Source organism: Heterocephalus glaber, unplaced genomic scaffold (assembly GCF_053883595.1).
Source record: "Heterocephalus glaber isolate CG9 unplaced genomic scaffold, H.glaber_assembly_v1.0 deba00001538, whole genome shotgun sequence".
Taxonomy (NCBI): domain Eukaryota; kingdom Metazoa; phylum Chordata; class Mammalia; order Rodentia; family Bathyergidae; genus Heterocephalus; species Heterocephalus glaber.
The window spans coordinates 38,307,866-38,596,223 of NW_028258333.1; the positions used below are offsets into that span (position 1 = coordinate 38,307,866).

At 37.4% G+C, this 288,358-nt stretch overlaps 4 protein-coding genes, 2 long non-coding RNA genes and 3 pseudogenes across 15 annotated transcripts; 4 read left to right on the forward strand and 5 right to left on the reverse strand.

The window, feature by feature from the left end:
- The first annotated feature begins 1,775 nt into the window (after window positions 1-1,775).
- LOC101721115 (putative G protein-coupled receptor 160) lies at window positions 1,776-2,790 on the forward strand (annotated as a pseudogene).
- Window positions 2,791-56,436: 53,646 nt separating this feature from the next.
- On the reverse strand, window positions 56,437-58,855 carry LOC147824572 (uncharacterized; annotated as a pseudogene).
- Window positions 58,856-87,565: 28,710 nt separating this feature from the next.
- Map3k1 (mitogen-activated protein kinase kinase kinase 1) lies at window positions 87,566-155,156 on the forward strand. Of its 3 annotated transcripts, none has more exons than XM_004848510.4 (20): window positions 87,566-88,068; window positions 125,473-125,623; window positions 127,513-127,713; window positions 131,001-131,201; window positions 131,569-131,685; window positions 131,916-132,064; window positions 138,667-138,788; window positions 139,389-139,470; window positions 139,581-139,764; window positions 141,113-141,391; window positions 142,860-142,981; window positions 144,932-145,023; window positions 145,288-145,477; window positions 145,877-147,155; window positions 147,506-147,658; window positions 148,370-148,532; window positions 149,300-149,431; window positions 150,299-150,441; window positions 151,057-151,188; window positions 152,586-155,156. In XM_004848510.4, exons 1-20 carry the CDS (start codon window positions 87,590-87,592, stop codon window positions 152,733-152,735), a joined length of 4,521 nt encoding a protein of 1,506 aa, XP_004848567.1. In that variant the 5' UTR covers window positions 87,566-87,589; the 3' UTR covers window positions 152,736-155,156. The 3 variants fall into 3 exon arrangements, with proteins under 3 accessions (XP_004848567.1, XP_087045534.1, XP_087045535.1); XM_087189408.1 differs by lacking the exon at window positions 87,566-88,068 and adding an exon at window positions 88,075-88,341; XM_087189409.1 differs by lacking the exon at window positions 87,566-88,068 and adding an exon at window positions 88,075-88,323.
- LOC110350087 (uncharacterized) lies at window positions 152,774-177,650 on the reverse strand. The gene is made up of 2 exons (XR_015442289.1): window positions 177,480-177,650; window positions 152,774-155,936 (listed from the first exon to the last, which is right to left on the reverse strand). It is a non-coding gene; the product is annotated as an uncharacterized LOC110350087 (long non-coding RNA).
- A 344-nt stretch (window positions 177,651-177,994) lies between these two features.
- On the forward strand, window positions 177,995-188,928 carry Setd9 (SET domain containing 9). 2 transcript variants are annotated; one of them, XM_004848508.3, is made up of 6 exons: window positions 177,995-178,222; window positions 180,844-181,211; window positions 182,669-182,792; window positions 183,144-183,259; window positions 184,101-184,206; window positions 188,434-188,928. In XM_004848508.3, exons 1-6 carry the CDS (start codon window positions 178,125-178,127, stop codon window positions 188,519-188,521), a joined length of 900 nt encoding a protein of 299 aa, XP_004848565.1. In that variant the 5' UTR covers window positions 177,995-178,124; the 3' UTR covers window positions 188,522-188,928. The 2 variants fall into 2 exon arrangements, with proteins under 2 accessions (XP_004848565.1, XP_004848566.1); XM_004848509.3 differs by lacking the exon at window positions 184,101-184,206.
- LOC101719834 (non-histone chromosomal protein HMG-17) lies at window positions 179,700-180,731 on the reverse strand. Its single transcript, XM_004848507.3, is given in 1 exon segment — window positions 179,700-180,731. A coding segment is annotated over 1 exon segment (273 nt). The 5' UTR covers window positions 180,637-180,731; the 3' UTR covers window positions 179,700-180,363.
- Window positions 188,929-190,749: 1,821 nt separating the features above from the next.
- Mier3 (MIER family member 3) lies at window positions 190,750-223,326 on the reverse strand. Of its 7 annotated transcripts, XM_087189413.1 has the most exons (14): window positions 223,231-223,255; window positions 221,838-221,862; window positions 218,774-218,919; window positions 214,805-214,847; window positions 210,244-210,378; window positions 208,734-208,854; window positions 207,678-207,763; window positions 207,430-207,502; window positions 205,328-205,479; window positions 200,828-200,909; window positions 198,633-198,724; window positions 195,019-195,146; window positions 194,793-194,935; window positions 190,750-194,683 (listed from the first exon to the last, which is right to left on the reverse strand). In XM_087189413.1, the coding sequence occupies exons 5-14, from the start codon at window positions 210,367-210,369 to the stop codon at window positions 194,226-194,228; spliced, it is 1,461 nt and encodes a 486-aa protein (XP_087045539.1). In that variant the 5' UTR covers window positions 210,370-210,378; window positions 214,805-214,847; window positions 218,774-218,919; window positions 221,838-221,862; window positions 223,231-223,255; the 3' UTR covers window positions 190,750-194,225. The 7 variants fall into 7 exon arrangements, with proteins under 7 accessions (XP_087045539.1, XP_004848561.1, XP_004848560.1 ...); XM_004848504.4 differs by lacking the exon at window positions 214,805-214,847 and having other exon boundaries at window positions 223,231-223,326; XM_004848503.4 differs by lacking the exon at window positions 214,805-214,847 and having other exon boundaries at window positions 198,633-198,727; window positions 223,231-223,326.
- Window positions 223,327-228,245: 4,919 nt separating this feature from the next.
- On the forward strand, window positions 228,246-237,620 carry LOC147824573 (uncharacterized). Its single transcript, XR_015442288.1, has 3 exons — window positions 228,246-228,340; window positions 229,821-229,918; window positions 230,702-237,620. It is a non-coding gene; the product is annotated as an uncharacterized LOC147824573 (long non-coding RNA).
- A 16,020-nt stretch (window positions 237,621-253,640) lies between these two features.
- LOC147824574 (U2 small nuclear ribonucleoprotein B'' pseudogene) lies at window positions 253,641-278,077 on the reverse strand (annotated as a pseudogene).
- Between the last annotated feature and the right edge of the window lie 10,281 nt (window positions 278,078-288,358).

Below are 288,358 nucleotides of genomic sequence, written 5' to 3' on the forward strand. Positions count from 1 at the left end.
TCTCTATAACATTGATCAAGTTAACATCTTTGGGTCTCAGTTCCCTCAGGTATGAGGCAGGGAGGATGGCAATGATAACAATAGTAATAATAACTACCTCTTAGGGTTGTTGTGAGGATTAAATGAACTGAAACATATGATGTACTTGTAAAGTTCCCAGCACATAGTAAGAATTCTAAGTGCTAGTAACTATTATTTTCACCAGGATTAACTTGTAATTAACAGAAAACTAGCCACCTGCTATTTACCTAATAAGAAACCTGTCGCACCAGGTGTGGTTCATAGCTCAGAGATGTCATGAAAGTTATAGACTCTTCATATCCTTCTGTTTTGCACCTCTCAATGTATTGGCAACATCTTCCTTCATAGTCAAAAAATGGCTGCCTCAATTCTAGATTCTTCAGACAAGAAAGTCCCAAACAGGAAGGTAAGTGGATGAGGGCAGAAATAAAAAGGTGAGGAAGGAGGGAAGCTTTATCCTGATGGATATTTATTACTGCAGAAGGAAGATATTTATCCCAAATAGTTACCAAAATAGCTATCTTGTTATGGCTTGTTGGTTAGAAATAAAGTTATATGGCCATTTCTATGCCAATCACTGGAAATGAAGAATAGAAACAATATGATTATTTAGAACAATCATAAATCATTTTCTGGGACTGAAACTTTGGTTACTTGATCAAAACCAGATTTCTATTACCTAAGAAAACAAGAAAACAGCCACTGTGTGAGCAAACACACTATCAACAAGCATTGTTACCTATCATTTGTTCAGCTAAGAAAACTGGAGAAACTGCTAAAAGAACAAAGGGCATTGCTTGCCTTTGAGGTCCTGTTTACTTAGTATCTTTAAACTGAAGCTGCTTCTGCCAGGCTCTGCCACGTAACTAAACTCTGGCCTGTGAAGTCTGCTTCCTTATCTACTCACTCTGAGTAGCTTCACTCTTTCTCCAAAATATCTTTGATCTTCCTTTTCAGGTCACATTCCTTAATTTTGTCTCAAAATTTTCTATTCTCTATATCCTACTCTGCTTTCAACAGTTATAATTGGAGAATTGCACAAAGGAGCTTGTAATCCAAAATTCTCCATGTTTAGAATCTTTGAACACTCCCAGATACCCAGAGGCAGATCCCATTTGTCTTTTTCATTCTCTACTGAAAACTTACTGTGAACCAGGCACTTGCACAAATTTTCTATTAATTTTCACCAAAATGATTCTATGAGATATAAGAATGAAAGTAAGATTAAGGCAGATTAAGTCATTTGTGCAAGCATCAGCTAAAAATAGGAAAACAATTACTCTGTACTTGGCAAGCAGCATGAGTCAAAGCACTGTCCTAAGTGCTACATGTGAATTAATTTCTTTAATTCTCTTAACCACCCGGCAAAGTGAGCATTCACTTACAACAAACACCTTCCAAGTACTCCTCACCTGCCATTTTGTAGGTAAGAAATCTGCAGTTTCAAAAGCTAAGTACAGGGCAGTCACCTGGGGCCGGTGGTGCAGGTGCCTCGCGGTGACCTTGCGGCGGGCCGGGTTGGGTCCCTGCGCGGGACGAGGGGCGCGAGCTCCGGCCGGTGATTTCTGCTGGCGGACTCCGAAGGAAGGTGCGGCCCGAAGCCATGAAATGCAAGGAACCAACAGTGACATAATTGAAGGCAGCAAAATCAAAATAAAATAGGATCATTGGTTAGGAAGACTCTGGAGAGGAAAATAAAGTGAAGCAGTGTTTTATCATGTATTTTCCAGCAGGTCTTCTTGAAATTTAAAAATATGACATCTTCTTTTTCAGACAGCTGCTCTTTTCAGAACCAGTTACCTCAAACGAATCAGCCTCTAGATGCTACTCTTCTGTTGTTCTTGATCATACTTGGGAAAAAAAATACTAAATATCCTCACACTAGAAATGAGAAGAAAAAACAGCTATCAAAATTTTATGGAATGTTTTTGTGTTTCATTAGCATTTGCTGATTTTTTATTTTTGGTAAACATTTCCATTACATCCTACTTCAGGGATTTTGTACTTTTAGGTATTAGGTTTACTGAATACCATATCTGTCTCTTTGTGCAAATTATTTCCTTTACTTATGGCTTTTTGCATTATCCAGTCTTCTTAATATCTTGTATAGATTATTGCCTGAATTTCTCTAAACTCACCAAGCTATCATGTAAATGTCAGAAGGCATTTTGTTTCTTTGCAGTAATTTTGATTTGGATTTCAGTCCTTGCTTATGTTTTGGGAGAACCAGGTATCTACCAAAGCCTGAAGGCACAGAATATTTCTTACCAATGTCCTGTCTACGTCAGCATTCAGAGTTACTGCCTGTCACTTTCCATGATGATAATTTTATTTATGGCTTTTATAACCTCTTGGTCAGAAGTTACTACCTTGGTACAGGCTATTCAAATAACTTCCTATGTGAACGAGCCTATCTTGTATTTTCCTTCTTCATCCCTCCCTAGTTACATTGTAAACTCTAAAAGAATACTCTTGCCCAAGCTCATTGTCTGTTTTCTTGGTACCTGGTTACAATTTGTACTGCTTCAGGTATTCATTCTTTTACTTAGAGTACAGATTCCTGCATATATTGAGTTGAACATTCCCCGGTTGTACTTTGTCAATAGTTTTCTCATTGCCACCATTTGTTGGTTTAATTGTCACAAGCTTTATTTAAGAAATACCTCATTACCCATAGATCCATTTGTCAACGGGAAATGCTGCTTCATTCCACTTACAATGCATAATTCTGGACAAATTGAAAAGCCTATATCAATAATAATTTGTTAATATGTTACCAGCTTAAAACTAAACCAGTTACAATAAAATCATAATCTTAGAAACAGGAAAAAAAAAACAAAACTAAGTACAGCCCAGGATTTAGCTCAGTGGTTCCAGCGCCTGCCTCACAAGCGCAAGGTCCTGAGTTCCATCCCCAGTACCAAAAAAAAAAAAAGCTAAGTACTTCAAGTTCACTGAGCTAGAAACTAACAGGAATTACTTAAAGCTGGGTCCAGCAAATTCCAAAAGCTTTGTGTTGAAGCCTCACCTACCCCTATACTGCAGGAATTTGAACTCAAGCCTCCTAACTCCTGAGCCTATTCCATAATCCCTGTTTCAGAGGTTGAACTTGTTTTGTTAAGTGTTCTCCAAATAGTTCATGGTTGACATGACTGAACAAAATAAAGCTGGGAATTAGTGAGAAAATATTTAGCAAATTAGCAAGTCCTTTTCTTCCTTTTCAGAGTGGAGAAGCAAAGACAGCAGATTTCTAGAGGGCTTAAAGAAAAAAGGCTCTTTTGAAAGATAGGTTATCAATATTTACCACATTTTTGCTCCTGTGAAATCACAAATTAAATATTGAAACTACAATTAAGCAAAACCATGCAGTTACCCATTTTACTCAGGCTAAATTTTGTTATTTGTTTTGTGTTTTAGAAATACCATGGTGAAGGGCTTTGCTATAAAGCATTAAAACCTTAGTCTTTCTCATCTCCAGATTAGAGCTTGCCAGGAAACAGATTTAAAATTGGTAACTACTGAGACCGCACTGAAGGGAACGTTTTTCTATCCTGCTTATCTCTCTCATGTAGTTTTTTTCTTGTAGCCTCCCACTCAGAAATCAACTAGGGTCTATTTGTAGAAATCTGCAGCTCCAAGGATCTTTCCTTGCCTGTTTTTGGCACAGAAAAATGGATGTGGAAGTGGCAGGTCTGGAGAGTCATTTCTTTCATTGGTTCATTCTTTTTTGTTTGCTTTTGTTTCTTATTCCTTTGAACCTAGATCTTAAACATGCCATTGGTCACAATAAGACAAAATCCTTTGCCCAGATACATTTCTCTTGCTGCAAGGTGTGAGGTCCCTGAAAATGAAATTAGCTATCTGAGCTAAATTATACCTCCAAAGGGCTGATCCACTGTGGGAAACACATGTTTGCTCATTGACACAATATATAAACAATCCACCAAGCCAAAATGAAATGGGTATGATAGTCCCAGGGATCAAGGTGTTTAAGACGGATCAAAGACTGTGTAAAATAAATGATTAAGTAAAACAATATAACAATTTTTATAGTTTTCTTTCATTGGGGACAGAAAACAACAAAACCCCATAGTATCATTTGTAAAGTTCATGTGTATGGGACAGAAATTATGACATACATTATTATGGCCTTTCTTGTCAGTGTATATACTGAAATCTTCCTAACTCCAGGCCCCAACTTTCTCTCTGTGAGACAAGTTTTGGATGGACTAGAGAATTGTCTATAAGGTTCCTGCTGGGTCAAAATGAAACTTGCTCCTTTACCCAGCTTGCCATGCTCTTTACAGATCCATCTGCTAAGGTACTATTTTCATCGCTTTGTTTTGCAATTAGCACAGAGTTTGCTTCTGTCTCCTACTATTACACATGAAGGTAAAGGCAAATATTAACACAACACTGGCTCAGGATTGGAGCTTTCAAATGAATAGATTGATTTAGAAGCCTTGATCCAAATTTTCAATGTTTTGCTACAGGAAATTTTCAAAATCATGATTATAGAAATTGCCAGGAAACAGACAGCTATTACTAAAAACTGTTTTCATAATATTTGGGAAAAGATCTTTGGATGATTATCTAACATTTGAGATATATATATATATATACACACACACACACATATATATATGTGATGTGTGTAATCTCGGCCTACAGTCAACATATTGGTTATAATTATAAAATATGTGCATATAACTGGATTCATTTTTAAGGTGATTTTTTTTCCTATGGGATTGTGGCAGCTAATTCCAGCCCTTTTCTAGTTGCTCTTTGTACATTTCCCCCATCAAAACTTGGTAAAGCCCTACTACATTATTGTTTCTTCTAGTTCATTCCATGAATCACTTAAAGTACTTATAAATACAGATTTCTAGGCCTCCTGCAGCCCTGTTGAATTAGACACTCCTGAGGCAGAACCATGGATGATTCATATTTAATAAACTCCACAGGTGATTCTGATGCAGTCATGTGTAAAAACCACTGCTCAGTATCCATGAATCAAGATTGTAGGGAAAACACGATGGGAGAGTGACAAGTCTGTCAAACCAATGAAACAGGCTCAAGTTCCATTAAGTTACAAATTTCTTTGAATCTAGCACCCAAGAGAAGCACCTTGTTTTTTGAAAGCTGTAACCTATACTTTGACTCAGAGATCTATCACTATTTGTAATCACCTAATCTTGTGACTTCACTCTGCTTGACTTCTCTGTGAACTGAATCAGTTCCTCCTATGTCCATGATGTTAAGACACATTTTGTATTAGAGACCAATATCCCCTCACCCCTAACCTTCCTTTCACATCCCACCTAACTTTTGTCAAGCCTCACACCTCTGCTTTTCTTTTCTTTATAGGAGGCCCCAAAAGGCAGCCCTCATCGCAGACACATCACTCACTGAGTACTTTAGTGAAAGCAAAAATATTCTGATGATCCTTTAAGTGCAATGGAATCTATCCTGCTCCATGATCAAGAAGACAGGAGCTCTCAAATAGCTGTAAGGGTCTGAATGCGGAGAACTTCCCCAAAGAAACTAGCCACCAAGGGATGGCTCCTGCATATGTCTTTTCCAGCACTGAGTGGACATGTTCCAAGATACAGAATGAAAGAGTTTTAAAAGAGAATATTTTTGTTCTACATGTTTAGAAATGAGGTGCTAAGACAGAGTACATGCTCAAACAAAAGGCAGTGAGTGAGTGAATGGATAAAAAGAACATTCCTGCAAAATAAAATTTTAAAATGTATATAAGAAAGGACTAGAAAGGAGAGAGACCCCCGCAAGCACAGAGGAGGTGAGCTGTGTGGGGCCAGCAGCACGCCCTCCCTCCCCCTGTCAAAATGAGAAGACACGTAAACAAGTCTCAAAACCAGACTTCCAGATCACCTACACTAATCCCAAAGGGAAACCAGATGGAACACTCTGATACTCAACCATCTGGACTCCCTGAACTGGCAACAAAAGAGGATCTGGAAACAATGAAATCAGAAATAATTTCTCAGATAACAGCAAAGATTTTGCTCATAGTGCAAGACATGATTAATAAATCTAGAGAGGAGCTCAGAAACATGATGGAATCCCAATATAGGAAATAAATGGAATCCATAAAACAGATGCAAACAGATTTCCAGGAGACTAAAAACTCCAGTGAAAGTCTATGCAGCAGAAAGAGCCAATGTGAGGACAGAATTTCAGATATAGAAGATAAGATTGCAATTAGTGACCAGGAAAAGAAAAATTGCTTTAAAATTGTAAGGGAACATGAGAAGTCAATCCAGCAGCTGCTAAATGATGTGAAGAAGAATAACAAGACTGATTGGAATCAATGAAGAAACAGGACAGAGTGCAGATGACATAAAAAACCTGTTCACAGAATTGATGGCAAAAAACTTCTCAAGCAGTGAAAAAGAACTTGACATATAGATAAGCAAGGCATATAGGACTCTAAATAGCCTTGATAAAAAAAAATCTACACATAGGCATATAATTATTAAGATTCCAGAAACCCAACAGAAGAACAAAGTTCTATAAGCAGTTAGAGAAAAGAAACAAATCACGTATAAAGGAAGCCCATCAGAATCACAGCAGACTTCTCAATGCAAACCCTCAAGGCAAGAAGAGCTTGGAGTGATGTATTGCAAGCCCTAAAGGAAAATAGCCTCCAACCCAGATTGATGTGCCCTGCAAAACTATCTTTTAAAATTGATGGAGAAATAAGATACTTTCATTACAAAGAGCACCTTAGGAACTTCATGAATACCAAACCAGCACTCAAAAAAGTTCTAGACAATATCCTAGAAAAAGGCAATGAGGAACACAACCCCAGGAAGCCCAGCGGAATAAATCCATTGGGTGTGAAAAGAAATTAAATGCAAAGGGGAAGAAGACAACAAAAAGAAAAAGTCATGACAATGAGAAGTCAGTATGTATCAGTTATAACCATCAATGTAAATGGTCTCAATTCACCAATCAAAAGAAATAGACTGGCAGAATGGGTCAAGAAGCAAGATCCAACAATATGCTGCATACAAGAAACACATTTAATTCAAATAGAAACTCCTAGTCTGAAAGTTAAAGGGTGGAAAACAATATTCCATGTGACAGGAAACAACAACAACAAAAAGCAGGAATAGCTGTCCTCTTTGCAGATCAAGTGGATTTCAAATGAAAATCTGAAACACTCTGGTCCCAAGAATTTCAGATAAGGGATACTCAACTTGTATGTACAAATCTATTGTGAACATGTATTTCCATTCCTCTCAAGTAAAAACTTAAGAACAGGACTGTTGCTTCTTAACAGTAATACAAGAAATTTCTATATTGTTTTCCAAAAAGATTTTCTCATTTTACATTCACATTAGCAGTATTAGAAAGTTCTAACTGGTTCAAACCTAAGCTGACATTTGTTCTTTTAAAACTTTTAACTTCATCTCCCTAATGAGTGTATAATTCAATCTTGTTATTGTACTGATTAGTATTTTTCAGATTCTAGTGTGGCACACATTTCCTTGTGCTGTACTGGCTATTTACCATCTTTTTGTGTCTACTTTTTAATTAGGTTGTCTATTAATGAGCTGTAAGATGCCCTACTAAGGTCCCCAGTTGCACGGAACATGCTGAATCAGCCCACTGCAGACAGCCAGGTCTGTGCACACCCTACCAAGGTCCCAAGTCACCCAGAAGATGCTGAATCACCCCACTGCAGACAGCCCACCACCTGGTTCCACACTACAAAGACGCAGAGGACACCAAACCATCAGACCAAGGTACTGAGTCGCACTGCTCCTGGACCAGAGGTAGGGGCTTCTGAGCCACTGTCCCATTGCTCCTGGTCCAGAGGAAGGAACTCCCAGTCACCATCCCTTCCGCTGCTCCCAGCCCAGAGGAAAGGGCTTTGGGGCCACCTTATATCCTGCTGCTCCTAGCCCAGAGGAAGGGGCTTCCAGGCCACCATCCCTCCCACCACTCCCGGCCCAGAGGGAGGGGCTTCTGAGCCTTCATCCCAATGCTCCTGGTCCAGAGGAAGGGGCTTCCTGGCCACCATCCCTCCCACTGCTCCCAGCCCACAGGAAAGGGCTTTTGGTCCACCATCCCTACCGCTGCTCCTGGCCCCTGTCCCACCTCTCCCAGCTCCGAGGAGGCAATCTGTGCAGGCGCTAACAGCCCCCAGCCCCAGCCAAAATGAGAAAACACATAAATAAGTCTCAAAACCAGACTTCCAGATCATCTACAGCAACCCCAAAGGGAAATGAGATGGAACGCTCTGATATTCAACCACCTGGACCCACTGAACTGGCAACAAAAGGGGATCTGGAAAAAATGAAATCACAAATAATTTCTCAGATAACAGGAGAAATTGTGCCCCTAGTGCAAGACATGATTAATAAATCTAGAGAGGAGCTCAGAAACATGATGGAATCTCAACAAAAGAAAAAAATGGAATCCATAAAACAGATGCAAACAGATTTCCAGGCCATGAAAACCTCCACTGAAAGTCTACACAGCAGAATGAGCCAATGTGAGGACAGAATTTCAGATATAGAAGATAAGATTGCAATTAGTGACCAGGAAAAGAAAAATTGCTTCAAAATTATAAGGGAACATGAGAAATCAATCCAGCAGCTGCTAGATGATGCAAAAAAGAATAACATAAGACTGATTGGGCTCAATGAAGAAACAGGAGAGAGTGGAGATGACATAAAATTCTCTTCACAGAAATAATGGCAGAAAACTTCCCAAGTATGGGAAAAGAGCTTGACATACAGATAAGTGAGGCATATAGGACTCCAAATAGCCTTGATCAAAAAAAAATCTACACATAGGCATAGAATTGTTACAATCCAGAAACACAACAGAAGAACAAAGTTCTCCAAGCAGTCAGAGAAAAGAAACAAATCACGTACAAAGGGAAGCCCATCAGAATCACAGCAGACTTCTCAACACAAACCATCAAGGCAAGAAGAGCTTGGAGTGACATATTCCAAGCCCTAAAAGAAAACAGCCTCCAACCCAGATTGATGTACCCTGCAAAACTAGCTTTCAAAATGGATGGAGAAATAAGATACTTTCATGACAAAGAGCACCTTAGGACCTTCGTGAATACCAAACCAGCTCTCCAAAGAATTTTACACAATATCCTAGGAACAGACATTGAGGATCACAACCCCAGGAAGCAAAGCAGAATGAACCCATCTGGTATGACAAGAAATTAAATGTAAAGGGGGAGAACCCAACAAAAAGAAAAAGTCATGGCAATGACAAGTCAATATGTTTCAGTTATAACCATCAACATTAATGGTCTCAATTTACCAATCAAAAGAAATAGACTGGCAGAATGGGTCAAGAAGCAAAATCCAACAATATGCTACACACAAGAAACACACTTAATTCAAAAGGAAACTCATAGGCTGAAAGTTAAAGGGTGGAAAACAATACTGCATGGGACAGGAACCCAAAAAAAAGCAGGAGTAGCTATCCTTTTGGCAGATCAAGTAGATTTCAAACCAACACGGATTAAGAGAGACAAAGAAGGATACTACATCCTTGTAAAGGGAAGAATCCAAGAGGAAGAGATGACAATCATAAATATCTATGCACCAAACACTAATGTGCCTAACTATATAAAACAAATACTAATGGACATGAAAAGTCATATATGCACTAATACAATTGTAGTGGGGGACCTCAACACCCCACTGTCACAAATAGATAGATCAACTAGACTAAAAATAAGTAATGAAATACTAGAACTCAATCGAACTCTTGAACAAATGAACTTAACAGATGTTTACAGAGTCTTCCACCCCACAAAATCAGAATACACATTCTTCTCAGCTCCACATGGGTCATTCTCCAAAATAGACCACATACTCACACATAGAACATGTTTAAGTAAGTGCAAAGGAATTGAAGTTATCCCCTGTATATTATCAGACCATAGTGCAATGAAATAGGAGATCCATAGCAAAAGAAACTCAAAAAATTTCATAAACACGTGGAAATTGAACAACACACTTCTGAATAACCAATGGGTCACAGAGGAAATTAGAGAAGAAATCAGAAAGTTCCTTCAATTAAATGACAATGACAATACAACATATCGGAATCTATGGGACACAATGAAAGCAGTCTTATGAGGGAAATTCATAGCAGTGAATACACATATTAGGAAAACAGAATGAGCCCAATTAAACAACCTGATGCTGAACCTCAAGCTTCTAGAAAAAGAAGAGCAGGACAACACCAGGGCTCATACAAGGGAGGAAATTATAAAGATCAGAGGAGAAATCAATGCAATGGAGACTAAGAGAATGATACAAAAAATCAATGAAGCCAAGAGTTGGTTCTTTGAAAGAATCAACAAAATTGACAAACCTATAGCCAACCTTGTCAGAAAAAGGAAAGAAAAGACCCAAATCCATGCAATTAGGAATGAAAAGGGTGAAATTACAACAGACCCAGCAGAAATCCAGAGGATTATCAATACCTACTTCCAGAACCTATACGCCAATAAGATGGAAAACACAGAAGAAATGGACAGATTCCTAGATACATATGAATTACCAAAGTTGAACGAAGAAGACCTAAAAATTCTGAACAACCCAATATCAACCAATGAAATTGAAAATGTAATTAAAAACTTATCAACTAAGAAAAGCCCAGGCCCTGATGGCTTCACTGCTGAAGTCTACAAGACATTTAGAGAGAACTGCTGCCACTACTGTTTAAACTCTTCAATGAAATTGAAAGGGAACCAATACTCCCAAATTCCTTCCTGGAAGCAAGCATCACCTTGATCCCCAAAGCAGAGAAAGACCCAACTGAAAAAGAGAACTATAGGCCAATCTCACTAATGAACATAGATGCAAAAATCCTTAATAAGATAATGGCAAACAGAATGCAGAAGATCATCAAGAAGATCATACACCCTGATCAAGTGGGATTCATCCCAGGGATGCAGGGATGGTTCAATATATGAAAATCAATCAATGTAATACACTATATCAATAGAGCCAAGGACAAAAACCATATGATTATCTCCATAGATGCAGAAAAAGCATTTGACAAAATCCAACATGCATTTATGATAAAAACCCTACAAAAAATTGGAATAGATGGTCTCTACCTCAAACTGATAGAACCCATCTATGAAAAACCAACAGCCAATATCATTTTTTTTGATCAAGGCTATTTGGATTCCTATATGCCTCACTTATCTGTATGTCAAGCTCTTTTCCCCTGCTTGGGAAGTTTTCTGCCATTATTTCTGTGAAGAGAATTTTATGTCATCTCCACTCTCTCCTGTTTCTTCATTGAGCCCAATCAGTCTTATGTTATTCTTCTTTGCATCATCTAGCAGCTGCTGGATTGATTTCTCATGTTCCCTTATAATTTTGAAGCAATTTTTCTTTTCCTGGTCACAAATTACAATCTTATCTTCTATATCTGAAATTCTGTCCTCACATTGGCTCATTCTGCTGTGTAGACTTTCAATGGAGTTTTTCATGGCCTGGAAATCTGTTTGCATCTGTTTTATGGATTCCATTTGTTTCTTATGTTGGGATTCCATCATATTCCTGAGCTCTTCTCTAGATTTATTAATCATGTCTTGCACTAGGGGCACAATTTCTCCTGTTATCTGAGAAATTATTTGTGATTTCATTTTTTCCAGATCCCCTTTTGTTGCCAGTTCAGTGGGTCCAGGTGGTTGAATATCAGAGCGTTCCATCTTATTTCCCTTTGGGGTTGCTGTAGATGATCTGGAAGTCTGGTTTTGAGACTTATTTATGTGTTTTCTCATTTTGGCTGGGGCTGGGGGCTGTTAGCGCCTGCACAGATTGCCTCCTCGGAGCTGGGAGAGGTGGGACAGGGGCCGGGAGCAGCTCGAGGGATGGTAGCCAGGAAGGCCCTTCCTCTGGACCAGGAGCATTGGGATGGAGGCTCAGAAGCCCCTACCTCTGGGCAGGGAGGGGTGGGAAGGATGGTGGCCCTGAAGCCCCTTCCTCTGGGCCAGGAGCAGCGGGACAGAAGGTGCCCCAAAAGCCCTTTCATCTGGGCTGGGAGCATCGGGAGGGATGGTGACTGGGAAGCCCCTTTCTCTGGACCAGGAGCAGTGGGACAGCGGCTCAGAAGCCCCTACCTCTGGTCCAGGAGCAGTGGGACTCAGTGCCTTGGTCTGATGGTCTGGTGTCCTCTGCATCTTTGTAGTGTGGAACCAGGTGGTGGGCTGTCTGCAGTGGGGTGATTCAGCATCTTCTGGGCAACTCTGGACCTCGTTAGGGCGTGCACAGACCCGCCTGTCTGCATCAGGCTGATTCGGTGTGTTCTCCAACAGCCAATATCATACTAAATGGTGAAAAACTGAAATCCTTCACACTAAAATCAGGAACAAGACAAGGATGTCCACTATCACCACTCTTGTTCAATATAGATTTGGAAACATTAGCCATGGCAATCAGACAAGAGAAAGAAATAAAAGGAATAAAAATAGGAAATGAAGAAGTCAAATTGTCATTATTTGCAGATGACATGATATTCTATATAGAAGACCCCAAGAACTCCACCAAAAGTCTTCTAGACTTAATAACCAAATTCAGTCAAGTAGCTGGTTACAAGGTCAACACACAAAAATCAATAGCTTTCCTCTACACCAATGACACACTCACTGAGAGAGAAATAGGGCAAATAATTCCTTTCACAATAGCATCCAAAAAACTGAAATACCTAGGAATCATCCTAATGAAAGAAATCAAAGACCTCTTCTCTGAAAACTATGGCACTCTGAAAAGAGAGATTGAAGATGATATCAGAAAATGGACAGACATCCCCTGCTCCTGGGTAGGAAGGATTAATAGAGTGAAAATGGCCATACTTCCAAAACTGCTATATAGATTTAATGCAATTCCAATTGAGATCCCAGAAGCATACTTCATAGCCCTCGAGAAAACAATCCAAAAATTGATTTGGAACAAGAAGAGACCCAGAATAGCAAAAGAAATTCTAGGTAACAGAGACATGGCAGGGGGTATCACAATCCCCAACCTGCAACTCTACTACAAAGCTACTGTGAAAAAAACAGCATGGTACTGACAAAGAAACACACTTGAGGACCAGTGGAACAGATTAGAAGATGCAGAAACAACACCAGACACACTCAGCCATCTCATCTTCGACAAAGGAGCCAAACACCCTCAACTAGTGACAGGATCATATGGCTTTTTCCTTTCCTCTGTTAAAATGATGACTGTTGGGGGTGGATCTTCCAATGCTGAACCAACACTGCCATCCCTATAACAAAACCACTTTCTACATACTGCCAGATCTGACTTCTAATAGTTTGTTTTGTTAAACAAATTTCTATGTATGTTCATACTTTTTTCTTCTATTATCTTTATCCGGTTTTAGGATTAGCACAATGTTGATTTCCTAAAATGAGAGGAGAAGTGTTCCTTCTTTTTTCTGCTTTAAATGTTTGATATAATTTATCAGTTAAAATGTATATGAGCCTGCTGTTGTCATATAGGTAGGTTTTCAAGCTAGGAATATACTTTCTTTAATAGGTGCTATTCAAATTTTATATTTCCTCCAGAGTTAGTTTCATTAATTTGTCTTCCACGGTACTTCTTAGAAGTTGTCAAATTTATTTCAAAAAATATTTTTCTAATATGCTTTCTATACCCTTTCAAATTCTGTAAAATCTGTGGTAATGTCTTCTAGATCTTGATATTGTAATTTTTAAAATGTTTAATTCATATTGTGTAATAGGAAGAAAAGGTCTAAAGGAGCAGGGGAAATCAGAGGAGTAAGGGAAAGGAAAGAAGGGAAAAGAAAAAATATGAGAAAAGGAAAAAAATGAAACAAACTCTTTGCAAATAGGGAAGGGTGGAGGGGGTGAAAGGAGGGCAGGGGAGGGAAAAAAATAAGAACCAAGATACTCATGTAAAGGTACAAAATTTCAATGATGAATGTAACTGTATTTTATACCTAAAATGTACCAATAAACTTAATGGGGGAAAAAAAGAAATAAGGAGAGAAAAGGAGGAAGAAAGGCTTTAATTCCATTTGTTTGAGGAACCACTGTGTCAGGAACTGAAGAAAAAAGATGATTTCAAGAAAAAACATGAAGTACATAATGGAAGAGCTCTAAAATAAGGAGTGTCTGTTCATATCTTCACTTCTAATGAGTTGAGGGAACTTCCTCAAGCAGGTTCCTCCCATTTTGGAGGAGAAGATCAGAGAAGTGGCTTTGCCAAGGATGCATGGTTCTTTGAATTTTGTATTTCAAATGCTAGATAACAGCCACATGAACAAAGGAATTAGCCCACTTAATCATACTAATCTCTTCTACCCAACAAAGAATGGAATGAATGTCTTCTTTCCAAGACTGATAGGAATCCTCCAGTCTTTCCAATTATGCTTGCAATAGAGCACCTCCAAGTCTCCAGGTGAAAAAGAAAGGAAAGAAGGTGGGAAGCGAAATAGAGACAGAGACAGAGAGGTGCAAGCCTGTAAGGAGCACTTAGAAGGCTGAGATAGGTGGATTGCCATGAGTTCAGGGCCAGCCTGAGCTACACAATGAGTTCAAGGCCAGCATGGACTATATAGTGAGGTCTTATCTCGAAAGAAATGAATGAGAGACAGAAGAAAGGAGAGAGGGAAGGAAAAAGAGAGTAAGTAAAGGATGAAAGAAGGAAGGAAGGAAAAGAGGATTGTAGGGACAAAATGGTCATCTCATCAGGTCATTGGCCACATCTGTCCAGAAGAGAACTAACTCAAGCACTTCTTTTAATCAGAGAATTTTTTCTCCAGGTGATTGTATAGTTGTATTGCTCTATAGATTACATTTTTAAAAGGCAGACTATGGGGAATAGAAGACCACAATGTGCCACTACACTCCTCTTACCCTTGTTCCCATGTCTCATTGCTGAAAGAGAAAATGTTCTTTGTAAGGCCTCAAAATATGAATGAAAAACTGGAATCAAGACTATATGCTATAATGAAAATTGTTCAACACAGAGGAAATGTGGCCCCATGATATCAGCTCACAGCCCTCATACTTTAGATAACCACATGGAGTTAATGTTTGTTGAATGCTTACCACGCAGGCAAAGTACTTACATGTGTTATCTCTTTTGAAAATCATATGGCCAAGATTTGTTACTTTCATGCCTTAAGCACAGAATCTATGATAGAGATTATTATTTTCAGAGAAATGATTTCACCAAAATAATTATAGGCACATTACCAGCTGTTTTGTAACCCCTGCTTTTTTTTTAAACTTGGCTCAGAAATTAGCCAAAAGAGCACAACGCAGTCCTCTAAAGCCAACCTTGAAGTTGTCCTTGTCTAAATCTCATTCTCTTGTTTGTGAACCCAGCCTCCTTTACATAAGAGGCCAACCTCACTGGGTGTGCCTGGCATGCTCGGAAAGGAGGCAGGCACATTTCTTTTTGGAGATCAGCCTTTGGGGCAACCTTGGAGCAGTGTCACCATGTGGCCAGTGTCTCTGGTCTCAGAGTGAAAGCTGAGCTTCTGAATAAGCTGAATAAGAGAATATCTGAGAACAAAAATGGGGTAACCTGATCATAATGTAGAACAATTGTCAACTCTGAAAGCCATTTCAGGCTGGAGAGAGGCTGGAGCCTCATTGTATGACAAGCTGTGGGTCATGAGAGTCAGACTTGGGTTTTCCAGTATCCCCTTTGGTGTATCAAGGGAAACTGGGAAAGGCTTTGGTGGCCCATTCAAAACCAGATCAGGACGGCTGCCCAAGACATGGGACAGAAAGCAGTTTGTACAGTCAGCAACCCTGAAACAAATGCTCCTCACAAATGCGATGCCAACTGGGCTGCTTCGCCAGGAGCAAACTTGATCCTTCTTGCCATTAGTCCAGAAACTTGCCTTTCAGAGATTACAAGAAATCAGCTCTGGAGAGGTTAAGAGCAGTTGTAGAAAGAAAAATGCATAAGCTTTGGAAAGAAAGCTGTGCATGTACTTGACCCAATTTCAGTCTTCCTTAGTTTTCTCCTGACCTGTTCAGGAGCTGACCTCTTTCTTTGCCAGAAAGAATTTTTTGTTTTGCAATGAGATTTTGACCTTAAAGATAGATTATATTCATTTTAATTTGCTTTACTTCTATAATGCTTTTTCTTTTAAAAACAGCTCTACTAGGGAAAGTGGGAGGGGTAAGGGAAAGGAAAGAAGGGAAAAGAAAAAATATGAGAAAAGGAAAAAATGGAAACAAAGTCTTTGTAAATAGGGAAGGGTGGAGGGGGTGAAGGGAGGGCAGGGGAATGGGGAAAAAATAAGAACCAAGATACGTCATGTAAAGGTACAAGATCTCAGTGATGAATGTAACTGTATTGTATACCTAAAATGTACCAATAAACTTAATGGAGAAAAAAAACCCAGCTCTACTAAAAATACATAATGGAAAATACAGAAAAATATAAAGGAAAAAATTTAAATCATAGCTGATCTTGGCACTTGGGTGATCACAGTTAAACTTTTTTGCTTTTCTTTGTTAATTTCAAGCTCTTTATTCATCGTTGTGCTTGTGTGTGTGCACATATTGCATATACATATATATAAATGTAGTTACTTTGCAAAATTGGGATCATTCTCAAACATGGTTTCATGATCTGGGTTTTTTTTGCTCATAATGGAAGCATTAAATATTCTTTGGGGACACATTTTTTAAAATGATTACATAATTACTATTCTTTTTCAGGCTTTGACAGTCTGAGTATCGGCCATTAAAAAGAATAACATATGGATATTTAAAATGGAACTTGGGGCCATTTGCTTTTGCAATCTTTAATGCATTTCTCTATTGCATTTTTTTCAAGCTCAGATACTTTAAGTACAGCCAATTAAATAAAAACACTAGGACTGAGGACATCAGGAAAGATTTATCAACAGTCTAAACTAATAAGGAAATCTAAGTCAGCTGCATTTTTTTAGAACATCCATGTATATCTACAATCAGATAAATGCTACCACATGTGGATAGGAGATTGCTAGTTTCTTATGATTTTAGGTACTATAATAGGCTGGCTTCATTGTTTCATGAATTACAATGACACTATGACCTCAAAAACAACAGAAATCGTTTTCCTCAAAGATGTTAGTTGTTAACATCAGACCATTTGGTTATTTAAAATAATCTGGATAATTGATGGCATAATCAGTAAGGTTTAACTTTGGGGCAGGTGTTATTCCCCAGTGTCTGTTTTCAAACTGGTTGTTCGGAGATCTCAGAAAATACTTTTCCAAAGAATAAAGTTCTAGGTATTAGGTAGTTGAGAAGGAATCTGGATCATCACATGTCATGGTAAGAGAACCGCATAGCAGCATAGCAATGGTGCTGGGAGAAAAGGAATTCGCAAGATTTTGGTGGGATGGTGGCTTGCTTTCTCACCTTTCACCCTAGCTGCGCAACAGCAGGAGGAAAGACTCCAGAGGGCAATCCTGGAAATCTCAAAGAAGCAGGGGAAAGGCTAATGAGCTACAGAGAAACTGTCCTCCTTCCCATGGCCTTCTTAGTGTGGGTCCAAGACCAGCCACCCAATGGATTCTTCTGAATATTGGAGAACCCACAGAGGAAAAAGCAAGAGCAAGACCGTAAGTAGAGACTGGGGATTCTGCCAGGAGGGAACTAGAGATGACAAAGGGAGAAAACCAACAGGAAAACTGGCTTCCTCCCCTCTTTCCTTCTGCCTTGGTATGGTCATTTCCACTGCTCTCTAGATAGAAACTAAGGCATATTAAGGAGTTGAATGAACATTTCCTAAGTTCTTACCATGGACCGGGTATTGGACCTTACAAATAAGGAACTGAGACTCAAGGGGGTTAATTAAGAAACAAGGGTAAAAAGTGAAGCAACTGAAGGGTGCAGTTTTTAGCGAGAACTAAGCCAACCACAGCAAGATAGAGGACAGAAAGAAGTCCCAAAGAATGTCAGCTGGGAAGGGAGGCTAGGGCTCTGTTCCCTGAGGGGAATGGGGCTGCCATTCAAAAGACTGCTTCCACACATAGCACGGATGTAAGACATGCATCTGTACACTGGGGCTGCCTTCTGATTTTTGTTCAGATGTCTTGGCATCATGTACACACCACCATGGCATGTTTCAGTTCCTGCCAAAACAAAAAAGGCTCAGAAGAAATTATAATTAACTGTTTCCAACCAGGCAGCCACTCCTCCCTTTGCAGCCTTCACTGTGAAGCTCCAGGATCCCACACAAGCCTGGAGTTTAGAAACAAGTCATGATTGAAACATGGATTCTAATTGGATGCTTCCATGTCTTACTTTCTGTCGTGCTTATATATGAATTTAGGATATTTCTTGCTTTTCTTCAGGTTTGCTCAATTCTAAATTACATGGTTTCCCTCTTTTCCCTTTAACTAGTTATACCAGTTTTGTAAATGGTTTAAGTTTATTCATTCTAAAGCTTTTCAATAAATCTAAATTGTGAACTCTTTCTCTATAATCCCTAAAAAGGTTACCTTTCCTGTGGTGATGAATTTAGAGCTTTCTTATCTTACTTTAATAAATCACCTAGTATTTTGCCAGTATTCTTATGGGTAAACAAGAATGTTTCTAAGCAAAGGGGATGGATTTAAAATTTCAGGCAAGAATTGGCATCTTAAACATTCTTTCACACTGAGCAAATTGTATTTGTATTGACTAGTGTAGAACTTGCCATTACAAATATTATAAGAGACAAAAGTAAGAGTATAGTCTTATATTAAAAGAGCAAGAAAATACTTGACAATTATACAAAAAGGTCCAGACTTACAACAGTGAATAAGGAAGAGGGTGCAGCTCCTAACAAGAGCAAAGCCACAAAAAAAGACACCTGAGAAGAATCCCCTTGAACTTGGCCTAATTATAAAGCAAAATACCGGGGATTTCTTTGTGATCCTGACTATCTCCTCAGCATGGAATATAAGTAGCTAGCACTATAATTAATTAGAAGCTCTTTGCCATGTAAACACGTTGGAGAACTCTACTGTTGTAAGGAAGCAGCATCCAGCTCCCTGGTCTTAGAGATGCTAAATCCCAGGAGCAAAAGATTTTCCCCATGATCTGAAGGGATGCAAGATGTTTCTGAGGTTTAGAGTTCAAACTTGTACAAGCATTTCCGTTTTACTTTCGAAATTATTTTATATTTCCACAGGATGGTCCTTAATTCCCTCAAATTTGTTTCCTAAAACAGAAGTCAAAAAGGCTTGAAAACTTTGTCCTCAGACTTTTAAAGACCTTGGATTTCATTTTTATTTTCTATGTCTTAGAATTATTATTTATGTAGCTTAAGCTATTAGATAATGATAACTTGTTCTTAATATTATATAAACAGGAAATCATGACAAGTCAATGCATTTGTAGCATGTTGGTATGGCCTAACATGAACCATTAATTTAACCTACTTAATCACTAATAATTAATCTTAAAGTGACAGACCCTAACTTTTCATTGTGTGTTTGCTTACAAGGAACAATTATTTTCAACAGCTATAGTTTTCCTTTCTAAAATTTTGTGTGATACATTTCAAATAAACATGCTCTTTTTTTTAGTATTTGGTTCCATTGATTTTCTCGTATTTTATTTATGTAAACATACTCATTTTATAGAACATTGCCTTACTAAGTTCCTGGTGTACAAATTTTTCTAATTATTGTTCTCCAATTATTTCATTCTATGGCATATAGGGTATGTGTTGTGTGTTTGTGTGCATACATATTGTATGTTGTGAATTATAGAATATAATTAGGAGTGATTGTGAGATTTCCTATAAAGGAAGTTTCAAGGATTTCATCAATACATGACAAGTTTCTACATTAATTTCTCAGCTTGGAATTCCCCCAACATGCAGGGAGAGTAGATATGGATTCCACACCCGTGCATAGCACACTTGCAGTGTTTCAAATGATCATAGGTGGTGTTTTACCCACCAGAACCCAGGGCACTCCTGAGCTTCCTTAGGACTTCTCTAGATCTGTGGGCAGTTTTTTAAATTCTCCTTTTACTGTAAAAGAAATTGCCCTGATTTTATATTAATGGAAGTAAATAAAGGAGGACAATGACTAAATACATGATAAATTACACAGGGATTAAAGAGTAAATTGGGTTCTCCATGAACTGATATAAAATATCTTCCAGGACATGGCATTGAGTTGCAGTACAATACACAGTATGATACAGTTTGTGTCAAAAATACATGTTTTAGGGCTGGGGATTTAGCTCACTGGTTTTGCTGCCTGACTCATAAGTGCAAGGTCCCGAGTTTGATCCCCAGTACCAAAAACAATAAAATAAAATAAAATAAATAATCCATGAAAAGTCTGAAGCACAACATATTGTATAATCACATTACTGGTGACCTCTGTCCTGAGCCACGTGCCTCTTTATGTAATTAACATCTATATTAGTGAAGTGGGAACAGCAATCTGGCATTATTACGAACCTGTAAGTCCAGAATACACGAAGTCCATGAGCAAGGCTAGGACATCATATTAAGTAGGAAAGTGATATATGGACTGTTGTTGCCACAAAAATTAATGTGAGAAAGAGAAGATATCAGAGGCTGTCACTACGGAAGCTGCTTTACTTGCCATGGAACTATAAAGTAGACCAAATGAAAGATCAAAAAAAATTTTTTTTCACCCTGCATACCCTTTCTTGTCTTTGTCACATATTATTTCCTGCCTTTGGAGATTCTCATACTTGGTGTGGGACACACTTGCAGAGTAGCATGCTGGGTATTTTTATTACCAGTAAAGTAATTTATCTTCCTTTTCTTTTAGATTCTCTGGGGTTTCATTTTCACACACACACAAAAAAGGTAAGCCAAATATACCTTCTGGTAGGAATTTCTACAAATATAGATTGGAGGACCTTTAGACTCAAATTATTTTTAGCCTCTAACAACCTTGTGTTGTTGTAGGAAGGTTCATGTTGAAGAAGTCCAACAAAATATAGTAAGAAAAATAAGTAGCCTGAAAAAAATCAGTCATCAACTGGAAAGATAACCTTGGAAGAGCCTGTAGACCCTGCCAACCACTGAGTTCAGCCCCTTTCAATTGGATTAATCCTTGATGCACCTTGGCCACAGGTGAACTAGGAACACTGAACAACATGTACATTTAAAATGTAAAATGTCTTTAAAATGGGGAGATCATGTTCTTCTGTCAATACAAACCTACTCATAGATCCAGAACTAGCCAGAAAAAAGAGGTTCTACAATGCCCAGCCAAAATAGTCAGATATAATTTGACTCTCAGAACTTTCCTCAAAAGCTGTCATCCTCTTCAAGAATATCAAGAGACTCTGGTCAGCTCAAGAGTCTTACACACCTGGCAAGACCTCACAGAAAACCACTTCTTAGGGCCAGAGATTTAGCTCAGTTGTGCTGCTGCCTGCCTCGAAAGCACAAGGTCCTGAGTTGGATCCCTGGAACCAAAAAAAAAAAAAAAAAGAAAACCACTTCTTATTTTTAATCAATCCATCTAAACAACAAAACAATCCATATTTATCACAATGTCAATGGGGAAGTCAAAACACTTGTGGATATCAGTGCCTGGTCGCGAGATTACGCCTCATGTTGCTGTGGGAAATGTCAACACACAGGGTGCAGAGTAGGCAGTTTTTATTCAAAAGAAAGAAGAAACATATTCAGAAGTTACAAAAGGAATTCTTCAAATGCTTGCTTTAAAAACTAATTTCTCATCATTTTTTTCAAATCATGTTTTTCTGGTATATAAACATTTTCATACAGATTTAAACACTTCAGTCACCTCGCAAACATACCAAGTCATTTCTCAGAGATTGGATGAAAAATATAAGGATTCTAGAACCTTGTAGGACCATGGAAATGTAAAAGCTCTGTTTTTAAAGAGGCATTAACTTTAGAAATGCTAACTGGGTGGAGCTCTTAGCTGTTTCTGGATCTCTTCATAATAGCACCATTGTACATTTTGTCTACTCAAAGTTTAATGAGTTTTAATATTACCCCTTCAAGCAAGGGAGTGTCTTGTATCCACAGAAACATCCCTATGAATTTGAACAGAAGTGTCTTATTTACTTTCCCCTGCTAGATAGAATCTTGGTTAAAAGTTACAATGAAAGTTGCATTGCATAGGGACTTAAACCTTAAATTTTTATCCTTTCAATAAGGCTTAGATGTTCTTAAGTGCATTAAGATCTCTACCTAATGTCAAATGGTTAGGCAGTTTGGGCAGGTATGGCTAAGTATAAACAAGAAATGAGAATTAGATCCAAGATTCCACTGAAAGTGTGCATCAAGGTACAAGTCAAAGACTAAAAATCACAGGAATGTCACTGCTACAACAGTCCTTAATTTGTAAGAATCTAATTTCTGTAAAATCCAATTTGACAGAAAAAGAAACAAATGATCTGGAGCTACCATAATAGAGTACTTTGCTTTAATTTGTACCATTCTCAAGCTGAATTTTCAGTGCTATCTTGTGAGAGTTACTGTTATTATACTGTTTAGAGATGAAAAACTGAGACAGAAAAATAAAGAGCTTCCTTGGCCTCCACTCAAATGTCAGCTTCTCTGTGAGGAATTCCCTTTACAAAATAGCAACCCTAGCCAGTTGTAGTGGGGCATGCCCGTAACTCCAGCACTCTGGAAAGCTGAGACAGGAAGATTGCAAGTTCTTGTCCTACCTGGGTGACTTAGTGAGCTCCTTGTCTCAAAATAAAAAGGGCTGAGAGTGTAATTCAGTATGAAGCTCCCAGGATCAATCTCTAGTACTTAAAAAACGAAAGTGCCATCCCAGCACTTTCTCTTCCATTCATCTTGCCTTATTTTTCTTCTCTGCCACTTATTTCTCTCTGATTCAGCATGTAGTTAATTTGGTTTTTACTTCTCTGACTTTTTCTAGCATATCAGCTTCATGAGGAAACAGACTTTCCTTTGTTCATCACTAATTTCCCAGCAAATAGAGTACCTGGCATGTAGTTAGTTCTCAATAAATATTTGCTGAATAAAGAAATAACTAAAGAAACCACCTGAGGCCAAAGAGCTGGTAATTGGTGGACCTAGTGTTTGGACCCATAAGCATAATTCTCAACAGACACTTTTAACCATTTTGCTGGTACTTGAGGTCATTTAGTGTCTTGGTCTGCTTAAGCTTCTATTTTAAAAAATACCATTAAACAACATGGCTTAAAAACAACAGAAATTTGTTTCTCACAATTCTGAAGGCTGAAAAGTCCATTATCAAGATGGTAAAATATTTGGTGTCTGATGAGGGCTCACTTTCAAGTTCACTGACGGTGCCTTCTTCCTGTGTCCTCACATGGTAGAAGATACAAGATGGTCTCCCTTGGGCCTCTTCTAGAAGGGCATTAATCCCATTCACGAGGGTGCCACTTTCAAAACCTAATCATTTCCCAAAGGCTCCACTTCCTAGTGCCATCACTTTGGGGTTTAAAATTTTAAGATATAAATTTTGAAGGCACAAACTTTTAGCCCACTGCACTTAATTTGCAGAATTTTGGGCCATCTATAATTTTGTTTACTTTATCTGCTGGGATTATCCTATAAGGATATTTATTTGAAAGACAATAACACCTAGGCTGGAGATCCTAGATGAGGTTCTAAGTTTGATGAACTGGGTGACTAAGGCAGAGTAACTACATCTTTTTGTCTCTCAGCTTATTCATCAGCATGAGGATTCCATTTCAGCTCTAACTCTGTTGTTCTAAGTTCTTAAAGTAGATATTTATGGTGGGCCAAAGAACCCTCAGTGTCTCCAAAGCATAACAGGAGTCTCCAAACCAAAATAATTTTGATCAAATTAAAACTTTAAAATAACTGTATATGTTATATATTTCAAATTCCACCCATCTCATGCCCCAGTTAAAAAAAGAAAGCTTCCTGAGAGAGTCTTCAAGAAAATACACAAAACAGAAGTGATTTTGGGAAACAAGGATAATTTTTTTTCTTTTTACTTGTTTGTATTTACTATGTTATTTTCATAATAGAATAATATGGTTTTAAAGTAAGTTTTGAAACAAAACAGGATAAGTATATTTTATATAACTTTTAGGATAAATGAAATTTTATTAAGAAGGCAATAATTATTTGTTCTATAATTTATTAAGTACCATTATATGATAGGCATCATATAATTCCTCCAAAAAGATTGTAAGTTTTTATTTCATAAAGTTGAAAACATCAAGAGTCTAGGGGAAAATTTTTTATTAGATTTTATTTCACTTTTAAGGCTGCATTAAATTTATTAATAAGATTTAAAACAAAAGACATACACAGCCATCTACTCTGATCCTTTAACATTTATCTTGTCCATAAACATCATGTGACTGCTGGGTTTCTTTATAATTCAGGAGACTATGTTTGTGTAGCATTTATTCAATTTTGGGTTATGCCATGGCTCTTGACCAGACTGTAGACACTTTTCTAACACAGAATGGAAATTCTCAGTTTGGAATGATAGCCTTTTCCTCATTATAATGGTCTCCTTGGTTCTCTCATTCTCCTGGCCCTGCAGTCTCTGCCACTCATTGCCATTTTCTTTATCAGTTCATATTCTCAGCCACATCAGCAGCAAACTTCTTCCTGCCCATCCTCTCTGATCTGGCCTAAAGAGAACAACATGCCAAATAAGAAAGGTGCAAGAGGAAAGCAGCTCTAATTTATAGACTTGTTAATAGTCTTGTGTCACCTTGTCTTCCAAAAACAATAGGGCAGTAATTAGCTTAGCTTGCCCAGCCAGCCATCACATGATAAAAGGCAATGAAGGGCAACAAATGGAAAGACAAAAAAATAAGTTTATATGCAAGAGACCTTTAAACATTTTATTATCATTTAAATAAGACGGTTTAGACCTTTAGCTACATAATTAATAGCCCAAGAAGCTACTTGTCTGGACAGAAGGCATACCAACTTCAAGCAAAAGAGTGAAGGTACCTAAAAGCAAGCTCCCTACAGAAAGGTGCAAATTATAAATTCTTTTATAGGCAGCAACGACATCTAAAATCCTCTGATCTTCCTCATGAATCTGCTTCCAATAAGTTCTGTTATCCCTGCGGGAGCCACCATGACTGGCAGCCCCAAAACCACATGGAACTATTAAAAGGCAGTCACTAACTCTATTTCTGGACTTGGTGCTTACTTCACAAACACCTCTGTTATATTCTTCAGTGTGTTTTTGTGTCTATATATACAACTACCTTTACACAAACACAAATATACATACATACATTATATGCATACACACGCACTCAGAGTGAGCAATTACATGAAAATCGATAGTCAGAATTCTTCAGTGGACTTCTGCTGTACATAGGAAGGAAGCATTCCTCCTCAGGGCTGGGCTGATACAGTCTCCCAGGATATAAAGATGAGGGGCAAGAATGACCAGGTTCTACATAGAAGCCCCTGCCAAAGCCAGAGGACAATATTCATGACTAGGAATTTTAACAAGCTGCCATCTTGACACTGGTGGGTAAATCCAATGATAATGTCTGCCTTTTGCTGGGAGCTTCCCAACCAGCCTCTGGCTAAATGTTTGGCTAACGTTATTTTTACTCCATTTGTGGTGTATTTTTTGTCTTACAACATGAGGGGAATTCACTGCCTTACAAACAAAGTGGCTCACCCAGAGCATAGGTCTGTGGTTTTCAACTCAGGCTACATACAGAATCATCTGGAAACTTTTTAAAAATACCAACGTGAGGACTTCACCTTTAAAGAGATTCTGATTTAATTCTTCTGAGGTAGACAAAGCATCAAGAGATGTTTTTGAAGCTTTACAGGTGAACCTTCCTCCCAGCTAGGTTGAAAGCAGTGTTTCTCAAATTCTAAGATGCATATGGCTCCCTTGGGAACTTGCAAAACAAAGATCCTGACCTAATAGGTCTCCAATTCTGTATTTTTAACTAGTCCTAGATGGTGCCAAAGCTGTCTGTCTGCAGGTCATGTATTGAGGTATAAGAAAACAGAAAAAAGTATCAAGAAAGAGAGTTCCACCCTGGGCTCTTAGAACATGAACCTTCCCTGATGAGGGTACCCTCAAGCCAGCCTATATCTGTGGCTCTTCCTTAGCTATCTGTCAAGTTGAGCAGATACTCCCAGAGCAGGATGACCTTCGGAGTTAGCTATGAAAATAAGCTATCATCCAATTGTCTAGTGAAGCCTCAAATAAAGCAGGGGAACATGACTGGGAATCCAAGAGTGAGGAAATTAGAGTCAAGCAGAGAACTTTAAAATAGTGAAGCTGCCTTTGTTTCACTTTGGCTCTGTTGGAGGGGAAAGTCCATAAGCAGAAGCTCATGTGGCCCTAGCTTAGTCAGATGGCAAACAGGGGATATGAGTGAGGAAAGGGATGCAGAGGAAGAAAAGGTCCATCTAGAGAGTGCTGCAGAACATGGCACACAGTCTAAACATCTCAGCCTTAGCCATTTTGAGACGGGCCTCTCAGAGTCACTCTGCTGTCACTTGTCTTCATGGTCTTGACATATCAATTTCTTCGTCTCCCTTCCCTGGTCAGAAATCCCCAGCAAGGAGAACTCCACATTCTGTATGACCTTTAAATCTAATGTGGTCTCTTTTTCACATATCCAATTACTGTACTGAAACTCTCCCATCCACTGAGGCCCAGCTCCTGTTCTGTCTTTCCCTTTAAGCCATCCTTAGCCCATCTGGGCACTTCTTGAGCACTTCCTTGTTGTCCAAGGCTTTCACATGCCATGTTGCTCCAACTTAATCATCTTTTCATAAGAATTTGTTGTATCTCCCTAAGCATTTCATAATCTTTTGGGTGGCAATCACTGTGCCTTATCTTTCGTTTATCTTCTACACCTGGTATGGCTCTTTGCAAATAATAGATGCTCAGTAAGGTTTCTCATGTTTACTAAAGAATTCGCCCCAGTTGGTAAACCTGAGATTCCCAGAGGCAAGGACAATTCATGAGAGTTTGCACTCAGACTCAACTTCCCATCAAGAACAAAGTACCCATCACTTCAATGACTTAGATTTCTCTCTGATCCAGTGTTTTGCCATTATGCGGCACCAAACAGTCACTGCTTTGGATTCCATCAAACCCCTTAAACTGCAACAGCCCTCATGCCTAGGCTAACGCTTGTGCTGGGATATGTATCAAATTAAATAACCTAATCTTGAGGCCTGTGCAATTTTCATTCCTTATAAGGAAGTCAAAAGTCCTTGTAGAATTAGTTTGTTCCTCTGAAGAGAAAAACAATAGGGTGTGGTTGCAGAAAAGTAGAGTCCTAGCCAAATAAATGTCTCCTGGAAAAACCACTCATGCAGAAAGAACAGGTATGGCCACTCTGTTCATCGTAGGTAGAACTCTGCTTTAATGCAGAGCTGCAGATAGGTACACAGGATGGCCATTCACTGCTACCAATCCATGAACCAACATCAAACACCTCTACTAGGAAAAAAATGGTTCAAAACAATGGAAAAGATGGATGTGATCAACAAAATACACTTATGGGAATACTCAGTACTTTGCTAGGGGTATTAGGAATGTCTTACTGTGGCAAATCTTAACAATCAGGAAAAGAGAAAGGAGATATCTGCCAACACTTCTGTCTCTGTCCCAGGGCTCCATGCAAAAAAAAACACACAAAAAAACCCCTCCTTTTTTGCCCCCAGGACACTGGGCCAAAAACTGCTGCTGTGGGTAACACACATGACTTGCCTTAGGCAGGCCTTGTGTTGGCTCTGGGCAGTAAAAGCTGCTGTGAATCCTCTCCCACCACCCCAGATCCCACTTCTGTCCATGAAGTCAGACTTCTCCCAGGTCCCATTCCTCTGGCATTATATATAGGGAAGAGAGTTAAATTCAGTCAAGGTTGAGGAGAGAGGAAAAAGACTTTCCAATTAAATTGCTAATTAAGGAAGTACCAACCTGAAGAAGCTAATTTGCACTGACCTATTTAAAATATCTAGCAGCAGATCATGCATGAACTGAGGTACAGCCCCTTCCTACGTCAGCCAACTGGCTTTCTTTCAGAGCAGTAGCTATCAATAATTCCATGCTGAGGACCATCTGATAGGATATCAACCACTAGCCCCTGGAATGCCCGCATTCCCCACTGCTCTGTTTTCCCAGTTGTCAGCTCTGTTTATAAATTGTCCATTTATAGCAAATCCAGCACCTGCTAGGAACACCTCACCCTGCCAAGTGCTGTAGTGCATCTCTGAAAAAGCCACTATAGATGTTTTCAGTTCCTTTTAACCTTTTCCCAACTCTAGAGTTTGAATATTTGCATAGGAATTCTGAGGGAGGACATTTTCTGTACAGAAAAGGCCAGATAGTCTATTAAAAGTTAGCATTTTGCTCCACTTAAAAAAAGAAAAAGAGCGAATTATCATTCCCTTGAGAGATACAATGCTCTCTTTCTGAACAAGTCTGATTGGAATACATTTAAAACAACCTCTGAAAAATTCAGCAAGGTCAAAATGCTTTGGAGAAATTTAAGAGAAGCTTTCTTTAACTGTTACATAGCTTTTTAGCTCAGTGCTAAGCTGAGCAAATAATGCTGCCTGCCACTTAAAACTGTTATGTAAAATATATATAAAGATACCTTTCCAGGGCTGAAACCCAACATGTGACCTAATTTAAGTTGGTTTTTTTAATTGCTGTTGTTATTTTGCCAGTTATCTATTTGCATAGTGCCTAGAATTAATTCTCAAAGCTCCATTCCTATTATGCTTTGTTCAGGTTGTTTGTTGAAAAGAAAATTAAATCAACCCATAGATTATTCATTAGGTGTGGGTTCATGGCTTCTGGAGAGTTGTGCAGGTTAAACCAGATGCTATAGCAGACAGACACTTGCTGAGTAAACCTGGAAAGATAGGGTGACCCCTTGATGTTTCCTTTCACACATTCCCACAATAATTTTTCGCAAGACAAAGTTTGTCACCCAGAGAGGGAGATGCCAAATAAGATCATGTGGCAAAGGAAGCTAGGCTGAGCAGTGGACATTCCTGATCCCCAACTCTGCACTCAGTCAAGTGCATAGCCCTGTATTTTCATAGGACTTGTGGGCTTAATATTCCTTTTTGTTTGTTTGTTTGTTTGTTTGTTTAAGTTAAGATACTTGGGTAAAACACAGCAGTATGCAAGGTTATTGTTACTAGTGGAGAGTAAAGGCAAGTGTACATGAGATCAGGAAAAACCAAAGTGATTCAAGAAACAGATTTGAGGGCACAGAGTGAAATACACTTCAAAAATGCTTCATGAAAGTTTTACAAACACTTTGGGCAGCCTGTTTTCTTTGCTGAGGCCAGGTCCTTTACATTCCAGTCTGGGATGCCTTGTAGCCTTCTGTTGCATTTCATATAGATCAAGCTAACTTTAGATTACATAGGCATCAATTATTTCTTTCCAAAATGGAATTGGGCTTAATCAGTTACATGTTATGCCAATGCAAATCACCCTTGCTTACTTTTTAGTCATTCGATGGCCATCTGTTATACCAACCTGTATTCTTTCACTTATCACAGAAGTCAGACCCTATTACTTGAGCTGATCTCTGAGATGCCCCTGCTGGAGAAAGGAATGTGCAAATTAAGACACTACAAATCAGTTTGAAAACTCAGTGACTCCTTCCCATAAATCTATGTCCTTAATATTAAAAATCATTTAGAGGTGCTGAAAAGAAAGAGAACTGATAGCTGCCGAAAACAGCAGCCCTACTCCCCTTGGGGCACCAATTAGTAGTCAAGAGAGGTTATGCAGATCCAAATTCATATTCTGCTACCAAAAATAGAAAAGAGGAAATCTTTGAAGCCGAAGAAGGCCTAAGAATAACTGTCAGCAAAGAACCAGAGCCACATGGACAGGAAGCAACGCTCAAGTGGCAGTTTTGTGCTGCCTTTTCCCCCCTCCCAGGTAGCTTTGCACATTCATCCCATTAAAAAGATAGGTTTTAAAGGCCTCCCTTCAACTCAGACATGTAGGTCTGCACAGCCGGCTGCTGCAGCAGCTCAAGGGCTTGCTGAGCCTTGCTTCCACACAGCCCTTAGGTTTGGTGTTATTTCCCCCTAGAATCATTTTAATCTGTTTAAAGCTAAACAGTGAACTCTTCATAGACCACATTGCACAGAGAACGCTCAGTAGAAAATGGCTGGCTGAGCGAACATTCGTTTCCTATTTGGCTTTTTAAAATTTTACATTTCAACTCAACTGTCATCTTTTTAATTTTTTAATACTCGTGAAACTCAATAAAGCTTGTTTATCTCATGGGCTTCAAATAACACTATAAAAATGTATCCTTGTATATATCCTCTAAAAGGGAACCAATTTAGAAGAGGTTCTTCGAAAAGAGAAAGGGTGACAGGGTTTTGGAATGGCCCATTGAACAGCTGGGAGTACTGGAAAGGGGTCATTTTGGTAGGTGGTGATGGGCCAGCACAGTGTCCGAAGAATGGAAAATAGTGCATGATGAAAGAAATAAGGAAAACCCAGAGTAAGACAGGGAACATCCCCTGCACATTCTCACCACACTTGTACACAAAGCAAAAAATTGTGTGCCCCTTCCCCTGAGCACACACATGCAAACCCATGCAGGGGTTGGGGGAAGACTAGATTTCAACCCTCATTCTTCCATTTGGCCCTAGCCTCTGGTACAAGGCACAGCCTGCACACATGGAAGCTCAGGAAAAATGTTCACAAGAGATTGAAAGATCCAAATGGAGAACTTTAGAAATACTGGTTTAAGAAAAAAAAAATAGTTACGGATGCTTCGGGTGGCATACAGGAAATCCTGTTTGAATCATAGCTGTTGCTGCTGATCAGGGTTGAGGGAGGATTGTTAGTGAAATTGATTTCTCCAAATTAGCAGTATCACAACATTTCAGAGAAGCATTTTATCTTTGTTGTGTTTCATGTGATTTTAAGGGAGCTTTGCCTTAATCATATCCTGTGAATAACTTCCAAGATTAATACAATTTATAATTATTTGTCGGGATCAAGATCTGTGCCTAGACACAAGTTGCTGTAATTATAATATAAGCTTAGCCCTCAACAAAGACACAAGAATATCTGAACTTCATATGATCAAAGTTGGGATTCTTAAACTGCCTTTATCTCAAAGTTCTTGAATGTTTTACTGAAACAACTGATTAAACTTCAGCCCAAAGGAAAAAATATAATAACTCCCACCACTCAGACAGATAGTTTTTGCAAGTTCATAGCCTCGGTTTTTACCCTAAACCCTTACTAATCTGCTCAGGTTAGGTCTTTGAGTTTCATCATGGTTAGCAATATTGGAATTGGCAAAGACCAAAGTTTCACAGAAAACAGAAGATCAGAGAAGACAGAAGACAGTAAAACATGGCATTGCATATCTATTATTAAAACAATTGTTTTATAACAAATGTACCACTCTTTGCAGCACGTTGATGGTGGCAGAGGTTGGAGGGAGTTAGACAGAAGGCATCTGGAGTTCTGTACTTTCTACTCAATTTTGCTATGAACCTAAAACTGCTCTCTTAAAAAGTAAAGGTTATACAAACACACACACAAACACACAAACACACACAATTAGTTCTCAATGGCTTGTCTTCCAGAACATGTCAGACTCATGAACATGACACCAAACCTGGAAAAGTGGATCCCTTTCAGAAAACAGTGCTGCCATTTGCCTGCTGAGGCAGATTCTCCTACATATTTATGCACTGTGGGCTATATCAATTTTTAATGTGTTAATGGAATCCTCAATATCTTTTGTGTTTGGTGTTCACTCTTGCATCATCTTTTTCAATTGTCAGCAAAATGCTTGAATAACTAGCCACTTGGACTTCTTATTGACTGCTGCCATGCTTAGCTTAGGAAAGCTTCTCTGAGTCTTTTGTTCTTACATGGATAATGTCACAGAAACAGACCACCTCTCTCCACGTGTTTCCAGGGACCATCTTCTGTCATCTATGGTACAAGGGTCAATAATTATGGCATTTTCTAGATTTCTGCTCATGGAAATAATTAATTAATTAATTAATTTTGACCTGTAAATATTAAAAATTTTTAAAGCCAAAACCTCCTTTGGTAAAACTAAAGATGATGAAATATTACTTGTGTGGAAGCCTTTTTTTGTTGTATTTTAAACTGCAAGTTTTTAAATAATGGCTGAATTTTTAAAAGTCCACTAAGTACCATATTTCAAGTTTATTTTGGAAGAAGCTCTTTTGGTTGTTTTGTTTCATTTTATAAATCTCACTTCACTGGCTCTGCCAGTGATTGCAGCTGCTTTCCACTCAGGCCTAACCAATCTCTTGCTCAGGATCTGGGCCTTCATTCCATCACTATGAAAAAATCATTAATGTTTATGTTACAATTTATAGATCTTACAGTTCCTCAACAACTGTTACAGGCACCATCTCATTGAATCCTCAGAATAGCCCTTTGAAGTAAATATGGTTTGTCATTGCCTTTTAGTAGATGAGGAAATTGAAAATTTCGAAAAGCTGAGACTCACCCAATTACCAGTAAGTGACAGACTAGGACTCAGTCCCAAGCCTTTTGTCTCAAGCCAGTGATTCCACTCATACAACCCTAGTGCAAACTGAGACCTCTACTAAGAGGCTATTGCATCATGGTCAGGTTTCTTCTGGGATGACAAGTATTCAGTTTGGCTTGTAAAGAGATGGGTAATGACTTACTCTGACCATCCTAAAAACGGTGATCTGTAATACCATATCCTGTTGCAATTGACCCATGGCATAACAAAGATTTGGTCAAATCCATGGAATTATAAAAGCAAATAGAAATTTTACCTAAAATCAAGTTTCCAATAGGTTTCATATGGTTTTAGTTTGGTTGTCTTTGGCTGGCTGGGTATGGTAATGTGATATTTATTTTAACATTAAAGTATTTAATAAATGCTATAGTTTAGATCCAAAATGTACTCCCAAACACTCATGTATTAACACTTGGCATCAGACTTGGTTTTACTAGGAAGTGGTAGAGCTTTTAAGAGATGGGGCCTAGTGGGAAGTATTAGGTCATTGGGAGCCTCCTCTCAAAGGGGAGAGTGGGAATCTAGCCCCTTTTTATCTCTCTCACTTGAGTCCTGGCCATGAAATGAGGAGCTCTGCTCTTCCACAAGATCCCTGCCATGTGACATGCTGCCTCACCATATACCCAAAAGCAGCAGTACCAAGTGACTATGGACTGAAACCTCAAAAATTGTGAAACAAAATAAACCTTTCTTATTTATAAGTTGATTATCTCTGGTGTCTTATTACAGTAGCTGACAGATACAATGAAGTGTAAGGTAGGTTTTGCAAAGCACTCATGACCTAAGCCAATTATAAAGGTGAGTCTACAGTTGATTACTTCTCACTGTTTGAGCACTAATCATCCAAGTAAAAGGTCAATCTTGTATGCTAACTTCTTATCCAGATTAATGACTTGCTTGTTAGAGGTTAAGAATAAGCTCCTTCTTCACGCAATCCTCTGACAAAGACATTTTTGGAGAAGTAAGATTTAACTGATTCATTTAATAACAGCTTCTGAGTAATTTGCTTCTGTAATTCTCTCTCTCCCTCTCTCTCTCTCTCTCTCTCTCTATATATATATATTTCTCCCCCCTGAGTCAAATTCCTGATTAAAAATGAAAACTATTTTTAAAAATTAAGATTGCCAGGTCTGGGAGTGTAGCTTAGTAGTAGAGTACTTGTCTAGTACGTGTGAGGCTCTGGGTGGGATCCCCAGCATTGCTAATAATAATAATAATAATAATATCATCTTTGTATTTGTCAATAATAATAATACCATGGTTATAGATACAATTTGATTGGCTCCAAATATCATAGTTTCATTGACAAAATAATTTGGGAAGATTTTAAGACTAAGGCTCGCAATGATCCTTTAAAAAGGCTGCTTCCTGAAAAATTCAGCAATTTGACCAAATGATGACGCTACATGGTCAAACATCACATCACGACATCTTTACTACAAAAACAGCAGTGCTTAGAATACAGTAGTGATGCATATAATTTAACCAAATAACTAGTGAGAGTCCAATAATAAGTAACTTACTCCTTCTTTCTACATCAAGTTGTGAATTTCTAGGTCATACTGTTAAATACTATCATTTCCCAACCCACTCTGTGACATCACTAATGCCATTTCTAATTATCTACTCTGGAAAACTTTTTGCATATGTAAGACATGTACAAAAATGTTTGTGGCCATGATATTTGTTGTTTTTAAGAAGTTAGAAACAACCTAACCACCCCTCATTGGAGAAATGGGCTTAAATACTGTGAATTAATAAAAATATAGAGAAATGCTATGTAACAAATGAAATTAATGAATTAGATGCATACATTTCAGAATGGATAAATCTCAAAATATATTACTGAATTTAAGAAAAACTGAAAAAAGGCTCTGCTTAGTATGCTAGTATTTAAGTAAAAACTTAAAACATACAAAATAATGGTTTGTATATGATAAATAAATGTGATAAATTTATGAAAGCACGCATAAAAATGATGCACCCAAACTTCACAAATGGTTACCTCTGGGGAAGGATAGAAAGAAAAGAGATGGTGAGGAGAGCTTTACTCTACCCATAATTTTTTAAATTCTTATATAGTTTCAAAATTCTCCATAATATTTAAAGCAATGTAGTATTTGGATAAAGATAGACATGTAATCTAATAAAATAAAATAAGGAGTTCAAAAATAAACCCTTCCATATATAGTCAAATGATTTTTCAACAAGAATATTGAGACTATTCAATCAGGAAAACAAAGGTCTCTTCAATAAATAGTGCTTGGAAAACAGTATATCCACATGTAAAAGAATGAAGCTAGACAAGGGGTGGCAAGGCATGCCTGTGATCCTAGCATTCTTGGAGGCTGAGACAGGAAGATCACAAGTTTGACCCCAGCTTGGTCAATTTAGTGAGGCCCTGTGTTATGACTTACATTTAGATGACCCCCTAAAGGCTCCTGTGGTCATAGGTGGGGCTTTTTCAGAAGTGGCTGAGTCTAGAGTGTGTGACACTGAAATTGATTCATGGTGCAATGCTAGAATCAGTGTGAGTGCTACCCACCCTAAATAGCCTGGGTAAGATATAGGAGATAGAAAGAGCTATGGTTGTCCCTTGCTTGCTTGCTTTTGCTGTCTTCTGCCTGTCATGAATTGTTTTCTCCATTGTGATGCCCCTCTGCCAAGCTACCCTGCCTTGGACCCAGCTGATTATGGACTGAAACCTCTAAAAACTGTGAGCTAAATAAACCTTTCCCCCTTTAATTGTGGGTGTCTAGTATTTTGTCTCAGCAATGAGAGAAAAGTAACTAAGACACCCTGTCTCAAAATAAAATTTTTTTAAAAGGGCTGGGAAATGTAGTTCAATGTGAAGGCCCTGGGTTAAATCCCCAGTACTACAGAAAAAAATAAAAAATAGATGAATTAAACTTTATCAAAATTAAAAACTTTTGCACATCAAAAGATACAACCAACATATTACAAAAGCAATCCTCAGAATTGGAGAATATTTTCAAATCATATATTTGAAAAAGCATTAATGTCAAGAATATATTAAAAAACTAACACTTCACAGCCAAAACAAAATACAGTTTAAAAATAGGCAAAGGATTTGCACAGACATTTTCTAAAGAAGATATACAAATTGGCAACAAGCAAATAAAAGATGTTCAACATCACTAATCATTAAGAAAATCCAAATCAATGAGATACCACTTTATACCCATTAGCATAAGAGAAGAAAGAAAGGTGTTGCTGATGATGTAAATAAATTGGAACTCTTACACCTTGCTGATAAGAATGCAAAATGGTACAGTCACTATGAAGATCATGTCAGCGTTCCTCAAAAACATAAGCATAGAATTGCTATATCGTCTATGAGTTCCATTTCTAGATATATATCCAAAATAAATTGAAAGCAAGTATTTGAACAGCCTAATGTTCATGGCACATCATTCAAAATGATGCCGTATCATTCAAAATGGTCAAAAGGTAGAAACAATCTGTTGATAAGATGAATGGATAAACAAAATATGATATATACATACTATGAAATATTTTTCTGCCTTTAAAACAAGGAAATTTTCTGATGCATGTTACAACAAAGATGAACCTTAAAAGCATTGTTAAGTAAAGTAAGCCAGGCCTAAAATATTATGTGTTTCCAGTTACAGGAAGTACCTAGGATAACCAATTCCTAAAGAAAGTTTAATAGTGTTTACCAAGGGCTGGAAGAAGGAGGATTGAGAAGCTATTGTTTAAATGGATACAAAACTTCAGTTTGGGATGATAAAAAAATTCTGGAGATGGATAGTGGTGATTCACACACATAATGGTGTGAATGTACTTAATGACACTAAATTGTATACTAACAGGGTTAAAACAGCAACTTTCATGTTATGTACATTTTATCTCAATAAAAATATTTTTAGTCAGGAGAGAAATGAGTCAAATGTAACAAAATGTTAAAATTTAAAAATTTTTACACTGAGCAGTAGATTTATAATGGTGTATTTTTATTAGTCTGCATTTTGTGGTATATTTTAAATGTTTTGGTTTAATTTTTGTGAATTGATATAAATTTTGAAAAAAAAAGTTTTTTTAAAATCATTCTTACCCTTGCCATCAAGGAGAATGGAAAGAATATGGGCTGAAGGTGGTCTCTCTCATTATTTAACTATTTTCTTATGGTCTAAAACAGTGTTTCTAGTATTTAATAGGCACTGAGACTACTGGAAATTTCATTAGCATGCAGATTCTGATTCAGTTGATCTGGGAAGGAGCCTGAGATTCTCCATGTCTATCCAGGTAATGTGGATGTTACTGTTACAAAGATACACTTTGAGTAGCAAGGACATACAGAATGATAACATTTTACATATATCAGCTGTCATCAGAAATTCCTCTTAATATTATGCTCCTAGGTGATAAAGGGCTGAAACCAGCCTTGATTATTCTTCAGTGAAAAATTCTATCATCTTCTAATTTGTTTAATAATGAAGACTATGGAAACGCAAAATAAAGCTAAACTCTAATCACTGTTGAAAATTTTCACAGAGATTGTACCGCCTTTAAAAATCCTAATTGAAAACTTTAGACTCGGCCATCAAAATCTATAATAAATCCATAGTTTAGGATATATTAATTCCTCCTCTCCAAAAGAATTTTAAGATAGTAATTGCTACTGCACAAATTTCTATCAACGACAAGTTATTTCACTTAATTATATAGTCCTTAAACAGCCTCTTTCACTTTCTTTTTGTTTTAATTCTGAGATAATCCTAGGTTGGGACCTAGCAATTTCACCTACTATAGTGTGACTGATTAATTGCCTAAAGTTGAAAAGGCCCCTAGATTTCTTGCCAAAACTGTTTAGAATCTGTTCTGTCTAGAAGGCCTCAACATGCCAATCTAGTCCTCTGCATTAAAGTTTCAGGAGGGCTAATGCTCCCAGAATTGGCCTAAATGTGATCCACCTCATTGCCAAAAAGGGAGAAAAGTCTATGTCCCCCAGTTGAACACCAGACCCAAGACCTTTCTTGAGATTCAAATGACTAGGTTCTCTAAAAGACTATAGTTGATTAAGAGTAAGCAGATTTCAGCCATAATTATCCCACTGCTGAGCTTGTTTTATTGCATCCAACAAAGCTTTAAATAATATAAGGCTATTTGCAGCATTCATTAATCTTTCATCGGCCTGTGACTTCAGAGGCATGAATTGTCTTTAATTTAAACTGAAAATTTTTACACGTCTTAGGTTCTTTGGAATCTGTACTCTGCTTTTTCAAACAGAATGCTAGTTATAATAACATTACATACAGCTAAATTTTATGGTTCCAAGCTCATTCTACATGTTATACCTGGATTATTGCATTGAGTCTTTGCAAAAACTCTGTGAGGTATGCATGCATTATTTTCATCTCCCACTCACAGCTGCAAAGTCTCAGAAAATTAGATAGCATCTCCAAAGCCACAAAGCCCTGTTCTTCACCATGATGTTTTTGTTTAGCAGGGCTGGGGATTGAACCCAGGGCCTTATATGTGCTAGGTGAGTGCTCTAACACTGAGCTACACGCTCAGGCCCCACCATGATTTTCAATTGCTAATTTTAATTACAATTGCTAATTCTAGTCATAAATGGGGTCACATAGAGCTGTTCTAAACTGCTTCATAGAACAATGGTAAATTGAGAAGCATTTTCTTCTCTAAGCAAGCACCTTCCTCAATAATATGTTTTTATTCATTCTTGTTTGTAATATTCATAAAATTCATATGGGCCTGCTAACTAATTACTGTCCTGAGAAAAGTGTTTGTATTTGGCAAAGAATTAGTAATATTTAGATGGAAGATCACTAGTGCCTCCATTGAATGGTTCAGCTAATTTTAGCCATTTAGAGGAGCTTATATCAGGAAGGCTAAGATCTAGGTATATCATGAGGTCCTTTCGAAGAATGGTTGGTTATAATGAGGCCTAAATATAAAAAGCAGGAACTTGAATAATATCAGCACATTTTCATTTCTAAGGTAGTTTAATTATTTTTAGAATTACTTACTTTGAATAAAAACTAGCCTCTTTTGTCCTAGGTGTAATGAAAATTACAAATCAAACACTGTCACAGAAACATAAAAAAGAAAAGCAATTATGCCATTAATCACATTGATTAACTATACAAACCTTAATACACTTATCTTAATTACATTTTTATCTTCACAAATATAGGGAGAAAATGGCAAAGCTAAAAGTTGCTTCATGATTAGGGCCAGTCAGAACTAGAAGGTGGCCATTAAGTACAATACATAAATATAATTTTTTTTCAGATTGAATACTGCAATCACTTCTTTTAGGTTATGCTAAAGGTATGAGTTTATTTAGTGAATACCAGAATCACAAATCAGTGGAGGCCGCTTATCACAGAGGCATGTACAGAGGTTGATGGAAATACTGTACTAAGGTACCATATTCACTGTAACTTTGTACAGAGCATGAACTATGCATAACTAATGAGAAACAACACAAAAGCATCATATATTATGATACAAAAATCATTTTCATACTTTATGATTATCCTGTAGAATTATTTTATGTAATAATCAATTGTTCTAACAGTCTAATGTTTGTCAGATACCTTGCTCTTGGTACCTTTGCATATACTTAGAAATCATTGATCACCCCAGAAATCTTACTTATATACAGCAAGTGAGTGATATCTATCAATATTTTCTACATTGGAAATTAAAATTGAGAAAATGTTTGAATATCTGTTAATTTAAAAATAATAGACCTATTCCATGTTAATAAAAACAACACATTTTAATTAAAAATGTATCTTTAAAACAAAAAATTTAGTGAGAAAAGTAGCATTGATTTTTACATTTTTATCAATCCCTTTAATACCTGGCTTAACAAAAGACAGCTGAGTCCACCTCTTTTGTATTCAATCTGTTGTGATGTGCTATTTTTGCTATACTGTATGAAGAAGATCCTTCCTCATAGATGAATATAACTGGAAAAAGAGGAACTATAAAAAAAAATGGAAAAAAACCTTATTAGAAAGTCCCAAATGGGTAAAGCATTCAATTCACTGGAAGAAACAAAGTTTAGAACAAATCTTTTTTGAAATATTATTATTTTAATTGTAAATATTTATGGGGCACAATATTCTAATTCATGTCTTTATATGTTTTTATGTAATAACCAAATTAAAGTAGTTAAAATTGCCATCTCCTTTGATTCTTTAATTTTTGATTAACCCATAAGAAGTGTATACATTTATGAGGTATGTACAATATTTCATTGCATGTATACAATATGTACTGATGAAATCAGAGAATTAACATTTCCATCTCTTTATCATTACATTGCCTTTGGACCCTTCAGTCTCCTTTCTTTAAGTTATTCGTAAAATATATAATAGGTTATTGTGAACTACAGTCACCTTACTAGGCTATAGAATACTAGAATTTATTACTTCTCTGTTTGAAAGAAAATTCAATAACATTTCAGATAATTGTAGGTATGCTTTTATGATGTTATGCCAAAATTCAATAAATATTAGTTTCTTTAAAATTAGTTACAATGCAGAATCTAGAAGCATGTCTATGAAGTTTTCATACTATTACATCAAAATCCATTTATCTCATGCACTTTGAGTAGATCTGAATGAGTCTTTTTTTTTTTTGGTACCGGGGATCAAACTTGGGTCCTTGCGCTTGCTCAGCAGGCAGTGAAACCACTGAACCAAATCCCCGGCCCCACTGAATGTGTCTTTTACTCGTGTTATCTATGTAATGCTACACACTGTCATTTAGATAATGTTAATTCACCAGTTATGAAAATCTTCCAAATATTGACACTTTAACTTATATGATAAAAGTTAACATTTGTTCATGTATATTAATAATGCTAGCATATAACTTGTTAATATGACACTGATCTCAGAAAAAAAATTTGAATATTGGTTAGTAAGCTATCATCTCACAGTGTGGGATACAAGTTGTATAGAATTTTAATTTTTGCTTCAAATTTCAGATTTTAACATTGGCAAAAATACCACCAGTTGTTTCTCTTGAAGTGATAGCCTTCCTTTATTCATTTCAAAGAAAATATCTGCCACATATTCAACTTTGAATATTGATGACTTGTCATTCTTTCAAATACAAATGGTTTTCAAAAAAAATTTACTTTGAATGACAACAGAAGTGCGTCATGAAGCAAACTTCCCATATCATCACACAGAGTATTAGAAAACTGTACCAACAGCAGGTAATGATGAAGGCAATGATGACTGATGTGATCTGGTGCTGCTGATTCAGTTTCCACTAAGGCATTAGAAGGTTTATCTATCACTGCTTTTGTACTATCAGTGTAAATGACAGCACAGTTTAAAAGATAAGGTCTTCCTATTAATACAGTTTTTTATGTTGTAGACTCCCTAAAGAGGTCTCAGGGATTGAGTTTTGAAAGTCACATTTTGAGAACCACTAGAAGACAGGTCAGTTCACATAAAAGCTCACTGTATCTAAAATGAGTTAGTCTGCATGTGTGTATGTGTTGTAGCTGAGCAGATAACTCAGGAGGGGCTCTTGGCTGAAGCTCAAATGTTGTAGGTAGCAATGCCATTTTCTCATATAGTAGATGATACTAACTATGAGTGTGGGGAAGGTGGAGTTTCAGCAGGGGGTGAGGCAGATGAGATTGTTAGGATCCAAGAAATCCCAATGGTCATCCTGACCTAGTTGATTGTGACCCAGAACCCAGTTCCCACATCTGCCAGGCATCAGAAGTGTCAGGAGCCACTGGGAGAGAAGAAGGGCCTGGTACATGGCATTTCAGAGAGCCTCAGGCAAGCGGGAACATGGGTAGAGGTTGCTGGCATCTGCAAACTGGGGATTTCCAATGAGGACATTATTATGCCTGAGCTTACTAAAGGCCACCCCCTTGTCCTAGGGAATGAGTTGATGGGACTTGTTTCTCAGCATTCTTCTCCTTTCCCCAGATGCCTTCAACACATCTCTTCATTCCCCCATCCCATATTTATTACAAACTTTCAGGAGAGGTGCCAAGTAGCTCCTTGTCCCATTGCATCCCCAAATTGGGCTCCAGATCTTGAATAAACCCCTCCTACTTTGGGCTCCAAGAATTCATGTGTATAGTATAATCTTGCAAATTTTATTTTTGGTATAATTACCTTTTTATGATGTTGCATTTTTAAAGCTCTCATTCTTATTATTGGTTTCTCTTTCCATTGATTCTGACAAAGATTTTTGTTGTTACTATTTTGGTAACAAGAAGGAACAGCTAGGATAGGAGGTACACAAAGTCTTTTATGTTTGGTACATAAAATACATAAGAAACACTGGGATAAAAAAACTCACATTCTACATGATTTTATATGTAAGGAATTCCACTAATGGTAGTAATATCTATAATTAATTACACTTTACAAGTAGAGAAATGGGGGTGCCCTGGGTTAGGTGACTTGGCTCAGTGATGACAAATACATTTAAATAATCCTAGCCCAATGTATCTTTTTTTAGGCCTGAGTTTCTCAGGGATCTCAAAACACATGTTCATATTCCATCTTCCTATTGACCACTACCTTCCACCACAGCCCACTCAAAACAATCAGTCCAATTTTTATCCACATTGTTACCACATCTGAAATGTTAATTAGGAAAGTGATAATGACAATGAATGTTGAGTAGTATCAGTCACCAACAAGAAAGGAAGGAAATAAGTAGAAGTTTATCATTTTCCATTTTGGCTTTTGCTTACAAAAATATATTCCAAATAGGAACTTTGTTTTGTTAGTAAATATTAAGCACTGTTTAAAACATTAGCCTATTCTACCTTCCCCAGCAGTCTGTAGATACCACCTTTAGTGAATTCTTGCAAGCAGCTCTTCACTTCTTCCAATTTGATGGTTGGGTTTATACTTTCTATTATGGAAAGTTTTCTGTAATTTAATACTTACATTTTTAAAACTGCTAATTTGAATTGGTCTGTGAGCCCAGATGCCTGTTTTCCTTTTTTATTGTTGTTGTTCTGAAGAGTTTCCATTGGATTTTGATTTATATATATGCTGATAGAATCATAGCCCAAGCCCAATCTTCTTAAGGCTTAATTCACTAAAAGGTAGAAATGAAATTAAAAAGCTTTTTGTAGCACAGAGAACATTTACATTGGGTAAAATGTTTTATTGGGACTGATTTCTCCTATCACATTCTTTCTTTGTTATGGAACCCTCTATTTCTTCTTTATAGTGTTTAGTTACTTATATATACTTGAATTATTCATAACTAATTGGCACTTAGCTACATCACTGTGACAATAGAGCCAAAATTTCAGTTATATGTCTAGAAATGTCATTGATTTACTTCATTTTCTTGTCATCTTGCATCAAGCTTTCAGCAGATTAACAAAGGGTACAGAGAAAGCAGAAATATTGACCTAGTAAAAGCCCAACACTTCACTGTCAAACCACTTCCAAAATGCTTATCACTGAAAAAAAATTTTTTTTGAATGGTCTAAAGAGTATGTAGCTCTTACTATGTCTTAAATTTGTACAGAGAATTTCCACTAAGTAGATAAAAGTTTTACTAAAGTGCTCTTAGCCAACATTTGTTTAGTACCTACCATGTTCATAACATTATGCTGGCCAGTGAGGGGGATATAAAATGAGTAAGGTCCAATCTTTGCCTTATGAGAGCCTAAAAATGAAAAGAGAATAATTATGATGCATATGTCTTTTTGAGACTTGTTGCATTGAAGCTACTTTTCTAAGTGGTTTATATATATTAAAAATTGGGTATCCCTTATCCAAAATACACGAGACCATTTTCCCCCTTCTTGGTATCTTCCCAAAAGAGTTAAAGACATCATATTACAGTGATACATGGGTATCCATGTTTATAGCAGCACAACTCATAATAGCTAAATCTTGGAAATGGCCATGCCGTAAAGAAAGATAAACTTGAGTCATTTGCAGGAAAATGGATGCACCTTGAGACCATATGTTAAGTAAAATAAATCAGACAAATAAGCTTAAATATTGCATGGTTTGTCTTACATGAGAAACCCAAAATATAAATAAAGAGCAAAATAAAAAGATAGATAATAAGAAATAGGGAGATAGAGCTTTTGTAAAAGGGGAGGAGATCAAGAGATAGAAGGCGGGGACTGGCGCAAAGGAGGATGAACATGGAAAAAGGATTGAAATGTGCTATGCATATGTATCAACTCCTCATGAGGCATGTAACCGTTATGTACTCCAAACATGTACCAGCAAAAAAAATAGTAAAGTTTAAATCCAATGCCAAACAAAAAATGGTTGGGACCAGAACTGTTTAAAATTTTAGAGGTTTTCAGATTTGGGAATATTTGCATAGACTTTACCAGTTAAGCATCACAAATCTAAAAATCTAATATGTTCAAAAACATTCAAACCAAAGTAATAGGAAAAATTCCACAGATAATTTATGGCAAGTCTCAGTGGAAGAATTATGCTAGAGAGCATTATAGTTTTCATCCCACTGTCTCAGTGTCCGCTTCCTAAGAACCCAATCTCTCATCATAGTACATGGAATTCTTCTCACACTGCCTTGTGATAAGGATGCAAAGCAGAAAAGAGATAGAAATCAGAGAAAAATACAAACTTTATAGGAAGCATATATCTGGTATATCTACATGATGTTTCTATATTTTAATAAGGGCAATCACCCCCACAAACAGGTTATATCTCTCCTATGAAAAATGTTCTGAAGAGTATTGCCAATATCAACGCATGTACAACCTTCCACAGGAGAGGACTACTGCTGTTTAATCTCCCTAAAGTCATGCAAGACTCAGTACTCAAACACCAGGGGTAAAGTGAGATCCTTATAGTCACTAATGAAGACCCTCAAAGAATCACAGAATCACAGAACGGCAAAAAGGATTTTTCTGATCTTATTCTCACTGATAGTATCTGATTTATACTGTGAAAGCTTCAAATGCCCAATAATCATTTTCCTACCTTCCTTTGAGACAATGGTAGGAGATGTAAGAAATCAGCCTTCCCAGAAAGGCTTTCTCTCAATAAAAAGACTTACAAAGATGTAATCTCTCCTCCTCTTCTGTGATCTTCTTGACATCATCTTGTCTATCCTTGATGCCTAGAACCATGAGAGCCATCTGAAACCCAAGGAGAGATATCACCACTGTGCTAAAGGTGACAGCACAAAAGACAAAAGAGCTCATGTCCCTTATCATATCATTGAACTGTTGAGCTGATCCATAAATTCAGAATTTTGCCTTATGTATGACACATCCCTTTTTACGTGGGTATTCTGATTTGTAGCCAAAAGTGTCCTTGTTAGGGATTATCCAACTTCTTTGTTTCATGTGTAAAGAAACTGAGGCTCATAGTAAGAAAGGAGCTTTTTCAACACCCACAGAGATTATGTGACAAAACCACAACTCAAATGCTGGTGTCCTGATTCTTGAGCTGAAGAAGCACTTCCCACCAACCCTTAGAGAATGTAATCAAAAGGAAATGAGACCAGAGAGAGGCCTAGTAGGCTCTGCAGCGAAGCAACTGCAGACACTTGGGGAAAAGAGGACTCCTGCTAGTGATTCCAGACCAACAGGGTAAGATCCTAGCCAACTGTGAATGATTCTTTTGCCTTGCTCCTGACCTCTCAGCCCACCCTTGTGTCCCCAGAAAGCTAGTTAAAACCAAGCATTGACCATGTCACTGTCCTAGATACACAAAAATAACATTACTGTACATGACCAAAAGTGAACCAGATTCTCTACATTTTTTTCCAACTTCCAAAAATAGTTAGGACTCACTGCCAAAGAGAATGGAGCTTGAATTCCCATGAAAAAAACATCAGTCCATGGCATCTGCTCCAGTGTAGAAATAATTAAATACACACTGAACAGCAGAATTCTCAGTGCTCTCTCACCCCATCAGCCTGTTTTCTGAAAATTAAAAAAATTTTTCAACAATGTGACACCATATTGTAGTGAAGAAGGCACTAAACTTGGAATCAGAAAAATTGGACCCTAATCTATAGAAAACATTTACCCTTTTTAGTTACACAGCATCTGACTCTATTTTTTTCTATTTGGAGGAATCCTTCATCATAAAATACAAAATCTATTTCTTCTTGAATAAACTTAAAAGGCTAGATACTTATTTTTGCAGCCTCTCTTAAAGATAGAGTTTGGGCACTTGACTTAAGTTCTTCTGCAATAGATAATTGCATGTGTCAATTTGACTGGGCCACAGGACACCCAAATATATAGTTAAACATTATTCTGGATGTGGGTGTGTCTGTGAGGGTATTCTGGATAAGCTGAACATTTGAATCAGTAGACTGACTAAAGCAGATTGCCCCCTTCACTGTGATAGGATTCATCCAATTCTCTGAAAGTTTGAAGAGAACAAAAAGATGGAGATGAGAGAATTTCTATGTGCCTGACTTTAGACCAGCACATCAGTCTTTTTCTATCCTCCAGCTGAAACTGAAACATACACCATTAGCTCTTTATTCTCAGTCTGTTGAAGTCAGACTAGAACTTTATCATCTGTTTTCATAAGTGTCCAGGTTACCACGTACGAGTCCTGGCACTTTTCAACCTCTGTAACCATGTGAGCCAATTCCTTATTTATATATTCTTTCTCTTTGGTCCCATGCCATTCTCTGTTTTTCTGGAAAACTCTAATATATCTACCAATCCTAAGCATCACCCTCAAATTTTAAACAGGATACCAGTGTGGCAAAAAAGGATGCAGATAAAAGGGGTTGATAAAGAGGGAGGGGAAAAAGACTGGACTATATAATCCCAGTTGAGATTTGACCTGGAATTACAGGAAACAATCCTGGAGCTAAACAGAAAAGTCAAAAGTGTAGAACTTTTATTTTCTCTCTCGGTGTTGAGGCATTGTACAAGTTAGTCTTTGACTCTTGGCCAGATAGGAAGCCGAATGAGGAGAAAAGCCTTCACTGGACTATTTACCACTGCATCCCCAGCACCTACCAGTCACTGTCTAAGCACTGTATAGGTATTAACTGAAATAATTCTCACAAATTGCTATCATGTGTGTCACCAACATCATATTCATTTTACAGATGGCCAAGGGAAGTAAATTACTTGCCCAAGTTTAAGCTAGGAATGGAGGAATAAAGTGGCCAGAGCTCTGTACCTGCTCAACAATATCTGTTGCATGAATGAAATCTGCTCTGGATGGGAACATATCAGCTATTGAAAACAGGAGTGTTTTGTTTTGAGAATTTTTAATTCTGATCAAATCAAACCTTAATCTGGGCACCACCATGCCCGGATGGGGCTACCACATTTGATTTGATTTGAACCCAACCCAGACAACCAGCATTTAATCCTTGCACATATTCTGCCTATTTCATATTTTGAAAGATTTTAATTTAGGAAAAGGGAAAAACTCAACAGGTAATGGGTCCTGGTTTTGATCTTTAGCATTATAAATAACAACACAATAATAATATAAATGAAGAAACTAAAGTTTAAGGATATTAAATAACTTACCTCAGGACATACAAGTGGTAGATGACTGAACCACAATTTGAACACACTATTTGAATCTAAGCCTCTGAACTCAACCACAAGGATGACCTTCTCACCAATTCCATGAAGTAGGCATTACCTTCAGTATTATCCAGAGTTAGTACCTGTGATGGTCAGTGTGAAGTGTCAGCTTGATTTGGTTTGGGATCTACTCTAGTGATTGGTGGAGCACACTCTGGCTACAGTTGGGTGGGTCATGATGGCCTTGGAGCACTATGTCTGGTCCCTCACCTCTTCCTCTCTGGCATTGTTCCTCTGTTCCCAGCCAGCACAAGTAAGCAACTTTGCTCTGCCACATCCTTCCTTTATGATGTTCCTGTCTTGCCGCCTGCCTGCCATGGGCTGAATCCCCCAAAACTATGAGTCAAATTAATTGAGAGCCACATCTCTCCTCCTTCAAATTGGGGATATTGGGAATGCTGATTGATACAGACCCTAAGAGAGTTCCATGTTGGAATTATCAAAATTGTTCTGGAATATTTATTTACATATGCCCCACGTATATCATTTCCCTGGATGCTGAGGCAGCCACTGTTTCTGAAGGGACTCATACAATTTCCCCATCCTCTCAGCTCCCCAGTGATCCTCACTCTGTCCACTAACACTTGCAGCTCTTGACCTGGCTTTTCTCTTTTCTCTCTCCCCCTCCAACTATGTGGCTATGCATATTTCTCTGTTAAGCCCAATGGTGTTAAATTGATTTCCTGAATAATCCACCTATCTCCTCCTTTCAAAGTTTCCTAGAAAGCTTTAGGAAACAATTCTTTCTGTGGTTGCAACAAGAAAGAAAGAAAAGGATCCTCAAAAGCACCAAACATTCCTTGTTCCTAGAAACCTACACTATCAGGGAATTTTAGGAATAAAGAAAGAAGATTTACCCAACCCCCGACCCCCAAAGCTGCCTGGCAGACATCTGTCTGGCCTTTGAAGAGGGCCTTTTGGGGAGACAGCATCACTTTGTGTCTTGGGGCTTGGCTGACCCTGAGGAGCTGAAGCTTTTGTTACCTAAAAGTTACACTTTACATAGTCCTTGGAAGACTTTTATTATGTGGACATTTTTGCCCAAAGACTGTTTAGTTCTTAAAATCTCAAGGATTCTAACTCTAGCAGGGAAAATCTAACTGACTTATTTGCTAGTAAAACAACATTAAAAATATAACCCCAAACACTGATGTTTCTATGCTTTGTGGTTTTTTTGCTCAAAATAATACATCATTGTCAGTTTTACTGACTGTTCACACCTTTGTGTTCTATAGTCACATACAGAACGCAATTTTGAAAATGCTAACTTCTTTTAACCTATTTGAGTCCTTATCTTCCCTTTTCATTGGTTTATCTCCACCTCCAATATCTCCCAGAGGGCTCAGTCACTGTAGAACTTTTACTACTTTTCACTGATAAACCCACAGGAAGAGGCTCTTATTTGAGACAAATTAACATTTGTCTCTTCCTATCTTTGACAGCATAACATCTGTGTGGCCACAAGGAAAGCTTTAAATAGCTCAACCTCCAGCCTGCCTCTTTTGGGAACCAGGAAAAAGAATGATTATTTTGTCTGAACAACCTGAAACAGATTCTAGCTTCCACAGAATATTTTTGCAGATTTGCACCCCAGAACAATCCAAGACTTTGAGTAGAATGTAAGAACTGAGGCCAGGACATTGCTACACAGTCCCTTCCTCCTCAAAGGGCTTGGGCTCAATTCGTCTGTCATCGTTAGTAATTTATTTTTTGATGCAACAGAGACCAAAGCAGAAATACTCAAGGACCAGATCTCCTCCAAGAGGTCCTGAGCAAAGAGACAGTGTTTCACAGCCAACTCCAGAAAGCAGACCCACACCAATATACAGCTAAGCACAAACTCTTTGGGCAACACAAGGCTGATTCTCTTCTAAATTGCCCAAAGCAAAATTGGGGATGTACGTTAAACAATGTTTCAAAAAAATTTACTAAATAAAGCAAAAGCATTAACAACTGGAAAAGTAGACACTTAGATATAATGTACAGATTTGAAAAACAAAGTGATTGAGAATTCTGAAATCCTCATTGACAAATTATGCAATTTCTTATAAACTCTTAAAAGTCACTAATAAAATCATCATTATTGAAGTCATTAATAACACAATAAATCAAATGCAATACACTAAGTTTTACAGATGGAATAAATTGATATCAAATCAGTAAATCAAGAGATGAATGTGTTGTAGCATTTAAATATATTTGTTTAACATTATTCCATGGGTATACATATACCAATCTGTGTGTATCCATGCAGTTTTTTTCTAGAATGATAATTATGAACAAAGTAATGCTCACTCTTCATTTTATGTTCAATTTAAAGCTGTTCAATTGAGCTTGTTAACCATATGCAAATAAGACTTTTCATATAACAAACGTTATTTGAGTGAGGATGATCTAGAACATGTTAATTTTTCTCTATATTCTTTATTCTATTAAAAATTTAACATACTATTCTATAATTAAATATCATTATTGATTCTATTTTTTCAAAATTGGGGTAAAGGACAAAGTCATCACACAAAAATGAAGAGTTAGTAGAAAAATATTATGCAAGGCATTCTATAGGCATCTAAACAGATTTTTCCCATTAGTATTTTTATTTCACTGTCCATCCATGACCAGTAGATTTTAGTTTTATCAACAAATATTTCATGTTCTAGTAGGGGGAAAAAGTTATGAAATGCAAGCAAAGTAAAACAAAATACCTCAAGAGCCTTTAAAATGGAAAGTTTTCTATATACCAAGTTACCATAGGATTATATTTTAAGTAGAGCTATAGTAAAAACAAAATTGTTTCATGAATTCTACTGTCAGTTTTAAGTATAATATGCTGTTCCTCATAGCTATGAGCACTTTTTTTACTTCTCTATTTCTCACAAAGTATCACTGTTTATTTCTCCTGTTGTCTATCCCCCAAGACCTTTGGCTGAAGAGCCAGTAGCCTGTGCTGAGTTTGAACTCTCTATCAGCATGCAAGGTAACCTCAGTCACAGAGTGTATGAGGACAAGTAAGGCAATGTTTGTGGAGTAAGTGGCTGAACCCACATTACTACAGAAAAAATGCCCCAGTCGTCCTTCCTAAGCAAAAAGTGCCACGATTCCCCATAAACAATCAGTTGTCCATTGACTGTTATAAATAGACTTCAATACATAACCAGCTGTGTGAAGGGAGTTTATAACTGTTGACCAGAGACACAGTAGGGAAGGGAAATGAGAGAGTTCTTCATGGCAGGAGAATGGCTTGTCTTCAGTCTGCAGTAAATAAGGTTGAACACAAAATTCCCATTAAAACACCTCAGCATGCCTAGATTCAAGCTAAAATTATGGGGATCACACAATGGGCTTCGTGTGGGAGGCTTTTTCAACAGATACTGTATTATTCTTCTGTATAAAGTCAGGATTATGAAATAAGTAGCAGTTACTAGCAGATATCTTGTAAAGTGATGATCACAAAAGATGTTTCAAAGATACAGAGCAAGATGCACTAGTCTGGCTGTGATAACAACTAACCCCTGTCCCATCTCTTCCTCGTTTCCTGTTCTGCTTTCCTTTATCTTTCCCCACATGACTCTCCTTCTTTCTTTTTTCTTTCACAACCTCTCTGTTGATAGCTACTCTCTCTCTTAGTGTTCTGATTAGTTTATTTTATCCAGACCTAGTCCTTGGGGCAAGATGATGTCTCAAAAATCTGATCAGGTGTGACAGAGAACAGGGCCTGGAGCAGCCAGCCATGGGCACGACTCTCTGTACTGCAGCACTTTCTACCCATGGCTGCTCCAAGTTCTAACCAGCCACCCAGAGAGAGCTGCCTGTGGCTGAGGCAGAAGGTGGATAGGGGTGTTATTGCAAAACTCAGTAAAACCAAGCAGGCTCTGACAAGATGCCTTAGAGAAACAAGTATGAAAATAAAGGCAGAGGGCACAAAAGAAGACACAGGAGGGTAGAGCCCATCAAGAAAGACTTGGAATGTTTCTTCACCCAGTAGAATAAATAGGGAATAAAGAAGGAACAAAAAGGTCATATTTTAATAGAAAACTGTATATCATGTGCATTTTAAAATGGATCTTTTCTAAAACATCAGTATGAAAGATGCTTTGAGACACTTTTTCAAATGTTTTCAATTACAACCCTTAACAAAATTTAAAAGCTATTATAATTTTTAAAAATTGATGTAAGAGATAAAAGGCTAGCATTAGTTAGCATTCATCCTATGATCTTAGCTTACACTTAAATTAATGTGAGAAAATGTATTAGTATTAATTAGAGAATGTTTTTCCTTCTGAAAGACATGCAATTTAATCCCAGAGCCTAGTTTTAAGAATTAGAAATACTTCTATTTAAAAATAGAAAAAATTTAAACTCAAAATGTAAAGAAGTATTCCCCCTAGAAATGTAAATAGAAACAATTGAGAAATCTCCTGCTACAAAGGTATAGCTGTCTGTGTTTTGTCTCAGTAAAACTCTGTTCCTGTTCTGTGAAATAGCACAAGATTAAATGAGCACAGCATAGGGGATTAAGTGAGTTGTTAGAAAAGTGTCTTGCACCTAGCACTCAATAGTGAAATCCAGTAATTCCTTTTAAAACTTCCCATTGCTTCCTTTTTTCTTCCAGGATAGCTTTGTATTGAAGTATAATGCACATGCCAAAGTGCACACAAGTATACAATTTGATGAAGTTTTACAAACTGAACATATAAAAAAGTCTGTCTGGATTAAGAATCCAAAATGTTTTCAACACCTTAAGACCTCCCTCTTTCTTCCTTTCAGTCGCTATGGTCCCACCTCACACCATTATCCCTACAATATTAACTTTGTTCTTTTTAAACTATATATTTTTAATTGTGGTAATTCACATAAAATTTACTTCCCGCCCCTTTTCTTTTTCTGTACTAGGGATAAGCCCAGGGCCTTTACACTAAACTATATTCCTAAATCCTTTTTCATTTTGAGACAGGGTTGTGGTAAGTTTCTGAGTTGCCCAAGATGAGCTTGAAATTGCAATCTTCTGGCTAAACCTGCCAGAGTGATGGGATTACAGGTGTGCATCACCATCCCTGATGTGTCTTAACCATTTTTAAATGAACAGTTCAGTAGCATTAAGTATAATCACATTGTTGTGCAACCATCACTACCATCCATATACAAAATTGTTTCATCTTGCAAAAATGAAACTCCGTATCATTAAACAATATCTCCTCACTCCCTTCTTCCAGTTCCAGGCAACCATCATTCTTTCTATCTCTATGTCTTGACTGTTCTAGATACCTCATAAATACCATCAAAATATTTGTCCTAGGGCCAGGGACATAGCTCAGCAATGCAGCACCTGCCTGGCAAGTGTGAGGCCCTGAGTTCAATTCCCAGCACCAAAAGAAAATACTTGTCCTAGTTTTGTTCTTTTTTTCTCTACAAGAGTGGAATTGTACAATTCTTTTCCATGTCTGGCTTCTGTCCCACAACATGTCTGTGGGATTCATCACTTCTTTGGTGCACAGTTATACATCATTCATTTTCATCACTATACTGTACTCCTTTGTATGAACATGTCACCATGAATATATTCTACTGGTGATGAAATTTAATTAGTTTTCAGTTTGGAGTTTTTACACAGTACTGCCAAATCTTGTGGTAAAAGTAATGGCTAAGTGAGCAATTGCTATTCATAGAGTATGCATGTGTTTAGCTTTAGTAGATACCATTACTTTTTAGTTCCATCACTCTAGAGAAGTGAACTCTTGAGTGATGTGACTTATATAATCTCTTTCATGAAGAAAAGCAATGAAAATTTGGAGTACATGTATGACAGGCTCCACAGTTCTTCTCCTTCCAGGATTTATCTGCACTTACCTCTATTCTGCCCACCTCAAACTCTGTATTGTGTCCCTTAAGCTTCTGGCACTTGCCTGAACACCATTTTCCTACTCTTTTCTCTCTGGGTCATTATTGGTTCTATTTCATTCAGTCTGTACCTTCTTTTTGCTTGGTTTAATGACTGCTTCTCACACAAATCTCAGCTCCTTTGAGAAGTGACCCCAAAGCATAAAAGCATGCCTCTTCAGAATGCATGCGATGTGACTAGGAGCCAATTTTCTCAGTTGGAATATGACTAAGGATGAGGTCCTGACATTCTGCTCTTTCCAAGGTCTTTATGTTTACTATTTCTGCTTTTGTCAGTACATGCAGATTAAATAGCCTAGGCTCCCTATTGATCTAAGACATGATGATTAGAATATGCACAAATCCAAATCAGGTTCAATAAATTTCTCAGCACTTAGCTGTACAAGGAGGCATTGGTGGTTCAGTGGTAGATTTCTCACTTCCCAATAGTTAGCTGTACATAGCACCATCTTGCTATTCTAGGTTATTTCAATAAGGAGTCATTAATATTTAATAACACCTAATACTACTACAGAAGAAAAAACTACTCAATAGATCTTTCCAAAGACTAAGTACAAACACTGAAAGCACTGAACCACGAGTTGATTTTAGTGTTGAACAAAACAATGCTCTGAATCTACATGGTTTCTGTTACAGAATAGGATGAACAATGTAGGCTAATGGATAAAAATGAGCCTAATTAATAGTCTCACTCATTATCAAGAATAACCTGGGCCATCAGAAGTAATCTAAATAGAAATTACTATGTCAGGGTGGGAATAAAAGAGGAAACATACAAATCTTTCTCTTTCATGAAATGTAAAGTTATATTCAAAGGTGGGAATTATATTTTCTCTACAAATCACTCTAAATTCAATATAAACTCAAATCTGTGTTAAGGATTTCAGCCTTATTCTAAAATCAGCTGGAGAAGATAAAGGCATAAGAACCTATGAGAAAAACAATTTAGTGTATAGAGCATATCTTCTCAAAAATCCTAGGTATATGTTAAAACTATAGGAATTAAGTTGATAGTATTGATATGAAAGATAAAATTCAATGGATTAGAAAATAACGTTGGAAAATGTTCACTTATAAAGGAATTTGATACATAATAAAAGTAGTATTCAAACCAATGGAGAAAGTTTGAATAGTCAATAAAAGGTCAGAACAATTGGCAATTTATTAAAAACAAAAAACAAACACTAGGCCCTTACCAGATTAGAATGCATTTGACTGCAAGTAAACAAAAAAACCAAACTAAATAATAGTAACCTAAACAAATAATGATATGGTGAATCCTTCATTTACGAACTTGATCGGTTCCTGAGGGCTGGTTGTAACTCAATTGGTTGTAAGTCAGTACAGCTGAGATCTGAATGCTTGCTGGGTACACACTGTACATAACAAGAGGCAGATGAATCTTCCATTAACCTAATTAACCCAAGTTGTTCACATGTCAGGCTAGTCGTAACTTGAGGGTCCACTGTATCTCAAATCAGAAGTAGTTGTTACTAGTACTAGCGCACCCCAAGGCAAAGGCTAACAAACTGTGGTCATGTGCCAGTCACCAGTTTTATATGACTCATAGCTTTTGGTAAAAATATTTATTCTCTTGTCTTTCACAGCAAAAAATTTGTTAATCCCTGTCCTAAGGACCTCACACTTTTTCCAGCTTTCTTCTTTGCCATCTTTATTACCTCACTTGAGCAACATAGTACTTTATTGCTATGAACTAGACTCCAGCTCCAAAGCCTTCCATAGTGCCTGAAGACCCTCATTCAGCCCTGGCCCACATGGTCAAGCCTAGACACAGGAAATCTCCATCTTGTCCCACAAGGAACAAGCTTCAGAAGGAAGGAGTGTGTAATAAAAACTAGGAGCTATAGAACGTACGTGTTCTTTTTATAGAGAAGACCAAATAAACCCAGACTCAATGGAGGCAATGACTGACTAACTTATTCATATAAAACCTTGTAAAAGAGAAACTCAGACAACCTGAAAAATTGTTGCCATGTTGTTTTTTGGGAGTTTCTATAAAGCCAGAAAAAAAATGATTTGATAAACTCAAAGAATTTAAGTGGCCAATAAGAAATATTCAGAGTCTCATTTTTTAAAGATATAACTTAAAACAATCCAATGACGTTTTCATTATATAAATAACTTGTTTTGTGTAGGAAAAGTGACTCACAGTTGAGAATATAAATGGACAGTTTTTAGAGAAGTTCAATAGTGTAGCAAATCCACCTCACCTCTCAGACTAACGGCTCTATTTCTACCATTTTCCCCTTAGGAATCCTCCTTGTACATGAAGATATGTATGTATTCAAAGACAATCATAGCACTGTAGTAACATGACTTTAAATAACCTTTGAGTGTCCAACAACAATTAGATAAATAGGTTATTGAACTATTGAAATACTACATAGTTCTAATGTCCCTGAATCAATATTATAATTCTGAAATGCCCCATAACACCTTGTATGGAGCTATGGAATTATTTTTAAAGCTATGTTTAAATGCAAAGAAAGCAATCTTGCAGGGCACATGTCAGACCTAACAGTCAACTATCCCTGGATAGTTTTGAGACTGGAAAGTAGGCTTTTATGTTGTATATTTTGCTAGTCTTTAAATTGAAACCAAATTTAAACTGCTTCCATAGATTTGTTAGAACTTCAAGTACAAAAATACTGACAGCAAAAAATATCCCTCAGAATCAACAGAAGGTAATGTATCCCTACTACAGAAAGTCTACTACCTAGCTGAGACAGAGCTGGGAAAGGCAGGAGGCAGGACTGTTCCCCTTTACTCCTTCTCCAGACTCAGCCCTCACCCTAATCACTGTGCATGGATGTGCTGCAAGACAGAGACCACAGGGAGAATAATTATCACCCACTGAGACAGTCAGACATAGCAATTCTGAGATTTCTAAGTGTCACTGGTATGCTCCTCCCTTTAAGATGTTAGGAACTGTCATGTGATGTTACCAAGGCAGTTTCTCTTCTGCACCAAAATCTAACAATTTTAGCCTTAAAACCCACACTGGAATATTTGCCTGCATCTTATTCTGTAGCAGGGTTTTAGAATCTCAACCAAGAAGTCATCCTGAGTGACACTAAAATGATCAAACTTTTGTTTCGAAAAGCATTCAACTTACCTTTCCCCCTGATATATGTCAGTAAGACTTAAAACTAAACATACATTCACTTATTTGGTTTCAGAGGCTCAAGGACATTAATAGAGAAAGATCCAGCAGAAAAGACCAACAGGGGCAGTGTAATTTTATTGAAGATAATAAAATAGCAAATATTATTGTCAGTGTTATTAGGCAGGAAGTTCCTTAAACAGTAAGAAACAATCCTTTCATGAGGCCGAAGGCTTCCTCTACAAAGGATCCGTTTCAAATGACCTTCTCTGCTCCTAGAAGTTCGCAGACTCTCATCTGTCACTCACCAAGTAGGAGGGCCTTGGTGCCCTACACCATGACTAGCCTGTGACAACACTCTCCCTTGGAAAGAGCCCTCATTCACTCCTAAGAGCCAGGGATGCTCAATGGAGAGGAACTGACCGACATTCCAAGGCCTAAGCCACCCTCTAAGAGCCCCAGGCCTGTGGTTCAGAGAACAGTGGCAGGATATCCTGGAAGGATCCAAAACACAACCCAATTTAGCCAGGACAGTTTTAGCCCCACCCAAAGGGCAAACACATCCATCCCAGCTCCTCTTTCCATATCAAAGGAGCACTAAGCCCAGCCTACATACACACCCCAGGACAGAACTATATTCAGACATCTGGATACCCACTGGGCCAGGTCCAGTTCACCACCCCCACCACCAAGGATAGAAATGTCTGAAAACATCGGTAGAGGGACTTTGCCCACCTCAGAGAGAAGGGTCCAAGGAGGGGTGGTCCCCATAACTCCATCCTTCTTACTGTGCTTTGATAAATAGAAGCCAAATCATTCACCCTCCACAGAGCTCTAATCATTATGAGGACCAATCCCAGTGCCTCATGAAAGACTTGAGCGGGTGTGGGCCCCAGAAGCTGTTCATTGCTATCTCAGGAGCAGCCACACTTTTCTATCAGGGTTATGTTCATTAAATGCACACTCATCTTGGGTTCATCATCCTGGACCATCATGGGGAGAAGCCTGGTCTTGATGGAACCACAGACTTGGAAGAGACTGGTACTAGTAGGTTCCTCCCTCTGCAGGAACAAAGGACAGAGGTTGAATACTATTACAGCTATAGCCCCATACTTTAAAACAACAGTAGATTTGGCAGCGGTAGGCAGGAAAGGAAAAAAAAAGAAAGCATGAGGAAAAGTCTCTGGATCAGGGCTGCTACAGAAATTTTTTTAGGAAACTAATATTTTTCTTATAAACAAAGATAAGAGATAAGGTCACAATGAGGGGAAGATGTGACATGCTACATTAGTGCTACATTGTCTTAGCACCACCTTCAATAGCTTCTTTGTCTTAAACAGAGACAGGCCTGGAGAGTTGAGCACTTAGTGCTAACCCAATATAACCCCAGAAGGGGAAAAGGGTTTATATCTTACCGTATAACACTCAAAGTGGGAGTGTAAAAGCTCATTATTCAGGGCCAGGCAGGTCCCTTGACAGTAAGAGAAGGTGAAGATCCAGGCAGCTCTGTGAAGGTTCACCTGGTGATCCTGCAGACTACAGACAGAGCTTCTCAACCGGAAAATGAGCGAGGCCATGGCCTATCCACTGGTGATTCAGGCCCAGAATCACCTCCTCCACATTAGGGATAAAAGGTGCCTGAATATAAGGCAGGTGAAACAGGGATGGTTGTGTATTGAATGGGGATATGTATAGCAATACTACATCTCGCTTGTGAGTGCTGTCACACTCATTTAGGCTGGCTTCAGCAGCTTCAACGGGTGGAATCTTTTCTTCTGCCATGATGGCAGGCACCACCTCCATCCAGTATGTTAGTATGCAGTAGATATCCAATAATGACCCTCTCTCTGACTGATAGGATGAGGAGATAATGGGGAAAGAGCCCAGGAGGAATCTTTGGGAACCCCTTTGCTGGAACTCTAGTAAAAGCTCAGTAGCATGGGGGGCATTTGGCATCCAGGCCCATAGCTGTATCAAGGAAGTCCCCAAGAAGGGAGCTGCTTCAAAATAGAGAAGCCAGTAATATTGTAGGAACTGGGTGCCTGTGGGGAAAGAAGAGGGGAAGGTTCAGGAGGCTGTTGTCACAGAGTCCCACAGAGGAAGCTTACTATACACAACCTCCCGCCCAACTTTACTCCCCACCTAATCAGCCTTGCAGGACGGACAGTAACTTAGCAAACTCAACTGTGTTCACCCACCCAACAAACAATCCAGCTCTAGATATCACAGCAATCAGGAGCAAGTTTCTTCTCCACCCATCACCCCACCAGTGGAATTCCATGAATGACAGTTTAAGGGCTGACAACCTCCCCAGTCACCATGATCTAGGACAACCCACTTACCCTATCATGTCTTCTAACTCACTCTAGTTGCCCAGCTGTGTGCTCCATGCTTAGAACACAGAACATTAGGACATCCTACCTGCCAGATCTGCAGAGATAAAACCAGGAAACAGATTCCTTTTCTACCAGACCAGCTGGGCATTTGCTGCCTCTAACTGCTTGCTCTATCCCCCAAGGGACCCAAACATCTGTGATTACTTACACTCCACACCCCTAATAGCCCTCACAGAATGCTACCAAGCAGCTCCTGGATCATTCCCTCCCTGGCAGCAACCAAACCTCTAGCCACTTACCTTTACACGTGAAGGTAAAGCCATGTTGCCTGGAAGAAAATATCTGAACCAGACGAGAGGGAAGAATCTGAGTGGGACAGTCCAATGGCTCCACCCCACTAAAGTGCATGAACCAAAGACCCAGAGCCAGAAGTGTGGAGATAAACCAAGAGCTGCTCCTGCTGCTTCCACTCTCCATTGTGCCACTTTCACATGTTGGGCTGCTCCTTTTACTTTTGTTAAATACCCATCTCCTCAGGTGTGGGCCTTATGCTAACCCCTAAAGCTTGGAACCTATCATGAATCCAAGAAAAGTTGAATTCAGGTGAGACAAACTGCCACTCCCAGAACAACTGCAAGACCTACCCCTGCTTATGGAGAGGAGGTTCAAGAAGGTATAACATATAGTATTTTTCAAACTAAACCTTGAAAACTAGAGACTGTAATTAATTAGTAGACAGATGCATGTACACGATGTGCACTGACAGAACATGACAGTCCAAATGGAGACAAGAACAGGTGTGGACAATTTACAAGTTACAAACACTCTAATACAACTTGTATTCTCCAGAGCAGTGTTCTTAGGCTTTAGCCTGCATCAGCATCACCTGGTTCAAACAGATTTTTGAACCTCATTCCCAGTGCTTCTCATCAGTCAATGGAATCCGAGAATTTCCCTCTCTAGCAAGTTCCAGGTGATGTTGATGGTCTGAGGAGACCACACTTTGAGAGCTACTGATTTAGTTTATTTATCCCATGACTGGTACACAGAAGATGCTCAACAAACGTATTTCATTAATAATCAATAAGCTATGCCTAGAGTGTTTGCAGCTCTAAAATTCTTTTTAAAACAGTCTTCACATTAAAAGAATGAAATTCACTAAATCAGAAAATATCTAAATACCCACATAAGGAAAGTAGCATTTTGGATTCATGCTCTCAACATTCTTTTGTTTTGTTGAAGGAGAGGAAATACACACATCTTTAAAAATTTTTAAATGGGAAAGACATAAGAAGCCAAACTAGTCCTCTTCACACTTCACAACACTTACAAGTGATTATTATGAGCATATTTTATATATATATATACATATATGCAGACACATATGTATACAATGTAGAAATAATCTGTCAATTACATACATGAGGTAAGGCATACTCCATGAACAAATTAACCTGCATTTTACAATATTTGTACTTCTTAAAAGGCCAAATCACATTGATGCATACACAATCAAAAGAAGAGAAACTTAGTTTCTTTATTCTCATTTTAAAAATTAAGTACGTGTATATGACCCAAATTACGTAAATACCACAAGGAATGATATTCAGTACATTTCATCTTTTAAAATGCTTCAACAACATTAGCTAATGAACTTACACAGTAAGCTTTTAAGATAGGCACTATTACGCTTCTTTTCTGTATAGAGAAACTGAAGAAGAAGGTAATGACTTGCCCAAGGCAGGACTCCGTCAGCTCCCAGTACAGAGCAGACTCTGTTAAAACAGTTTCTTTGGATTTTGTCTCTTAAAAAAATCACAAGATATAGGGCCAGAGATTTAGCTCAGTGGTGCTGCCACTTGCCTCATAAGTGCAAGGTCCCAAGTTCGATCCCCGGTACCAAAAAAAAAAAAAAAAAATTACAAGATGCAAAACAAAAACAAAGGACATAATAACTCAATTTTGAAAAATGAGCTTTGGTTAAAAGAGTGGGCAGTTTGTTAAACTAAGGACAGAATTTCAAAACCTAATAATTTGTATATCCCTAAGTTTCCTGCTCATTACCACCACCTTCTCTGTGTTATTTTTCTAGTCAATGAGAAGTTTATGACTACTCTCTCTTTTGAGCTGATAGTCTTTGCTCTTTAATGAGCAGGTTCTTGGGGAACCCCAATTAAATATGTAGTGAGCTTATGGAATTTCTAGTAAACATGGATTTCTTTTTGTTTATATAAATTAATCTTCAAATTCTGAGCAAGGAGAAAGGGAGCAACTCCTATCTAATCCTAGGCCTTTCCTAAATGTCTCAAAAGCTATATAAAGTATGAATGCGCTAAAAATCCTTCATGAACTTGTAAATCGCTTTAAATAAACTTCAGCATAATCTGGCACAAGAAGCTTGTTTTACTAATTTATAGTAAAGCAGCTGTTGTTTTGTTAGCATCTTCAGCTTCTTTTACACAAAATCTCAAATGAACTCATGCAGACAGGAGAGGCCAGATTGCTTTCTATGGTAAATATTTTCATATGCTTCTTTCAGAGAGTTTTCCAAGTTTCAGAAGAGTAAACACCAAAAAAAGCTCATTCATTAGTCATCACACTGAAGAAAATGTTGGCATTGATATAGCCAATTTATATCCCAATGGATTTTTATATTTTATGTGTCACTGCCATTCTATCACTGAGTATACGTGATGGGAACATAGACTAGCAAAATACTAGCCAACTTCTCTGAGGCCTTACAAAGCCTATCAAATGCCTCAAGGGGAAAAGGTAGGATTAACTTCTCAAGTTATTGACTCTAGAATGCCTATATATCCTCGCTACTCAGTTCGGTCCATTAGGATGTGGTAAGAATCAGAAACAGATAAAATATATCACTACATTGTGTCTTCTTGGCACTTGGGATAATATACGCAAGGGTGCTTGTAGATTACACGTTACGAGTGCCTTCTGTGGACAGAGGGGTGATATATTTCTGTAATACAGTCATCTTTAAGCTTTTCCTTGAGTTGTTTGCCAATTTAAAAAATTACCTTTTATCCCAATATCTACATATATGTTCATTAATTATTCATTAACAAACTATGTATACGTACTTCCCCATTCATATATTGGATGCACTGTAAGATACACAAAAATTCAAATTGAAAGAGAATAAGAAAATAAGTAGGAATTCTATTTCTAGTGTTTCTAGTATTTCCTCCTGCTCCCAAGGGATTATTTTTGGAGCCTATTACTCACTGTAATATTAAGTTCTCTTTGCAAATAAGGGGTGATAATTAAATTAACATTTACATAGTGTTTGTAAATACTGCTAAAAGTTACTGATTCCAGTGCTTTACATATAGTAACTTGCTTGATCTTGGCATCAACTTTAGGTAAGAAGTACAATTATTATCTCCATTTTACCAATGATGAAATTGAAACATAGACTGGTCACCTAATTTGTCCACAGCCACACAATTTCTAAGCAGCATGGAAACGATTTAAACCCAAGCAGCCTAGAGCTAGACACTAGCTAATCAAAAACTTGATAACTAGTGAGTTATCACACTAACCAGTAAGGAATAGGGGCTCATATGCACCTGTGCTATGGCATGTGTCTTGCCACCTTGTAATTGTTGCTTTAATATTTGTCTCCCCCACTAGATTGAAAAATCCTTGAATCCAAAGGCTGAAATATATTTGTATTTATATTGCACCATTGAGCATAGGTCCTGATGGCTAAAAAGCACTTGGCAGCCACTAGTTGAATGGATGGTTAAATGAAAGAAAAAAATATTTTGAAAAACAGATAGATCCATAGATTTGACCCAAATAACTAGATTTCACAGAAATTTGAATGTGCTTGAAATAGGGATGGAAGTATCTCCTTCCAATAAACAATATTCACAGACTTCCTCCTTAATGAGAAATTGATCTGTTGTTAAACCAACACATAGAAAAATTAATCTACTGGCTTCTTAGGTAGGAATACTGTCCTGTTAATGAGCCTCCAATTCATCATTGGAAAGAAACCAAGAAAGCTGAAAGAAGATAGGTAAGAATGTTTCCTCTCATGAAAACAAAACAAAAAGAGAGTCTGGAGTCAACAGGAAATCTATTTCATTACAAATTTAGCCTAGATACTTCAAGCTTTATTGTTTGTTTGGTTGGTTGGTTTTTTTGGTACCGGGGATCAAACTCAGGACCTTCCACTTGCAAGGCAGGCAGGGGCAACACTGAGCTAAATCTCGGGCCCCCTTCAAGTTTTTTTAAAAAGCACTGGTAAATGAATGAATGAATGATAACCTTGCCTTTATGAACAGGAATCCAGGTTTAATCCAATCTTAATCCAGCATATGTGGTTATACTTCCACTAGGAATATGCTTTATCACAATGCAAGCTACTCAGACTAAAAGATTTTTGACATTTATGCTCAAACCAAGGGAGTCAGTATGTTTCCTTCCTTTTTAGTGGTATGAATTGGCACTGAGGTACAGTAGTTAAACCTTAAAAAGTGTCCTCCTATATTTGAAACTGGAAAAACTTCAAGACATTTCGACTCATACACACATTCAAATAAAATGTGTGTGACTTTCACAGTAATTTCTTCTATATGTAGCTTAATATATAAAATACTCTGGATCAAAATAGTGACTATGGAGTTTTTTAATAAATTACATTACCTATTCAATGTAATGTGATGAGTTCCGTCTAAATACCATATAATCTTGTCTGTTTTCTATGGCTTTATATTCTTCCCAATGAAGGATAGTTTCATAGACTTTGATTTCTGGGCTGCCTTTGTTATAATTATATTTGGCTATTTATATTTAGGCTGATTGATGTTGCTCTTTGGGGCTCTCAGCAATCTGACAAAATTCCTATTGTTCTATACCATTGTCTACCAAACTGATTTTCCTTTGGGAGCTGTGGCTGTATTGTCTTTATTTCCCTTTCTTCAGAATCATATTACCAGTTTCCATAAATCATTACTGAATTGCATAACTATTAGACTACTTAGCAAAGTTAGCATTTTTCAAAAATACTATTTATTTTAATGAGTAGAGAGGGAAGCAGGGTTCAGATAGTTAAAATGTGAATAAGTGGACCCTCAAAGCAGCGTCAATATCACCTAAGAGCATCTTAGAAATGTAGAATTTCAGAACTCTCAGACTTTAACATAGATTTCAGCCAACAGAAGACCTTACTATGATTCAGATTCAGTAGGTCTGGGCTGTGGATTCTGCAGTTCAGGAGCTTCACAGGTGAGGCCTATTCAACTAGTCCTCAGGCCACTCTGAATAGTAAGGCCTAGGTGATTCTGCACCTGCCACAGAGATTCACTGGGAAAAGTCAGCAGTTGATAATAAGGATTTGCTTAGCATGTTATTTGTGTCCAGCCCTTCCTTTTATGATTGAGTTAGTTTGGCTAGACCACACTGTTTCTCTGCTTATTATCTCTATTAAATGAAGGTAGTACTTCAGTTTGTTTTCTGATAATGTTTACATTTTATGCATCCTATTTTAATATGGTACTCATTTTATACATCCTATGTTAATATTATTAAGACCAGCCAATAGTCATTTGAAATAGTCATTTTTAAGAGACATAGAATCAAAGATATAATTCCCAAGGGAGAAAAAAGCACTTGTCTGTTAAAAATGTTTTAAATCTTGTTATTATTTAATATTAATTAAATGTTTACCAAAACCAAATAAGGAAATCCTAATGGTCTCCAATTCTAACTTGTTAGTACAAACCTTGCAAAATCACCTAACTGATTTCCTCAGTAGACTGGTCATGTATAAAATAAGCTTAAAATCAACTTTCCTCAATGCAAGGATGCCAAAAGGTGCCAAAAAAATATAGTGGTCCCTTTATATAAATGGTTCTCAAGGTGTGGCCCCAGAATAAACACTATAAGAATCCCCAGGAATCTTGTTAGAAAAATTCTCAGATCCCACTCAACCTGCTAAAACCCAAGGCAAAGCCCAGAAATTTATATTTTTAACAATGTTTGTTTTTAACAAGTTCCCAGGCTGTTCTGCTACATGGGAAAGCCACTACTTTCTCTATAAAATATAATTATGATAACTTTCTATCAGATTTCCCCAAATTTTAAAAGACTTTTCCATTCAGTTACATTAGTTCCTTAGAGTTGTGTGATACAAAGAATTTTTAATAGTATAAAAGCAATATCAACTGATTCCCAGAACAGGAAGGATGGAGACACTGGAGAATCTCCTATTACAGTACAGAGAATTATTTAATACAAAACTAGGTTCCAAAGAATAATAGGAAATCTCAAGATGCAAGAAATGATATGGTAAACCACAGACAAAACAGTAAGCATGGGTGGACATGTCCCATTGGTTGGGGTTAACGTTTACATGAAGACAAGAGATCTGACCTGGCACACATGAGGTAAGGAACTAAAAGTGAGACTCTTCTCTAAGTTTAGGGTTCCTTGGTAAAGGAAGAATTACATAAACTCTGTCCTCTTCCCAGGGAAGCTAGTCTTTTCCTCAGGCTCTGAGTAGATTAAAAAAAAGAGGGATCCTGAGAGTAGATAAAAAAAGAGGGATCAATCCCAAGTTGGGCCATGTATGAATGTAGAATCTGATTTAACACACTCCAAGATGTGGAAAGCCCAAGGGAAATCCTGAAGCACCCTGGGACCAGCAGTACACCTTCCTGCAGGGATGTTTCCACAACCCAAGGTGTCATAGACTGCCCTCAGAAGATAAATAAACTAAAGGAAGTGGGCAAAAGGGCATTTTCAAACAAAGAGTCTACCATGCAAAACACTTCAGCTGAGGGAACCACTATAGATTGTACTTCAGTCCAAAGGAAATTGAATCCAGAAAGAATTTTTTTTACAACTCAACAATGAAAATCAGGTTACAATTTAACCTGACCTAAAAATGAGCATAAGATGAGGTAGACATTTCTCCAAAGATAAGCAAATGGAAAACAAGCATGTGAAGAAATGCTCAATATCATTAGTCATTGGAGAAATTCAAACACAATAAAATACCACTTTGTGCCCATTAAGACTGCAATAATCAAAAGACTGATAGCATAAATGTTGGTGAGGCTGTGGAGAAATTGGAACCCTCATACACTGCCATTGTGAATGTGAATGAAGCAGCCATTTTGGAAAACACTTTGGCAGTCCTTCAGAATATTAAACACAGAGTAGTTACCATGTGATCCAATGATTCCTCTCCTAAATGTAAACCTGTGAGAGTTGAAAACATACAGTCACACTAAACCTTATCATGCATATTCATAGCAACATTATTCATTATAGTCCAAAAATGTAAATAGTTCAATTAATGAATGGAAAAAACAAATACTGTATGTTAAAACCATATAATGAAATATTATTCAGTCATAAAAAGGAATGTCAGGCTATAACATGAATGAACCTTGAAAATACGCTAAACAAAAGAAGCCAGTCACAAAGCCACACATAATATAATTATAACTACCTGAAATGTCCAGAATAGACAAATCTGTACAGAAACAAACCAGATTAGTAGTCAAAGAGAAAATGGGAACTGACTGCTAATGTACACAGTGTTTGTATAGGAGTGATGAAAATATCTTAAAATTAGTGGTTATGGCTGTGTGATTCTGTGAATATATTACAAACCATTGAATTTTATATTTTTAAATGATGAATTTACCTTAGGGTACAGCTCAGGGGTAGAGTACATGAGGCCCTGGGTTCAATCTCCAAGATCATACACATACACACACGCATGTGCACACATGTATGCACACACACACAATGGATCAATTTTATGGTATGAAGAATTAGATCTCAAAAAAATTGTAATTGTTATGTACATATACCACTCTGTCAACATTATGTATTATAAATGTACAAAAAAAGAAGGGACTCAAGAAATGGGTAGAGAGAGAGAGAAGGAAAGCGGGATGACAAAAAAGGAATTAAGATGTGTTATGTACATGTACCAGTTCCCCACATGGAACATAAACATTATGTACTATACACATGTACTAATAAAAAAAGAAATTTAAAAAAAAAATTTTTGACTGTGTCCAATTTTTTTAAAAGTTATTATAAAAAACACAGAATAAGAAAAATTAGAGGATCCAAATAAGTAGAGTTTAGAGGGAAATACAAATATTAGAAAAATGAAAATTAATGAACTAGTTTTCAACTTAAGAAATAAAAGAAGAATGGCAGAATAAACCAACAAAAGCTGAAGGAAGAATAAAAATTAACAACAGAAAACAAAAGAAAGTGATATGTCATTGTGTGGATTTACCATATTTTGCTTTATTCGTTCATTGTTTGGTGTACATTTGAGTTGTTTTCACCTTTAGACTATTATGAATAATGCTGCTATGCACATTTATGAACCAGGTTTTGTGAGGAGATGTGCTATCAGTTCTCTTGGATATATACCTAGGAATGGGATTGCTGAATCTTTAAACATTTTGAGGAACTACCAAACTGTTTTTGTGGCTCTATAATATAACCAACACTTGTTCTTATCTGTTTTTTTATATTAAAACCATTATAGTGCATTATAGTGGATATGAGCTCTGTGTGTGTGTGTGTGTGTGTGTGTGTGTGTGTGTGTGTGTGTGTGTGTCTTACTGGGGATTGAACACAGGGCCTTTTTAATTTTTTATTTTCAGACAGGGTCTCACTAAATTGCCAAGTTGCACAGGTTGGACTCAAACTTTTTGATCCTCTGTCTCAGCCTCCCAGATTGCTAGTATTATAGGCATATGCCTCCATGCCCTGCTGAAGTGGCATTTCACTGTGGCTTTAACTTGCCCTTGCCTGATGGTTATAATTATGATAGGCCTTTTTTCATACACTTACTGACCACTAGTATATCTTCTTTGGAGAAATATCAAATCCTTTACCCATTTCCCTAATTAGTTTTTATCCTTTTATTATTGAGTTTCATGAATTCTTTATATGTTCTAGACACAAGTCTTTATCAGAGTTATCTTTTTAATTTCCTGACAGTGTCCTTTGAAACAAAAGTTTTTAACCTTAATGTGGTCCAATTTATCATTTTTTTCTTTCTTGTTTCTGTGCTTTTGATGTCATATCCAAGAAAGCACGGCCAAATCCAATATCATGAAATTTTCTTCCTATGTTTCTTCTAAGGCTTCTGTAGTTTTAGCTTTTACATTTAAGTCTTTGGTCCATTTGGAGTTATTTTTGTATATACTATGAGGGAGGGATCCAATTTTATTCTTTTGCATGTAGCTAGCTACTTGTCCCAAATCCATTTGTGAAAAATATTATTCCTTTCCTCCACTGAATTTTCTTAACATCCTTGTCAAAAATAAATTGACTCTAAATGTGAAGGTTTATTTCTGGGTTCTCAGTTAGTTCCTTATTCTGATCTTATTTCAGTACCACACTTCTTGATTACTGTTGTTTTGTAGTAAAATTTGAAATCAGGAAGTGTAAGTCTTTGAACTTCATTCATTTTCAATATTGTTTGGTGTACATTTTTTAAATTTATAACATATTTCATTTTTAACTACATATTCTTTTTATTGTTGATTCCCTCAAACCAAGTCCTAGTGGTAATTTAAAGTAAAGAGTGTCTTTTTTTCTTTGTGGAGGTAACCTGGTTGTTTTCTTTTTGGGGTTGACATAAACACCAAGGCTCCCCTTGCTGGGGTTGAGGTAACTCATGAACAAAGGCTTTTCTGTGATGGTGGCAGTTCTTCCTTCTTCCTCAAAGTCTGTTCTTAGACCAGGTCTCTTCTCTTTTCATTGTTTTTTTAAACTCTTGAGACCTTTAGGACAATTGTTCTACCTCTGATAATTCCAGCTGAACTGCTCAAACTGAAATTTTGTACATAGCTTAATAATAGGCTTTCATGGAATAATTTTTAAATTATGTGCATATAAAAATGCACACAGAGACAAGCACAAATCAAAGTGGTACAGCTATATACCTAAATATAGGTATACAATCTAAAAATACTTCTATATTTAACTTACACAAATGACAATGTGTGAGATACATAAACATTTACAAGTATATGTATGTATCTTTACTTTTTGCCACATACATTTCTACACACAACTCCTTTCCTAATTGGCAAAATATAAAGTTGGTTTTGATCTCTGCAAAAAAACATACCTCTTCAGACACTAGGTTATCACTGTAAATTAGTTTTGTATATGGAGGAACACAGGTTCCTTAGTGCCTCTGCTCTGGGTGTGCCACTAACCCTGAGACTAGTGGTGAGCTGTTGTCTGACACCATCTACAACCGTCAGTAAAAATTCTGAAAGTAAGTCATGCATGATGTGAAGCTTTCCCTGGGATGAGAGATCAAATTGTTTGCAAAATTTTAAGTCATCTAATATATTTCTCAAGAAACTGTTTTTGGAAAATAGCAAAAAAAAAAAAAAATTTTCAAAAAGCTAACAAGAGACTAAAAAAAACCCATAAAAATAAAAATCACAGTATATCCAAATAAGAGAACATGTTATTTATCACATACTTTACTTTATACCACTTTGAATTTTGGAAATAAATTGAGGTATTCAATTTTCATTAATACAACATTGCTTTTTCTACACACTAACTAGATGAATATTGACTATATATTTAGATGCTATCCACTGGGAAGGTCCTAAATTACTAGCCAGCCTGGGGAATCCCAGAAATTTCAGCCAAGGACAACATTTAACAATGAAAATTTTTCATCTCTCAACAGAGAAACTGGGAAAAAGTCTGAAAAAAGGTTTGATGAAGAGTCAATGAGAACTTGAGCAGAGATTGTCAAAAAGTGGCCACAGTGATGCGTCATAGGATAGCAAGTTCACTGTAGTTTGGAGCCGAATGTCCCCCAAAGGCCCATGTGTTAAAAATTGGGGCTCCAGAGTGGCACTATTGGGAGATGATGCAAACTTTAGGAGATGGGGTCTAAAGGAAGGTCCTTAGGTTGGAGGGAGGGTGCCCTTTTGCTTTCTGTCAGTTTGCTCCACCATATACTTCCCAGCATTCATCCACCTCCACCAGAGGCCTAAACACAATGGGTCTACCAAAATAAACCTTTCATCTTTATAAGTTAATAATCTCAGGTATTTTGTTATAATAACAGAAATCTAACCAACCAAAGTTGTTAACAGTAGAAGTAGCGTGTTTGTGGGAAGGCCCAATACAAGCACACTGCACAAGGTATTCTGATGGCTGTTTCATTGGTTCTTTTTTTTTTTTTCTTTTTTTTTGAGACAGGGTCTCACTATGTAGTTCAGGCTGGTCTTGAACTCACTATGTAGCCCAGGCTGGCCTCGAACTCAGTGATCCTCCTGCCTCAGCCTCCTGAGTGCTGGGATTACAGGTGTGCACCACCATGCCCAGCTACATTGTTAACCTGTATTAAAATCACCTATTGGGTTTCAAAATGAACAAAGAAGAACGTTTGCAGATACAGCCCCTAATAGGCTTCACCTATGGACAAAGAAAGGTATTTGCAACTATAGCCAACCTGAAAATTCTGAGTGTGCCAATGCATGGAAAAAGTTGCTTCCTTACTTGACACTTTAACAGACTTTTTGGCACTAGACATTAATATTTGAAAGGGTCTTTTATAGTATAGGGGTAATCTTGATGAATACACTCATGCTTGCTGCGCATGTAAGGATTAGGAAAGACCCTCAACTTCTAAATAGTGAATTTATCACTATTCCTGAGAAGCAGAACTACATTAAGACATTTAGAAACATGAAAGAAATAATACAACACTAATAACACTGACGTCAGGGAAAACAATAATTAATTTTCATGGATTAACTGTGAATGGTGGCCATAATCATGGAAACATTGATTTCTTGCATACAGTTACACCTTAACTCTAGAGGCAGATAGGGGAGAGCTGGTGAGGATGGAGAGAGGGAAGGGGATGAAATCATCTTCTGCTGTAGAAGAAAGACAACAGAGAATGCCTGGAATGAAATGATCAAGATGTGGCAATACTGCATGCTAAAAAACACACAGAGATAAACAGGAAAACAAGTAGCTAAAAGGAATGATCGTGGTTACCTCTGAGGAGAAGGAGAATGTGAGAAGGCAAGCAGAGAACTACTGTTTTCTGTAAAAAAAATTTATGGAGCTGTATGAGTCCTTTATTCTTATCTATAAAACTTTTAAAAGAATGAGGAAGAGGCTGAGAGAGTAGAGCTGGGACATAAAAAATTAAACTATCATAATAATCCACAAATAACTAAACTGTCAGAAAGGATGGAAATGGGAGCCAATTGAAAAGACTTTCTCAGGAAATTAGAAAAGGCTCAATGCCTGCATATCAAGGAGAGACATTGAGATGGCTAAAATCTCAAACCAGTTTGCTGAGAGAATAAGAGATACTCAGAGAACAATAAGCTAACATTTTACTTATATTAGTCACCTCATACAATTAGCATATTTTATATACTGTGCTTTTTTCTAATTATGTGACTAGACTTTAGCACCTTATTTGTACAGGGCTATCATTTTCACAAACTGCTTCATGTCAGACTCATTATTTTAACAATGCTATAAATACCTTTGCTTAACATCACTTTTTTTTCAGTAGTATGGATTGAACCCAGGGCCTTGCACATGCTAGGTAAGCACTCTACCACTGAGCTACAACTCCAGCCTTCTTATTTTATTTTGAGACAGGATGTCTCTAAGTTGTTGAGGTTCGCCTCAAGCTATCTATCCTCCTGCCTCAGTCTCTTGAGTAGAAACAGGCATGTCCTACCACTCCTGGTTTGATATTATTTTTGATTGTCCTCTTGGTTTCAAATAGGAATATAATAGATTCTCTATAAACAATCCATGGTTAACTGATGACTTTGTAGAAAAAGTAGGCTTTAATAATGACAGCAAATAAGTGAAAAGAAATTCAAATGTATAATTTCTAAAGTTATTTCACAATTCCTTTAGGTATATGAAGCTATAGAGTTTAATGACTAATATTTTTGCATTTCCTATGTTCCAGGCTCCGTTTTAAGTGTTTTATGTATTTTAACTCATTCACTCCTCACACAGACTCCATAAGCACGTACTTTTATAATCCTCCATCCATGTATTTTACAGATGAGGAAAACAGTGCAGAGAGATTTTGTTCAAAGTTGCATAGCAACCCGTGCAAATTGCAGTCAGGATTCAAATCCAGGGAGTCTTGACTGCAAAATTTTACTCACACATATATATACCATATTTTCATAGAAACATGGCATTATTCCATTATATATTATTGGAAATTAGATAATAACATAACATATCATAACATACATTGTAGTTCCAAGACAGAATGTGGAAGAGATTAGAGAAGAGAGAGGCCATTATGAATGGAAATAGGTGGGAAAAAATTTCCTAAGGAGAGAGGATGTGAGCAGCCTATAGATCCATTTGTTATGGATTTATTAATGGGTTAATTTGCCAAATGACAAATTTGCTGAAATATGTCAGAAAATTTGATCCACAGCTCTGTCATTGTGAGAGATCAACATAGCTTGGAGCAGAAAGGGACAGAGATATCTAATCTGTGAAGTTGACAGCCTAGCTACAGGACAGGAAGCTAGAGAGCTTCCAGGAAACTAAAATGTGGAGAAAGTATCCAGTAAGGAAACAAACTGATGATTCAGAAAATGGATCAGTCATGGAAATGAGTTTTGGTGAATCGGCTTGTGGCAGATTGAATCAATATGTGCCACATGGGCTGCTTCAACATTTAGAATTGGAAGATAGAAACTTTGGTTCGATCCTACAATCCTCTACCATAGATTTTGAGTCCTTCTCACTGCAACCGACATAGGGAATACACAGTTCAGTGTGACAACACACACACACACACACACACATACACACACAGAAATTCATATTGTCCCTCATTCAGGCAATGCATCTGATTTTTCTGTTTTTTATTATTGAGTTTATTGGTACATTTAGGTATACATTAGGATCACATTCATCTTTGAGAATTTGTACCTGTGATATATCTTGATTCTTATTTTTTCCCATTCCCCTGCCCTACCTTCAACCCCTCCACCCCCCTATATACATAAGCTTTGTTTCTGTTTTTTCCTTCTTACCTTCAATTTTTTTCATTCCCTGCCTAGTTCCCCTTCCCCTTTGAACATTTTCTTCCTATTTCACAATATCTATTATACATTTTGGTCCTCATTTACACCTTCAGTTTTTCACACCAGATAAATGAATTAAAAGCATCATACCACAACGACATATGCACATCCATGTTTATAGTGGCACAGTTTGTAATAGCTAAATCTTGGAAACAGCCCAATAGAGCCCATCAACTGGTGAGTGGATAAAGAATACTGAATACTGAGAAACTATTTGTGTTTACACATGTGTGTCCTATTTATTTCACTTATGAGTATGGCCTCAAGGTGCATCCATTTAACTATAAATGTCTCAAGTTTATCTTTCTTTATGGCTGAGTAGTACTCCATTTTATTTTTTAAAAGACACACATCTTCTTTATCCACTCACCAGTTGATGGGCTTTATTGGGCTGTTTCCAAGATTTAGCTATTACAAACTGTGCCACTATAAACATGGATGTGCATATGTCGTTGTGGTATGATGCTTTTAATTCTTTTGGGAATATACCCAGCAGGGGAATATCTGGGTCAAATGGGACCTCTAATCATAGTTTTTTTGAGGAATCTCCACACTGATTTCCACAGTGGTTGCACCAGTCTACACTCCCACCAACAATGGAGAAGGGTTACTTTCTCCCTACAACCCCACCAGCATTTGTTATTGGTTGATTTCTTGATAGCAGCCATTCTTTCTAGAGTGAGATGGATTCTCAGTGTTGTTTTCATCTGCATCTCTCAGATGCCTAATGATGTTAAACATTTTTTCATATGTTTATTTGCTGCTGCTACTTCTTCTCATCTGATATTTCTTGTGGTATCTCTTTTTCTTTTCTTTTTTTCTTTTTCTTTTATTTTAAAATACTGGTTACAACTCAGTTAACACCATATCCTAATTATTTAATTGGTGTGACTTGCAATGCAGAAAACTTTATAACAGATGGATATGCCAATCCCCTTGACCTAATCATGACACTTTGTATACAAGTACTGAAATTTTACACTATATCTCCATAAACACTTATAATTATGGACAATTATGTATCAATTTAAATTGCAAAAATATATTTTTTAAAAGAAAATCATATACCAGAAACCTCATTTAACTTCGATTATATAGTAGAAAGGTAAAATTCCTGTGGAACTAAACAAATGTGTTCAAAATTATTTTGGAGAAAATAACGGTTACAATTCTGGCTTATGTTCTGGAGTACGGTTCTCTAAAGCAGTGAAACCATGCTGCCCTGATCCTGAGGAGGACCTCCCAGCTCCTGATCAATGGGTTGGCACCCCTCACCCGATGGGTTGCCTAGGAGCCAGTTAAGGAGCTGGGAAAAAAATGCTTTGATTACAAGATATCTCTCAAATTGTCCACTTCTTTTCTTCTCCCACACCTACCTGTTTTAGTTTCCACTCCTGGGCCCTTCTAACTGCTCTGAATTTTTCTATAATGTTATGCTTTTTCTACTAATAAACCAAGCACCATCTTAAGCTTTTCACTTCCTCTCCTATTCCAGATTCAAGTCACCAAACTTTTGAGGTTTCCTAAGGGAATATAGCACAGACAGTAAGAAGTTATCGATGAAACAAAAGTTCACTGTTCATGTTTGCCTTATTCCTTTTTAAAAATCCCAATAGGGCCTCAAGACAAGGACAGAATTGCACATAGATGCTTATAGCCGTGCTTTAAATACAATAAAATTGATTGATCATTATTTTAAGAAAAACTAAACTTGAGTTAATAGCTTTCAACTTATCTGGCTAAATCAACTATTTTATTATATTATTTCTAATTCTACATATGAGTATCAGAGAGAGACTATATAATAGCAGTTGCCAAATGCTATTATATAGTCTCTTCATTTCACAGAGCATTTAAACCAATTTGATACTGATTATACTTCAAGTGCAAAATTCTGAAGGCCTATTCTGCACTTTTAAATTCAATTAAATTTTTAATTACTTAGTAAATGGAAGCACACCAAGAAGGAGAGATGACTTTCACCCATAGACTTCTGTTAAAGTTAAGAGTTGAAGCATAATGATATTTTATCTGTGATTGTTCACTGATAACAACTCAAAGCTTTTTATGAGTTTATTTTGTTCCCATACTTTTTAGTTTTGACTGTCTCCATTTGTCCCTCTCCAATGACTTCATACCAACCCTCCTGGAGGATAATAGCAAAGATTAGCATCAAAAGCAAAGAGTAACTAAAACTCTACCTATTTCAGGTAGGCACAGCCTTTGCAGCTGGAGCTTTCCATATTGGAGTCAGACCAACCCTTAATTTAGGAGGAAAGCTTGATTAACATTCCTTTAGTTAGGAGGGCTTTATAAAGCAAATTGTTTTCTTGGCATCTTTGTTAGATTTTTTTCTTTCTTATGCACACAAGTATATTTAGAAGAAGAAAGGGCTAAATTTCAAAACTGACTTGCTAAAAAGATGAATATGAAGTACTTCGTTTTCAAAGTTGGGAAAATATAAACGTGAAAGGACTTGTGTATCCTAAATGCCTACTATGCCTGTTGGCTAACTCTAGTGAAATGGGTACAAACTTATATTGAAACTCCAGCCCTGTATTAGGGCAGGATGTTAATGAGGGAGATGGCAGTCACCTTGTTTGAGCGACTCAACACCATTCAAAGAAATTTGGTTCCTTTTTGGCAATGACAAAATTTCTCACCCCAGAAAACTGCTGGGAAATTTTATACCTCTGCTCAAAATAGCGCTGGTTGAAGACTGTAAGTGACTACTGCCCTAGCAAATACTATCAACCTCATGTACCAATAACACCTGATATTTATTTATTAAGAGAATTGTTATGCAAAGGGTATGCAGTGAAAGTAATAGTGTATAGTGGGAAAAATACTAAATTTAGAGTTAGAAGCCTATCCTATCAATTTGCCAGCTAAGTGATTTGAGAGAGGATATGAAACAATCCTACTAAGGCTCCATTTCCAAATCTGTAAAGTGGGAAGAACTATGTCTACATTAAAGAGGAGTAGTTGGCCAGATGTGGTGGCACACCCTTGTAATCCCAGCACTAAGCAGACTGATGCAAAAGGATGGTGAGTTTGAAGCCAGACTGGACTATTCAGTGAGTTCAAGGCCAGCCTGGAATACATAGCAAGACTTTGTCTCAAAACTCCAAAATAAAAACGGAGGAGTTGTGGGCTAATTAAATGAGCTGCCAGTCTGCAAAATGCCCTCCATCCCACAGAATGCCCTTACCAAATATTAGCTGAACCGAGTCCTAAATTACTCATTGTCAGGAAAGAGATTTTTCCCTGTTAGTCTTTTGGCTAAAAATTCTCATATATTTATTTTGTTCTCTGGATTATTTGGTAATTCTCCTACCTTCAAAATAATACACTCATTTTTGGCAAAGTACAGAAGCAATTAAAAATAAAAGGACTTTTAAATATTTCAGTGGTAATGAAAAGGATTAAAATCTTTGATTTATGAATAAGCTCACAGAGCAGCCTATGCTCCTGGGCATACACTGGTAAAGGAGGCAGGGAATCCAATAGCAACTTCCCTCAGAGAAGAGCAAGTGCAGATTCTCATAGAGAATCCAGTGGATTAAAATGTTATGCCATCCTCTTTCCAAGAATGGCCTTCCAAAGTTAGTTTCCTAGGCTAACATTGTCATCCTTGATTACATTAATATAGAAAGTTATGACAGATGCTGAGATACTCTCCTTGGAACAAAAAGCAAATTGCAGCCAAGGAAAAAATGAGAGATTCATGTGAAGGGGCCAAAAATCAGGTGACATGGAAGAGGCTGCTCTAAACAGATGCTCAGATGCTCAGGAAACCAGCACCTCCAGTAGGTGACAGGTCAGATAATGTAGGAGCTGCCTCTTCCCTTCTGCTTGAGAATATGATGACCAGCAAGTGACACATGAATGGAAGAGGTGGGGTTGCGCCTGAAATTGCAGTGAGGAACATGAATCCCAGCCAATCCGCCTGTAAAGCGTTTGGAGAATAGAAAAATGCAAATGTACTGAAATTCCTCTGCCATCACTTCAGAATCTATGCCCCAGTATATTGTGGGCTGTTTCATGAAGTTAAGGGATTACCTTTAGAAAATGATGGAAATTTTAAAACTAGCCTAGAATTATTGTTATATTTCAGGAGATTTTGATTTCCCATGATATTCCAGTGTAATTTTCATCTTTGAATATTTTCATATATGAAAAATTTTTAAACTATATCTTCCTCAAATTAGATTCAACTCATTTTGTCAATATCCTATTTCTAAAGAAGTACTGTTTTGTTTGGTTTGGTTTGGTTTGGTTTGGTGGTACTGAGTGTTGCACTACATTGCTTGTCATGTAGTTTTTATTTTTGAGGCAGGGACTCACCAAGTTACTAAATTGCCCAGGCTGGACTCAAACTCAGAATCTCCCTGCCTCAGCATTCCAGAGTGTTGGGATTACAGATGTGCAACACCACACCCAGCTGAATCTTTAAAACAAAATTTTCAGAACCTCTGAGATATCAAAAGTGATTTAAAATAGCATGAAAAGATAATCTCCATGATCTTATTCTGCTTAGTTCAGTTTTTTTAACCTTAAAATTAATTGGCATTCCAATATTTTCCTATGTATTAATAAGCTATAACATTACTCAGGGATTTTATACTAATCAGTTTATTAATAAAGAAAACAGTCTTGTGATTTTCCCAGCATTGTGAGCCCTTCTCAAAAAAAAGTCAGTTTTTGTTTACTTTGCCTCTCTCAGACTGGGAGGACATGATTTGCTTTGCAGCCCTCAAAATTGAGGTGAATAAATACTTGTGTTTAAATTTCCACACATTGCCATATTCTATTGCAGAGTGGCCCCACAGATTCATCTCCCCTTAAATCACCTGAAGAAACAAATACATCCCATAATTGTGTGCTGCAGAGGGCTCAGCAGACAGTGCCTGTGTTTTAAAGGTACTGTGTTGCAACAACAGTACATTTATTGTTTCATCTGAGCACTTATTTTCTTTATAATTTAATTAGGGATGGAAATTAATAATAGGCATCCTTTAGGAAGTGCAGGTTGGTACTAAACTAAGTCTAGGCTAGGGGTGTAGTTTAGTGGCACAGTGCTTGCCTGGTATGTGCAATGTCCTGTGTGACAGAGTTTCATAAAATGATAGAGCTGGAATAGATGTTAGATGTCATCTTAGTATCCTCACTCTGAAAATGGAGACACAGAGGCCATTAAAGAGAAATAACTGAGTGACTCACATCAGCCTCTGACAATGGTTTCCCCAACCTGGGACTCCTGACTCTTGGTTTGGTGCTTTTCCTACTATACCATGTTGCTTGTTCTTTAGAGTTGATAGACTTTCCCAAAACATCCAAGCTCCTGGTGCCTGATAACAACCTGTGTTAGTCATCTTTCCATTGTTGTGACAAAATACCTAAGATAATCAGTTTAATAAGGGAAAAGGTTTATGTTGGCTCATAGTTTCAGTCCATGATTGATTGGTCCTTTGCTTTGCGTCTGAAGTGGCACAGTACACCATGGCAGGAATCCCTGACAAGGGTGGACCGTGATGTTCAATTCATTGTGATGAGAAAATAAGGAAAGAAAAAAGAGTCAGGCTCCCAATGTCCTCTTCAAAGGATACCCCCAAGTAACCTGACTAGGCCCCACCTCTGAAAGGGTCTATCATCTTCTGATAGTGCTACATGCTGGTGACCAATCCTTGAACATGCAGGCCTTTGGAGGAACACCCAAGTCTCAAGACTATTGCAGAACAACTATTAAAATACAGTAAGGTAAGAAATGTTATAATTTTACCAAAAAGACATCACAAAGGATTGGTTTTAAAGAAAAATAACCAGAGAGCTTATATCTGTGTAAGGAACTTTGTAATGGTGAACTTCTGTGAGAGATTTTTTTTTGCATTCAAATCTGTAATTTATTACTAGAATATTGGGATCCTGGCACATATCACTGTTCAAAAGTGATGTAAAATGAGTCAACACAAGTACTTAAAATAAATAACAAAAGAAAATCAGGAGTTGCTTACACAAAATCATGACCAATAAACCAAGTCTATCAGAGACCTTACGTTTTTTAGAAGCCTACATTTATCAGCCAAAGGGAGCCTGGAGATGTACTAATACCTTTCCTTAAATTTTCACATGTATGTTATTTATTTATGATAAAATTCTATATAAAATAATGAAAGTTAAAAGTCACTGGAGATGATTCATGCATTTAGGACAGGTGAGTTTTAAATGCATAATTTTAGTTCCTACTATGGTTAATTAACCTATAATAACTCTGCTAAGTTATATTATTCCAACGTAGAAGTGAGCTTGTATTTGTGGAGCACCTTGTAAGTGCTTATGCGCCTTCAATAATTTCAACTTTATTTATTGCTATCCTTTGTCCTTAAGTTTTCCCCACGTGTAATCCTTGAAACAGGATTCTAGCCGACTGGGAGGTAACGGAAATACTGGCAGAGGAGTGAAGTAAGACAGGGAAGTCAGCCAATAAAGGTTGTATTACCAATCTGGCTTCCACTGTGAGTAACTGGAGTTTAATCCTGCTGAGGAAAAAAAAAATCTAGAAATCACTGTAGAACACACACCTGAACTATCTCACTGAAAGGGCAAGAGAGCTGGTACGTTGGCCAATGTTTAACAACTAGCCCTGGAGAGGATGGCAAAGCTAGGAATTGTACCATTTGTCAATTTGGGTGGCATAAATATTCCCATTATAGCCAATTTTAAGCTGTAATATCAGTTTACTTGGAGTTGGGAAGAAGTGTGCATTCTAGGCTCTTACAAGTTGATGCAAGTTACTTCTGAGGTACCAGTTCAAGCCCATCACTGGCTAAGTACTGCCCACAATTAAGGGGTGGGGCCCATTTCCGGCCAGTGATGTAGTCAGCAAAGCAAGCTTCAGAGGCCAGAGATACAAGTGTTGCCATGGAAATCTGGTTTGTATACACCAAAGGAGTGGGAAAGGCAAGAGGAAAAGGGTGAGGTATCAAAGGTGACTATTACACCCCCATTCCAATGATGACTCAAATGTGTATGGCATGACAAAGGTCATATACCTAGTCATGGAAAAGCTAAGATTCAAGCACCGGCCTGGCTGATACCAAAGCCTTCTTGACTCTATGTCATGGTGGTTCTTTCATAGAAAACTTTAAGTCTCACAACACATTACTGAACAAAGAAAATTATATTGTATAATGTAGACTTAAACTGCTATACCAAATAGATTAAATATGCAATGGCTCAAAACCATAGCATTTTATTCCTAGAAAGGAACTGAGGTTGTCTAATAGAGTTATGTCCACCATCCAGACATTTAGGGACCTTTTTAATTCTACTGCTCTGCCACTATAGTCATCTAGTTGTGTCATTTCTGTAAAACCCTGGCTCACATATCTAGGTAACAAGGCACGATGGAATGTATAGTCCTAAGCTGGGCCATTGCTTTCCAGCTACAACTGCATGGTAATGAATAAGGACAGGGAATTTTTGTAGCTATCTCTACCACCCTTTTCCATAGACCATTTAAGCTATTATTTTCCATTTCTTTGTACAGTGAATTTTAAGACCTATAGTAACTCAAGGATAAATATTTATGTGTAGTCTAAAAAAATTTTTCAGATAGGAAATTTGGCACAACTTGGAACTATGGGTTTAAAACGTAGTATAGTATCCCTTTCCTCCATTTTAAAATGATATTTTGATGAAGCCCCTCCTGGTATAATTTTCACTTGAGAAGTTTAAGGCATTAGGGAATAAAAGTTGCATTGATACAAGAATTCTGAAAGATCTCATGAATATTTTTATTTTCACTATGAAGATAATAGCAGCTAACTACAGGAAAAACAATTAACTACAGAAAAACAAGAGAGGCATTTTATATATACTAGTGATAATGAATTTACATTGCAGGTATGAGGTTAAAAGAATTGGCTGTGGAGCTGGGATAGCTTCAAATCTTACATCTACTGCTTGCTAGGTGAATATCCTTGGGTAAATTACTTAGCTTCTATGCACTTCAGTTTCTTCATCTATGAAATGGAGATGCTAGTGTCTACCTCACAGGGTTATTATATATATTAAATAATTTAATATAAATGAAGCACTTTCCTTATACTGGTGCATAGTAAACAATAAATGTTTAGAACTATAGTTAATAATAATTTTTGCACCCTTTTCTCTCTAGAAAATTCCAGCATCCTTTTCCCACAACCTCTCATATTTATTTTATGTGTTGCAGACGGTACACACCTAGAGACATTTTTCTTTCTTTTTCTGGTTACCCATTCGAATGGGTTTCTTTCTTTTCCCGAGTTTCCATTCTGAATGGCATCTTTCTTTTTATGGGTTTCCATTCTCGATACTTTTGACTTTATGATACTCAGCACCATTTTGACCCCAAGATACTTCTTGAGTTTCCACTCCATGCCTTCTTCTACCAACAATCCTTACAAAGGTCCCTAAGTACAGTTTCAGGCCTGAGTTTGCCACCCTTCATCTTCCTTCAACTTTTCAGAGGCCTCATTGCAAAACTTTCTACTCTTTTTGACAATCCTCTTCTGCTTTTGTAGATTTCCACTCCCCATTGTCTCCCTGCCCTCCTTCTAGCCCCAACAAGGGACAATTAGTGTATACATAGAAATATGTTCTCATTTTTTTTCTAAAGCAAATACACAGTTCAATTTTTAAATGAAACAGTATCATGTCAAGGAAAGGGAATTACATGTTAGGGACAGAGTGTTATGATTGGAGGCCTAATCCTAAGAATTCTTAGGCAATTGGCGCTTTGTAACCACTCAAATCATCCCTTTAGTTATTGAACATCTAATAGCTGGAGACCCCAAGGAGGTAAGGATGACAAAGAGTCAATGGTTTCCACTCTGGGGTCTCATAGGTGGTAGAAAATGTGTATACAGACACAAGTGGCTCTGACACAAGCAGGCTTTGGAAGTTCCCTGAGGAAAGGGGCATTGTCTCATTTTTCTCGGTTCTTTACACCCAGAATAGGGCCTGGCCCTTAGCAGTGCCTCCCCTAGACCTGGTCAGGAGGACACTCTGCCCTTGGCCTTGTGTGTTAGAGTGCACCATGCATCACAAATTTAGAAAAATAAACTGATTAAAGGACACAGTTTCCTGCGTGATTCTGCTGGAGCATACTGTGGCTCAGCATAATCCATAATCCTGAAAATCTGCTGCAGAGACCAGCACCATTCAGCCCCAAAGAACATAGCTTAATCTGTCTTTCTCACAGCCTTGAAGTGTCCAGGTTAGGAGCTATGCACCCACTGATGTTGGAGAACAATGTCACTTTGATGTCAGGTAGGCTCTGAGTTGTAGAAGTGTTTAGCAAGAAAAGAGACAAAGCACTAATTTGTCACATTCATCCTCTCAATAACAGAAATGAGCCAGGTGTGTTGGTGCCACCTATACTCTCAGAATTCTGGGAGGCTGAAGGAGGATTGCAAATTTAATCGCACTCTGGATGACTTAGAGATGTAACAAAAATCCATTTCAAAAGTAAAAAACATGGCCGGGGATTTAGCTCAGTGGCACCACACCTGGCTCAGAAGCACAAGATCCTGAGTTCGATCCCCAGTACCAAAAAAATTTAAAAATAAAAAACAGTAAAGAGTTGAGGATGTAACTAAGTACAAAATCCGTGGATTAAATCACCAGTGCCACTAAATGCAATGAATTCCTAAATAACAATATGGCATATACTGGTCATCTGAGTGTCTGTGCTCTTGTTTCCTTTTGTAGTCGATTTCATGGGTCCAGAACTATTCACATACAAGAGCAATATTCACATTTGCACACAAATGCTAAGCAATACTTCGCGATATTAACAAATACGTGCAACTTAAATCTGTATTTTATAGATTTAGACAAAGCATGAACTATGTTGCTATTCTATACATTGAAAATTATATGGCTATGGATTGCTAGAATTACAAATACCTTTAATAAAATATCTAATAACATTTAAGTTAAATTTATCAGATGTTTTTAAAATGTGCTTATTTCAATATTTAAACATTTGATAATTAAATTGATAATTTAATTTTGATAATTAAAATTTAATTTTGATAATTAAATTAAATTCCATTAAATTTGTTCTTTAAGTTGATTCTTTCTTCTCTCTTTCTTGAACACATTTATGTAGATATTTTTAATCATACACCAAGATAACCTAATCAGGCATTTCACAATCCATAAATTTGTATGTCATAAGTACTACATCTGTAGGATTGTGCTATCCAACACAGTATCTGCCAACTGTTGGTGGCTTTAGCTCACTTCAAATCTGGCAAGTCTTGAATTAAGATGTTTGAAATGTTTAATAAATGTAAAACACACTCCATATTTTTAAAATCTAGTACAAAAAGATAAAATATCTTATTAGTAATATTTTATATATTGATTATATATTAAAATACTTTGAATATGCTGTCAAAATAAAATATATCATTGAAATTAATTTTACCTGTTTTTAAATGTGACTACTAAAAATTAAAAATTATATATGTGGCTGGCATTTGTGGCTTGCATTGTATTTTACTGGACAGCACTCACATGGATGCCAATTTTGCATACCTTCTTAGCAGCTTTGACCCCAAAATAATGCAAAGTGAAGGTGTAAATGTTGCACAAGATGCAGAAGTAGATGACACTGATGCAAGAAATACCGAACTACTCAGGTCACCTGCAAATCCTTCCCGTTGCAGGATTCAGCAGAGTTGGAACAGTGAACCACAAAAGAAGAAAAAATGAACGAGGACACTAACCCAAAGAAAGTAGTGGAATATTATAGGAGGACCTTGGGGAAATGAATGAACTCTTCAAATATTTTTTGCAAAAATGATAGGCATGACTAAGTTACAAAAGTCAAATGGAAAAAAAATACTTCAATACACATCAAAAAAGCAACAACCAATATGACTCACTCAAAGGATCAGTGCAGGGATATAAAGGGTGTAGAATTACTATGAGAGAGATTAAATTTAATAAATTGTATTTTTATTCAAAATGTAAAATCTCCATTGACTGCTTTTCAATATTTATTGTAAAATTTAGTTTCTGATTTTAAGTACTTGTAAATATAAGAAAAATGTGAAGATGATATATTAACAAGGGAATTATACACTCACATATATATTTTAAATATTTAACTTAGAATATGTAAATAACAAGATTTATTTTTATTGGTTTGGAGTTTGGGGGACAGTATTTGGCTGTAGGGCCTTGATCTTACAGTGTAGGTCCACTGTTTATAGAGTTTTCTGTTTCTTTCTCACATTCCACTTTATCTGCAATGTTCAGTTGTAATTTCCTTAAAGCAAAGTGAGTACTGATAGATACTTGACAAGTAAATTCTTCTAGATTGGAATGCTTTCTTCTCGATCTTCTCCAATAGTAATTCCCTCAGCTGATTTGACAGAGTTTTTTTCAATGCCTCACCTTCATGCATTCTTTCAAAATATTTAGCTTTATTTTCACTGGAACATCTTTCTTTTGCAGTCATCCTCATGTTTTATCAATTTAATAATCAATTGAATAATGCTTAATTAAATTTCGTGAGGACAGTTTGAAATAGGTATAATCGGGTTGGGAACAAGTTCAGTGGATTCTCATGGGGCCCATAACTCACCCAATGGGGACATAAGTGTGTAAGTGCACACAGCCCTGGTCACGAACATGTATCACGCTATGGCATCCCCCTGCATGTTGTATACTACACCAGCAACAACTGGTATCTGTTATTGTTAAGGGGAAGCTAGCTAGGAAACTTTCTACTGTACTGTCACCTACAATGCTCCTGTAAGGAAGGGGCTAGTTATCCTACATATAATTAATTCCCTGACTTAGAACATCTGGACACACCTGGGAAGTATGGTGTCTGGAAAGAGCATAGAGAAATCAAATTCCAGCCTCACTGCTCCTGAATATATTATATATTAAGTATTTATAAGCCTAAGAGAACAACCGCTTTTGGCCTATTCTCCAAGTTGCATTCTTACCCTTCATATCTATCTAAAACATAGGTCTCAAAACCAGAGCAATGATGTGAATATATTCACATAACAATGGATCTGAAATTTTGTCAGCCTGATAAATACCCAAATATTTGTAGATAAGAATATTCTATTTTTGTAGAAGTGAATACAACAAACATCTACTGGGTAGGTGAAAAGTTTCTTGCATGTATCCAGTAGGTGCTTTATAAATATATATGATATAAAGCTGAAATATTTCTGCCAGCATGTCTTTTCATTTTACTGTCTGTGATATTTATACACAAGGAAGTGCCCAATGTTTAACTGGATTCTCCAAATGAATTTGGTGTAGGAGATGAAGTGTGACTTAGGCAATTCCCAGCGGTGCCATGTGGACGCAGTGATCTGTAAAGAACCTGCATAATGATTACTGAAACTGTCACGGTGTACAGGAAATCACTGCGAGGTTTATATGCAGTGAAAATGGAAATAGAGTTTGGAAACTGGAGTTTTCGGTCTAGAAGCAACCTTGGAAGGAATACAAGTTTCCTGTATATCATTAAAGAAATCAAATTAAGGCAATTCAGTCTATGGTAGCTTGATATTTGACATGTGCCTCTGTGCAGTGCTATAAAGCAGGATCAAAACAGCACCAAAACCAGAGCTAGAGGCTTAATTATGCTTAAGACTCAGGAAGTTTGGTGGGAATACATAGTTAAATGCTCCTCAAAGAAGACTTTATATTAATGTAGAGGACACGGAGGACACCCTTTTTAGCCCTGATTATTTCTCTCTTAAGAAAATCAGTGTGTCCATGTGCAGGTGCATGATGACAACCGGAATATTTACATAAAAGATGAAAGGGAAAATGATTCAAAGCACCAAAAACTATGGAGAAGACCAGTACTTAGGTTTCTCTGCAGTGGTGTGTGATAGATGCAGGAAGTTAGAGAACTGCAGCTACTTGATAGTGCTGCATTTGGTATCCCTCTTACTTTGGTCCCTATTTCAATCCCTGTGCAAATCAAGAGACAAAGTCAACCTTGTGCTGGAATCGTGTTTTTACTTTGCTTTCCGGGCCAAACTTCAAAACTGGCCCAAATTTGGAACAATTTTGGAAGGCTAAAGCCTCTGACTTACTTTTCTCACAGGTACATATGTATGTGTGTGCAAATTTAAAGGTTTTAAAAGATCTAAATAGGAACAGAGGAAAGTTTATCCCTTTCAATTTAGGATTTGGTGGGTGTGGTAATCTGGGAAGACCTGGGAAATAACTACCATTTGGTTTGGATGATATGTTTGACTACCATTAAAAGAGTATATAATTATAGCCTAAATGTAGACCTAAAATTTTAAGATTTACCTAAACTTCAAAATTTGTACTGTCGGATCTGTTGTGGCATTATTCAAAACATTGAACTAGTATGAAATCAATACTCTTTTAAAAACATTTCTGATACCACTTTGCTCTTCAGTTAACTATGTTTGGGAAGGAGGCTTTTGTTGGATTTATTCTGGAGAAGTCAAAAGAATTATTTTGTAGATAGTTCAGGTTTTTGTGTAATACATTAAGATTGACAGGATAACGCTCTCTTCTCTCCGTAAGAAACCCGTCATTCCTCTCCCCCTCCCCCGTGTCTTAATGTTTCAATAACGTAAATCTAAAGAAACTACTCTCATGTTTTGGGAGATTTCTCATCCTACACAAACCAGTTGGAGGAACACAAGGGAAAGAGAAAATAACACGCGATACAGCAGCTCAACTAGGGTGAGAAAAGATCGAAAACCACTGACACGTAAACGTTGCTTTCCCATCCAAAAGAGTCTTCTCTCGGACTCCAGCGAAAGGAAGGGTTCCGGAAGGGTTCCGATCACCGCGCTGGACAACCTGGGCACTGCAGGGGCGGGGACTGGGAACCTGGCCTGTCACCTGACTGCCAGGAAGAGGGACGTGCAGCTAGGAGCATCTGATCCGGGGAGCGCCAAGACCTGGCCGAAGATGACTTGATCGAACACTTTCTGGCACAGCGCTGGCTCCTTTTCCAAACGTGTTCTCTGTGGTTCTGTGGACTTCTATCTTCCCAAGACAGCAGAAAGAAAATGATCAAAATGTGCAGGGAGCCTGGCCCTTGCTGTCTCTCTCTAGCCAGCTGGAGGGAGGAAGGGCACACGGGCGGGTTCAGGATGTGAACAAGGTATTACAGGAAATCTTGAAGTTTTAATTTTTGTAGCACCAGGGGTAGAATGAGACAAAAGAGAAGGAATGCTTTCTTCACAACAAAACATTTTATTTACTTTTTGGTCCATGGTAGCACCTCTGCGAAACGTCAGCCGTCTTTCGATTTGCAGCAGGCGACAATCCCGGGGGCCACCTGCGCGTCCGGCGTGGGGCAGGGGTGGAAAGCTGGACCACGCCTGGATTCCCGCGCCCCCCCCCCCGCCCACACAGCTGCACAAGGCAGAGCGAATGACAGACTGCAGACCCCCAGGGCTGCGTCCCCGACCTTCAGCGCCGAAATCTCAGATCTGAACTCCCAGTGGGCGAGCTCCGGCCGAGCTGGGTCGTCCAGGTCGATGCGCTAGGCAGCCACCGAGGTTCTCCCTCGGGCGGTGTGGCGGTGTGGCCCCGACTACCTGGCGGCGTTGCACCGAGCCCTCCACGCCCCCCAACGGCCCGCGAAGCCTTGCATGCCGCCCGCGCAGCGGAGCGCGCCAACCCCCCCCCCCGGCCCCCCACACAACCGCGCACCCCCCCACCCCCCCGCGCGGTCCAGTGCTGCACGCCGGGCCGCGGCCACGCTCACGCCGTTAGCGCAGGCGGTTTTACGCTGGCGGCGCAACTCTCGCCCGCCCGTCCGCCAGCCCGTCCGCCCGCCCCCTGCGCTCTCCCCGCCCCCTCCCTCCCTCGCAGGGGCCGAGCGAATGTAGCCCGCGAGAGAAAATGGCGGCGGCGGCGGGGAATCGCGCCTCGTCGTCGGGATTCCCGGGCGCTGGGACGGCGAGCCCCGAGGCGGGCGGCGGCGGAGGGGCCCTCAAGGCGAGCAGCGCGCCCGCCGTAGCCGCGGGGTTGCTGCGAGAGACGGTCAGCGGGGGCCGCGAGCGGGCAGACTGGAGGCGGCGGCAGCTGCGCAAAGTGCGGAGTGTGGAGCTGGACCAGCTGCCCGAGCCGCCGCTCTTCCTCGCTGCCTCGCCGCAGTCCTCCTCCACTTCGCCGTCGCCGGAGCCTGTGGACGCGGGCGGGAGCAGTCTGCAGTCCGTGGTGGTGCCGCCGCCCCACGGAGCCGCGAGCCGCGCCGGCGGCGTCCATCCTGCCGAGCCGGCGGCCGCGCAGGACAGCGGCGCCCCGAGCCCCGCGGGGGCTGAGCCCGGGGAGACGCGGGTGCCCGCTGCCGAGCCGCCTCCAGCAGCGGCCCCCGCCGGGTGAGTAGCGCGGCGGGTCGGAGCGGGCGGAGGGCAATGAATGAACCGGCACCGCGCGCGGCGTCCCGGGGCTCGGCGCGGTGGGCCCGGCGCTATTCGTGGGACCCGCGCCCCTGGGGACCCACGAGCTCTCCAGAGTCGGGCGGCGCCCGGGACCAGCCTGGGGATGGGACGGCGACGTGCCGGGGAGTTTGTTATTGTTTGCAGACATGTGACAGGCGTGCGAGCCGCGCTGCGGAGACCCGCTGCGGAAAGGTGTGGGGCTCTGGGGAGGTCGGTAACTGCCCAGCGGCGGCGCCCAGGACCGGGGTCCCAGGGGACGAGGCCGAGCGGGAGGCGGGCGGAGGTCGGAAAGGGGGCGGGTGGGTAAGGGAGCCCAAGGTCGGGCGGGGGGGCGACAAGGGCTGAGGCGCCTGACAGGCGGAATCCCTCCAGCCGCGGGCAGGTTCTGGGTCCAGCTCGGGGAGGCGGTGCGACCCGAGCGCCAGCGGCGGGGCCCAGGGTGGGCTACCGGGAACGCCTGTCAAAGCGGCGCCGTGGCCCGCTGCAGACTCGCGGGGCTTGCAGTCTCCTCGGACGTGCGGTTTCTCTAACCGCGTCCCCCGAGGGGCTCCTGGTGTGCCTGGGAATTTGAATTGTAGAGCTAAGACTCTAGTGACTTCTGTTTGGAGTTTGAATTTGCCCTTTGAAGTTTGCTTTTGGCGGAGGAGTGTAGGAGCCAGCACCGGATGTGTCAGCCATTCAGTTTGAAAGCGGCGGTGACTGCTCCCCGCAGCTCTCCGGCGGGCCTGCGGAGCGCGGTGCGGTGCTGCCTGCTCTGTGCAGCTGCGCGGCCCGCCGAATTCCAGGGATCGCGGGGCGGTGGGCTTCGGCCTGGGTGGGTTCTGGTGCGGTGAAGTAGGAGCAGTGTAAGGTAATTTACGCCAGCGGCTCTTTGGCCTCGCCCTTTTGAAACTCCAATTAGTGTATGCAAAAGCACAAAGTCTTGGTGGTTATTTAGAAATGTTTTTATGGTAATCACCGGTTGTCCTGTAGAATGCCCTGACATTTATTTTGGGAATAAAATGTCATATTGTGAGATGAATGTGATGGTAGGACTCCTTACTTTTGGTTAACTTTCCAGAGTTGACTCTTTTTGTGTGTGTGCCCTTGGATATTTGTTTAAAGTCATGGACTGCTTATTACTTGGAACCCCCTCTTCCTCCAAGAAGTACTAAAAGAGCAGTGTGGCACGGCAATATTGAGAGGAAAAGAGCTCTGCCTGCGGTACAGTTTTTTGTGTGCACTTGTACACGTAACAGTTTTACAACAGATAATGTTCCTCTATGGTTTCCTGTTTCTGTGCAGATTGGATTAAAACTTAACTAGAATAATTCTTAGAAGGCAATTGTTCCTACAGATGAACTACACATTTTTAAAAATTAACTCCAAATTTGAGAAATTAAGTCTCATGAGACCTAATTGTTTGGGTCTAATAAATAATGTAGCAAACGTCAGCATTCTACTCATCTTAATGACCTATGAGCAGCTGCTGTAAAAATATAAAAATTATTTAGTGTTGCCTCTTGACACAAAGTAAGAGAACTAAGGTAGAGGCAGGTAGAATTCCAAGACTCAGTAACCCATGCTTAATGCTTACATTTTCTTTTCTTTGTTTAAACTGAAGTGTAATTGCACAGTACAATATATGCAATAATGAGTTAGTAAACATCTTTTTTAAAAAAAATTTTTATCAGCCAGAATACTGCTGATTCATCCCAAATGTAATATGTAAAGATTTCATTTGTAGTAACATGTCGATTCCTTGTCCTTTTGAAATATACTGAGTTGTTGTTGTTGTTGTTGTTTTCAATTTTCTTGATAGTGGGATTGAAATTCATTTGAATCTCTTGGTGTGTAACTTAGATATGGGGAAAAGACATATAAAATTATTTTCGTGTATTTTGTGTTGCTTGTTCAAATACTTTTTGATTTACCATTAAAAGTTTAGAAAAACATAAGCAGTTCTATAAAATCACATCTGAACTGTAATTTTCCTTTTTTGACAATAGCTGTATTCATACTTTCAAGAGGAAAATTAATGCTAAGATTTTGAAATATGTATTTTTATTTTTCAGAATAGAGTTCTGAAGACCTTTTCTGTCTAAAGATCTATTGTATTAAAATTCTGTGATTTTTTTTTTTAACTTAAAAATTTCCTTTAGTTTCTGGTCTTTGGATGTAGAAATTGAAAGTGTAGAAAATGCATGTAAAAATGATGTTATACAAATAATATTCATTAAAATAAAAGATTTTCATGTCTGTCCCTCATCCTAATGGTAATAATTGAAATCAGTGAAAGTTTTATGCCTGTAAATGGCACCCAAAGGTTTGGAAGGTTTTCTTACAGTATATTACAGAATTAGGGGCTTTTTCTTCCTATTTACTGTCTTTGAAGAAAAATTACAGTGCTACTCTCCCTTGAAGAGGCTATTGTGTGTTTGGTAGATATAATTACTCCATCCTATTTTTGTAACTTCAAAAAAACCCCCAAACTATCAATTTGCTGGCCCCGTGAAAGAACAAGATATGCTGTACTTGTTAATGTTCATTTTTGTTTAAAATTAAAGATACTTTATAGGCTTCTTTTATAGCCTCATGTAGCCCTCAGTTTCACTTCCTTTTAGAAATTAATAGACTAAAAATATAATTTAGTAACCTTTTACTAAAGAGGAGGTATAAGAACATTATTACTTAAAAGTAAATCTTTTTAAAAATTAGTACTTTTATATAAAACAGTCAGGGTAGTCACATAAGTTTGTCTTTCTTGAATTTGTGCTTTGCAGTTAGGAATTTTCTCCAAGTTACATTTTTAAATCAAGTAAAATCAGTGCATTCTTCAAAAATTAACCTTATTAAATATAATTCTGGAAGAGAAATAGAGCTAGAATTATTGCCAACTTTTGTTTTCTTTTCATATCTGATCTTGGCAAGGGTGACTGGTTAACCAACATTCCTTAATATATGATTTCCAATACATTATAACTCCATTTTGTTAGGAAAAACAGGAAGTAGCCTTGCTCATTGATATTTTTTCACATCTTCTATGTCTTCTGTAGCACCTCAAGCTTAGTATATTGCATGTTTTAGAAGTGGTCACTGGCCTGTCAACTTGAAGATTTCAAAATGCAGAAAGAAAGGTGTGTTCTTTTGGTTTCAGCAAGAGCAAAGAACCAGCTGCAGCTTGCCTAGGCTGAGTGCTCATCAGTCCTTGACACTGACTGTGCATTCCAAAGGAAGAAATGATGGGGTGACAAATAGTTATGGGGGAATGGATTAGGAGGAAAAATGCGGGGCATTCTGAAGTGCTCTAAATTAGAAAGCACTGCTTTTGCATTCTGTACCCCAGTAATTTTCTTGAATTGAGGAGTGTCTTGATAGAGGAAGTGGCATGGAACATGGCATGGAAAAATAATAGTCTCTGGAGGCCGCTTAAGAACTCCATGACACCTCTAACCTTGCAATGCCTTGCTTATATCAGATATACTGTGTATATTCCTTAGACTTGGTTATTTTCCTTAGTTCTGACCTCTTTTTATATCTTAATGACAAAAGTTAGAGCTTCTTAAAAATGTAATTAGGGGCTAGGGATGTAGCTTAGCGGTAGAGTGCTTGCCTAGGATGCACAAAGCCCTAGGTTCAGTGACCAGCACTGGAGAAAAAAAAGGGCAGAGTATTAATAGAATGAATGTTAGGAATAACCTAAAATGCCTTTATGAAATAATTTAAGGAGCTGGGTGTGATGGTGCAGGCCTGTAATCCAGAGTTCAAGTCCAGCCTGGACTACATAGCGAGACTGTCACTGTCTGAAAAAACAACAAAAAAAGGAATTTAAGGGCATTGTTAATCATGAAAGAAATCACAGCCAGAATTAAATGATTTATTACAAAGCCTTGACATTATTCATTATTCAAAGATGCTCTTTTTTGAATTGCAAAAATGGAAGATTTTTACCTGTGACTTAAAACATGTTATTTGAGCACGTCAATAGAGGTAAATAGCTTTTTGAGAAGCTTTAATTTTTTACATAAGATATAAAACGAGGCCAGAACTAGGGAAAATAACCAAATCTAAATAAGTAATATCCATGGTATATCTGACATAAGCAAAATATTGCAGGGTTAGAAGTGTCATGGAGTTCTTAAGCAGCCTCCATATCATCACCTATCTTGCCTTTTGTGTGACAGGAAAGTTATATACATTATCTCATTTAATCACCACTTCACCTCACTAAGACATTGTAATTTCTGTGTTTAGGAGATAAAGATTCACTAGATATGGTAAAGCTGCATAATAAAACAACTAGAACAGAGCTAGAATTCAACTCCAAGTCAGCCTGACTCCACAGTTCTTTTCATTACTATGTGCGGCTTTTTTTCTGAATTAATAATCAAATTAATTGGTGATTTTTAAGGAGGAAGTTGTTCTGCACGAGTCCTTATAGACCTCTATCTTGGTCTCTTCCCAGTGCTACATTTGTCTGCTAATATGTATGTGGTGCATATCATACTGTAATTTGGCCACATATGGCTAATACAAGTAAGAGAATATAAATTCCCCCATCACATTGGGCAAAGAGGATAAAATATTAGTGTTGGATGTTTTCTTGGATTTATTGATTTGTGCTGCATTAAATCATAAGTGAAAGATAAAAATCCTGGAATTAGTATCTCATTCATCTTGATCATCACACAGGAAGCTTAGGGTATTGCTGGACCCTACCCCTCTGTTACTGTTTTAGATGTCATTCATTGAATAATTATGAACCTTTGCAAGGTGGTAGTCTTGGTGGTAGAGAAAAAAGTCATCAGTGTACAGCCTCTCCTTCAGATGGTAGTGTGTGTTTCACAGTACCATGTTAAGTGCTGTAAGAGAAATGTGGATACAGAGGGGCACCAGGTTAAAATTAGTGTTCTGACTGATCCACAGCATTCCACACTGCAGTGAAACAGTGGTACCTTACTTCATAAGGAATTAATTGGCCTTCCAAGTTGGTAATTAGAAGTAGTTTTGTCCTACTTTCTGCTTGTCCGTTTGCCCTACTAGTTTTGCCCTTTGGGTCTCTTTCCCTTCTTGAGGACAGATAGGTCACAGTTTCAAGTCACAGTAATTGAAAAAGGAATCTAGACCCACATGAGTTTCAGATTATTTCTGAAGAGTAATGTATACTGAGATGCAAGTTTAGGCATGATTCCTTTTTTCTTGCAAAAGAAAATTTAAATGAGGGTATGGAGAGCAAGAAATTCAGTATCTGCTAAAGCTAGTTTTAAAATTCAGTCTTTATTAGTAACAGCAACTCTGCTAGTTAAGAAAACAATGTAGGGAAATATAAAATATGCTCTAGGGTGTAAGATGATTCAACAAGATATTCTTGTCTTCAGCTACTCTATGGCATGTCACAATTGATTTAGGTATGTGTGGTATGGAAGAGAGTTCTGTATTGCTGGTGACTGAGTCCTCTGCATTGCCACGCTGGTTATTACTTTGATGTAATTGAGATGTTGTAGAATGCTAAGGTGAATTGTTAAGACCCAGAGAATTGTCTGTTTCTGAAAGTATATATCTGTCATCTGGGAATTATTAATGTGGCCATCAGAGACTTCTTAAAGACTGGAGGAAGTCCCTGGAGCCACATAATACAACATGTACAGTGCTGCCATTAGTGCATTGACTGAGGTTATCACATGCAACCATAATGATAAGGGTGTGTGGATTGGGGGGAGGGTAGATCCAGGGCTTTGCTCTTGACAGATGTATTGCCTAAATAATCATTTAACTGATAATGTTATCACATAATCTTCAAACTGGACTTACAGCATTCTGAATACTACTAAATAGCAAATTGTTAACAGATCAAGAATTCTGTCATATTCTTTGTAGCATCTCCTAGCATGTTTTTGAATTTTGTACATTGCTTGATATTTAGTAGTACTGTGGTTGGTATTTAGCAAGCCGTCTTTGATAATTTTGAGTAATATAATATAAAACTTAGAATAGTATGTTTCAGTGACTAAGTGTAGTTATACAATAATACAATCCATGCTCAAACTGTCAAATATTGAGAAAATTGAGTTCCTGTATTTAGAAGTGTCTAGATAACTTGGATTAATGGGTAAATCCTCTTGATTTTCTCCATCGCCTCAGCAGTTCTTCCTTGGTAGCCAATCTTCATCCTCCAGAACATTATTGTTAGGGGATCTTGAGAGTGACCCTAGGCCTTCTCTCTTCCTTTCACCTTTACCTAAAGTGCATTAATGTTGCCATTCACAAATGGTTGCCAAATTTATTTTCCTAGCTAGAACATCTCCTAAAGTCCAAACCCACACATGGCTGCATGACATTTGCACACTCAAGATGTCAAAAACCATATTTCTAACCCTTTTGCTAACATCCTCCCTGCTCATTAAGTGGCCCAACCAGAACCTTAGAGGCACCCTTGGCACTGCTGTCTCTTTCTGAGCTTCAGTATGTCCTCAGATGCTGGTGATCTTACCCATTATGACATCTAGGACCCAGCACTTAGCTTCAGCTAACTTAGCAATCTCCTTGCACATCATCACCTATATCCCACTTACTCCCTTCCAATCTGCTCTCTGTATTACGTGACCAGAATGATTATTTCAGAATGTAAATCTGATCTTAACTTCCTCCCTCCAGAAAAGTGAAAAGAATTCAGTTAACATTTAAACACTTGCAATAGCTTTCTGTTTGGATAAAGACCAACTTAATCCTTAACATGCCCTGCAAAGTCCCTGTCTGGTCTGGCCCTTGTCTGCCTCCTGGGTCCTTCTCAGATCACACCTGTTTTGTTTTCCTCAGGCTTGCCTTCTTTCATTTCCCCACACCAAAGCCTCCTGCCAGAGGGCTTTTGCATGCTCCCTGTACCAGCAGCACTTTCCTGCTCCCCCAGTCAGATCCTCACTGTTGAGATCCAGACCTCGCTCATTCATGCTTCCTCTGGGAAGCCTTTCGGACTGCCCAATTTGGCTTTGTGGCACAGTGTCACAACTGTTGGTATTAAGAGTATGTATTTGTTACCTCATTTGCTATATGACTGCCTTCCCCAGAAGACTGTGAGTCCTGAGTGGGAAGGATCTGTGGCCTGGCACAGAGTGGACACTTGGTAGGTATTTGTTGATTACAGTGAAGGAGAGTGCCATGTCATGTTCACAGTAGTTTATTGTCTCTTCTCCTTTGCTCAGATGTAGTTTAGGACCTAGCCAAGAAGAGTTAAACAGCAAAAGCCTAGACTATACTGTTGGTGTTTCTAAACTGTAGGTATGTGATAGACTCATTGGGAAGTATCTGGACTTGTAGACATGTCTGGTGCCTCAGGTGAAATAGGACCAGCTAGATATGGTATAGAGCAATAGCTGTATACTGCATGACAATTGTATAGGTAAAAAAGAGTTGGCTACTTGTATGTGCATATATTTCTTCTTTACTCACTAGGGAGTTAAAAATGTTTATCTGTGACTAAGTATGCACGTAAAAGTCCCATGTATTAACTATGCCTTTCTTCAAGTTCTCAGAATGTTGTCTAAACTTAATATACCATTTTTTAAGATTCTTATCTTGAAAACCCAATTTCATCCAAAATTGATTGATTTGATAAGCCAATTTGAGATAAACAGAAGTTCACATTTGCATTAAAGAAAAGATTTGCTAGACAAGTACTATGTGATACTTCAGGAGCCAAGAACCCATGTAACAGAAACCTTACTGGTGGTAACTAAACCCAGTGGCCTCTCTTATCTAGAACATGGTTTAGCACGAAGAAGTAAAGGGAATGAAAAAAGGCTCTGAGCAGCCAAAGGGTCTGCAACAAAATCTTTGCTTTGAAGTCCTTTGATTTTACAGTTAGAAGAGTTCCCAGGGTATTTTCTCGGGATTGACACTTTTAGATGTTGTCCTTGCACTCTCGTTCATTTGGAGTCCCTAACATGCAGCGGTTAAAAGCAGGAGGGATGGCAGTATGAGCACTGCAGGAAGCAGATTCCCTTTGGACAGCTATGTTGGCAGACCCGCCAGTGCAGGAGAGAAAGGCATAAGAGGACAGGGCAGTGGGGGCCACCTGGTGTTGGTACATATACTTCCACCTGGGTAACCTCTAAGATTAGCATTTATTAGATTGTAGCACTGTACGGCACTGCATTTTGGACCTTAGTTTCCTAACTTCTAAAATGAGTGTGATAGAAACTATATGTGATTTTTTTTTTTTTTTTTTTTTTTACTGGGGATCCAACTCGGGTCCTTGTGCTTGCAAGGCAGGCAGTGGAACCACTGAGCTAAATCCCCTGCCTACGTGATTATTTTTAACAGCAACTGAGACTCATTATCAAAAAGTTGTCATGTTTCAATCCTTTCAGTGAATTAAAGGAAAATTTCTACCCAAGATTGCTGTAGAAAGTATTTTGATTCTTGAAGCGATAAACCTCTAAATTATCTGGAAGACATAGTCCTGCAGCCTTCATGATAATAAATGAGATGTCCTTTAGCATTCTGTAAAATTGAATGCTACTCAATAGAAGTGTCTGTGTGGAAACCTGTTTTGCTTTGTTAGCCTGAGTCACTTTATCCCCCTGGAATCTTTGAAATACTTTAATAAGTATTTAGCTGCCACCAATATATTGTGATCTTTTTCCTAGTTGTATTTTGAGGAATCAGGCACTAAGCTCTAGCTTTGTAGCATTGACCAAGTTATTTAATAACTAGAAGGTTTTTGGTTTAATGATATGGTTGCTTATGAAAACATCCTTAATGTCTACATGTCCTAAGATGATACTTGTTTTCAAACTGCATTTCACAGTTTCTCACACACACCTCCCGCCATAAAATAATTGGCTATATCTGTGACTGATTTTCTGGTACTGACTTCTATTGGTACACTTAATTTATTTTCTTGAGCCTTAGATTTAAAAAGAAAAACCAGACTGATACAAATATTAACATTCCTGAAAAAAGGTTTTTTAAAAATTTATTTTGAATTTTAGAAATACATTTCATGTATGCTGGTACACTGGCTGTTATATAACAGGGTCCTCATGGTATTCAGAATTTGTAGAATAAACTTCAAGAAAATAATTGGACAGTTCTTTTGAAAACACAATGTATTTTTTAAAAATTATGTCTTTATTGCTTAAATAGTATCACATTGTATATATCACTGTGAAATATGCTTTTTTCTTAACAGTGTTCTGTAAGTTATCTTGGTAAACACAGAGCTGTCTTTATTTTTTTATTTTATTTTTTTTTGGTACTGGGGCTCGAACTCGGGACCTTGTGCTTGCGAGGCAGGGGCTGGCACCACTGAGCTAAATCCCTAGCCCCATAGAGCTGTCTTTTAAAGGACTACATAGTATTCTAGCATATAATGTCCCAGTTAGCCATTTTTTTATTTTTAGACATTGACATTATTTGCTTTTTGGTTGTTATATTGTTATATTATGTTTTAGTAATTTCCTTTGTATATATCTTTTCATACAGTTATGCCTTTAGTTTTATAAAATAAATATTCAGACATGGAATTGCTGAGTCAAAGTAGGCATATTTAAATTTTTGATTATATAGCCAAATTGCCATGTTAAACGTTATGCTACTTTACATTTACTCAGTATGTGAGAATCCCCATTGCCCTGCATGCTTGTCAACATTGCCTATCAACAGTTTTCCATTTTTGCCAATCTATCGGATAAAAGATTTTTCACTTTAATTTACATTTCTCATTTGCTTTTTAGTGTCATTGCAAGTCTTGCATTTATTGACAATTTCATGCTTCTTTTGTGTTCCTTTTACACTTGGGAGAAAATTGCTTCTTTTTTTTAATTAATTTTTTATTATATATTTTATATATAGTAATGTTAACCCTGTTATAGTTATAATTGTTTTCCTCCACTTTTGTGTTATGACTTTGATTATAGTGTTTTGCATTAAGAAATTTAAAATTTTTGCTTTTAAATTTCAGTTCTTAATTTGAAGACTTTTGCATTTAGGCCATACCAGAGAGGCTTTGCAGAGCGGCAGTGCTATATAGTGATTAAGAGAACACCTTGGTACTAGCCAGGGTTTCACCACTATCGAGTATTATAACTGAAAAGTTTCTTAGTTTCTTTGGAACTGAAGATGATGATGATGATTAATGTATTTCAGAGCTGTTGGGAAGGCTGAATTCATGTTTGCATTCTTTATTGAAAAATATTTCATAAATTGTAAACACTATATAAACAATAGACATTATTCCCTACTATAAGATTTTTTATAGGATTTTTACAGCTTCTTAAAAGTATTTTAATCTCATGTTCATCTTAAGTTTGTTTGTTTTCCATTGGTACCGGGGATCGAACTTGAGTCCTTGCGCTTTCGAGCCAGGCAGCAGAACCACTGAGCTAAATCCCTGGCCCCATGTTATGTTTAATAGATGACTTTGGACTCAAACTTTATTTTCTTCAAATTCTTAAATAGGTGTCCTAGGACTGTTTATTAACTAAAAAAATACTCCCTTTGTCTTACACTACATTTTTGATATACTTAGAAATCCCAAATATACTTATTTCAAATCTGTTTCTTGCTCCAAGGATCTACGTTCCTAAATAACCAAATTTCAAGTTTTGTAGAAAGATTAAAAGAAAAACAGTCACTGACTAAAAAGAAAGGCTCTGTCAGGAGATTATCAGCAATATATTTGCTGATTCACTGGTATTTTGGTTCCTAAAATGTCTTTGCATTAGTGATAGAACCCTGCACCCAACTGTTATCTGACTAGTTCTTCAGGAGGGGGACCCCGGCCTTGCCATCCTTGCCCTCAGATCTCATCCTTTCGGGTGACTGCCTGGGTAGATACTGCTACTGTCTCCCTAGTTACTCGGCTTTTACTCCTCTAACTTCCTCAGCCTCCCCTCAAGTCTCCAGTTCTGTTCTACTTACCTGCCAGAGTCAGAGTCAACCCACTTTTCTCTGCTGCCATGACTGCTAATCCAGTATCAGGCCATTGTCAAACTTTTCTTTATCCTGAAAGTGAAGTCTAGACTCCATAATGTCACTTAGAAGTCTCTAGGGATTGAGTCTCTAATCACCTCTCAGCACCTTCTTCCAGAACACCTGCTCCAGTCATTCAGTACCATGCTTGTACGTTTATTTCCCTGCTGACTTCTTTATCAATGTGTTGAATGTTCTTTATTTGGAACACTCACATGTCTCCTGTGTGAAGTATTTTTTTATGTTTTTATTCTCTTTGCAATAAGTTATTGATACTCTACTAAAAACAAATGTAGCTATTTGTAGAAGTCAGTACTGTACTGTGAATCTGCTGAAATTTTTGGTTTCATGTTTATTCTGTATCTCATTTAAATGTGTCATTTGTAAACCTTTCTGAAAAGTTTTGCCCTTACCACCATACATCTAGTCATTACTTCTGAACAACAACAGTGCTTATAAAGAGGTGTTTGTAAAACACAAATTATTGTAAAATGAATCAAATTTTCCTGTTCGTGTTAAAATTTTAGGAGAAAGTGTTGATGCCAAGCTAAGACTGTCCTTGAGAATAATTCAAGGCCGTCATAGGTCAGACGAAAATATGCCCAAATGCTTCAAATATAGAGCTTGACTAGGTCATGGGCATGCCCATCACAAGGCTTATATCAGCTGCCAGGCCTCCACAGGCAAGGTCCAAGCAAGCTAACAGGTTGTAGGTAAGCAAGCACATCAGATGTGAGCCCATCCCCATCTCCTTTTGTTTGGTCTTTGGATGTTCTTGCTAGAGAAATGTAGTAGTAAGCATGCCAGAATGAGTTCTGCTACCATTCCCGATGAGGGAATTTCCCTGCCTTCAGGAAATCTGAATGACTGTCATGAGCCAAGGTGCTGAGGACCCAGTGGGGAGGAAGTCTTCATCTTGCTGTTATTTGGCTTGTGGGGGAGCCTACTGGGCATGCAGGAGGTGTTGAGAGGGTTTCCTGGGAAATAGCAAGATGGGAATGCCAAATCCTAAGGAATGAGAAAGAGTGAAACAGGCAAAGGGGCCTTGCAGGGAGGTATCATAGCCTGGGGATGAGTGGAGGACACGTAGTCCTAGGATAATACGAACAGTAGCAAGTATAGTTCAGGTAGTTTTGTATGGATGGAGACAGGGTGCAGATGGAGTTCAGGGATTAAGCTGGGCACAGGATTCCTCACTCTGGTCAGATAGAGAACCAAACAGAGCTCTCTTCCTTGTTATTGCTCCACTGGCCAATCCTTAAATCTCAGTGCTTAGGACAGAATAAAAAGCCTTTGTAGTTGTACCGGTAACCACAGTACACAGAAAAGTGGGTCAGGAGGCCCAAAGGAGTTGCACCAGACCTGGGGCAGGACAGTCTGAGGTCATGAGTCTGGGATCTATGGCTCTTGCACCTCTAATAGCTCTCATGGTTTCAGAGGTTTATAGATTGGGAAGTGTTCTCCTCCATGATGAGTTTTATCCATTCTTCCTGACTTTGATTTTGGAATTGTGCATTTCCATTTCAGGCAGCACAGTGTAATAATTCAGAGTTACCAGCCTAGCAGTCAGACCTGATACCACCATTGAACAGTCACTTAACTTCTCTGAACCTCAGATTTCTCATCTTTAAAATGGAAATAATGTTGGTGGGTGATTAGATGATATAAGGAAACCATTATTTTTTAAAACTTCTTATTAAGTTATTAATTATACATACTAATGGGGTTCAGTGTGATGTGTCTGTACTTGCATATAGCAAACTATGATTCTTCATACCTAAAAGTATTCAGTTAATATTAGTTGTGGGTAGTACTACTGCAAGTGACTGAAGAGTAACTATACTTTTATACATGAAGATAAGGTTATACATGAAGTTAAGGTTAAGACTTAAGTTGTCTTGCTAGTTACCCTTAGTTTAACAAACAGAGTTTGTGTATTATTTTTCATTTTAAAATTCATTCATTCATTCATTTAAAATTCATTTTTCCTTATTATTTTGAAAATATTCTCTAGAAAAATGGAAAACTGTACCTTTCAGAATTCCGTGATAGGAGGTAAAGCATCTCACCACTGGTAGATAGATCAAGGTTCTCATTATCCTGTGACCTAAGGCAGGGTTCCTGGGTCTCATTTTTTCATCTGTGAAAAAAAGAGGTTGACTTACATAACCTTAGTTCTTTCAAATTCTTGCAGCTTTCTCAAAATTTAATTTAAAAATTATGTCTTATGGCTGTTTATCATAGTTATTGAAACAGTTATTTTTGAACTTTTATAAACTCTTGGGATTTTAAACCTGGGTAACAACTATAAAGATAAATACAGTTGAAAAGCAGTAGAGGCCCAGAAAAAAAGAGAAAGCATATTTATTACTGAGGAAATATCTTACATTTAAGAAAGCTATAACTGCTTGGAGAATATTTTGCAAAGTAGAAAAATAGGATAAAGTAGATATCATGTTTGTGTTTAGCAAACATTACCTAGTTACCTAGCAGTTTTTGATTCATATCTACTCTTTGGCAACTTTATTATTAAAAGCTGTTTTATCTCAATTTTAATTGTATAAAGAAGAGATTTTCACCACAGATAACATCTAATAAGCAAAACAATCCTTTAACTTCTTCCTGTGTTTATAAAGGCCTTGTCATAAATAGAAATATGTATTTTTAAGTTAAAACTTTGAAAATGCATTACTCAGTGACAGTTACATTGTTTACTAATTGTGAAAATTCAGATTTAATTGTGTTTTGGGACTTCTCTTCAAGTAATTTGGACAGAAATGGCAGTGAGTGGCAAATCGGAATTTTAGTATGGATCTTTTCTCTTTTTTTTAATGTAATAATTTTGGTCTCAAGCTCTAGAAAATTATGACTTTCAAACAGATTTGAATTAAGATTGTTTGACTGGTTTAATCATTGTGATTGCACCAGGCTGGCACACAGTCAAACGTTGCTGTTTTTCATACACAGAACTGAGGCTGCTCATAATTCATTGTGGAACCCAGGGGCATCAGCAGTAATTACTTTATGTCTTAGATTCCTACTAGTGAGGGGTGCTTGACAATTTCTGCTTCCAGTCAGACTCACGACAGCAGTTCTCTAGTTCTTATTGTTGTGGTCAGTTATTTGGACATTTATTTAGAGCGCTTACAGGACTGTGTGCTGCTAGCACATGGTTTCCAGACAAGGCTGGGATAAGGAACACCAAAAAGTTTTTTGAATCTTAGTTGCTTTAGCCCTGTTCTTCTGCCTGTGTGACCAATTGTGATAACTGAATATTATTTTTCAAAGTAGACAAAATAGGATAAAGTAGATATCATGTTTGTGTTTAGCAAATATTACCTAGTTAGCAGTTTTGTCACCAATAAATAAGGCAACTAGACTGTCATCTGCAAAATGCAAATTGAAGTCATCCTGTGGTTTTTTTTTAAGTGGGTAGTAGAATGTTCCCTCCGCTGCAAGATTTGCTAGGAGAGTTTTTAATAGTGCCAAAGACACATGAGAACAAAACCTTTCTTTTTTGGGCTTAGGTCCAAAAAGGCAGTTTGGGCAAAAATAGAAAAGGTTATGCTCGAGAACTTCTTGCTTTTTCTTCTCCCTCTGGCTTCCTGGGCCAAGTTTTGGTGATCAGATATAAAACCATTAGTGTCTGAAATCAGTTTATCTCTGAATCCAGCAGCTTGCTAAGAAAGGCATTTAGAATTACACTGTACAATATAATTCTGTATTCGTATTGAAGGGTCCCCAAAACCCTGAATGCCATAAATTTTACTAAAAACAGGTTTGTAGACAGTTCTCATCTAAGTAGAGAGTATGTTTTGCCACACCTTGAGCCAAAATGAAGTTTTTTGCAGGTTCTGTTTCCTCTTTTTTCTTTCCCCTTTTCTCCCTTAAAAACATACACATATACTGCCTTGCACCACCCGCATATATACCTAAGTCTTGCTGAAGTGCTGCTTTTTTACTCAGTGCTGCCAAGTTGTTCCAGGGACATGCTGTCACAGGGTCTTTGGTGAGCTGCTTATGAATACTTTGCTGTAGCAAGGTTGTTAAAATACCAGGGCACCTACTTTGTCCCGTGTTTTCTCTGTGTGTTAATCAAATGTTCCTATCTGCTTTACACTCTAGATAACCTGTAATACACTTGTACTCCTAGGTTAACTTCTTGGCCTCATACAGTTGAGTTAGTTATTTACATCTGCCCCAGCTGTTTCATTTTTGTATTTACATCACGTGAGCTAAATTTTATATTAGCCAGGGAGTTTTAAAATCAGTCACAAAAGTTTACCCAAGCACATAGAAAATTTTATGCTGTCAGTTACTGATTTTTTAATTCCTAATCTAGGATTTTTTACTGTGCCAAGGGATATTGCATTGATTTAAAAAAAAAATTGGTAACAGCACTTACCTGTTTTGTAAGATGCTTCTGTTTAAGGAATGTAACAGTTGGTTCATTCTTCCCCTATGCTTAGTGAGCCACAAATGTCAAATCTTTTCAAATACATACAACATTCTTTCTCTAAGCCATTAAAACATACATCTTATAAATTTCATCTTTTCAGCATACCAGCTCTGTCCTCAGTAACTTTATGAAAATGAGTTAAAAGTATGGTTTTTTTAGAATGATGTGTATGAATGTGTGCTTCCGAGACTGTGTTCACTGCAGAGACTGACAGCCATCACTAGGATTGTGTCACTTGCAGTCCCTCAGGGGCAGGGAGGGAGGATGGTGCTGTCGGTGCTCTTACCTGCTGTGACTCTCACATTCTCCCCCTCGGCCCAATAGCATTTTGGAGTCTCTCTTAAACTCTGGAAGTAAAAACATCACTAGATGTCACCCTGGTCCTCGGTGACCAACAGAGGCTTGAGCTGCAGTGCTGCAGCTAAGGCCAGGTGGACTCCCAGGGTCTGATACCTCCAGTAACTGTTCTTTCTGATCAAGAGTTGCTTAGAATAGTAGTAAACTGTCCCCCTTAGTGGAGCATAGAAGAACCAAGGGGGACTTTTGTTTCTTTAGGAAACCAAAGCAGGAGCAGGATGGAGAGCATAAAGGTAGAAGTAGGGGTAGCTGAACTCCATCTTCAGAGTAGATGAACTACAAAATCTAAATCAGGCCTCTTTCTAGGAGTTTGACACAGGAAAATGGACCACAAAAGAAGTAGCACTGAGTTTTTTTACCCCTTGATTTGTAACTTAACGACTCTACATATGTTCACTGTACAAAAGTGTTAATGAGACCAACTACTAAGTAGGCATTTAGCCTGACATTTCAAAAATTGACAACATGTTAACTTTTATACATAATAATTAATTTTCAGAATCACTGTTCTTTTTTAGAACTTTAAACATTGAAAAATTTTTGAAATTCAAATTTATTTCAAGATACCTATTGCTTATAGAATACCAGTTCAAAAATTAGAAACATAATCTCCATGATAATTATTCTTTACCTCTTATTAAGCCTTTCTTTATGTGGAGGCAAGATGATGTAGGTAATACTTAGGAAACTAAACTTATTCAGATACTAAGCTCCAGCTTCTCTTACTGTTTCTGTTAAAATGAAAAGCCTAATTAAATTGCAGCTGCAGATACTAGACATTCCTTATAAACACATTTGATTTTCTCTTTCTCTCTAGTGTCCTCCTCTAGCTATGGAAGATGCAATGGCCAGGTGTTTTTAGTTGAAAGATACTTCACCTCTCTGATTTCGTATTGTGGTAGACTGTTAGCATTGGCTAAGGCTTGTGCGGCCTGACCCTATTAGTATCTTAATATTTTCTGCAGGATATTGAATGAATTAGTAACTTTAACCTCTTTTGAGTTTGACTTCTTCCTTTATAAAATGAACATGATACCTTTCCTCCTTCCAGAACTTGGGAACATAAAATGAGATGGTGGTTATGAGAATGCTTTCAGAAAGGTAAAAATAAATTACTGGGATTCATGATTATACTGACTCATAAGGAATGGACATGGCATTAAAGAATTTCAGCCAAATCTCTGGGTTTACGTAATTGACCAAATATGGGGTTTCCTACATTTTCGAGCAGGCATAGGCCTGAGACTGGTCAGACCTGGTTGCCCTAGTTCTTCATCATGCTCTTACTATACTTTGTCTTATTTAAAGTATCAAAGATAGTAAATTCTCTCTGCTTCGTACATTGGATGCATTATATGGATTGTCTCGTGTAAGTCTTAAACCTCTTTGTGACGTAAGTGCAATTTTTATTCTATTTTACAGATGAGAAACCAGAGCCAGAGAGGTGAGATAAAGTGGTAATACTCAACACAGCTACAGCTAGGTTAGTGAAGCCACCATATGAACTCCAGCATCTGGCTTTAGACTCCAAATCTGTCCTCTAAATTGTTAACAATCATCATAAAGCATTTTTTTTTTACTTTTTCTAAAATTAGGAGCTAAGTTTGAGTTGCATCAGAACAAAAGTTTCATTATCTTGTCTTGTAAATTATCCATGTCCTTTTTATCCATTTTTCCTCATGTAGCAAATTATGAAGTTAAAATTATATTTAGTGATCTGTTTAGATCTCCCCAAAATATAGGCAGCATCAATAACATATTTTCACTTTTTTTTGTTGTTAACGTGCAATTCTTTTTCATTGTTGTTGTTATATGCAGTTCTTACAAAATAAGGCAAATTGTAAACACAAATAAATTCAGATTCAGTGTATTTACTGTGCCAGGCAAGAGATTAGGTACCAAGCTGCAAATATGATTGGATGTCCTTAATGCACATTTTTTTCCCACCAAGATGAGAAATGGGTTGGAGGTGCACATGTATTAAAAGTAGTAATGACTGGGCTGGGAATTTAGCTCAGTGCTTCCACCCACCACCTGCCTCACAGTGCAAGGTCCCGAGTTTGATCCCCGGTACAAAAAAAAAGTGATGATTAACATTTGTAGAACATTTTACCTGTTAACAAGAGTTTGCCAAAACTTTGACTCACTTAAACCTTATTCCTGTTTTATGGTTGGTGGGAATTATTCAGAAAGCGGTGGTAAGGAAGAGAGTGACAGTTCTTGACCCACTGCTGCATATCACACCCAGTCCCTCTGCTGTCTCTTCTCAGCTTGCACCTGTGTATCCTGTGCATGCTCTCAGGGAACTTTCTTTGGTACCTCAAGAATTTTGAAATCAGTTTCTTCACAACTAGCTATAGCTGGAATAACTCTTTAGTAGTGGGCTGGTGGAGAGGAAGCTAGGTTTTTATTTTTTAGTGATTTTTAAATATAAAAAATATATGCATTAAGAACATCTGACCATATTTGCCTTCTGAACTGCAAACTTTGGTATTCTTTATTTTTTGAGTTTTCCAGTATTGGAAAGCCTACTTTCTAATTTGAGTAAATATAGTAATATTTAAGGCCAGCATCCAGTATAGTGTTTTTCTAAATGGATTTCAGTGCATATTCTCTTGTTTGCTCTGTACTAGGGAAGTAAGTTACAAATGCCTATCAAGTGTGGGACTTTTATTTTCTGTTCAGCAGGCATCCTTGATAATTGAAAGAGCTTAGTGGGTCTGAGAGAATTCAGTAATCGGCCTTGCCAACAAGCAAAGGAGATTATCTTTGAGTTTATAGAAGGAGTACTCAGGTAAAACCGAGATCTCCTTCAAGGCAAGGTAAATACCTTTGCCTTTGACTTATTTATCTGACGTTGTATTATTTTGTCTTCTTCAGTAGTAATAGTAATGTGCTTGCCCGTATATCTTATGTAAGAGCTGATTATAGAAACTTACTCTGTCATTTCAACTCAGTGACACACTTTACAGTGTGTATGCCACTGTGCCTGGAATTGACTTGTCCCTTGGTAAAAGCTGAAGTTGAGGAAGTCACAGGAGAGTTGAAATCTTGTGATCTTTAGCTAGTTACTGATTACTTATAGCTAGTTGCATGAGAAACTCTTGGAGAAAACTGAGATATACTGTATGCTAGATGGGAAGACACCCTGATGAATGAAAACAGTATAAAAAACAGTTTTATATCTTGTCACATTAATAATAATTCCAATGTCTGGATTGAAGTTTCACAGGGTCTAAATGTGTTTCTCTGTAATACCTTTGCTCAGTTGAACTGTGGGTTGCTCAGAATCCAGCAAGTGCTGAGGATTGGGAAATGAATGGATAGTTCCTGTTAGCAATCATAATTCTTTAATAAGTAACCCCAGGCTCATACCCATACCTTTGAAAGGATAGCAGGGAAGTATTAATTCAGAATCTTTCAAGAGTGCCTGTATTTCTTGAATGAGTATGGAGAGGATCCAACAGAGGGGCCTGAGACATCCCCATTAGGAGACATAGGTGGCGACATGGGTAAGGCAGGGACGAGAACTTTCTTGAGGGGGAAGTGGTCCACAGTAGTGATGCCATTTGGATGAGGGCCACAAAAGGGCACATGACTGCACTTAGACAGTAGTCTAGTGGGAGTGATGGGAAAGGGAGGGATGAAAGGCAGGTGGAGAATGACCAGCTGCTCTGAAGAAGGAGTAAGGAGAAGGAAAGGTAGAAGTCAAATGTTATAGGAAGAGAGGGAAATTCTTTTTTGGTGCTGGGGATCAAACTTGGGATCTTGCACTTGTGAGGCAGGCTGCGGCACCACTGAGCTAAATCCCCAGTCCGAGAGGGAAATTCTTATAGACAAAAGAGATGGAGCAAAGAGGAGGAAATTTTATCAGTTGTTAAAATAATGAATGTGTTTTCCTGAAACACTGACATTTCTCAAGGAGTCTTGGATGGGGTTGATTGGTGGTTAATAGAAAACCAGTCTGTGATTAAAAGCATGCCATGGCTATGAAATATGTACATAGGGGTTTTCTCATTGCTTAAATTATTATAGCTCCTGGAGTAACAATGTATTCATTTACTCAACAAATGTATTAAGAATTGGCTATGTTCCAGACACTGGAAATACAGCAGTAACGCAAAAAACTCTGCTCTCATTGAGATTAAATTCTAACCAAAAAAATGGTTAGAAGTGTCCTAGGACTCATTTGCCTGGTTTTTGTTCATGTGATTTTTTTTTTCCCATTTTGTGCATTTGCCTTAGGATATGTGACCTCTTTTTTTTTTTTTTAATGTGACCTCTTTTTTTAAAGGGGCTATCCCTAATCCAGTTTGTTCAGAGAATCACTTTTTGTTTAGGCCCCAGGATAGCTCCTACACCTCTCTACCCTCTTCCTGAGTATCCCTTTTAGTTATCTTATAAAGACAATGTCCCTGTCTACATTTTTACTTGAATCAGCATGTGAACCTGGCTGGTGCCAGGTAATCTTTGGTGTTGAAGCATATGTCTGGCAACATACCTGGGGATGGAGGGTCATCCAAGAATACCTTGTTGGTAATAATAAAATATCAGAGGTTTAAAATAATTACTTTTTAAACTGGATATGGTAAAACATACCTATAATCCCAATACTCCAGATCACTGTGAGTTCAAGGCCAACCCAGAATACCTAGCTAGCAAGACCCTTACTCAAAAAAATTACGTTTAAAAAAAAAATAACTTAAGACTTATTTAGAAATGTCCCCCACAGGTATTACTAATTATCCTGCATACCTAGAGGCTTTCTTAGATTGACATGCATTAGAGACATGGCTAATACTTTGGCAGTTGTGCAGTTTATCTGATATAACGCTTACTTGGAAAAATGAACAAAATTGATTCAGGTCTCAGTTTACCTTTATTCCTTTGAAAATTATACTTCAGTTGCATTTAGATGTTTTAACCATAGAACCTTCACTCTGCACACCTCTTAGAAGTTTTGGAATAAAACAGACACGCTAAAAATAACAGCTCTATGTTTTATGCTTATACTGTGGAATCAGTATATCCTGCTTGCACCATCGCCAGACTAGGAGAATCCAGGTTTAGAGAATATGGATTCCAGCTTCTGACACTACCCTTCTTCTCTAGGTGCACCTATTCATTGACTGCTGAGCTAGCTCCCTTTTTTCCTGTCATGTTGCTCTCATGCTGCAGTCTCATGGCTTCTGCCTCTCCCTTTCCAGGGACAAAATCAGTAGGGGTTTTCTTCAAGGCTTTGTATTCCCACTAATCACAGGAAAATCAACAGTCATTAACAAAATTACAGACTTGGGTGGGTAAATTGCAAAGCTGTGGGAAAGTTTTTTCACTGTTCTTAGGTTCTTTTATGGACTATGTGTAAGTGTTTTCATGAAAATGAAGTCCTTCATTTCCCCCCCAAGATTGGTGTCCTACCTTTCTCTTCCTGCATGCCCCCAGGACTAATGGCAGATGTGTGACTTACCTGGTGGCCCCAGTAAAACTTACATCCCAGAGATCTTTCTGATTTGAAGGCTTCTCTTGGAAAGGCATTAATTCCTCACGGCCTCTGTGTGGAGATTGTGAGTAGATGACAGCAGAATGAGGAGTCTGAAAAACCATGTCCTTAAGTAAAACACAGCCTAAGGGGGAAGATCATTCCACACATCTATTCATTGTCTATTCCTTGACTGTCCCTTATGCCAAGCTTTGTGCTAGGGCAAAGTATATAAAGTTGGGATCCATTTCCATCCTCAGGAACTCACTGTCACATGCTAGAGACTTGAGTAAGAGGCCAGGTTAACAGGGTGCGTTTTGATGAGTGAGGACAGAGGGAGATTGCCTCACTGTTACAGGCACTGTGACCAGTGGGTAATAGCTGGGACAGTCTCTTCAACAAAGAGAGTGACCCTAGAGTTTGAGCAGTGAGGTGGAACCTGAACCTGTGGGGTTGCAAGGCCAAGGGGGGGAAACCTAAGGAAACTAGGCAAGTTGAGGTTTTGTTTTGTTTTTTGAGACAAGAGTCTTGCTATGTAGTTCAGGCTGGCCTTGAACTTATTATATTGCCTGGGCTGGCCTCAAACTTGCAGCATCCTCCTACCTCAGCCCCTGAGTGCTGGGATTACAAGCATGTGCCACCACACCTGGCTGTAGAGTTTATTTTTCTTTTTTGGCTTTTTCAACATGCTAGATAAATTTAATTTAATTTAATTTAATTTTATTTTATTTTATTTTATTTATTTATTTTTTGGTACCAGGGATCAAACCCGGGTCCTTGCACTTGTGCAGCAGGTGGTGAAACCACTGAGCTAAATCCCTGGCCCTTGGTAAATTTTAATAACATCAACTTTGTTTTTTAAAAAAATTTTGGTCCATTGTCAGAACAATAAAGGATTGAGCAAAAGTTATCCTTAGTAAAAGGAATATTCGTGTGCCTGCTTACAAAGAAAGAGTTGTTCTTATTTTTAAATGTGAATAATACATTTTCTGTATTACAATTACCATTCTTTGTTCTATTTCCATGTGGCTTTTTTTTTTGGTACCGGATATTGAACTCAGGTCCTAGCACTTTCAAGGCAGGCAGTGGAACCACTGGGCTAAATCCCCAGCCCTTTCATGTGGCTTTTTAAAAATATCTGAAATCATTAAAATTATAAAGTGGTCTATAAGGTGTGGTGGCACATTTTTAATCACAGCTCTTCGGAAGACTAAGGCTGGAGAATCATAACTTCGAGACCTGCCAGGGCATCTTAGCTAAGCCCTCTCCAAAAAAGGAAAAAAAATGGTTATGATGAAAATCTTTCGAAGCACATAGCTGGCTAAATCATAAATAGTGAAAAGAAATAGGCATTTATGAACAACTCCTACATCGCATTGAAATGAGGATAATATTTAGGAAGACAGTGATTCAAGCTGTATTTAGGACAGGATGTCATAGTTAAAGTGCCTTTTTTTTCAAGTGATAAGTACATAGACATCTTTGCTCTTAATAATTGCCTAAGTGACATTTTAAAGGAAAGAGTGCCACCTATTGAAAAAAGATTTTTTCCTTCCTATTTGATTCCTGAAATCTTCTGTTCACTTTGAGTTCTTAATTTCTCCAAATGTGTATGTACTACAGTTAACTCCATTTGGTGTCTTGTGCCAGACAGTGAGCCCATCTCCCAGTGGGTTGTTAACTAGGGTGATTAGGAATTTCTGAGGGGATTTATGTCTCCAAACACAGGTGTAGAAACAGAACCTAAACATAAGCATGATTCAGCACTTGGAGTGTTTCAAAATCTTCCCATCATTTTAACGTGCTCACTGGCTCAAAAGTTTTTTTGGTTATTTTATCTTACGCTGGGCATATGAACACAATGAGTAGGAATAAATAAGGATAGCTGGGAAGAAAGAACTACTCCAAAGGGTAATTCAAGGGGATTGAGGGGCAGTTGACATTGGCTAATATCTACTGTGGAAACTTCATTCTTCTGGGAATAATATTAATACAGAATTGTTTGATCACAGCTTGGCCATAGATCACTAGAGGGATTCCTGAGATCAAGTTGCAAATCCAAAGATTCAGCATGATCTATAATGATGCTTTTTTTAGGAGTTCTTAGCAAAAGTTGAGAACATGAACACTAGCAAACAGACCAGTATCACAACTGTAGTATTTTATTTGAGAATTGTACTTAACCATTATTTTTAGCATATTGGTACATTTTTGGTGATGTAACTTAATTTATTGCTATTCATCAGTCATTTCCAGTTTTTTCCCCACTGTTTATTATGATGTAAGTAGGAAGTGATTTTTAAAGGAAGTAGATTATATGCTTAGTTAACTTACACTTGCTGATGTATTCATGTTAATTGTATAGCTGAAGGGGTATTTTATATTAAAATCCTCAAGTGATTAAAAAAACTATACTATAGTGTAAAGTATTAGAATTCATCCCACATAAAATGCTTATTTTTCAAGCCAAATATTTAAGTTTGTGTACTAAACAGCAAATGTTAGCAACCAAAGCTTAGACACTTCTTTTAAAAGTATATAATTTGCAGTGACATCTACATATTACTTAAATAATCAGTATTAATTGGCTGAATATCAGATATTCTCGAAAAGCATTATAATAAAAGCAAAAGTATTTTATTAGTAGTTGTGTTTTCAGATTAGCACTCCAAAGACAGTATGTATGGCTCTTGTTAACATTATGTCCCAGCTTTTCTCCTCAAAACAAAAACAGAGACAAAAAAACCTAATTTCTATGGCTTGATACACAGTAAGCATTTCTGATGCTGCTGTCCCAGATCATGAGCAGAGGGCCATGCAGCTGCTGTGAGTGCTGGCCCAAGGCATTGGAGTTCAGGCAGGGACTCAGCAGAGCCAGGACTGAAGCTGGGCCACAGGACAGCCGCACTTCCTTTCTCATTTTAGGCTGCTGCTGTGCCTCTTCTGACTGCTAGAACTTAGTATGGAAGATGGCTGTGTGTCTTTTAATGAAGAGAAATTTGTGGCATATTGATTAAATTTTAAAAAAGAAGAGTTTATGTCTCTAGTTGTAAAATAACCTTAAAACCATGCATTGTGCTATCTACTTTCTTGAAGTTCCTTTTAACAGTTGTTTTGATCTTTGAGACAGCTTTCATAGTCTCTTACACAAATACCTCTCACTCCTATCATAATTAAGTTTGAATTATTTTTATAATAGTGAATATTGGTCCTGAGTCTAAAAGTTCATAGCAGTATTTCCTAGTTTGAGTTATCACAAAGGATCTATAAATTCACATAGCCAGCATGGAGATGGTGATAATAATGCTAAGAAAACATTGGAAATCATGGGGAGCCACTGGATTCTAAGCGTGGCAAAGGGTATTTTATGCAATAAAATATTGGGAGGTACTCTAGATTTAACAATTAAAGGGAGTTTGTAGTTCCTCTTAAGTTTTGTATTTTTTGATGCTCTGTCTCCCTAGCAGAAATATAGCATCTATGTAGTGGTACTGTATGAGTCATAATATTGACACTGGACAGTCCTTCAATGCCTAGTAAAAGTCTTCACATTCCATATGTATCTAGTCAAGAATATTGTTACCTGCTGAAACCAGAAAAAAAAAAACAGTTGTTTGACTACTCATCTGTATTTCAAGTACCAAATATTGTTAAATATGAAGTAGCATAATGGAATATAAGGAGGACAGAGCTTTGAAACCAGAGACCTGGTTTTCAAACCCAGAATTCCCAGTTATTGGGGATAGTTAATGCTGTTTAATCTTTCTGCAAGAGTTTGTCATCACAGTGAAGATGCTGATTCTAACCCTGTGGGCTTGGTGAGACAAAGAGCCACTATATTGCCAGCACCTAGCATAGTACCTGCAACAGTGGAGTTACTCCATAAAGGGAACTTTAACAATAATAACAGCTGTTGTAATTACATTCATCCTGTGCTTACTATGTACTTGACAGTGTTTTAAGTGCTTTATCCAGGTTCACTTACTTTAAAACCAAAGTGAGAATCTAAAAAAAAACAAAGTGCAAAGGGCTTAAAACAGGGCCTGGCACATAGTGAGTCATAAATATTAGCTATTATTCTTATCCCCATTTTAGCAAAAAAATAAATTAGTGGGAGTAAATCTGAAAGTTAACTTCCTTCTAGGTACATATACTAAGTACATTTAGTCTTTTTTTTGTTTTGTTTTTTTGTTTGTTTTTTTGGAACTGGGGATCAAACTCAGGTCCTTGCGCTTGCGCAGCAGGCGACGAAACCACTGAGCTAAGTCCCCAGCCCTTGACATTTAGTCTTAGTATCCACTTGGTAGGGCAGGTACTTTTATCCCCACTTTATGATGAGGAAATGGAGGCACAGAGAAGTTAAATAACTTAGACATAAGTCACATATCTAGTAAATCTCAGTCCTTGGATTTGAACCCAGGAAGTCTAGCTCCAGAACCCAGGTCACTGAGCTACACTTCTTCAATATGTATATTCTGTGACCTTCTTAAGTCAAAGGATGTGTCCTATCCTAGGAACATGTCTTACCAGGTGTATGATCTCTGTTGATTGCCCTTATGGTTTTGTTACATACTTAAGCCACTTTTCTTAAAGTATTGGAGGGGAATATAAAATGAGATCAAATTCCCCTTTATGTAAATTTCTTCATGGACGCTACCTTGTTAAAATGGAATCACTTTGAAGGAAAACTATTTGATTTTACCAATTTGGGTAGCTATTGCCCCATCATTACCTCCAGCAGCCCCCCCCCCCACAGCCGTTCCTAAACTCTTCAGTATTAAGTCTTTCATGTGCTGGTGAACAACTGTGATCAGTTACCTAGTATGGCCTTCTCTTACCATCTCTGCCAAGTGCTGTTGCTGACTCTGCTCTGACCTGCTTCACCCTCTGCTTAGCGCCAGCGATACTGCCAACCGCGCTGAAGGTGCATGAGTGACCTGTTGTGCATCTTTTTGTCCCAGGGTCTCTTGCAGTGAAATGAGAGCCATTCTTAAGGTCCTTTTGTAAATTTCATATTCTAGGGCTTTCAGTCATACAGAGATTTTTAGAGAAAATAGTATTAATGCTTTTTACTCACAGATTCTTTGTCTTTATCCAGACCTAAGTCCTTGGCAGAGTGCACAGTGTACAGTGTGAGTAGACTGAAACAGGGATAAATCTTTGTGAAACATTCATGCTTATGCGAGTGTTTACATCATCCAGTCTCCACTATCCAGTACTCCTTCGCTTAGGGTAGATTCATACCAGGAAGCTTTACACATCTTGTTGGATGGCCGTCAGTTAATCTCCCCCCAGAGTTTGAATTTTTGGAGACTTGATTGCAATGAAGACATGCTGAATTTTTAGCTTAAGAAGTCTTGTATTAAGACATTAAAACAGCTAGTGTTCAGGGACCGGAGTTCAATCCCCGGTACCAAAAAAAAAAAACCCAGCTAGTGTTGGTTTCTTCTGTGGATTTTTCTTAGAAATACTGACTTAACTGGAGTGAGAGGTCTGGAGAGAAGATCTAGTGCATTGTATTGCAAGGAGAGCTTCTCCATCAAACGTATCCTGCTAAAAAAGACTTCCACACCACCTAAGTGTGAGGGATGTTGCATGCCATCTTTTTTCTGTGGAGCTTCATGATGCATAGGACTTTATTAGAGGCTCTGAGATGTCCTGTATTAAACCCACCTAACCACATTTCAGCTAGTGTTTCCTAATCTACAGAATCATAAGATGTTTAGTATTATGAAACATTATTTTTGCCAGTCATGTCTTCTATCTAGAATATCTTCTTTCAGCATTCACAAGTTTCATGCCTGCCAATCCTGTTCTTTACACTTACTTGGGCATCATCTCTGTGGGTTTTTCCAGCCCTTTCGTAGATAAAATTCATGATGAAGTGATCCTTTTGCAACTATTTTATCATGCTTCAAATACTATTATAGCAGTATTTTCTTTCTGTTAGACTGAATATCTGGAGGGTTAGGCACACTGTCTTATTTCTCTTTTATTTCATTTTTATTCTTCCCTAGCTCAGTACTTGCATGTGGTAGATTTGCCAGCATTCATTGAATGGAGTGGTTTCCTAGCATTAAAAACATAAAGAAGAAAAGCTGCATTTGTCAGGAAGTCATCGTTCATTCTGAGCATCCCAGTTAACGTGCCTTTCCACCAACCAAAAAGAAGTGATGTAGTACTAGCTGTTCCACAGGACTTTGAAAGAAGTCATTCTCCTAGCAAAGGCTGTAAGAGAGCTCGGTGTTCTAATGAACAGTATCACCCCTCTTCTCCATTAATTTCAGAGCATTATAACCAAGTGAAGGGTTTTGTTAACATAGAAGGTACTCAATGTTTTTAATTTTAAGCCACTTTTCTTGAAATATGGGATGGGAGTTATGTGCAGTAGTAGACCACTTTCCCCATTAGTATCCTTGTTTATTTGACTTCTTAGAAGAATGCTCAAATTGAATTCCACATTTCTTCAAAGATAATTGATAGAGTAAAAAGATACTCACACACCCATTTTGAGAAGGTTCCAAAGAAAAACATTCACTGGAACCTCCACATAACACTGATTTGAGATCTTTTTGATGTAGATTAAAACAGTGAAGGAGCAGCCCTCTTTTCTGCTGAACACACGTGCACTTTGCCATGTATTCTGTGCTAGTACTTCCAGATGGACGTGGCACTTGACTAGACTCAGAAGTGCCCCTCAGGAGTGGTGCAGGAAGTTCCAGTGTGCTTCTCTAGTGTTTGATCCCATTAGGTGTATGCATCATTGTAGTGTAGACATTCCCAATCCTGTATTTGTCAAATAGCATAAAAGGGGAATTCTTGAAAGGAAATACACATTTAGTCAAATACTGTAAAAATAAATAAGCATTCTTTTTCGTTGCTTACTGATCTTTGTTCAACAATTAAGGAAGGAGGATGCTTACAGCATCCAATTTTTTTCTCCAAAGGTTTCTAAAGGTTCTTCATCAAATATCAAAGACACAGCAAAAGAAGAAATAAACAGTGAAATTTTTAGCAGTGAATATCAAAAGAATACGAGCTTTCATGGGCTTTTGTTGAAAAGGAACAAGTGGAAAATGGGATGATATTGATCTTAAACTCCCCAGAAAAATTAGCTCTTAGAAAATTTTTTATATTAAACCTGATAGGTTTTCCAACTTCCTGAGTGACAGAATGAGAGGAAGACTTACAGTGTTTAGAATTAGTGTTATAGAGGTGATGACTTTGATGAGAAAAGTATTTTTGAAAAATATTTAGCTTAAGTAATAAATGTTGTTGAGATAGCCAGTAACTTTAGAGTTCATCTGTTTTGTTTATCATTGATAGCAGAACTGCATCTTTTTTCTGACACTAAAGTTTTCATGTATTTCAGAGATGTCTTACAGAATCATCACTTACATTTCTGTTCAATTCTGACTTTTTTTTTTTTTTACAATTTTCACTTATCTGCATGAATACTACCAACAGAAACTTTACTTCGCAGTTTCTAACAAGTCAGTGAATTTCACTGAACTTGAGTTGTAGATCATTATAGAATTGTAGATCATTATATTGGTTTCATGTTAGTCTATTTTCCTTTATGTCTGTGTGGAAGGAGTGTTAACCTAAAAAGTGTCTGCCCATACCTCCTGCTTTTTCTTCTCAACTGCTTTTTAAAAAATAATCTTACCTCAAATTGCTATTCTTCTAGGATTTTCATTTCCTTACCAACTTAATTTGATTTGTCTTAATCTCCCTTAGTTTTCTTTAAAATTACTACATATTCTTGTCTCTCTGCCTTACTACACCCATAATTGCCCCTAACTGCACCTGTAATATCTATTTCTAATGTATATTTGAGTTGTCTGAATTACCTTTTCCTCCTGGCAAATCTGAACTTCTGTTGCAGTTTAGTATCCCCCCACCCACCCCCATTAATATATATGTATTTAGTTTTATTCTTATGTATATTTGCTGACTTTTCATATTCATCTAACAAGGGTGAATCATTCTTTTTCCAGGTTTGGTTAGAACACTTTAGTTCCATTATTGAGTGATGTTGTCAGTTATGCATATTGGACAAATTTATTGTGTTACGTTAATAACTTGAATGTGATAGCTTTTTAGAATCTTCAGCAACATTTCTTAGAGATGAGTGTATCTAGAAATAGTTTAGCCAAGCTTTTGTATAACAAATTTATTTTCTTTCTGGGACTAGGCAAGTGTAAAGAGATGGTTTAGAAAATCTTCTGGCATTGTTTCATTTTCTTGGTTTACCTGTGTTTTAGCCATAGCCCTTTTATTTTATTTTTTGGGTTTTTTAAATTTTATTTTTTTGAGACAGTCTCGCTGTGTAGTTCAGCTTGGCCTTGAACTCACCATGTAGCCAGGCTGGTCATGAACTCACAGTGATCCTCCTGCCTCAGCCTCCCGAATGTTGGGATTACAGGTATGCACAACCATGCCTGGCTCCTAGCCCTTTTAGGTTGATGATATTTACTCATCTGTATGCATGTCCACTTGAAATTATAGCCTTGATATTTTATTTTAAATGTGTTAATAACTTCAGAGGCTGCTGAATTACATACATCCAAAGTATTTCTAGGTACATTGATTTTTTAAGATTTACTTTTGCTTCAAGGCAGTTTTAGCAAATTCATATTTGAATATTCCTATGAATATTTGTCATCAAGAAAAATACCTTTTGGGTATAATAGATAATGTGAAACAGGAAGAAAAGGTAAGGTGCAAAGGGGAAGGGGAAGTAAGAGGGGTAGGGGAAAAGAATGAAGGGGATGGAATTAATAAGAAAAAGAAAAAATGAAAACAAAGTCTTTGTAGATAGAGAGGGGTCGAGAGGTTGAAGGGGGAGGGCAGGGGAATGGGGAAAAAATAAGAACCAAATTGGATTATGTAAAGGTGTAAATTTCCAATCATGAATGTCATTATATTGTATACCTTAAATGTACCAATAAAATTAATAAAAAAAGATACCTTTTAATTGTAAAATACTGTTGAATAGCATTCAGCAAAACTCAAGTCATTAAAGACAAACTAAAACATTTTTCTTCACGTAATAATGTACTCATCTTAATAGTACCCTGGTCTCAGTAGTCTTTACAATATCATTTGTTCTAAATATATTTATACACTTATATAAGAACGCATAGTATGAGAGAACTATATAGTTAAAATATGGCTTTCTTTTTCACTTTTCTTCTCTAAAAGACTACAGAGACTGTATCATAGGTAATTGCAAAAAAAGGGAAAAAGAAACCTGTGTAAAGTAGCTAACTTCAGGAATATTTTGATACTGTCTAGTAGTTCTCTACCATTTGTAAATTCCTTGTAACTATATTTGCATGATGATTGTTAAATAAATCTTACACAAATTACTAATTTAGAAGGAAACCTTCTGGTTCTTTGAAATTATTTGTATGTCTCCAAAGGCACTAATTTATGGTGGGAGTTATGGTGGTTAAGAACTATATGTATGTCCATTCTGTGTGTTAATTCTTAGATCACTGTTGATCAGAAGTGGTAACCAGCCACTTTATCTATTGTTCCAGGTGTTTTGTTTATAGCTGCCAGACATGACGGGAAAGAAAGGCCCTCCCTTCAGAGGACTTACTGTTTTCTGGTCTAGATCAACTAGTGAGCAGGCATTTGCAATATAATGGACCTATTTTAGCTTAATTTTTTTGTGTTCCTGTAGCTTGTTTTATTTTCAAAAGATCCTGTAATTCCTACTAGAAATTAATTTTAAGCTGAAATGGGATGATATTTAATATAAACTAATCCATGAATCCAGATAAATTTATAGTACATGTATGGCGATTTAGAATATTTTGTAAATGTGAGGAATCAGTCACCAAGGTGATATGAAACTGTATTTAGCTTTTGTTAGTTGGCTTCTGTTTAACTTTTGATGTAGTTAATCAGAATATGAAGGTAGATTTTGTGCCTGTATCCCTCAAAGGACTAAATAGGGAGGTTTATACACAGTACTGGAAATAGTGCCCTCTTCTAAAGATTTCTGGTATTGCATCAACTCGTTATAAGACTGATTACAGTATACCATGCCCGACCCATATAAAGAAATCCACAGTTCTTTGTTCTGCTAAAGAGATAATGTTTACTCTATATGGAGATGAAAATATGCCTATTTTTCTTTGTAAACAAATAGTTGTGCCATCTTTAGTTTTCAGAGGCAAGCATTATGGAGTGACTTGTAATAAAATCTTTTGGGAACTAACCTTTGTAATGTGAGCCATTTTTATATACTGTTATTTCCTATGTAAACGTAATTGTGCTGTTAGTGTTATATAAAAATGAAAGGATTGCCTATAATCCATCTTGCTCAAAAGAGGAAAAAGGCAAACAGCCGTCAATGACAGTATTACTCTGAAGAAACTGTCTCACTGGAAAACAGTCTGAGAGCCAGGACAACTTAGCAAGACCCTGTCTCAAATTTTTAAAAAATGGAGCTGGGGATATGAAGGTCTTATTCTCCCCCTAGTACTGAAAAAGAAAACAAAACAAACAAAAAACCCCAGAATTGTCCCAGTACCAAGAAATTTTTGGTTTTGTTTTCCTGTTTGCAAATGCTAATACCTAGGTCAGCAGACCTCAAACACGGGTTTGTTTATGTATGTATGTATGTATGTATGTATGTATGTATTGTCCTGTAAGAGGAAGAGATTGTGAAGTCACTCCTACCTGACTTTAAATCCTGTATTTTTTACACACACATTCTCACCGTGAACATATAACTTAATCTCCCTATCTTTTCTTATCCATACAATGAGATTGTAAGAATCTCTTATGAGAATTAACTGAACTGAACCATGGGCAGAAACTGTCAACATAGTGTCCTCTCCTTGAGAAAGGGTTGTTAGCTTCCATCTGTCCTCATCTGAGTCATTCTTTTTGCTGTTACCTGGAAATGTAATTACATAAAGGGCCACACAATGGACTAGTTTTGATTAAGAAGGTAGTTCCTTGCTTCTCTTTTTTTCCTCCATGGTAACGAAGCTTGTGAGTTTGGTAGTGTATGAATCCCTGCTGGTATGAGGACTTCACAAGTGGCTCTGAATTGTGCCTGTCCAGATTATCCAATGTATTTTTGAAGGTTCCTTGAGATTTCCTGGATACTCCAAGAATCAAGATTTTTCTTTGTAGAGTTACCCAGAATCTAGGCTGTTGTGGAAATCTTTATACTAAGGTTAAATAAATCCTGTTAGTTTTCAGAAAGGTTTTATTTGATCATTATAGTCTTAGTTGCTCCTTTTACACAGAAATGCTCTAAATGAACGAAATTAATGTGCTGCTTTAGTGCTGGTAGTAAAATCATCACCATCGTGAAATATTTTTTGTATTATTATCAGTAGATACCAACACAGATACATGAGTACTAGCTTGTTTTAAAAATAAGGTCAGAGGGCTGGGGATTTAGCTCTGGCGCCGCGCCTGCCTTGCAAGCACAAGGTCCCAGTTTCAATCCCTGGTACCAAAAAACAAACAAACAAAAAAATAAGGTCAGATTGGACAGTAAGTGACCTCCCACAGCCACAAAGAGTACATGGTATAGAGTCAGTCTAGCAGGCATTCAAATCCCAGTCCTGCTACCCACCTACCAACTGAGTGACCCTGGACATGTGACCCAGTCTTTCTAAGCCTCAAATGGTAATGACCTTACAGGGCTGTTGGAAGGAAATAAGCTAAGACACCTCTGTTCCCTGCAAACTCTAGGTGGAAACTACCAAACTCACAAGCTTCCTTAGGTGTTTACACCTAACACCTTGTCTGGCATGTAACATTTGACCCTTTCTGTTAGATACAATTTGGCACTTATTTCCTCCTATCTCTAGTTGTGTTTAGGATAAACCATTTAAGAAATAACTTTTTAAAAATTTTACTGAACTTTTCAGCATTCTGTTTTTTTGTGTTACTATCTTTAATCTCCCAGGCATTGTGCAAAACTAGTATTATAGATTCTTTGAGGTTACAGGGAACAGAGGTGTCTTAGCTTACATTTCCTTCCAAAGTAGAGTCCATAAAGATGTTTTCTCCACTGTTGCGCATACATGTGACCCCTGGAGCATCATCACTCAAGGTGGTGTAAAAGTAGCTCTAATTGTCTAATAGCACACCAAGGAACCCAGGTATAACTCTTACGTTTATTTTTATTGCTTCTCTATTGCTAATTAGATCCTCCTTCTAAGTTTTCTTGTCTCTTTGTTTTTGTCTCATTTATTTTACTTGCTACCTTACTCTGTTTCTGTTTTGGTGCCATTCTTCCTGCTATTCATGTATCTTGCTTTCAGACTTCCAAAAAGATAGAGGATTTGACTAAATTGTACAATATTATCTAGGATAAAGGGACTTTGGACCAAGGTACATTCTTGTATGAGCCAGTTGTGGACTGCAGGGTGAGTGCCTATGTGTAAAGCCCTGCGTCAGACATCACCCTTTGGAGAGGGTGGCTATGCTTGATAGGCTCTGGCATCCCAGAAGGAAGCAGGGTGTTAGATTCCGTTTGTGGCCTGACGACATTTGGCATTGATGATAGAAAAATATAACCTGTCCTGGAAGATCTGATGTGGTGAGGGCGGCATACACTTAAACAAAAACTTGATTTTATTCTGTATTACAATTAATATTTAGCATTCTGGGAGGGAGTAGCTACCAGCATAAAATAGTAGTAGGAGATTGTTTGCTGAAAGCGTGTGAGATGGCAAAGGGATCCTGGCCAAAGAAAGAAAAATCATGTTCAAAGACAGGTGTGAAATAACTTGATGTACTATCGAAGGAAATATCCTGGTGCTGTAAGAATAATGGGGCAGTGGTTGGCATTTAAGGTACTCAAGGAAGAAAGTGTAGCTTACGGTATTCATGAAGTCAGTAAGATGATTAGGCCCAGACCTAGAAGAAAATCCGGTGAATTCTCTGAAGAGTCTATTAGAAACCTAACCTTGATTAGAAACCTGACCTTGAGATGGAAAGGGTCCTTGACTTCTAGATCATAAATCCATTCTGAGGAAATGAATCATAATTTCATTCTTAGGTATGCTTAGGGTTCCCCACCAAAAAAATGGCAAGAAGCCCCATATTTTCTAAGTAAACAGAAAAGGAAGATAAGGCTTGACCTGTAATGATGTTTAAATTTCTCATTTTTATCAGGCTAAAACTTTTAATTTCCAAAACACATTTTTGCTTAAGTCAGGAATACAAACTGATTGAGTTAAAATAGGAGGTACGTTTGTAGTTAATAGCTATAACAAAAATAATAAGTTTAGCCACTATGGATGAGAGATGGCTCTTCCAGTCACTTTGCAGCTACCATTTTAGATTGGCCTTGGTTAAAAGAAAAAATAATTTCTCCCATAGTTGTGGTATTAATTAAAAGACAAGGTCTTGCTATACATGTATAGACATATATACATACAGATGTCTGATAAAAATAAAAAGCATGCCTGTCTGATCTATGAAGATTGTTAGGATTATAAGAAAAAAAGACAAGTATGCAAGAAAAACTTGTTTTTCTTCTCACAGTTTGGTTTCCATTTCAGAAACAAAAGAAACTGAGTAGGTATGATTTCTTCCTGGCACATAAAATAGGATTTACTGTATATTTTGTTAATTCTGAGATCCTAGTGGTTGTAAATTATACCATTATTTTATATACCATGAAAAAAGCAGAAAAAACATACCAATTATAACAACATTTAATTGAGGCAATCAAATTTCAGATGCTAAAATATGAAAAATACACAATTTAGAATTAATGATATGAAGAAACTAGAAAGAATATTTTGCAAATTAACTTAGGAATGATGAAAAAAATCCTCTATTGAATAACATCTAAATTGCAGATTTAGTCCTAATTAAATAAAAAACATAAGTACAGAGTCATTATTTTAGTCACTTTCCTTGTCCCTAGGACAAAATACCTACCAACTTAAAGAATGAGAGATTTATTTCAGCTCACGTTTCAGACCATAGTTGGCTGGCTCCAAGGCAGGATGGCATAGCAGAGGAACATGGCAGAGAAAAAGCTGCTTACCTCGTGGTGATCAGGAAACAGAGGGCAAAAGGAGAAGCTGGGAAGGGAGATACACCCTTCTAGGCCATGCACCCCATAATCCACCTCTTGCAGCTAGACCCCCATGTCCTAACAGCAAGTCCAATATAATGCGCCCCCAGTCACCGTCCAGAAAGCCCTGCTTCTGAGTGCATGAGGCTTTGGGGTGATACCTAGATATAAACCACAATAGTTACTACATTTAAAGGTAGGAAAATCCTTAGGACTACCAAAGATGTTAATAGATTTATCATTCGTTTAATATATGTATTAATTCCTATTATGAACCAGACATGTTTAGATGTTGGCTGTATAGATAGATAAGACACATAGTCCCTCCCCTCATGGAGCTTACAGTTGGTGAGGGAGGAAGGGATGGTTTGCAAGTCACAATGAGCACTTTGAAGGAAGAGTATAGGACTATAAAAGAACAGAATTGGGAATCCCTAATTGGACTGGGAAAGTCTCTGAAGAGGTTGAGGAAAACCTAAAGAGTAAGTAGAAATTAATGAGGCAAAAAGTAGTGAGAGTGGGAAACAGCCTGTACAGTAGAAGCCCTCAGCAGAGTAATCCTGGAGTTCCTAAGGAACACATTCTGGATTTTAATACAAGCCTAGGGGGAAATTGCCATGGGATTTTAAAACAAAAGTTTCCCCAACTCTCATTCTTTTAATGTGACAAATTTTTATGTGGCAGAAATATTTTACTATATGGTTTTTAATACCTACTTGCAAGACACAAATCAATTGTTACATGCTCTTTGTGTTCCCCAAAATATCTCCAGTGTTAGCGCACCTTTTAGAGCTTTTGGTGATACCAACAGCCCACTGCGGCACACATTCCATATGTTTGCCACCACTGATAGACTATTTTTTTGGTACCAGGGATTGAACTTGAGTCCTTGCACTTGCAAGGCAGGCGGTGGAACCACTGAGCTAAATCCCCGGCCTCTGTTAGACCATTTTTGACAGAGTTATTTATCATGTTTGTTCCCATTCCCCCACAATATTCATGCTTCATTGAAACCACTTAAGCATTCCCTTTCTAGTGCCTATTTAGTTTTAATTTGATATTTTTGCTGGTTCTCTGAAGGTAAGACTTCAGAGTAGTAATTAACTGGAAAATTCCTAGGGAAGTTTGAATTTGACTTTTTAGTAAGCTTGAGGTTATCGTCTCTGGTATTTCCTCGAATATTTCTTTTTCCTATCAGTGTAGAAAAATCACTATTCTCTAGCTTTATAGACTTCTCAAGTTAGCTAAGTGTTTAAAAAATTAGTTCTCCCAGAGTACACTTTCTTTAACTGTTTACTTATGAACCAGGTTTAAAATTTGTGTGGGATATATGTGTGTGTGTGCATGTGTATACAGGGGTATATTTTGAGATTAGAGATTTTCCTGAGAATGATGTTTTACCTGTAGGTTTTGTAAATGCTTTGTCACAAACTTGTTCCAAGCAAACATAAATTTAATCATTTAGGCATTGAATAATTATTTCAGGATCATAAAAGATCTAGTTAAGTTTCACCTAGCTTATGAAATACTTATTTGATACTTATTTTGTGAAATGAGTATACCTGCTAGATTCTAACTATATTGACATAAATTATTAGAAATCCTGGGATAAAGGATATTAAGAAACCTTTATAAATACTTGTCTGTTATATATGTGCGTTAGGGTGGTAGAATTGGAAACTGCAGTCTTCGTGAATGTATTTGTTAATGTAATACTTAATGCTTAACATCCATCTGGAACAAAGATCTGCATTAATAGTATGAGTAAACCTTCAACTTCTAAATAGAACCTTTCTTTTTTGACTTATCAGGCAGCATTCAGCACTATCCACATTGTAAATTCAGCAACACATTGTACTTTGTATATTTTTGTGCCTTGCTTAAATCATTTGGAGGTTTTGTTGGAAGTATGAAGCAACCATGCTGTTGTACTTGTTCTTAAAAATTATTTCTTGTAAAAAGAAAAAAAAATACTTCTTGTATATTAATTTCTTGTTTTTCTTATTTCTGCCTCCATTTTAGGCGTGAGATGGACAATAAAGAAACTCTGAAAGGGTTGCACAAGATGGACGATCGCCCAGAAGAGCGAATGATCAGGGAGAAACTAAAGGCAATGTGTATGCCGGCCTGGAAGCATGAGTGGTTGGAAAGGAGAAACCGGAGAGGCCCTGTGGTGAGTGGCTAGGGTTTACCTTCTCCAAGGAAGAAAGCATAAGAAGAAATGGAAGACTAAGCATTAAGTAGATTGCTTTGTATGCTTTTTTCTTTTTCATTTAAATGCAATAGTTTTATTTGCTTAATAGTCTGCCCCCTTGAAACAAATCAATTAAAACCGTGCTCACTAAACAACTCAGTTATAGAAACATAAGTATTTGTAGAAGGCTAAATGTTTGAAGCAACACTGCCCTCTAATGTCAGTATCTAAAATCCTTTCATTAAAGTTTTATACTGTACTTCTCAGTTTTTTTTTAAAAAAGCAATTTTTCCAATTTGTTTTAGATGTTCTGTCTCTTAAAATAGAATCCAAGAGGGGCCGGGGATTTAGCTCAGTGGTTCCACTGCCTGCCTCACAAGCACAAGGTCCCGAGTTCGATCCCCAGTACCAAAAAAAAAAAAAAAAAATAGAATCGAAGACTCTGAATTCGAGAGATTTCCAGGAAAGTAGAAAAAATTAAATGGACCCATGGACTTTAACATAAATTAAAATTTTATGATTTTTGGTGATAGAAACCCTAGATTAGATTCCTACATTAGGAGAGTTAGAGATGCTGTATTCCTTGCCATGATTATTTTCAAATGTGTGTCTTAATACTAGTTCACACCTGCACATTATTTTGTGGTTTGTTTTTTTTTTCTAATAACAGGAATGGCACATAGGATCTGAAATTTGGCACAGGCATAAATTATACCCCTGTGAAAAGATCATGTGGCTCTACATTCATCCCATGTACCTGTTTAAGTTTAAATTTAAATTAACTAAAGTAACAGTTTAATTTCTCAGTTGCACTAGTCACATTTCAAATTCCAGTAACCATTTGTGGCTAGCAGCTGCCTCTGAGGCAGTACAGTTACAACATTCCTGTCCTCTCAGTGCCATTAGAAGTCTGGTGTTGCCTAGTCTCTGTTTAAAGGTCTCAGTAGCTACTGAGGCTCTAGACATCACTCCAAGTTGAGCTGCAGACTGCTGCGTATACTCTTCCCACTGGTTCTGATTTTAACCAGTGGAGTGCTACAGAGTAAATCTGATTGTCCTTTACATTCCAGCTGTTTTAGCTACCCCATGGGGATTAAGAGGAGAGTAGTGCACCACAGAGTGCAGAAAGGTCAGGCAGATTTTGTGGCACAGCAGCTGGCTGTGGAATGGAAAGGTCTGCTGAGCTTCACCTGTACTAAGGCTGCAGAGTTTGGCGTTCTGCTCATGGCTGAATTCAGTCTGAGAATCCTGTTTCTTCTTTAAAAAGCATTTCTGCTTGAGAGATTGGTGTTAAACATTTTAGCTTCTTTTAGTTTTCTGAGATGCATATCTAAGCTGTTGTGAAATAACTTTTAAAAAAAAACAGCAACATGGTTTTATATTCATCAGACTATTTAATTACTTAAATTTAGGCTCAGAATTGTTTTCAAGGCCCTGCATTTTTCAAAAAGATAGGAAAAGTATTAAAGTTAAAAGTGCTTGGGCCGGGAATTTAGCTCAGTGGTTCTGCCGCCTGCCCTGCAAGCACAAGGACCAGAGTTCGATCCCCGGGACCAAAAAAAAAAAAGTTAAAAGTGCTTATTTTTCACATTCATTTACTTTTATTGATTTTGAATATTAAATAAGAGATATAAGGTAATATGCCTCAAATTTTGTACAGTAGAATTTTTAACTAGTGATTAACTCTGATACCTATTTGGTAAAAACCAGTCTTTGACATTGATGGCTTAAAAGTAATAACACATAAAATATTGGTTGTTGTATTTAATATTTTATAATTCATTAAGTTTATTATCCTAATCTGTGTTGTTAATTGTGTTTATCTTTTATATTTTTAAGTACTCAAAATTTGAATTCTTTTTATTCAGGTGGTAAAGCCAATCCCTATTAAAGGAGATGGCTCTGAAATGAGTAACTTGGCAGCTGAGTCTCAAGGAGACGGCCAAGCAAGCACTGCTTGTTCAGCCCCAAAGGGCCGGCGCAGCCCATCACCTGGTAGCTCCCCATCAAGTCGCACAGTGAAGTCAGAATCTCCAGGAGTAAGGAGAAAGAGAGTTTCCCCCGTGCCCGTAAGTTCATGTTTTGACAAATACGTTATTTCTATCAATTTTAGACTCATATATGACACAGAAAAGATTGCTTGGCCATCTGCTAGAGCAGTGGTTTTCAAAGTATGGTCTGTCAGTCATGGCAAACCTTTTAGAGCTTTCAAAGATGACAGACAGCTAGCTTCGGCACTAGTGCCTTAGATTCGTCACTTCTGGTCTAAATATATATGGTGATTGGCTCCTGAGACCCTTTCTGGGAGCCCTTAGGTCAAAAGTAGTTTTGTAATGATACTGATACATTGCCTTCATCTTTCACTGCATTGATAACTTCAATGGTGGCAAAGCTGCTAGTGCTTTCATCCAAAATAAGACTATGATAATAGAATCTGTAATCTTTTTTGCTGTATATTAGCCATTAAAGGAAAAAGAAAAGATGAAAAAAGACAAGTCACTTTGTTTTAAGAATGCTTTTGACAAAGAAATAGAAATTAATTTTGTATTAAATTTCAAGCCTTACTAAACACATGCCCTTGTAACATTCAGCTGTTTTCTATACTAAACCACACATCCAAGAGATTTGTAAAAAGATGAGTAGCATCCTGAGACTTCTAAAGGTAGAAGTGCTTGTTAAAACACTTCATAACATTGAAGAGCCAGTGAATAAATGGGAAAATAGTAGAGATGGTGACACAGGGGAGCTTTGGTTTTCCTCAGATCTGGAGTTGTTATAAAACACAAAAATCCTTCAAAAATTTTATTTTTATTACTAACAATAACCACCATTTCTCATGAATTTGCAAACTGGACAGGGTTCAGCAGGGGCAGCTTATCGTTACTCCCCATGGCATCTGCTGAAGCTGGAGTATTCATAGCTGCTTCTCCACCACGTGCATAGCTTCAGCTGCAATGTGAGAACAATAGGGGCCCACTAGCATCTCTTCCTCATAGCAAGGTGGCTGGATTACAATAGAAGTGTTTGAAGGGGGCAAGGCCCAACATACGTTCTATTCTTAAGCCTCCATTTACATCGTGATTGCTAGTCCTCATTGCCCAAAGCTAGTTATATGCCTAAACTCAGTTGCATGTAGTAGTAGGGTTACTCAAGTCTGTAAATACTGAGAGGTGGGGTTCATGGAGTCCATCAAAGTACACTGAATTGCATCTTCTCACACACACACTCCCAACAACCCCACTTTTAAAGCAAAATAAATATCAGAGGGCCATAAATCCTCTGACTGCCTAGAAAGGGGTACAGCAAGGACTAAAAATACAATAGAGACTTGTGTAATTTCAAAGTATATGGGGGCCGGGAGGTCAGTGCCTCAGAGTGGTCAAAGACAAAGACTCTCCCAGCTAGCCACTATTTATTGGGTACACACAATAATTGGAGAGAACATCAGCTGACTTGGGGGGTGATGGTCAAAGTACTTGAGGAGCTGGTGAAGATCTTAAGTCACAAGGAGGACTGTACAGAGAGCATTCTTACAGTGGTGGGTGGGATGAGTTAAGTTTGACAAGGAATTAGTCTCTCCTCAAGGGAAACCTTTTTCTTTTTGTATTACTACTCTTTTTGTATTACTACTCAAAGAACTAGGATATCTTCAGCTGATGTAATCTTGCTGGTGAGCACCACAACATCACCAGGACCCTTGAGGCCTCAGCTGTGACCAGAGACAAAACAGAGTTACGTTTCCAAAAGCCATAGCTGGTGGAAAGGTGACATTGAGCCTTAGACAGTCATACTTTAATTATGAAATGACTTTTCCTCAAAATTTATGTAGAAATGCTCCCAACAAATAAGCATGAGGCCATTAGCCTCAAATTATTTCTATACTTGGAAGCCAAACTGAGCTTCGGCCAATCACATACAGCCAACAGGCCAGCTGATTATATACCTAGGGACCACCTATCACACATGCCCAGATAAAGCAAAAGTCTCACTATAACCATTTCAACAATACTGTATTTTCAGCCTATAAAAAGTGGAAGTTAATACTACTAAGTCAGAGCTCACTGACCTGATTTTGAGTGCTGATGAATCATTCTTTGCTCAAATAAAGTTACATTTATTTTGTTTGAAGTTCACTTTTTTTTTGGTACCAGGGATCAAACTCGGGACCTTCTGCTTGCGAGGCAGGCAGTGAAGTTTACTTTTTAACAGCAGTCTCCCCAGCCCTGGCACTCACTAATCTATTTTTTGTCTCTATATTTGCCTCTTCTGGACATTTCATATAAATTTAACCAAATAATGGGTGGTCTTTTGCAACTGGCTTCTTTCTCTTCGTATCATGTTTTCAAGATTCATCCATGCTATAGCATGCACCAGTACTCCATTTTCAATTGCAAAATAATACTTTTTTTGTTGTGGATATGTTCCATACTTTAATCAGTTGGGCTGTTTCCACCTTTGGCTGTTGAACGTGTTTTCATTTCTCTTGGGTTTATTCTTTTTTTTTGGTATGGGGGATGATCTCAGGACCTTGGCGCTTGCAAGGCAGGCAGTGGAACCACTGAGCTAAATCCCCAGCCCTCTTAGGTTTATTCTTAGAGATGAAATTGCTAGGTAATGTGTTGAACATTTTGAGGAACTGGTGCACTGTTTCCTGAAGCATTTTGGTCACCAGTAGAAGGATCCCATTGCTTCATGTTCTTGCCAACATTTATTATTTTTAACTATTTAGTGAGGCATCCAAAATAACCGGAATTCCACTGAGTATTGATGGAAAGACCAAGCGCTATGAAAATCAGTGAAGTATAATAAGAACAATAGATGTTACTCTCAGCACAGGAGAGGTTTTGCCTCTCCATTGAGATGTAAAAAATCATGAAAGAGTCTCTACATAGTGTACCTTGGGAGAGGTTGCATGGTAATGTTCGTAGTTAACCAGTTACAGAAGGGATTTAATAAAGCATTAAATAGAAGCCAAGAGAGTATATATTTAATTTTTTACCACTAGATGTAGTCATTTTGTCTCTTGTGGTGTTCACTTCTTATGCTTTTAATTTTGGTTAACATAATACTTTTCAAAGACCTCAAATATTTATAGAATAATTTGTAAAATGACCATATGGTTGTCTGTCTCAGCCAGAGATTTATCATCAGTTAAAAGGATCACTGAGATTTTTAAAAGTTTGCCTGAGATGAGTATGGCAGACAACAGTATTTTAGCTGACTTGGTTTCATTATAGAGTGAGGCATTTTTTCAGTATATAATCTGCCTCATGGTTGTCTGGCACGACTTTGTTTTTGGATATTTATTCATTATGGAGAAGCAAGAAACTTACCGAATCAAAAACCTGTTATGAAGTTTCAGAGTGGCAGAATCACACCACCCCGGAGAGCCCCTTCACCAGATGGCTTCTCACCATACAGCCCTGAGGAAACGAACCGTCGTGTGAACAAAGTGATGCGGGCACGGCTGTACTTACTGCAGCAAATAGGACCCAACTCTTTCCTGATTGGAGGCGACAGCCCAGACAATAAATACCGGGTGTTTATAGGGCCACAGGTAGGGTTCGTCACTGTGTTACATTTTATTAATATCTGTTACTAACTCAAATTTACATACTATAAAGGCTTTTAAATTGAGATCAGTTAATTCCTTTAGTAAAAATAAAGTGAGTTTAAAACATTTTGGGCTAATAAACATTTTTTTAATGTATTTTGAGGTTTAATACCTTAATTTTTTAAGATTTAAGACCTTAAAAAAGTAATTCATAAAACTAGTTGTAGACTTTTTATAGGTGAGGAGAATGAAGAACGTGAAGTAATAGACAAATATAACAAACTCCAGAATATTAAAAAATCTGATTAAGTTAAAAGTTCTAATAGAACCACAGATTTATTAACTCATAGATTTTCTTTTAATTCTTCAGAACTGCAGCTGTGGCCGTGGAACATTTTGTATTCATCTGTTATTTGTTATGCTTCGGGTGTTTCAACTAGAACCCTCAGACCCAATGTTATGGAGAAAAACTTTAAAGAATTTTGAGGTAATATTTTTATAAATGCTTTAGAGTAAATTTTTATAGTACATTCCTGAAAATCTTTCATGAGCACTAAACATAAATAGCGATAATTTTGATGTGTTCTTATTTTTGAAGCACTTAAATCAGCTTTATGAAAAATGTGCAGAAACAACATGAATAATTTCGCCGCTAGAACTCTTCTTATGCATAATTATGGCACAAATATCATTGTTGCTGTCTTTTTCCAATGTTAGGTTGAGAGTTTGTTCCAGAAATACCACAGTAGGCGCAGCTCAAGAATCAAAGCTCCATCTCGTAGCACCATCCAGAAGTTTGTTTCGCGCATGTCAAACCCTCATACATTGTCATCATCTAGTACTTCTACATCCAGTTCAGAAAACAGGTTAGTACTTCTTAAGGGGTTAAACATTAACTCAGTGTTACTTTTTATTTTAGTATCTACTTGTTCACTTGCTCTAAAATAATTTAATTATTGAGTCTTGGTTTTTGTGTTAAAATCAAGGGTAAAGAATATTGAAGGTCATCTGAGGATATTCTGTCCTAAAACCTGCAGTGTTGAAAAATGACACATTAGTAAATGCACATTTCATGATAAAAATCCGATCGCAGAGGCAAAAGAATAAGCACCTACTGTCTGTTATTGCTTTGTGCCAAGTGCCTTACATGTTGTCTCATTCTATTCTTGTAACAAGGTAGATTTCATCGCTGTTGAACAGATAGTGGCGCCAACGCACTCTATAATGGAAGGAAATGTCTGTAGTTCTTTCACAAATAATTATATACAAGGCAAAGTTGTTTTCCAAAGTCACTTTCAACTATAGTATTTTAAATTGTATAACCTCACTACTTCTTTCATATTTTCAATGAATCCTCTCTGTAGGCTGGTTTACCTGTGAGAATATTAGCATATTCCAAGTAAATAGACTAATCATTTTACTTAAGTACAGTAGGTGTTAACACAGTTACTATTTAAAAGCTACAGCTTCTTAACGTTTCCCATTGCCTATTGCTGATAAGATGAACTCGTAAATCTTTAAGGATCTGATGTGTATTCCAAAATGACAAATGTGAACATTTTTTCAAATATGTAATAGTATCATAATAATTCGTGTGAGTTTTCTTTATATTCTGTGATTATCTTATTAGTTTCAGTGTAAAAATGGGATCTTTAAATTACTGCAGAAAGTAGTGAGGGCCCCTCCTGTATGTTCCCAAGGGACTCTAGTTTGAGAAGCACTGGTCTAACTGGTTAAGTCCATTTTCATCCCATCAACCTTCTAAGTATTGTAACTACCTTAGAATTCATGAAGAATGCAGAAGTGGTGATAACGTGACAAAGGCTCAGTGAGGAGGAGAGATAGCTTACTCACCCTAATAATGAGGGAAGCCAGAAGAGATCATGCAGTTATTTGACTACGGGTATAACTAGTATCTGTGTATCTTGACTCCCCTCATTCAGGGCTCTTTTTTTTGCCCTTTATGTCTTCTAAATAGAATTTTTTTTAATTGAGTTTTATGTCTCAAACTTCCTGTCCCACACTTAGGCTAGAATCTTTCTCCTTTGGATTGACATTTTGAAGAAAAATAACATGTTTAAAACCAGATAGCCAAAAGCAAAATAGAAAGTTTCTCTCTAAGAAAAAAGACAGCTTCCAATATGGACTGGTCATAATTTGGGATTCTTTTAGAATGAATTTTGTTGGTAGAACCATGGAGGGAAAAGTTATATTGTGATACACTGATATTATACCATGTAGGGGTTTTTTCATGTAATCATGTATTTTTATATCTAATGGCTAAAATCAATCAGAAGCAAACACAAAGGACACAGCTAGAGTTCTGATCACATAAAAATGTTCAGTATTTCGGAAATAATAAAAAATAGAATTAGAATAAACTGAAAATACTTACAAAATAACTAACAGAAACTTAGCAAAAACAATACTGGAAAGAGGAACCTAGGATCTCAGTATATAAATGAACAAAAGAGATGAAGAGAATATTTACAAAAGAATAATTTTAAGGAGCTAACAAACATGTTTAGTTAACCTAATAACTAAAACGGGGAGGGGAGCCAATTTTTAAAAACTATCAGTTTTTATTTACAGAAAATGTGAGAAAAGAAATAGTGGAGACTTTTTTGTTTGTGAGACACAAGTTCTTGTAAGGATAAGTGTCACTGAGTGTAAATGGTATAGCCTTTCTGGGTAAAAGTAATGCAGCTTCTAAAAGCATTTATATTCATTGATCTAATAAGTGTTACTTTTAATTTTTTTAAGAAAAACAATTTTTGGGCTGGGGTTTAGCTCAGTGGTTCCACTGCCTGCCTCGCAAGCTCAAGGACCCAAGTTCGATCCCCAGTACCAAAAAAAAAAGAAAAACAATTTTTATTTTTTATTAATACATGTTTGGAGTATATAATGATTACATTGCAGTTTGCAAACTTTATAAGGTATGGCCACAAGATAACAGTAAATGATTAAATTTTTAAAATTTACTACAGTCAAAGAGACATAACCATTAGTCTTCCTCAGAATACTTCCCCTTACTTTGAGCACACTTATCCCATCATTATTGCCACCTTCTGAAATTTCTAGAATTCCTCTTTCATAACTGTTTACATCCTCTGTCATGGCTTCCTCCGTGACTGCCCTGAATTGATTCAAAACATTTATCTTTCATTGTCATTTTGACTTTGGGGAAGAGCCAGAAGTTGCACAGTTTCAGATCCAGTAAATAAGTCAGATGAGGACACTTCACACTGTTTGTATTTCACAAAAATTGCTGTAAATGGTGGATTAACCTGGTATGATCAAAAACCTTGGTGACTGTTTCCAATTAAAAATTTACTACATTAAAGATATATTGCCATTAGTTGCCCTTAAGAAGCTTCCCCTCACTTTCAACACATCCCATCATTGTTGGCAGTGCATCTCTTACTATAATTTTTTTCTGAATTTAAACATTTTTTGATCACCCTTTATATGGTGAAACATTCAGAACAACTTAAACTAATAGCGAAAGAATAGATAAAGTATGCCCATGCTATGAATGTGTATGTCCTGTCCTGCAGCTATTAAAATTGGGTTTTTCAAGAATGCAGAAGAGCATGGAAAAATTTAATAGGTGAAACCCATTCAGATTATAACAGTGTACCATATCTATGTCCAATTTTTACATACAAACAGTACTTTAACCACTTGCCAGTCCAATTTAAATACAGAATGACCAAAAATTGCATATTTTTGTTAATATGTATAAGATAATACAACAGGAAATATAAAAATGACTGTTTTATCAAATTTATTCAATAATTTTTCTGTGTATGGTGTATCTTAAAATATTCAACACCTGCCAAGCAGTGCTCGGGGTGATGAGTACATACATAGACAAATGCACTGCCTGAGTGATGCTAGGGTAAACTGTTAAGTGGTTAAGTGCGTACAAATTAGAGTAAAAATTTTAGTGTTTATTAGTAAGAGGTGTTATTACAAGTGACTTTTTTCACTTAAATGTAGTGCTGGTCTACCCTTATCAAATGAATTAATAGATAATGATGATGATGTAGATGAATGATCATGGCTGGGTTTCAGTAAAACTTTATTTACAAAAGTAGGCCACAGGTTGATTATTCCCCTTGCAGTTTGTTACTGTCTATACTCAAGAGATTTTACTTCTGAAAAAACTACCAAAATGAAAAATCTGAAGGGTCAAAAGAGTGGCACAAAGATGTTTATAGTGGTTTCTCAAAATATAAAAATAAGAAAACCACTCATATCAACAATAAGTGAACACTTAAATAGAATCTATCTAGTTAGTGGAAAAGTATACTACCATTAAAAATTACAGCTATATGGTAGAAGTAACCCAAGTGTCTATCAAAGGATAAACAAGGGCTGGTGATTTAGCTCAGTAGCTCTACTGCCTGCTCTGCAAGCGCAAGGTCCCGAGTTCAATCCCTGGTACCAAAAAAAAAAAAATGAAATACATAAAATGGAATGTTATTTGGGCGTAAAAAGGAAGTAAGTGCTGATATATGATACAACATGAATGAACCCTGAGGACGTTTATGCTAAGTGAAATAAGGCAGACACAAAAAGACAAATAAGACTCCAGTCATATGAGGTCTCCAGTGAAAATCATGGAGACAAAAGAATGGTGTTGCCAGAGGCTAGGACAAGGAGAACATGGGGAATTACTGTTGTGGATAGTTTCAGTTTTACAAGATGAAAAAGAATTCTGGAGTTAGTGGTGATGGTTGCACAATGTGAACACATTTAATACCAAATTATACTATTAAAATGGTTATAATTGCAAATTCTGTTACATATACTTTACCACAGCAAAAAGAAATTTTTAAAAAGTTATATTTATGAAGAATTTAATGATAAGCAGAATTTTATAATAAAATTTTTATGAGTATGAAATACAGCACATATGAACTATTTTACAAAATATTTAGGTGGAAAAAACGTGGGGCCCAGCTGATACATATGTTTGTATTCCTCAAAAAAGCACATAAATAACAAACACAATATAGTGGCACACACCTCTAATTCCAGCACTCAGGAGACCAAGGCAGGAGGATCACTGTTTGAGGCTAACCTGGGCCACATAGTGGGTTCAAGGCCAGCCTTACATTGCAAGACCCTGTCTCAAAACACACAAACAAAGACACATAAAATAATAGATTGCACTTGCAGTTTGACTGAAGTGTGGGAAATTTTTTTCCTCTTTTAAATAAGCTAATTTTAGTGTAATTATATTTGAAGAATGGGTTGACCTTGGATAGTTTGCATTAATATTTTTATTAGATTGTTATATAAATCATTTCTGTAACGTGAGCATGCTTTCATCTCACCGTTATATGACTTACTGGCCTGTTTGTTCAGCTTTTGGAAAGTTTCCTGTGCACTTGAGGAATTGGTTATTTTGGTGTTAATCAGTCAGACCTATTTTTCAAAATTATAGCTTCAGTTCATAGAGTGCAATATCGGGCCCAGGGGAAAGCGTCAATTTAGACTTTCAGTTCCTAGAAGATAGGCTATGGCATGTTCTTCTCAAGTAATAGTCTAATGATAGGTCTGTCACAGACTGGCTTTATGACTTCAAACAACTCTCAGAGGGCCTTGTCTTTATGTTGTAATGGAGTATTATTAAGTTTAAAAGTCATCACATACAAGTTCAAACAGAAACACTTATAAAATAGAATAATCTCCAGTCTGACAGCACACAAAATAACTTTCGTTAATCTAACTTTTAAAAATTGTATAAAATTATGAAAAACAAGGAAATAAAACTTCTTGCATTCTGCTCTTAAGCACAAACACACAGTGCTTCTCACCTTTTTTAAAACAAATACAAAGTCATGCTACAAAATTGGTAATGTGTTCTGAAGCTTGCTTTTTTGTGGTACAAGGGATTGAACTCAGGGCCTTTGCACTGAGCTACACCCTCAGCTCTTTATTTTTAATTTTGAGTCAGTCTTGTTAAGTCACCCACGTTGCCCAGGCAGGGCTCAAACTTTGTCCTCCTGCCTCAGCCTTCCAGAATTCTGGTACAACTTGCTTTCATTTTTATTTGATTTTATATATCAATAACATTTTCCCGAGTCAGTACAAACATACTCCTTTTTTTTTATGGCTGTATAATATTGTTGTTTCACCATTACTTTAATTAATGAATATTAAATATGCCTTTAGTTTTTTTGTTTGCATAATTTGTAATATTTCTGTAGTTTAGCAGCCTAGAAAGTGGAAATTTTAGGTCATGGATCTAAACATTTAGCATTTTAAAGAACTAACAAAATTACCTTCTAGAAATTTCAGGTTTTATTCCCATCCCAAGTATGCATGAAAACTTGTTTTTCTATCTCATTATCAGGGTCGGATGTTACCAGGCTGTTAAGTTTTTGCCAATCAGAATATCAAAAAAAAAAAAAGATGTAGTTTCATTAATTTAATAACTTCTCTTTGCATGTTTATTAACTATTATTTTAATTCTTTTTCTCTTGTCCATTTTACAATTGAATTATTAATATTTTTGTTACTGATTTTTGAGAAACGCCTTGTATATTAGGAATATTCATATATGTATAATAAAATTGTCCACTTTCTGTTACAGTTATGCCATATTTTGCCATAAATGGAATCATTTTGTAAATGTTACGAATTTAACATGTCTGCATTGTTTTTTTTTTTCTTCGCCCTATAATATATTGTGAACATCTCTATGGATCTCTTCATTTCTTTTCAAGGGTTCATAGTGTCTAGTGTACTATAATTTTTAAATTTCTTTTTTTTTTCTGGTACTGGGGATTGAACTTGGGACCTTGCACTTGCGAGGCAGGCACTGGAACCACTGAGCTAAATCCCTGGCCCTTAAATTTCTTTTTGATACTCATTTTTTCATTATATAAATTAATATGTCAGCAAACGTTCACATACATATCTTTTTGTCTCATTTCTTTATATGTTTCTGGAATTTTAGGAGAATGGTTATACACATTTAAAATGTGATACATGTTTCTAGATTGTTGCTAAGAAACTTGGACCAGTTTTTACTGCCAGCGGTCCAAATTTAGGATGTGGAATAGGTGAGCTCTAAGGTCCCAGTACTTCAGATCTTGAAACTGATACCATATATAAACTGATACCATTCATCCATAGTCAAACATCATTCAGGAGGGACAGTAACAGAATTTTAGGGATACAAATACTTTTTCTCGGATTTCAGTTCATGTGTTGAATTGTAATTATAGTAAAAACAGGATAACCTAGATACACAATCTATAAATACACATATATGTGAATCTAATTTGAAAGAGAAAGAAGTAGCCCTCAAATAGTTAATAGAAGATCTTCTTAAACAAGAATTTCTATTTAATATGTTCGTATTCTAAAGAAGCTTTGTAATTCTAATTAGCATGTAATATTCTGTTTTATGTTCTTTTATAGCTATTACTTTGCGTTTTCTTCCTTGTAGCATAAAAGATGAAGAGGAACAAATGTGTCCTATATGCTTACTGGGCATGCTTGATGAAGAAAGTCTTACAGTGTGTGAAGATGGCTGCAGGAACAAGCTGCACCACCACTGCATGTCCATCTGTAGGTGGCTCCTTTTCTCCCTGTGCTATTCAATACAGTTGCTCCATAACTAACTGATTTTGGGGGGATGGAGGGGACGTGTAACATGGTTTGTAGGGAGATTGGTGAGAGCAGGGAAAAAAGTCTGGAATCCCTGTGTAGTTTTCAACAAATTGGAGTTTAGGATCTATCAGGAGATGATCTGTGTAAGCAAAGACAATGCAATATCATATGATTCACATGGAAATGGAAGGAGTGCACAAAGTGAGAAAGAACTCCTACCTGGAGGGTATTCATGGTGGGAAGGAAGTGGAAGAAGGCCTAGGCGGAGCTTTACAGAGAGGGGACCAACAACAAGGCTAGAAGTGAGGGAAAGAACATTTGAACAGATAGTAAAGTGCATCTTCTCATAACTAATAAAATATAGTATGGCTTGCAAAAGGCACAAGCATCAGAACAATTTAACGTGCAGTGTTTGTCTGGTTTCAGATAAATATTCTATCAGATTATCATTCAAGGTTCCTTCCATGTAAATCCTAACCATTGTAAACAGTTATGACATATGTGTGTTTAATGTTTAACATTTACATTTTGGTAAGATTTTTTTCTTTAATATTACAGGGGCAGAAGAATGTAGAAGAAATAGAGAACCTTTAATATGTCCTCTTTGTAGGTCTAAGTGGAGATCCCATGATTTCTACAGGTAGTCATTTTGAATTAATGACTTGTGTGTTTACTTTAAAAAAAAAGATGTTCTTAAAGTGTGTTTTAAATCTGTTAACATTTCTTAGCAATTTTTATTATTTTTCATAGCCATGAGTTGTCAAGCCCTGTAGATTCCCCGTCTTCCCTGCGAGCTACACAGCAGCAAACCACACAGCAGCAGCCTCTGGCTGGATCACAGAGAAGGAATCAGGAGAGCAGCTTTAACCTTACTCATTATGGAACTCAGCAGATCCCTCCTGCATATAAAGATTTAGCTGAGCCATGGATTCAAGTAAGTAGTTCTTTGCTCTTCATATCTTAGACATTTGTAGACTAGTTAATGTATCTGTCCTTTTCCCTCAATTTTTTATAATTTAAGAAAATATTTTTACATACCTCCATCATGACTCTTAGTCCATTCAAATTTTTTATTTTTGGTATTAATATTTTTCTGCTTTAAAAATGTAAATCCAAAACTAAACAGTGTCTCTGGTAGACAGTAATGAAGTAAAATAATTATTCTTGATAATCTGTTAAATTCCATTAAAACTATTAAATTTGTCAACAGATACTCATATAACCCTGTAGCTTTGGAATTTTTCTTCTCAGCATGTTAACGAACCACTAAGAATCCAATAAAATCCACAAAACTAATAAGCATATCTTAATTCTTTTATCTAGTTCATTAATGGCATTTAACATAGGCCCTCACCTGCCCATTCCAGAGCCCTCAAAGAACTCTCAAGTTGATTCTCAGCTACTAGGTACCCTTCTTTCAAGGACATAATTTGTTTGCTTAAGCTTCAGTTTGGACTGTACTATACAGTCAGACCTCAGTACTTGACTGCTTTGAAACTTGTTGAGTTTGGTACTCAATGCATTTTGACATAAAAGTTTTGTCCAAGTCATTGTTTGTTTGGTACTCGAAGCACAAGCTAGAACTTGTCAGTGTCAATTGCCTGATGACTCACTGCCCTTTCTAACCAAGACAATTTGCTTTTGTTTTGACATTGTTTGGTTGGTTGGTTGGTTGGTTTTTGAGACAAGGTCTCACTGTCCAGCCTAATCTTAAACTCACTGTATAGTCCAGGCTGGCCTTGAACTCTCAGTAATCCTCTCAACTTCTCAAGTGCTAGGATTATAGACATGTACCACCATACCAGGCCTTGTCAATATGTTTTGAAGCCTCCACTCTAGTGCCTTTCTTGACTTGGCTTTTTTTGAAACCTTGATCCAGTTTTTTCTCTGTAAACTACCCTGACATAGATATAAGGAGTTCTTCACAGTTGTTTCTGGGTCGGATGGTTGTTTTGGGCAAATATGAGGGACACAGGCATAAAAATATATGTATATATATCTATCTAGTTGGTAGAGTTCACTCTTAATTTTCCTTGAGATAATAAATGTTTGTGACTTTTGATAAATACCAGTTAGACTTTATATATAAAATTTCTCCTTATGATTTTTAAGTGGCTGAACCTACTTGAAATTGAATAATACAGTAAAGAATTAAGAAATGACCAGTTTTTCTTTAATAATTAAAAATTGTGCTTAACATACTCTGGGTCATTAGATTTTCTTCTCATTGTATTTGTCTCTAAGTCATTAGTTTTTCTTCTCATTGTATTTGTTTGAAATAGGTATTTGGAATGGAACTCGTTGGCTGCTTATTTTCTAGAAACTGGAATGTAAGAGAGATGGCCCTCAGGCGTCTTTCCCATGATGTTAGTGGGGCCCTGCTGTTGGCAAATGGGGAGAGCACTGGAAATTCTGGGGGCAGTGGTGCAAGCAGCCCAAGTGCTGGAGCCACCAGTGGGTCCTCCCAGACCAGCATCTCAGGAGACGTGGTGGAGGCGTGCTGCAGTGTCTTGTCCATGGTCTGTGCTGACCCTGTCTACAAAGTGTACGTTGCTGCTTTAGTAAGTAGCTTTTTTTCATTAATGATATCATTATGCAATATCTTTTTTGTGGTTTGTTGATACTAGTGTTTTTTGTTTTGGTTTTGGTTTTGGTACCAGGGATCAAACTTGAGACCTTGCGCTTTCGAGGCAGGTGACGGAACCACTGAGCTAAATCGCCGGCCCTGTTGATACTGTTTTAAGATACAATAAAGCTACTTTACTTAATGCAATTTTGGAAAGTTCAAATTTTATTCTTATTCCATATAATCCCAGGAAATTGCAATTTTCCATTTAATCTAAGCATTTTAATTTTACTGACTTTAGTCTAGTCAAGTTTTCTTATATACTCTTTACTTCCCTCAAGTAGCTGTGTAATACTATTCATATATTTCCCTGAAATGTAACCCCACATATGACCAACCTAAATGGGATAGAAAAGTGATCAAACTTATTTGATTTTTTAAAATTTGATGTCAGTAGACATTGAGGATTTATTTTTAGTAAACATTTTGCTTGACTTTTAATAAACACTGTATGGAGAGGGGTCCATGACATAGACACTGAGTTATTTTTCCAGATTAACCTGTTGGAAGTTGTCTCTCATGAGTGGGAGAAAATGACAAAAAGGTAATTTTGGAGACTAATGAGACCTTCTCCAGTCTGAATGTGTATCTCTTTTGACCATTGTTGACAACTTCAGCACTATTGTCATTGGCCAGAAATGACTTGTGGGGGATGGGAAGGTACTAGGGATACTGTTCTGTGCACAATAGGATATTTAGCAGCATCTCTGGCTTCTATTAGAAATGAGTAGCAAACCCACCCTCATCCTTCCACCCCCTTAGCCTAAAGTCATGACAGCCAAGAATGTCTGTGGACATTGCCAGATGTCCCCTGGACCTCACAGTTGCCCCCACTTCAAAATCACTGCTTTAAAATAATTCTTATCTCATCTGTTCTTAAAACTGAGTCATCAAGCTACCTCTCGCGATATTTTTTTCAAATCCACTCCCTAGCAGTCTTGCCTAACAAATCGTCTTCTTACAAATAAATCAAGATGGTTACGAATATAGGTTTGGGGACAGAACTAGAATAATGTACTAGTTAAACTAGGACTGACCTAGGCAATCTGAACATATGGTGGATTAGAGGGACCAGATTCAAATGCTAGTTTTCCCATTTGCAGTGTGACTTTAACAGTTACTTAACTGCTGTCAAACTTTAGTTTGCTCACCTATAAAATAATGATAATACTTACCTGTTAGATTTGAAATTACATTCTGTAGAACCTCTGTTCATAATGCCTAGCACATTATAAGAACATTGTCTATATAACACCTATTGTTTCTTAAATATCACTTTGGTTAATACCACTTTATAATACATTCTTATCATCATTTTTGGTTGTTCATATTGTCTCAGATTGGACATTGCCTCTGATGCTTTTTAAAAGTAATTAAGCTGACCTTCAGTTTTTTCTTCCCAGAAAACATTGAGAGCCATGCTGGTATATACTCCTTGCCACAGTTTAGCAGAAAGAATCAAACTTCAGAGACTTCTCCGGCCAGTTGTAGACACCATCCTAGTCAAGTGTGCAGATGCCAATAGGTAAGGCCTTATTGATACACCACTTCAAACCATCTTGAATTAAAAGTGCCTAGCACCTAGCTTCACATCTAGTGCATAATTAATACATTTTGTTAAATGTGTCTTTATTTTTTTCTAATACAAGATTTGAAATTAAAACAGAACTTTGAGCACTTAAGGATTAGGGAAAGGAACTAATGCCAAGTAAAAGTCATTCTAACAAACTGCATGGAAGAGCACATAATTGTGCTTGATTCTGTTAAATAACATATGTAATCTGAAGTCCACTTGATAAGAACAATAGCTGACATATCCATAAGATGTAATCTCAATATCACAACATTATTACATCTGCTTATGCCTTATTACCAGAATCCAAAAAGAATTCCAGTCTTATTTTCAATTTTACTCTAATTATGACAGTTTTTAAATTATTTAAAATTTTTCTATCCTATAATGTCCTTAAAATTGATAAGAAACTATAGTAATCCTAACTGGGGAGGAAAATATGAAGTAGAGATGTATGTATATGTATGTATGTTTAGCAGAAACCATACTTTTCTTAGACCTGTGGTTCTCTTTTGATTTTCTCCTTCCATAAAGAAGGACGAAAGATCATTTTTTGTTTAATAAGCGTATCTATAGTTAGTAGTTGTTTGGTAGTCCCGATTTCTTCTCAGTGGCACATCATCGGCAAGAAGCACTGAGTCTTTGCTGTTATACTCATTCAGAGCTCTCTCATTCCAGTCTTCCTTTTCCTCCCTAAGCCATAAGCATTTATTTGCAAAAGTTCTCAATATTTAGATACATAGCTTTGACTAGATTCTGGTCTCATGAAACCTGTTTTGTTTTGTTTTTTTGCCTCCATTTTTTTCTTTCCCTAAGTCTACAAATCAAAAATATTGGAGGTTTGTTGCATAGAAAAAACATAGCATCTAGAAAACATTGGCAAATTAACATTTTATAAACTGTATAAGAAAAATCATGTTATTTTTCAATTATAGAATAGGTAATTTTTTGAGAACTTAAATGTTTTCAAGACATTGTTGTATCACCTACTTTCTGAAATTCTAAAGTTATATTGTTTACCTGGTGGCTTGAATGATTGAAACCATAAGAAATTTATGATATTCGGGACTCATTCTTGAGATCATAAGAGAGTATAAGCATTTTGGATGACAAAGTTTTATTTTTAATTCAAAAGATTCTTAATAAAAGTTCAGAAATAATGTCAATCTTTTTTTATTTTAATAAGATATAATAATAGAAATGAGCCTTTTATCTAATTTGATATTTAGATCACTACTTGCTCTCTAAGAGCCAATCCTGAAGATTCTGTGTTTAACACAGATAAGATAAATGTATAAAATTAGACTTAATAATAAATATTATTTATAGTGACATTGTTAATGTGACTTTAAGCTGTGAAAAAGTACTTCTGTTTTAGTTACTTTTCTTATTGCTGAGAAAAAACACCCAACACTCAAAGTTAAAGGAGGAAAGGTTTATTATAGCTCACAGTTTGTAGAGGTTTCACGTTCATAGTTGGCTGGCTCCAAAACACAGTGGCATGGCAGAGGGGCGTAGCAGAGAAATAGTTCATGGTGGGCAGAAGGCATTAAAGCAGTGAAGTAGTGAAGCAGCAGCAAGTAGTGACCAGCAGTACTCTTTCTGTCCCTTATATTCTATGCAGGCTACATGGCTTTAAGGTGGGTAGCACTCACACCCAAGGTGGGCCTTCCCATTATCCATGCACCTTACTCATAGCATCACATGTTCTAGATCTAGCCACCTCTGAAAAGCCCCATCTGTGGCCAAATGAGGCTTCGGGAGGACATATAGACACAGTCTATAACAACTCTTGAAAACATTATTTTTCCACTTTCTCAAAAAGCTTTATGTTGCTGCTATGATACTGATGTATGTCTTATCCTAGATCCAGAATTAATGTTGACTTCCTTCTGTTTTTAGCCGCACAAGTCAGCTGTCCATATCAACACTGTTGGAATTGTGCAAAGGCCAAGCAGGAGAGTTGGCAGTTGGTAGAGAAATTCTTAAAGCTGGTAATAACTTTTTACTTAAAATTTACATAGCATAATATTCTGTCATTTCCCTTAGACTGCCTAGTCTCATAATCTCTCTTTGGGGCAGTTATAGGAATTTGAAGTAATTTTGTAAATTGATTCAGTTGTGGTTAGAAATATGACTTAATCTAACAGAAAGTCTAAAAACTAATATAATCCAGAGAATTTCTGTTGACCTTGCACCATTTTATGATTTTTTTAATTTTATTTTTAAATCATTTATTTTTTACTTTCCTTTTGTAGGATCCATTGGTATTGGTGGTGTTGATTATGTCTTAAATTGTATTCTTGGAAATCAAATTGAGCCAAACAACTGGCAAGAACTCCTGGGTCGCCTTTGTCTAATGGATAGACTATTGTTGGAATTTCCTGCTGAATTTTATCCTCATATTGTCAGTACTGATGTTTCACAAGCTGAGCCTGTTGAAATCAGGTGATTTTTATTCTGGAAATACATTGCTTTCCTCTTCCTACCTACCTCACATCTTCCCCAAGAATGACACATTTTAGATTTCTGAAAGACTCAGAAATGAAAAGAGCATATAGGGCTGGGGATTTAGCTCAGTGGTTCCGGCGCCTGCCTTGCAAGTGCAAGGTCCTGAGTTCGATCCCCGGTACAAAAAAAAAAAAGAGAGCATAGAGAAGTTACTAATACCTTAATATTTGATTGGCATAAAAACCTGAAGTCTACACTACTTAATTAAAAATCTATAGGTCCTTCATACGAAAATGCTTTTAGAAGTGCAGAGCTAAAAAAGCCACCTTTTTAAATATACATACATCCTTCAGTAATTTGAACTTATCTAGTAATTGAATGTGTTTTTTCTTTCAGGTATAAAAAGCTGCTGTCCCTCTTAACCTTTGCTTTGCAGTCCATTGATAATTCCCACTCAATGGTTGGTAAACTCTCTCGAAGGATATATTTGAGTTCTGCGAGAATGGTGACTGCAGTACCCCATGTGTTTTCAAAACTGTTAGAAATGCTGAGTGTTTCCAGTTCTACTCACTTTACTAGGATGCGTCGTCGTCTGATGGCTATTGCCGATGAAGTGGAAATCGCTGAGGCCATCCAGCTGGGCATGGAAGATACTTTGGATGGTCAACAAGACAGTTTTTTGCAGGCATCTGCCCATAATAGCTATCCAGAAGCCACAGAGAACAGTTCCCTGGAGCACACAGTCCATTTAGAAAAAACTGGAAAAGGATTATGTGCTACAAAAATGAATGACAGTTCAGAGGACATTTCTGACAGACTGGCCAGCATTTCAGTTGGACTTCCTACTTCAGCAACAACAGAGCAACCAAAGCCAATGGTTCAAACAAAAGGCAGACCCCACAGTCAGTGTTTGAACTCTCTTTTGTCTCATCATTCCCAACAAACATTTGCAGCCTTGTCAACCCCATCTTCATCTGCTCCATCTGTACCAGCTGGCTCTGTAACAGATGTCTCCAAGCATAGACCTCAGGGGTTCATTCCCTGCAAAATATCTTCTGCTTCTCCTCAAACCCAGCGCAAGTTTTCTCTACAATTCCAGAGAAACTGTTCTGAAAACAAAGACTCAGATAAACTTTCCCCTATCTTCACTCAGTCAAGACCCTTGCCCTCCAGCAACATACATAGGCCAAAGCCATCTCGACCTACCCCAGGTAATACAAGTAAACAGGGAGATGCCTTAAAAAATAGCATGACACTTGATCTGAACAGTACTTCCAAATGTGATGGCAGCTTTGGCAGTAGCAGCAGCAATAGTAATGCAGTTATACCCAGTGACGAGACAGTGTTCACCCCAGTAGAGGAAAAATGCAGATTAGATGTCAATACAGAGCTCAACTCCAGTATCGAGGACCTTCTTGAAGCATCTATGCCTTCAAGTGACACAACAGTCACTTTTAAGTCAGAAGTTGCTGTTCTCTCTCCTGAGAAGGCTGAAAATGATGAAACCTACAAAGATGATGTGAATCATAATCAGAAGTGCAAAGAAAAGATGGAAGCTGAAGAAGAAGAAGCTTTAGCAATTGCCATGGCAATGTCAGCATCTCAAGATGCCCTCCCCATAGTTCCTCAATTACAGGTTGAAAATGGAGAAGATATCATTATTATCCAACAAGATGTAAGTATAGTCCTACTTAAGAATTATAATTTCCTTAAACCATGCTAAGATCTAATTCGGAAATGCTGCTTTTAAGACAAGAGATTCATTGCAAGCAGGTTTTTCTTGTGATTAATTATTCAGCAGTAATGTTTATATCTTTTAAACAACAGTACTCCTGGCTTATTTCAAAAACATTTCTTACTGATTCTATAATAGTGATTAGTTACCAACATAATCCTTTCAGAGGTCTGGTTTACAGGTGGTTCAGGAAACCAGATTAAACAAGACTAATGTTTTGCCAGGCTAATTTCACAAAATCTTGCTCTTTTAATTTAACAGTAAAAAGATTGCTTTCATTTAATATGTAGACACCAGAGACTCTACCAGGACATACCAAAGCAAAACAACCTTATAGAGAAGACACTGAATGGCTGAAAGGCCAACAGATAGGCCTGGGGGCATTTTCTTCTTGTTATCAAGCACAGGATGTGGGAACCGGAACGTTAATGGCTGTTAAACAGGTAAATATCTAATGAATACACAAGTGAAATTACTCAAATTATAAAATGAAGCATGCATAAATTAAAAAAGTAAAGGACATGCCTATACACTTATGTACTTTTGTTCTTTTGAGAAGCCTAAGTTTTGAAGTAGAGTTACCAGAGTACCACAAAAAAACAAAACAAAACAAAACTTGAAGCATGATTATTATAAGATACAATGTCGGGCCGGGGATTTAGCTCAGTGGTTTCGCCACCTGCTGCACAAGCGCAAGGACCCGAGTTCGAGCCCTGGTACCAAAAAAACAAACAAACAAAAAGGTACAATGTCAAGGTGGACTTATAGATGTTTGAGGTTGACTTGTCTTTGCTTTTTATACTTAGTGGAGGTATGGTTTCATACTCCCATCAACAGTGTACTGGTATAGTGCCATCTTGGTTTCTGTGGTTTTAAATCATACTGATTGTTTTCCCATGATTGGGTTTTTCTCATTTTTATTCCAGCTTTAGACGAGTAGAATCATGACTATCTCCCAGTTTTTTGGCCTGTTTTTATATTCCACAGCTGCATGAGCTAGATTCTTGTTTTTAAATAAAATACATTGTAGCTATGAATATCAATGCTGTCTGCTATTAATGTATAAGCTAATTTGGATTTATCCATTTAGGTCAGGAATTTTTTTTTTAATTTTTCAGAATTTAAAACTTTGTGAATATGTTTATTTGAAACAGGTGACATATGTCAGAAACACATCTTCTGAGCAAGAAGAGGTAGTGGAGGCATTAAGAGAAGAGATAAGAATGATGAGCCATCTAAACCATCCAAACATCATTAGGATGTTGGGAGCCACATGTGAGAAGAGTAATTACAATCTCTTCATTGAATGGATGGCAGGTATGTTCATGTTTTAAATTACAAATAACAGTACATGGATTTAACTTTCTGCTATTAAATTTAGGGAAAACAGTTTAGTGAACATTTAATTTTTTAAATAGTTTGAACAGTTTAATGTAAACTTTAAAAAGTAGTTTGGATTTCTAAAAGCAAATCAAGATTGTGATGCATAGATTGCTTTATTAAATTTCTAAATTTTGAATGTTTTAAGAATGTATTTCTGTTATCAGTTCTTAAGTATATTATCTGTTGTTGGTCTTCATGAGGATATAAAGTAGATAGGTTGACTATTATAACTACTTTTAAATTGGGTTCATTGAGTTAGTGACTTGTCCCAGGGTGAAGCTAGTGCATGGTAGGATGTGAAGCCTAACTCTAGGCCTTCTGGCTCCTCTCTCAGTCTCTTTACCTTCTGCTAAATAATATGTTAACATTGTTTACATAAGTCAATAATAAAGGCATTTTGTATATTTTTATTGAGAAGACAGAGTAAAATGTATATTCAGAAATAGTTCCTGTTAACTTTTAAAGCTTTCTGAAATCTTGATAAACTAGCTTCGTGAGGGTTTTGTAAAAATGTCTCCTAATTGATAAATTTTTGAAATGATGCGAGAAATGTTTCACTCATGATATGGAGTATGAATTTAACATTTCAGACATGAATGTGAGCTCATGTAATGCAAGCTTAAGAAACCAAAGCATAATAAATAATTTTAATTCTGACCTAAGTTTATGATAATTACTGGTATTTTGTATTTATTGTATAGGAGGATCTGTGGCTCATCTGCTGAGTAAATATGGAGCCTTCAAGGAATCAGTAGTTATTAACTACACTGAACAGTTACTACGTGGCCTTTCGTATCTTCATGAAAACCAGATCATTCACAGAGATGTCAAAGGTAAAAAATTCTTTTAATTATTTTCTAGTGACTAAGAAAAAAATGTAATTTTTATACTTGGACATTTGTTGGTAGTTTCTAACCTAAGTTTTTAACTATTGGATTCTCTGAAAAACTCAAATTGCTAGAATATTAAAACTAAAAGGAGCATTTGGGGCTCCATTTAATCTCTCTTTCTTATTTGATAGAAGTTTATTCAATACAAGAAAAACTGTAACTTTACCACAGTTTTATTACTATTTGATAACCTCTTGACTTTCTTTCTTGGTTTCATGATGTGCTGACTCCCAGAAAATCCTATTTTTGGTTTTATTTAGAATAATTGGGATATCCTAAACTTCTGTTAAGAAAAATCCTTTCATATAAGCTCGGTTTATTCTTATTAGGGGCAGCTTTTGGTTTTCTGTCATGAGCCTCTTTAGTGTTTGAAATAGTGCATTGAACTACTATTATAAGATTTTTATTAGCTGTAATTATGAAATAAGCATAAACTTTGAATTAGTCTGTGTTGTCTCAAAATGTAAATTATACTAAAATTTGAATTTTGAAGAAAAACTTTATTGGAAATTATTATACTACTGAGGTTTTCAATTAAAAGTTGACCAAGTCTGTGCCCTTTTCTTGGTATGCCTTACGATTGTTTTTCAGACTTTCCTTCTGGGGCTTTAGATTTTGTTCACATTAGGGAGACCAGTGTGCCTTTATCAATAATTATGTGAAAGAAGAGAGTGGTCCTCTCTGAAGTTCTAATATATAGTCCACTTCTTTCTTTCATCATTGTCCTATATCATTAGTGGAAATTTACAGGGCTTTTAATCTGTCCTTTTGTTTTTAACATATGAGGTCATTTGCTGTTTCTGTTGACAGGTGCCAATTTGCTAATTGACAGCACAGGTCAGAGGCTGAGAATTGCAGATTTTGGAGCTGCAGCCAGGTTGGCGTCAAAAGGAACTGGTGCAGGAGAGTTTCAGGGACAGTTATTGGGAACAATTGCGTTTATGGCACCAGAGGTGAGAAGTAGTCTTGAATGTGATGAAAGAAAATATTGTAGAGATCTGTGTGACAGTATTATACCACATTATTTCACAGTAGTATGCAGTACTTCAGACCCTTATTCCCAGCCATTTTATCTTTGTCTTAATGAAATTCCAAAAGATAGCCTTTAACAGATTTGCTTAAAGGCTATTTCTAACAACAACAAAAACTGTTTGGTAGTTTATAGTAGTTGTTTCATAGTAAATCCAAAGTGCACACAATAAAAACATTAAAAATTATCTCTCTGTTCCAAAGGCTGGTGAGCCCACAGAGACAGGCCTTGTCAGTAGTACAGTCTAACAAAGCATTGCTCCTCTGAACTTGCCCTCTCTCTATGGCTCTTCATGTTCATGTGTAATGATTATTTGCTGTTTGCCTCATATCTTTTTTCCAAGAAAACTGGAGCCGGTTTGGAATTCTGTAATGTTTATTTTTGTGTGAAGCGTGTTAATGAGATATTAAGTAGTCCAAGCAATTGCTATTTGTACCATTATTTTGCTCTGATGTAGAAAAATTAGAATCCATAACTATAAAATGGCTCTCTTTCCTTAAGTGAGTCATATTTCCAAATTAACTCTGCTTTATTTTAGGTACTAAGAGGTCAGCAGTATGGTAGGAGCTGTGATGTATGGAGTGTTGGCTGTGCTATTATAGAAATGGCTTGTGCAAAACCACCTTGGAATGCAGAAAAACACTCCAACCATCTTGCTTTGATATTTAAGGTAATTTTGAGATAAAAATTACTTTTTTGTGCTAAAATTGTCAGGTGTCAAATTCTCATAGGTTCTCTCTTATCAATCTAACAAAGATACATCTTTCTTGAAATAAATATGGATCTACAGAAATTTATAATTGTGTTGTCACTGTTGGTGGCATTTACCATCACTTCTCACTATTTCAGGCAGTTAAGGTTTATAAAGTCTCTACAAACAAACAATAAATTAGCAAATACTGAGTCATTACCCCCAGGCAAAATATGTGTATGCATGTGTATATACACCCACGCATGTATTTGTGTGTGTGTGTGTGTGTGTATACACAAAATTTTGGAAACTTGAAGCTCTTCATATTACACAATTCATAATTTTTTTTTTTATTTTTTGGTACCGGGGATCGAACTCGGGTCCTTGAGCTTGCGAGGCAGGCGCTGGAACCACTGAGCTAAATCCCCAGCCCTAATTCATAATTTTTTTAAAATCCACTTTATTATTTTCTTAAAAACTTCACTACCATATCAGTTGCCAAATCCTGTCTACCTGTAAAACAGTTATCAAATTTACTATCTCCATTTCCACTGTAGACTAGAGTAATAGTTGAGATTTTTAGCTTTTGAGTAGACATGTGATGATTAAAAGTATGGGCTTTGGAGTCATACAGGCCTGGTTTCAAACCCTGGCTCTACCCTAACTGGCCAGGCGACCTTCGGAAAATTACTTTCTGTGTCTACTATTTATTTTCTCATGTGCAAAATGAATGCAGTAATAGCACCTGGTTCATAAGATTGTTACAAATATAAGCAGAATTACCTCTAGGCTTCAGTCCAGCACTTAGCCCACAGTTGCCTACCAGCCCTCACCTTCCTTCAGTTTTCCCCTCATTTTTATAACTTGCTCAGTCGCCTCTCTTCAGTCTCTGTTGTGTGTTAGTGCTGCACTATATGAATGAGTGAAAAGAACACGGTATATAAAGTGATTCCTTTTGTAGGCATTTTGTAAAGAAAATCTATGGTGTGAATATGGTAGCTTTTTTTTTTTTTTAAGCTACAAAGGAAAAAAATTGTTAGTGCTGAATGATTAGATTTGGGAACAAGGAGAAAGTATCCTTTCTTTTGTGGTAAGATGTATATGTATCAGCTAAGTATAGCTTGGTATAGGATCACAGACTTTTTAACATTTTTCTTCATAGCACTTTGAATTTTTAAAATTCATTTGTAACGTCTTTATTAAAGTCAGTTCTTTGTAGTGTTTGATATGAAGAATTAAGATTTGTCCATTATTGAAGGAAAAATTAGTGCAGTGCACAGACACAGACTGATAAAGGTTATGCAGTACATGCATGTGTTCTGTATTCAGAGTTGTATTTGTGGAAAGCTTTAATGCTCTGGCTTTTTGTCCTGCAGATTGCTAGTGCAACTACTGCTCCATCGATCCCTTCACATCTGTCTCCTGGTTTACGTGATGTGGCTCTTCGTTGTTTAGAACTTCAACCTCAGGACAGACCTCCATCAAGAGAGCTACTGAAGCATCCAGTCTTCCGTACTACATGGTAGCCAATTATAAAATAAACTATAATAGAGACTGGATGCTCAACAAGGAAAAAAAAACTTGTGGGGAACCACATTGATAATCTGCTGGCCATCATGCCACTGAACAGCTATGATAAGGCCAGTGGGGAACCCTTACCTAAGTATGTGATTGACAAATCATGATCTGTACCTAAGCTCAATATGCAAAAGTCTACAACTTGTGCAGAAAATGTAAACTGTGCCTTTCAAAGAACTGGCCCTAGGTAAACAGGAAAGCAATGAAGTTTGCATGACTAAATAACAGAAGCATAATATTTTTGGAGCACTTTTTCAGCAATATTAGCAGCTGAGGGGCTCAGGATCTGTTTTAATGTTTCAATTATTCTATTTTTTTTCGTGATCACAAGCAGGGGGTTCTGTAATTCCGTTCAGTTTTTTGGTCACTGGCTATAAAAATCAGTATCTGCCTCTTTTAGGTCAAAGTATGCTATGAGTAGCAGTAAATACATATATTTTTTAAAGGTGATGACTTCATGATCCACCGTTGACCTTTATTTTTTTAATGCCTGGCAGTTGTGATTCATTGTGCATTTTACTGTTGGCCCATTCATTTCGTTTCTGGAAATTATGGTTCTGTATTTTCATTTCACCTCCACTTTTGTTTAATATTCAGGGAAAGGTGGTCTTTTCAAACTAGAAAAAAATAGAAGTAGGTGTGAACTAGACTTTATTAAATATCTTGCTACTGCAAGAGTTTTTAAATACAGATTTCATTTTTTAAAAGTTGGAATATAATAAAGTACTGCCTACATTGAATGAGTCACTGCTCTTGCTGGGCAGATTAAATATGAATTAGCAAAATCAACTGTCTTTTGTGATACAGCTCACAACCAAGTGGAAGATTACCTTGAAACTTATTTGAATTTTGTTAATATGTCAGTTTCTTTGCTAAACTGTAGGAAACTTCACACCATTTAAGTCTTACTGTATATGTAACAGCCCATCACTCACCATTACCATTGAGTATAACAAGTAACTATTTTCCTTCTACCATGCATCATCTTTTTTTACACTATACCTGCCTGATAGATAATTAAAGAAAAGTTAATATATTCAAGTACCAATCAGTAATGTTTTTAACAATAAATTTGCTTTGAACTTAGAAAATATGTTCAGAAAAAAAATGAAATTGAGTTTCATTTACATATCAGTTCTTTGGGTGTTGCACAATTATTTAAATGGTTTTAGTCTGGAGATGAATTCAGATGCATGGAATCCTGGAGGAAAATTGTAGCTCTTTTATCCTTTCTGTGTGTGTGAGTCTTTTAAATCAAGTACTGATTATTAAATATATCTTTGAGATGTTAAGTTTTAACTCTTCAGACGCCAGTGTGAAATAGAATTGGCTATTCTCAAAGACTCAGGATAAACTAAATAAGCTATATAGAGTACATTTAAAATGTACAACACAATTTGGAAGTAAAATAAGTTACAAGAGAAGTTTACATGATATATTGCATATAATTTTTAAAAAGCAGTTTTTTATGTGATTGTGTTTCTTAGTGAAATTTTACATTCCTTTTTTTGGAAGATTGGCAATATTCGAAGAGTTAAAAGTAGTACAGAAATGTGAAGTTTGGTAGTTCTAAATGTGTTGTATTTGACTTTTTTTTTGACAAGTTAGAATTTTCACAGTTCTAATAAGATTACTTCCAAGTCTCTCATGTACAAGCTTTAAAGGACACACTCTTGCCATTTTATGTACTGGAAAATCATTGGTCAGATTAACATGGCGTCTGACAGAAATCTAAACTGTATAAACTGAGGAACCTCAGCTAATCAGTATTACTTTGTAGATCACCATGCCCACCACATTTCAAACTCAAACTGTCTCTAGATGTCAAAATCCATTGTGTTTGAGTTTGTTTGCAGTTCCCTCAGCTTGCTGGTAATTGTGGTGTTTTGTTTTTTGTTTTGTTTTCAATGCAAATGTGATGTAATATTCTTATTTTCTTTGGATCAAAGCTGGACTGAAAATTGTATTGTGTAATTATTTTTGTGTTCTTAATGTTATTTGGTACTCGAGTTGTAAATAACGTCTACTGCTGTTTATTCCAGTTTCTACTACCTCAGGTGTCCTATAGATTTTTCTTCTACCAAAGTTCACTTTCACAATGAAATTATATTTGCTGTGTGACTATGATTCCTAAGACTTCCAGGGCTTAAGGGCTAACTTCTAGTAGCACCTTACTGTGTAAGCAAATGTTAAAAAAAGAAAAAAAATCTCCGGGTTAAGAAAATTTGGCTTAAATGTATCCTTTGTTATTTTAAATATATTGAGATATTTTAATTAAAATTTTTACCCCATTGAACCAATTTTATAGTATTTGTACCTATTTTGGTGTTTTGTCTTTATAGTAAATAAAAGTTTTTGAACAAATTTAATTGTTACTTTTGGGTCTTTTTAAATAATTTCATACTTACAAAAAGGCTGCAAGATCTCCACAAATAATTCCTACATACTCTTCACCCAAAGACCCCAGTCGTGTTTCTCCAGCTGCCCAATTAAGTTCTTTTTAGCAAGAGAATCCAAACCAAGATCACATGTTGCTCTTAGTGTCACATTTCTTAATTTTCATTCAATTCAGAGCCATTTCTTAGTTCTTCCTTGACCTTCATGGCTTTAATTTTTTTAACGCTTACAGGTTATTGTTTCATAGAAGCTCCTCAGTTTGAGTTTGTATGGTGCTTCCTAATTAGATTCAGAGCATGCAGTTTTGGCTGAAACATTACAGAGCTGATGCTGTCTTCTTCTCAGCACATCATAGCAGAAGGCTAGGAGGTCCATTTGTCCCACTGCCGGTGAGACTGTGATGGCCTCCAAAGGTACTCTCTTTACAGTTAATACTTTTACGTAAGTATTCCGTGGAGGCAGCATTCAAACTGTTCAGTGCTCTCTGCTTTTAATTTTCTTAGCTGAATTATTACTTTGATGGTTTTCAGATGACTTATTTCTTTCATTTCTTTTATATTGTATTGACATTTTGCTATTAGGAAGAGTTTTCTCCCATTTATTTGCCGATATCATGTATTTGGTCAAGTTGTATATTTGATGAGCTTGTGAGGGTCAGCCATTATTTGAACAGCCGCATACTTTCAGCCCCATCTTAGGCATTTTCTGCTTTGGTCCTTGGACAAGCCATTTTGTCCAAAGAGTCCTGATTCCTTTGATGGAAAATGATGTTTAAAAAGCAAGATCAGTCCAACATTTATATCAAACATTACTACCATATTATGTACAATTTTATATATTAAATAAAATTTAAAAGTTCAATTAAGAATCAGGGCCAGGGATTAGCTCAGTGGCACCATGCCTGCCTTCCAAGCGCAAAAGAAAAGCAGAAGCAAAGAACAGGTGAAACAAAAAACAAAATGTCACATCTAAATCCAACTGTACCAATGATTATATTAAATGATACAGTATGTAAAAAGTTAAAAAAAAAATCTTTCAGTGTTCATACACTCATTACTACCGGGTATCTTTGTTCCCAGGACTTCTACATAGAGCTAGAATATATGTGTGTATATACACAGCTTTGCACATAAATGCTGATACATCTAAATTGTACACATGTGAGAGTACTGTGTGATGTTTCAGTATGTATATACATTGTGCATCATTCAAATCAGGGTAAACCTATCAAGAACATTTCTTTATGGTGAAATTTAAAATCTTACATATGACATCATTTATTGTCATCCTACTGTGTAATAGTATACTGTCTAATTATAACTTAGTACCCATTGATTACCATCTGTCCATCCCTTCTCCCTGATAACCACCTTTCTACTTTAAACTGCCATAAGATCAACTATTTTAGATTCTGTACAAGAGTGATCAGGCAGTACTTGTCTTTCTGTGCCTGGCTTATTTCATTTAACAATGATTGCCAGATACATCCATATTGTAATAAATGACAGGATTTCATTTGTTTTTTAAATGGCTGAATAATACTGTATGTACCACATTCTCCTTATCCATTCAGTTAACGGACATGTAGGTTCATTGCATGTCTTGGCTGTTATGAATTGTGCTACAATAAGTATGGGAATGCAAATGTCTCTGACATACTGATTTCCTGTCCTTTAGCTATATATCCAGGAGTAGGACTGCTGCTGGTCATATAGTAGCTGCAAAGATTTCATTTTCTTAAAGAAGTTTGGTTCAAAGCAAAATTGGGTGGAGGCAGAGAGATTACCCTCTGCCTTCACAGACAGCCTTCCTCACAACATCTAAGGGCTTTTTGACAAACCCTCTTTAAGATATTTTTATTCTTCAATGAAAATTGTACCTCTTTAACATCTGTTTTATGCAGTTTGTGCAGTCTTGCTTTGCACATCTGTACAGGTAAAACGACTAAGTAGATATTTATTTTAAGGGGCAAATGCTTCATGCCTCAAATTGCTTTTCCCATAATACTGAAATGCTTATTAGTGTTTTGTGTTTTGTTTTGTTGTTTGAGACAAGAAAGCATCAGTTTACCTTAAAGTCAGTTTGTGTGGGAGAGGAAGGATAGAAGATGAAATAGGCACAAGGAGATATTGAAGAATCTTTGGCAAGGAGTGGCACGGTCTATTTGTATTAGAAAAATCACTCTTGCAGCATCCTGAAGAAAGAAATGAGGCAATACAAGAGCTGCAGAGAAAGTGAGACTGCAATTGCAGTGTCTGGATGAGAGAGGTGCGTGTGAAAGTGGCTTGACTACGCAGAGATGCTTTTTTCACCCACATGAGAAAAGCCCAGAAGTTGGCAGTGTGAGGATTAGGCCTACACTCAGCAATGTTTGCTGTGTTTTATCTTTCTATTCCACTCTCCTTTTTATGAGGCTTCTATCTTAGGCTCCACCCTTGACCCTCAATTTATAATCCAGGAAAAAAAAAGAAAAATGAAAAGATTGGTTTTTTTGTTTGGAAAACACAAATTTTCCTAAAAATCCTTAGCATATGTCCCCCTAAAGCATCATATGCTCATATGTGAAGCTTTTCAGAGGTGGCTGGATCTAGAGTGTGTGATGCTGGGATTAAGGATGTGATGCTAGGATTGATTCATAGTGCAATGGTAGGATTAAGGGTGTCACATCCTGGGTGTGAGTACTACCCACTCTAGAATATAAGGGACAGAAAGAGTGCTGCTGTTGTTGCCACTTGTTGCTTGCTTCTTCACTACTTCATTATTTTGCTGCCTTCTGCCCGCCATGAACTGTTTCTCTTCAGTATCCCTCTGCCGTGCCACCCTGCCAGTCAACTATGAACTGAAACCTCTACAAACTGTGAGCTTTCCTCTTTCAACTTTGGGTGTAAGGTATTTTTGTCTCAGCAACAAGAAAAGTAAGACACATTTTCACTCATTTATTAGCTTTCCATCACTATGACAAAATGCCTGACACAAAGGTTTACACTGGCTCACAGTTTCAGAGGTTTCAGTCCATGGTGAACTGACTCCACTGCTTTTGGGCCTGTGGCAAGGCAGAAACATGACAGAGGGATGTGGTGGATCAAAGCTGCCCACCTCATAGCAGCTGGGAAGCAGAGAGGAAAAGAGCCAGAAAGGAAGGGGCCAAGGATAAGATACGGTCCCCAAGATCACACCTCCATAACCCACTCTCTTCAACTAGGCCCCACCTTCTAAATTTCCATTATCTCTCAATACATCAAATTATGATCTCATCAATGAGTTAATCCACTGATGAATTTAGAGTAATCACAGCCCAATCACCTGAAAGCCCTACCTCTTAAACGGGAGTTTAAGAAGAATGGACATCAGGCAGGCAACCTTATAGCATCTACCACAATGAGTGGTAGTGGGTAATAGTGGCTAGGAATACTCAAGGTGAATGTTTAGTGAGAAGAAACGACTAAGACCACACCTTGGATGAAGACAGATTTAAAATACAGGCAGAAAGGAAGCAGAACAGTAGATGAAAGAGACCAGAGATCACATTTAGAAAACTAGGAAAACATGAAGTAAAGGAAATCATGAGGAGAGAATGTTTTAAAGAGAGGTGTTGTAATCTGGATGTAGAATGTCTCTAGAAAATCTTATGTGCTCAGAGGTGGGGCTTTTGGAAGATGACTGGATCATGGGAGAACTATAATCATTGGTAAATTCATTCAGTGGTGAATTTAGCAACCGAGTAGACTGTCTGGAGGAGGGGCCTATTTGGAAGAGGCAAGGACTGAGTGTGTAACCTAAAAGATTATCTCTCGCCCTGATTCCATCCCTTTCTCTTTCCTGGTCGCCATGATATCAGTAGCCATTTATCCCTTGTAGCCAGCCCACCATGCCTGGACTGAGACCTCCGAAACCGTGAGCCAAAATAAACCTCTCCTCTAAATTGTGAGTGTTTGGTATTGTGTCTCAGTGACAAGAAAAGTGACTAAAACAAAAAGTATAAAAACAGCATGGTACTGGCAAAGAAACAGACCTGAGGACCAGTGGAACAGATTAGAAGAGGCAGAAACAACTCCAGACACACTCACCCACCTCATCTTTGACAAAGGAGCCAAACACCCTCACTGGAGGAAAGATAGCCTCTTTAATAAATAGTGCTGGAAAAATTGGATTTCAACTTGCCACAGATTAAAACTAGACCTATATCACTCACCATGCACTAAACTAAAATTGAAATGGATTAAAGATCTAAATATTAAAACCAAAATGCTGAACCAGCTGGAACAGAGGTTAGGTAGAACTCTTGAAGACATTAGCATAGGAAAAGAGTTCATGAACAAAACCTCAGTTGCCCCTGAACTAGCACAAACAATCAACTGGGATCTCTTATTAAAAAGCTTCTGAACAGCAAGAGAAACCACCAACAGTGTGAAGAGACAACCCACAATGTGGGAAAAATTTTTCACCTGCTGTTCCTCAGTAAGTAAAAGGTCTATCGAGAATCTATAAAAAACTTAAAAAAATCAGACCTCCCAAATTTAAAGATCCAATCTGAAAATGGGCATCTGAAATGAAAAGACATTTCTCAGACAAAGAAGTAGAAATAGCAAATAAACATGAAAAAATGTTCCACATCACTGATCATTCAAGAGATGCAAATGGAAACAATGCTGAGATTCCATCTCACCCCAGAAAGAATGGCTGCTATCATGAAATCAACCAATAACAAATGCTGGCAGGGCTGTGGGGAAAAAGGAACCCTGCTCCACCGCTGGTGGGAGTGTAGACTGGTGCAACCAGTGTGGAAATCAGTATGGAGATACCTCAAAGAACTAGGACTGGAAGTCCCATTTGACCCTGCTATTCCACGCTGGGGATCTTCCCCAAAGATTTGAAAGAATCATACCACAGTGATATATGTGCACCCATGTTCATAGCAGCACAGTTTGTGATAGCTAAAACTTGGAAACAGCCCAAATGCCCATCAACTGGAGACTGGATAAAGAAAATGTGGGGTTTTTTTAATAAAATGGAGTACTACTCAGTCATAAGAGAAATTAGAGACATTTATAGCTAAATGGATGCACATTGAGGTGATACTCTTGTGTGAAATAAATAGGACACATGTGTAAATACCAAATAGTTTCTCTAGTGTGAGAAACTGAAAGTGTAAATAAGGACTAAAAGGTATAATAGATAATGTGAAATAGGAAGAAAAGGGGCAAAGGGGAAGGGGAAGTGGGAGGGGTAGGGGAAAGGAAAGAAGGGAGTGGAATGAATATGAGAAAATGAAAAAATGGAAACAAAGTCTTTGTTAATAGGGAGGGCAGGCGAATGGGGAAAAAATAAGAATCAAGAGCAATTATGTAGGGCCTGGGATTTAGCTCAGTGATTCCGCCGCCTGCCTTGCAAGTGCAAGGACCCGAGTTTGATCCCCAGTACCAAAAAAAAAAAAAAAAATCAAAAAAACAAAAGAGAGATTATGTAAAGGTGCCAATTTCCAATGATGAATGTAACTGTACTACTGTATACCTAAAATGTACCAATAGACTTAATATTTTAAAAAAAGAAAAAATAGCCAAAAAATAAAAAATAAAACAAAAAGTAATTTCAAAAGACATAAGGGGCTGGGGATTTAGGTCAGTGGTGCCGCCGCCTGCCTCACAAGCAAGCACAAGGTCCCCAGTTTGATCCCTGGTCCCCCCCCCCAAAAAAGACACAAGCATCAGGTCAGATAAGGACTAATAACCTCAGAAAGTGAATAGCAAGGACTATTCTTCAGTCATTGGAACAGACTAAAAGAAGCAAGATTGTATTTGGTTAAGTGTAAAAGGGAAGTGTGGATATGGATATGATGTGCATGACCTAGTCAAAAAGATTGTCTAAGAATAAGAGTGGAGGAAGTGGTGTAGAGGGAGCAAGGACTCAAGAGGAGGAAACAAATAATCAGAAGAGCTGAAAAGTCAGCTCTCTGGATTCCTCACCTGTCACTTTCTCATCACCAAGCCACGCCCCCAGCCATTGCTATTTCCCAGAATAGGCATAGTCTCTCTTGCCATCCAACATCCTCTGCCAGGTCATTTGATTCACTCCCACTTATTAAGACTTCAGCTGAATTCCTCTAGGAAGTCACCCTTACCCAGGCTGAGTGAGATGGCTCTCTCCTATAATACCTTACCATCCACAAGTCAGCTTCTTCTGGCTCATCCTCTGCTGCACTATAATGATTGTATCACTTATATCTTACTCTATAAGGGAGTTTTGCAGCCATAGAAACAGAATCTTACTTCTTTGTTCTCTGTGATGAACACAGAAGCTGAAATATGCTCAACTTAAGTTAGTTTAACTAAATGGCAAGGAGAAACTATAAACTAAAATTATTCTTGATTTCTAAATTCAATAAAATATTTTAAGAAATAACTGAAGAGAACAGGTTCCTAAGTGTACATCTCTAGTGAGATATATTCAAAGGATAAAAAATTCAAAAAGATAGTTTTGGTGGTATAATTTTGAAATTGTCTCATGTAGAATAGAATAGAATTAAGTATATTGATATTTTTGAGAAACAGTGTTTTCATTGTGGAAGAAAGGGAGATACAAATATGAATGTGAGAAGGTAGAAAAGAATCAAGTGATATTAAATTTCAATTGGAAATTTACTCATGACTTGAAGGGGGCTTGTTTTTTTGTGTGTGTTTTGTTTTGTGTTTTGTTTTCTGGGACTGGGGAGTCGATCCCAAGGCCTTCACATTGAGTTACATCCCAGGCTCTTTTTTATTTTTCATTTTGAGACTGATTCTTGATAACTTACTTAATTGCCCAGGTTGGGCTCAAGCTTGGAATCCTCCTGTCTCAACCTCCCAGCGTTCCTGGATTATAGATGTATACAACTCATGTCCAGCTGTGATTTTTAAAATATAGTTTTGAGTAACTGTGCACATGTTTCCTAAATCTTAGCTTCTAAGTAAAAGGAAATGGGTCCTATATGAATAGCTATTCCTGATCTGGGCCAATACAACAGAAAATAAGCCTAGTACATTCTGTTGTTCTGAAAGCACATAGTGCTCAAAAATTAATGGTTAGGGCCAGGAATTTAGCTCAGTGGTTCCAGTGCCTGCCGCACAAGCACAAGGTCCAAAGTTTGATCTCCGGTACAAAAAATAATAATAATAATAATGGTGATACGTCAAAAAGAACACAGCTTGACAGAGCTGCTACACCATAAGTTTGGGACATTTAGCCAATTGGAATAATAACATTAACACACTGGTTTAAAAAGATCCATAAGTGGGCCGGGGATTTAGCTCAGTGGTTCTGCCACCTGCCTCACAAGCACAAGGACCTGAGTTCGATCTGCAGTACCAAAAAAAAAAAAAAATCTATATGTTAGTCAACTTTACATCGCTGTGAAAAAATACCTGAGATAAACAATGAAAGGAGGAAATGTTTACTTTGACTCAGTTTTGGGTTTTCTGTCCATGGTGACTTGTCGCCATTGTTTTTGGGTCTGTGGTGAGGCAGCATATCACAGAGGAAATGCATGTTAGAGGAGGCCTATTTATCTCATGGTAACTGGAAAGCAAAGACAGAGGAAGGAAAGCGAGAGGCTGAGGGCACACCCCGAATTACCAAACTTTCTTCCACTATCCCCTACCTCCTAAGGGTTCCACTATCTCCCAGCCGTGCTACACAGCAAGCCAAGCTGTTAATACGTGGGGCTTTCAGGGACACCTCAGATCCAGACTACCGCAATCCATGAGTCCACAGTAACTACCAGAAGTTAAGGGGTGGGAAAAGGAAAAGAAAAATTGTGTTTTATAGAAAAATACCAGTCAACACCTATCAAATAAATACAGAAAAGGTGATAGAATTAGAAATGGATCATTTTGTGACCGCCAGTGCAACTGACTAAAGCAAGAATCCTCATCGATGCTCAAATCATTTATTGAATTGTTGCTGGGAAACAAGACAGTCATATACCCATAGAGCCTCACTCCACAGACTAATAAGTACAAAGGGAAAACTATCTCCCCTGGTGGTCTGTTAGTTGCCACTTGAAATTTTTGTTTTATTTTTTCATAAAAAAAGAAAATAATGGACACAGTTAGCATCAACAATAGTGGGACAACCTGAAACTAAACAGGGTGTGTGTGTACATGTGTGTGCGTGTGTGTGTGTGTACCAAAACTGTTTCAGTTGAATTGAATTATGAAGAAATCAGAAAACTGTAGAACATGGTTCATTATGCAAGACAAGAGGCCTGTAAGTTTTATATCATGAAAAATAGATAAAAGCAAGAGGTATATTAAATTAGACTAAGTTAAAATAGAATAAATCCAATGTGTAAATTTTGATCCAAATTTTAAAAGCAAATAAAATAGCAAACAGCCACAAAAAACATTTTTAGAACAGAGAAATTTAAATATGGGCTATATGTTTGTGATACTGAATAAATGTCCTTTTTTTGTTGTTGTTATAAATGTTCATTTTAAAAGATGTGATCATGGTATTGGAAATATGTAGAAAAATGCCATTTTGGGGAAGCTAAAATGACTGGAATTTACAAGGTAAAAATACATATAGCATGTATATATGCATAGATATACATATATGTATGTCAGAGAAGAGGGGTAATATTGAAAAATGTTAACCTAGATAAAAGATGATTGTTCATTGTGCTTTTCTGTAGGTTAGAAATTTTCAAAATAAAAGTTAGAAAGTATTTCTAAATTTGCATATTTTTGATTTGACTTATTTCCTTTTTGTATGATACCTTGATTTCCTTTTTCTGTCCTTTTCTTTTCTGGGCCTGAATTTCTGTATTTCAACTGACAATTCAGCCTTCATTAATTGACCATCAATGGAAGAATTACTTTTATAATTATGCAATATCCAGTAGAGGGCAGCAGGATAAATTCCAACGTAGGAATGATCTTCATGTACTGACTTGGGCAATATTTTAAATAACTTGTGTACCTCACCCTTAAGAATAGAACAGAAGGGCCGAGGATTTAGCTCAGTGGTTTCGTCGCCTGTTGCACAAGTGCAAGGACCCGAGTTCGATCCCCAGTACAAAAAAAAAAAAGAACAGAAATTTCATTGTTCTTATAAAACTGGGGGAGGGGGAGGGGGAGGGGGAGGGGGGAGGGGGAGGGGGAGGGGGAGGGGGAGGGGGAGGGGGAGGGGGAGGGGGAGGGGGAGGGGGAGGGGGAGGGGGAGGGGGAGGCTTAAGGAAATCACTAAAAAGCCAGCTCTCCAGTCTAAAAACCTAAGTTTGATGTTTATTTCTTAACAGAATGTTCCTACTAAATACCCTGACCCCCTTAAAATAGTCTGTAAAAAAAGGAGACTGTATTGAGAAACATGATGCCATCTTTCCTGGTCTCCTGTTCTCAGACCACTTTGCTTCCAGCTGGATATTTATCCATCCACAAATCCATTCATCCACCTATCCTTCCAATCATCCTGCCAATCACTATTGCTTGGGGTTTTCCCATTCTCTTAATTCTAGCTTGTGCCGTTCTTAAGAACCTTCAATGCCTATCTGATGTCTACTACTTTAAGTATCAATGTTTTCCAATTACTCTGACTCAAACTTTATTTCTCACTATTCCTAACACAGTATTTCTGCTTTATTATCCTCATTGCTTTATTATCCTTTTTTATTCTTATTGCTTGAACTCACTGTGCTCCACCCCAGCTTAGCCCCTTTGCTCTGCCAGTCCTTCTCAAACTTTCTAGTCTCACAATTTAGGACTAACTGCTGCCACAGAATCTTCCAGCGGGCACAAAAAGTCAACACAGTCAGTTGTGTACTACACAATTCAACGGAACATCACACACACTACAATCTTTCCATTTTGTGAATATACTGCACTTATGTTCCAGTAGATGGCAGTAGAGTAGTTGGAGGAAAATGGAGCTTTTGCTAATTCACACAAAAGTAACAGAAACTGTTTTTTCCTACTTTTTACACGCTATTTTGGGTCATGGAGCACAAAATAACCGAAAAAAATACTTAAGGGGCCGGGGATTTAGCTCAGTGGTTCTGCCGCCTGCCTCGCAAGGGCAAGGCCCCGAGTTCGATCCCCGGTACCAAAAAAATACGTGGGGCCTAACTTCATTAATAGTCCACATATACATGCAATTCATAGAATTGGAATTAATTTTATCACCTGATGAAATGCCTTGTCACATCCGTTCCTTCCCAAAATTTTGAATCATAATATGCGATTCTAACACAATTATCAAACATTTTTGTCTTCAGTTACTAAAAAACTTTTTTAAAACTGTGGGCTAGGAGTACAGAACAATCATAGAGCATATGCTTAATTGGCATGGGGAAGGTCCTGAATTCAATCACTAGCACCAAAAAACAAAACAAAACAAAATTAAAGAACCCTGAAAGATCTGGTTCTAAAAATTATCAAAAGCTCCTAAATAACTTTTGTTATGTGGCTTTTTTTTTTGGTACCAGGGATCGAACTCCGGTCCTTGCGCTTGCGCAGCAGGCTTCAAAACCACTGAGCTAAATCCGTGGCCCTATGTGTCTTTTATCTGTAGAAATTTACTATATTAATATCCAATATTAAAATCGACAAATTTTTAAATATTTACATATTAACTATTAGAAATAATAAAAATCTACTAGACGTTAAAATAGATAACATTTTCATGAAAAATAGATGTATTCCACTCCCCTAATAGAAGTGGCATTTTTTTAATGTTTTCAAGTCTATCCAATTTTTGCCTTAATAAAAGACAGTTGTATTCTTGTATTTGCTTCTGTGTTCAATTTGTCTTATCACACATCATGTAAGCTCTGGAAAACTACTCTGTACTGTTGTGAAAGAATGAAATTAGAGACAAATAACACTGTTATACTATGGTGAAAATAATTTTGGCTTTGCAGATCACAAAAAAAGATGTAGAGATCTCTAGTAGCACATTTTGAGAACTGTTGCCGGCTGCTCTACTTCCCTTCCATGCCTCTTCTACTCACTTCATTTTGAAGCATTCCCTAACTCTAGTAACTTACACTAAAATTCTATGGTAATATTTAATTTTTCTAAATTATGTTTTCTGAACTAAATTAAAATCTTTTAAAGCTATGCCCCGGCATACACTTGTCAGTGAATAAGTATTTGCTAGTATGTCACCCACATTAGTCAACACATAGCTTCTCAAATAGCCTACAGAATATCCACCATCTCTAAATATCCTCTTTTACAGAAGAGAACTGTGAAGTCAACTCCTACCTCCTGCTTTCTCCCATTCCTCTGTTCCCCAAAACATATACATCAATTTCTTTTGTTGTTGGATCATTCTCATCAGCAGAAAAATCTTTTTGCTACAGGATCTTTTATCAAATTTCTTCTGCCTTTGTCGCCACTTCTCTACCTTCCTTTCAGTAAAATTTATTGAAAGAAATGTGTACAGTTGTTTCCCTTCCCTCACTTCACATTTTTCCCCCTCAACTCATTCAAATACATGTTTAAATCTACCACTAAAACTGTTTTTGATCAAGCCATCAAGGGTCTGCACTTTTGGAAACTACTCCACGTATGTTCTTTTTTTTCTGAAATAATCTACTCAGGTGGTCTGGCTGAAGCCTCTAATTTTATCTCTATGGCTTGGAGCTCCAGATGTGAATATTCAACTAATACTTTGACATTTTTCATAAGCATTTCAAAACTTCACACTACCACATCTAATCCACCAACAAGACTTATCAGCTCCTCCTCCAAAATATAATCCTAATCCACCCACCCACTCTAGTCCAAACTACCACCACGAGCTCTTGCTTAAACTCCTGAATTAGCTTTCTAATTGACCTTCCTGGTGGGAGTGACTGCCTAACTGTTCTCCATCTAATACATAATAAAATTGATCTTTTAAAACTATGACTCAGATCTTATCATCCTCACATTTAAAAACCTTCATTGGTTTCCCATTATACAAAGAATACCTTAACAGCATCAACAAGATTTAGTCTCCTCAATTTGTCCCTGACTTCACCCTTTCCCATTCCCTTACCACGTTCCAGCCACATTGGCCTTCCCTTTCCCTTGCTTAAACAGGTGAGAGGAACTTCAGAACCTTTGCATTTCTATTCAGAGAATTTCCCCACAGATTTCCCCAACTGTGTTGACTTCTTGTCAGGTAGGTCTCAGGCGTTTGTGTCATTGCCTTATCCAATGTTGCTAGCCTTATTCTTAACCCGGGCGACCCACATAAAGACAGCAGGGTGACAGCAGGAAATAGATGACATATACACAATGTAAGACAATTTAAGAACTGTATAAAGGCACAGACATGGTGAAGGGAAACCACAAAGAGATGGTAAAGAACCATACAGCTAGCAGTAATGGAATGGTTTTTTTGCCTCTAGGATGAAAGAGAGGAAGAGCTAGAAGGCTATCTGAAAAGGACCTTTTGTCAAGATACAGTCAGTTCACAAAGACCTCCACTTCTCTCTCCTCCCTCCCTGAAGTTTCCTGCCAATGTTCCCCAGTGACAGAATTCCATTGACCCAACCAATCATTTCCCCAGGGTGTGGACAGTGGATCTGGAGGGGCTACAAAAGATATCCATCCCACTCTCTTCTCATAACCTTGCCTCATTTTCTTTAGGGCACTGCTTTATGAATTATGCATGTGTTTACTTAAATACTTGTTTACTGCCCAACAGCCTAGGACAGAATAGGTACTCAATAAATTGTTGAAGGATCAAGTTATATCTTATTTTGAGCTCTCAAAATTATAATTCACTAGGGACCCATGCCCTATTTGTGGATTTATAAGATATTGATGCTAAAAATTATCTTACCTATATGGTATTTTTGTGGCTTATAGCACAGGTGGGATTTAAATAGAAAAATACAGCATGCAGGTTCTCATCCTCATTAGAATGGAGTATTTGGGGAAACTGAAAATAACAAGATGTAGGGGAAGAGTCAAGAGGATAATTTGGGACAGCAGCATATCTCCAGACTTACTAGTGCTAACATTTTGCTTGAAATACATGCTACATTATAAAACTGTCTGCCACTCTTCTGTTCCTTATTCATCTGTATTTAAAATTTTATGTAAATCATTAAAGATACAAATGATTTAAAGGACATTATCAAACACCATGACCTAATTAATATTTACAGAACACTAAAGAGTGACAAAATACACTTTTTGACCAAGATAGAGTGCATGCTGAGACATAAAATAAGTCAATACATTTTTAAAAATTGAAATCATTCACCACCTGCCTAGAAAGTACAAAGTCCTGAGTTCGATCCCCAGTAGCAAAAAAAAAAATTTTAAATCAGACATGTTTTCTGACCATAAGAGAATGAAATTAAAAACCATGCCCTACCGAGGTCCTGAGTCGCAGAGAACACGCCGAATCAGCCCGCTGCAGACAGGCAGGCCTGTGCAAGCCCTACCGAGGTCCCCGGTGGCGCGGAATACACGCTGAATCAGCCCGCTGCAGACAGGCAGCCACCTGGTTCCACACTACAAAGACGCAGAGGACACCAGACCACCAGACCAAGGTACTGAGTCCCGCTGTTCCCGGCCCAGAAGTAGGGGCTTCTGAGCCATCGTCCCACTGCTCCTGGTTCAGAGGAAGGGGCTTCCAGGCCACCATCCCTCCCACCACTCCCGGCCCAGAGGGAGGGGCTTCTGAGCCGCCATCCCACTGCTCCTGGTCCAGAGGACGGGGCTTCCCAGCCACCATCCCTCCCGCTGCTCCCAGCCCACAGGAAAGGGCTTTTGGGTCACCATCCCTACCGCTGCTCGTGGCCCCTGGCCCACCGCACCCAGCTCAGAGGAGGTAATCCGTGCAGGTGCTAACAGCCCCCTGCCGCAGTAGAAATGAGAAAACACGTAAATAAGTCTCAAAACCAGACTTCCAGATCACCTACAGCAACCCCAAAGGGAAATGAGATGGAACACTCTGATACTCAACCACCTGGACCCACTGAACTGGCAACAAAAGGGGATCTGGAAAAAATGAAATCAGAAATAATTTCTCAGAAAACAGGAGAAATTGTGCCCCTAGTGCAAGACATGATTAATAAATCTAGAGAAGAGCTCAGGAACATGATGGAATCCCAACATAAGAAACAAATGGAATCCATAAAACAGATGCAAATAGATTTCTAGGACATGAAAAACTCCACTGAAAGTCTACACAGCAGAATGAGCCAATGTGAGGACAGAATTTCAGATATAGAAGATAAGATTGCAATTAGTGACCAGTACAAGAAAAATTGCTTCAAAATTATAAGGGAACATGAGAAATCAATCCAGCAGCTGCTAGATGAGGCAAAGAAGAATAACATAAGACTGATTGGGCTCAATGAAGAAACAGGAGCAAGTGGAGATGACACAAAATTCTCTTCACAGAAATAATGGCAGAAAACTTCCCAAGCATGGGAAAAGAGCTTGACATACAGATAAGTGAGGCATATAGGACTCCAAATATCCTTGACCAAAGAAAATCTACACATAGGCATAGAATTGTTAAGATTCCAGAAACACAACAGAAGAACAAAGTTGTCCAAGCAGTCAGAGAAAAGAAACAAATCACACACAAAGGAAAGCCCATCAGAATCACAGCAGACTTCTCAACACAAACCATCAAGGCAAGAAGAGCTTGGAGTGACATATTCCAAGCCCTAAAAGAAAACAGCCTCCAACACAGATTGATGTACCCTGCAAAACTATCTTTCAAAATGGATGGAGAAATAAGATACTTTCATGACAAAGAGCACCTTAGGAACTTCATGAATACCAAACCAGCACTCCAAAGAATTTTACACAATATCCTAGGAACAGACGTTGAGAATCACAACCCCAGGAAGCAAAGCAGAATCAACCCATCTGGTATGACAAGAAATTAAATGTAAAGGGGGAGAACCCAACAAAAAGAAAAAGTCATGGCAATGACAAGTCAATATGTTTCAGTTATAGCCATCAATGTTAATGGTCTCAATTCACCAATCAAAAGAAATAGACTGGCAGAATGGGTCAAGAAGCAAAATCCAACAATATGTTGCATACAAGAAACACACTTAATTCAAAAGGAAACTCATAGACTGAAAGTTAAAGGGTGGAAAACAATATTCCACGCAACAGGAACCCCCAAAAAAGCAGGAGTAGCTATCCTCTTGGCAGATCAAGTAGATTTCAAACCAACACGGATTAAGAGAGATGAAGAAGGACACTACATCCTTGCAAAGGGAACAATCCAAGAGGAAGAGATGACAATCATAAATATCTATGCACCAAACACTTGTGCACCCAACTATATAAAACAAATACTAACAGACATGAAAAGTCAAATATGCACTAATACAATTGTAGTGGGGGACCTCAACACCCCACTGTCACAAATAGATAGATCAACTAGACTAAAAATAAGTAATGAAATACTAGAACTCAATCGAACTCTTGAACAAATGAACTTAACAGATGTTTACAGAGTCTTCCACCCCACAAAATCAGAATACACATTCTTCTCAGATGCACATGGGTCATTCTCCAAAATAGACTACATGCTCACACATAGAACATGTTTAAGTAAGTGCAATGGAATTGAAGTTATCCCCTGTATATTATCAGACCATAGTGCAATGAAATAGGAGATCCATAGCAAAAGAAACTCAAAAAATTTCATAAACATGTGGAAATTGAACAACACACTTCTGAATAACCAATGGGTCACAGAGGAAATTAGAGAAGAAATCAGACAGTTCCTTCAATTAAATGACAATGACAATACAACATATCGGAATCTATGGGACACAATGAAAGCAGTCTTACGAGGGAAATTCATAGCAGTGAATATGCATATTAGGAAAACAGAATGAGCCCAATTAAACAACCTGATGCTGAACCTCAAGCTTCTAGAAAAAGAAGAGCAGGACAACCCCAAAGCTCATACAAGGGAGGAAATTATAAAGATCAGAGGAGAAATCAATGCAATGGAGACTAAGAGAACAATACAAAAAAATCAATGAAGCCAAGAGTTAGTTCTTCGAAAGAATCAACAAAATTGACAAACCCTTAGCCAACCTTGTGAGAAAAAGGAAAGAAAAGGCCCAAATCCATGCAGTTAGGAATGAAAAGGGTGAAATTACAACAGACCCAGCAGAAATCCAGAGGATCATCAATACCTACTTCCAGAACCTATACGCCAATAAGATGGACAACACTGAAGAAATGGACAGATTCCTAGATACATATGAATTACCAAAGTTGAACGAAGAAGACCTAAAAATTCTGAACAACCCAATATCAACCAATGAAATTGAAAATGTAATTAAAAACTTGTCAATTAAGAAAAGCCCAGGCCCTGTTGGCTTCACTGCTGAATTCTACAAGACATTTAGAGAGGAACTACTGCCACTACTGTTTAAACTCTTCAGTGAAATTGAAAGGGAAGCAATACTCCCAAATTCCTTCCAGGAATCAAGCATCACCTTGATCCCCAAAGCAGAGAAAGACCCAACTGAAAAAGAGAACTATAGGCCAATCTCACTAATGAACATAGATGCAAAAATCCTTAATAAGATAATGGCAAACAGAATGCAGAAGATCATCAAGAAGATCATACACCCTGATCAAGTGGGATTCATCCCAGGGATGCAGGGATGGTTCAATATACGAAAATCAATCAATGTAATACACTATATCAATAGAGGCAAGGACAAAAACCATATGATTATCTCCATAGATGCAGAAAAAGCATTTGACAAAATCCAACATGCATTTATGATAAAAAACCCTATAAAAAATTGGAATAGATGGTCTCTACCTCAAACTGATAGAAGCCATCTATGAAAAACCAACAGCCAATATCAGACTAAATGGTCAAAAACTGAAATCCTTCATACTAAAATCAGGAACAAGACAAGGATGTCCACTATCACCACTCTTGTTCAATATAGTTCTGGAAACATTAGCCACAGCAATTAGACAAGAGAAAGAAATAAAAGGAATAAAGATAGGTAATGAAGAAGTCAAACTGTCATTATTTGCAGATGACATGATACTCTATATAGAAGACCCCAAGAACTCCACCAAAAGTCTTCTAGACTTAATAACCAAATTCAGTCAAGTAGCTGGTTACAAGGTCAACACACAAAAATCAATAGCTTTCCTCTACACCAATGACAGACTCACTGAGAGAGAAATGGGGCAAATAATTCCGTTCACAATAGCATCCAAAAATCTGAAATACCTAGGAATCATCCTAATGAAAGAAATCAAAGACCTCTTCTCTGAAAACTATGGCACTCTGAAAAGAGAGATTGAAGATGATATCAGAAAATGGACAGACATCCCCTGCTCCTGGGTAGGAAGGATTAATAGAGTGAAAATGGCCATACTTCCAAAACTGCTATATAGATTTAATGCAATTCCAATTGAGATCCCAGCAGCATACTTCATAGACCTCAAGAAAACAATCCAAAAATTCATTTGGAGCAAGAAGAGACCCAGAATAGCAAAAGCAATTCTAGGTAACAGAGACATGGCAGGGGGTATCACAATCCCCAACCTGCAACTATACTACCAAGCTACTGTGATAAAAACACCATGGTACTGGCAAAGAAACAGACTTGAGAACCAGTGGAACAGATTAGAAGATGCAGAAACAACGCCAGACACACTCAGCATCTCATCTTTGACAAAGGAGCCAAACACCCTCACTGGAGGAAAGATAGCCTCTTTAATAAATGGTGCTGGAAAAATTGGGCTTCAACTTGCCAAAGATTAAAACTAGACCTGTATCTCTCACCATGCACTAAACTAAAATCAAAATGGATTAAAGATCTAAATATTAAAATAGAAACTCTGAACCAGTTGGAACAGAGGTTAGGTAGAACCTTGAAGACATCGGTGTAGGAAAAGATTTTATGAACAAAACCTTAGTTGCCCGTGAACTAGCACAAACAATCAAGAAATGGGATCTCTTCTTATTAAAAGGCTTCTGCACAGCAAGAGAAACCACCAGCAGTGTGAAGAGACAACCCACAATGTGGGAAAAAATCTTCACCTGCTTTTCCTCAGACAAAGGTCTACTATCTACAGTCTATAAAGAACTTTAAAAAGTCAGACCTCCCAAATTTAAAGACCCAATCAAAAAATGGGCAGCTGAAATGAACAGACATTTCTCAGATAAAGAAGTAGAAACAGCAAATAAATACATGAAAAAATGTTCAACATCACTGGTCATTGGAGAGATGCAAATGAAAACAAGGCTGAGTTTCCACTTCACTCCAGAAAGAATGGCTGCTATCATGAAATCAACCAATAAGAAATGCTGGCGGGGCTGTGGGGAAAGAGGAACCCTGTTCCACTGCTGGTGGGAGTGTAGACTGGTGCAAGCACTGTGGAAATCAGTATGGAGATACCTTAAAGAACTAGGACTGGAAGTCCCATTTGACCCCGCTATTCCACTGCCGGGGATCTTCCCCAAAGAATTAAAAGAATCATACCACAGTGATATATGTGCACCCATGTTCATAGCAGCACAGTTTCTAATAGGTAAAACTTGGAAACAGCCCAAATGCCCATCAACTGGAGACTGGATAACGAAAATGTGGTTTTTTAATAAAATGGAGTACTACTCAGCCATAAAAAATGAGAAATTAGAGACATTTATAGCTAAGTGGATGCACATTGAGGCAATACTCTTAAGTGAAATAAATAGGACACACATGTGTAAATACCGAATAGTTTCTCTGGTGTGAGAAACTGAAAGTGTAAATAAGGACTAAATGTATAATAGGTAACGTGAAATAGGAAGAAAAGGGGCAAAGGGGAAGGAAGTGAGAGGGCTAGGGGAAAGGATAGAAGGGAATGGGATTAATATGAGAAAATGGAAAAATAGGAACAAAATCTTTGTAAATAGGGAGGACTGGAGGGGTGGAAGGGAGTGCTGGGCGAGGGTGAAAAATAAGAACCAAGAGAGACTATGTAAAGGTGCAAATTTCCAATGATGAATGTCATTATATTGTATACCTAAAATGTACCAATGATTAGAATGAATAATCAATAATGGAAAATAGGAAGAAAAGGTCCAAAGGGGTAGGGGTAGTGGGAGGGGCAGGAGAAAAGAAAGAAGGGAAAGGAAAAATGCTGAGAAATGGAAAAAATGGAAATAAAGTCTTTGTAAATAGGGAAGGGTGGAGGGGGTGAAGGGAGGGCTAGGAATGGGGAAAAAATAAGAACCAAGATGCATTATGTAAAGGTACAATTCCCAATGAGAAATGTAATTATGTTGTATACCTACAATGTACCAATAAAAGAATTTAATACAAAAAAAAAGAAATTAAAAACCAAAAGATATCTAGTAATCCTAAATATTTGAAAGTTAGAAACATTTCTAAATAATCTATAGATTAAAGAGCAAGGGAAATTTTATAGTATTTTCTACTGAATGATAATAAAAATACAACTTATTAAAATTCTTGGGATTTGGCTGAAGTAAAGCTTAGATGGAAAGTTATAACTTTGGAATGGGGAAAAAAATAAGAATCAAGATATATTATGTAAATGTACAAATGTCCAATGATGAATGTCATTATATGGTATACCTAAAATATACCAATAAAATTAATTAAAAAATAAACTTAACCTTAGGTAATTATATTAAGAAAGAATAAAGGACTAAAATCAGGGACCAAATACTTTGCTTTAAGAAACTAGGAAAAGAAAAGCAAAATAAGTTCCCAATAAGAGGAAAATATAAAAGAATAAGAATAAGAACAGAAATCACCAAAATAGAAAATAAACAGGGAAAATTGAAGTCAAGGCTGTTTCTTTGAAAAAACTGACAACTTCCTGCTCATGCTTAATAGGAAATAGAACACAAATCATCAAATTCAGGAACAAAAGTGGTTATTACTGTATATAATATAGACAGAAGGACAGTAAGACAGTATATATGAACAACTATGCCTATATTTTGACAACCTAGACCAAAATGAATAAATTTCATAAAAAAATAATTTACCAAACTTGGCGTGAGATAAACAAAAATTTTGAATAGTCTTACATCACTAGAAGAAATTCACTTTGTTATCAAAGAAAGGTACAAGCCCTTATGTTTTCACTGGCAAATTCTATTTGAAAATTTAAAAACACTTCAAAATAGATATAGGATGGCAACAGTAGCATACATATATATATAAAAAACTATAAAGTCTGACCAAAAAGGAACTAATTTAGTAGAATTATCTCAGAATCCAAGGATGATTTAACATTTGACAAGGTGTCACTAATTCACTTTGTTAACAGAAGGCAAGAAGCTATATTGTCATCTCAGTAAGTAGCAGAGAAAAGCACTTGTAATTAATAATTGATCATTCATTACAAATTTAAAGCAGATAAGAATTCTTGGACAGCCAAAAGCAGAACTATAAAAAAGTTCATAAATACATCTACCAGCAAATTACAAAAAATATTAAATTTGAAGGTAATACCTTAGAAATAGAAAAATGAAGTGGACTTGGACAAACTTACCTGGGTAGATTTTCAAGATATACTTTTGAATAAATAAAAGAAATTACAGTTGACCATGGGAGTACATGCCTATAATCCCAGCACTCTGACAGGCTAAGGTAGGAGAATCCCAAGTTTGAGCCTGGCCTGGTTACTTAGTGAGACCCTGACTCAAAATAAAAATTTTAAAAGGGGGGAGTAGCTCATTTTGAAGGCTCTGGGTTCAATCCCCAGTACTGGAAAAAAAAATTTTTTAAGTTGAAAGAAAAAAAATGTAGATACTTATGGCAGCATTTTTAAAACACTCCCACAAATACTATGTCCCATGGGGACATGCACAGGAATGTAAATGCATAGAAATAAGACTGGCAGAAAACACATGTCTGTTTAGGAGAGGATTAAGGAGGATTGGTGGAAGTATGGAGTATCAGGTTTGTTTAAAGAAGACTTCAGGATCATGATTTCATTTGTTCTAGGAAGAATGCAGTTTTCATGACTTTCTTAGCTAAATAAAATTATCATACCATAAATAACCACTGAAAACATACACAAATTTTTCTTCATGTGGCATGTATGAATACATCCTAGAGCTGAATTGACTCCATTTAGTAGGTTCTGTAATATGGACTAACCAGAGTCTGAAGAGAAAGTCTCTAGAGTTTGCCAACATCCTATATATCAGAGTGAAACAGACATTACCAAAACATTTCTCCCCTTTATTTCTTTCAGAATAGAATGAATTATTCCTAAGGCCCCTGAGAATTTTCACTGTATCTGAATGGTACAATTTTGACTTTTTGATTCGCCTTCACTCTCAGGCAAAAATAAGGAAGTCAACTTTTCATCCTGAAAAAAAATATGTGTTGATTTGAAGATTTAGAGATTCTTGTAGTTTGCCCCTATTGGAACTGAGCTTTGTCTAAATTGTGTGTGTGTGTGTGTGTGTGTGTGTGTGTGTGTGTGTGTGTGTGTGTGTGTGTTGAGGAGACAAGTTGGAAGATGGAAAAGTCCTTTCAAATTTCACCTATAAGAGGGACTAATTCCCACCTTACTCTGAGGCTAGAATTAAATATCAAAACTGATAAAAGACATCATTATGGTTGTATCTGGATATTTCCCCAAAGCCTTGTTCAGTCATAGGTGGGGAGTTTCAAAGATGGCTGGATTAGGGTGTGAGAATGTGAATTAAGGGTGTGATAATGGGATTACGTATGTGGATAATATAAGTTCCACCTGGGTATGGGTGGCACCAATTAATAGGCTTGTAGCCTGGATGGAATATAAGGGGACAGAAAAAGCAGGCTGCTGCTTGTTACTTGCTGCCTCCTGCCTGCTTTGCCATGGACTATGTCTCCTCTGCCATGTCACCCTGCCTTGGAGCCAGCCTACTATAGACCAAAACCTTTACAAACTGTGACCTGAGATAAACCTTTCCTCCTTTAACTTTGGGTGTTGGATATTTTGTCTCAGCCACAAGAAAGTACCTGAGACGACATTAAAGAAAACTACAGACAATATTACCCATGAACACAGATGCAAAACCTCTAAGCAAAACTTTGCCAAATAAATCCAAGAATTACTAAAAAGGTGATACTTGAAACTCACCCAGTGACAAAAAAAAGCAGATCAATGGTTGCTGGAAGTTGGGGAAAAACTGCATAGAGGGATTATACAAAGTCATAAAAGAATTTTTGGAAGTGATGGATACATTCACTATCTGGATTATGGTAGTTTCACGGATGTATACGTATGTCAAAAACATCAAATTGTTCATTTTTAAAATGTGCAGTTTATCGTGCACCACCATACCTCAATTAGCTGCTTTAAAAATAAATCTTTGTCCGTGTAGTTTTGCCTCTGGTTGTCTGGAAGAATAAAGAGAAAGCTAGAACGAAAAGGGGCATTACCATATTTTGTTCTTTTATGGTTAGATATTTGCAAATCCCTCACATTGATGACTTTTTGGAAGATGCGTTCGTTCTGTCTGATGGAAGAGCTCGACATCTGCAGTGGGACTGGAATTTGTTCAGGAAGATTCAGGCTGCTGGAAGCAATGGAGAGAAGACAGAGGTTCGGGGCATGGTGTAGAACAAAGGGCAGACGACCTTTGGTCAGAAGACCGGGCCAAGCAGATGCCGACAGCCTCGACCAAGGAAGCGAGCGGTCCACTCCTGGCGCGGCCCTCAGGGGCTGGAGGTCCCGAGGACCCGTGGCGCACAGGCAGGGCTCCTGCGCGTGTCCGCAAAGTCGCTCGCGTCCTGGAGAAAGGAAAGGGGAGCGAGGGTGCTCCTCTCAGCGCGCCTCGGATTCAGCGAGCTGGAGTCAGTAAAGGGGAACTACTACCGGGCGAGACCGAGGAGGGAGGGACAGCGCGGCCCCGCTCCTCCCCAGCCAGGGCGGGCCCGCGACCGCGCCCGCCTCTCCCGCGCCGCCCTCGTCACGCCTTGGGCAGCCATGCCCGGCCGCCTGCTGCGGGGCCTGTGGAGGCGTTGGAGCCGTTACAAGTACCGCTTCGTCCCCTGGATCGCGCTGAACCTGAGCCACAACCCGAGGTGAGAGGGCGCCCGGACTAGATACTTTCCTTCACTCAGCCCCTGACGCCGCTTCGGTCGCCGGCCAGAGGCTGGTGGAGCCTCCGGCGACCTGAAGCGGGAGCCCAAGGAGGGCGGGACCTGAGGCCGAGGAGCTGGCTGAGGAGGGCGGAGACCGAAGCCGCAGCGGGGTTTGAGCTGGGCGAGCCCATTGTGGGTGGAGCCTGCGGTGGGCGGAGCCGGGGCCAGGCCCGGGCTCTCTGAGTCTGGCGGGCTGGCGTCGGAAGCCGGTGGTGGCCTTAGGTGGGCGGGGCCTGTTTCCTCCTTTCCAGAGTGCCACTCCTCGAGGCCCTCAAGCCGGGATTTTCCTCTGGTGGTGGTGACTGTTTTCTCTCCGGTCCGCATTGGCTGGGCCTCAGTATTTGGACACCCCCCCCCCGAAACCTGAAGTATTTTAACTGCGTGAGCACAGGCCTTTTCTCTGCCAAGGCAAAGTTAGGTGCTTGAACCGCCTCAAAAAAGCTAAGCTTTATTTTCACAGCTCCATAGAAGTAATTTACGTGTTGAAAACCCAGCTGGGCTGTGAGGATAACAGCTTGGAGTAGCTAACACACAAAAACGTGCAAAAAGCAACTGAAAGCACGTCAGTGTTAGGTTTATGGTTCCTGATCTGACCTGCTAGTTTAATGGGTCGCCTTGGAGACGGACAATGTAGTGGCCCCAAGCTTGTGATTTGCAAGAAGTCAACACGGTGCTCACCAAGTAGATTAGTTTCCGCTGAAGGCCAGTTTCTGAAAAACTAAGTTTCATACTACAGAAACTCGAATTCAGATGCATCATTACTATAGAATTGTGAGAGGTTCAGGAATTGCTTCGTTTTTGTTCAGAAGTAAAAATACAATTACAAAAAATACTATAGTTATGGAAATAAAAGTCATTTAAAAAGTACATCTGGGAGAGATTGTGACAAAGGATAGAATGTTAAATTTGTCTTTGAAAATACAAGCCTATGCAAAAAGCAGTTACAGTGTGAGGGTTCTCATTAGGTAATGACATTCAAGAAGCTGTTGAGTGTAGTGAGGCGAAGATCTGAGCTACGATTTTAATTCTGCCACTTGGCGGCTTTAGGACGTTGAGTAAGTTTCCTAACATCGCCAAGGCTCAGTTTCATTGCGGAAAAGGGGTAAAGTATGTAAGTAGCTGACAGCATGTGGTATAGAAAGAGCCTTTCATAAATTGGCTACTTGTGTGGGCATTGTTGGAAGCTAGGTACCTAGAGCTACCTCAAACTATTCTTTAAGGAATTTCCTAGTTTTATACCCTAGAAACACTCAAGAATAATCTTTTTTTTTTCCAAGCCAGACTGTATCCAGCTTTATTAAAGATACTTTTCATAAACAATCATGGTATTTCAGGCAGGACATGAGCACATCGTTAACAGTATACAACTTTCAAACTCCCTTCTTGGATGGACTACCAAAAAATCAGAAAACCACTATAAAATCCAATGAAGTCTTCATTTGATGCTCTGAGTAGGGAAAGTTTAGAGTGAGGGTTGACACTTCACATTTAGCATGTTGTTTAACAACTTTTCATGAGCTGACCCTGACTTTCAGAAAATGAAATGAAAATGGCAGAATTATCAGTCTGAAGATCCACAATCTAGAAAAGGAAATCATTGTTCTTTTGGGACAGCATCTCAACGTCACTGGCAAGTCCAGAATGCTTGACACACTGGTAACATCAATTTTTGGGAGTCAGGTCCCAGTAGGTCCCTGGGCTTAAGGGAGTTAAGTCTATGCTGATGGCAGAGGAAAGGAGGACATAAAATGAACTAGGAGTTTTCCTGTAGCACAAGGCATTTGTGCCAAGGTGGCTACAGGTGTCAACATCAGGGAATCCCTCCTCCTGGGAGCCGAGAGGAAGTCTCTCAAAACTAGCAGGGAAAGGTGCTTTCTCCACATCAATCCAGCTTTGGAGACACTGTACTAGTGACATATGCTCCTTCCCCAAAAAACAACAATGAAATGTTCTGTGTGCTAACAACATAGCTTAAAAAAAAAGTAAAACAAAATTCTGCATTTTTATAAAACTTGATAAAAAAATAGTATTTCAAACTGTACAGTCACCAGAAGTACACAGTTATCAAAAATGCACACACTTCACTTGGCATCTCCAGCACCTTCAGCTTTTTGTGCCTAGTCTGTTTTGGCATCTCCATTTTCTGCAGGGTTATTCCCATCCTTGCCGGCATCAGCTTTTCCCTTTTTCCCTTTGGGTACCTTCTCTCCCTTCTTTGCAGGGGCCTTTTTAGGCTTGGGCTTTGGCTTTGGAGGAGCTGGTTTAGCAGACAACCTTACGGATCTTCTCTGTGGTTCGTCCTTCACCTTGGCTTTATCACCTTTAGCATCCCCTTCAGCCTTTCTCTTGGGCATGGTGGCGACGGCAGCGGGACGCAGGCGCTGGACGTGAGATGCAGCGGCGCGCGGCTTTGGTCGGTCCGGGGTCGTTCTTGCCTCTTCCTCACACTGCTCCACTCAAGAATAATCTTACAGTTTATTAAAGACAGTAACTCAAAGGATCAAGACAGTGTGGCTTTTATCAGTTGAAGTGTAGTGAATGGAAACTTTTCCCATTTGCAGGACCCTTCGGTATGTTCCAGAGGAATCCAAAGACAAAGTTACTCCAGATGAAGATGTCCTAGGAACATTACTGAAAGTTTTCCAGGCTTTATTCTTAAATGATCTCAATAAACAATCAGATATCTTGACTATGCTTCCAGAACCTGTTAAGTCAAAATATCAAGACCTACTGACACTTCAGCATCAAAGGGTGAATCTGGTTGACAACAGACATCAGCAGCAAAATATTTTTAAGCCAGAAGAAATTCTTTATAAAACATTGGGTTTCAGTGTTGCCCGAGCAACTAGTTCATTGATTTCTGCAGGAAGAGGTGTCTTCGTTACTAAAGGATTGGTACCGAAAGGCGCAGTTGTATCTATTTATCCTGGTAACAACTCAATTAGTACTGACAAGAGTTTCTTGTATACTGATAATACCTAGACCTGTAATCCTTAAAGAATTGAACTGGAAACCTAGGTTTCTATAGCTTTTAAAAATATTATAACTTGTGAATTAAATGTTTATAAATTATGTTGTGTGTTAGAAAGTATCCTGGTGTATTTGTTGGGATAAATGCATTTTTCTTTTACGGAAATTTTTTTTTGAGTCACTGTTTCAATTTTGAACACAAATGCCCCCTTTAATAAGTTACTTAAAAAGCATTAGGGAACAAGTCAGTTTGGTTTAGTTGATGACTAAAGAGTTAAAAGATGTGAATAAGGCTGGGATTTAGCTCAGTGGTTCTGGCACCTGCTTTGCAAGCGAAAGGTCTTGAGTTCGATCCCCGGTACCCCCCCACAAAAAAAAAGTGTGAATAAGAACACGAAAGAGTTTAAACCCATAAATAAACGAATGAAGACTTTCCTGCTTTTTCTGCCCATGGAACTTAAAGCAACTTCTTTGCCAAAGATCATTGACTAAAATGTTCATTAGAATATGTATGTTATTTGTTATACTAATGTTATCTGGTATAGTGGAAAGTGTGTGTGTGTGTCTTTGTGTGAATGTTTGTGTTAGATAGACATATACTTAAAAAAAAAATCGTTGTTATTTTATGTCCCTAAACAACTGTAAAACTTCTGTACTGCTAACCTAACTCTGTGAAGATTCGGTAAAACAAGCCAACAAACAAATTAATACTAAAATAAATTCAATAAATAGGTTAACATGGCAGGCAAATAGGAAGCGCCTTGTAATATTAATTTTCTCATTTCTTAATCTGTGAGTAAAAGAAGAAATGGCCTGAATGTCAGACTATTCCCAGATGTGCCTGCATTATTTATTAACAAAATGCATTTTGTAAAAGACTCTTCATTGATGTCATATCACACTCAATTTAAAACAAAGTATGTTATAAAACTGAACTTAAAATATGATGTTCATATTATTATAAAGCAAAATAAGCATATTTTCTTCTGTGTGGATAGTTGGTTCTGTGTTTCATCTACTACTGGGCACAGATTCTTTAAAGGGGGAAAGTAACCTAAGAGAATTTCTGGATTGGACGTAAAATGTTTAAAAAGGGATGGAGGAATTAAAACATATTCTTCCATTATGTGTTTATGTTCCAAAGAAAGATCTTTATTTGGATTTGTTTTATCAGCACTGAGGATTGAACTGAAACCTTTCATGCTGAGGTATATCCCCAGCTTTTAAAAAAAAATTTTTTTTAAATTTTTGAGATGGGGGCTCACTCAGTAAGTTTCTCTGGCTGGGCTCAAATTTAGGTCTTTCTGCTTCAGCCTTGTAGAGTGCTGGGATTACAGATATGCACCACCACCCTAGGGTTGGATTTTTAAAATTTTTACATGTGCTATAATATGTCTTTGTTTTGCTGTGTAATAGGTACAATATATCAGAAGTATGAGCCAATCTTTTTCCAATCCATTGGAAACCCATTTATTTTTAGATGCCTGGATGGAGTACTCATTGATGGAAATGACAAAGGAATATCAAAAGCTGTGTACAGGTAAGTGATGCCTGTATCCAAATTTAGTTACAGGCTATAGAATCATACTTCCCAGCCAGGGATTTAGCTCAGTGGTTCCACCGCCTGCCCTGTAAGCGCAAGGACCTGAGTTCGACCCCTGGAACCAAAAAAAAAAAAAAAAGAATCACACTTCCCATGTGATTATAGTCTATAGCATTTGAACTTTAATTTTAAAATTCTGTTAGGTGGCTGCTACGTGACAACTGAGTTATCTGATTGATTACACAAAAATTTTTAAAACAAAATCATACTTGTTTAGTTATAGTTTTTATAAAAATTCTATTTTAAGATATAAAACAGTCCCTTAACTAATACTTTTACCTGTTTCAGATCATGCAGTGGAAGAGATAGGATTGGCCCTTTAAAAATGAGTGATAGTACATGGCTAACATCAGAAATTTGTAATCCACTGGCTGTAGGACAGTATGTCAACAATTGTTCAAATGGTAAGTTGGCAATGTAGAGATCTGAGATGAGGTAAATAATGGATAATTCTCCTTTGCCATATGACCGAGTACCAAAGCCAGTTGAGTAACATCTCAGCTATTCAAAGACCTTAACCAACTGTAACTTTTCCAGGGACTATATCAAAAAGAGAATTTGAGAAAATAATAATATATATCCTTTGAAATCTTTATTATTTTGTTCTGAATTTGTAATGAATATGAACTTGATAATAAATACCCTTTGATCATTATTATTTTAGCATTTTTAGTAATGATTATTTTATCAATGTCTTGAAACAGTCTTATCCTAGGTTAATCACTAGACTAATGCAGCCTTTCTGTTGCTATTTGTGATTCACTTACCTTTTTTGAGACTTGATTTTTCTGTAGGTAAAAGTTTGATCATCTGACTACATTTAGCATGTAGGCTAACTGTGTTAGGGAGATATGAACTTGTTAGGGAGCTGTGAACTCTTAAAACCCTGAGTCTTTTATTTAAGTGTTAACCATTCTGAATTTCTATTGCCTGATATTTAAGAAGTAAACAATAAAACACATATATGTTTATTATATAGGTATATGTAAAGTATATGTAAACACATACTTTTTAATTTACTCTTTGGATGTTATTTTATTATTTATAGTTTATCATAGAGATAGGTATGGTTATAGATATATAAAAATCTAATAGTGTCTGAAATATAATACTAATTATTTATTTGAGAATGTTCAATTTAGAAATTTAATTTAGGAAAACATACATCAAGTGTTAGAATTCAATACTGTTTTCCATGACCTTTTGTCATGGCTCTCTTTCTGAAAAGTGTGTACTTGTTCCTAGACAGGCCAGCTAATGTTTGTTATCAGGAATTTGAGGTGCCTGCAGTTTTCCCTATAGAATTGAAGCAGTATCTTCCAAACATTGCCTACAGCTATGACAAACAAAGGTTAGTTTTCTGAAAGAACATTTTGTATCTTCTATCTTATGCTGTACTTAAACATATAAAATTTCTAAGAAAAAACTATATAGGTTTTTATCACTGTAGCTTTGTAATAAAGCTTGAGATCCAGAATTGTGATGTATCTTGCTTTGTTCCTGTTGCCAAGGATTACTTTTGCTATTCTTGGTTTCTTGTGGTTCTATATGAATTTTAGGATTGTTTTCTCCATTTTTGTGAAGAACGCTATTGATAATTTGATTGGAATTACATCAAGTCTATATGACACTTTATGGCCATTTTGACAATACTGGTTTTGACAATATTGGTTCTAGGAATAAGGATGGCTTTTCATTTCCTGATGTCCTCTTCAGTCCTGTTTTTCAGAGTACTATAGTTTTGTTGTTAGAGGTCTTTCACTTCCTTGGTTAAATTGATACCTAAGTATTTAATTTTTTTGAAGCTATTGTGAATGGTATTGTTTTCTTGATTTCCTTCTCGGTGTGTTCATTATTGGTGTGCAGGAATAATATTGATTTTGTGTGTATCCTGCTTTTTTGCTGAATTTGCTTCTTCTAGGGCTCTTTTGGTGGAATTTTTTGGGGTCTTCTAAATATAAGATCTTGTCATCTGCAAATAAAGATAGTTTGACTTCTTCCTTTCCACTATATATTCTTATTTCTTTCTCTTGCCTGATAACTCTGGCTAAAGTTGCAAGTACTGTATTGAACAGGAATGGTGGATAACATTGTCTTATTTGTTATTTTAGGGAAATTTAGTATCGTATCAGCAGTAGACTTGTCAAATAGATTTTGTCAGTTTGACATAAAGTCCTTTTCAGTTTTTTTAATCATAAATGGCTGTTGGATTTTGTCAAAGGCTTTTTCTGTGTCTATTGAGATGATCATGTGGTTTTTGTCCTTCCTTCTGTTTGTGATATATCACATTAATTTGCATATATTGAACAATGTGTGCATCCTGAGGATGAGGCCTACTTGTTCATAATGTATGATCTTTTCAATGATTTGTTGTGTTTTGTTTGCCTCTATCTTGTTGAGGATCTTTGCATTTATGTTTATTAAAGAAATTGACCTTCAGTTTTCTTTTTTTGTTGTTGTTCATTCTTTGTCTGGTTTTGTTATCAGGGTAATGCTAGCTTCCAGGAATGAGTTTGGCAGTGCTCCTTCCTTTCCAATTCCATTGAAGAATTTGAGGAGTATTGCCATTAGATCTCCCCTCTTTTGTAGGATTCAGCAGTGAATCCATTGGTTCCTGGGCTATTCTTAGTTGGTAGGTCTTTTATTACTGCTACTAATTTCATTGCTTATTACTGGACCATTCAGTATTTTTGTATCTTCTTGGTTCAGTTTGGTAATTTATATGACTCTAGAAATTTGCCCATTTCTTCTAGTAGCTCCAATTTATTTTGAAATAGTTACTGTAATGCTCTGGATTTTGGAATGTTCACTGTGATTTTGACTTTTTCATTTGTAATTGTATTGATGTAGGCTTTATCTTTCCTTCTTTTGGTAAGTTTGGCTAAGAGTTTGTCTATTTTATCTTTTTTTTTTTTTTGTACCAGCAATCAAACTCAGGACCTTGCACTTGCGAGACAGGCGGTGGCACCACTGAGCTAAATCCCCGGCCCCCTATTTTGTTTATCTTTTGAAGAAGCATCTCTTCAGATCATTAATTCTTTGTATTGTTTCTTTAGTCTCAATTTCATTAATTTCCTCTCTGGTCTTTATAATATTCTTCCTTGTACTAGTTTTGGATTTGGATTGTTCTTCCTTTTCTAAAGCCTTGAGGTGCATCATTAGGTTATTTGAGATTGCTTTGTTTTTCTGATATGGGCATTCACAACAATACACTTCCCTCTTAGAACTGCTTTTGCTGTGTTTCATAGCTTCTCATATATTGTATTGGCATTATTATTTGGTTCTACGAAATGTTTGACTTCTTTCATTTCTTTTGTGACCCATTGATTATTCAAGAGTATATTATTTACCCTCCATGTGTTTACATAATTTCTGTAGTTTATCTTGCCATTAATTTATAGTTTCATTGTACTGTGAAATGATAATACACATGGGGAGACTTCCATTTTATTGTGTTTATTTAAGCAAGCTTTATGGCCTAGTATGGAGTCTGTTGTGAACAGAGTACTGTGTACAGCTGAGAAGAATGTGTGTCCTTTGTTGTTGAGTTGAATACTCTTGAGATATCTATTAAGTCCATTTGTTCAAAGGTGTGGTGCAACTCTGATATTTCTTTGATTTTTTTTTGTCTAGTTGATCTATTTGTGAAGGTGAGGAATTGAGGTCCCCCACTATAATTATGTTTTTATCTGATCTTTCATGTCCAGTAGTATTTGTTTTATGGAGTTGGGTGCTCTGGTATTTGGTGTTTAGATATTTATAATTGTTATCTCTTCCTGTTGAATTATTCCCTTTACCTGTTTGTAGTGACCCTCTTTGTCTCTTCTGATAGTTTTGGCTTGAAGTCCACTTTGTCTGAAATTAGGATAGCTCCTCTTGCTTGCTTTTGGGCTCTTGTTGCATGAGCAATTGTTTTCCATTTTTGATTTTTAATCTATGGACTTCTTAAAATATTAAATATTTGTTTTCTTTTTTTTTGGTACTGGGGATCGAACTCGAGATCTTGCCCTTGTGAGGCAGGTGGTGGAACCACTGAGCTAAATCCCTAGCCCTAAATATGTTTCTTGTAGGCAGCATATCATTGGGGTGTTTTGTTTGGTTTCGTTTAGCTTGGGATTTTTTTTTTGGAGACAGGATCTCACTATGCACTGCAGGCTGGCCTTGAACTATGTAGGTCAGCCTGACCATCAACTCATGGCCATCTTCCTGCCTCAGCCTCCCAAGTACTGCAATTACAGGCATGTACTGACATGCCTGGCAAGTTTTGTTTTTTTAATCCAGTCTGCCTTTCTGTGTCTTTTGCATGCTGAATTGAGTCCATTTACATTGAAAAGTATTTACTGATTCCTATCATTTTGTTGTTTTTCTTTTGCTAATTCCTTGATTTTTTCCTTTTGCTTGACTGCTCACTCTTCTGGCTATATTCATTCCAAAGGTTCTTTGAATTCATGTCTTCATTGTCTCTGTCTAGGATATCTTGAAGTATTTGTTGTAGTACTCGTTTGGTTATGGTGAATTTAAGATACTTAAGATGCTCTAAGGTGCTTCTTGTTGTGGAAGGTCCTAATGTTTCCATCAGTGGTGCAAAATTTTTTTCAAGATCTATTAGTCTGGGTTGAAAGTTGTTTCTTTTAGGGTTTGAAGAATTTCTCTCCAAGCTCTTTGGGCATTTAAAGTTTGTTTTAGGAAATTTGCAGTAATTCTAGTAGGTTTACCTTCATGGGTGATTTGTTGTTTTTCTGTAACAGCTTTCAAAGTTCTGTCCTGTGTTGGACTTCTGGAATTTTTACTGTGATATGTCATAGAACGGTTCTTTTCTGATCATGGCTATTCAGGGTTCTATATGCCTCACTTACCGGTATGTTGAATTATTTCCCCATATTGGAAGGTTTTCTGCCATGATTCTATACATAGATTTTTTTATGCCATTCATGCCATCTTCTAATTTTTCTCTAATTCCATTTACTCTTAAATTAGTCTTCTTTGGGTCATCTAGCAATTGTATCATTTTCCGTGACCTCTTAGTTTTTTATGATTTCTTTATTTATTTATTTTGTTACCAGGGACTGAACTCAGGACCTTGCGCTTGCAAGGAGGCATGGTGCCACTGAGCTAAATCCCCATCTCTTAAGATATCTTTAGGTAAATGGTTACCTGCATTAGTCCTATCCTTTAGTTCTGACATGTTCTCTTCACACAAGTCACTTCTGCTGCCCGTACTTTCAAGAGAATTTCTAACTCCTGGATTTCTGTTTGGTACCCTTTCATGGATGCTAATTCTTTACTAAACTCATCATTTTCATTAATTCAGCTTTTTATTTGTGTCTTATTTATACTCACTGATCAATTTGTTAAGTCCATTATGTGTTCAGTCTATTTAAATGACAAAGAACAGATGGACTCTAGAATACTGTACCTGTATAGGAAAGATAACGATTTCCTCATGGAAATTGAACATATATACTGAAATGTAAGTAATCTAAGAGGAAAGAAAGTTACAACTATAAAATCCATGTTGGTTACATTAAAAATATGAGCTTGTATTTGTTTATACCTTTTTCATATTTTTCTTTTTCAGCCCACTTCGATGTGTTGTTCTTGTTGCACTGAGGGACATCAAGCAAGGAGAAGAGCTCTTTTCAAACTACTATACAATTGTCAGCTAACTTAGTGAATTAGAAATTGGGTTTTCTACTTAGTGACCACATTAACTCTAAATGTTCTTTTGTTGATCATTCTGAGTTCCACCTGTAGAAAAAATATTTTGAATCTTAACTAAGAATTGTTTTATTGATATTACAGTTATGTTCCAGTTTCATGGAAAAAGTGACTTGCTTCATTACAATTTCAAAATTTGTACTGCAAGTACAATTTAGTTGGTTTTTTAATAAACGATAGTTTATTAAATTAAAACTATTTGCACTGTAATTTCAATTTATTTTGTATACCACTGTGTTAATTTATAAAATTTTAGCCAAGCACTAGCAATTCTTATAATGTTGATGTGTACAAACTTCTGTAAAAACTTTTAATTTCACAGAATAAAAAATAGGTAAGTGTTGTCATGAGTAAATTGATGTGTTTATATATAACTTAAAAATTGTTCTATCTGGATAAGGGCAAAATATGAGGTCATTATCCTCTTTTCTTTACTCACTGAACATCCCTCCTCCCCCCCCCCAAAAAAGAATATGAGAGATTATTTTAGTATAGGAATGCAATTAAAAGATAGTGTTGATGGAAGGAATAGCTAATCTCCATGTCTGTTTTTGTGTGGACTTTTCATTAGACATGCTCCTATCCTCTCCATGCACTGAAAATGTGACTTTCTGAGGGTATTTTTGGAGAACAGGGCACTCATTGCCCACATCCTTCCAGCTTTCTCTGTGGCCCCTACTTGCTAGCAGAATGAATGTGCCCTGGACTGCACAGAGACATGAGTTTAGTCCAAAAGTGAAGCATTAGCAAGCCCGAACAGCTGAAGCTCTGACACCTGCCCTGGAGTTGTATTTAGTTACTTTCATCTCAGTCTATCTGACTTGCTCCAACTCTCAGTTCCAAACATGGATAAGGGTTTTATTGGGTCCTGCAAATCATCCTGGAAACAGCATAATCAGATTCTGACCACCTTTACTGCTGTTATTTTACCTTGTTTATTGTCATGTCAACAGCTTCCTGACTGGCTTCTCTGCTTCACCCCTGCCCCTCCAGAATAGCCCCCCAAGTGATTATTTTAGTCATATGACACACCCCTGCTCAGAACCCTATCATGAAATCAATGTTCAAGTCCTTCACATACATGATCTAGCTATTGCCCCAGACCTCACCTTCTACTCTCCCTCTTGCTCATTCCATCCCAGCATGCCTGCCTCAGGAAACTCATTCTCTGCCTGCAGAAGCCCTTCCCCAGATACCTACAAAGCTTTCCCTGTCACCTTCTGAGGCATGCCTACCATCCTATCAAAATTTACAGACCTCTCTCTACTCCCTCAATACTCCCCAGTCTACTTCTGTAATTTTCTCTATAGCAATTATGACCAGAAGGCTTACATTTACATTATAGTAAATGTAAAATTAATAAGTTACAAGAGTGGAAACAGGGAACCCAAATAGGAAGTCATTTTGGCAATGATGTCAATGAAGTCACTGGAAACTATTCTGCCTCCACTGAGCTTCTTTCCCCTAAAGCCTAAAGTACTGTTAGTTCTCACAATGGCATTTGACAGCATTTTGGCTGTATTCAAATTCCTTGTGCTTTTGTGCATGTGGCCATCCCAGATCCCTCACAGTAAGGCCCTTTGCTGAGAATGAAGGGATGTGGTTCCAGATAACCAAGGCAGAAGAGATGAGGTTTTTACTTTCATTTTTGTCCCTTTCTTGGCATTTTACAAAATCTGGATATATGTGCAGACTGATAACTGTAAGTTAAAAATGGAACCACAGAAAGCTCTAGAAAGAGCAAATAAAACATGGGGACAAAAGTGTGATAAAGCTAAGATTTCTAGTTTGAAAAAAAGATGACTACAGTTGATAAATGTATTAATAGTACATGATAGCTAACCATAAACACTATCATCTGTCAAATCATAGTATCTAATTTCAGATACCTACTATGTCTTCCTAAAAGACATCTGCCTAGAACAGTGTTTGAGACATAGCAGACATTCAGTAAATGTTTCTTGAACTAAACCAGAATCATCACTTTGGGATGGTTAGAATTTTATTACAGATGGGAAACTATTATAGATGATTTAAGCAAACCAATGAACTTTATTACTTACCTATCACATATTACTACATCTAAAATGAATTTAAACTGATACAAAATCTACTCATTTGGTATAGCTTAAGATTTGTTCATGTTTTGGCAAATATTCACACAAATCAAGAAAAAAAAGATTTCCAGATTTTTATTTCTGGAACTGTACACCAGGTATTAAAATACAACAAATACAAAATAATGCTCAAAAAAATCAGTGTTTATGTACAAATATTAAAATCAATGCAACAAGCAACTTCCTCTTGAATACCGGATACTAAAACTTGTTCTGATTGTCACTAATTTATTTCATACTCACAGGGTACTTATTTCAAACTGGGACAACTGGAATCACTGGTCATCTAAGAGGAATATTAATATCTACCATATTTAACAATAAAACTAATAGGTTCCTCCTTTTAGTGAAAAAATTAGGAACTTTTAAAAAACATAGTAGTGTCAATATTTTTATAAATTACTTCAATTTCCATTTGTAGACAATGTGCTTTGAAACTCTGGGCAAACAATCTCCTTGGTGGTCAGGTTTATTTGTTAATTTACATTCAGAGTTGAAATATTTACTACAGACTTTGGTTAAATTAAATAGTATCACTATGCTCTATTAGATCAATGTTCTTCAATATTTATGCCCCTCAATTTAAAAAATTAAAAGGAAATGATTGCACAATTCTTTGACCTAATTGTACAGACTTTAGTTTTTTAAAAAACAGTATTCTACATCCTTCAAGTAAATTCAGCAGTTGACCATGACAAGAGGAAAACTAAACATTTAAAAAGCTAGCAGGAAAAAGATGAAATATGACTAACAAAAGTATTGCTATAATCACAGCACCAGTTACACTTCTAAATGAATCCACTGTCCTCTTCAAATTCCCTGTACATAAAAGATTTATCAGCCAACACTGCAGTTTCTCACCATGAATTTTTGGTTTGTTCATATGAAAATAATGCGGCCAAGGAAAAAAAAAAGAATTTATCACAGTTTGTTATAAGAATTGTGCTTAATACTTAATAATAAAGGCATTGTTTTCTTCATATGATTCCAAATCAGATATTTTCATATTTCCAAATGCAATTCTTTTAATAAACAGTAATAAATTCTGTTAAAATGTTTAAACGGAAAGAAAAAACCCAGTAAATCCAGCTTTTAAAAGAAAATTCAATAAATAGCTATTTTACATGGATAAAGTCATAGTGGTACAATTTATGAATGTCACATTAAGCATGCACAAAAATGGTATTATACATGGCAGAAGTAGTCAGAAAATATTGAATTAGGTCTAAAAAGATATGAAGGATTTACACATATATACAAAAATCTTGCAAATTATTGCCTCATTTTAACAAGGAATTAAAAGTAAACGTTACCAGCTAGTTAGCCCTCTCTAAGAGGCTAAAATCAGATATCGGCATTAAAAATCTATTACACTAGCTGGAATTTATTTTTCTCTCATATCATTTTCTGGATTTTGGTCAAAAATTATTTAAATAACTAAAGTGTCCATTCAACTTGCTGATAATCAAAACTTTAGACAAGAAACACTGTTTCCATCTTATATCAAGATCCCAGCAATGCATAGATAAACTGAATATATTACTGCATCAGCTAATGAGAATGGGCATGTTTATTTAAGTGCAACTGGTATTAGCATTCAGTCATCTTTGAGTAAATTATTTATACAGACCAGCCACTGTAAACCTGGAGTGAAAATTAAAGTTTTAAAAATGGAAGCTTATGGCCAGTATCTTACTAAATTATAAAAAGTGTACTGATTTTTAACGAAAGATAAAAGGGTCAAAGTTTAGCACAACACAGCAATAAGAAGCTGACAACGTGGATAAAAATATCAGAAAGCAACAAAGAGCCCAGGCTACCCATATATACTGTGTGCATACAGGAATGCTAGACTTTAGTTGTATAAATTAGAGACTGATTTTAAGTTATTAATTTAACTACTTTTGTCCACTGTGCTAAACTAAATTTTATAGTAAATGTGCTACTGCGTAAACACTTCAAAGCAATCTTCATTAAAATGCTGCAAAGAAAAACAAGAATACATATCATCCAAAACTAAGGATGTCATTGCAGTTCACAGTTTGTATAATAAATACCCTCCCTTTCAATCACTAAGACCACTACAGCCTATCTACTCATCAGCACAACCTTGAAGCAACTTACATATATTAGCAATGCAGCCAAACATTTAAGTTTTTTGCAAAGCAATACAACTAGTAAAAATCAAAACTTTTAATTAAGACGGTGCAAAAAATAATTGTTTTAACTGTACTATAAAAGCAAAGCTTATTTCCTAATACTGTATTACATACTGTTTTGATTCACCTTATAACTTAAAGATGCATGTCCTTAGGGCAAAAATGACCAAAGTTTATGACGATGGCTTCTCATTCACAATGTTTGAAATAAAAAAACTAAAGTCTGAGATGCATCTGAATGTCTATCACTTTTTAAAACTTGAAAGTGGTAACGTACCATTCTATTTCAGATAGGAACTCACATTTTTCAAGCTAAACAAAATAGCTTAAATATACTTCAAGGTTCTACTGCATTATGCATAAAATCTAGAAGTTCCTCTAAATATTAACACTTTGAACTGCAGTGCTACAAACTTAAGAGGTGTCCCAAAATGTAAACGATTGAGTGGTAACATCCTAGGCTTTGTAGACAGTGCCTCAGCAAGTCAACTGCCTCAGGATAAACTAAACTATCACTGACCATTATGATTTTTAAGATTACAATTTGATAATAATGGACAAAACCCCAAATGAATATCACATCTTCAAAATACCAATTTTTTTAGCCAATAAATGAGATTACACAGAAATATCCTGGCAGTAAATTATCAATTCTGTGTAAGGTAGCCCTGGTCTAAAATTTTGAAACAGGATCCAAGCAAAAGTCTTCATAATTTGCATACAGTTCCTTGCGCTGGCTTCCATGAAGATGGACTTGCTGTTTTGTAAACTGAAGTGCTCTAGGTGAATAACATGAGAGAAGTTTCCATTTAAAAAAAGTCCTTGCATGTTTGTGCAGTTTAAAGAAAGCTTACTCCTGCTTTTATTAATAAAGAAATCAAAACCCAAAAAATGCTACATTGAGCAGGGACTGGGATTGGTACCTGTAAACATTGTTATTCCACTGCATCCATTTTGGCAAAAGGAATTTACATGAAAAGAAGCCACACCATTCAGTTCAGAACATCTGTGCTGGTTTTGAGCTGGTGGCCTCTGTCTACAGGTTTTAAAATTGGGTATGAAGACCATGGGAACAAAAATAATAGAAAAAAGAAGGGAATGGGGAAGAGGTACTAGGGAATGAGGAAGAGAAGCAGAGCTTAAAGCTGCACCAGAGTTCAATCTTAGTTCCCAACTCTGCTGATCATAGTTCATTTCCACATTTATGGATTGAAAAATGAAAATACTCTTGATAAATCAAGATATAGTTCTATACATACAGACATCACTGATGTCATAGTGAGAAAGGTTCAAACTTCCAGTGAAAGACTATGCAAACCTGATAGCTCCCCTCAAGTTTACTTGTACTGCACACCCACTGTCTCAGGCTCCTCATGTCACTCGGAGTGAAGGGCAGCATGCTGATGCAGAGTATGGGCACTGATGAAACCATTAGTCTCGTTGGCAGACAGACTGCCAAAGTCAGCCACAGAGACGGCCATTTTGGCACTGGTGATATGATGTGTGTGATTTTCAAAGTCCACACCCAAATTATTTACAGAAACTTCATTCATAAAGGATTCAGGGACAGCAATGCCCATTTTCAATCTCTTTGCTGGTCTTTCTGATTCTTCACTGCACATATTCATAGGATTTAGCTCTGAGTGATAAAATCCAGTCTCAAATAAGTTAAAGCAATCATTTTCCCCATTGCTGGGCAGGGTGAGTAATTCTTCCGTTACAACAGGCACATGATTAACTTGTCCACGGGGTGCGCTGCCTAGTGGAGGAAAGCTGTCATCCAAACAATTCACATCAGTAGGGTTGCAGACGGTTGCTACACTGTTGGTCAAAGCTAAAAAGAAACAGAAAATGGTTAAGTAATGGTCTTAGAGATGTAAAACAAATTAGACACAATTTTACACCATGCTTTATTAAACAACACAAAAAGATTTTCAGTATACCTGTCAAGTCACTGGCAGTGAATGAATTAAGAATGTTCAGCTGTTGATCAGGAATAGGCTCAGTCCTGTTAGAAGTTAAGGCTGAAGAATTTACTGTCCCACCCAGAGCTTCTGTTTCATCTACCAGTCGATCCATATAGTCCCTGAAAAACATACACCAATAATTTTATGACTATCATTGGTTTAAAAAAAAAAAAATCACTGCAGTCAAACCCATAGTACTTACGTAACTCCAGGGTGATGGTTATATCGTTTCTTTCCAAATCTTGTCTGTTGAGCAAAGTAATCATAACGTTCAGATTTTTTCCACATATAGTAGAATGCTACACATTCAGCAACTGTTCTAGTTCTCACCTAATGACAAAGGTAATTTTAAAACACAAATCAATACACTCAACTGATTTTTTAGCAATTTTCTTCCATGACACTGAAGCTTCAATTCATGGGTCTTATTATTCTGTTCTCCCAATTACAAAATTTTGAACACCTTTTTTAAAAGAAATATTTTGACAGGATAATGAGGCAGTTTCCAAAAGTCCAAGGTTAAAAAAAACAAATCAATAGTTTATAAAACTAATGTGTTTCTTTTTTTTTTTTTTTTGGTACCAGGGATCGAACTCAGGACCTTGAGCTTGCGAGGCAGCCGCCGGAACCACTGACCTAAATCCCCAGCCCAAAACTAATGTGTTTCTAGAAATTATCTCACATTTACTAGAAATCCTCCAAATATTTTTCTTCATTGAACTCTCACTGTGATTCTGACTATAGAAGGGATTCTTTATTTTTGTTTTGGTTTTTTTTGAGACAGGATCTCACTATGTACTTCAGGCTGGCCTCTAACTTGTGGTGATCCTCTTATCTCAGCTTCCCCAGGGCTGGTATTACAGGCATGCACTACCATGCCCAGCTAGAAGGGATTCTTAGCCTTGGATTAACCAAACCGTAACAGGTCCATGAGTGATTTTCACTGGGATCTATTAATTCTCAAAATTATATGAAGTGCACTTTTCTAGGAGAACAGCCAATTATCAAAGAGTTCCACTATGATTATGACCTTATGGCAAAGGGATCAGCAACCTATAGCATCTGTATTTAAGATGATTTGCTAGCTGAAGATGGCTTTTTCCCTCCAACATTTGGTTCTTAGCTCAAAAAGATTTTGGTAATAACAGTAATGGTTAACCTCATGAACTTGGCTCCACATCCAAACTAGAGCTGCTCTGTTATGTGTAGCCACAGGCATGAGTTCAGACATATGGGCAAAATTCTTTATCTTTACTTCTTTCCCACTTAATCAGTATTCAATAAAGAAGTTTTAGAATTCTATCCTGAGCCTGAGAGAACTGTGATGTCAGATCACTAATAAAGGTTCAAGTTTTTAATCTAAGAGCTCCAGGCCATGGATCTGATTCAACAGTGAGTCACCACAGGGAGTGCAGGCTGTCTACCTCACTGCTGTGTCCCCAGTGCCTACAGTGTCTGGTGAGTAGAAGATGTCACTGTCACTGGGGTAAATGGACAGAGTAACTTCACATCACCGCAGAACTGATGGCTGGCTGGCTTTCTTTCTTTATTTTTGTACTGGGGATTGAACTCAGGACCTTGCGCTTACAAGGCAGGTTCATTGCCACTGAGCTAAACCCCCAGCCTGATGGCTTTATTTTGAAGGGGCAACTCAGACTTTTTTTAAAATGTTATTCACCACATTAAATACTTCATCCATCTCTGAGAAAACTTTAGATTTTATTACACATAAAAGCATGACATTTTCAATATCATAAAGGAAGGTGTAGTTAATGCAATAAGACAAGAAAAAGAAAACGTACACAGACTATTAAGAAAAAAAAACTTTCCCATTCACAAATGACATAATAATCTACACATTGGAGATCCCAAAGACTCAACAACTCCTGGAACTAATAAACAATGATAGCAAGGCTCCAGGATTCAAGATTAATGCATAAAGTCAATTGCTACATACTAGTAATGAACTGAAATGTAAAATAAAAAATATAATTCTACCTATATTAGCATCCCCCAAAATGAAATACTTGTATATAAGTATAACAAAATAGAGGCAAGATCTATATGAAGAAAACTACTAAACTATTAAAGAAATAGAAGAATTAAATGGAGAGATAAGTCTATTTTCATGGATGGAAAGGCTGATTAATGTCAAAATGTCATTGCTTCCTTACTTGATTTGTACATTCAGCTCAATTCCAATAAAAAGTCCAAGTTATTTTGTGGATAATGGCAAACTAATTCTATACAGAAAGGCAAAAAACGTAGGACAGCAAATCCAATATTGGAAGGAAAAGTCAAAAGACTGACATAACTAATTTCAAGAATTTACTATAAAGCACAGTAATCAGGACAATATGTTATTAGGGAAAAAACAGATTAATAGGACAGGAGAAGGAGCCCAGAAATATACCTACACAAATACATTCAACTGATCTTTGGCCAAGGAGTAAGGCAATTTGAAGGAAGAAGGAGTCTCTGGACATCTATATGCAAAAAAATGAATCTAGATAGGCTTTATAACTTTAATATGGAGTAGTTTTAAGTTCACACCAAAACAGAGCAGAAGAGTATAATTATTATGTATTGCCTGCTCCCATACATGCAGTTTCCCCCACTATCAATATCCCATACCAGAGCAGTTATTAAAACTGATGAACCTACATTGATAGATCACTGCCACCCAAAGTCCATTACATTAAGGTTGGATTTTGGCAACCTGTACGTACTACAGTATAATACTGAATACCTTAAACTCCCTTAAAATCCCTTATACTGCCCCTCCTTATCCATTCCTTCTGCCTAACCTCTAGCAACTAGTGATCTATTTACAGTACCTTTGTAGTGTTGCCTTCTTCACAATGTCATATTGTTGAAATTTTGCAGTATGTAACATTTTCAGATTAGCTTCTTCACTTGATTCCTCATTTTTTTCATGGTTTGACAGCTCATTCTTTTTTAGTGCTAAATAGCAATTCCACTATCTAGATGTGCCACGGCTTATTTATCCATTCAACTCTTATTAGTTCCTTTCAAGTTTTGGAAATTATGATTAAAGCTACTCTAAATATCTGTGTGCAGGTTTTTGTATGGACGTCAGTTTTCAACCTATTTGGGTATATACCAAGGAGCAGACTGCTAGACCATTTAGTAAAATTATGATTGGCTTATAAAAAACTACCCATCTTCCACAAATGGTTTCACCATTTTGTACTGCCACCAGCAATGAATGAGTTTTCTTGTTCCACATGCTCCCCAGCATTTGATAGTTAGAATATATATATAGTGTATACACACATACACACACACACACACACACACACACACACATTGCTTTAACTAGCAATGTTTCTTTTTTCAGCAACTGTAGTTCTCACTGCTGACTAGAAAAATGTTTGAGGCCACAAACCTCTGAATAGTTTGGAAGGAATCAAAAATCATGAAAGATTAAGAAATCCTAGAAAGTATACTGAATCCATTTTTTTTTTTGAGTAAAATATTGTGACTGTTTCTTTCAAAACACATGTGAATATTCTACCATCCCATGAGCAGGCTATGGAATGAGCAAATTCCTATCCTGTTTAGAGGAGTATCAGAAATGTTAATGGTGTGCCGGGGATTTAGCTCAGTGGTTCTGGCGCCTGCCTCGCAAGTGCAAGGTCCCGAGTCCAATCCCCGGTACCAAAAAAAAGAAATGTTAATGGCAGGTAACATTTACAAATTGTTGCTTTTTTTCTTATTCAAATAACTTTTAAATTAGTTGTTTATTCACTGTAATTCGTAAGTAATTTTTCAGTACTAATTTATGTAACTTACCTTATTTTTCTGTATAAGATGAAAATCTTTCCCATAAAGCACAAGTGCGTGTTCAAAACTTCGGCATTCTTCTTCTGTCCATGCAGTCATTCCTTCTAAAAAAATTTTTTAATGAAATTAATTGCCCTCAAAACTCTTTTATGTGAATCACTAGCTTATTTTCCCTGTAGAAGGCCATAAACTCACTCTTAACAACTCTCACATGTACACATGCACATAAATATAAACATATACTATACACAAGTTCAGTATGTGAAGTAAGATTACCAAAAGTATGCATACTACTAAAATACAGAGTCCCACCAAAAAAATGTACATACACTTAAGGACAAGAAAAACAGTATGATGATTTTTAAACAGATGCTGTTACCCTCGTATGGGGGACCCCGGAGGATATCACGTATCTCAGAAAACCCACTACACTCCTGGCCCTGAGAGAAAAAATTGAAAATGCATATGCAGCAATCTCAATGACCAAGGTTACCCAAGCAGCAGTCTCTGAAAGCTAATGACCACCACTCTGAGCATCTCTTGTAATTATAGAGGCAGAAGGTAACTTGTATTAATCTCATAATGTCTCAATACATCTAGTATTAAATTATTTATACAAGTTCTTCTTTTCCTGAAGTCCACACACATTTTTTTGGTGGATTCCATAGAATAAAAAAAGTAAACAATTTTTTCCTTGGCACTATAGGTTAAGAATTTAATGATTTCTTAGAATAATTTCTGCTTATTTTCTAACTTTTTCCAACAATGAGTGTACAATGTTTTTAAATTAGAGAAAAAAAGAGCTATTTTCTTTATGGAATGAAAAAAAGCCTTACTTTTATCTTACATCATCACCACCATAAATTCTTTACAAACCATAAACTAAATTAACACATATTTATTTAAAGTTAGTGACTGCTATACTATGGAAATATAAAAGGAATAAAAGTCTATACTCTCAAAATATTAAAGCTCATTAAATTTCCCAGCAGATCTTAATGTTGATCCATTAAAAATCTAGTTGAAAAGACCTGGAAGGTCATTACAAAGACTAGATTTATTTCTGAAACCTCTCATTCAGTGATACTGGGAGCCTTATTCTCAAAGTGACTAACAATAATCTACAATAAAGGCAAAAAATAATTTGAAATATAGAAAAACCAGTATTGGGCCAGGGCTTTAGCTCAGTGGTTTCGCCGCCTGCCGTGCAAGCACAAAGACCCGAGTTCTATCCCCAGTACCAAAAAAGAAAAGAAAAAGAAAAACCACTATTTAGTTTTTCAAAGTTTTTTGACTGCTTAAAATACTACTTTTTTTTAAAAATTAGTTTTATTGGTACATTTTAGGTATACAATATAATGACATTCATCATTGGAAATTTGTACCTTTACATAATCTCTCTTGGTTCTTATTTTTCCCCATTCCCCTGCCGTCCCTTCAACCCCTCCATCCCTCTCTCTTTACAAAAACTTTGTTTCCATTTTTTCATTTTCTCATATTAATTCCATTCCCTTCTTTCCTTTCTTAAAATAATATTTTCAATGCAGCGGCTTTAAAAAAGGAAGTATTTCAACAGACTATCTCAGCCTACAAATTTTAATGTACTACTTTCAGCTTCTGTATTTTCCCAAGCCATTGATAGGATACTGCTAAGAATTATTTTCACTCCTATATATACTTTATAAAAGCTGTCATACACAATCCATTTATATGACAAACAATTCTGAAATAAAAGTTGACTATTTTCCTTGACATGCATAAAAGAATCTTAGCACTGTAAAAATCATGTTATATGATTACTAAAAATGTATTTCTCACTATAATCAATGGATTATGTATATGTTTATTTTTTAAAATCTTCACACTCAATGCCATTTCCTGTCTGCTTTTTAAAAATAGAACATTCTTTTTCAATGAAACTATAAAATCATTCTTTTTAATTACTTTGGATATACTGTCATCTGTGGGGTCTGCTTCGTTCTGTAACTTTCTTCAAGAAAGTGGAGGTAAGGGGCAACTAATTTATATTTGAACAATTTCTGGTATGTCTAAACATAGAGGGCAAGAAAAAAAATTGTTTACTAGGAAGATGAACAGATTTTTATGAAAGTATTAAAGAATTGCTCTGTCCCTCACAATACTTTGTTTATTCTGATCCCAAGTGACATCCTGTCATCTCCCTCTCAAATCCAAGTGTTTCTGACCTTGAGATGCCTTTCCATTGCAGCAGTACCTTTCAATTGCTTCCTTTATATTATGGTTAGACTTGAGAAGCTCATATAATGCCTAGGAGAGAAGGGGGAAAAAATTCAATAAAAATTACCAATACTTCATATCTAAAAGTATTTTAAGAAATAAGCATATTGTAAGAGACTTGACAAACACTGCATGAAATGCTACTAATTTCCTGACATTTGAAGATATGTTCACTCTGACACTGAGTCTATATAATTGACCTGCAAATTAAAAGTGGTACCTCATGAATTCATTCATTCTTACTCTGCTTCTCAGAAGTTATCTATAAGAATCATTCTTTTTTTATTCTCAACTGCTGGACAATTCCCCTATTTTAGATTTGTTTCTAATTAGGAAGAATTAGAATTGTGTACCTGTCTCTTCAAGTCATTTCCTCCCTGTCCTTAATAAAAGAGAAAAGTAGCAAGCCTGGAATAAAAGAGCTGAAACATCAGTGACTAGGGTTTATAATGGGCTCAGTTATGTCAGTTAGACTTTCTTCCTATAAATCTGTTTGGAATTACAACAGCAGACAAAGTTCAGTCGAAAGCTAAATAATAATCAACATTCTTTTTTTGGGGTACCAGGAATCGGAACTTGGGACCTTGTGCTTGCAAGGCAGGAGGTGGAACCACTGAGCTACATCCCCAGCCTAATAATCAACATTCTTAAGTGTCAAAAAGGTGAGGGTGGCTCAGTATTAGAAAAACCTCTTAATACATCAATAGATTACATTTAGAAATGATCATCTCAACAGCTGTATTCATTAAATGTATTCATTAAATGAATACTCATTATTAATAAAAAACAAAACAGTAATAGTTAAAAATAGATACTGATTTACTATAGTAGTGTCCATGGTAAGAGAAGGGAATTATTATTCTTCATGCTAAAACCTTACATGTATTACTTCCATCAAAAGGAGGTCCCAAATCACTACTACTACCGAATGTCTCTGAGAGGTATGGCTAATGCATGAAGATATAACAGGAATAAGAAAGAAAATGACATGAAGGGAAGAAAAAAAGTATAATTTAATATTGACTTTGAAACTAGAAAACCACCCCATGAATGTATATAATTATGACTTGCCAATTAATTAAAATAATTATTAATTTAAAAATACTAGAAAACCAAAGAGAAACAACTGAAAAATCAAAAAAAGTTTCACTAGCTTAAGATACAGTAAATTTTTTAAAATTTTTGATTTCTCTATCAACAACATAGAATTATAATAGAGATCTTGCTTACAACAGCATTAAATACATGCACACACACGTAAAATACAATGAAGAATTTAGCTAGTGTGATAGACCTGATGTTCAAAGAAAATCAAAAATATTTGAATGATTAAAAAAAGTCAAATAAATGGAGTGAGAGAATGTTCCTGGAGTGAAAAGATTAATGTCTTAATGGTATAAATTCTTCCCAAATCAATCTATAGACTTAACAAACTATCAGTACAAAATGCCAATGGGATATCTTTTTGGCAGCTAAAAGCTATTTTGAAGTTGAGCTAGTATGACTTCCTTATGCTACTTGGAAATACAAGTTTGAGTCTACTTATTTCTGCGTACTAATCAGTCAAGAACACCTAGCCTGAGTATATGAGTTAAAAAGGTACAAAAAGAGGAAAAATGATGTCAGAGGAGTAAAACAAAGGGCATTCAAAAAACCCTTAGGAATCAATACTCCCACCTTCTCATCTCACATGTCACCAGGAGAGTTTGTGCCTCTATCTACAGGCACACAGGGCTAAGCAAATACTCCTAAGTAAAATTTACAGTCTAAAGATAATACCAACTTTTAATCAGCTCCTGGATAAAATTCAAGAATAATTCAAACAATATCATGAAATCTGAAAGACCAACTAAAGAGAATGTTTAAATAAAAGACACTAAAAGTACAAGATAGCACATGAGGTATAATAAAAAAGTGATTAATTTTTTTTTTTTTTTGGTACCAGGGATCGAACTCAGGACTTCCCACTTGCAAGGCAAGCGGCACAACCACTGAGCTAAATCCCCAGCAAGTGATTAATTTTTAAAAAATGAATTATAAGACATTTTGACATTAACTCCCCTCAAAACACCCCCCACACACACACACACACTCTGAACACACTTCTCCCATTCTTGCCACTCTCTGAAGCAGTTCTGGAAGTCTTCTTTTGTAAGTACCTTTCATTGTGCTGTCATGGCTTCCTTGATGTCTTGAATCAACTAAAAACACTTACCTTACATGGTCATTTTGACTTTTGGGAAGAGCTATAAGTCCCTTAGTGCTAGATCTGTTGAATGAGGTGGATGAAAAGATATCATGTTTTTATGAGCCTGCCTTTCCATTGGATGGTGTTATGGCTTGCATGTAGGTATTTCCCCAAAGCTTGTGCTCATAGGTGGGGTTTTTCCGAGCTGGCTAAACCCAGAGTGTGTGATGCTTGTATTACGGGTGCCCCACAATGGGTCTGGGTGGCACTATCCAAAAGGCAGGGTGCCTGGAAGGGATAAAAGCGATAGAAAAAAGGCAGATCTGCTGCTGTTTCTGCTGCTTGCTGCTGCTTCTTTGTTCCACTGCTGTCTTTTGCCTGCCAAGAACAGTTTCTCTGCTGGGATGACCCTCTGCTATGCCACCCTGCCTTAGAGCCAGCCAACTATGAACTGAAACTTCTACGAACTGTAAGCCGAAATAAAACTTTCCTCCTTTAACTCTGGGTGTTGATTACTTTGTCTCAGCAACGAGAAAAGTGACTAAAAGACAGATTTTGGTACCAGGAGTAGATACATAATGCTTCTACCAAAAGTATCATCCGTGGGCTCACAGAATGCCTTGTCTACCATCATGGAATTCTATACAGCACTGCCTCATGCTCATGGAATTCACTGCTCTTACCATGCTCCTCATCATCCAGAAGCAGGTGGACTGACAGAAAAGTGGAATGGTCTTTTGAAGACAGTTATAGCACCAGCTAGATGGCAAGTGTTTGCAGAGCTGGGGCAACTTCTTCAAAAGGCTGCATATGCTTTGAATCAGCATCCACTATATGGGATGTCTCCCATAACCAGGATTCACAGGCCCAGGAATCAAGGGGTGGAAGTAGGAACACTACTACTCACCATTATCCCAGTGATCCACTAGCAAAAGTTTTGCTCCCTGTTCCTACAACCTTATGCTCTGCTGGGTTAAAGTCTTAGTTCCAGAGGGGGAAAGGCTTGTACCAAGAAGCACAACACTAATACCACTGAAATGGAAACTAAGATTTTCCCAGGGTCATTTTGATCTCCTCATGCCTCTGAGTAAACAAGTCAAAAGGGAGTTACACTGTTAGCAGAGGTGACTGACCCACACTATCAAAGGAAAATTGGACTATGACTTCACAGTGGATGAACAAAGAATGTATCTGGAGTGCAAGAAATCCCTTAGGGTGCCTCCTAGAATTACCCTGCCCTGTTATTAAACTCAATGGCAAACTACAACAAACCCGAGATAGAATGAAAATGGTGTCCAGACCCTTCAGAAATGAATGTATGAGACTCTCCACTCCTGTTACCAAAATCTGTCTTAGTCACTTTTCTCGTTGCTGAGACAAAATACTTGACACCCAAAGTTAAAGGAGGAAAGTTTTATTTCAGCTTACAGTTCATAGAAGTTTCAGTTCATAGTTGGCTGTCTCTAAGGCAGGGTGGCATGGCAGAGGGGCATCAGAGGAAAAACTTCTTGGCAGGCAGAAGACAGCAAAACAGCGAAGAAGGAGTAGCAAGGAGCAGCAAAGAGCAGGAGCAGCAAAGAGCAGAAGCAGCAGAAGACCTGCCTTCTTCCTGTCCCTTTTATCCCTTCTAGGCTACCCGCCTTTTGGGTGGTGCCACCCACACCCAGTGTGGGGCACCCTTAATCCCAACATCACACACTGTAGATCCAGCTAGGTCCAAAAAGCCCCACCTATGAATGCATGAGGCTTTGGAGGTACATCTAGATACAAGCTGTAACAGATGGCACTCAGCAACAGCTTTAATCACATCTCATAAACACTCACAAAAGAAGCCATCCAGCACTGCTTCAGAAAGTGACAATAATAACGTGACAAATGTCTTTGAAATGAGGGGGAATAATTAAAGGAGGATTAATGAAAAGGTGTCTTTTACTGTAGTAAGTTTTTTAATTCAAATATTCACCATATAGTTTGATCACACCTTGTATAGTCATCAAGAATGAGATAACTAAGATTAAATGATTAAAAGGATCTAAAATGGTAAGATACATGTATATATATATATATAAAATAAGACACGAAACTATTGTATATAAGGTGATTACCTCGAAGTCTCAGAATTACTTTTTAGGAGGACCAGTATTTTGAAAATTAAAATAGAAAATATCTATCAGAAAAAGAGACACCCAATTCTCATGTAAGAAACAGCTGAATCAAATGTAAGAAATGATAGCCACTGTTCCAACACGAGTGAGTGTACCTGTTCATTGTCCCTCGTGTGTGTTCCTGCAGAAATCTTATCCATTGCTTTTTCATTTCCAGTTCTTAATGATGTCTCAACAAGGTACTCCTTAACTTTGCTCTCCAAAATCACGTCAGGACGCCAAAGTAACTGGTCTTCACTTTCATAAACTAATACAAAAAATTCCATTAGCTCATCTGTAACAGTGAACGCATTAAAAAATGTACACAAACCATTCTTCTGCTTCAATAGGCTATCATTTGGGATAAGTATCCAACTCTTAGGACACCAGTAATTAGCCTGTAGGTTAGTAGGGCCTTTACTAGCAAAAAAAGATTTTTTAAAAAAACTTTCGCTGTCAGCAGCCAGAGGAAGGTGCTGTTTCAGTGGCTGGATTATGGCCCAGTAAGAGGCTATTTCAAAAAAAGTCTAAAGCAAAACTCCATGTTAGCATCTTATCTTTTTCTAAAGGCAAGGTTTATATGACCTGTTAAATTTTTTAATAACCTCACTGGAATTTTCTCTTGCATTCCCTAAGTGGCTCTATGAAATCTCCAGATTAAAACTACAAACAAAATAAATGAACAAAAATAAATAACAAAATAATGAACAATAACAAGAAACCAAAGGAATATTTTTCCTTTACTGATTTCCTCTCATAAAGAGAATTTTTACTTAAAGGAGGAAACAGATTAATCACATCTCCATAGGGAGGTTTTTGTTAAAAAAGGGAAACAGTAAGAGAAGTAACCATTCTACAGTCTCTTAGTGACTGATGTACTAATGAACAAAATGTCACTAAAACAAGGTTTACAATTTATCAATCTACCCTACCAACCTTGCCCAAAGACTACTTTGTACAAAAAAGTAATATGATGACCCAAGTATTTATCTTAGTGCTACAAGTGCAATTTAATCTTCAAATGTATAATACTTAATACAGCTAATGAAAACAATTTATTGATAGCTCACTATATACCAGGACCATAATACATTTAGAATACACTTATATTCACAACTATATAAAACAGATACTATTTCCAGTTAGCAGGAAAGTTAAAAATGAACTGTGCCTATGAAGTATGAAGACTGACATTTTACAGAAGTTTCTAGAACTACTTTCTTTACCTTTTGGTCACAAATAAAATAGGTAAAATAGTTACGGTTAATTTCCTCAGAAGATAGAGAAGGTTCATCTTCCCTCTTGAAGAGAAAATTTTACTTCCTGTATGTCTGACTTAAGGATATATGACGGCTAAGCAGGCACCTGGCTCCAGGGGTATATGGCATTGGGGGGGGGGGGGGCGGGGTAAGAGGTTGATACAGCTCCAAATCATCAGCTTTCTTTGCTGCCCCTGGAACAACTGTCTTCCATCAATTTGAAAGCTGTTTAGAAGTTAGTGGCTCCAAGGTACTTATTTCTTCCTTTAAATAGGGATGACCTTGCATGGTATAAAGCAAGAAAAAAGGACTTGGCCATGTGGCTTTTGCCCTTGTGACTTCACAGGGCTGAATTAACTCATTAGAGAAGACTAGATGCCCACAGAAATACTCCAAATCTATTTGGTTCCCAAGATCAGCTAGGAAAGCAGGCTAGTATTTTTATTTTCTACCACTTCATCTCCTCCATACTTTCAGAACTACATTTCAAATCTACCAAAAATGTGAGGGAAAACACTGTACGTAAGTAGGGGTGTATAGCAAAAGCAGGAGAATCTTTACATTCCACCTCTGGTTCTTTTAGGACTGGGGCAAGAGAATGTCTCCCAGTCTCCTTTCTATTTAAGATTTTCTTTCCACAAGATTGTATCTGTAATATCCTCCCTACCTCAGGTGAGGAGACCTATCCATTTCTACCAAAGCAGGATGCAAGCTCAGGTGTGGTCCCGTAGGAGTGTTTTCACTGTTTGAACACTGGCTGGGAAGCACTGGGTATGTGGGAGGGGCTCTCAGTCTTATGGTTACTTTTGATACACTTTTCTTAAGTCAGGTCTAAATATGCTGACTTTGAAAGCTCCTCTGATCCCAAATCTATCTTTATATGGCCAAGGTATATAATCAGATATTTAAATAAACACAGTGTGATACTAAACAGTATCACAATCAAAAGCTTTTCTTACCTTTCTCACAACCATCATACTCTCCAAGATAAGGGGGAATCTCTGCCTGATACTGTAAACCAATCATTATTTCCTGCAAGAAAATTCAGAAGTAAAAACAACATATTGGTACTGGCGATCAAACTCAGGACCTTGCGCTTGGGAGGCAGGCAGCAGCACCACTGAGCTAAATCTCTGGCCCCAGAAATATTTTTTAAAGGGACTTTAGTCTAAATGGTTTACTAGTTTATGAAGGCAATTCAACTTACCTTCCTTAAATCTTCGGGTGAGTTACCACTGTCTGTTTCAACATCTTCAACCTCCGATTCCTTATCACCATCATATGTAGTATTTGCTTAAAAGAAAATATAAAAAATTTTTATTGCTGAATTTTGCAGGACTTGGGAGAAAGCCTGTTATAGTGTATTTTATAAAAACTTGTTGAATAAATTAGATCACCATAAACAAGTACACTAAACCTGCAGTATTTTCACAATGACACCAGTCAAAACAAGAAGACACTGAAAACTCTAGTAAATTATATGGTATCCTTATCGTTAGTGTGTCTCTACTTTGAGAGGTAAGAGAAAGCCACTGTGACCATCTTAAAAAGAAAGCAAAGGACTGGAGTTATGAAAGAAACAGCATTAAGTACATCAAAGTTGCTTTCTGTGTACACACTCATAAGCATGTAATTTGTTAAATTAAGTTTTTCCTACCATAAATCACCTAAAAAAAACAAGTGAGATTGTATATAAACACTTGTTCCAGTCCAAACTCTTTTAAATGTTATTGATGAACACTAAGGGGTAATACCAAGAGCTAAAAGGAAAAAAAATGAATCAGCAAAAGTAAAAATACTTTTTAAGAAGCACTGATAAGTTTTCAAAACCAGAAGAGCAGGCCAGGGATTTAGCTCAGTGGTTTTGCTGCCTGCTGCGCAAGCGCAAGGACCCGAGTTCCATCCCTAGTACCACAAAACAAAAAACAAAAAAAACCAGAGGAGCAAGGGCCTTTTAACAGAAACCCAAGGAAAGTCTATACAATTTCATGGTTGTACCAAGATGAGTTACCACAGCAACAGATGTGCCTTGCGAAAGAAAATATGTGACTTGCAAAACTAAGTGAATGCTTCATTTTAAACAGCATATTAGTTCACCTTTATCCAAATGAAAAGGTTTTAATCTTGTTCAGATATAATAGTATTTTATTTAAACTATGTAGAGCATTAAGAATATTCTAAAATAAACTACTGACTACAATAATGTGTATTCAAGCTATAGTTATCACTGCTATTAGTAATTAGTAATGGTTAGGCTTCTTACATCGTAAAGGCCTAGGGAAGAAATCAGAAGTTTCATGAGAAGTCACAGATGGTGTCAGATCATCTGCAGAAGACTGAGTTTCCTCATCATCGCCTGATAATAGGTCTTTTGCTATTTCTTCCTAGAAGAATAAGAAAGCAGTGCTTGAGTTAGAAATGAGTACATCGCATTTAGAAAAGTGGCTGTATTTTTATAATATATAATTAAGAACTAGTTGACATCTTTGTTTTGAACAGAAAAATCTAAATTTCTATATTTCATGTACATATATAATAGCATTTAATATTTATATATCTAATATCATACTGTTAAGTAAGAATAACACAAATACAATTATCCACTTACAACAATTTACCTAATTTGCGCACAGAGAATTTAATGTGTACAGAGAATTTATTTGAAGCTGAAGCTAATTTCTGTGAGTTTACAAAAGTAGTCTAACTTCTAGCGGAACACTGGTGGTGCATGCCTATAATTCTACCTTCTGGGGAAGGCTTAGACAGGAGAATCACCAGCACCTAGGAGGTTCACGGCCAGTCTAGTCAACACAGTGAGACTCCATCCCCCAGAGGAACAAACACAAACAAAAACGTGTGACTTAAAAAAAAAAAATGTGACTTCTAAGTGGTTAAATTATATTCACTTTCTGCCAACAAATTTTTTTTTTTTTTGGTACCAGGGATTGAACTCGGGACCTTGTGCTTGTGAGGCAGGCGGCGGCACCACTGAGCTAAATCCCTGGCGCCCTGCCAACAAAATAAAAAAGTCAAACCAATGTACAGCTCTGACAGGTAATAGTTTTAAAAGAAGCAAGATTGAATTACTTTTTATATTAATGCCATCAATTTTATGCCTGGTAGTATGCACTCAGTACTGAATGATAATGGAGATTAATTTAAGGTCTGTGGTATATCAATGTCACATTTACTAAAGTGTGGGAACAACGTAACTCACAGGAAGAGGTTCTAACATGTGGATTCCTCTCCGTCTGAGACATGAAAGGCAAGGAGAGCTTTCCTGGGATATGCCAGCAGAGCCCAGGCTGTATAGGTTTTCCTCAGCACAGTGGGTCAAGCCACAGTGTACACTAGAGACTGGTCATAGTGGCCTTGACTGCTGTGGCCACTCTCCTTCCCAGAAGCATGAAAACAGAACCATTCCACACCTAAGTCAGCTTGCCTTGAAGGCTTCAGGGGTATTTATTCATCAACCATACATGTTTACAGATCAAAAGAAGTTAAGGCAAACATCTAAATTTAGATACATATGTTTACAAAGAAAAAATACAGAATATCAGGCATGCAAAATATTAAGAAGTCACTACTATTCTTAAATAAACAGTATGATTCATGCCAAACAATGGTTAAACTAGTCATGGAAATGGTAAAAGCAATGGGTCGGCAGCAAGTTTACATTTTAGGATTATAAAAAACTTTAAATAAAAGAAACTATAATAAAAATTGTCAATGATAATGGATCCCAAATTCTTCTTTTAAATTCAGGTACTTACTTTGTCTAGTGTCATATCTGGTAGTTCATCTGCAAGTTCACTCGGGGAACTATTTGCACTAGAATTTGTAACTGCTGGAATTGTAGATTCATAGCCATAGAATGCCAACAAATCTTCTAGAGGCATGTTTCCTTCCTAGTCAAGCCAAGGCACAAACATGAATTCAGCAGCTATCATAAGAATGAACTTTAGGTAAACTGCAGTACCCATAAGTTCATAAATCACATGATTAAAACAGCAGTATCAATCAAAGCCAAGTTTTAGTTTTTCTTTTTGTATTATTGTCAGAAAATAGATCCAAATTCCTAAAATTATATGTAATATACTAACAAAAGCCTAATAATATAATTTTAAAAATTCTCCAGATATCTGCTCTGGTGAAGATCCTTTATTTAGCTTTCACATTTGTATAATGATTTGCCCTAAAATATTCCAATTAATCAGTCAATTACTAACTTCATGAAATTTGTAGCTTGTTTTCTTGCAGTTAAGAAACAGTTAACCACTTTGCTTATTCTTCATGTTAGAAGATACCAATAGGAAACCTTGGCTGAGAGGAAGCATTTACTAACAGCAGTATAGTCATCCTTTTACATTCTTAACTATTACACAGATTTTATGCCAGTTTTATTTTTTCTTTCCATAATAATTTTATGTATTACTTTATCCTTACATATGAGAAAACTAAAACTTAGCTCTGCGTTCAAGTCCCGGGCTCCCAAGTTCTCTTATTAACAGCACTGCTCTGATAAAAATCACACATTCTGCTCTAGTGCTGCTGCGTTTCTGGTAGTAGCACCTCTGACATGACATACAGTGACACCCAGCCACTGTTTCATCCCACTAATCTATCTGAATACACATGCTACGTTTCCTTTTAAATAGATTTTAACTGATTACTAAAGTGAATACAACTATTTATAATTAACAAATAAATAGCTTCAAAACAATATATTCATAAACCAGTTAATTTGCTAACTACTTTAAGATGTTTTTGTCAACAATAGAGAGGTTTTTAAAGCTTGTTTACTGGTTCAGTTTATCCTTTAAGACAAAACACCTAAATTTAAGAAGCAAAAATCATGTAAATACTAACGTAGAGTGTACAAAATGAGCTGAGAGAAGCCATCGATAACTCTGAGAGAGCTTCTGAGTGCCCACCAGGGCCCACAGGTCATTCAGACTCTGCGAGTACCTAAAAAATCTAGCCTCCACCTTTGCAGGTATGGAACTCTTATATATCACTGTGCCTAACTGGAGATAGAAGCATGGTAAATGAACTCAGAATGAGCCAAACGGTGGAACGCTAATTCATAAATTTGTAGAAACAGTAGTCTAATGACTGTAACAATCATGTCACTCACAAAATTCTTTCAGTTTGGGATTAAAGTTTTTTTAAAAATAGCTTTAGGAACTTAAAGAGTCAGCACAAAATGAGTTGGACAGTAGGAAAGACAGTTTACTTGCATTAAGGGGAAACCTCCATGGATTATCTTTTCCCAAATCAAAGAATCCCCCAACATTGACCAGAATTCAATTTATATTCTCTCTACAACGACCTATTCCCTTTGATTGATACTGGTTATACTATAAGAGTTGATGGGGTTACAGCCTTTGCCAACCATCTGTTGACATTTTTCCAAAACCTCGCAATAGAATCCCACCCAAGCTAAGATGACAATTTGTACTTATTCTGCACTTACTTCATTTATTATTATGATGGCCCACATTTCTATCATTTATTGACTTCTCAGTACTTTTCTGAAGATTACTGGCTATGGATATTGGAATTTACAAAAAATCTCTGCTCTCAAGGAATTTAGTACTAATGAGAGAAAGTGACAAGTAAATAATCATAACACAATATAGTGGCTGCAATGACCATTCTGGAATTGGGGCTATGAATTTTTGAGTACAGAAATAGGAAACCTACAACCCAGGATAAATGGTATGAAATAGGAAGATACATATAGAAGGTGAGAAATGAGCTAAGTTTTGAAGAAGAGAACTGTAACAGATAAGGGCTGTGCCCCAAGGGTGTGCGGTCCCACATCAGTGACAATAAATGAGCACTGATATGTACAAGAGACCATGATAACTAGTTGCTAATAAAAAACACAGGCTTTGCCCTTCTACAGCTTATAGTCTGGGAGGTACTGACAATACACAAATATAGTGAGTGCAAAGGAAAGACAAAGGACTCAGAGATATAGAGTAACACTGGGAGACCACTTTCATAGGATAGGAGGGAAAGACATGACATGATCTTTAGTTCAGAATGAACTGAGACACAGCTAGTCCTGTAGCAGTATTCCAAGCAAAGGAGAAGACACAATGAACCTGAAAGTGGTTTCCCACTAAGCTGAGTGGCAAAGTACATTGAGTAGGAAGAAGAATGGCTCAAGAGAAGAAAGGCAAAAGAGGCAGAAACAGACTCCAGAGGGCCTCATGGCCAGGAAAAAAAACTCAAACTTTATTCCCAGGGCAATGGGAAGCCATTGGCAAATTTTGAGAAGGAAATGGCATGACATAATTTCTTTTTAAATTATTACTAGGCAGCTGCATGAAGAAAAGCTGGTAAGGAGGCATGTGGAGAGATAGGGAGACCACTTAAGGAGCCTTTTGCTGGCTCAGGACAGTGATACAGACATGGAGAGAAGTGAATGGATGAGATATTCCACTCTAGGGTAGAATCAAATTGGTTACCAGTTGTGAGAGGGAAGGACAGCTCTGCAGATTTCTGTCTGAGCAATTGACTCGAAGGTGATAACTTTTAGTGAGATAGTAAAGACTAAAGAAAGTTCTCAAAGGAAAAAAATTAAGAGTTCTGCAGAGGACACAAATTAAGTTTGAGAGAACCATAAGACACCCTAGCAGAAAAGTCAAGTTGGCCAGCAGCCTGGAGCTCAGAGAATCCGGCTGGGTTAAAGATATAAATCTGGCATTCATTAGCATCTAGATGGTATTTAAAGCCACAGGAGTTGATGAGCTCACCCACAGAGACGGCAAAGAGGAAAAAGGGGGTATATTTTTTATTAGAACTTTCAGACATATTACCCTATAGGCAACAACATGGTTACAAAATTTTAAACATGACTTACATAACATTCTAAGGGAACTACAAGAAAATTGCTTGTGTATTATTAACGGAAAAGTTTCTTAGCTTGACGGACGGAATGAAATCAACACAGGAATCTAAACAAAATAATGAGATTTCTGGCCTGAGAAGTTACGTAAGTATAGCACCATTGTAAGAAAGAAACACAAAATAAACTCATAAATGAATGATGAGTTTAAGATGAAAGCTGAAGCAGAAAGATGAAGCAGCAGGCTTTACTATTAGCACTCAGAAAAGGCAGAGTGAAAAGATGGCTAAAACCAAGGAGAGTATTATCAATTAAAATGTAGGCAAAGAAAAAAAAGGCCTATATATAAGAGAAGATATCATCTGAGAACAGAAGTAGAACTAGAAGAAAGCAGGATTATGTGAGCTAAGGAAAGGGAAGTGTAGAAAAACCAGGAATGAGCACTTGAGTCAAATATCAAAGAAAACTTAAGTGAGATAAAGTGACAAGAATTCTTAGCATTTGGCACTCAGGAAGTATTGATGATCTTACAGTAAGTGAGGCTGAAGAAGCCAAGCTAAAGAGTGAATGGGAGGGGAGAAAACACAAATACGTCTCTGAAACATGGCTATCAAAGAATGAATGACTAAGAGCAACACAGGGAAAAAGGATAATCTTTCAAATATGGGAAATATGAAAGTGGGGTTCTATGATGAGATTTTTTTAAGTAAAAGAAGAAACTGATGGCAAAGTATTGGAAATCTAAAAGCTAGCCTGTAATGTGGCAGATAATTCTGGGATTGAAGGGAAAGTATATAAAAGTTAAGTTGGAAGGAGGGGAATGGGAGATTCCTGGTAAGTCACTCATAAAAACTCCAACTTTCTCTATAGAGAGACAAGCATGATCATCTGTTGAAGGAGATAGTGACAGTCTTAGTGGAACCCTTATTACTAAATTCAAAGGATACTATATATCCCCCATAGAGGTTAGGGCCAAAACACAAAATTATTGGTACTAAAACTTTCAAAGCAAAACTGAAAAAGGTGAGCCTAGTTTCTGAAGCACCTTACAAATAAGTTTTCTACTGGAGCCTATTTATAATGCTCTCAGTCCTTGGAGGCATAAAAACAATTTTTTAAAAATTAAATTAGTAGGCCAGGTATTTAGCTCAGTGGTTCTGCCACCTCCCTTGTATGCGCAAGGTCCCAAGTTTGATCCCCAGTACCAAAAGAAAAAAAATTAAATTAGTAAACTTCAAGATGTCTGAAGCTCTATGTAGCTACATTAACTTAGAAGTTTGATCTAAACCCTCCTCAGCCACCTGGGTAAAGGGATTTTCTTGTCTTTTTCTTGGGCATTTTGTTGAACCTATTTAATTTTAAGGGACACAGTTCATCCTAGTCAAATTTATAAATAAACTGCTTTGCAAGACAAAGGGTCTACATTAGGAAGAGTAGATTTAGAGGCAGAGGACACACTAATTGCTAACCATTACCTTGGGCAAATCACCTAACCCTTCTCACCTCCATTTCTTTTATCTGTAAAAAGGAAAATACTATTATTTCCTTGATCCTATGATGCAAACTCTCACATATCAGAAATTAGGATGCACTCCATTACCAACATAGTACTGTTCCACCACATGTTCATCTATGCTATTTCTAAATCAATGGTACCTCCAACAATCAATAAGGTCTCTGAGCCAAGGAAATAGTGCCAATACTCATCTAATATACCTGAAGACATTGCTGGATAGGTTAAATGAAATTATGTGAGGTGCAAATCAATTTTAGTAACCACTACAACATGGCTGATACCTTGCAAAACAGTATATATGTATTTTTTTAAAAGCACCTAAAGGGCTGGGGATTTAGCTCAGTGGTTCCACCGCCACCTGCCTTGCAGGTTCAAGGATCTGAGTTCGATCACTGGTACAAAAAAAAAAAAAAAAAGCACCTAAAGTCTAAGTGGTAAAAAAAGGAGATTTGGGGGCGGGGATTTAGCTCAGTGGCTTCGCCGCCTGCTGCGCAAGCACAAGGACCAGAGTTCGATCCCCGGTGCCAAAAAAAAAAAAAAAAAAAAAAAATTTGGAAAAAAAAGGAGATTTGTTTTTAAACTTTGTAATTTTGCTTTTCTGAAATTTTTTCAAAATTTTAAACATTGAGGGAATCTATATTAATAAAAGAATGATAAAAATGTCTCAAAAGTTCTAAATCTATATTTAGGACTATGAAAAGCTCTCAAAAAGCAGTAACATGAAAAAATAAAGCAAAAATATGACTTCACTGTATGTTAGTATGTTTAATAACTAAAATATAGTCATATAATCTACACACTACCCACCCTAACAGCTACTATGAGAAAACTGATTTTGTACTTCTCTTATTTTCCATACTATAGGATATACTAAAAATCTGCAAACACTAAAATACAGGGCATATTTATAGTCAAGAATCAATCAAATTTATTTGCTGTGAGCATGAAAATTCACTCATAATTTTTGAAAATGAATATTAACATCATGTCCCTAGGACTGTTAACACATACCAATATCTAAATTACTGTTCCAACAGTAAAAGATTAATATAACAAATATTTTATACTGTATAGAAATAATCAAAATATAAAACTTCTAAAACTTTATTGATCCTTACTCTTTATATTTGTGTCTCTTGCTATTTTTTGAAAATTCTTTTCCATGTCTCATTAAACATCAACAAAGCATAGAGACCTCATCCACTATAGGTCAGCAGAAGAGGGCAGCTAGTCACTTGTAGAAACAGCTCCTTTGGTCCACTGCTCAATGACAGGAAAAGATTAACCCTCTGAATGGAGACACAGTGACTGAGTCTTCTCTTGAATTTAAAGATCTCTTGTATTTTGCTAACAAACAAAAAAATGTACACATACATACAGAGAAGTTGAAACATTTAAAAGCCTATAATTCTGAATATACAAATTCAATGATATATATGATAAAACAAAGATTTAATCACCATCATTTACTAGATAAAATGAACAGCTCAATTAACTTTTCATATTTTTTTGTATCTTCCTCATTTTCTTTTTTCTTCTTTTTTTTTTTTGGTACCAGGGATCGAACTTGGGTCCTTGCACTTGCACAGCAGGCGGCAGAACCACAGAGCTAAATCCCTGGCCTTCATTTTCCTTGTTTTAATATCCTTTTTTTTCAAGACAAGGTCTGTCGCTCCAGATTGATCTCAACCTTGTTGGCTCAAGTGAGCTTCCCATCTCAGCCTCCCAAGTAGCACGGACCACAGGTGTGTGCCACCAACACCCAGCTCAATTTCCTTTTGAAACTTGCTAACACAGACTAAAGCAGGTATTGATGCAATCTCTGGAAGAATAAAACCTAGTCTGAAAAATAAAACTTTACCAGCCTATAAACACCTCTACCAGATCATTCACACTCATGCAGTAGTTAACAGAGTAAATGAAATTTAGTTTCTATTTTACTGACAAACAGCTATTTGCATGGCTAAAATGCAGTCCTCCAGGCATTTCTATCAAACATTTTCTTATATCATGTTGTAACTAGACTGTCTCTTCACCTTTAATGACAAACATATTATCAAGGAAGATGTACTATGAGACCACCTAGGACTTCCTGTCCCATGCCCACAGCAGTGTCAGTGCTGGAGAATGTTCAAGGTCACATCCTGGATTCAAGCCTGTTGAGGAGTAGGTGTGTGGGGGTGGCCTGCATCTTGACTTCTGCAGGTCAGGAATCCAGGAACTGTGTGGCTAGATGATTGCACCTCCTAGGGTTGTCCTGAGATTTGCAGGCGTGATGCTGCTGGGGTTGCAGCAGTGCAAAGGTGAGGACACTTTTTAAACTACAGGAAAGAAGCATTATCTTTGCTAAGCTTTCCCTGAACTTGCACACCAGGTTAAATTATCTTTCCCAAAATACACACACACACACACACACACACACACACACACACACACACACTTTTCTCCCATATCTCTCAGTGCTTCCCCTCTTTCATAGTTGTATTTCATGTTAAAAATCTTGTTCCTGGGCTGGGGATTTAGCTCAGTGGCACCATGCCTGCCTCACAAGCACAAGGTCCTGAGTTCAATTCCAGGTATGGTACAAAAAAAAAAATCTTGTTCCCACTTGTCACCCCACATTCAACTCTAAGTTCCTGGAGTTCAAGAACATTGTCAAATTGTTCATTTTTGCAATCCTAGGATGTACTACAGACCTTGGCTTAGCAATAATGTCAGCTGGACTGTAATTCTCAGTCTAAGCTACTCCCTCTTAGAAATAGAAAGGGACTCCCTAGATAAAGACAAGCAAGGAAGGGCATGAGACTCTTGGGCATCTTTTCTCAACAGGCAACATTTTATTATCCCCTTGAAAAGAGCGACAGGCAAAAGACTTCTACACCACTTGAGTATTTCATAGCAATTTTAGCTTTATATTCCTGACTCTATTTGACTTTTACAGGAGATACTTTTCTAAGTGAATAAATCTAACTACAATCATGCTGGTTAATTGGCTAAATGAATGAATGTATTTTGAAAATCTCAGGTCTCCGGAGCAAGCCTGGAGTCTAGGCCCTGAAGAACCTGCCTTCTGTTTCCCTATGTATTTACATGAAGGGAAGAAACATAATACACCAATCCTGCCTCAGAAAGATAGTAAGCAGAAGTTACATAAACACATGCTTTGCTCTCTTAAAATAAAAGAGGTGTGAGAACTCAAAGGATTAGTATTCAATATTACTCTGAAAGCTTTTGTTATTCTGAGCTGATTAATTTATAGGTAAGTGTAAGCCTACAGTTTTTCACAGTGACATGCTATGGAGACCTCCCTCTACAAACCTAGTACAAATACAGGTTTAAAATACAGTTCATTTGAATTTATATTGACTTTAGGTTTAAAAAGTTAAACTACATTCAATCCTGCCAACTTTGAAAAGATGACTGGAAGGTACAGGATGGGTGATTACTAATTTACATTTGAAAATGCAGTAAAATCTTACCAATTTTCTTACACTACTGACTCTAAGTTACCTTGAAAGAAAAAAAAAAAAAGACTTCTCTCTATATTTACTGTAACATTTTAAGTTTGATCCTCAGAAGAAAAGTGGTAGGATATAATGAAGAGAGGGCTGGGCTAGAACTCAGAACTAAGCTTAGGGTCAAAAGTTCTTTATATTTCTATTTTCTTATTTGTAAGAAGACCAGGTACCTACTTGACTATGCTGGTGTAAGTTTAAAATCAGGTTAACAGATATAATTTTTAAAAATTAAATGTAAATGTACTTACTAGGCTACTCTCAAAACAATGAAAAAATAAGTAACATTATATAATGAGGTTAAAAAATACAGATGTACACTTTATTTTTATTTCAGGTAGACTGAAAAATACAATAGAATTTCAAAATCTTTACAGAAAGTTTGCAATAAAATACTAAATAAAATCATTTACCTTTTCTAAGTCTTCAATTTCAGAACTGAAGTTTTTACCTTCCTCCATCATTTCTTCTTCTTCAAGAGTCCTTTCATCATCATAATCATGAACTAACATCTCAGCAGTGGGGTCAAAATCATGATCCTCAGAAGACAAAGACCCAACTAGAATGAAACAAACTGAATCACTTTAGATGTTAACAGGGATATTTACAAAAGAAAATAAAAATTTGTTCTTCCGCCAGTTCCTTTTAATGTTTACATGTGGGCTTTATTAAACAAATTTACTATGTACTTTACAGGTTATAAAGAAGACCACATGGCTCTGAAAAAGTATCTAAATGAGCAAAAGAACAAGGCAGGGTAATTTACAAACACTTTTACAAGGGCTCTAGTCCATGAGCAGCAAAGTGATTTAAATGGGGTGGTCTTAGATAAATGTCTAATAGAAAAGCAGTCAAATTTGCTTATTAGTTAAATAGATTTGTTTAAAAGTAATAGCAAAATGTCAGAAGGATTACATTTCCATGAATGGAAGACAACACAAGAATCTGCTATTCACTAGGGCTAATGCTCTGACAAAATATTAATTTTACTCAAATTCTTAGCTTCAAATGAAGACACAAAGCTCAACAATATTTGACTTATAAGACAAAGAGAAGTTTTTGAGCAACAGGTATACAGAAATTCAGTTTTTAAAAGCACATACACATCTGGATGTGCATACAGATATGTATTTTTACATATCTGTAAAAGTATTTCAAACTCCTAGTATTAATCAGGCATTAAACTGCCAAGTCTATGTTTTACACTGGGTTACTAAAAAGTTCTTAGGATTACATGAAGGAAAAAAGAAAATCATATCTGAATGTTTTGGAAGATATATCACATTGCAAGTTGTTTTGGTCAATTCATATTTTATAAGATTGTAATAATACTTTTTAATAGCAAACATGAAGTCAATACAATACTTAAAAATCCAAAACAAAATCCATAATCCCAAGAGAATGAAAAAAAAAGTATAAAAAATAAAGAGTTCCTCCATTTGTTTTACTTTATATCTAATTCAATTAGACCAAAAATTGTCAAAGCAGGGAAGGAAAGTAGAATCAGAATCTGGAGGTTGGGGAAGAGGATAGTAGCATATTCAACATAAAATGTTCAACCTACCACCCTTGTGATGGCCATGACATCTCAAGTACTGCATGAGCCAAGGGTGGCACCTGGGGCCTAATTTGTGGTAGTCCATTGTTAGCCTGCAGGCTCGTGAGGCCGTTTATGAGCCAGACTGGCCTGTAAAGTGTGAAAAAGTGGTGTGTAATGTTCCTGCCTGTAGCAAGCCCTGATTTAATACAATAATTTTTCCCCTCCTCAAAAAAAATGACCTATTTTTAGTCAAGTTATTTAAAATTTCAAACTTTAAGCACAGTATCAGAGAATTACCGAAAGACTGAATGAGGCCAAAATTTTTTTCAGCATGGAAAAACTGCAGATATAATTCAATGTTTCTGATTCTAAGTTCTGAGAACTCTAATAATTAGTTCCTAAAATAATACAATATCTATGGGACTTAACAGAACATCCACCATTACCAATTTTCTTTTCTGTGGAGATCTTGGAAACCTATATGGTTATGACAAAGTGGGATGAAAGAGAAAGGCCTAAGGGCCTATTCCTGACTTTGTCCTTAACATTCTGGGACCTGAAGCAAGACATTCAAACTTTCTGGGTCTAGTGCCAGTTTTTCATTTGTAAAACACTCAGGTTTGACTGAAATGGCCTAATAGTCCCTTCCAGCTTTAAAATTCTCTTTAAAAATTGGCAAATTGATTAAAAACAGGTTATATGTGTCAGTTTAGACATCAAAACAACACTGCCTTCTAGATTTTTTAAGATTGTAACTTCTTAAAAGTAGAGAGTGATGCAAAATGGAAAAATTCCATTATCATCCAGATGTTTGGCATCATGTACATAAATATTCTTTCCCTGAAATCAGTCATGACAAAGAAATGTTTGTTTCAAAATGAGTAAAACTTCTTAAAACAAATTTTAAACTTGCAAATTTTTTAAAAACAAATTTTAAATGTGGACAGCTTTTTAAATGATCACAAATTCCTTCTATTTGGTATTATTTTATAATACCTTAAATGATAAGAAAGACCTTGAAAGTTGACTAAATACAAAAAAGTAATACTGCAAGGAAAATGGATCGTTCATTCTAAGGCAATATGTTGCAATGAAAGACTTGGTACATCCATGTTCCGCTACTAACTTGGTGACTCTCAGCACAGACAGTAATTAGAAGTCTCCCTCACAGTCAAATAAAGGAGGCGGACTAGTTGATGAGGGAAAAGTGCCAGCCAAAAATGGAGCTGGAAAAGGGAATGAAAAGTTGAAAAGCCTTACATTTTGCCACAAGAGGAAAGGTCCCACTGCAGACATGCTGCAAGGGTTTCACAATGCTACGTCGTGCATATGTGCAGAGTTCAAGGGAGAGAGTCCTTTGCTTTTATCAGATTCTGACAGGGCTTTCTGACCCCAGAAAGTTTAGGAAACATTGTAGGAGATGATCTAAGGTTGTTTCGGCTCATCACTTTTCTGTGCCAAATTTGAAAGATGTTTTTATTTTAAGGATAGCTTTACCTCTTAGTTTTTAACTTTAATGCAATCTGTAGATATTTCTCAACTATGAAATAAGAGAGAGGAAATGGGTAGCTATGGCCAATCTAAACTGCCCCAAAGTTCTGGCAAATTTGGGTCAATTTTTCCAAGAAACCAAAGCTGATTTAGGATTCACTTATCTGGTCCTGGAGGGCAAAAGAGACGTAGAACTAAAGCTATATTAGTTAAAAGAACACTTATTGGTCAGTAGCTTAATAACAAGTTGCTTTTTTAACATCAAAAAAACCACAATATAACTGCTTTCTGAAACAACTTAATTATCAAATGTACAATGAAATTGTTAAAAAACCAATGATGAAAAAAATTGCAGGATAAATTTTTGTGCGGAATCCTTCAGCAACACATCTTTGAGCCCCCTTACCCTCTGTGACTCTACGAAGAGGTAAGAAAATACGACAAACCTGGGCTCGAACTTCCAAAAGAAGCCTAGGGGAGAGAAAGAAGAAAATGCGAGGTTAGATCGCTCAGCCAGGAAAGAGGCAGCGCTAGCAACAGGGCGCAGAGGAGGCGGAGTCGAGCGTTCCTCCGCAGCTGCCAAAAAGTGCAAGACTTAGCTTCGCTCCAATCGCTCCCGGCCCCTTTTGGGCCCCCTCTTGGCTGCTTCGCCTTCCTCCCCGAGTCCCCAGTGTACAGACTCGCAGACCTGGGATGAAGCCCGCTCTAACAACCAACTCCAAGTCGCTCTTTGGAGCTCAGCAAGTTAAAAAGCGAAGCAAAATCCATGGCAGTCGACTCGCAGGATCAGTCCCTCATTCTCGGTATCTCGGGAGTACCCCAAACCTCACCTAGCTATCTGAGGTACTCAACAACTCACAACACAGCACCTTTTCTAGGAAGGGACTGACTCTCCGAGAGCGAGTCCGCCCCTTCGAGACCCGGAGCCCAACTCAGGGGCTGTCCTCTGCTCCGATCCTAGGCTGGCACCAGCCAGACGCGAGCCCCCATCCTCTTCCGAGTCCAGAGATCTGCCCCTCAGTCCCGGAAATACTGGTTCCTTCCCAGTTCAGTCTCGACCCCGGCCCGCCAGCTCGCCCTCGCCCCAGCGAGCTCCTGCAGACCCCCCTCCCCCAGTCCCGGGGGACCTGGCCCGGGCAGCCTCGCTCGTCCAGCCTCTCCCCTTCCAGCACGGGGGATCGAGGGGGTATGGGGCTGCACTCCTGCACAGGGCGCCAAGGGTCCTGGCCCACCCCTCTCACCCAGGGGCGTCTGCACCTCCCGGGCTGCGGGGCGGGGAGAGCAGCGGCCGCGCATCCCGCTCGCCTCGGCGCCCAGGGCAAAGTGGAGCGCGCGGCTCCTCCGCGCCGCGGCCGGGGTCCGGTGGGCCGGGAGCTCAGCGCGCTCCCCGCCGAGGGCAGTGGCGCAGCCCGGCCGCGCCAGGGGGTTCGACCGATTTCCACCCACCCCGGCCCCGGGAAGCGGTGCGGAGGGGCTAGCGGCCCGCGGCGGCGGTGGGGAGCACCGCACGGCGCCGTCCCTGGGCAGAGGCTCCCTGCGCCGGCCGCCGCCTCCGCCCCCCCCCCCCGCAAGAGTCCAGCCGGGCCGGGCCGGAGCCTCCGCGGCCTAGTCCCGGAGGGAGACCGCTCCCGCGCCCGCGCCCGCGCCCGCGCCCGCGCCCGCTCCCGCCCCCCGCCGGCCCCGCCGCGGCCCGTCACCGCCCCGCGACCCCCGCGCCGCCACGCCGCCCCCTGTGGGTCCGCAGGATGAGTCATGGGTCCCCGAGTTGGCTGGGGGGTTGCAGGAGGCGGCCGGCCGCCCGCCCCTACCCGGCCGCTCCTGCCCGGTTTCCCTGCTCACCTCCGCCATATTGGTACCTTTAGGGCGAACGAGCAGCGCCGAGCCCAGTCCCCGGATGGGGCGCCTGAGCCAATCGCAGCCGCCGCCGCCGCCGCCGCCGCCGTGGTCCGCCCGGCGGTAGAGGCGGCCCGGCCCCTTATAGGGCAGCCCAGCCCGCGACGCCCCCGGCCCGCTCACCGCCCACCCTCCGGCGCCCCACTGCTGTCGGCGCCCCACCGCTGTCCGCGCCCCGAGCCCCGTGCCCGCCCGCCAGGCCGGCACCCGTGCTCCCCCGGCCCCTCTCCTCCCAGCCAGAGGAAAGAAAGTTCCTGCGAATTGCAGGCTAGCGCAGGCGGACGGGCGCAGGACTGGGCCACGTCCAGCCAGTGGAGGTCCGAGAGCGGAGGGGACTGAGGGGCGACTCCTGGCCGCTCCCGCGCGGGAGGGCGTGGGGGAGCTTGGCCTGGCCAGGCGCTTGGAAGGACAACTCGGTAGACTTCAGTGAGAAGAGAAGGCAAGCGATGGGATACGCCGATGCACAGGAACTAGCCCTAGGTGGAGATGGGAGAAGTGGCCAGGGGACCCCAGGGTCGGTCCAGAAGGGTACAGGCCAGGGATGCTAAGGTTCCCCGGACGAGAGCTGCAGGCATGGGTTGTGCAGACTGGCGTGCGCCTGCTCAAGGAGTAACTGTGGAAGCAGACAGGCGCTGGAGATGGTGACAGTACAGACCAAAAGGCAAAATATCATCGACAGGGCAGGGACATGATGATGAATATACTTGCACAATTCATAAAATATATACTGTATGCTTCCAAAAAATTTAGAACCAATTGATTAGACCAATTCTAAGGGTGGTTAATTACAATGTAGAAGATGATGCAGAGGCACACACTTAAACCTATTAAAGGATAGGAGTAATGTATCAGAGATCCTGAATTAAGTCTCAAAAGCTCTACCTTCCCACCCAATCACGAAAGAATAATAAGGTCATAAAAAGAAAGTGAGCCTCTGGGTAAGTGGATGGGTAGCAGGGGAAGGACAAGTGTTAACAAGTATACCTGCTCCTCTTTGCCGTTCATTGGGGGAGCTAAGTCTAACCTCTGGTGGGTCCCCATCCACACTAAAAACTGAGCAAAGTACACAGAAATGGACATTAACAACTGGTTGGTGGCCCTCGGAAGTAGATTCTGCAAGAAGTTAATCTCTGCAGAGTTGTCCTGGTGAATTTGGAACACATGCGTTCCGAATGGAAGTCCAGAAATAATTCTATGTGAAAACAAAAGCGTGCACATGGATATGTGAGATGCAAATACAATCAGGAAATTATGGCAGGGCCCTACAGTTATTTGGAAAGTGTGACCTCAGATACCAGAGCTCTTCTCTCAGCTGTTTGCTGAAACATCCATAATGTTCAACGACAGAGTTGAGGTTTATGTTGTAATTTCACAAGTTTGGAGCTTTTTTTTAGAAGTTAAAACCACATACTTTTAATCCAATCCCTGGACTTTTAAGCTTGAGTCCCTTCCAATTCCTGCACTCCTGGGGTGCATCCTGAGAGTGAAGCTGGAGATTGGAAGGAGAAAAGGTTACTTCTGGAATTTTTGCCAGGACATCTGAAAATCAAGTTTACACCACAGTACAAGTTATTTCTTTACGGAAATTTTAGGGAAAAATCACTTCAACCATTTCAAAACATCGTGAAGACATGGAAAATTACACTTTCCCTGCTGTGAAGGATATCTTGCAACCTTTTGTCTGGTCAAATAACTCAAAAACAGCTGAACTTTGAAACCAGAGGTTTGGCACACATTGTTCATACTGTCCTCAATGAGGCCTTCAGAGTTTTCAAAGAAAAAATGGCTTGAAATGAAGTACAAGTGATAAACTTTAGAAATAAGGCAGTGAGCATGCCCTGAGGCCAGCGCCATTTAAGGATTCCCTGAACAGCAGAACCACAGTCCCGAGCCTGGGATCTAAGCAGTGAACAAAAGTCTCCAGCAACCTGCCTTTTTTTACTGTTATTATCACCCTATCACTTCACTAACAGGTGGCATTATATAGAAAATAAGTCCAATGGTGGATGCTAGGCACTGCGAGACCACCATAAAGTCCTTGTCTCCCAAAAGATTACAATCTAAATAATTCCTACAGGTGATAGATGAGTATAAAAGGAAGGAAAATTCAAAATAAAATCATTGTGACCCTGCAAAAAGACCAATGGTATACATCTGCCGGCCATCTTTAGAAATGAAATACTAAAGAAAAGATTATCTATAAATGTGAGGCTTAAAACAGCTTACAGGAAACACAATATGATAGGAAAATGTATGTATGAGGAATGAAGGCCACCAGGTGTGATGCATCCCTGTAATTTCAGCACTCTGGGAAGCTGAGGCAGGAGGATGGCAAGTTTATGCCCAGGCTAGGCAACTTAATGACTTAATGAGATTTGTCTCAAATTTAAAAAGGGCTGGAAATGTAGCTCAGTATGAAGACTCCAGGTTCAATCTCTAGTATGAAAGACAGAGAGAAATTGAGATCAAACCAATGAAACTGAAGTCAGAGGCTGATACCAGACACCAAGAAAGAACAAGAATATATAGGTAAATTTACCTTAGACCTTTTTCTGGCCACCAAAACAAACATACAAAAGGTAAATATAATCATTTGTTTGATTGTCATGGTTTTTGAAAAGATGTCTACAAATTCTTCAATAGAAAAAGGTTTTCAGCAGACTTCAAAATAAATAACTTGCCTGCACTGAATAATAGCAGTAACATAGAAGGAAATACTTGCCTCCTCCACAAATGCTCTAGCAGGTTACACAACACTATTTCTTTTAGTGACCATCCATGAAAGCTGAAGGTACGATATGAATGTATGACCTATGGAAAGCAGTTTTTAATAGGGTCACAGAAATCTAAAATACATATTTAGCTGTCTATATATTCCCTCAAGCCCGAGGGAAAATACAAATTTAAGGTCTCAATTTCCCGTATCTGTAGTAGTCAGGCAGACATCAAGTATGAATGAAGCAGGCTAGTGTAGATAAAGAGCAAGTACAAACTGAGGACTGTTCTGCCTAAATGGGGCAGCCTCACTGGCTCTTACCCTGTGAGCCCTGTACTTTTAGATATTACAATTTTCCAAGAAAAGCTTGAAGACTGAATTTTTGCGTGAAGTCTCTTAGTTGATAAATAATTAAACACATACACACACAGTGTATATCAAATAAATCCTGTTATGTAAATCATACTAATCCACAAGCTTTCAGTTTGCAAACTTGGACCTAGAACATCCTCTTAATGTTACCTCTTGCTGGAGTTTTAACTTAGTGATAGAGCATTTGCCTAGCACACATAAAGCACTGGGTGTGATCCTCAGCACCCAAAACCAAAAACCAAAAAAACCCAACACCTCTCAGTGTGGCTTTGGCTAAGATTGTAGTGCCAACAAGTAGGCCCAGCATCAAGCCCAATTACTTGCATATTTCAAGTTGTGCCTACTTCTGTGTGGTGCACAATTAAATATTTTTGTTGGAATAAAATTACTCTCTGAGAAAGCTAATTGATTATAATAAGCTTTGCCTGGGCCGGGGATTTAGCTCAGTGGTTCCAGTGCCTGCATCACAAGCGCAAGGTCCCAAGTTCGATCCCCCATACTGAAAAAAAAAAAAAAGGTTATAATAAGCTTTGCCTAAACAAAAATTACTAACAAAAGAGAAATGATCTGCACTTATGAAAAAGGAGAAAGAAGGGGCAGGGGAGAAGGAGGGGAGGAAAGGAGAGGAGTTGAGTTTATATAGATCAAAAGAGGCCTTCTTAATTTATTCCAAAGGAGGAGGGAAGGTAGTCCATAGATGTGAGCATTTGTCCATCTCATGATTCAGGGTCATCCTTAAAATAAAATGGATATATAGGGCTTGAACAAGTTTTAAGTGGACTCAATTAAATTTTCCAACTCAGTGGCTTTACATTTAAGGTATATCCTCAAAAGAATTTTTAATAACTTTATCCTTTGTTTATTTGGTACCAGGAATTGAACTCCAGGCCTTGTGCTTGAGAGGCAGGCGGCAGCACCACTTATCTAAATCCCCAGGCCTAACTTTATCCTTTCTCATATGCTCATGTTGACATCTTTTTCATTATAAGTTGAAATAGTTGCATATATACTATGCAATATATTGAAATGATGGCCATTTAAAAAGGAAACTGCAACATTTCAAAACGTATGCAATGGAATCTAAATATTATAGGAATCTGGTATTCCATCATTCCTTAAAAAGATAGTATAAACATATTTGTTAACAGTAGAGAATTTTACCATGATTCCTTTTTCTCCTAGAACTCATAGTCTTGTTCTGTTTCCTTCATGAACTATAATATGCTTCATGCTTAGAAGTCTTTCCTTGGTCTTAACTTTCTCTGCAACAAAAATATCTCTATAAATTGACAACCCAGATTAAGAATTTTGCTCCAGATTGAGTTACCAGTACAATTATTCTTAATTCACAATTCATAGAAACAATATATATGCATTACAAATTTTGATTAAATCTTATGGGATAAAAATTGCTTTGGAAATCAACCTCTTGATAAGATAAAGGCCTTTAAAAATTAATTCATCCATGTACCCACGGATGAATAATAGATAGGACTAGAATGGGACTTTAATATCAATTTGATTCTTATTTTTTATTTGTGCAGAAGTAAACTTTGGGAAACCATACTCATGAACTAAGTAGACAGAAACAGAATTGTTTTGTTATTAAACCATCACTCAATTTTTTGACCACCTTCATAATCTATCAGGTTGTGATCGTCTATCAAACATTATTTTTAATGATCTACACACTGACATTTTAAGTATCTTTGTTAAATTTTGTTGAAAGCAAAAAAATAAATCTTATTTGAAAAAGGGTTTGTTATGGAGCCTTTAGTCTTTTACTATAGTTTACTTCAATTTTAATATTATTGAAAAAGACTTTTTCCAGATTTATCAAGTAACTATTAATTATACTGTTTGTTTTTGTTGCAGAAATCTCGGAAAGAAATACACAGAGACACAGAATTTGGATAAAATAATAAAATTTCTTCTCACAAGCGGGCGGAAATGCCAGAAACCAGTCTGGTCAGTATCCACCCCCTTTGTTCAGCATTTCCCTTTTTGTATCCTTTTTAGCCATTATCTCATACCTAGTGGTCTTTGATATGTAAATACAGTTCCAGTTCCTATTTACAAGTCACAGACACAAGATAGGCCATATACATTGTAAATTCACCCTGGCATGGTAACTTTGTTAGGTTAATGAAGTTATGGGTTAGAGTCAGATAATCCTCACCTTAAACAAAGAAGGGAAAAGCAAATCTTAAAAGAATACATTACTTATTTTGCTTCTACAACTACCTTAATATTCAGTCTATTAAGTTATCTAAAACTTTTCCGTTTCATTTTCACTTAGAGGTCCCTGTCTAACTCAACACACTCAGAAAAGGAAGGGAAAGGGGAAAGATTCTTAATTTCAGTACGCTCTTGCCAATATAGTATCATATTTTTAAGCAAATTGCTTGTATCATCACACATTTTAAGTATATTTTTGTCAAAACCTTGGAGCAGCATATTAAGCTCTTTTGGTTTATGGGAAATGTCTGCCATATAAACTGCCAAGACAGACTTGTATTGTTTTAGAAAAAGTCTGATTCCATTTTTCAGTTCTAAGGAGTACATTAATTTCATTTTTGAGACATATTTAAAATCACTGAGAGCTGGGGATTTAGCTCAGTGGCACTGCACGTGGCTTGCAAGTGCAAGGTCCTGAGTTTGACCCCCAGTACTGGAAATTAAAAAAAAAAAAATCACTGAGAAACAAATACAAAACATGTATTATAAAATGGATTACTAAAAGTAGACAAAGAATAAAATGAAGTAAGACCTAATAGAATTAATTAATTTTATAAGTTATAAAATGTAATCAACATATAGCTCCTCATTACTTAGTTTATTATAATACAATATAATGTAGCTAAAAGTGATGTTATTTATATTGCAAAGAATATAATAAAAGGTACTTTTTTGGGTAAATGTGCTATAGGTTGAATTTTTTTATTGTCCCCAAATTCACATGTTAAATGTTAAAGCCCCAACCCCTACCGTGGCTGTACAGTCATGGGCTACATAAGGACACTTTGGTAAAAAACAGAGAGAATATACTCTACACAGTAGTTAGCCTATGAGTGCCATCTAGATGTGTGTAAATACACTCTATGATGTTTGTACAATGATGAAATCCCCTAATGACACATTTCTCAGAACATATGCCCACAATAACTGTATTTGGAGATGAGGCTTCTAAGGAATTAATTAAAGTTAAATGAGGTCATAAGGATGGGGCCCTGTTATGGTTTAGATCTAAAATGTCCCCCAATCTCTTGTGTTTGGAAGGTAATTGGGTCATAGGATCACTGTACTCATCAGTGAATACATCCACTGTTGGGTGTAGTAGCCAATGTGCTATTAGCAGGTGGGCCTGCCTGGACATGGCTAACTTGGAGTGTGTCTTAAAAGGGTGTATTCTTGTCCCTGGCTCCTCTTTTCACTCTCTGCTTCCTAGCTGCCATGGGTTGAGCAGTTTTCCTCTGCCATGCCTTCTACCATGATGTTTCTGCTGGGAAGTCAGCCAACCATGGACTGAATGAAATCTCCTGAACTGTAAGCCAAATTAAACCTCTCCTCCTCTAAGTTATGAGTGTCAGGTATCCTGTCCCAGATATGGGAAAATTTAGGTCCTGATCCAAAGATTAGTGTCCTTATAAGAAGACATGCTAAAGAATTCTAATCCTTTAACACACACATGTGGGTGTACCAAGTAGAGTCCATATGAGGACATAGAGTGAAGACAATCATATTCAAGCCAGGAAGATTGCTCTCACCACAGACTGACCCTACTGGACCTCTGCCATGAACTTCTAGTCCCTATAACTGTGATAAAATAATTGTGTGTTGTTTAAATCTCCCAGTATGTTGTATTTTATTACAGTACACTGTGACTACACATATACGTGTTTACATTAAACTCTTATATTTGCTTTGGGAACAAAAGATAATTATGAGTAAAAATCCAGGAACTCTGAATTTTATTTTATTTATGTTGAATTTTATTTTATTTATGTCTGAATTTTATTTATGTTTAAACTTTTCATATATATTTGATAATAATGAAAGATACATCCTCTAAAAATATCAGTCCAGGAGGTAGACTGTCATTTTGTTTTTAATAAGAAATAAAAAATATAAAATTAAATTATATAAGGGCTTTAATCTGTGGCTTTTATCCGATGTTCATAGAAAGGTAGAAGCCTCTGAAACATTTTTTCAGTTTCTTCTAAAACCATGCCTAAAGATGACTATTAAGATGAATGGTAAAAATCATTAAATTTCAGTATTGTTTGTTATTTCCTATAAATGTTGCCTTCTTTACTCTGCTCTTTCCAGACCTCTTTCAAGAGCAATGCATTCTTTGACAACAGTCAAGAGAAGAAAGTCATTAAATGAAAAGTACAGTCCCTTCCACTACCCTTACTATACAATATACTATATCTGATATCAGAAAATTTCAACAAGGACCAAAATACTTCATTCTTCACACCATGCTTAACCTTCACTTAAAGTGTATTTAAGAAGTAAAATGTAGCATGTATTAAATATGGCCTAAAAGCTTATTATTTTAAAAATAAACATTCATGTGTATTTAAAAATATATAACATGGAGAGATCACCATGGCTGACTAGAGGCAGCAGTGCCCATTCGATGCTTGGAAGATGTGCACCAAGAAACACAAGTACTGAGAAAAAGGGGAGTGAGACAAACAAAGACCCAAATACAGGAAGGCAACTTGAAGGAGAAGCCCTCCAGATGAATTCCAGTACCAGGTATGTATAGAAAAAGAAGCAGGGCTGCCTCTTGATCCCAGCACTGCTCTGGCAAACATGCCATCATAGGAAAAGATCCAACACCCGGAGGGAAGAAACCAAATACAGCAGTGTTTGCCAGAATGCTGCAATTGGTGCCCAGCCTAGTAGTCACCACTCAATGGGCCTTGTACTAACTCCCTTCTCACTGGAAGAAGGAGCCCAGAAAGTGAGAGAGTCGCAGATCATCAGGATACTAAAGAAACCAAAAGCCAATAAATCACTCAGAAGACAATGACTGAGTTAGGACAAGCAGGCCCTTGGGAAAGAAAGGAACAAGGGCATGGTTCTGACTAGGGACTCAGAATCAGACACTGACAGACCCATGAGTCAGTGAGTTGCAGGGGCAGGCAGTGGTTGCAACTGGTAAGATCTGAGGGAGGAGAAAAGACACTGGAGCAGTGCTAAAGTAGGCATTCCTCCACCACTCCCCCAGACACCAGCAAGCTCTGTGTCCATGGGGTATCCTGCCTGCCACCTACCCTCCAAAAGCCACAGGGTTCGGTGCCCACGTAGGATCACTCCTACTGCCAGCCAAAATCTAGGCTCCACAGCCCTAACCACTGCTGAATTCATGGGCTAAATAGACTCTTTGTGAAGTTCGGACAGAGAGTTTGGTACAGATGAAAAGCCAGAGAGAAGCAGCATAGCCAGAAGGGGTTGTACATTATGATCACCTCAAGCAGTGTAGAAAGAGGAGACCTAAGCAGCTGCAGAGATTACATTGGGGGAAAGTGGGTGGAGGCTGAGAAAGCCCTTTTGGAAATTAGCAGAAGACTGGTTGTGTGAACAGCCACACCTCCCCCTCCCCCCAATCTGACATAATTGAAGCATCTGATCGTAAGACAGAGGCATAAAACCTCCAGCTAGCTATGAGGAGCACAACTGAAACCAATCAGAGTACTGTCTGCAAAGGGAATGAAAAGAAGGTCAGCAGTCGGTCCAGACCCCGCTCCCCTTCACTTACTGACAGGCAAGAGAAAAGATCTTGGGAAACCAGCTCAAGCGGATACAACCTGCTGGACTCAACCACAGAGGACTAGAGCTCAGCCCCTCACAATTGCTACAAGTTGAAGTTTTCCCATTTGTGAAAACAGGTGGAAGAGCATCCTGATTGAATTCTGACTGCTGTATGAATAGGACTGAAAGGACTCTTTACTTTTGTGTTTTGTATGTATGTGGTTTTTCTCTCTCCCTCTCTCCCTCTCCCTCTCTCCTTCTTTTCCCTCTCTCTTTCTCTTTTCTATATCCCAGCCTACTTGTCATCAGTACTATATCAAAGTCTTTCTGGGTTATTGAAAAAAGGTTGAAATTGTTAAAATAGGTTTTAAATTACATGACTGATACATGGTTGGTTCTGCACGTGCTGATATTACTGCTTCTAGTTCTGTCTTTGAGTTGCAGTGACCAGGTCTGATCCTATTACATTGAGTAGGCTGAAAAGGTACATAAACACTAAAACATAACTAAAGCCAAGGTCATATAACAGGGAAACATACACTCATTAAAGAGATCTTCATAGTACTGATGGAGTTTTTCTACCCTAATTTATGCTCAACCCTCAGCACAAAAACAATAAAAACATAAGAAAATGAGGCAGCAAGATGCCTCCCAAAACTCTCAACTTCCAAAAGCTGATCTTATGAGGTAAAGGAGCTTACAGGCAAAGAACTCAAAAAACAAATGGTAAAATGTTTGAAGAGATAAATATAAAAAAAAAACACATAAATCCAAAAGATGTTCAGTGAGCACAAAGAGGATGTGAATAAACAGATAAAGTATTTAATCAATAAAATGTTTAGTCACCTTAGACACAAAATGCTGATTGAATTTAATAAGATGACACTAGATATAAATGACCATTTTAGTAAAGAATTAGAGATTATGAAAAGAAATTAAACAGATGTCCATAATATAAAATTTCAGTGGAAAGTATAAGCATCAGAAACAACCAATGTAAGAAGAGAGTGTCAGAACTAAAAGATAAGATTGACATAGTGGATTGTGTACTCAGTGATGCCCTAAAAATAACAAGACACCATGGAATCTGGATCCAACAGCTGGTATATGAGAAGAAAACTAAGAATTATAGGAATTAAGAAAATATTAGAAGATATAAAAATGTATTCACAGAAATCATAGCAGAAAATTTTCTAAATCTAGGGAAAAATTCAATGTTCAGGTAAACGAGGGATACAGAATCCTAAATATCCACAACCAGGAAATAAATTCTCTACAACAAATCATGTCAAAATACCAGAAATTGAGCACAAAGAAAGAATACTAACACCTATTAGAGAAAAATGTCAACTTTTAATGGCAAGCCTATTAGAATAATGAGAAATTTCCCAACAGAATCCTTGAAGGCCAAGGAGCTTGGAGCAAAGATTTTCAAGTCCTAAAAGAAAACAACTGCCAACCCAGATTCATATATTCTGCAAAATTATCTTTCAAAATTGATAGAGAAATAGATTTTCCATGACAAGGAGCACTTAAAAAAATTCATGACCATCAAACCAGCTTTGTGGAAAGTACTCAAGAAAATCCTAGAGAGAGTAAAAAATAAAAGGTTAAAAATAAAAAAGGACTCATCAGTGGAAAAATTATTCAAGATAGGGCTAGTAAGCAGTTTCAGTAATAATTTTCATTTTAAATGGTCTTAACTCCCCAATCAAAAACACAGAGTGGCAGATTGGATAAAAAAAGCAAAACTCCACTTTATGTTGCCTGCAAGAGACACACCTCAGAAAGAAAGAAATATAGACCAAAAATTAAAAGATGACATTCTATACACCATGTTGCAGGAGTCCAAAAGCATGTAGGAGCAGCTATTCTATTTTCAGACAAAGTGGACTTCAAGCCAAAACTGATTAGAGGAGACAAAGAAGGTCACTACATCCTGGTAAAGGGAATAATTCAATAGGAAGAGGTTACAATCATAAATACATATGCTCTGAATACTAGCACATTCATTTTCATAAAATAAATAGTACTAGACACAGAAGGTCAGATACAGATAAATACAATAATAGTAGAGACTTCACTCTCACACTCCACTCTCACAAATACACAGGTCAACCAGACAGAAAATGCAACAAAGAAACAACAGAGTTGGAGTACATCATCGAACAAATGGACATAACAGAATATCTGTAGTATTTCATCCAACAACAGTAGAATACATATTTTTCTTAGCAGAATGTGAAACCTTTTCCAAGAGACCATATTTGAAGCCAAAAAGCATATTTAAATGAATATAAAAGAATTGAAATAATCTCTTCTATATCATTGGATCATAGCAGAATGTAACTAGAAATTTACAGCAAATGAAAACACAGAAACTATGCAAACACATGACACATGGAGATTAATAATATACTCTTGAATAGTCACTGGATCACAGAAGAAATCAAGGAAAAAATTAAAATTTCCTAGAATCAAATGACAATGGCAGCACAACATACTGAAACCTATGGGACATATTAAAACCAGTTCTAAGAGGAAAGTTTACAGCTGAGAATGCTGACATTAGAAAAATAGAGTAATCCCAAATAAATAACTTCATGATGCATCTCAAGGTCCAGGAAAAACAAGAGTAATACAAATTGAAAACTTGTAGAAGGAAAGAAATTATAAAGATCAAAGTAGAAATTAATGAAATAGAGACCAATAAATTAATATTAAGAATCAATGAATCAGACAGTTGGTTCTTTGAAAGGGTAAACAAGATTGACAGACTTTTAGCCAAACTTACCAAAAGAAGGAAGAAAAGAAAGACTTGTATCAGTGCAATTAGAAATGAAAAAGGCAATACCACAAAGGACACTCCTAAAATCCAGAGGATTTTAAGAAACAACTTTGAAAGCATGTTTTCCAATATATTGGAGAATCTAGAAGATGAAGAAATTTCTATACACATATGAATTACCAAAATTCAACCAAGATATAAAAACTTGGGATAAGTCAATAATGGGCAATGAAATAGAGGCAGCAGTAAAAGCCCTACCAAATAGAAAAAGCCCAGGACCCAATAGATTTATGGCAGAATTTTACCAGAACTTCTGGTAAGAACTAACACCAACACCCCTCAAATTCTTCCATGAAGTTGAAAGGGATACAAAAACTAGACGAAGAAAAAAAGGAAAAGAAAAGAAAAAGTACAGGCCAATTTCCTTTAATGAACACAGATGAAAAAAATCCACAATAAGATATGTGCAAACAATGCTTTAAGTCATTAAAAAGATCAGACATCATGACCAAGTTGGCTTCATCACAGGGATGCAAGGATGGTTCAATGTACTTAAATCAATAAATGTAACACATCACATAATCAGAAGAATAAAAATCAAATTATCACCTCAACAGATACAGAAAAGACTTTGACAAAATCCAACACCCTTTCATCATTTTAAAAAATGCTGATGAAAATAGGTACAGAAGGATCTTATGTCGAACTGATAAAAGCCATTTATGACAACACTGTTGCCAACATCATACACACAGGGAAAAACTGACAGCATTCCATCTAAAATCAGGAACAAGACAAGGGTGTCCACTCTCAACACTACTGTTCAGTGTAATACTTGGAAGTTTAGCCAGAGCAATCAGACAGGGAAAAGGAATAAAAGGAAGAAAACAAACTACTTTTACTTGATCCTTTACATAGAAGAGCCAAAGAATACCAGAAGACTCTTAGAACTAGTAAATAAATTCATCAAAGTGGCAGCATACAAAAGTCAACATACAAAAATCTCATTTTTTTTTTTTTTTATGGTACCAGGGATTGAACTCAGGACCTTGCGCTCTTGAGGCAGGTGATGGAACCACTGAGCCAAGTCCCCGGCCCTAAAAAATCAATAGTATTCCTATTTGCAACAATGAACCCACCAATAAAGAAATCCCATTCATAATAGGTTAAAGAAAAATAACTAACTAAGGAAGTTAAAGACATCTATAAAGAAAACTACAGTCCACTGGGGAAAAAAGCAGTTGAATAGGACATTAGAAAATGGAAAGGCATACCCTGTTCTTGGGTAGGCAGAACCAATATTGTCACAAGGCCACATTATCAAAAATAATATATAGATTTAATGCAATTCCAAGCAAAGCATCAGCAGTATTTTTCACAGAACTAGCAAAAAAAACCATTCTAAAATTTATATGGAACCAGAAGAGACCCAGAAAAACCAAAGCAATCTTGAGCAACAGGAGTAAAGCAGAGACATCACAATCCCAGCTTTCAAGTTATAGTACAAAGCTGCAGTAATAAAAACAGCATGGCATAGGCACAAAAATTGACATGTTGACCAATGGAAGAGAATAGAGGATGCAGAAACAATCCCATGCATCTGATTTTTGACAAAGGGGCCAATAATATATACTGGAAATAAAGATAGCCTCTCCAACAAATGCTGGGAAAGCTGGTTATCCATGGGCACAAGAATGAATCTAGATCCTTATGGACCAAAGACCTACATATAAAAATAGAAACACTGAATCTGCTGAATAAAAACTGTAAAACTCTTGAAGACATAGGCAAAGGCAAGGATGTCCTAAATAGAACCTCAGTTGCACAAGATATAATATCAAGAATCAATCAATAGAATTATATCAAATTAAAAAGCCTCTGCACAGCAGAGAAAACCACCAACAGAGTGAAGAGACAATCTACAGAATGGGAAAAACTTTTTACTAGCTATTCCTCAAACAGAGGGCTAATATTTAGATAAAAAATTAAAAAAATTAGACCCCCCCTACCAAAAAAATGGGCAATTGAAATGAATAGACATATCTTAAAAGAATATGTACAAATGGCCAATAGGTATGTGAAAAAATGGTCAGCATCTTCAGCCATACCATAAGAGAAATGCAAATCAAAGCCACATTGAGAGTCTATCTTACACCACTAAGAATGGCCATTATTAAAGCGCAAAAATAAACAAATAAATAAATACTGGCAAGGTTATAGGGGGAAGGGAACCTTTGACATTATTATTATTATTATTTTATTTATTTATTTTTTTGGTACTGGGGATTGAACTCGGGTCTTTGTGCCTGCACAGCAGGCAGCAAAACCACTGAGCTAAATCCCCAGCCTGCTTTGACATTATTAGTGGAAATATAAACTACTATAACCACTACGGAAACCAGTAAGAGATGCCTCAAAAAACTGAAAGTAGAAATTCTGTTTGACCTAGTTAGACCTCTTTTGAGTATCTTCCTGAAAGAGTTAAAGTTATCATATTAAAGTAATACTTGTCTATCATGGATCTCCTTACAACAGCCCACCCTGCTTTCTTCATGGTGTTCTTTTATCTTGCTTTTTCCTCTTTAACTCAACCCAAGCTCACTCTTAGAGCCAGTTTCTCCCTCACTCTTCACTTTTACTCTTTTCAAATAAATTTTGCCACTGCCAAAATAACTAAATAAATGAATAAATAAAATGATATTTGTCTATCTGTGATTATAACAATATAATTCACAATAGCTAAATTATGAAAGCCAGCAGAAGAATAAAGAAAATGTAGTATATATACACAATGGAGCACTACTCTGCTAAAAGAAGGATAAATTTGAATTACTTGTAGGGAAATGAATGTACTTTGAGACCATGATGCTAAGTGAAATAAATTGGCCCAGAAGTTTATATCACATGGCTTCTCTAATGCAAGAAACCCAAAATATAAATAAAGAACAAACAAGGAAGTAGATTATGTGAAGATGAGAAGGGGCTCTGAGGAAGAAGAGAGAATGAAGTGAGGTGAAGGAGGAAAAAAATTGATATATATACATATATACACATGTATATGTGTGTAATATATACATATATATATCTCAAGACATAAGCTATACATATTTTACCACGGCAGTGGAACAAAAAGTAAAATATAGAAAAATATACTTATATTCCATGACAATTTCTTCTTATATCTTAACTCTAATTGTAAAAAAACTCATTCCTTTAAGATTGACCAAAAAGGATAAGCAAACCAACCATAAGTACTGACGGTTACTTTGTAATTCTACATTATACTACATGAGTATTGCCACTAGTGAAAGTTTGGAAAGGCTTAAATTGAAGTTTAAGATTTTCACTACAAGAGAACTGGGGACTTCCTTTGATGAATGATTTCTAGACCCTTTCAAAACAAGCAGTAGGAGAATCAATCTCACTAAATGGCTGGAAAAATTATTTTGAAGAAAGAAGCACAATTTAAGAAGTGCCAGTGACTCTTCTCTATTCCCTCAATGAGTTCTCTAGGTTTAGGTTGAGATGGAAGAGGGGAATCTTCCACAGTGTTGCTTGGCTTCTCATAGTGAGATCCTTTTGCTGCAATGAGTGTAATTCTTGTGGTTAAAGAAACACTTTGTGGGTGGGGACCACATGGTCTGTAAAAACAAGCCAACTACCTCATCTGTCATTCAACTAAAGAAATACACAATACTGAAGGAAAAGTGGCTGCACCGAACTTTTTGGGGACTGTACATCCACTGTCAATGTATCACTCTCCTTAGATTTTTTTAAAGCTTAATTTCTTTTAAAATTATTATGAAATATTTCAGGAATATACAAAATATGCCATTTCTCTTTGTTCAAACTAAATGTGAATACAGTATAATTTCACATTATAAACATTAAAATATCTATTAAGTGCATATTACTTCATATCACTCGCCTTGTATTATTGTCTATTTTACAGATAAAGAAAATTAAATCAGAGAAATTAAAATTTACACAGCTTGTAAATGATAGAGCTAAATTTGAGCCCAAGTCAGCGTGAATCAAAAAGCTGAGAACTTTCTTCATAGTAAGGAGTTAATGATTAAACGATGAACCACTAAAAAATAAACAAACAAAAAATAGGCTGGGCACAATGGTACAGGCCTGTGATCCCAGCTACTCAGGAGGTTGAGGCAGGAGGAAGACTGTAAATTCAAGATCAGCCTGGGCAAGAAAGAACCTGTTTCAAAATAAAAGGATAAAAAAGGCTCAGGGATAGAGTCCTTATCTTGCATGAGGCCCTGGATTCAATTTCTAATACCATTTAAAAAATAACATTTAAGTGAAATGTTTGTAACTATGAATGAGATTAAGCCATTTCATTTGAGGGGAAAAATGTGTTGAACTAAGGAACAATGAATATCAGATCAATTTTACTATAATAATAATACACTTAGGGAAAACAGAGTTACACAGTACTGCTGTGGTTGCATACATTTTATGCATCCTTGAATCATTTATGGGTTGAAGTTCAGTTTCCAGTGTAGAGATGTTGAAAAGTGATGGAATCTTTAAGTGGGACCTGCAGGATATAATTAGGTCATTGTGGGTACGGCCCTCAGAGGATATTGGTGCTGATCTCACAGATTGTGTGAGTTCTGGAGCAAATGGGTTGTTATAAAGAGAGATCACTTTACATGCTTGACTTCTTCTGTACATGGCCATCTCCCTCTCTGCACCTCTATCACATTGTGACCCAGCTAAGGAACTTTCATCAGAGAGGTCAAAGAGATGGGGCCAGCCAACCTTGGATTTTCGTCTTCCAAAATTGTGAGCTCTTTTATTTATAGTGTCTAGCTTCAGGTATTTTGTATAGCTGCAGAAAATGGACTGATACAAATATTTAAAATGCAGTAAACTAAGAGAGCAGAGACCGTATCTATATTCATTACTCTTTACATACACTTTACCTAGCATATATGCTTGGCAAATACTTGCTGAATTAATGAATGTAGCTTAATTAATGGATCTAGCTCAATTGAGGTTACTTCGTTGGGAAAAAATGCCTCAGGTATATAATAATGGTAATGATAGGCAATGTGTTCTAATGCCTCATTAGGTAGTGTGTAATACAGGAGCAGTCATTCAGATATCATTCCACTTACAAATAATGTTCACCCCTGGCCTTTGGTTGGATTAGGCCTGCTCATGCAATATATATACCATGTACCAACCATGGACAACAGCCTGACCACACAGTGCAGTCAGGAAGCTCTACTACACACCTGCACTGACCTGCCTGTGGTCTCTCCTTCCTTCTGTGCCTTAGATACCTAACTTCTCTTAGTGTAACACACACAGCAGTGTCCTAAGGGCCCTCTCGTCTGATTCACTGGGACATGCTTTTTTGGCTTTCACCTTAACCACTCTCTGGGCATGGTTAGGCACTTTCTGACATCTCCACTTACCCATAGCTGCAGTTTCACTTGATCTACACAAGCACCATACTAGCCACATTAGCTGTACCTGGTCTTCCCATCAGAAGAGGAAAGGTTAAATTCAGCTCACTGTGCTAGGATCTGTGAGATGTTTCAAATCTACATTGCAAGCCAGCTCTCCTAATTCAACTTCTATGACAACTTTTGAAGTAATGAAACTCCAATATTTATATTTACACAGAAATAAATCTGCCTTATTCCTGGATGGATTTCTCTCCAAAATTACAATATCAAAATTATATAAGAAAAAGCCTGTCCTTTGAAAGAACCTCTTCACATAGAAAGAAAGAGCTTTAAGAACTGAATGTATCAAAGCTTTGATAAAAACTACACCAAGGCATATAATAGTCAAGACTCCCGAAATTCAATACAAGAAGTGAATATAAAAGCTGTTAGAGAGAGGGCAGGGAAGCTGAGCAGGTCCCAGCACCCAGAAGGAAGCTCCCCCACTGCCATCCCAAGCTCATAGGGCAGAAAAGCGAAGCTGGTCCCAGAACACAGAAGGAAGTTCCCCTGTTGCCATCCCAGGCTCCAAGGGCAGGGAAGCTGAGCTGGTCCCAGCACCCAGAAGGAAGCTCCCCCACTGCCATCCCAGGCTCCTAGGGCAGAGAAGCTGAGCTGGTCTCAGCACCTAGAAGGAAGTTCCCCTGCCGCCATCCTAAGCTCCTAGGGTAGAGAAGCTGAGCCGGTCCCAGAACCCAGAAGGAAGCTCCCCCACCGCGATCCCAAGCTGCTAAGGCAGAGAAGCTGAGCAGGTCCCAGGACCTGGAAGGAAGCTCCCCCACCACCATCCCAAGCTCCTAGGGCAGAGAAGGTGAGCTGCACGGGCACCAGAAGTACCCCTCCACTGTGGAAATGAGAAGACACGTAAACAAGTCTCAAAAACAGACTTCTGGATCACCTACAGCAACCCCAAAGGGAAACAAGATGGAACGATCTGATACTCAACCACCTGGACTCTCTGAGCAACAAAAGAGGATCTGGGAAAAATGAAATCAGAAATAATTACTCAGATAACAGGAAAGATTTTGCTCATGGTGCAAGACATGATTAATAAATCTAGACAGGACACAGATAAAAAAATAGAGGATCTGAGGAACATGATGGAATCTCAACATAGGAAACAAATGGAAACCATAAAACAGATGCAAACAGATGTCCAGGATATTAAAAACTCCATCGAAAGTCTGCACAGCAGAATGAACCAATGTAAGAATAGAATTTCAGATATAGAAGAAAGGATTGCAATTAGTGACCAGGAAAAGAAAAATTGCTTTAAAATTGTAAAGGAACATGAGAAATCAATCCAGCAGCTGCTAGACGATGCAAAGAAGAATAACATAAGACTGATCAGAGTCAATGAAGAAAGAGAAGAGAGTGCAGATGACATAAAAACACTGTTCGCAGAAGTGATGACAGAAAACTTCCCAAGCAGGGGAAAAGAACTTGACATACAGATAAGTGAGGCATATAGGACTCCAAATAGCCTTGATAAAAAAAAATCTACACATAGGCATATAATTGTTAGGATTCCAGAAATCCAACAGAAGAACAAAATTCTACAAGTAGTTAGAGAAAAGAAACAAATCACATACAAAGGAAAGCCCATCAGAATCACAGCAGACTTCTCAATGCAAACCCTCAAGGCAAGAAGAGCTTGGAGTGATGTATTTCAAGCCCTAAAGGAAAACAACCTCCAACCCAGATTGATGCACCCTGCAAAACAATCTTTCAAAATTGATGGAGAAATAAGATACTCTGATGATAAAGAGCACCTCAGGAACTTCATGAATATCAAACTGGCACTCCAAAAAATTTTAGACAATACTCTAGGAAAAGACAATGAGGATCACAACCCCAGGAAACCCAGCAGAATGAATCCACTAGGAGTGACAAATTAAACCCGAAGGGGGAGAATCCAACAAAAAGAAAAAGTCATGACAAGGCTTTTAAAACTTTTAACTTCATCTCCCTAATGAGTGTATAATTCAATCTTGTTATTGTACCGATTAGGGTTTTTCTGATTCTAGAGTTGCACACTTTTCCTTGTGCTGTACTGGCTATTTATCATCTTATGTCTACTTTTTAATTGGGTTGTCTATTAATGATCTCTAAGAATTCTTTATATATTCTGGTCATAGGTTATATGCATTGTAAATATGGTCTGTTTAAGGTTTACTTTTCATTTTAATGATGTCATTTAAAGTTCTAAATTTTGATGGAATCTCATTTATCAATTTTTTTCTTTTATACATCATGTCTTTTGTATCCTAGATAGTTCTTGCCTACCCTGAATTCATAAACATTTTCCCTCATAATTTTTTCTTAAAGTTTTATATTTTTAGGCTTTCAAATTTAGGTTCATAGATCCCTTCAAGATATTGTCATGTATGGAAATGAAAGGTTGAGGTTAATTTTTTATGTACGGATACCAGATGTTCTAGTGCCATTTGCTGAAAACACTATCTCTTCCTTGGCTCTTGAGTTGAGTTTATAGTCTATAAAATGCCAATATTAAATAATCTTTCAAAACTCAGTGGACCATATATATGTGGTTCTATTCCTAGATTCTCTGTTTTATTCAAATGATCTATATGTCTTTCCTTATACCAACACTGCCTTGATTATTGCAGCTTTAGAAGAAGTCTTAAAATTAGGTACTAAATGTCTTCTAACACTGTTTTTGTTTTTTTTTAACTTTTCTAAGTCCTTTGTACTCTTACATAACTTTTAAATTTCAATATCCAATTCTTCATTTATAGCAAGTATACACAGACCTGAATTTTTATATATACCTTGTGTTTTCTAATCCTGCTAAATTCAAATACAAGTTCTAGGGGCTCCTAGAGATTTCTTAGTATTTTCTCTGTAGATGATCATTTCATCTACATATAAAGATTTTGCTTCTACCTTGCCAATCCTATCCTAATTGTGTCATTTTTATTGCCAGAGTATTTTGGTGGGGCCTAGGTTTCAAAGTTTAATGGACAGATAAAGAGTAAACATATCTGCCCTTGTTCCCCACTTTAAGGAGAAAGCATTGTATCTTCTGCATTCATATAAGGCGTTCTCACTGGAAGTATGGAGTACATGTCTTTAATCTGTTGAGAAGATTCTGTCCTACTTCTGGTCTCTGGATAGCTTCTACCATGAATAGCTGTAGAATTTAGTCCAATACTTTTTCTCCAACTAGTGACAGGATCATATGGCTTTCTCCTTTCCTCTGTTAAAATGATGACTTTTGGGGGTGGATCTTCCAATGCTGAATCAACACTGCCATCCCTATAACAAAACCACTTTCTACATACTGCCAGATCTGACTTCTGTGAGTTTGCTTTGTTAAACAAATTTCTATCTATGTTCATACTTTTTTCTTCTATTATCTTTATCCAGTTTTAGGAATAGCACAATGTTGATTTCCTAAAATGAGGGGAGAAGTGTTCCTTCTTTTTTCTGCTTTAATTGTTTTGATATAATTTATCAGTTAAAATGTATATGAGCCTGCTGTTGTCATATAGGCAGGTTTTCAAGCTAGGAATATACTTTCTTTAATAGGTGCTATTCAAATTTTATATTTCCTCCAGAGTTAGTTTCATTAATTTGTCTTCCAAGGTACTTCTTATATGCTTTCTATATCCTTTTAAATTCTGTAAAATCTGTGGTAATGTCTCCTAGATCTTGATATTGTAATTTAAAAAATGTATAATTGATATTGTGTAACAGGAAGTAAAGGTCTAAAGGAGCAGGGGAAGTGGGAGGGGTAGGGGAAAGGAAAAAAGGGAAAAGAAAAAATATGAGAAAAGAAAAAAATGGAAACAAAGTCTTTGCAAATAGGGAAGGGTGGAGGGGGTGAAGGGAGGGCAAGGGAAGGGGAAAAAAAAAGAACCAAGATACATCATGTAATGGTACAAGATCCCAATGATGAATGTAACTGTATTTTATACTAAAAATGTACCAATAAATTTAATGGGAAAAAAAAAGCTGTTAGAGAAAAGAAACAAATCACCTATAAAGGAAAGTTCATTAGAATCACAGCAGACTTCTCAACACAAACCCTTAAGTCAAGGAGAGCTTGAAGTGAAGTTTTTCAAACCCTAAAAGAAAGCAACCTCCAACCCAGATTAATGTACCCAACAAAACTATCTTTCAAAATTGATAGAGAAATGACAATATATACTTGAAGAAATTCATGACCATCAAAGCAGCACTCCACAATGTTCTGAAAGACATTCCAGAAAGAGATAACAAGGACCACAAATCCCTGAAACCCAACAGAATGAATCCGGTAGGCCAGAGAAGCAATTAAACAGAGGGGGAAGAAAGGGAGCCAATAAAAGGAAAATAACATGACAACAATAAGTCAATATATATCACTTATAACTATCAATTAAATGGTTTCAATTCACCAATCAAAAGAAACAGACTGGCAGAATGCATCAAGAAATAAACTTCAATAATATGCTGCACACAAGAAACACATTTAACTCAAATGAAATTCACAGACCGAAAGTCAAGGGATGGAAAACAATACTCTGTGCAATAGGAACCTGGAAAAAAAAAGCAGAAGAAGCTATTCTATTTGCAGACAAAGTGGATTTCAAACCAAGAGTGATCAGAAGAGATAAAGAAGGGGCCAGGGATTTAGCTCAGTGGTTCTGCTGCCTGTCTCGCAAGCACAAGGACCTGAATTCAATCCCCGGTACCAAAAAAAAAAAAAAAAAAAAAGTGAGAAGAGACAAAGAAGGTCACTACATCCTTATTAAGGGAACAATCCAAGAAGAGACAACATTCATAAATACATAGGAACCAAATACTTATACACCCAAATATATAAAAGGATATCAAAAATCAAATAAGCACTAATACAATTATAATGGGGGACCTCTATACCCCACTGTCACAAGTAGACGGATCAACTAGACAAAGGATTAACAAAGAAATATCAGAACTGAACCAAACTTTTGAACAAATGGACTTAGTAGATGTCTACAGACTGCTCTACCTGACAACATCAGAATACACATTCTTCTTAGCTGCACATGGGACATTATCCAAAATAGACCACATACTAGCTCATAGAACATGCTTAAGTAAATGAAAAGGAATTGAAATTATTCCATGTATATTATCAGATCATAGAGCAATAAAATTGGTAATCAATGGCAAAAAACTTCATAAACATATGGAAATTAAATATCACCCTCCTGAAAGGCCAATGGATCACAGATGAAATTAAAGAAGAAATTAGACAGTCTCTACAATTAAATGATAATGCCGATACAACATACAAGAACATATGAGAATTAATGAAAGCAGTCCTATGAGGGAAATTTATAGCAGTGGATTCCCATATCAAAAAAAAAAAAAACCCACAAAAAAACCCAGAATGAGTTCAAGTACACAACCTAAGCTGCTAGAAAAGGAAGAACAAGTCAATCCCAAAGCTAGTACGAGGGAAGAAATTATAAAAATAATAGCAGAAATTAATGCAATTGAGACTAAGAAAACAACACAAAGAATCAATGAATCAAAGAGTTTGTTCTTTGGAAGATTAAATAACATTGACAACCCTTAGCCAATCTTATCAAAAAAAGAAAGGACTCAAATCTATGCAATTAGGAATGAAAAGGATGAAATACAACAGATCCTGCAGAAATCCAGAAGATCATCAATACCTACTTTGAGAATCTGTATTCTAATAAGATGGAAAACACAGAAGAAGTGGACAGATTTCTAGATACATATGAATTACCAAAGCTGAATCAAGAAGGTATAAAAATTTTAAATAATCTAATATCAGTCAATGAAATTGAAAACTCAATCAAAAACCTACCAACAGAAAAAAGCCCATGTCCTGATGGATTCATTGCTGAATTCTAAAAGAACTTTAGAAAATATCCAATGCCACTACCCCTCAAACTCTTTAATGAAATTAAAAGGGAAACAATACTCCCAAACTCATTCCTGGAAGCAAGCATTACCCTGATACCAAAGCCAGAGAAGGATCCAACGAAAAAACATAACTATAGGCCACTTTCTCTAATGAACATAGATACGAAAATCCTAAATACGATTCTGGCAAACAATGCAGCAAATCAAGAAGATTCATGACCAAGTAGAATTAATCCCAAGGATGCAGGTATGGTTCAACATTTGCAAATAAATAAATGTAATACAACATAATAACAGAACCCAGGACAACACATGATATCTCAATAGATGCAGAAAAAGCATTTGACAAAGTTCAAAACACATTCATGATAAAATCTCTACAGAAAATGGGAATAGTCTTTATTGCAATCTGATAAAAGCCATCCATGAAAAATCAACAGCCAACATCACAATAAATTGTCAAAAAGTGAAAGCTTCACTCTAAAATCAGGAATAAGACAAGGATGTCCACTATCACCACTCTTATTCAATATAGTTCTGGAAATATTAGAGCAATTAGACAAGAGAAAAAATAAAATGAACAAGGATAGGAAAGGAAGAAATTAAATTATCATCATTTATGGATGACAAGATACTCTATATAGAAGACCCCAAGAACTCCACCAAAAAAATTCTAGATTTAATAACCAAATTCAGTAGTGTAGCTGGATACAAAGTCAACACTCAAAAATCAACAGCATTCCTGTACATAGCAAACTCAGTGAGAAAGAAACTAAGGAAACCATACCTTTCACAATAGCATCAAGAAAAATGAAATACTTAGGAATCAATCTAATGAAGAAAGTAAAACATCTTTATATTGAAAACTACAGTAGTCTAAAAAAAGAGATCAAAGAGGATATCAGAAAACGGAAAGGTATCCCTTGTTCTTGGGTAGGAAGAATCAATTTAGTGAAAATGGCCATACTTACAAAACTATTATACAGATTTAATGCAATCCCAATCAAAATAGCAATAGCATACATACCTCACAGCATTAGAGAAAACAATCTTAAAATTCATTTGGAACCAGAAGAGACCTAAAATAGCAAAAGCAATTTTAGCAACAAAAGCAAGGCAGGGAACATCACAATCCCTGACTTAAAGTTATAATACAATGCTACCATGATAAAAACAGCATGGTACTGGCAAAAAACAACAGACCCTTTGGATCAATGGAATAGATTGTAAAATGTAGAAACAACTCCAAACACACTCAGCCATCTTATCTTTGGCAAAAGGACTAAACATCTTCATTGGAAGAAAGATATCCTCTTTAATAAATGGTGCTAGAAAAACTGGCTTTCCACATTCTGAAGATTAATCCTAGACCCATATCTCTCACCATATACTAAACTAAAATTGAAATGAATCAAAGATCTAAATATTAAAACAGAAACACTAAATCTGCTGAAAGAGAGAATAGGTAGAATTCTTGAAGACATAGGTATAGGCAAAAACTTTATGAACAAAACTCCAATTGAACTGGAAATATCACAAAGAATCAACTGGCATCTCATCTTATTAAAAAGCTTTTGCACAGCAAAAGAAATCATCAACAGAGGGAAAAGACAACCCACAGAGTAGGCAAAAAAAATTTGCCAGCTGTTCCTCAAACAAAGGACTGATATCTAGAATATATAAAGAACTAAAAAAAAAAATCTGACCCCTCAAATTTAAAGACCCAATCCAAAAATGGGCATCTGGAATGAATAAACACTTCTCAGATGAAGAAGTAGAAAAAGCAATTAATATATGAAAAAATGTTCAACATCACTCGTCATTCAAGAGATGTACATGAAAACAACTCTGGGAATCCATCTCACTCCAGATAGAATGGCTGCTATCAAGAAATCAACCAATAACAAATGCTGATGGGGCTTGGGGAAAAAACAATCCTTCTCCACTGTTGGTGAGAGTGTAGACTGGTGCAACTACTGTGGAAATCAGTGTGGAGATTCCTCAAAAATCTAGGACTAGAGATTCCATTTGACCCAGCCATTCCCCTTCTTGGTATCTTCCTGAAAGAATTAAAAGCATTGTATCACAGCGCTATATGCACACCCATGTTTATAGCAGCAGAGTTTGTAATAGCTAAATCTTGGAAACAGACTACTCAGCCCTAAAGAAGGATAAACTTGAGACATTTCTAGGTAAATAGATGCACCTTGAGACCACACTCTTAAGTGAACGGGGCACACGTGTTTAAATATCATGTTGTTTCTCTGGTGTGAGAAACCTAAAAGGTAAATGAGGACCAAAATATATAATAGATATTGTGAAATAGGAAGAAAATGTTCAAAGGGGAAAGGGAACAAGGGAGGGGAGTGGGGGAAAGGAAGGAAGGGAAAAAGAAAAAAAAGAGAATAGATGGAAAAGTGGAAACAAAGCTTTTGTAAATAAGAAGGGGAAGGGAATGGGGAAAAAAGCAGAATCAAGATACCATAATAGGTACAAATTCCATAAGATGAATGTTATCATTATCTATATCTAAAATGTACCAATAAAATTAATTTTTTAAAAAGAACTACATGTATCAGAAATATGTGCTATATTAGTTTGCTAGATTTGCCATAACAAATCCAGAAGGTTGGGGGTCATAAATAACAGCTGTTTATTTTGTCATAGTTTGAGTGCCTAGAAGAACAACATCCATGTGTCAGCGGGTTTGGTGAGCCTCTGTCCTCTGAGCCTCTGTCCTCAGCATGCAGATGGAGGCATGCTCTTCATACCTCTTCACATGGTCTTTCTCTGTTGCATGTACATCCCTGATCTCTCTCTGTGCCCACATTTCCATCTCTTACAAGGACACCAATCAGACTGGATTAGGGCCCATCTCAATGCTCTAATTTTAATTTAATCACAACTTTAAGTATCCAATTTCTGAAGAGAGTCATATTCTGAGGTACCATGGGTGAGGGCTTCAACATATGAAATTGGGGGTTCACAATTCGACCTATAATATGTACCTCTAAGCTTCCTTTCACTTAACCTACTTCTCCTACCTGCAACCTCCCCATGGGTGATCAGCTCTGTGCAGGCAGCTGCTTTTGGAGTCTGCTGCTTCTGCATCTTCTATCTTCAGAGAATGTTCCAGCCTGCAGAGCATAGTATCCAGTCTCCTGTTTGACTGTCTGAAGAGGTTGGATGGTGTAAAACAAAAATGTAGAGATATTAACTCCATGTGAGGCAAATTTGATGAATGGAGAAATAGAAACAAGGGTGTAAAATTCCTTGGATGGGTAACTCTGAGGCACTGTTATCCCCACACTCTTGTCTGAGATATCCAGCCCAATGGAGTGATACACCAGAAAAAACACTTGCTGCCACCTGTAACTTAGTCCTGAAGCAGTGACTATCATAGTTATACATCACCTTGCCTTTCCTCCCATCTACCTGTTACTTCCCTTTCTCCCCGTCTTTCTGCCATGGCTTTGTAGCTCCACAGAACTATTCCTAAATTCAACATCATGGCTTAATCCTTGCCTAAACTTCATTTATTTATTTATTTATTTACTTATTTAGGTAGTGGGGATCAAACTTGGGTCCTCGTGCTTGCAAGGCAGGCAGCAGAGCCACTGAACTAAATCCCCGGCACAACCTCAACTTTATTTTTTAGGAGCCCTAGCTAAAACATTGACATACTTTCCAGCTGGAAATGCCGACATAAAAAAGTAACAAAAACTCTGATAGTTAGACACAAACATTGACACAGTCTTGGGACTGCTTCTATGATGAATATCATTTCGTCAATGACAGGTTCCTACATTTTGTATGTTGAGTTCAGAGAACTGATCATTGCTCTTTATAAAATATAGGATTACAAAGTGCATCAGTCAGTTCCAACTAGAAAATAGAAGCCATTCTAAGTATTAAAACAATGAAATATAATCCACAAATTAGTGACACAAATCATGAAAGAGCTGTGATGCCAAACGGAGGCAATCCAGATGTTTGCAAAAGCAGAAAGTTGTTACTACCTCTAAGCTGAAGAGACAAAAGGAGAAATTGGTGTCACCAGAGCCCATAGGTGAGAGCATCTGGGTAAGGTGGAACTAGAATGTGCCTGAATGGATGGGAATGAAGATGGAGCTGGGCTAGAAATGCAGCTGGAAGCAGAAAGAGAAGGAAGAATATTCTTGTTTCTCCCCCACCCCCAATTTTCTGTTGTTGCCTCCCATTGCCTGAACCCAAGAAAAAGCTAGCTGAGAAACATACGCTGTGGGGCTTGGTGCCTCCATCATGCAGAAGCATTCAGAGAGAGAGAGAGAGAGAGAGAGAGGGAGAAAGAGAGAGAGAGAGAGAGAGAGAGAGAGATCAAATGGAGCAAATAGCACAGGCTGAGGTCTGGTCAAGAAAACCCAGAGAAAATGGGAGACGGTGAATGTCTTTGCCTTCTCCTCACTGAGACACAATACCCAACATCCAGATGGTTGCTCATGGTTTCAGTCCATGATCAGCTGGCTCCTAGGCAGAAAGAAACATTATGGTAGAAGGGTGGCAGTGATGGTCAATCTTTTAGAGACTAAGTGCTCAAACTGCTCGGGAGGTCATTGCCTGGTGCCGCTACTCCTTCCAGAGCATATACATTGCCCATATGTGTGCTGTTATCTGATGTTCTGCTGCTAGGGCTATATTGGGGCAACTTGGCTCCTGTGCCAACAGAGAGGGCTCTGCGTGCCCTCTGAAGCATGCATGCCATAGGTTTGTTACCACTGGCATGGGAGAACAAAGATGCTTTTACTTAGTTCATGGCAATGAGGAAGAAGAAAGAGCAGGGGAGAGTGCCAGAGCAGCAAGGGCAACAGACCAGACAGAGACTTCAAGGCCGTGCCTTCACGGCCCACCCAGACACACCTAGAAGTGTGCTGCACCAACTCCTGGGATGGATCTCAAAACCAGGCAAGTTAAAATCACCCTAACCACCACAGTCAATAACTTTATGGGTCATTAGGAGAAAAAAACCAAAAAGGTAACACAGCTATGGCATTGGAATAAAAGAAACCTGAGCTTAGATAGAATATTTTGCTATTTCATGGCCATGTGACCTCAGAATAGTCATTGAATTTATCCGAACCTCAGTTGTCTCTTTTCAATCCTTGTTTTTACAATTATGAGAGCTCACCTATGTAGCCTGGCACCTAATAAGTGACCAATAAAAGGAAACTCTTAAAATAACAAGGCACAGACCAATATCTAGTTGTCTTAGTCTGGTCTCTTCCAAAAGCAATGATTTGGATGAAGTAGACCATTTGGAAAATCATCTCTTTGGAAGGGGTGAGTCAGAGAAAGGAGGAAGACAATTAAGAGTGCATTAATGAGAGATTACTTCTGTAGGAAAGAGAGTTCAATCCTACCCAAGACTCTCTTAGAAATGATGCATAATACCTTAGAATAATAAAGTATTTGGAGGCTGGAATTTTATCCACCATTTTCACTCTCAGTGAAGGTTATTTCTGCACTAACTCATGGGTAATTTTAGCCTGTCCTTCATGAGAACTGAGCCCACTCTCTTAGCCCTTAGGATGAGAGGTATTGGAACCATGTGTGCAGAGGTGCCATAGACTGAGGAATGTGGCTCAATTATTTCCAATACCTGTTGCTGATGCATAGCTGAAAAATCTAGGAATCATATTGGGCCATAATCCAGGCTTAAAGCCAACCAGTTGTACTTTTATGCTGTCTTAGACCAGTTCTTCTCAAACTTTTCTAAACCACACTCACAGTTAGAAATATATTTTAGATTGTGATTCAATACACACAGTGAATAAAACAATTCTCACTCTTTCTAAGTAGAATGTACTCCATTTCTCTATTCTGTTAGATTGTTTTAAATGAAGGTTTTTCAATTCCAAAAATTGATATTATGAACATCTAAAAACCCTTACCTCACCATTCCAGCTATTCAGAGTGTGGACTATTACAGTGATAAGGAACTTAAACCATGATGTAAATAATCTATGTCACTGTGCATGACATTCATTAATCACTAATTTCAGTTAACAGTGTTTTATAACAACCTATTCTCAATGAAGGAAGCAATGTATGCTGATTGACATTTTGGCTCTTGTCCTTATCTGGTGAGAGACTGGGAACCACCAGTTTTCAGGTCCACAGTTTGAGTAGCACTGGCCTATACCACACTTGAATGGGGTTTTTAAAACAGGGTTAAAGGTTGGATGTAGCTTAGTGGTAGAGTATTTAGCAAGTGCAAGACGGAGTTCAATCTCCAGCACCGCAAAAACAAATAAATAAACAACAACAACAACAATCATCTAGTAAAGGTGTATTTACGAGTAAAATAGAGCTTTTCTAGCACTTGCCCTTCTTTGTTAAAAGCTCCCTAGCCTCTGCCCGTATTTCTGGTAATCTCATAGGACTATTACTAATAAAGTCACCTAACCACATTTACACACTGTCCTTACCCTCTTGTTATGCTAACAAGCTAGAGACAGAGGAAGAGACCACTGCCTTAGCCCTCATTCCTGCAAGAATGACCACATGACCCATATTCTCACTCCCTGCCCCCCCCCGTTGCTACCCCCTGTTGAGAAATAAAGTTCAGATTCCACTTCTGAGGACTAAAAAGAAAAGGAAAACTGAGCTCCACACTGCAATTTTGAGTCCCTTTCCAGGTTGCTGAGGAGTTCTGAGAAGCTACCATCTTCTCCATCAAACTGGAGAGTCCCATGGCATTGGTTCTCAACCCAGGGTAATATTGTTACCATTCTCTAGGGAGCATTTAACAATGTCAGGAGACATTTTTGATTGTCACAACTTGGGTAGGGACAATGCTACCAGCTTGTAATAAGTAGAGGTCAGGGATGTTGCTAAATCACCCTCAGTGCAGCATAGCACAGTCCCTATAACAACAACAACAAAAAATGCCCGATCCTGTCCTAGTGGTACACATGGGCTTCTCAGGGCTGAACAGGCACAGATCATTTTAAGCTGTTTGGTCACATATCTTAAATTTCCATTTGTTCTTTCCAGTCCACCACAGCTTGCCAGTTCTCCTTTTCCATCTCCTTTTCACAGTGATCTTTCTTCCCAATCCCAAGTGTACATCCCAAGTATAAAAGTCTCCAGGGCACTCAACAAGGGACAATTTAAGGATGTGTCACTCTGTTCTGTGAAGAGGAACTGTGAGGCAGCTCCATGAGAGCAAAGTAAAAGAGCTTTACAAAATATTGAAAGGGGCAGCACCCTGCTTTATTCCTATGACAAACTCCTAACAAGTATCTGAGCTTTATATGTCCATCTATATATTTTAGAACTAGAATCCAAAAGTAAGATAAGTAGGAGGCAACCTATGATCATCTTATATGAATTGGTAAATGAAGTCAGACTTTTTATCACTCAACATCCAATCAAGTTAATTGGTCTAACCACGAGGACTGGCTTTGCCAATTAGATCATATGACAGACATTTTCATAAACTAATTTGGATAAACCAGCAGGCCAAGGTACAATATACAATATGCCTTTGCAACTACTTACAATGATGATAGAACACTTTACATGCTCAACATGTGGGAGGTGGTGACAGAGACCAGGATAGTGGCTACCGATACAGATAATGGTGGGTAGGAAAAGCAGGCAGGCACAAGAAGGGGGCATGAGGGACCCCGCCAAGGTGTGGGAGAGGCTCTATATCTACAATGTGGTCAGGGTCACAGAGGTGTATAAATATATAAATCTTTGCTGAGCCTTGCATGTAAGATCTATGTACCTTATTTAAGTTATATTTCAATGTTTAAAATTCTTTTGGAAGAATAACTGGCAAAAGATTTAAAGACCACTACTTTAGGAGACTGAAAGAACTAACTCTTCCGGGGGCCTTAATGACCTTGTTTCCTGCAGCTAAGATCCAAAACAAGTCTCCCCAGTTTTCTGTCCTTAGGGCTGCTTCTTCCCAACATGGCTCACTTTCCTCACAAATCCTTCCAACAGATCTCTGGAAATCATACTTTGTGCTATAGGCTGAATGTTTATGTGCCTTCAAAATTCCAATGTGGAGACTTAGTTCCCCAGGTGACAGTATTTGGAGTGGGACCTTTGTGAGGCAATTACACCATAAGGGTGGAACCCTCAGGACCAGGAGTCATGTTCTTACAAATGAGATCCAGAGGGCTCCTTCACTCCTTTCATTATGTGAAAACATAGGGAAAAGATGGCTGATTATAAAGCAGGAAGCAGACTTCAGTATAAGCTGAATCTCCTGCCATTTTGAGTTTGGACTTCCAGTTCTTCTGCAGAACTGTATAGAAAAAAGTTTGTAAACAACTCAATCTATGCTATTTTTTTGTAGCAGCCCTAACACACTAAAATGCTCTGTTATCAACATACCATTTACATCCTTACCCCTCCTCCCCAGGCATTCATTTTCCTCTACTTGCCACAGTCAAAATCTGCCTCCTCTCCTTGATTTCCCAGGATCCCATGATTTCAGACCACACTAAGCTCAATGTCAGGAGGTGATGTCCACGTTCGTATGCTTTTGATTCTAAGTCAGGACGATTAACCTTATGAGAACCCTGACATTCACTCATACTTCCTCCACTCCTGGCCACTGTCATTTATTGACTGCTTGTTCATCTTCCTTCATTAACAAGGTCTTCACACTAGTGTACACACAGCCTTCTTAACCTTGATCCCTGGTATTTCCTTAAAGCTATGCTTGAAGAACAGAGTGTTTTAATTTTGATGAACTCCCAAATATCTCTTTCTTTCTTTTATGGTTGGTATTTTTTGTAATCTATAGAGTGTTTTGCCTATTCCAAGTTTTGAAAGATTTTCTTTTATAACTTTTTGATTATTAACTCTAGATATCAACTTGACTACGTTGAGGAATACCCACATAATTTAAAAAGCATTGTTTCTGGACATGGTTGTGAGGGTGTTTCTTTTTAAAGAGATTGGCATTTAAATGAATGGACTGAGTAAAGAAGATGTCCATAAGCCTGGACTAACATCATTCAATAAATTGGGGTCCCAGATAGAACAAAATAGCAGAAGAAAGACACAGTCACTCTCTCTTCTAGAGCTGTTTCTGCCACTCATGGACATCAGAACTCAGGTACTCCAGCCTTTGGACTCTGTGACTTGTAGTAGTGATTGTACCTAAGAACCTCTCTCAAGTTCTTAGGCCTTCAGAATAGGACTGAGACATGGGCTTCCCTGGTTCTCCAGCATGCAGATGGCCTATTACAGGTCTGAATAGCCTCCACAATCTTTTAAGTCATTTTCCATAATATATCTCATCTATCTATCTGTCTGTCTGTCTATCTATCTATCTATCTATCTATCATATTGCCTACTGGTTCTATTTTTCTGGAGTCCTGAATAATACAACCTTCTTCAAAATACATTACAGCTTTGACTTTGCCATTTAGGTCTATGCTCTATTGTGAGTTAATATTTATTTATGGTATGAGTTAAAGGTAAAAATTCATCTTTTTCTGTATCAATATATGTTTGTTCCAGCACTAACTATTAAAAACTTTTCCCATTAAAATAACAAGGTCAAAAATCAATTGGATATCTATCTCTGACCTCTTTATTTTGATCATTGTTCTAAATATGTCCTTATGCCAATTATACACTGTCTTGATGACTATAGACTTATAATACATCTTGAAATCAGGTGACATAAACTCTTCATCTTTGTTATTTTCCAAAATTATTTTGGCTATTCTACATTTCTTATTATTTCTATATGAATTTTGGATTCAGCTTGTCAATTTCTATAAAATTCTTGCTTCTCTTCTGATTTGGAGTGTGTTGAATCTGTAGACCAAGTTGGAGAGAACTGATGTTGAAGAAACAATGACTCTTTAAATTCTTGAACATGACATTTATTTAGGGATTATTTACTTTATCTCAGTAAGATTTTATAGTTTTGAGTTTACAGGTCTTACATATCTTTTGTTAAACTTACCCCTAAGTATTTTATACATTTTTGATACTATTTGAAATAGCATTTAAAATTTATTATACAATTGATTTCTGCCATTACATAGAAATTCAATCAAATTTTTAATATTGACTTCATATCCTATAACTTTATTAAATTAATTTTTAGCTTTTTTGGTAGAATAATTAGAGTTTTCTTTATTCACAAACATATCTACAAATAAAGGCCATTTTACTTTTACATTTCTGATCCATATGTGTTCTTTTTCTTTTTCTTGCTGTAATGTAGAGGCTAAGACTTCCAGGATAATGTTAAATAAAAGTGTTCAAAATGCTTATTCTTCTTTATCATTGATATTCCTGGGGGGAAACATCTATCTTTTACCACCATGGTAGTTCAAAATATTTTCACAATTTCTCTGATATTCTTCCCTTCAAAAAGTGCAGCCAAATTCTTTTCCCCTGGAATGTGGGCTATAGTTAGTGACCTGTTTTTAATGAATCGACACTCGTGGAAATGATGGCATGTAAATACCAAAGACTAGGTCATAAAAGTCATCGTGGCTTGGCATGGGCCAGGGATTTAGCTCAGTAGTTCCACCACCTGCCGTGTAAGCGCAAGGTGCTGAGTTTGATCCCCGGTACCCTCCCCCCCAAAAAAGTAATTGTGGCTTCTTCTTTGATTCTGCTTTCCCCTAGAATGTATAATCTTGGGGAAACTAGGTGCCAAGGCATGAAGACACTTAAACATTATGATTCAGATGTTGAAGACTGGAGGGTCCCCTCAAATATTGATTAAATTAAACCTGAGGCCTTCTGCCAACAGCTATGTGAATGAACCATTAGAATTGAACCCTACAGCCCCCTTCAAGCCTTCTAAGAATGACAGCCCCAGTTGATATTTTGATTATATCTTCATGAGAAAACATTAGCCAGATACACCCAGTTAAGCTGCTTTCAAATTCCTAACTCCTAGAAATTGTGATATGATAAATGTTTATTGTTTAAGCTGCTATGTTTTGGAAGTAATTTGTTACACAACAACAGATAGTCAATGCAGCCATTAAGTACCATGTTTTCTGTAGATGACCTTTATCATAGTGAGGACATTTTCTTTTATTACTAGTTTGCTGAAGTGTTTATAATTAATAAGTGTGGACTTTGTCAAGTATTTTACTATATATTTTTAGATGATCATATAGTTTTTCATCTTTATTTTGGTCACATGAACACTTATTGATTTTCAATGTTAAACCAACCTTTCATTCTTGGAGTAAGTACACTTTATCTTCTCATTGAGGTATATTCATTGAATGGAATCCTATTGAATAGTGAAAAGGAAGCAACAACTGATACACTCAACAACATTGATGAGTCTCAAAAACACTCTGGTTTCTTTCATATTAAATTGTTAAAATGATAAAACTAATTGAGTAATAAAAAAGTAAATTAGTGGTTTTGGGGGGCGAGAAAGTAGGTAGGGATTGACCTTAGAGGGCAGAAGGAAAGGCTGATAGAAATATTCTATATCTTAATTATGGTAGTGATTTCATGAATGTATAATTCATTGATTATAACCTTAAAATAATTGTACTTACATATATGTGAATTATACTTTAAGAGAGTTCATGTTTTGAAAGTTTATACTCAAGGTGGGCGTGGTGGCACATACCTGTAAAGACAGCACTTGGGAGGATGAGGCAGAAGGATTACTGCAAATGTGAGGACAGCCTGGTTTGCATGAATTTTGTAGTGAATTATTGTAATTTGTAGTGAATTCAAGGCCAGCCTGAACTACATAGCAAGCCCCTTTCTCAAAAAACATTAAAAAAATAAAAAGAAATGTTTATACTTGAATTCTATAAAACTAAAAGGGTTGAAAATGTATTTTCTGGTCATGACCATTGAAATAAAAACGCTAAAATAATAGATCTAGGATACCTTTAAACATGGTTATCTGGATTCCAAATAAAGCTAGCAATTTGGTTAATGACTAAAGTAAGGAGAAAACACAAGCCTAGTTAATGGATTTAATCTACTTTCAAATTTAAATGATGGCTAAGTGTTATGGCTTGTATCTAGATATTCCCTGAAAGGCTCATGTGGTCATAGGTGGGTCTTTTTGAGGGGGCTGGATCTAGGGTGTCTGATGTTAGGATCAAGGATGTGATACTAGGATTGATTCATGGTAGCCTTCATGGTTAGGATTAAGGGTGCAAGTGCTACTGGCTCTAAAGACAGAGAGCCTGGATAAAATATAAGAGACAGAAAGAGGAAGCTGTGGTCTTCACTTGTTGCTTGTCACCTTCTGCCTGCCTGCTTTGCAATGCCCCTCTGCCATGCCACCCTGCTGTGGAGTCAGCCAACTATGAACTGAAACCTCTACAAACTGTGAGCTACAATAAATCTTTCCTCCTTTAACTGTTGGTGTCAGGTGTCTCAGCAACGAGAAAAGTAACTAAGACACTAATGAAAGTTTCTGTCATGTATAGTAGTGTTACTATAGGAAAGTACACTTACTGACTCTGCTTTCCTGGGTTGAAATTCAAATACATTGAGTAATCCAAACCCAGGTCAACTTTCCGAAGCAGAAACTTCTAGTCAATGATCCCAGCCTCAAAATGGAGGGCCAAACAGAAACCTAATCCAAAATGTTTCTGATTTTTTTTCTGCATACTGACAGCATTTTTCCTTATCTATGGCAATCTTGAAACCTGTTTCACTCTGAACTAGAACTCTTCAGCCTGGAACACAGAAATGGTACAACTGCCAATAATGGTTTCTAAATGAGCCAGCCATAAAAGAGTGGTCATTGATAAGAGAAAAAAAATCACATCATCAAGTGTGAAAGTAAAAATGGTGTTTTATCAATTATTACCATATTCTTCTCACTCTTATCTTTGCATTTGCAAAAAGTAAAAGGACTTAAGGAAATGAGAATCCATCTGTAAATTGGCAATTGCATCGATCATGCTGTCATCTTTGTCACTGTTACGTTGAAATTCCAGAATACCAGCTATCTCCAGATCAGCCCCTTCTGGAACCTCAACTTGTCGTTTCAGCAACTGGCACAGAAGAGAAAGAAAAGGGCTGTATAAGTCAGGATTCTCTAGAAAAATAGAACACAAATAAGGGAAAGAAGGAGGGAGAGAGATGGATGGATAGATATAGAGATTTGTTATGGGAATTGGCATATGCTGAGAGGGAGGCCAAGAAGTTCCAGTTTGCCTCCCAGAAGCTGGAGATGCAGGAAAGCCCAGAGGATGATTCAATTCAAGTCTGAAGGCCTGGGAACTGGGAGCTTCAGTGTCTGAAGGCAGGTGAAGCCAGATCTCCCAGCTGAAGAAAAGTAAATTCATCTTGCTCAGCCTTTTTGTTTTATTAAGGTGTGTAATAGGATGATAACCACTCACATTAGGAAGGACCATCTTTATTCAATTTATTAATTCAAATGGTAATCTCATTCAGAAACACCTTTACAGAAGTAATGTTTTTCTGGCTATCAGGGCATCCCTTAGCTCAGTCAAGTTAACACAAAATTAATCACAGGGTACAAAGTAACTGTCAGTCACATTCAACTTTCCTTTTTTCTACTTTCATTTTGGGGATGAAATTTGAGAATCCTATTATCTGCAAGCTTCTTTTCCTACTGAAGGAAGCCAAGGGGTAATCTAGTGTGATGGAGGTCACCTTTCACAGGAAACCCTGAAGTGCATTGCAATCAGAAGTGTATGCCACATAAACGCAGGACAGCTAAGTTCAGTGAGTCCAGCAGAAGCTAGGATCCAATAACAGGAGCCAGGGAACTATCATAAAAAATGATAACAAGTGTAGGCAAGAGTGTAAAAAAAAAAAAGGAGCCTTTATATACTATTGGTAGGAATGTAAAATAGTGCCACTACTTCGGAAAATAGTTTGGTATTTCCTTGATGCGTTAAACACAGAGTTAAATGACCCAGCAATTCCACTCCTAGGTATACACCCAAGAGAAATAAAAACATATGCTCACACCAGAGTTTGTATGCAAGTGTTAAACCAGCATTATTTATAATTGTCAAAAGTGGAAACAACACTAATGTCTGCCAACTGAAGAATAAGTAAACAAAATGTGGCTTATACATACAAAGGAATACTCAGTCCTAAAAAAGAATGAAGTACAGATATGTACTACAACATGTACGAATCTTTAAAACATTATGCTACATGAAAGAAGTCAGTCACAAAAGATCACATATTTTATGATTCCATTTATATGAAATGACCAGAATAGGCAAAAGTATCAAGACACAACATAGGTTAATGGTTGCCTAGGCTGGAGGTAAGAAAAGAGTGGAGGGATTGGATAGTGATGGATAAGCGCTGTTAAGTGTACATAAAAAAATTAAGAAAATGTTCTTTCGTTAACTGTGGTGATTGCATAGCTCTGCAACTATTCCAAAAGTAGAATTGTATGCTTGAAATGGATGAATTGTATGGTGTGTGAATGTTATGTTTGAATAAAGCTATTACAAGGACAAACAAACAAAAGAATCAGGAGACCAGGGCAGAGATGGAGAACCCAAAAGTTAGCCAGAAGGGAAAGGCTGAAAGAGACAAAGTAGACAAGTAGGTGGCTTGAAGCAGTTCCTAGTCTGGGTATTGTGTGTTGCCGCTGTGGCTGTGTCTGTATGTGCTGCAAAATGAGGCACAGATATTTAAAGGGCTAGAGATGGGGTAAGCATCACTATGCAGAGAGGTGCTCCTTTTATAGAAAGAATGCTTTATAGTTGCTGCCGTGAAAGAACTCCAAAGATGCTGATTCTGTATTCAGAACTTTGGGGAAGTCAGGAGGTGGGCATTGTACTGGTATGTTCATTTAAATCCTCAGAATCAGGATGCAGTTAAAGATACTTAACCTTCTTTAACCTTATGTGAAGGTTTTAAAAAAATTTAGTCCTTTTTACTATGGTATCTCATCTTAACAATCATTCTGGGCATAATGAGAATATTTTGGTTTATATGTATATATTTTTATGTTTGGACTATTTTTTCCTTCTTCTTGGTCCTAGTAATTCTTTATATATTCTAGACATTGAAACTTTATTGGTGTTAGAGATTACAAACATCTTTCAGTTTTACATCTAGTAACTTTGTCCACATCTTTGATTGAGCAGAAATCCTTAATTTTAATGTAATCCAAAGCATAATTGTAGGAAGTGGAGGAGTTTGTGCATTCCATCTTAGTAAAATATTTGAACCATGGCCAGGCACATCAAGACTTCATTTCAGGCTCACCATGTTCTAGATGTTACCTAGTTAAGTTACTGTTATATTTTTTTCACTTTGATTTCCCATCCCCAACTATTAGAATGATCTGACTGAACTTTACCCAAAAAGCACTAAAAAACAAAACAAAACTCAAGTCCTTTAAAGACGACCAAGTGTTAATTCTTGGTGAGGTGATTTTCATGGCATGGGACAAAGTGATTTTAAATCCTTTTAGCAACTCCAGAATGCCTGTCACTTTCAAATTCAGCAAATCAATGTCATGCCTCCCAGGTACTAATTGTGCTTTCTTAAAACTAGGAAACCGATTAAACAGCATGAATAAAATCATCTCATTAGTATCCGCTAGTAAATTATGAAGGAATAAAATATAGTTCGAAGGGTAATCAAGAAATTGAAGGTTGATTTTGAATTTTCTTGAGTATTAACTGAATTTGATGTTTGCTGACCAGGCTTGTCATTGTGGTTGTAGTCTGTTCCACAGTTTTTTTGTTTTGTTTTTTTCTTTTCATTATCAGCAAAGTGCCACACTTTTTGGATTTTAAATCTGTTTTTGCATACTGGTTTTGTATTGCTTTACTATAAAGTGGAAATCCCTGTAGCTATCTCAAGGCATTTATGGACTAGCACAGTTCCTTAAATATAGCAAAGGTTTGCCTCCTCATCTTCATGGTCTTTACAGCTACAATGTCTACCATATGACCAAACTGAGAAAACAGGGCATATTAGGATATCTCTGATTCTCCTTTATAAAATTTGTCATTCATATTATTGATATAAGTTGTATAATTTGGCCTGATATCCATGTTTTGCATTCAATTGCTTAAATAGTCTGAGGACTACAACTTCTCTAGTGTCCAGCAAGTTCTCTCTTTCAACTTCTTGTCTCAAAAATGGGGATGATATGACAGAATCCTAACCATCTGAAGCAACTGAGTTGGTTTCTAAACTAAAAATGATCATTGAATACCATGAGTTAACTAAACATTTTCTTTTAAATTAAAACATACAAATTATACATTTATTTATACATCTTTACATAGGACATAGGTTTCTTCTCTGAAAATAATCAGCCAATTGTACTTCACATATTCTTTGTTACCTAATCCAGATCCATAATGCACTGATGACAGTTCCCAATCTTTAAAATGTAGCAAGAACTTATATCTTCTAAATTTTCACATTTTTTTAATCTGCCTGTTTAAAGTTGTTCTTATTCATGTTTAATTTATCAGAAAGTTATTCTATTTTTCTGAAGCATTCCACTTAATTTTATTAGGAACAAATTTTCACATTCATACTTCATCAGTTTATATATCCTTTAATAAAATTGTACAATTAAAACAAGTACTATATAGGCATAGACAGATTTGAGGAAAAACACAATTTCATTTTTTTAAAAGCAATGACCCAACACATGTCATGTTGAGCAGAAGCACAGAGGCAAATCAATGTCTGTGGCTGCAAATGGTTCACAAGCCTACATTCTTGGTGCTTGTTAGTAATAGAGGAAATGGAGAGCCTTGAAGAATCTGATGGGTTGTTTAAGGGAGGCCTGCTTAGATGTTTCCCTTATCTACCTTTCAGCTGGGTTGTGCCAAAAGCACAACATGGGTGGTACATATTAAGTGCTTGGTAACTGTTAGCCATCCTCAGCCATCAGTGATCTATCCCTTCTTCCCCGAGAACACTATCTGGAGACATTTTTGGTTGTCACAATTAGAGAAGTAGAACTAGTCTTTAGTGAGTAGAGGCCAGATATCCTAAACATCCTCAATGTGGAGAGAAGGTCTCCTCCACCACAAAATGTGAATAGTGTCTAGGCAGAGACCCTGCCCTATACTGTGTTTCAGGAGAGCAAGAGCCATATATGTATTTACTCATAATTGTATCTCTAGCATTTAACACATCTCAAGGAATCCATGTTGATGCATGCATGCAAGCTTTCTAAATGAGTGAAAGGCCTTTGAGATGAGTAAGGGCAAATCTTCAGAGGTAGGCCTGAAATTGAAAGGAGTGCCAACAGATACCTTCCCAGAAAATTGATCCAGACCCTTGTGCCTGAGCCTCAGTCCTGTTTATTACAATCGGTTAACCACAGTTTATCCTGATCTGCTTAGACAGGTTTTGCCTGTCATATTTACTCACTTGGATTTTTAAAAATTCTTTTGGTAATTGATCTCTGGCTAGATCCCTGAACTTTGCTCCATCCCTGCAATTCAACTTTGGCCCACTGCTCTGGAGAGTCCAGCTCACCACTTACCCACTACTGTTCAGCTCTGCACTCTCCTGCCTCACACCAAGAGCTTACCTCCACTCTGCCTTGGCACAGAAACTAGACAAGGGGCAGACATAGGTGTTAAAGCTGGTTAGAGAGAGGCCAAAGTGAAGATGACAAAAGAAGCCTTATTAGGAGCAGAAGAGCGGGCTTCTCACCCCTGTTCTACAGCTTAGTAGCAGTATATTGGGTAAAATCCCATATTTATCTTTTCTTAATCTCAGTTTCCTCATCCATAAAATGAGAAATGATGATGCTTTTCAATCTATTTTACAAAGTGGTTTGGAATAAAATAATAAAAATAAGGTTTGCAAAAATCTAAAATAAATCTTTGGTAACAAGGTTAAAGAAAACAGGTTATATATCTTTAAAGCTTCAACATTGTTAAGTGTCTAAAATGCTAGAGCTTTTTTAACACTATTGCATATATACAATATATGTGGTCACAGCCATATATGAGAATTTGAATAAATAACTTCATCTTTTGATCTTCACAATCTTGGAAGGCAGGCAAATGCTATTTCTGTTTCACAGATGGGAAAGCTGAGCACCACAAAAGTTACTGCTTTACATAGTTTAAATACAAGTTAATACATTCCAGAAAGACTGGACCAGGACAACAAGGAAATCAGATTCTGGACACCATGAAAGAAGAGTAACAATTGTCAGGAGTCTATGGGATCCTTGATTGTTTCTGTCATCCCAGTGTGAGCACAGTACCAGGCACACTGAAGACTCTGAGATCCAGTACATTCCTGTACAATGTATGTCCTTTGAGTATCCTCACAGGTGCTGCCATAGAGCTATTGTTAGAGAGGAAAAAGAAAATCTCGGAACTCTGGGTTAAGATTTTAAATATTTGTAATACTCTCTCCAGCTGATCATTAGCCAACTTATTTTGCTCCTTCGTGTTACATTACAAATATCACTAACTCACAAAGGTTTTTTCAGGCAGCTAGCCCTGACCTTCTCACCTTGAACACAGCCCATCAGTGGGATCAAGGTGGGAGGGAGGACAGGAGGAAGGGACTAGCTCTAATAGAGGTCTAAATTAGACAGGCATTGAAAGGGTAGTAGTATATAGAGAGAAATCAGGTGGCTGTCTCAAATATTTTGTATTAGGATTGGGTCTGATCCATAAAGGAATGAATAAATGAATTGTGGCTGAATGAACAAATCAGTGAATGAATCAAAGGATCAATGCACTGATGAATAAATGATGTTTATAGGACAATGGCAATAAAAACATGTGTATAACTGTGTGTATGTGTGTACAAAGGAGGAAGAGTTCAAAGGGTTGATGGGTGTAGTAAGTACAGAAGGCTATCCTGGCTCTTGAAGAAGGATTAGTGACAAACTAAATGAGAGCCACAAGTCCCAAAGTGCCTTAGAAATCCTCACCCCTAAAAGGGCTACAGGCGTGTGTAACACCTGTGCTCTCACAGCTGACAGCTGTCATGCTCAACTTTCTCCGTCCCCCACCCAACCATAAAGAATGGAGTAAAGAGGTGGCCAAGTCCAAGGACATGCCACTCAACCAGACCTTTCTCTGATAAGACCCTAAGTTGACTAGTTGATGCCACAAAAGGACAGTCACAGATAGTGTAACTAATGTATAAATGCAAATGAAATCCTGTGTTCTGAAAGATTAGGGACCTAGCATTGGCTGAAGTAATACTTTCTAAAAATGTTCTACAGTAGAGTGGCAAAACTGTGTTACTCAGAGCAAAGTGACCTCCAGTTTGATTTCATCTAGCCAATCTAGAAGGAAAAGTTTCTGAATGGCTTGTTGTGGTCACCCTCTTCTGAATAGACATTAAATTTCCAAATGTTAGAGGATGTGAGTACCAGGATCACCTGGAAGTTTTATCAAGCTTCACATGCTCCAGTCATCCCAGCCCTTATCATACCCCCTACTTAAGACATAAGCTATTGGACTGTGTAGGGCTAGACCAGAAGTTGTTTGCAGTGTCACTGACACACAGTACAATGCTTATACAGTGTGGGCTTGGAAAGTGTTTCTTTAATAAATGAAAAACTTAGATTGTAAAATGATCAAAGAATTTAGAGCTTGAAAGATCATAGAAATCAATCATCTTGTCATTCTATAGTGAAAATTAGGCCCAGAGTAGTGACAATTTTGTTTAATGTTGTTTATCTAACAAATGGCTGGATGTGGGTACAAAATTGCAGGAGAATCCGGATAGCATAAAAGTATAAATTAATCAGTACACTTTGGGGGGCAAAGGACAAAGCACCAATTTTAGGGAATTGGACAGATGATCTGATTGAAAGAAAGAAGAGGCATGCTAGGATCATTCTTGCATGTGAAGGTCATGGGTCATGGATTTGTCTCTCTGAGTTTCTGCTTTCTCCATTCTAGAAAGCTCAATGCCAACGAAGCCTAGTCTTTCGACCCTTACAAAGCACAGCACATGTGCATGGTTTATCAGAGACTTATCATCTCCTTATTGGTAGAAAAGCAGCCAGCATTGAATGTGAACTCCCTCATCAGTGCTTCAGAGAAGATTCTGAGAGAGATGCATGCTGAGCAGGAATAATTTAGGTGGGCTTCCATTTTGAGACATATGATCTCAATTATGAAGACCTACATGATTATTAGAACAGTAAAGTGATAGTAACACAACTGCAAATTTCAAGGGAAATGTTACCTATTCCTATTGTCAAGATCTAAGAAATAATTCAACACTGAATTAGTTACATCTTTTACAATGGGCAAAGTCCAAAACTAAAACCACAGCTTCCACTTGCAGATTAAATTCATTTCACTTCTTTCAACTCTAAAGTTCTATAAGTAAATTTATTTGACTTTTGGTAGCTAGAAAGCAGGTTGCTCTTTTAAACAAACAAATTTTATATCTTTCCTACCAAGAGGGATACTTTCCACACAGCCATTAAAACACCACCTAGAGAAGATATAGATGAGGCACAATTATCTTTCACACCGTACTTTGGGATTTGAGCAAGTAGAAAGGAATGCTGATACAAAGGGATGCAAATTTATCAAGCAAATGACCCACTCTGTTTTACTCTTGTGGTAACATGGGCCTCTTATGAAATTGGGTCCCATGAAGCACTTAAACCAATGGTTTTTGGACTCTACCCATTCAGATGGCTTAAACCAAAACCAAGTGTTCACATTTGAAATATTTTGAAAATTTGTGTCTAATCTTGATTACAAAAATGTTTAGGGAAACATGTTCTTAGCCACTCTATTTTCAAAAATATCTCTTGTATGTGCCAACAATTAAGTACATAGCCTATGTTATGTATGCCTTGCTCTCTTCTTCATCTTTGAAGCCAGCTGCTGAAGGGTGTGAATTACAAGGTCACTTATCACCCACACAGGATCAATTGACAATAGCACACACAGTCATCCATGGGTTGGGCTGACTAATCACACCCAACACAATGTACACTGCAGATAGAAGATAAAAGTCTTTGCAACCATGTGTGGCCTACATGGTTGCACAGTGCACAATGTCAGTGAGACCAGACAGGTGGTATCAGGAGAGCAAGGAGTCAATTCAGAAACAAAGAAATGTGTGCTACTGCCTTGCTTGCCTTAAGATAACTGATAACCAAGATATTAAGACCTGCAAAAGGCCAGTACATGCAGCATTCTACAAGTTTATCCTAAAATAAAGAAAATCATACCTGATCCCTCATATTTTCATCTATGGAGTCAACTACTTGAAATAATCAAAATTTTAAAAAGTTTTTTGGTAACCAAATATTCACTCATGCAAATTTGAAAATAAAATAGACTCTCAACCAGAATGACTTTTACAGAATGCTGAAAGAAGCATTTAGGTTAATCTGCATCATACTATTTAAACACATCCTGCCGAATGACCTCAGACACAGCAAAGTGTGAAGGAATGACAATGATCCTCTCTGCCCCAGCCTGGGCTTGCAGTTCATGGTGTAGTCAGTTCATGGTGTAGTCCATGGTGTAGTCAGTTGCAATACATTTTCCCCAAAAAACATTTTATCGTAAGAGATTATAATTCTAAGTAGACTCAACATTTCTTTTTCAGTTTTCCAGGATATAGCAGTAAAAAGTTGGCAATCCCCCCTTCAATTCCATTTATAATCTATTAATTTAAAATGAGGTGGTGGTTTTGGTCAAGGCTCGTGAAACCAGTCAACTGACTAGTTATAAGATTAAAATGTTAAATTAACAATAATACTTCAATAAATTTATCTTAAGACAATAAAGATGAGAGCTAAGATTAACATACAGGGATATTCATAGTAGGACTGGTTTTATGAGAAAAATGTTAATGTTCAATAATAGCACCAACTTCTACAATGGTAACTCTACTTAGTAACGAGGGTAGGAGAGGACATCTTTCCAAGGACTAGAAAATGGAGAAATGAAACTTAATCTAGGCAGCACCAAACCAAATGCAATAAATTTATCTAATTCTCACCTTTTTGAGAAGTGAACAAGAGAGAAATGAATGAACATTGTGAAAGAGGACATTCTTACCCATGCCCTGTCTTGCAGGATTTACTTTTCTTAACCAACTCATAATTACTTTGCCAGAATAGAATGGCTTCATCCTATCCCTGACATAAACTAAACAGATTTGTTACATCCAAATGAATGAAGGTCTGATAGCATCCAGGCTGAACTGGGGTGCCTTCGGTTTCATCTTTAGAAACACTTCTATACCAAGAGATATGAAATGTGGCACAGACACTAATGTAGCCAAATAGGCTAACTTGAAACCTAACAATGTGTGACATCCTGTCTGAAGAAAATAGAGATGCCCTTCAAAGAATTTAGTAAAAGGAAGAATTAAGAGTTAAAATTTGGCAATTTACTCTTCACCATTCATGGAGAGACATTAGATCATAATTTTAGCTAATATTAATTTAATTCTATGGCTTTAAGGCTTCTAAAAATCCCAGATACACAGTATTACTTAATTCCATAATAACTTTATGAAATGGGTTTTAAGACAGTGGATGAAGTTCATATCAACAGATAAGGAGGCTTGGTCAGGGAGCGTAAATGTCCTGCTTAAATTTTCTGTTTGAGGTTGTCAGAGTCAGGAGAGTGCCAACACTATCTAATGCCTGAACCTGAGAGCCAGTTGGCTCACAGCAACATATAGCACATGAAAATTGTACTCACCCTAGAGACAGGGCAGGACTAAGTCATCAAATTTTATTTTGATCTTGCAATACTTTGCCAAATTTAAACTTGACTAGTGTCATCTGGAGGAACTTAGTAAAATACAGCTACAAAGGCCCATCCCAGCTCCTATTAACTGAAAATCTCCAAGAGAGGAATCCAAAGATCCATGTTGTTATTTATTTATTTATTTATTTATTTTTGGTACTGGGGATCAAACTCGGGTCCTTGTGCTTGGGAGGCAGGCGCCAGAACCACTGAGCTAAATCCCCGGCCCCAAAAATCCATATTGTTAAACTGTTAAGCTCCTGTGGCAATTCTGGTGTGCAGTGATGTTTGGGAATTAATAGTGCAGGTTCTTCCTCCCTTTTCCCTGATACACACACACTTGGAAGGTTCTATTTGCAAATTCCACCATGCTGACAATGGAATAAGACACCCTAGATGGCATGTGTGAAACTCTCCTCACAGGAAAGTGTATACTCTGCTGTGAATTAATAAATTAAAATTTTCACTTTTGTATATACTATCCTTTTAGAAACTTTGCCAACATAAGCAGATTCCCCCAAATCTGTTCATCTCACTCTCTGGGTTAAGCATGGCGGCCAACCCTCTGGCTTTCCTGGTTTTAACAGTGAGAGTCCCATATTCAAGGAGATTTCTCCAGTCAAACTGGTTGATAGGGTGACCAGCTCATCCCAGTTTGGGAAAGACTGTCCTATATTTTAAAACTGAATCCTACATCCTGGCCACCCTCTGAGTTTGAGGCCAATGGGGTCAACTGATTACCCTAATTGGTCACGTTACTGCCTCCCTATGAGACTGTGTAGTAATTTGCTGACCTCAGACAAATTTTCTATTTTATCTTTTACTAATATACATTATCCTAAGACTCAATGATATCCTGAGTTTTCAGGAAATAAGAATTTTGTTCATAATAAATATTGAAACACATAGTTTTACAGGTCACTGTCGAGATTTATTTAGAAGGAAAAATATGAAGAATTTCTCAAAGATGGAATGCTCTGGAATTTCCTTTCCTAAGTAAGACTGAAAAAGTCAACAAAAGGTTTATTGCAATACAGTTCCAAATATTCCTAAGAAGGGACTCAAGGGCCACACCAGAAATATGATCATAAAAAGTCCATGGAGATGGCAGAAAAAACACTTGGCTTCACCAAGTGTGCTTAGTCAACAAGAACCCCTCGTGTTTCTATTCACCACCTTGTGCCACTCTTCACCACCTCGTGCCTCTCTCAATGAGGGCTCTGGCTCTTTCTCCATCTTTCAGACTGATCATGTTTTAATCAAATGGCTGAGTTTGCTTGATACCTCTTTTGCAGGCAAGAATTTGTTCATGTTGGGTCAGTCATTTATCTGTTAACACATCTGAATATTCATAAACAGGAGCTGTTTTACTGTTCCAAAACTGTGCTTCATGAATAATTCATATGTTTGACAGCAACCTATGTTATTTAATTTATTTAAAAACTACAATCAATACAGCATGCTGCTCCAAAACATAACAACCAGTCCTTTAACTGTAATGTGCTTTAAAATTTCTTTCCAGTTATTCCTCCATCACACGGAACCACAAATATAGGGTAATTACTAATAATTCTGTATCCATTTTGCATGTCACCACAATCAACATATTGATTGCTTTTTGATTATAATAAATGGTTGGTTAAATTGAGGGTTTGTGATTAAGAATGTTAAGCTCTGATATTTATTTAATTCAGCTGCACCAATTTAGGTTCTACATGGTAATTTCATAAAAAGCTATTGAGAATCAGAGTAGTTATTTGAATCAAGTTATAAAGACAACCCAGTTTTCCCAGGAGAATCTGGCATTTAGGTAAATTATACCAACTAGGGCTTTGGTTTTTCCTCTTGGAGCATACAAAAATATCCAAGATCATGCTCATTTTGATATGTTAATAGAGTGGAGGAGAATTTTCTGTTAATTTTTATTTTAGGATTTAAAGAAACAAGACTCAGAGAAAGACTGAATGAAGACTTATTTACATGAAACTGTGCCATAGGTATAAGCAGGGTTAGGAATTATGAGGGAGGAATGGCAGAATAGTTACTTTGGTAGAAAATTTGAGAAATTATCTAGATTTTGGCTTATAGGAAGAAAACCCATATCAAAGGAGTAAAAATCTACCATATTTTAGAATCCCTCAGAAGGAGACAACTAAGTTTTTGTGTAAACTCAGTTTTGTGAGTAACAAAGATTGGCCTGAAGTATAATGAACAGTGTCAGGAAATTCTCACCAACATCATCCAGGCTGCACTTCCATCTCATTTCCTCTATTCTCTCGGAATGATCAGCTCTCAGACCTTCCTCAGTTTTCATTTAAGAAATGTAGAATCCAGGGCTGAGGATTTAGCTCAGTGGTTCCACTGCAGGCCTCGCAAGTGCAAGGTCCCAAGTTCAATCCAAGGTACCAAAAAAAAAAAAAAAAAGTAGTAGAATCTTCTCATGAGGCCTGTGTCTTCCCTCTCTATCTACCAAGGACATGAGGAAGTTATACCAAAGAGTTTTCGTACTTTCTTAATTCTAAGTCTTAAATGTTTCATATTGTAATGCTTCAGAGATCATGATTTATGATTAATATACCTTTTCCTTTTTGTTCCCTAAGAGATGTTCCTAACTGGATGGCCTCACAAATCATATTGTCTTAGAATAGAGAAATTATGGTATTATCATTTGCTTATGGGCTCAGGGGATCATTCAGACTAGAGTTTCCTTGGGCATATAATTATTTTGAGGCATGCTTGACTTTTTGCTCAACCCCTGCCCCCCAAAACCCATGAAGTTATCGTGAAGAATTCTCCTAGAAACCCTGCTATTAATGCATCATGGTTTACCTCCACCTCTTCCTTGGACACTACTCAAGATAAAAGTCCTTCATCATATCTTCTCTCCTAGACTCTTTCCCCCACACTACTTTGTCCCTCTTTCCCCTTCTCAACCCCTCTTTTTCTCTCCTTCCAAAATCTACCCACTGTGTTCCTGAGAAATCATATTTTTATACACAAAGTCTATTGACATTTTAGCATCACAAAATTTCTCTACATCTCCTCGCCTAAACTAAAACCCAGACCATCTGAAGGAATCTTTGCCCTGTAGTCCTCTGAACACTTGTTGCCTGTATATAGCCTGTGTCAGACAGGAAGTGTGGTCTTGGTGTGAACATGATGCTGGATCCAAAGGGGTGCCTGCTCTGTCAGTCAACTATGATTCTCATAGTAGGTTCTGAATCTCAAAGGCCTGAGCAATGTATTTTTGTGGTTATCGTGCACACCAATAAATTTCAATCTTAGTAGAACAACTGGATCCCAATGGAACTCTTTAAAAACATATAACATGTAGATCCCTGAAAATTTTTACCCAGTGGTTTTTGTTCCATCAAACATCTGCACTTGAAAAAAAAAGCTACACAGGTAATTCTTATTCCTAGCCAAATGTAGCAGCAATGATCTTTATGCTGATAACTCAAATTGTGCTGTTCAGTCCAGATTTCCATCTTGAGGTCAAGTTCCACATAATCAGTTGTTTCCTGGTACTTTCCATTTGGATGGTCCAAAATTAAAACCAACACAATCTGCCTTAAAGCTCTTCTTCCTCATAAATTCCCTACTTCAGTGAATGTCAATACCATTCACCTTTCCATGGCAGAAATGGAAAATTTTGGCATCATCATCAACTTTTTCCTTTACCTTATTCCCATGGCCAGTTAACCAACACGTTCTATTGATTCTGCCTTCTTGGTACCTGTCCTAAATCTCCATCCTTCCCACTGTCACTATGTTAGTTCAGCTTTTCATTTCTTGCCTCTATTCTTGTCTCTTGTAGTTTCTTCTTCACATTACATTGAGGCAATGCTTCCACCGTGCAAGTCTGGTAATATCCCTCCATTGGCTCCTAATTATTCTCAAGATAAAACCCAAAATTTTTATTATGTTACACAAGGCTGTACATATTTAGGTGCCCTACCTTATCTCTTGCCATCATTCTCCTTCACCTGAGCTGCTTGTAGTTCTGGGAAATTGTCAGGCTTTTGTACCAGCTGTAGCTTCTCCCTGGAATATACTGCCCCACTTTCTTTCCTCATACAACTCTAGTCTCCAAAGGTTCTATTAGAATGTACTTTCTTTGAAAACCTCCTTGAGATCAATGTCTCTTTCCACTTCCACTAAAACTGCATTGATGCCCTTGCAGTCCACACTATCTTATCATTAGATATTCCACAATTATAAATGTAATCCTTGAAGCTGTGAGCATGCATTCTTCCCACTAATATCCTTAGCTCTTAATGCAGTGCCTAGCACAATGTGTGTTCTCAATAAATATTTGTTTAACTGAATGAACAAATGAATGAGTGACTGATGTTTCAGCCTCTGTACTAGACATTAGAGCACTAAGCAATGAATGCACTGTGAAAGCTGTGAATAATAGAAAGAATGCAGACCTTAAGTGCAGGCCTTCTAGCAAGGCCACTTTCTGGATAACCATGGGTGAGTACTTAAATTCTTTGACCTTCATTTTAACTGAAAAATAGCCCTCTGGATTGTTGGAATGATTGACTGAATCATTTAAAGTGCAGTGGCTGTCGTATGGAAGGTGTTCTCTATTTTTTGGGGGGGGTTACCAGGGCTCGAACTCTAGACCTTGCACTTGCGACGCAGGCGCCGGAACCACTGAGCTAAATCCCCAGCCTTAAGGAAGGTGTACTCTAAAATTTTAGTTCCTTGACACTCTTCTCTTTCATAATAGCCTAGTTTAACTCTTCATCTAATTGAATCCAATATACTTTCTTCATTTTATCCCTTAGAATGGTTTCCTTCCTGTACATTAGGCCATCTTCCCACAACTCATCTACATAGCCACCTTTCTCTTTTTTTGATTTCTTCCAAGAAACAATTTCTTTACTTCGTTGCTGAAGCAGACACCACTAATGGTTTTTGCAGAAACTGTGGCGTCAGACACTACATCAGATCCATAAGTTACTGCACATCCATGTGAGCAAAGGATAGGGCTTGAATTCCCAGATGGGAAATGATAAATATAATTGCTGAAGTGGATACCATTAATGGTTTTTGCAGTTGTGCTATTAGATCCTTTGTCACATGAACACTTGAACTCCCAAAAGCAACCAGGATAATAAATTCTGGTGTGCCAGAAATTCTTAGCCAGATCCTTGACATTAAAACACAATCTTATGTAAGCATTTGATGGGGACAAAACAAAAGCTAGGTAAAAAATCCTTTTCTCCTAATGTTCTTTTTAAAAAAAACCCCAAAACCAAAACTGACTTGCGACTCTATTTCTACACAGATTAATTAACTAATTAAAATCTGTTAGAATTTATAAGTGCATTCTATAAACCAGGCACTGTGAATGCTCTAGAGACATGTATAGTTTGAAACAGGAAGCAATTTAGCACAATAGTTAACAGCATAGGCTCTAGATTCTGCCCATCTGAACCTAAGTCTAGGCTTCATCATTAGCTACTTTGTGTGACTTTGGTCAGTTAATTGCTTTGTGCCTCAGTTTCCTTGTCTGTAAATTGGGGGTGTATCTGGGTGTAGTGGCACATGCCTGAAATCACAGCACTTGGGAGGTTGAAGCCAGCCTGGGCTACATAGTGAATTCAAGTCCAGCCTGAACTACATAGCAAGACCCTGTCTCAAAAAAAAGTAAATAAATAAACAGACAGATAAATAAATTGGGCTAATGATAGAACCTTTGTGATAAAGTAAGAAATAAATGAATTAACACATACTAGGGGTTAGAATAGTGCTTACAACAATATACACTTTAAAATATTAACCAATACTATTGTGGAAACACAGAGAAGGGATATCTAGCCAAGGCTTGGGAACCAAGAAAGTTTCCCTAGAGGAAATGATGTCTAAACTGAGAGTGGAAGGATGAGTGCAGGTTACAGAGAGAATATTTTAGAGAGTAGGAACAGTGTGTACAAAGATTCAGTAAGATCCAAGGTGGAAAACTGTTGTGATTTGCAGAATTAATGTGAGTGAGTGTGTGTGTGTGTGTGTGTGTGTGTGTGTGTGCGTTTTGGAGGTAGAAGGGCCATAAAGAGATTAGAGGGGGAAACAGATGTGCTATGTCTTCCAATATGCACCTCCAATTATCCTTCCTCTGCCTACTCTTTGCCTCAAGGGTGACTTGTCTGGACTACTTTGGTGATGTCCTTGTTTCTGGTTTCCAGTTGCACATGCCCTGAAAGGCCAGCAGAGGAAGTGAAAAGTGAGAGTGAAATATCACTCCCCTAGATCCCTTCCTGTGGGGCCTCAGCGAGCCATAGCTCCTTTCAAGCAGCTCTCTTCACCCAACAATTTTCCCCAGGTATGATGAGGACAGAAGTCCAGCCCAGGACAATTTCTGGGGAGAGAGGTCGCCAAGCTTGATTATTGTTCAGATCTCTGGATATTTCTAACACCCACTAGATGCTTGTATTCCCACCTCATATGTCAGCCCTGTGGAACAAAGAGAAGAAAGGCTTTTATCTTTCTCTTTGTATACCCTTTAATTCCCTTAAACTCTGTTAGGATCAAAAGGTATGGGTTTCAAATTTTCACTTTCTCTATGTTATATCCTCATTTGTTGTTTGTTGGGGCAGATGGCTTCATGGCCTAACCATCTGAAGGAAGTGTTATCTATTCTTGCCATGGAGTAAACCTTTATGTTCTGAATGCTTTGGTTTGTTTATTTGTTTGTTTTTGAGACAGGGTCTTGCTATGTAGTTCAGGCTGGGCTTGAACTCACTATGCAGTGCAGGCTAGCCTTGAACTTGCAGTGGTCCTCCTACCTTAGCCTCCAGAGTGCTGGGATTACAGGTGCACAACACCATGCCCAGTTTATTCTGAATGTTTCATGAGTAGCTCTGAAAATGGTATCTATAGACTGACTTGGTCCCAGGGATAAATTAGGACAAATACTTTCATTTAATGTGCCCATAATCTTTTACCTGTGGCATGAAGAGGAGAAAAATGTATATATAACACATTACACAATTGTTCATGTGCAGAAAGCATTTCTTCTACCTGCTACTATTTTTTAAGTCAGGGACAACATTGTGATGTGCTTTTGTTAACACTTAGGCTGTGATTCCAAAGGGTTGGCTCTACTGTACCTAGACAGCCACAGTCCTATTTACATAGCTTTTCTTCTTTTTCTATTTTTTGTATTTTGTAGGTTTTAATCCTGTATCCAGGATGCTTCTGTGTGGAGTGATGGTAGGAAGAGTCTCAATCCTGTTATCAACTGCCAGGTTAACCTGTCAACTGTTCTGGTTACCAATACTCCACCACTCTTCCCTCGGGAGTATGTCTTTCTGAGAAGAACTAAATCAGCCACTACAGCTGTCCCAGATTCCAGCTATACAAAGTTCTCTCCTGTGTAACTTCCTCAAGTCACCTCCCAATTTTAATTTGGATGCACATTGAGGTGATACTCTTAAGTGAAATAAATAGGACACACATGTGTAAATACTGAATAGTTTTTCTAGTATGAGAAACTGAAAGTGTAAATAAGGACTAATAGGTATAATAGATAATGGAAATAGGAAGAAAAGGCACAAAAGGGAAGGGAAAGTGGGAGGGGTAGGGGAAAGGAAAGAAGGGAATGGAATTAATATGAGAAAATGAAAAAATGGAAACAAAATCTTTGTAAATAGGGAGGGATGGAGGGGTTGAAAGGAGGGCAGGGGAATGGGGAAAAAATAAGAACCAAGAGAGATTATGTAAAGGTGCAAATTTCCAATGAAGAATGTAACTGTATTGTATACCTAAAATGTACCAATAAAATTAATTAAAAAAAATTTTAATTTGCCAGGTGTGAAAGCTACTGACACCACCAATCTTGCCCCCTAGGGGCACTCTGATCTCTCTAATCCCTGCAGCTGAAATGGTTAGGTAGAAAATATTATTATTATTGTTGTTGTTGTTGTTTTTCAGTATCTGGAATCGAACTCAAGATCTTGCACTTGTAAAGCAGGCGTGGTGCCACTGAGCTAAATCCCTGGCCAGGTAGAAATCTAAAAATGAGCTTATTCACACCAAACAAGGTCTTGATTCTAATGGAACTAGAAGGCCCCAAACTGGTTTTGTTCTCATAGTTCTAGAGTTCATAGAAACCATATCTTTCTCTTTGGTGTTGTTTCACTTGGATATTAGACCCATGAGCATGAACTCTGAGCTCAGAGCACTTTTAGGGTAGCACAATGGTAAAATAGGGTGGTTTTCTAAGTTTTTCCCAGAATTCTATAATCTTTTATCTACATGGACCCCTAGCCTAACTTGTCTGGCCCTGAGAAACACTGTTTACTTGATATGTAGCAGCCCCAGCCTCTATAGGACAGTGTATTCTACCTAGTTCCTTGACCTTTTATTTGTATCTCCTGAACATATGAAAGCCTTCTAGACAGAGATTAGGCTCAGTGGCACCGCGCCTGCCTCTCAAGTGCAAGGTCCTGAGTTCAATCCCTGGTACTAAAAGAAAAAAAAGCCTTCTAGACTTTTATGACCTGCTTCTCCTAATTCTGTTAGTCTTACCTGACCTAAATAATTGGTCGTTACATCTAGCTCTACCTGTAACTCAACCTGACATCTTTCAAAATGTGGCCTGGGGACCAAAGACATCAGAGCTATTTAGGATGCTTATAAAAACAATCGTTTCCCTTACCACCGCCACTCATCTAGCTATTAAATAAAAAATGTTAGTAAATCAAATCCATAATGTATTAAAAGAATAATACAAGTATGCAAGCTATGTCTGACATTTGAAAAATCAATGTAATATACCATATCAACATGCTAGAAAGAAAATGTATATGATCATATCAGTTGACACGGAAAAGAGACTTTGAACACCCATTCCTGATTAAAAAGAAAAAACCTATCAGTATACTAGGAATAGGGATTTCTATAAAAATTTCCTTTAAAGGGAAAAACTTTTTTTTTGTATATCCTTTTATTGGTACATTTTAGGTGTACAATATAAAGGCATTCATCATTGGAGATATGCACCTTTACATACTCTCTTGGTTCTTATTTTTTCCCCCTTCCCTTGCCCTCCATTCAACCCCTCCATCCCTCCCTATTTACAAAGACTTTGTTTCCATTTTTTCATTTTCTCATTTTAATTTAAAGGAAAAAACTCTGAGGATCTAGGACTAGGCAAAAAACTTAGATTTAACAACAGAAGCTTGATCCATCAAGGAAAAATGGATAAATTAAACCATATCAAAATATAAAACTTTTGCTTTGTGAAAGACCCTGTTAAGAGGAGGAAAACATAAGCTACAGACCAGGAGAAAAAGATTTGCAAGTCTGAAAAACAACTAATAATTAGAATATATAAAGAACTCTTAAAAATGGAAAGTTAAAAATAATTCAATTAGAAAAATGGCCAAAGGCTTAAAAAGCCACTTCATGTAGGAACATGTACAGATGGCAAATAAGCATATGAAAAGATGCACCATATCATTAGCCATTAGGGAAATAAAAACTAAATCCATAATGAGCTAGAACATGCATACATCAGTATGACTAAAAGTCAAAACACGATAATACGAAATCAATACACAAAAATCAATTGAATTCCTGTACACCAATAATGAACCCATCAAGAAAGAAATTGGGAAAATAATTTCATTCACAATCACTTCAGAAAGAGTTAAATACCTAGGAATTAACCTGATCAAGAAGGTAAAGATCTCCATAATGACAATTATAGAATTTTGAAGAAAAATATTGAAAATAACTTTAGAAAATGGAAAGACATCCCTTGTTCTTGGATTGGTAGAATATTATTAAAATGGCCCATTTTACCAAAAATGATCTATAGAGTCAATGCAATTCCCATTAAAATGCCAACAAAAATCTTCACATAGAAAAATCAATACTGAATTTCATCTGGAATCAGAAAAGTTCCAGAATAGGGAAAACAATTCTGAGAAAAAGAGCAAGTCTGGAGTCATCACTACACTGAGCTTCAAGTTATACTATAAAGTCACAGTAACAAATAGAACCCAGTACTATCACAAAACAGAAATGAGATAGAGGACACAGAAACAAACCCAAGCACCTATAGCTTGATTTTTTACACAGAAATAAAAAAATATGCTGGAGAAAAGGCAATTTCATCAACAAATGCTCTAAAAAAACCCTGGAGATCAATATGCAGAAAATTGAAACTAGATCCCTACCCTTCACCCTGTTGGGTGAAAACAAAATGGATCAAAGACTAGCTATAAAACCAGGAACATTGAAACTTCTGGAAGACAACATAGTGAAAACACATGAAGCCATAGGCACAGGCAAATACTTCCTGAATAAGACTCCAAAAGCAAAGGAAGTACATCAAGAATCAACAAATGGGACTGCATCAAATTAAAAAGTTTCTGCATAGCAAAGGAAACAACAGTGTAAAGAGAGGACCCACTGAATAGGAGAAAATCCTTGCTAGTTACTCTCCTGATAGAGGATTAATATCTAGAATATATAAAGAACTTATCATTAACCTCCATAAATAAATGGGTTAAGGAAGTAAGCATGACTATGGGAAACCCAATTTAAAAAGGAAAATGGCCAGGTGTAGTGGTACACAACTGTAATCCCAACACTTGGGAGGCTGAGTCAGGAGGATTGCTGGGAGTACAAGGCCAACCTTAACTGCATAGCAAGACATTATCTAAAAAAAAAGAGAACCAAATAAATACTTCTTAACAGAAGAAGTTCAGATGGTCAAAAAGTATCAGAAAAAAGTTCAACATCTCTAGTTATCAGAGAAATGCAAATTACAACTACAATGAGATTTCATCTTGTCCCAGTCAGAATAGCTACTGAGCACCAGTGAGGATGCAGACAAAAAGAAATCCTCCTACACTGTTGGTGGGAATTAGTACAACTGCTATGGAAATCAGTATGGAGATTCCTCAAAAAACTAAACATAATAAAAGCATTTGACCCAGCTATAGCAGTCTTCAGCATATTTCTGAAAGAATTAGGGGCTGCATACTATAGTGATACATGTATACTCATGTTTATAGCAGTGCAATTCACAATAGCTAAGCTATGGAAACAGCCTAGATGTCTGTCACTGTATGAATGGATAAAGGAAATGTATTATGTACATAAGGGAATATTATTCAGCCATATAGAAGAATGAGATCATGTCATTTGCAGAAAGTGGATGTAACTAGAAAGCATTACGCTAAGTAAAATTAGCCAGATCCATAAAACTAAATATCGAATGATTTCTCTTGCACAAAAAACTAAAAAATACATAAATTATTAAATAAGGAGCTAAAGCAGCAAGAAGATACAAATTAGAAAGTATACTTCTGGAGATGAGAAAGAGGACAACTGGCTGTAGGGAGAAAAAGAGAGGAGTAATTTTTAAAATTGATTAAAATCTGTTAAATGCATGTAAAAACCTCCCAAAATAAATGACATCATCAGGCACTAATAAAATGTCCAAAACACTGACAATATCAAATGCTGTAAGGGATATGGAGAAACCTAATGGCTATACACGGCTGGTGGGAATATGAAATGATACAACCACTCTGGAAAATATTTTGATAGTTTCTTCAAGAACTAAACATGCAACTCCTATACTATCCAGCAACTGCATTCTACTCTAGAGAAATGAAAATTCATGTTCACACAAAACCTGCCCACAAACGTCTTTAGTGACTTTATTCACTGTTTTGACTTATACCTAGAATGTTTCCCAAAGGTCTCATACGTTCAGAGATGGGGCTTTTAGAAGGTGACTGGATCATAGGGGTATTGTATTTTTCAATGGATTAATACAATGATGTGTTCATAGCTGAATGTGCTGTTAATGGGACCTGATCATTAGATGCCAGTCATTGAGGGTGTGACCTGGAAGGATATACCTCTCTCCATGGCTCCTCCCCCCGACCTCTCTACTTCCTGGCAGCCATGATGTGAGCAGCTTTCCTCTGCAGCAGGCCCTTCCACCTGCCATTTCTTTCTTTTTTTTTATGGTACTGGGGATCGAACTTGGGGCCTTGCGCATGTGAGGCAGGTGGGGGAACCACTGAGCTAAATCCCTGGCCCCTCCACCCGCCATTTCTGCATTTGCATCTGCCAACCATGGACTGAAACTTCTAGAACTATGAGCCAAAATAAACCTCTCCTTTAAATTATAAGTGTCAGGTATTTTGTTCCAGTGACAGAAAAGTGACTAAGACATTCATTATAGCCCCGACTGGAAACAACCCAGATTTTTTTTGTTACTGAGAATTGAAGCTGGGGAGCTTTGAGCTACATCCCCATCTTAGTTTTTATTTTCAGACAGGGTTTTGCTAAGTTGCCCAGACTGGCCTCGAACTTGCAATCCTCCTGCCTCTACCTCTCACGTATCTCAACCAACATCCTTAAAAGGTAAATAGTTAAAAATACTGTGGTATACAATGCTTTTTGGCCTTTTGGTTAAGATCAAGTGTAAAAATACTGTGGTATATCCATACCATATAGCACTACTGTACTCAGCAACAAAATGGGACAAACAACTGATTACACATAAATTTGATGAACCTTCAGAGAATTATGCTGAGTGAAAAAAAGGCAATCACAAAGAGTTGCAAAATGTATGATTCCACTGTATAATATTTTTGAAATGACAGGGAAACACAACTGGTAGCCAGGGTTAAAGACTGGGATGAGGATTAAGGAAGTAAATGTGACTACAACAGGGCCAAGCGAAAGGTATTTCTGGTGATAGAGATGTTCTTTTATACACCTTGACTGTATCACTGTCAAGGTATGTGGTCATAATACTGTAGTGTAGTTTTGCAAGATGCAACCAAGGCAAAAGGAATGTGAAACCTCTGTATATTATTTCTTATAATTGCATGTAAATCTATAATTATCTCAGAATAAATACTTTAATAATGAAAACATTAATTAGTATTCAACAATTATTTAATATTAGTATAATTTACCAATATTGATCATTAATTACTTTGAGTTTACCTGTGATGCCTTATTAAAGTTATTTTGCTAATTTAAAAAGTAATAAAGCAGGCCAGGGATTTAGCTCAGTGGTTCGGCTGCCTGCCTCACAAGCGCAAGGTCCTGAGTTCAATCCCCAGTACCGAAAAAAAAAAAAAAGTAATAAAGCTCCCTACTTCTCTTTCTTCTTCTACTTGCTCCCTTCTACTTCTCTCTTAGATTTTTAGATACTTTTAGTCTGCAGGTTTGGTGTGCTGCCTGGAAATCTGTATTTCTATCACCCATCCCAGACAGTTCTGATGCATGCTAAACCAGTGCTTAAGGTAAAATTTGGCACCATTCCCCATCATTATGAAATATTACCAGTCAAATTATTTAAATACAGGATGATCAAAAGTTACATTTTTTTCATTAATTTTTGTAAGATAATATAACAGGAAATTTATTCAATAATTGTTCTGTGTATGGTATATTTTAAAATATTTAATACAGAACTCAACATTACAATCTGGACAGTAGTATCTAGTCTCTATTATGGTATGTGTCTAGATGTCACTCCAAAGCCTCATGCTCTCATGTGGGGTTTTTTCAGAGGTGGCTAGGTCTGGAATGTATGATGCTGGGATTAAGGATTTGTGATTACTAAATTAGTCCACTGACTGGTTTGGCACTTGCCCTAAGCCTGGTAGCCTAGACAGAATATAAAGGAGGCAAAAAGAAGCTATTTTTGCTTGTGGCTCATGGCTTGCTTGTTTTGCTACCTTTGGACCACCATGAACTCTTTCTCCTCTGTGATGTCTCTCTGCCATGCGACCTTCCCTTGGAACTACCCAGTTATGAACTGAAACCTCTACAAACTGTAAGCCAAATTACCCTTTCCCCTTTAACTTTTGGTGTCCAGTATTGTGTCTCAGCAACAAGAAAATTAACTAAAGCAGTTTCCGACTTCTTTTTGCATTATTGTCTTTCTTTGAACAACACACTTTACCTACAAAATGTCATGTTGGCCTTTCCGTTTTTTCTGTGGGTGGTATAATTTCTACCCACTAAATTTGGTGGTAAAGACATTGATGATGGACATCCTGGTTGTCATTTCACTATCCCATATTTTTTGATTATTTGGTCTACTAGACATAATCTAAATTGTAAATGACTTTTTGAACCCCTTTGTTTTGAGTAAATAACAAATGAGTTCCATATTATTTGGTCCAGAAGGTGCATAAATATTTTATAATAATATTTTCCCTTGCTTTTTCATTACAGGATAGTTTGTTAGATGTTGATCAACTCTGTCAACACAACCCATAGAATTATTATAATCACTGACCACTATTGGAATTTTTTTAGTTACATTTCCTCTTTCAAGTTCTATAATTTCTTTTTTTTTTTTTTGGTACCAGGGATCAAATTCGGGTCCTTGCGCTTGCAGGGCAGGCAGCGGAACCACTGAGCTAAATCCCCGGCCCAAGTTCTATAATTTCTGTATTATGAATAGTTGACAACAAGGAGACATCTTTTATGTCTTTCCTTTTCATAACACACACTTTTCCTCTCTGATATGCTAATATTTCTCCCTTTTTCAGTTTTTTCTTTTGCAGATCTTTTGGCACTCTCTTCCTATTCAGTCTCAGGATCCCAAACATGTCTGTTTTGTATTGTAAAAGAATATCCTCAAGTTCTGGAGAAGTATAAAAATTATATCTAACATACTTATGATAAAAGATTTTAGGGGGACTTCCAGGCAGATGGCACAGCACTAAGCAGCAACAAATCAACCTCTCCAAGATTTGGAATCCAGACACTGGAGAATAACAACTTAGGAAAGGAAGGAAGGAGAAAGGTGGATCCCTGGGATCTGGGAAGGACCTGAAGGAAAGATTGGAATCTGCAGAGAAAGTGAGGACACAGACCACAGCACAGAGGCAGGGGGCAAACTGCACTCCCTACACCCCACTCCCAGTTCATGGCTTGAGAGAGGAGTGTCGAATCTATGGAGGAGGCATAGTGAGGACAGGTGAGTCCAGAGGTCTTCAGGGAGAGATGCACAAGTGGAGCGAAGCAGTGGATGCTGTGTACTGCAAGGGCCAGTGAGTGACTCCAGTCCAGGCAATAGTCATGTTTCCTGGATAGAGTGCTTGTTCAGACCTCTTTTTAGGAAGGGGCCAACTGAACCTGGAACTTAGAGCAGCCATGGGTTGGCTTGGTCTCAGGGTTCCCAGTGTTGAAATCTCACAGCAACTGTGTGAGCAATGGCCATAGGAAATGTCCACGGGCAGGGAACCATGGGTAGGCTGCCAGGGGACATGCAGAGTGTTGCTGGCTGATGACTTGGGCCCCAGTCCCACAGCCAGAGGCCCGGATCAGCCTAAACTTTTGTGGAGTTGAAAGCATCAGATTCAACTCCCTGCCTCAATCCCACTGCAGGCTTGCTGGGATTAACCGGCACAGATCTGGGCTCTGACTTGGAGACTACCACAAAGCTATAGACAGGAGAAGATAACCACAGGCTCAAAGTCATAGAGAAATTTGTTTGTCTGTTTGTGTTGCTTTGTTTGGGGGTGGGTTGTTTTTTTTCTTTTGTTTGTTTGGCTTTTTTTCTTTTCTCAATTGTATGTTTTTGTTTTTTCATGAGTATGAACATTGCTTTTAGTTTTTTGTTTGGCTTTGTTCTTATTTTTGTTTTTTCCCATCTTTCTTTCTCTCCTATCTTCTTTACCAGTTTCCTGAAGCTTGAGTAATCTTCCTTTGCCTTTCAGCTTCTAATCTCTCTCTCTTCTTTTATTTCTTTATTTTTTCTTTTTATCTCTTTTAAGTTCTCTTCTCTGAAGGTAAAATCACTTTATTAAGTGGATTTTTACTGTATATAATTTTCTGATTGGTTTTACATTTTGTTATACAACTATAGAGCTTGTACCTATGGTTAAAGGTGACAAATTAATACTCATCACAATTTGTCATTTTCTTGACTATGATTAATAATGATCATACTACTTTATATATATTGTTATTACTGATTGTACTACTTTAGTCAAGGTGACATAGTTGTTGTGATCAGTTGTTTCTTGTATTCCAATATTGAGATTGTTTGGGGGTAATAAACAACACCATGGGTTGAGTAACAAAGAATTGAGTGCTAGGCCAAACAGACATCAAGCTTTAATCACTAACAAATTGAAAAAACAGGAACTTGGGATAGATTCACAAGCCAAAGTCCAGCTATGTGTAGAAGACATCTTTGAAAAGTAATAATTTTCTAACAAGGCCTTGGTACTAGTAACAAAGCTGCCTACCATAAACAATTTACAAGCGTCAATGAAGAAAACAAAATTTAAAAATAGAAAATTAGAAAACACGGAAGCAAGATGCAACCTCAGACTTACAGCTCACCTAAGGCAAATCCAGGAAGCATTGAGGTAGAAGAAATCAAAAGCCACCCAGCTGGATTTTCTGAAATTATAGGAGCTGAAGTAGCAAATCAGATGAATGAGGCTCTAGAAAAAAAAAAAAAAATAGAAATATGCACAATTTATTAAAGAGATGCTGACCTCAATGAAGTGAATCTAGAGTAGATACAAATGAAAAATAGAGGAGCTTAGGAAAGTAATGGAAATCATGAATGCCCAACATAGGAAAGAACTGGAATCGATCAAACAGATTCAAACAGATATCCAGGAAATTAAAAATTCTATTGAAAATATATTCAGCAGAATCACCCAGTGCAAAGCCGGAATATCAGATCTAGAAAACAGGTGTATGGTTACCAGGTGGCGAAACCACTGAGCTAAATCCCCGGCCCTAAAAGACTTCTTAAAAATAGAAAGGGACCACAAAAAATCAATCCAATAGCTGCTAGATGATGCAAGGAAGATTAACATAAGGCTAATTGGAATGAAAAATCAGAAAAAAACCCACAAAGGATATAAAAAAACCTGTTCACAAAAGTAATAGTAGAAGGGCCAGGGATTTGGCTCAGTGGTGCTGCGCCTGCCTTGCAAGCACAAGGTCCTGAGTTTAATCCCCGGCACCACACATGCAAAAAAAGTAATAGAAAATTTCCCAACCATGGTAAAAGAATTTGACTTATAAATAAGGGAGGCATATAGAACCCTAATTAGCCATACTCAGAAAGAAAATACACAAAGGCATATAATAGTCGAGATTCCAGAAATTCAACACAAGAACAAAATATTAAAAGTTATTAGAGAAAAGAAATAAATTACTTATTTAAAAACAATCAGAATCACAGCAGACTTAACACAAACCCTTATGTCAAGGAAAGCTTAGAGTGAAGTATTTCAAGCCCTAAAAGAAAAAAAAAATCTGCAACCTAGATCATTGTATACAAAATTATCTTTCAAACCTGATGAAGAACTAATATACTTCCATGATAAAGAACACTTGAAGTAATTCATGACACCAGACCAGCACTCCAAAGAGTTATGAAGGAAATTCCATAAAAAACCCAACAATTCCATGAATCCTAATAGATTAAATCCACTAGGTAAGGCAAACAGTTAAACAGAAGACAAAGAAAGGGAACCAACAACAGGAAATTGATCACAAGGATAAGTCAATACTTATCAGTTATAATGGTAAATGTGAATGGTTTCAATTCACCAATCAAAAGAAACAGATAGGGCTGGGGATTTAGTTCAGTGGTTTCGCTGACTGCTGCGCAAGTGCAAGGACCTGAGTTCAATCCCTGGTACGAAAAAAAAAAAAAAAGAAAGAAACAGGCAGAATGGATCAAGATTTAGCTCAGTGGTTCTGCTGCCTGCCTCACAAGTGCAAGGTCCTGAGTTCGATTCTGGTACCAAAATAAAAGATCTAATGATATGCTGTATACAAGAAACACATTTAACCTAGAAAGAAATTCACAGACTGAAAGTCAAAGGATGGAAAACAGTACTCCATGGACAGGAAGCCAGAAAAAAGCAGGTATAGCTATTTGATTTGCAGACAAAGTGGATTTCAAGCAGAGACTGATCAAAAGATACAAAAAAGTCACTACATACTTGTCAAAGGAACAATCCAAGAGGGAAAGACAACAATCATAAATACATATGCACCAAATACTGATGCACCCAACTATATAGAATAAATACTAATCAATACCGGAAATAAGATTAGCTCCCATACAATTTTAATGGGGGACCTCAGTACCCTACTGTCACAAATAGGCAGAGCCACTAGGCAAAAAATCAAGAAATACCAGAGATAAACCAAACCCTTTAACAAATGGACTTAGTAGATATTTACAGAGTGTTCCACCTCACAACAGAATATACATTCTTTTCAGTAGCACATGGGACTTTGTCCAAAATAAACCACATACTAGCTCATAGAACATGCTTAAGTAAATGGAAAGGAACTGAAATTATACTATGCATATTATCAGATCATACTGCAATGAATTTGGAAATCAATGGCAAAAGAAACCACAAAAACTACATAAACATATGGAAAATAAATTACACCCTCTTGAACAACCAATGGGTCACAGATGATATTAAAGAAGAAATTAGACAGCTTCTACAATTAAATGATAATGCCAATATGACCAACCAGAATTTATGGGATACAACAAAAGCAGTCTTATGAGGGAAATTTATAGTAGTCATTTTCCACATAAAAAAATAGAGAAAGCTCAAATAAATAACCTAAGGTTGAACCTCAAAGCTCGTATGAGGGAGAAAATTATAAAGATCAAAGCAGAAATTAATGCAGTTGAGACTAAGAAAACAATACAAAGAATCAATGAATCAAAGAGTTAGTTCTTTGAAAGATTAAATAATGTTGACAAACCCTTAGTCAATCTTACAAAAAAAAAGAGAAAGGACTCAAATCCATGCAATTAGGAATGAAAAGGATGAAATACAACAGATTCTGCAGAAATCCAGAAGATCATCAATACCTACTTTGAGAACCTGTATTCTAATAAGATGGAAAACACAGAAGAAGTGGACAGATTTCTAGATACATATGAATTACTAAAGCTGAATCAAGAAGGTATAAAAATTTTAAATAACCCAGTATCAGTCAATGAAATTGAAAACTCAATCAAAAACCTACCAACAAAGAAAAGCCCATGTCCTGATGGATTCATTGCTGAATTCTACAAGAACTCTAGAGAAGATACAATGCCACTAACCCTCAAACTCTTTAATGAAATTCAAAGGGAAGTAATACTCCCAAACTCATTTCTGGAAGCAAGCATTATTCTGACACCAAAACCAGAGAAGGATCCAACCAAAAAACAGAACTATAGGCCAATCTCCTTAATGAACATAGACGCAAAAATCCTAATAAGATACTGGCAAATAGAATGTAGCAAGTCATCAAGAAGAGTATACATCATGACCAAGTAGGATTCATCCCAGGG

Excerpts from the sequence above, each read along its gene's own strand:
- Map3k1 (XM_004848510.4), top strand. The coding sequence starts at position 87,590 with ATGGCGGCGGCGGCGGGGAATCGCGCCTCGTCGTCGGGATTCCCGGGC. Across the intron at positions 88,069-125,472 it reads CCAGCAGCGGCCCCCGCCGG|GCGTGAGATGGACAATAAAG; the intron begins GTGAGTAGCGCG and ends CCTCCATTTTAG. Across the intron at positions 149,432-150,298 it reads CATTCACAGAGATGTCAAAG|GTGCCAATTTGCTAATTGAC; the intron begins GTAAAAAATTCT and ends TTCTGTTGACAG.
- Setd9 (XM_004848508.3), top strand. The coding sequence starts at position 178,125 with ATGCCCGGCCGCCTGCTGCGGGGCCTGTGGAGGCGTTGGAGCCGTTAC. Across the intron at positions 182,793-183,143 it reads ATATCAAAAGCTGTGTACAG|ATCATGCAGTGGAAGAGATA; the intron begins GTAAGTGATGCC and ends TACCTGTTTCAG. Across the intron at positions 184,207-188,433 it reads TACAGCTATGACAAACAAAG|CCCACTTCGATGTGTTGTTC; the intron begins GTTAGTTTTCTG and ends TTTCTTTTTCAG.
- Mier3 (XM_004848503.4), bottom strand. Across the intron at positions 208,855-210,243 it reads CAGATATGACACTAGACAAA|GAAGAAATAGCAAAAGACCT; the intron begins GTAAGTACCTGA and ends TTATTCTTCTAG. Across the intron at positions 198,728-200,827 it reads CAATGGAAAGGCATCTCAAG|AAGGAATGACTGCATGGACA; the intron begins GTCAGAAACACT and ends AAATTTTTTTAG.